Source organism: Saccopteryx leptura, chromosome 2, assembly GCF_036850995.1.
Source record: "Saccopteryx leptura isolate mSacLep1 chromosome 2, mSacLep1_pri_phased_curated, whole genome shotgun sequence".
NCBI lineage: Eukaryota > Metazoa > Chordata > Mammalia > Chiroptera > Emballonuridae > Saccopteryx > Saccopteryx leptura.
Genome location: NC_089504.1, coordinates 327,882,676 through 328,127,230, shown reverse-complemented (window position 1 = coordinate 328,127,230; position 244,555 = coordinate 327,882,676). Strand labels below are relative to the sequence as shown.

The window sequence follows — 244,555 nt, the reverse complement described above, 5'->3', positions numbered from 1 at the left end:
TGAATTATTTCCTACACGAAGTCAGGAACCTACACATACCGAGCTGTGCCAGAACAGACCCACCTAAGTCCCTTTCTGATGACATAGCAATGCCTGACTTTTGGGGGGACCCAAATGGCCCACAACCACTTCTGAGGCTATAAAGGCATTTTCAGTAGCCCGAGAATGTGTTTAAAAAGTGAGGTGCCTGACCAGGTGGTGGCGCAGTGGATGGAGCGTCAGACTGGGATGCAGAAGGACCCAGGTTCAAGACCCCAAGCTCGCCAGCTTGAGCACGGGCTCATCTGATTTGAGCAAAAAGCTCACCAGCTTGGACCCAAGGTCACTGGTTCAAGCAAGGGGTTACTTGGTCTGCTGTAGGCCAGTGATCAAGGCACATATGAGAGGGCAATCAATGAACAACTAAGGTGTCGCAATGTGCAACAACAAAAAAAACACTGATGATTGATGCTTCTCATCTCTCCGTTCCTGTCTGTCTGTCCCTGTCTATCTCTCTCTCTCTCTGACTCTCTCTCTCTGCCTCTGTAAAAAAAAAAAAAAAAGTGAGGTAATATAGGCATCCGCGAAGCTGAACCCAGACAGGTGCAAACACCCATCCCTGTCTTACTCTCTAAGTGTTACAAATATAAACCTTTAAACCTAATGATAAGTCCATATTAGGGTTCTCTAGAGAAACAGAATCAATAGAATGTATGGGTGGGGGGGGGGGGTGTCTATATATATATGGAGAGAGAGAGATATTTAGATTTAGTTAAAGGAATTTGTTCTGATTGTGAAGGATGGCATGTCCAAAACCTGCAGGGTGAGGGGTCAGCAGGCTGGAGACCGGGGAAGAGCCGAAGCAGCTGTCCGCTAGCAGAATTCCCTGGTGCTCAGGGGTGTCAGGCTTTTGTTCTAGTCAGGCCTCCAATTCATTACAGGAGGCTGAGCACATTGTGAAGGGCAATCTGCTCTACTAATTTCAATGTTACTCATTTCAATATTCATCTCGTCTAAAAACACCCTCATAGAAAACATCCTGAATAATGTTTGACCCAATATTTGGTCACTGGCTTAGTCAAGTTGACACATAAAATTAATCATCACAAACCATATAGTAACAGGCACTACTATCCTCCTCATTTTACAAAAAAGAAAAAGAAACGGAGTAGGTCCTGTATGTGACTACCCTCTACTACCTGCCCTGTTAGTGAGATCACCTGTCAGGTTACCTTCCATCACCTAACTTCTCAGTGTTATTACAGAACCCCCTTTTCCTTCTACAGAGGTGAAATTTAGACTTTTCAAGATCAATATCTATAGTGGGTAGAGGGGTAGAGCTGGGATTTGATTGCCCACTCACTGCCTTCCCCTCAAAATTCTAAAAGCTGTTGTTAGAACTGGGATTCAAAGCACATGTGCATTGTACCCCGTACCCCCTTCTTTGCTTCTGGCCTTTCTCCTACTCCCAGAGATGCCCCACTCCTCTGCTGGCTGCATGGAAAGGGCTCCAGATTTGGCTATAGATTTCTGGAGCTTCTGCCTGCGGTGCGACAGGCTGGGGGTGCAGAAACAGAATGATGGTATGGGAGCTCCAGGCAAGAGGCCAAGCTGTGATTGCCGAGCCTGGGTGCATCCCCCACCTTGGGTCCCTCTCCCGGGGTGCCCCTGCATACCGCGGGTCCCTGCTCTGCGGCACAGGCAGGGAGTCCACCCTGCTCCCCTCCACTGCTGGACAAAGCATTGCTGCCCTGAGTTTGCCCGGACCTAGTCCATAGAAGTCCCCGGCCCGGACTCCCACGTCGCCCGGGAGGAAGCCCATCTGGACAAGCCTCGGGGATAGGCCTCGCCCAGGCTAAGAGGACACCCTGGATGCTTGCTCACTATATGCATAAGCTATAGCTAGCTCTGCATCTGCGTTAAAGTCCAAGACCAATCGCTGGGACTTGCATTGCCTTCTCTCTCTCATTGTTGCTTCCCTTTCTGTCCTCGATTGTTCCCTCTCTCTGTTATCAAGTCATCTGGTTCATTACCTCTCTAACTTGACTTTATTAAAGATACTTTTGTGGTGCCTTTTATGTCACCTCCCCAGGGGAAAGCTGAACACTGTGAACAGAACCATCGAATCACGGACTGTGAGCGGAGGAATGGATCTTGATGATCATCTGGTCCAACAACCTTAGTGTGCAGACCAGGGACCTCAGGCTCTAAGAGATAAGATAACTTGTCAAAGTCACCCAAGTACAGAACTCTCTTTCCACTGCATCACACTCAGGCCCAATTCCATGTGATGCAGGTTACAGAATTAGACCCTCAAACCCCAGCCACAATTGAAGAAGACAAAGTCTAAATGTAAAAGCCCAGTTTCTAAAGGCAGATGCTAATTATGAAAACTGTTGATTTTGACACTGAAGAATGGGTGTTTCCTGCACTCCGCTTCTATTTGATTTGTTCTCGAACTCGCACACATTCAGCTTGTGAGGGCCCGGGGCAGTTTGGGAAAGGACATACCAGTTGTGTGGGTGGGAATGAAAACTGGGAGACCATCGACATTCGTGATATGTTTTCAGGTACTCCTCTGTCATCTCGTGACTTCAGAAAATAGTCTCCATTCCATGTCTAGATAGCGGTCTCCGAACCGTCTGTCCTTTGTTGTCTTCTCCCAGGAGAAAAGAAGAGTCAATGACAACTGCTACCACCAGACTAAGCTGCAGTTTGCACCACGACATTTTTTCCTAATTTTATTTGGGAACTGTGCTGAATCAAATTTTGTGCCCTCAAATTTTTTGTGATTTTGGGAGACATCTGTGCATCAACCCCAGGGTTTTTCGGGTCCACTGAGAACAAGGTGCCCAGGGGTGGGGCCACAGCCCTCCAGCCACTTTTCTTTGGGGAGGGGTTGCTTCAGAGCCCTGTGTCAATGACCTCACCCTCTGTGGCCGCTTTGATGGGTGGGCCTAGAGTAGAGAGATAGAGAAGTCTGTAAAGTAAGGACTACCTTGGTCCCTCCCTCTCAGGAGGAGGGATTTTTTTTTTTTTTTACAGAGACAGAGAGAGAGTCAGAGAGAGGGATAGATAGGGACAGACAGACAGGAACAGAGAGAGATGAGAAGCATCAATCATCAGTTTTTCATTGCTACCCCTTAGTTGTTCATTGATTGCTTTCTCATATGTGCCTTGACCGTGGGCCTTTGGCAGACCGAGTAACCCCTTGCTCAAGCCAGCGACCTTGGGTCCAAGCTGGTGAGCTTTTTGCTCAAACCAGATGAGCCCACGCTCAAGATGGCGAGCTCAGGGTCTCGAACCTGGGTCCTTCCGCATCCCAATCTGACGCTCTGTCCACTGCACCACCGCCTGGTCAGGCAGGGGGAGGGATCTTTGTGTCCCTTTCTGTTCTGGCACTGTCTGCAAGGTGGGCACTCTAGGTCTCCCAGGAAAAGCCAGCCCTGGAACACAGGCCCATAGTTCCCTGCGTTGCATAAGATTAGACTCTGGGACCCTGGCTGGGGTACAACAGGGGAGGGCTGTTTTTGTGTCTTTGGCAAAGGATTGCGGGCAGCTTCATCCTGGTTCTAAGTCCTTCTGCAGCTAAGAAACCCAAGTCAAGGGGGTGGGAGGATGGGTCTATCACTGACAGGAATTTGTGCTGAAAAACTACTGGACCCATAGGTGGTTGTCATTTCAGACCCAAAAGGCATAATACCAAAACCCACTTTGGCAGGTTATTCACTCACCTGCCATCTCGTTACTCAAAAATGTTAAATGTCAAAATGCAGCGTCCTACTGTTGCATATACTTTACTTGGAAATGTGTGTAATTATGGTACCTTTGATGGAATAACTCCATTTTCAGTCTCCTCTATATTCAGTTCTCTATTACTTTCCAGCTATGAAGTGAGCCTGCCAAACTTCCTAGTCTGCTCCAAGTTTCACCCCATTATCTTCACAACATCCCTACTGTCTCTCCAAAACAGATTTCTGTTGTGGACCGTTAATGGCAGGAAGCCATTATAGATTCAAGGCTTAGCAAAAGGCTAAGTTCTCCCCCCTCCATCTCCATATTTGGCTTTGATGCTGAGTGTTTGCACCCACTCCACTTCCTTCCTTGGGTTGCAGGAAGCAATATACATACCCTTCCTCTGACTCTGTTTGTTTCAGATGTTTGTAAATTTCACTAATGTATCCTGTTTTTGCCTTGGGAGAGTTCCTGTCTTAGCCTTTGATGTGCAACTTTGTATCAGGGTCCTTGATTTGCATAGGTCCATATAATAAAGCAAACTGGGGCTGTGAGGGACTCAGATGCTGCCAGGCAGTTTGAGGAGTCCTCCCGGTCCCATTGGTTTTGTTCTGACAAAGTGTGTTTCCTTAATTCCGCACCGTTATTTGGAAGCTGCGCTGGTCCACGGCAGATTTCATCCCATTATCCAGCATTCCAAAGATACAGCATCTCTGTCCAGCAAATAGCTATACAGGCTTTTCAATGGCATCTTCATATCAAGTTCCAGTAACATGCCAGTGTCCAGTTCTACTTTCTCCTAACAGCGGGTCTGTCACTATCCCATTGTGACATTACCTGTTGCCCCTCAGTATTTAGCCCTCACTTGCCTCTATTATCAAGACATTTCTGCTTCACTACAGTCCCCCCACTAAGCTCTAGAATTTGCTCCCCTGATGTACCCATCTTGTCTTTAGAAGCTCAATAATTTCCAATTTCAGGGACTTGTCATTTCCCAGTTGTCTTCCCATAATTCCATATCACTACATGCCTTATCATCTTGCTCCTCTACACTTTATTTCAGTGCCAACAGTATGACATTCACTGTTCCCCAATGTTATCCTGTGCTTTACAGCCAGTTAGTTACAATATCCTGCCCCAACCAGCACTCAGTAGCACAAAATGCTTATTCAGCTTTCAATATTGGATATTGGACCTACTACTATATTTTAATATTGACTAATCACTGAATCCCAGTATGTGGCCCAGTGTTCCCCAAATGTTTAGTCCCTCTGTTTCCCACTCACATGACTCCTATTATCCCTTCAATGACAGTCCTTCAATGACTACTCAAGATCTAATCCTTCAAGATTCTTCCCTCAGCTGATCTCCTGATGGTAGATAGAATCCACTATCCCATTTCCAAAACCAGAGTTTCCTTATGCTTTGGTACATTGTTTCACAAAGATCAATACTATTTTCATGCTATCAAATTTAGGCCTCTGCTTTCCATCCAAAGTTCCAATATCTGGTTCCCATGACTACTGTTATTAGATCCTATTGCCTCTATAATGTGAACATTGGCTCAAATATTCTTCTAAATATCCAACCCCATATGATCCCCTTATTCCACAATTCATTGTTTTCCCCAAATACTTAGATTTTAACTTTCTCCCCAATATTGTGCTCCATTCTTAACGTTCATCCCGTCACTGCTGTCCCACCCATCACTGCCGTCCCACCCATCACTGCTGTTCTATTAAGCTCATGCCAACACCAAAAGCAACTGCTTTCTTCCCATTCCCCTAAATCCTCCCCACTAGCCCTTAAATTTCCCCACAACTTGAAATTCCTGAAATACCTGAAATTCCATTAAGCTACAATGTTTGGCCCATATTTTCTAACCAATATTGAATTTCCACTATTCTCATACCATCCATATATCCTTTTAGGATCCTTGTGTGTGTGACCTCATCATCAATTTTCCTCTTATAAAGTATCCCAGGGGCTGACCAGGCAGTGGCACAGTGGATAGAGTGTTGACCTGGGACACAGAGGACCAAGGTTCAAAACCCCAAGGTCGCCAGCTTGAGCGCAAGCTCATCCTGCTTGAGTGCATGTTCACCAGCTTGAGCGTGGGATCGCTGGTTTGAGTCCAAAGGTCTCTGGCTTGAAGCCCAAGGTCACTGGCTAAAACCCAAGGTCGCTGGCTTGAGCAAGGGGTCACTGGCTTGGCTGGGGCCCTCCAGTCAAGGCACATGTGAGAAAGCAATCAATGAACAGCTAAGGTGCCACAATGAAGAACTGATGTTTCTCATCTGTCCCTTCCTGCCTGTTTGTGTCTCTCTCTCGGTCACTAAAAAGTAAAGTATCCCAGGATATTTGGTCACATATCCTCTCTACTGCCCACCAAATTTCATAGTTACTGTTTCCCTGTATTGAGCTCTCAGTTGTTTCCCAACTTCTGGTCTTCCAATAAAAGGTTGCTTTGTCCAAAACAGCAAGCCTCTCTAAGAATTAATGGACAGTCTTTTCAGTGTTTAATCATAAAAACAAATGGGCCCATTTTGTGGTCCTTGTGCCATATTGCTCAGGAATCAAATTCTAGAGAGTGTCTTATTGACATGGCTAGGGCCATGTGCCTACCTTTGACCAGCAAGCAGAAGAAACAGTCTTATGAAAATAGCATGCAGGAAGAAATAGTTTCCAAAAGGAAAACTGAAGTTATCAAGACTATGGATGCTGTGCTAACAACAACAAAAAAGACAGTCATCAGTAAATTTCATAAAATCATAAAAGATGGCCCCGACTGGATGGCTCAGTTGGTTAGAACATCATCCCCAAGCACAGAGGTTGCCGGTTCGATTCCTGGTCAGAGCACATACAGGAACAGATCAGTGTTCCTGTCTCTCTCTCCCTCTCACCTCTCCTCTCTCTCTAAAATTAATAAAATAAACTTTTTAAAAAAATCTTAAAAGATGAAAGGAGAGATGATTATTTTGGACAATTGTCCTATTGTGATTGGATGTTTAGGACCTGTAGATACATGGAAACAGTGAATAGTGGTTTCTGAATATCATGGGACAGTTCAAGTTGGAAACACAGTTGAAATTTAGCCATTTGGGACAGTGGAATCTATAATTGGGAAAATAATAAATTATTATTATTATTTTTAATGTTTCATGGTTTATTAGGTATCAAACACTGGAGATAGTGACTAGATACAAAACAGATACAACCCTTGCCTTCATGAAGCTCACTTTGTTAATAATGGAACTTACCATGTGGCAGGCTTCATGTTTGATATAGCATGAATTCACTGAATTCTTATAACCCAGTGAGGTAGTTTCTTCTATTCTCTTCATTCTCCAAATGAGGAAACAGGCATGGGTGTAGTGATTTGCCAAGATCACAACTAGTGATGGAGCTTGATAAACACAGGCATTGCTTCTGGAGTGTGTACTGTTGTTATTTTTACCAGAGTATTGACATACCATTCACGTACCATAAAACCCATTAATTTGAATTGTACACTTCAATGGCTTTTAGTATACTTAGTGTTGTGCAGCCATCACCACAATCAATATTAGGTTATTTCATCATCCCCAAAACAAACCCTGCACCTCTTACCTATCTCCTTCCATACCATCCCGATCCCTAGGCAATCGCTAATCAAGCAACTTCCTGTCTCTACAGATTTGCCTATTCTCTATAGATTTGTCTATTCTGCACATTTCATAGTTGAGGCACTTTTGTTGTTCATTGATTGCTTCTCATGTGCCTTGATCTGGGGGTTCCAGCCGAGCCAGTGACCCCTTGTTCAAGCCAGCGACCTTGGGATCAAGCTAGTGACCATGGGATCATGTTAATGACCTTATGCTCAAGCCAGTGACCCCACGCTCAAGCTGGTGACCTCGGGGTTTCGAACCTGGGTCTTTAGCATCCCAGGTCAATGCTCTATCCACTGTTTCACCACCAGCCAGGAATGTGTTTTCATTTTCATGATGGTGTCTTCAAAGTACAAGCTTTTAATTTTGATGACGTCCCATTTAAATATTTTCCTCTTTTTTGCTTGTTTTTGGTGCCATCTCAAGAAACTATTGCCTAATTCAAGATCATAAGGATTTATACCTGTGTTTTCTTGTTGCAGTTTTATAGTTTTAGCTCGTAATTAGGTCTTTTACCCATTTTGAGGTTTTTTTTTTAATGTATTCATTTTAGAGAGGAGAGAGAGGGAGAGAGACAGAGAGAGAGAGAGGAGAGAGAGACAGGGGGGAGGAGCTGGAAGCATCAACTTCCATATGTGCCTTGACCAGGCAAGCCCAGGGTTTCGAACCAGCGACCTCAGCATTTCCAGGTTGACGCTTTATCCACTGCGCCACCACAGGTCAGGCCTTGAGTTTATTTTTATACGTGGTATGAGATAGAGGTCCAACTTTAATCACCAATGGCAAATTCCTTATGTAATGCAACCTCCAGAAAAACTCTGAAGGAGGGAATTTGGGAAGCTTCCCAGTTGGATTACCAGAACCCATCCACCATGCCATGGCCAAACTCCAGGGGAATAAAAGCTCCTTTGTCTGGGGCCTCCCCATTTATCTCTTCATCTGGATCATATATCCTTTGTAATAAACTGGTAATCTAGTGAGTAAACAGTTTTCCTGAGTTCTGTGACTCTAGCAAGTTAATGATATCCAAAGGGGTCACTGGAACCTCTGATTTATAGCCAGTCAGTCAGTAGCACAGGTAACAACTTGGCATTGTGACTGGCATTTCAAGGGGAGTCTTTCTGGGCCAAGACTTTAACCTGTGGAATCTGATGCTGAGTAGTCAGACTGAGTTGAATTTGAAATGTAGGACACACAGGTAGTCCCCCAAAATTGCTTAGAAAACCCCCATCAGAATTGAGTGCAGAATCTCTTACATAGTATTTCCTTATAATTCTTTTTATTTCTAAAGTTAATAGTAATGACCACTCTTTACTTTCTATTAATATCATGCTAGCCTGACCAGGCGGTGGTGCAGTGGATAGAGCGTCGGATTGGGATGCGGAGGACCCAGGTTCAAAACCCCAAGGTTGCCAGCTTGAGCGTGGGTTCATCTGGTTTGAGCAAAAAAGCTCACCAGCTTGAGCCTAAGGTTGCTGGTTCGAGCAAGGGGTTACTCTGTCAGCTGTAGCCCCATGGTCAAGGCACATATGAGAAAGCAGTCAATGAACAACTGTGTTGCAACGAAAAACTGATGATTGATGCTTCTCATCTCTCTCCGTTCCTGTCTGTCCCTATCTATTCCTCTCTTTGTAAAAAAAAAAAAAAAAAATCATGCTAAACTGTCTCCTGAATTGGCCCTGTCAGCAGCAGGATGAGAAAAGTCTATTTGAAGGTGTATAGTGGGGAACAGGCATGATGTTTTAAGGGAGAATAAATAGATAATAAGTACAAGGAAAAGCTTGGGAGCAGGCATCTAGGGAAATTAAAGGTTTGATATTTCATAATCATAGGATCTAATGTAGAGGGAACCAAGAAATTGGGTGAGACTGATGCTGAATGGGAGACAAGGTAATGAAGAAGTAGGTAACCAAGAGTTTATTATCCTGATTTATTTCCACATGTTTGAGGGGGTAATTATTTGAGGACAATGGGGCCAAGTAAATTGATTTGTTCCTATACAGGCACTACTATGACAAATGGTAACAGTATTAATATCCAAAAATTATTTTTTAAAAGCATTTTTCGAGTGTTTTTTTTTAAATGTTTATTGATTTTAGAGAGGAGAGAGAGAGAAGGGGGAGGGAGGAGCAAGAACCATCAACTGTAGTAATTGCTTCTTGTATGTACCCTGACCCAAAAAGCACAGGGTTTCGAAACAGTGACCTCAGAATTCCAGGTTGATGCTTTATCCACTGCGCCACCACAGGTCAACTTTATGACTTTCTTAATATTCTAATTTCGCTATGTACATTAGACTTCCGTGGCTACCATAACAATTTCGTAACTTAAAATAACAGAAATGTATTCTCTCTGTTCTGGAGGCCAAAAATCCAAAATAATGGTGTCAGCAGGGACATACTACCTCCAGAGCCTCTAGGAGAGAATCTGTCCTTTGCCTCTTCCAGCTTATGGTGGCTGTTGGCATTCCTGGACTTTTGGCTGCATCACTCCTATCTGCCTCTGTGGTCACAATGTCTCTCTGCCTTTCTCTTATAAAAGACACTGATCTCTGGATTTAGACACCCCTTCCCTAGATTGAGAATGATCTCATCTCCAGATCTTTACTTATACCCGCAAAGATCATTTTTCCAAATAAGGCAGTCACAGGTTCCAGGAATCAGGACATACATGGACAAACCTTTTAGAGGAATCACCCTTCAACCCACTATACTACATTTTAATTAAGCTACAAATATCTTTTTAAAAGAGAGAAAAACAAAAATTTTCATTTGGATAGTCGTATCAAAGAAGGAAACATACCACAACATCAGAGACAGCAAAAAACTGAAAACCAAAGCTTTTTATTTTTATTTATTTATTTTTTTAAATTTTTTATTCATTCATTCTAGAGAGAAGGGGGGAGGAGCTGGAAGCATCAACTCCCACATGTGCCTTGACCAGGCAAGCCCAGGGCTTCGAACCGAAGACCTCAGCATTTCCAGGTCGACGCCCCATCCACTGCGCCACCACAGGTCAGGCCAACCAAAGCTTTTTAAAACATATGTATTTCATGTACAAGATTGAAAAAAAGAACTCTTTGAAAATAAGCACAGGTCATGTAAATAGACTTCCTAAATCTGCGAATATTTAATTGCAAACATTAACACTCTAAATTACTCTTTTACATAAAAGAGAAATTCCAAATCCTATTATTTAGGAAGACATGGAGGGCAAGCAATACCTTGAGTAACAATTGCCAAATCTTCCCTAACATGTTACATGGGTTAATTACAAAAGGAAATCTCAGATGTCACTGAATTTAAGCAAAAGACACAGCTAGAATTTTCCACTGAGGGCACTAAATATTTGATGCTTATGAGTATGAATACATAAGTTAATTACAATAAATATTAGGTACAAAGAAAATGCCAAAACAATCTGAAGTATGCAAAAAAAAATGTCATTAATACCTAACAGTGACAGTCAGTTAATATAAACTTTGCTATTGTGTGTGTTCCAGGCTTCCTTTTCTATCCCAGTAAGATCTGCTTCTTTATTGACCACTGTCTTCCACTGCTGGGCTTCAACACAGAAAGTCGTTTAACATCATCAAGGCCTTGGTCATGGAAAGGATTTATGTCAGAAACAAAACTTCTTTCACCCCGGCGGGATAGCTCAATTGACTAGAGCATTGTCTTGAAGCTCAGAGGTTGCCACTTCGATCCCTGGTCAGGGTACAGACAAGAGCAGATCACTGTTCCTGTCTCTCTCCCTTTCTCAAATTAATACAATTAAAAAAAAAATCTTTCTTCTTTACTAAAGATCATCATTGTTTTTTCTGCTACTTGCTTCTTTTTTATTTACTTACTGATTTTGGGGGGGGGGAGAGAGGGAGGAAGGGAGGGAAGGAAAGGAGGGAGAGATTGATGTGCTGTTCCATTTATTTATGCATTCACTGGTTGATTCTTATATGTAGGTGCCCTGACCAGGGATCAAACCCGCAACCTTGGCATATTGGGATACCACTCTAACCAAATGAGTTACCCAGCCAGGGCCTGCTACTTGCTTCTTCCAACTATTTATCAACTTTGTGTGAGAAAAATTATGGGGCAAGAGTAAGCATTTTATGTTGGCAGTGTAGTGGCTGATTAATAAAGAAGCCATCCACTCAACCTTTTTGTCATCTGGTCCCATCTAAAGAATAAATAAAAAAAAAAAAAAAAAAAAAAAAAAAAAAAAAAAAAAAAAAAAATCAATGCTACAAAGGACTCATGACTGAGGCAAAATTTTTAAAATATCTTTGGCCATGGAATGTATTATTTCTTCATCATGCCTCTAAATGAGTCTTTATTGGATCAAGAATCCCTTCCCACCTGTTAGAGACCTGAAAGGAATAAATGCTTCAAAGATTAGTTCAGAGTAGTACATAGATACTTCAGGAGAGTGGACCAAAAAAAGAGGAAAATGTGGAATATAAGGAAGGGTAAACAAAAAAAATCCAACAAATATACAGTTCACTAAAATAAGCCTCGTCATTAACATAAATCCTTTACTCATTCTACTTTTGACCAGCTCCTTTTACTATCTAGAAATTAAGATATTTTCAGTCTTTTGCTTTCCTTTTCCACATTGTCTCTAATATTCTGGAGTCTTCTGGAGTTCTGGACCAGAAAAATCAAGTTGTCCCTAAAATCACTAGTCCCATGATCTCTGCCAACCTTTTCAAGCTCATCGAATAAAACCAAGGTCTGTCTGAGTTTGGCCTGCACAATTTTTTGCTCTTCTAATTCTGCAAGAAGGGCCTGCTTAGTGCATAATTCAGTCTTATACTTCTCCTGTAACTGTTCAATTTCTTTTTGGAGAAGCTGAAATTCTTCCTCACTGTAAGGATGCATCTCCTGAGATTTATCTTCTGGAAGCAAGATGTTTGGGGGAATACGTAAAACCCACTGTAAAAGCAGGTGTTCCATTTTGACAAAAAGATTATCAAAACGTCCTTTCATGAAGCAAAGAAACTTTTCTGTGCATCTACGAATCTGGACTGGGCTAATCTCACAGTTTGGGATGCCATCCAGCTTCTTCAGAATAACCTGTTCAACAGCCTGCATCACTTCAAACAGGTAGTCTTGAAATGCAATGTAGATCCTGAGCATGCACGTTTGGGGGGTGAAGCCAAAGAACTGGGCCTCATAGGTCATTGGATCAATAGACATCTTGGCTTATTTTGCTTGTGAAAAACCTGCAAATATAAACAAAAAATCACTTAGATAAAAAAATCATCTGACTAAAGTAACAAATCACATTACAGATAGAAAAGTTTGTGTTCTTTGATACTCAATGCCAATTCCAGCCTCACTCATTCACAAAAGGATGCAAATCCTTGCCTCTCTGAAGCTTTCCATCAGCCTATAACCTCCCTTACCCTCTCATTTCCCTCACCTCTCATTTATTGAAGACACTTGCCCGTGGCTCAGTCTTCTAAAGTTTGTTATTATCCTAGACCAGTGGTTCTCAAATTTTTTGAAGTTGGGGCACATTTAAAATCCTACAAATATAATTGTAGGTGTACTATATACAAATTTCTGAAAAATATGTTATAATAAGTCAAATATTAAAGAAAGAAAATATAAAGTCCAAGCATGCTTTTCTGGTAATTAAATGAAATAAATACAAAATTAAATTTATTCTGACATTAAAAACATTTCTATGTTACATTTTTTGTTATGCTTTTTAGAATTCATAAAAAAGAGGGGTTAAAAAATGAAAAAACGACAAAAAGTTATTTTTATATATACAGATACATTCTTAGTAAGATTTAGTAAATTCGGCAGGTCCTGGTGTGAATGTGTTAAGTTTTATCATTCTTGTGTTTATGAGAAACATGAGCCTGAAGTGTCCTAGCAATTTCTTCAATGTTTGGGCATATATTTGAAAGGCAAACTCTCATTTTGTCAATACATTGAAGAATTCCTCTCTTTTTACTCTTAATTGTGTTGAGTGCAAAAGCCCCCCACCATACATATCATCATAACTTTACACCAAACAAAGGATAGAAGAAACTTGCCTCCAGTCTTTCTGGGGAACATGGGGGGTAGTGTAAACAATCCAGCACCACAGCTTAACAGCCTTTTGCAACCTAATCAGGCAAGTGAGGTGGGCCATTGGGCAGACTATCAGCTTACAACCAATTCCCCACACCTCAGTCCTCCAAAAATCTCAACTCCAAAAGCCCTGTTGGTTTTTTGGTCCCCAACAGGCACATACTTCTCTGGAATACCATCAAGTGCACCTGGAAATCTTCTAGGGCACACCAGTGTGTCCTGGCAGACACTTGAGAACCACTGTCCTAAACAATGTTCAAATTTGAGACTTGGTTTCATGAGTTTCAATGGCTTCACTCTTTTAGCCACCTGGCTTTTGATATTTTTAACTTCTCTCTCCAACTGCCCCCCTCCCTTTTTTTTTTTTTTTTTTTTACCACAACTTAGTACACTATTCTTCCATTCTCATTCACATGAACTCATACTATACCTTAATCATCAAGACTTTCAGCCCTCTGATCCTCTCTTCCTTCCACTCATTCTGTCCCACTTCACTTTCTTCTCTATCCAACCTAGGCTCTATCACTTCAACCACTCCTTTGCTAAAGTCTTTAATTCCCTGTACTTCTAATCTAGCCATTGGGGGGGGGGGGGGGAGGAATTCCAGTTAGAAGCTGAGCAAGCAAGCCTCTTGTCAGCTTTATAACCCCAACAATGTTTCTTAAGGGCCTAGAAGTCATTACTTAAGAATGTAAACATCTAGCAAAATAGCTCTCCTATCTCCTTGTCACTATGGGAGTTTAAACTGGGTACCACTTTTTTCTGAGCTATAATCATATGCTTGTAGAAATAAGAGTTTTATTATTCCTCCAGATAATTACATAGCTAAAATAAATGGTGACCTCAATTACCAGGTGAATTTATAATGAACTCTATGAAAGAATTTGAAGCAAAAGGTAGAGTCAAATTATTTTATGGGAAGACAAGATGCTGTTATCTTGAGAATATATGTATATAATGGCTAAAAATAGAATGGCTGTAACTGCTTGCTGCATAAATAGGATAGAATTTCTTTGTCTTTGTAATATCACTCTATCTACAGTGTGTTGTAATCTGGATATGATTATTCAGTAGTAAAACTACTTTCTTTTCTATGTTTATGAAAAAGATTCTCTGGGTTTACAGGATTTTTATTTCTTCAATACTACTCTACGCCTTCAGGCTCAAGTTCAAACTTCCAACATGGTTTATAAGAGCCTTTATCATCCAACCCTTACTAACCACATTCTGTCCTTTTTAAGGACCTCACCTGTGCATAATTGAGTTGATAATACTTCCTATGTCATTACACTCTATTTTTAGTTCACGCTAGCTCTTCCCTTATTTATTTATTTTTTAATATTTTATTTATTGATTTTTTTAGAGAGGGGGGGAGGGAGGGAGAGGGAGAGAGAGAGAGAGAGAGAGAGAGAGAGAGAAGGAGGAGCAGGAAGCATCAACTCCCATATGTGCCTTGACCAGGCAAGCCCAAGGTTTCGAACCGGCAACCTCAGTGTTCCAGGTCGACGCTTTATCCCACTGTGCAACCACAGGTCAGGCAATCTTCCCTTATTTTATTCTTCCATCTTTCATCTCCCATAGGGAACTTATTCTAATGTTTTTAACATTTGCTTTTTCAATTCATCTTTCATTTTAATTCAATAGGTTGGAGATATATATTCTTGGAAAATAGTTTTATATATGTTTACATTTTTGTTTGCAATTACTTCATGTTGTTATACTTATATTTAGTTTATTAGTTCTGACTGAAGTATTCCAACAACTTTATCAGGTGCATACCACATTCATGTCTATTGTCCTTGTGACACCTAGTTTATTTTCAGCACCTTATTAACAGAAATGATGTTGCAATAAACACCCTCCTATGATGTCTAATTAGGGACTTACAGGGTATTTACAAGCAAGTAATTGCTAGCCATAGAATTTACTCATAATTTCACTAAATACCACCAAAATGTTCTCCAGAGCATGGGAGGGAGGGGGTCCTACAATATAGATTTTCTTGTATCTTTGCCAACACTCAACATTCTAATTTTTGCCAATCTGGTAGACATAAAATTGTTGTAGTATGTTGTTTTTTGAAAACCAAAACCATCTAGCACCACACACAGGTTGGATACTGAGGACTTAAACTACCTAACTCCCTCACCCCAACAAACAACTGTTTATATTAGTATGACTTTACTATTCTGAGGCCAGTGTATTTTCATGGTTCTAATGGCTTGAACAGCCCCAAAGATGGATCAACTCTTCAATGGGAAGCATCAACAATTTGTAACTTAAGACTGTCTGAAACCCCTGCCTCAGCTGTTTCTGCCAGTCCTGGACTGTTATCGCACGATTCCTACCCGAATTCTAATGAACCCTCAAACTGAAAGGAGCCACCTTAAACCAAACTTGCATTTCTCAGAAAATTCTGATCTTGCCCTTCCTCCCTGAAACACCACCAAAGCTCTTCTGAGGTCCTTTGTTCTCCCTAACCAGGGTCAGCAGTACATGCACCATTGTTTTATCAACAGGTTGCAAGGGTGATACTTGGGGATCAGGCCAAAATATTTTTAAGTGCATTTTTCTGATTACTAGTAAAGTTGGTGACATGTTAGCTTTTCAAATTTCTCCTTCGTGAATTACTCATTCATAATGTTTTTAAAAAAACCACTCTCTCCACCCTTTTACTTGATTCCTTCCTTATATACTACGAGATTTGATGGTCACTCCCTGTTCCAAAAACCTTCAGCGCTTCCTTATTGTCTGTCAAGATCTGACTACTCTTGGTCCCAATCAAACCGAACTATTTATTTCCTTTCCCTGTGATGTCTTCCCCTTAAGAAAAGATGCCGTGGCCAAATATCCGTCAAGGTTCAGTTTAAACACACTTCCTTGGTGATGTCGCATCCTGTGAACCCCATCGGGACCTTTCTTCGCGCACGGACCAAGTTCTACTTTAGGATATTATCACGGGCAGCCTCGTCTTCTCTGCTAGACCGACAGTTCTTGGGAGCAGGACGAAGACGGCTTAGTCAATATTTGCAGAGTAAACACGGGACGCGCCCAGGAAACCTCAAGTCGGGCCGACCGAGCTAGAAACCACCGGGCAGGAACTGCTTCCGGCCTCAGAACCGGCTCCCCTCGGGCCCGCGACCCCGCGGCATGCCGGGACCTTCAGGCCCGAGGCCCCGCCAGCGAGGCTGATCCAGCATCCCGCGATGATGACCAACTCAGTTCCACTCCTTTCCCCTCCTCCTCTGAGAAAATGCAGCCCCGTGGCACTTACCGAAGCGACCATGAGGGTGACAAATTCGATCAAACAGTGGTTTTCCGCCACTCCCTTGAAACCACCTCTTGCCGCCTAATACCCGCAGCAACGGACGGCTCCCCAAAATTCCGACCGATGCCCTCCTCAGCGAACGAGAGCAAAGGCGGGATGCTGTCGCGCTCCTGATTGGCTGGCTGGACGGTCGGGAGGGAGCCAACTAGATTGTTGACTGAAAGGGGCGGGCAAGCTAGCTGTGGCCCACGAGGATTGGCGAAAGAGACCTGTGCTTACTCTCTCCTCCGCGACTTGGGATGGGTGAAGAAGCAAGGCTTGCCCTGCGGGGACACAACTCGTGATAGGTGAATGGCTTTCCTTAGGCCTCTTGCGATTGGTGGCTGGCAGTTTGCTCGGCGCCGATTGGACAACGGTATTAACGGGAGGCCTCTTTGATCCCGCCCCGCCGCTTGGCTGACTGGCGGAAGGGGAAGTGGGGCGGGAAGGCAGGTGGCGGTGGGGAAGATGGCGTACCAGAGCCTCCGGCTTGAGTATCTGCAGATCCCACCGGTCAGCCGCGCTTACACCACCGCCTGCGTTCTCACAACCGCCGCTGTGGTGAGCAGTTCCAGCGCCAGCTCCTCATTATTCAGGCTGGATATGATCGAGTCCTCAGGAAATTCGGATTTGGGCCTCAGGGAATCCCAGATGGGTTTGTCTCAGGATGGGTGGAGGTGGACAGGGCTCACTCTGGGGCTCGGAATTGCTTTGAGAGTGCTTATCCAGTGACCCGAGGAGACAGTGCTACTGTTGGAAGGGTAGAGGATCGGGACTGCAGGCCGGACCCATAGCAAGTCAGGGCAGCGGGAGCCGCCCACCCAGAAAATGTGCCTGAGAACTCCGGGGAAGGCCAAGGGGAGACTAGTGGGGGAAAGTCCGCTTATGAAGAAACTTAGGTATTGAACACAGAAATCTGGAGTTGTAGAGAGGGAAGAGTTTTGAAATAAAGTGTGCTTGTACAGGCTCACTGGAATCACACAGCCCTTACCTTGGCAGGGTCTTGAGTCGGTTCTTTTGAGTGAGTTGTGTTTTTTCACCCAACTGTTTTTTAAGTGGTGCCCATGTGCTGGGCAGATTCGTGGCAGCTGCTTTTTATTTGCCTTATATGTAAGCTATCACCACCTGCTTCCCATTCCTACATGCCAACTTCAACTATTGCCACATAAAATACGCTTTTATTCAGTGTTAGGTACTGAGGATACAAAGAATTGTACCATTCTAGAAAATTATTTACCAACCTTTCCCTCCAGCCTTAAATGATTCAGTCTAAGTGACAGAGTTGGAAATTGCTAGCCCAACTAATCCTTCATTGTAGATTATGAAATTTTGTTTCTTGATTGATTTTCTATTTCAGCAGTTGGAATTGATCACACCTTTTCAGCTGTACTTCAATCCTGAATTAATCTTTAAACACTTCCAAGTAAGTGGTCAATCACAACCATGATTGTTTCAGTTTTTAAACTTTTTTTTCTTTTTACTAGCAAATCCTGCCATATACTACCTCAAAAAATAATTCATTGGAAATATTCAATTGTAAATCTTATTGTGGTGGGGTATAAAGAGCTGATTCTGCTGTCTAAATAGGCTGCAGACTCACCTAGGCCCTAGTCCTAGGGGAAGTATAAGAGGTTCTCAAACTTCTCATAATGTACCAAATCAGAATCACCAAGGGTAGGAATTAAGAATCTATTTTGTGGAGATGAAAAAAAATCTGTATTTTTTTTTTGAAAGTTGCCTGTATTTTTTTTTTTTAATTTTATTGACTTTAGAGACAGAGGAAGGGAGAGAGAAAAACAATTGATTTGTTGTTCCACCTATTTATGCATTCATTGGTTGATTCTTGTATGTGCCCTGACCCAGGACTGAACTCACAACCTTGGTATATTGGGAGAGCACTCTTTTTTTTTTTTTTGTATTTTTCTGAAGCTGGAAACGGGGAGAGACGGTCAGACAGACTCCCGCATGCGCCCTACCGGGATCCACCCGGCACGCCCACCAGGGGCTACGCTCTGCCCACCAGGGGGCGATGCTCTGCCCCTCCGGGGCGTCGCTCTGCCATGACCAGAGCCACTCTAGCGCCTGGGGCAGAGGCCAAGGAGCCATCCCCAGTGCCTGGGCCATCTTTGCTCCAATGGAGCCTTGGCTGCGGGAGGGGAAGAGAGAGACAGAGAGGAAGGAGGGGGTGGGAGTGGAGAAGCAAATGGGTTCTTCTCCTATGTGCCCTGGCCGGGAATCAAACCCGGGTCCCCCGCACGCCAGGCCAGGCCAACGCTCTACCGCTGAGCCAACCGGCCAAGGCCTGGGAGAGCACTCTTAACAAACTGAGCTACCTACCCAGGGCTCTGCATGGTTTTTTGTTTGTTTTTTTAAGATTTTATTTATTGATTTTTACAGAGAAGGGAGAAAGGGGGATTGAGAAGTATCAACTTACAGTTGCTTCACTTTAGTTGTTCATTGGTTGCTTGTACAGTATGTGCTTTGACCAGGCAATACCAGGGTTTTGAATCTCAACTAAGTGACCTCAGCATTCCAGGTGGACACTTTATCCACTGCCCCACCATAGGCCAGGCAGGACCCTGCAAAATTTTGATTTGATTTGTCCAGTTCCTATATTAGGAATCACTAGTTCAGCGTTAGTATTGTATTTGAGAGGAGACTGACCAGATAGCTGCCCAGGGAGAATCTCACACAGTGCCCTTATTTTGTGCACTCACCACTTGGCACACCTACCACCTTGGTCCAGTTCAGAAACTCAATTCTATATTTAGTGCTTTAAAATTGATCCATCTTCCAGGAATCAGATCATACTGATAAAACTACAAAAGACCGACATAAACAACATGCCAGGGTATTAGATTACAGTAGGTGATAGTCCTTTGCAGTAACTAGAATGCTAAAACAGATGTATTATCCTGCTCCAGGGTGTTCATATAGTGGGAAAGAGACCCAACCACCAGTAATTCTGCCTCTATTCATACTATTCCCTCTGTTGCAAATCTTTGAAATTTTATACCCATTGAACTCTAGCATGCCTTTCAAAACTGCAGCTTTTGTGTAAACTTCTCAGATTCATCTTCCTTTGTGTCCCCAGGGTATCTGTAAATGCTTCAGAGCATCTCTCATCTCATAATTGCACTTATTTATATGCTTTTCTCACTAGCTCGGTTGAGTACTCTAAAATCCTGGACACAGTTATTATGTAGACCGAATTGTTTCAACTTTAATAGTTACCAATTTTTAAGAATTTGATGCATAAAGCAGTTCTGTGGACTCTTGTCACTGCCCTCTTTGATACTCACATGGCCTTTGCTGGGAGCTGTCCTCTATCCAAGCTTTGCTTCCAAGTTAATACTTGATTTGGCCTGGAATTAAACTCTTGATTCTGTGCATCTACAGGAGTTCTAGGTTTGAGGAGGTCAGTTTCCTTTTGGCAATTTGTGTGTCCTTGGGCAAGCCATTTGCCCTTATTTATGAAATGGGGATGGCAGTAACAGGATTAAGATCACATGAAAGAATATGTTAAAACACTTTAAAATGTTAAGTGCCTTATCATTGTGAGAAGTTCTTTTTATTGTGAGTGTTGATGAGTTGGGTAGGGAACAGTCAAGTCAGGGTTTCCAACAAGAAAACGAGTGTCCTTATATCTACCAATTAAATTTTAATTATTAGAGCATTAGGTATTTACTTGTAGGGAGTTGGCTATTTGTTCAGATTAGAACTTGAATATTTGCTTTACAATTACTCTATACTCTAGATGTTTTTGGACTACCTAATACAGAAACATTTTTAGCAATTTATATTAGATCCCTGGTGACCTGTGGTGGTGCAGTAGATAAAGCGTCAACCTGGAAACGCTGAGGTTGCCGGTTCAAAACCCTGGGCTTGCCTGGTCAAGGCGCATATATTAGATCCCTGGAGTTTTTCCTTGGTATCTCAAGACTGTTCACTAGATTGTGATCCTGCGTGTATATGAAAGCACTGTTTTCTATTATGCAAATTAACCTAGCCTTGCCATCAAACTTTTTCCATAGTTTGCCTGACCATGTTAAAGACAATCACAATTTCAAGTTTTCTTTCCTATTATCTTTACAAATGTCAGGGGCTGAGTGACCTTACTGTATTCAGATTTTCAGCTAAAAGCAGCACAAAAATTCAGTATCAGATTTGGTGCCCCACTTTTTGGTTCAGACCGTAGTATCACCTATCCATGGCTTTTCAGCCATTGTAGTCAGAGGATATCTCTTGTCTTAATATGGAAATGTTTCCTGGTGTATTTTACTTAATCTATCTTTCTCTTGATTTTTTTCTTTTAACAGATATGGAGGCTTATCACCAATTTCTTGTTTTTTGGGCCAGTTGGATTCAATTTTTTATTTAACATGATTTTTCTGTATCCTTTATTAAGTGGAGTTGGCGTAAAAACTTAATTCTGTTATTTTTGTTACCATCTTACCTGTAACTTCTAAGTCCTAGCTCAGTAGTACTCAGAGCAGTTGGTCAGATAGTAATGTTTTGAGAGTGTTTGTAGGTCACTGTTTGTCCAAGGGGAGGTATTTAACCATAAAATGATGACATTTCTGTCCATAAGTTACTTGCAGATCTGATCAAGGGAGAGGAGTGATTTAATTGAGACTTACTTATAAAATAACACCAGTAGATTTTTACCAAGTAGTAAAAATAAAAACAACCTGAATACAGTGATAATTAACAGTTGTTTTGTTTGTTTTTTGATAATTAACAGTTTTGAAACAGGTTTGGGAGTGGGTTCATAAGGAATGAAAACTTGAGATCTCCTGGTATCTTAGTTGCTAGTTCTGCTGACTGAAAAGACAGTGCCATCACGTCTGCCAGGCTTACCATGTTCCAGTTTGTTGAAAGAGGAAGGGTTGTGCTCTGGTCATGTGGTAATTGAGGCCACTGAGTAGAGCTTCCTCCTTCACCCTGACGCTCTAGAAAGAAGGCAGTGATACCTCTCCTGGTCAGCAGTAGACAGCAATGTAGGGGTCATAGGATTATTGCCCTAGGATGGATTCCTGTGTCTCCTACATGGTATATTCTGGTAAGTTTCTGGTAATTAAATTTTTTCACCATAATGTAACTTCATTGACCGAGGTATAGAAATGCTTAATCTACCTGTCCTGACAGTATCACAAGAGGCTTCTTCTTTTTTTTTTCTGAAGCTGGAAACGGGAGAGACAGTCAGACAGACTCCCGCATGCACCTGACCGGGATCCACCCGGCACACCCACCAGGGGGTGAAGCTCTGCCCACCAGGGGGCGATGCTCTGCCCCCTCGGGGCGTCGCTCTTTTGCGACCAGAGCCACTCTAGCGCCTGGGGCAGAGCCAGCGCCCGGGCCATCTTTGCTCCAATGGAGCCTCGGCTGCAGGAGAGGAAGGAGAGGGGGAGAGGTGGAGAAGCAGATGGGCGCTTCTCCTGTGTGCCCTGGCCGGTAATCGAACCCGGGACTTCCGCACGCCAGGCCAACGCTCTACCACTGAGCCAACCGGCCAGGGCCACAAGAGGCTTCTTAATGGGGATTTCTTCTAAGTTAGGCTGTGAAAAAGCAAGGGTATGCAGATTATGGTGTGGCTGAACATGGAAAAGATGATACAAATTTGAAAAGGTTTAATAGGTGGCTGTAACCATGTTTATCCAGCATCTAGCTTAGTTCCCCAGTAAGGAACAGATTTTGTGAAATCTGGAGTTGCCTTAAATGTAAAAGAGAATAACTATACTGCCACTCATAAATGTTCTTAAAGAAAAAAGGCTTGACTTAACAACTAACATGGAGTCCAAGTGTACTTAAGTAATACATTCAATTTTACTTTCTCCATATTTGTGTGCTTCACATTTTCTTAACTTGGAACTTAAGATATCGTTACTGTCGAATGCTAGAAGAAGGCTCTTTCCGAGGTCGGACAGCAGACTTTGTATTTATGTTCCTTTTTGGTGGATTCTTAATGACTGTATCCTTCAACAAAGAGAGCAAATGCAGGAAAAAGTTAACGCCCTCTTCCTGAAGTTTTTCATCTGTCTTCCACAGTTCACTGGATACTCTGAATAAACAGACCTCCAGATTTTAACTTTAACTTTTTAGGGTGCTACTATTTATTTTACGGCACACTTCATGTGACAGCTTTCTAAGCCCAAAGACTAGACAAGAATCTTTTCTACTATGAGCAAGTCAGAGGAACTTTTAACCCAGCTGGTTACTGTTACATATCTTAGCTATAAAGGGTGGCGCAAAAGTAGGTGTACAGTGGTTCATATGGAAAATAATACAATAAGTAATAAGTAAACTATTTCGCATACTCGTAACTATAAACCTATTTTTGTCCCACCCTGTATTATTGGTCATAGGTGTACATCACTTTTAAATAAGTTGGTAAGATGTTTATTTGGTTACTACCGAAACTGATAAATTATGTTTTCAAAAAAAGAATTGTCAGCTGTAGACCAGATTTTTTTTTTTTCTTTTTTGTATTTTTCTGAAGCTGGAAATGGGGAGAGACAGTCAGACAGACTCCCGCATGCGCCCCACCGGGATCCACACAGCATGCCTGCCAGGGGCGACGCTCTGCCCCTCCGGGGCGTCGCTCTGCCGCAACCAGAGCCACTCTAGCGCCTGGGGCAGAGGCCAAGGAGCCATCCCCAGTGCCCGGGCCATCTTTGCTCCAATGGAGCCTTGGCTGTGGGAGGGGAAGAGAGAGACAGAGAGGAAGGAGGGGGCGGGGGTGGAGAAGCAAATGGGCGCTTCTCCTATGTGCCCTGGCTGGGAATCGAACCCGGGTCCCCCGCACGCCAGGCCTACGCTCTACCGCTGAGCCAACCGGCCAGGGCCAGCTGTAGACCAGATTTGAATGTAGTTCTGGCTGACAAGATGGTTTTGCTCCAGCTGGCTTTATTCACCTTTGTAAAGGTGCTAATGGTGAGTGGACTTGAATGCCATTATTGAACAAATAACACATTTTCCAAAAAGGCAAGAACTTGATGAAAGCAGAATAATACTTTGAAATCCATATGATTCAGCCTAAGTGGGTTTTTGCCTGGTCACTCTGGGAAATTATTTTCAGGCTTTCTTCTAAAGATGTAAGTAACTAATACTCCACTTTCCTGATTTAAACTTTGGTTAGAACACAATCCTTAGTTCTCTTCCCTATTATACTTTTAATGTTGATATTTTCCTTAATGCCATCTGCTAGATTTTTGGTTTGTTTGTTAGCTTAGTTTTTTTGGGTCAGGCCTTTACAATAATGCTTGTCTACGTGTGGAGCCGAAGAAACCCATATGTCCGCATGAACTTCTTCGGCCTTCTCAATTTCCAGGCCCCCTTTCTACCCTGGGTGCTCATGGGCTTTTCCTTGTTATTGGGGAACTCAATCATTGTGGACCTCTTGGGTAAGACTGTTATCACTACTTTTTCTATTACATTACTTATGAACTTATTTTATCACTCTTTTTCATGTTTATTCTGTCTGCCTTTCACGTAATAGCTATTGTGGGATTATTTGATACTTATATGCTCAAAGACTACAATATTAGTTTTTTACAAACTATAGAAATGATCCCTGAAAGTATAGTCATAATATTAGTTTTTTAATTCTTAGTAACTATATTGATATTTTTTCCTAAATATAAGGAATTATGTTGGTAGATTCACCTGTAATCAAAATTTTTATCCTCTTCCTCATCCTTTGTTTCTGGTTGACTTTAGGTATTGCAGTTGGACACATATATTTTTTCTTGGAAGACGTATTTCCCAATCAGCCTGGTGGAATAAGAATTCTGAAAACGCCATCTATTTTGTGAGTATTTCATACAAATATGTGGGGGTTTTTTGTTTTTGTTATTTGTTTTTTTTGTTTCCTGTTTTTTTAATTTTCCATTGATAGAGAAGTTGGGGAGAGAAAGAGAGAAGCATCAACTCACTGTCCCACTTAGTTATTCCATTTCATTGTATACTCATTGATTGCTTCTCTCAACTGCCCTTACTGGGGATCAAACCTATGACCTTGATGCACCAGGACAACACTTTATCCCCTGATCCAGGTGACCAGAGCCAGGTTACATGTTTTTGCAAATAAACTGGGACAGGGCATGAGTTTTCAAACCAGTAAATATTTGCAGATTGAGCAGTCTTGACTGTGGCTGAGGAGCATTTGCATTGGGCAGGAGCAGACAGTGCCAGAATTGTGCAAGGAGCGGGGTTAACTAGCTCAGGGTGTCCTGAGGCTGACTTGTTAGTTGCTGTCCAAAATGACCATTAGCACCTCCTGTTCTAGAGAGGAGCCTGCTGGTTTTATGAAAGCTGCTGTGTTTAGAGAGGTGAGGTAGCAAAATGGGTAACACTGCCCTGGCTGTGTAGCCTCGTTGGTTAGAGCATCGTCCCAGTACGAAAAGGTTGCCAGTTCAATGCCGAGTCAGTGCCTGTGCAGAAACAGACTGATATTTTTCTCTCTCTCTCCCCCCTCCCGTTCTCTTCCCCCTCCCTTTCTCTTCCCCCACTTCCTGTCTAAAATCAATGTTTTCTTTTTAATAGGCAAAACTGGGAGGTATTTTTGTTTTTTGCAAGAGAGAGAGAGTGATAGGGAGGCAGAGGGATGACAAGCATCAACTTGTAGTTGTGTCACTTCAGTTGTTCACTGATTGCTTCTCATATGTGCCTTGACCAGGTGTCTACAGCTGAGCCAGTGACCTTGGGCTCAAGCTGGCGCACCCATGCTCAAACTGCAGGCTCGGGATTTCGAACCTGGGCCTTCAGCGTCCCAGGTCAATGCACTGTCCCCTGTACTCCCACCAGTCAGGCACATAATAGTATTTTTAAAGATTCTGGACATTTACTATTCCTTCCTATGCTATGCATCATTTTTGTTGGAATAACTCATTAATTTACTTAAAATTTTAATTGTTTAAATACACATATGATAGAATTCATCATTATATACACTTGAAGGATATAGTTCAGTAGCATTAAGTACATTCACACTGTGCTTCTGTCGACACCGTTTATCCATAGAACCCTTTTCATATTGCAAAACTGAAACTCAGTACCCATTAAACAGTAACTCCCTGTCCTCTTTCCATTGACCACCAACATCCTATTTTCTGTCTCTATTGAGTTTGACTACTCTGGGTCTTCATATAAGTGGAATCATGTAGTGTTTGTCCTTTGTGACAGGCTTACTTCACCTAGCATATACTGTTTTCTTTTTTTTAAAGATTCTGTTCATTTTAGAGAGGAGAAGGGGATAGAGTGAGAGAGAGAGAAAGAGAAGGGGGAAGGAGCAGGAAGCATAAACTCCCATATGTGCCTTGACCAGGCAAGCCCAGGGTTCCAAACCTGCTACTTCAGCATTCCAGGTAGATGCTTTATCCACTGCACTACCACAGGTCAGACCTTAACAAACTGTTTTCAAAGATCTTCCATGTTGTAGCATGTGTTAGAATTTAAGTGACAGGAGGGGCGATAGACTCCCACAAGTGCCCCAACTAGGATCCACCCACCAGCCCCTTCTGGGGCCAGTGCTGGCAACCGAGCTATTTTTAGCACATGAGGATACTACACTTGGACCAATCCAGTTATCCTCAGTGCCCGGGGCCACACTTGAGCCAATCAAGCCACTGGCTGCAGGAGAGGAGGGGGAGAGGGAGGGGAAGAGAACAGATGGTCACTTCTCTTATGTGCCCTAACCAAGAATCAAACCCAGGATATTCGTATGCCAGGCAGAATTATTTTTGAAGTGCGAACTTTTTTTATTAACTGATTTTTTTTTTTAAATCAAAGGACAAATCTCTCTCTTTTTTTTTTTTTCCTGGCCAGCCAGTTGGTTTAGTGGATGGAGACCATCAGCCTGCTGTGTGGAAGTCCCGGGTTCAATTCCTGGTCAGGGTACACAGGAGAAGTGACCATATGCCTTTCTTCCCCTCCCTCTCCCACTTCTCTCTCTCCTCCTCTCATAGCCAGTGGCTCAATTGGTTCAAGCATCGGCCCTGGACACCGAGGATAGCTTGGTTAATTCGAGCATCAGCCCCAGATGGGGTTGCCAGGTAGATCCCACTGGGGGCACATGCGGGAGTCTGCTTCACTCTCTCCCCTCCTCTTAACTTAAAAAAAACAAACAAAAACATTTTATTGATTTTAGAGAGAGGAAGAGATAAAGGCAGGAGGGAAGAGCGAGAAGCAGCAGCTCGTAGTTGCATCTTGTATGTGCCTTGACCGGGCAAGCCCTGGGCTTTGAACCAGCAACCTCAGTGTTCCAGGTCGCCACCTTATCCACTGTGCCACCACAGGTCAGGCAATTAGAAAGTCATTTTGTCTTTTATTGGTTTTTAGAGAGACAAAAAAGAAGGGAAGAAGAGAAGGAAGCGTTCACTTGTTCCACTTAGTTTTGTGTTTATTGGTCGCTTTCTGTATGTGCCCTGACCAGATATCAAACCTGCAACCTTGGTGTCTCAGGATGATGGTCTAACTGACTAAGCTACCCAGCCAGGGTAGAATTTCCTTTCTTTTAAGGCTGAATAATATTCCATCGCATATGTATACCATTTTGTTTATGCACTCATCTGTCAATGGTTGTAGGGAGACATCCATGATAAGTTTAGTGAAAATCAGGTTACAAAACAGACATGGTATGATCTAACTTGTGTAAAATTACATATGTAAAAGTTTTAGAAGAATAATGAAAACATAAACAGTGATTATCTGTGAATTTTAGATATTTTACTCATATTTCCTGTTTTCTCTGTAATTAACATATATTTTTTTGTTTGGTTTTTGTGTGTGTGTGATAGAGACAGAGAGAAGAACAAATAGGGAAAGACAGTTAGGAAGGGAGAGAGATGAGAAGCATCAATTCTTCATTGCAGCTCCTTAGTTGTTCATTGATTGCTTTCTCATATGTGCCTAGATGGGGGGGGGGGAGCTACAGCAGAGCAACCTTGGGCTTCAAGCCAGCGACCATGAGGTCATGTCTTTGATCTCATGCTCAATCTAGCAACCCTGTGCTCAAGCTGGTGAGTGCACGCTCAAGCCGATGAGCCTGCACTCAAGCCGGTGACCTCAGGGTCTCAAATCTGGGTCCTCTGTGTCCCAGTCTGATGCTCTATCCACTGCACCACTGCCCGATTAGGCTATCATTAACATACATTGTGTTTGGATTAAAAACTAGTAAAGGAGGTAAAAACTAACGTAAATATGAAATAACTGTGAATACCTTCAAAATATAACTTTTATGGGTTGGGGGGAGGTAGAAGGGGAAGGTATGGGGGAATAAATGGTGATGGAAGGGGACTTGACTTGGGGTGGTGAACACATGATACAGATGATATATTAGAGAATTGTATACCTGAAACCTATGTAATTTTATTGTTGTGAGTTGGGGGCGCAGAGAGAGAGATCAGCAGATGAAATCATCGTGGACTAGCAAAGGACCACCGCTCGCTCAGGCAAATGGCCCCGAGTTCACGCTGTGTCCTATTTTTATTCACAAAATTTCAAAGAGTTTGTTTACTGAGAAATTGGCATAGCATCAAACATAACTTTTACTTAAAGATACATGGAATACATCTGCATGATAGCTTAATAACAATATAATATCAAAAGGCATTAATTGCTATTGTTTCTATGGTTCTCACAACATTCCTCTCTTTATCTCAAGGGATAACCTTGAAAGGAACAGAAATCTTATGAAAATGTTTTACTGAGAAAAAAGCCCAGCAACTGCCTTCAGTCACATAGACCTGTTTCAGTGACCCACCTTCAAGTCACAAAACAATTCTCTTGGCAAAACATTCTTTTCTTGTTGGCTGTGTTCCCATCCCAGGCCGTGCAGTAGGTTATTCCACTACATTTTATTAACCAATTCATCCCAATAAATTCAATATAAAATAAGAAATAAAATGATAACTTTTTCATTGATGGGCAGATATGCTTGTCCGTTGGTAGAAACCCCATGGGATCTTTTTGACTTGGCAGTATTAAAGACCTACTATGACTCCGGAACTAAAGTATGTCTGTTTCCTATCTTTTAGGAAAGCTATTTTTGATACACCAAATGAGGATCCAAATTATAATCCACTTCCTGAAGAGCGGCCGGGAGGCTTTGCCTGGGGTGAGGGCCAGCGCCTCGGCGGGTAAAGCAGCAGTGCCAATTATGAGGCCCAGCTGGGAAGGACTCAGTGACATACCATTGGGAATCTTTTATCCTTTGTGTTGCAAAAGTGTGGACGCTTTTGACAGCTTGACAGATTTTAACTCCAGAAGCACTTTATGAAATGGTACACTGATTAATCCAGAAGACATTTCCAGAAGATTGCCAGTGGTTCCTCACTGCACTGGTACTGAAAGTATAATCTCTTGGAGCCAAAAAACTGGGGAAACAAATACCCTGCCGCCTCTAACGAGCAAGTACACGAGTACTTGGGGCTGTGATGTGAGCAGAGCTTCATCTTCCTCCTCTTCTTTGATAGACGAGGCCATGGTGTAAATGGAAGTTTCAGAGAGGACAAAATAAAACTGAATTCCCTCTCTCTCTCACTGAATTAAAGCTTTTTGTGTGATCTTTTAAATTGTGATAATGTATTCCAGCTCTCCTGCATAAGTCTGAGCGCAGAGCAATTTACATGCCCACTCTACCTGTGTCTCCACAGCTTTCAACTGGATTTCATTTCAAGATTGGAACTATGTGGCTGCATAAACATCTTACTAATTCAGACTGCCAGTTCCAGTAGGAAGGTTTGTTTCTGCTGTCCAGATAGTATGTTCTTATCAGGATTTTACAAAACTTCCAACTTATCAGATGACATGGGGGAAATGTGGGGGTGGGGTAAGGTGGTTTTTACAGCGGAGGACGTCAGCTACAGGAGAGGCCAGATCTAGGCAGAAAGCGAATGTGGCATCTTATTTACTCTGCTTGCATTTCTCCATTCAGAAATACAGGGAAAGTCAGGTAATGGCCACATTTTTGTAAAGCAACAGAAAGAGCTTTAGACTTAGGAAACAAGTTAGAATGTTGACTTTGGAGCCAGACGAACAGGTACCAGTTAGGCAGGGATACATTTCTCCTGGGCCTTTGGCTGGTTAACATTTGTCATTTGTTCCCTGAAAAACTAAGAAACTTTTCAGAGCCAAGTACCTGGTTTACTTTCCCAATCAGGTAGAAATTAGATAAGTTCCACAGAAATAGGAACTTAATGCCTGTGGTTCAGTAAATTCCCCAAATATTCATGTCCCTGAGTCTGAGCAGGCTTCATTCACACTGCCAAGTAATTCAGAGAACCCAGAGGACTAAAATGGACACCTCCACACCCCCAGAAAAGACATTATTTCAAATAGTTAAAATAAACAGCATGTATGTCATAATTAGTTTCAGGCTTGTTAAGTGGTAGCTTTCTAGAGTGGCATTTTCCTCAGAGATTAAGGTTTAGATTAAACATAATAAACATTCTAAATGAGAATTTTCAGATTGTGAAGTAAAGTGAATAGTGTTTTAACATCTTTGACATGCATAAGGAATAGAATTTAAATATTTTACATGCTGCTAATCGGTAACTTTGAATATCAGATTGTTGCAATTTTATAGAATGTGGGTTAATGGGACTACTTTTTCTCCTAAGTGGTTTTAAAAAATATTTAAATGCTAATCTTGGAATTTCTAATTCTTCTAGGGTTCTTAAATTGTATCTTTGTTCAAGAAAGCTTGAATTAGAAGCGTTTTTTTTTTAATTGTTTTATTTTGAGGCTAGAATGAGTTTCTTGTGTATGTGTGTGTGTGTGTTTGTTTGTTTTAGGTGAGGAGGGGAGAGAGTGAGGCAGGCTCCCACATGTGCCCCGATCAGGATCCACCTGGCAACCCTATGTGGGGTTGGTGCTCGAGTACCAAGCTATTTTTAGCACCTGAGGGTGATGATGGGACTGGCCATGCTATCCTCAGTGCCTAGGGCCACACTCAAACCAATTGAGCCACTGGCTGCGGGAGGGTGGGAGGGAGGGGGAGAGAAGCAGATGGTCGCTTCTCCTCTGCCCTGACAAGGAATCGAACCCTGGACGTCCATAGGCTGGGTGACACTATCCTCTGGCCAGGGCCAAGTTTTTCTAGTTTTATTTTGTTGTGCCTTAGTCAACTTTGAGTTGTCTAATTCATGGAATTTTTGTGGTAAAATCTTAATTCTAAAATCTATTCACCAACTGTTCATTTAAGTAGGGAATGTCTACATATTAATGACTGGGTAGAACAGGAAACCAATTTTGAATTTATGGCCTAAACAGAGTTACTTATGGGAATTTGATTTTTCTGACAGGATGAGAATTCCTATGATAGGATGCCATGCTGTGCTACTTCACTGTGCCCTGAGCAGTGGTAATTTCAATCACTGACCTCTTATCAGTTTGGCCAGTCCCACTACCACCATCCTTAGCCCCATCTTGCTTAATAGGTTTCCTAGGCTTAACTGAACATAAGGAAAACTCCTTACCTCTTCTCCAACTTATCTCTCGGTCTCAATTCTTCCAGAACACCCTTTTTCATAATTGAAGTCAACTGAAAAATGAGGTGCAGTACATGGATCTTGTGGCCAATTTACCTGACATAATTTAAGGAATTACTGGATTCTACCAATAATACTGAGAAGCACACCAGACTAAGGCATAGTTCTTTTGTTGTGGAAATGCAATATACATTTTTTTTTTTTTTTTACAGAGTCAGAGAGAGGGATAGATAAGGACAGACAGACAGGAACGAAGAGAGATGAGAAGCATCAATCATTAGTTTTTTGTTCCAACACCTTAGTTGTTCATTGATTGCTTTCTCATATGTGCCTTGACTGTGGGGCTGCAGCAGATCGAGTGACCCCTTGCTCAAGCCAGCGACCTTGAGTCCAAGCTGGTGAGCTTTGCTCAAACCAGATGAGCCCTTGCTCATGCTGACAACCTCAGGGTCTCGAACCTGGGTCCTCCACATCCCAGTCCGACGCTCTATTTATTGCGCCACCGCCTGGTCAGGCTACGTTCATATTTTTTAAGTGGACATGCAAATTGCATCTCTCTAGGAGATAACATTTTATGTGCATTTTGGTATCTTTTTCACTACAGAGTTCTATTTGTTTCTCTCTTCCACTTGTTCTTTTTCTGTGTCACTCTTTTATGTCCTCATATCTATCATACCTCTTGTGTAGTGTTTCTAAGCAGAGAGCGCCCAAGTGTTGGGTTTTGGTTTGAAATCCTCACTCTGTCTCTGGGATCTGTGGAAATTAGAAAATATAGGAGCTATTGATTGGCATGTTGCAGAAGGGGCTCCCTATAATTGTCACATATCTTTGATAAGCCTGCATTTTATGTTGTGGCTGTGTTTTCCTTTGACAGGTGAGTGCCATCTGTGTGGTAGTCACAATATGCCATTGTTTCCAGTGTTCTGTGGGACATCCCCTAAGCTATTTTCATATTATATGAATTTTGCACTAAAGTTGTTGAACTGCATATGATCAAGTCACTTCTCTGCTCAGAAATCCAGAGACTTCTTAGCTCCCATATCAAATGCACACTTTTTGTATTTCTCTGGACCTTACTTCTGCTTCCACCTAAGAGATCTCAGTTTGTCTCTGCAGTCCCTAAGGCCTGACCCCTTTTCTGGCTTCTCAAGAAATATATATATATATATTTTAAGATTTTATTTATTTTAGAGAGTAGCAGGAAGCATCAACTCCCATATGTGCCTTGACCAGGCAAGCCCAGGGTTTCAAACCAGCGACCTCAGCGTTCCAGGGCAATGCTTTATCTACTGCGCCACCACAGGTCAGGCAAGAAATTTTGACTCTAAGGCCCATTTTACTGTTTTTGGATCCCTGTAAAGCTTCAAGTCTGAACAACACACTCTTACACCAAATTACACCATATTGTCTTGTACTGTTTCTAGCTGGTATATGTATATTAGTTTTGTCTTCCTCATGAGAATGTAAGCTCCTTAAGGGCAGGGACCATGTCTTAAATTTTGTATCGACCACAGTGCCTAGCACAGTGCTTGGCACATGGGTGCTGAATAAATACTTTGTTTATTGATCAGCAGACTATTACCTGGTATTTTTAATTAAAGAGGGATTGATGTAGACATGCAAGCTTATACCTAGTTGCTGAGGCTTAATTATGTAAAAGCAGGATAGAACAAAACCAAAATTGATGAAAGGCAGTGGTTTGGTGGTCAGACAAGCCAATGACAGTGGCCATCAGCTGGTATGATTATGGTAAGAACAGACAGTTAAGTCCACAGACCTTTAAGAATGAAATGTGTTTAACAGCTCACCCTTTGGAAGAAGAGCTCAAATATTCTTTGAATAGTTGTTAGCTTGTGATCATTCGCATACAGAAGCCACTTAACCACAGAGACTTTTGTAGGGATTCAGATTTCAGACCAATAATGGGGGAGGGGGGTCTATCACTGCTTAATGCCAATATAGGATTTTGTTTTTCAACTTTGAGGCTGAAGAATCGCTGGATTATTAGACCAGAGGTTATGGATGAGATGCTTACATATTGGTGTATTTTGTCTGCACCATTAAACATTTTTTGAGCCAACATTTGAAATGGACAGATTTCACATGAAAATCTTCATTTTTTAACTTTTCTTGAAAAAATTTGCCTATTGCCTAGAGGTGACTAGTGGCTGCTTCTAGAGACAAGGAATGTTTACTATCAGGAGATTATTTTACTCATTAATCTTACCTACCTGGACTCAATCATTTGAAGCATACATCTCTTTTATTAGCTTACTAGGACTGAGGTCTGTCTTTTATACACTTCAAGCTACATAATTTGAGAGTTAACAGTTATTATGTTCTGAATATTTGTGTCCCCTGACCCCCAAATTCATATGTTGAAATCCTAATTCCTGGTGTGATGGTATTGAGGGTGGGGCCTTTTGGAGGCACTTAAATCATGAGGTAGAACTCTCATTAATGGGATTAATGCCTGATGATAAAGCTCCAGCTTTGGCTGGATAGCTTGTTTGGTTACACTAGCATCATCGCTAAGGCACAGGGTGCCAGTTTGATCCCTGGTCAGGGCACATACAAGAACAGATTCATGTTTTTCTTTCCCTCCTTCCCCAACTCACTAACTAAAATCAATAATTTTTTTTTTTTTTTTTTTTCATTTTTCTGAAGCTGGAAGCAGGGAGAGACAGTCAGACAGACTCCCGCATGCGCCCGACCGGGATCCACCCGGCACACCCATCATGGGCGATGCTCTGCCCACCAGGGGGCGATGCTCTGCCCATCCTGGGCGTCGCCATGTTGCGACCAGAGCCACTCTAGCGCCTGGGGCAGAGGCCACAGAGCCATCCCCAGCGCCCGGGCCATCTTTGCTCCAATGGAGCCTTGGCTGCGGGAGGGGACGAGAGAGACAGAGAGGAAAGCGCGGCGGAGGGGTGGAGAAGCAAATGGGCGCTTCTCCTGTGTGCCCTGGCTGGGAATCGAACCCGGGTCCTCCGCACGCTAGGCCGACGCTCTACCACTGAGCCAACCGGCCAGGGCCAAATCAATAAATTTTAAAAAAATGTTTTTTAATTCTTAAAAAGCTCCAGAGAGAACCTTTCCCCCTTCCTTCATATGAGGACATACCAAGAAGGTAGCAGCAGCCTTACCAGGCAATGGCACAGTGCATAGAGCGTTGCACTGGGACACAGGGTCCAGGTTCGAGTCCCAATGTCACTGGCTTGAGCACAGGCTAATCCGGCTTGAGTGTGAGCTCACCAGCTTGAGCGTGGGATCATAGACACGACCTCATGGTCACTGGCCTGAGCAAGGGGTCACTCGCTCTTCAGAAGAGCCCCCCACCCCGTTAAGGCACATAAGCAATCAATGAACAACTAAAGAGCTGCAATGAAGAATTGATGCTTCTCATCTCTCTCCCTTCCTCTGTCTGACCCTCTCTGTCTCTTCTATCTCTGCGTTTGTAAAAAAAAAAAAAAAAGTCCTGGCTGGTTGGCTCAGCGGTAGAGCATTGGCCCTGCATGTGGAAGTCCTGGGTTCAATTCCCAGCCAGGGCACACAGGAGAAGTGCCCATCTGCTTCACCCTTCCCTCTTTCCTTTCTATCTCTCTCTTCCCCTCCCACAGCCAAGGCTCCATTGGCCCGGGTGCTGAAGACAGCCCCATGGCCTTCGCCTCAGGCACTAGAATGGCTCCTGCCTCAAAGAAGCAATGCCCCAGCCTGACCAGGCGATGGCGCAGTGGATAAGGCGTCAGACTGGGATGCGGAGGACCCAGGTTCGAGACCCGGAGATTGCCAGCTTGAGTGCGGGCTCATCTGGTTTGAGCAAAGCTCACCAGCTTGGACCCAAGGTTGCTGGCTTGAGCAAGGGGTTACTCGGTTTACTGAAGGCCCATGGTCAAGGCACATATGAGAAAGCAATGAACAACTAAAGGTCACAAGGAAAAACTAATGATTGATGCTTCTCATCTCTGTTCCTGTCAGTCTGTCCCTCTCTCTCCCTCTCTCTGACTTTCTGTCTCTGAAAAAAAAAAAAAAAAGTAACGCCCCAGATGGGCAGAACACCACCCCCTGGTGGGCATGCCTGGTTGATCCTGGTCCAGTGCATGTGGGAGTCTGACTGCCTCCCTGCTTCTAACTTTGGAACAATAATAAATAATAGAGAGATAGATAGATAGATAGATAGATAGATAGATGATAGAAGATAGAGGGCAGCAGCAATGAATTAGGAATAAGGCCCTCACCCAAAGGCAACCATGCTGATGCCTTGATCTTAGGCTTCCCAACCTCCAGAACTGTGAGCAATAATTTTCTCTTGTTTGTAAGCCACCTAGTCTGTTCTACTTTTGTTATAGCAGCCAGAACAGACCAAGACAGTTATTTTCCTTTTTAGTTTTGGTTGCCTTTCTAAATATTTAAGGGTAAGAAGTAAAATTTTGACAGTTTCTTCCTAAACACATATCTGCTATTCAACATGTACATTTTTAGTAACCCCTGGTCACTATACTGTCAGCAACTACAGGAAAATTGCCTCGGAGTTGGAGAAAAGGGGAAGGAGGATTTTTAACAGGTTCACAAATAATGAGTTTCATGAGGATGTACTTAAGAGAATGCCTGAAGTACTTCATGTGGTTTGAAGCTTATGACGAATTCTTTGGAAATCATTTCCTGCATGCAGAGCAAACAGGCTGTTTGCCACTCTTTCTGTGGTGAATTAGAAAATCATCTTAAGAGCTCTGAATTTAGGAGGAGATGGCGAAACTAGTTTTAACCTATTTTTCCTGCTGGAGTTCTGAATCTTTTCATGGATAGGAGTTTGGGTGGTGAGAGTTGGGAAGCACTGTAGAGAACTTCAGAGTCTGGCAGGAATAGTTGGAGAAAAGATGGGTAAAAAGCAATTTCAGTTCCATTAAACTTCTTCCCATTTATATTACAAGACCAGACCGCATCTATTGAGACTTCTGAGGCAAATATATTATTGTTAAAAATATATATATAATATTGTATAATGCTTTCCTCTTCTGGAACACAAGATGATCACCAGAATCCTTTTCAACGTTGTGATTTTTGTATCCTGCCTGGATGGCTCAGAGCAGTGGTCCCCAACCTTTTTTGGGCCACAGACTGGTTTAATGTCAGAAAATATTTTCACAGACCGGCCTTTAGGGTGGGATGGATAAATGTATCACGTGACCGAAACAAGCGTCACGAGTGAGTCTTAGATGGATGTAACAGAGGGAATCTGGTCATTTTTAAAAAATAAAACATCGTTCAGACTTAAATATAAATAAAATGGAAATAATGTAAATTATTTATTCTTTTTCTGTGGGCCGGTACCAAATGGCCCACGGACCAGTACTGGTCCACAGCCCGGGGGTTGGGGACCACTGGCTCAGAGGATAAAGCCTCAATCCTGGGGGTTCCATTCCAGGTCAGGGCTCCTATAAGAGGTAATCAGCTAACTGGAACAATGAATTAATACTTCTCTCTCATCAATGGGAAAATAATTTAAACCTATTCTTTAAAAAAAAAATCTGGCCTGACCAGGCGGTGGCGCAGTGGATAGAGCGTCGGACTGGGACCCAGGTTCAAGACCCAGAGGTAGCCAGCTTGAGCGCGGGCTCATCTGGCTTGAGGAAAAAAAAAAAAAAAGCAAAAAAGCTCACCAGCTTGGCTTGAGCAAGGGGTACTCAGTCTGCTGAAGGCCGGTGGTCAAGGCACAGAGAGAAAGCAATCAATGAACAACTAAGATATCTTAACGATAAAATGATGATTGATGCTTCTCATCTCTCTCCGTTCCTGTCTGGTGGATCCCGGTCAGGCGCATGTGGGAGTCTGTCTGACTGTCTCTCCCCATTTCCAGCTTTGGGGGAATACAAAAAAAAAAAAAATTAAAAAAAATTTAAAAATCTGATATTGTGATATCTGAATAACTTTAATTTCGGAGTTTGTCCGTCTGTAAATTGGGGATAATATCAGTATCTGCTATATAATATAAATGATTTAAAGGATTAATGCAAATATTTGTGTGTTCCTAATTGACTTTACAAAATTAAGCACTTTCCTTGAAGAGAGAGTATTATGGTAAGAGAAGCTTTATTATCCAAGGTTAAGGTTACTATGGAACCGTAGTCCTTGCCTTTTGCTGTTGTCGCTCTGGGCCATTTTCCTTCGTACAGGGGATGCTGCTCTTCCCGCCCTCAGCAAGTGAAAGCCTCCCCAAGCTCCCAGTGCTTGCTGGGAGTTGCAGTCCCTTTCTAAAGGCCAGGGGAGGTGGTGAGGTCTGTGGTCGCTCGGAACCGCTAGCACGTGGCAGGAAGGGGCGGTGCGTGTTAGGTGTCCGCTCCCGGGAGCTGCGGCACCTGCCCTCCCTCGCTCCCGTCGTTGTGCCCTCCCGACATGCCCGAGGAGGCGGGCTTTCCTCCGGCTAAGAGATTCCGGCAGGGTTCTGGGCCTCCGAGCCACGCCGGGTCCTGCCCTCTCGCGAGGCGAGTGGTAATGCTGCTGAGCGCTGGCGGCGGCGGCGGAGGAGGCCGACGGCGGCAGCCACCCCTGGCCCAGCCCTCAGCCAGTCCCTACCCTGAGGCTGTGGAGCTGCAGCGCCGGAGTCTGCCCATCTTCCAGGCGCGAGGGCAACTGTTGTCCCAGCTCCGAAACCTGGACAGCGCCATCCTCATCGGTGAGTAGCCGCGCGGCCAGGTCCTTCCTAGTTCTCGGTTCCTGGCACTGAGAGCACAGTGTTTTTTAGGTGCCTCTCGCCCTCTTTCATTTGAGTCTACAACAAACCTAACCTCCTTTTCTGTGCCAAGCCCCGAGAGGGGCCTCGAAGGGGTTGGATGGCCCTGCTCTGGAGGTGTTCACAAACAGCGGATGAAGTGACCGAGATGTTAGGCCAGGACTCACCTTCCTTGCGGAGGGGTGGAGGGGCATACCGGGGACTTTGGGAACTTAGAAAAGTGGATCTGAGCTATATTCTACGCGAAAGGGAGAGCATGCTGCGTGAGAGACGAAGGAGAGGCGAGAAACAGTCTGGTCTGACGGGAAGTAGTAGTATATCTGGTGCATGAACTAAAAGACAGAGTTGTCATTTGGGGACTGGTTACAGGGGACTTTGATCACTAAAGTTTAAGTCAGAGCAGCTTCTGAAGGACCAGAGGATGAGCCTCCAAAGAGAGGAAGGAGAACCAGAAGAGCCTTTAGTCAAAGGAACAAAGTTATAAGAGGGGAGTGAACAGATGCAGCAGTGAGGTCCAATAATAGATGGACCCCAAAAATGCCCACTGGGTTTGGATGTAAGGTATTGATTGTGGATCCCATTGAGTACTATTTCAGCCAAACTGTGGGATAGGAGCCTATTTGTCTTTGGGCTGAGGAGTTAGGAGGTGGCGGAATGAAGGTAGTGGGAGCAGGCTTGTTTTGAGGGAAAAAAAGGGCTGAAAAGAACTTGCAAGTATGTATTAATAGGTTGAGCAGAAGAACCCAGTAGATGAGGAGGCAGAAGATGGATAGCAGATACTAATAGAGTTGAGGTCAGGGGACACTGGTAACAAGCGCTGGAAGCAGAATTGGTCTTTAATACGATAAAGGTTGTCCAAGAATCAGGGTGGCTGGAGAAAGGAGGTGAGAATGGGCGTGACTGCAGAAAACCTTGCAGGAAGAGGTAGAGGGAGATCATATTTGAGGACTTAACCATTTTCTATAAAATAGGCGCAGAAGCTGTGTTGAGAACGGGAGTTGCAGGCCTCAAGTAGGCCCTTGAGGAGGATGACATAAGACAGGCTGCATAAACAAGAAAAGGATTGATGGTGGTGCCGGTGCCCAGTTGCATTTGGCCCACTACAGACTCAAGTGTTTGTCTGCACAGTTGGGTTATTTTGATTTATCAATGCTCAGTTGCCTGGTGTAGGAGCAGAAGAGATGGACGGAGACATTGATCCAAGTTTGGGGTTTTGCCTGGTAGATTCAACAGGAGGACCGCAGAATCATCAAATTCTTAGTCCATGATCATGGCTAGATCAGGAAGGATGAGCACTCGGAGGGGAGAAAATGGAAGAATAATGAGACTAGGAATGTGAGGTCAGAGTGGTGTAGTTGTAGCAAAGGGGGACTTTACAGAGTTTGTTGTTCTAAGTATTGCAAAAGAAACCCAGGAAGGTAGAAAATAACATCGGCAGCTTACTGTATGCAGGATGGCCAAGTACATGGAAGAGACAGACATTCTCTGCCTTCCAAAAGCTTCTGGAGTTGGAGGAGGATAGAAACGTTTAGACATTTCAGACGATGTAGGTTGGTCAGCTGGAAGAGATGAATAAGGCACTAAGGAGCACTGCTGAGGCTGCCAGTGCAGCCTCAGGGTAGAGATTTTTTGGTCTAGTTCCTCTTGTAGAGTTTGCCTGACCTGTGGTAGCACCATGGATAAAGTGTCAACCTGGAACACTGAGGTCACCAGTTAGAAACCCTGGACTTGCCCAGTCAAGACACATATGGGAAGCAATTACTACAAGTTGATGCCTCCTGCTTCTCCCCTCTTCTTTCTCCTTTCTCTAAAGAAATCAATAAATAAAAAAATCTAAAAAAAGAAATTCAAGTAAAAAAAAAGGAATTTTATGATAGTGTGGGCAAAAGCAGAGGCTGGTGAATGGTGAGGAGTTTGTTAATGGCTTCGGTATGTGAATGGCTATGGTGTCAGATCATATAAATCTCACTAATTCTTTGGAAAAGTTTAACATTTTTATATTGCAGTTGTATTTCTTTTTCTTTCTTTCTTTTTTTTATTTTATTTTAATGAGAGGAGAGGAGGCAAAGAGACAGAAGACAGACTCTCACTTACGCCCGCCCTGACTGGGATCCGCCACCCAGCAAGCCCGCTAGGGGGTGATGCTCTGCCCATTTGGGGCTGATGCTCCATTGCTCAGGAACAGAGCCATTTTTTTAGTGCCTGAGGCAGAGGCTATGGAGCCATCCCCAGCGCCCAAGACTAACTTTGCTGGAACCAATCAAGCCATGCTGCAGGAGGGGAAGAGAGAGAGAGAGAGAAAGAGAGAGAAAGGGAAAGGGGTAGGGGAGCGGATGGTTGCTTCTGCTATGTGCCCTGACCTGGAATCGAATCTGGGACTTCCACACACCAGACCAACACTCTACCACTGAACCAACCGGCCAGGCCCTAGTTGTATTTCATTTCATGTTTATACTGTACCTATTCTGAACATTTATATTGTTTCTGAACATATTATATTGTTTAATTATTTCCTTAGAATCAGTTTTTGGAAGTAGCATTGTGGGTCAAAGGGTATAAACGTTTTAAAGATTTTTCTGATGTAATTTGACCTTCTGAGGAACAATTCCAATTAACACTCCACCAACAGTTTTGTGAGTATTGGGTTTCCTGTGGCTTTACCAATGTAGATTTTTCTTTTAACTTTTTCTTCTGATTTTGATACATTTGTTTGGTAAAATTTATTTCAATTTGCATTTAAACAGGACTTTTTTCTTCCCTAGGGGAAACTGGCTCTGGGAAGACGACTCAGATCCCTCAGTACCTCTATGAAGGGGGAATTAGCCGCCAGGGCATCATTGCTGTGACTCAGCCTCGTCGAGTGGCTGCCATCTCTCTTGCTACTAGAGTCTCAGATGAGAAGAGAACTGAACTTGGGAAGCTGGTACCTAATTTCCTTCATTACAAACATCTCTCCCTCTCCTGCTTTTTATTTTTCTGAACGAGACTTCTTATACATAGTGTGCTTTTTTTCTTGCCACAATTGTTTAGACCTGTCTCTTTAAGAGATAAGAGGGTCTGCCCTGGCCAGATAGCTCAGTTGGTAGAGCATCGTCTCAAAGGGCAGAGGTTGCTGGTTTGATCCCCACTCAAGGCACATACAGGAACAGATTGATGTTCCCGTCTCTCTCTCCCCCTAAAAAACTAATAAATAAATAAAAGATATCACAAGATCTGACAGGCTATCATTTCCATTTGCTTTGCTTTCAAAATCTGTTGGCAAGTTGGATAAATTAGTTGTTTTCCTTGAGCGATTTTAAGGCTTCAGGAACCTCTGTCAAATCCCTTATCTGTACTGCTCACAAAAATTAGGGGATGTTTTATCACTTCATATTCATTTTGAAATATCCCCTGATTCTGCTCACAAAAATTAGGGGATATTTTATCACTTCATATTTATTTTGAGGTATCCTCTAATTTTTGTGAGCAGTATATATATCTTTCTAGAAAAATTGTGTTTTTCTAGCATATATGTGGGTATTGAGAATGAATCCCAGAACTGTATATAAGTCAAATTAATTGTGTGTGTGTGTTTATGCATTTCACTTAAAAACATCTTGGATATTCTTTCATATCTGTACATAGCTTCACTTGAAACTATTAAGTAGCTGGTAGAAGGCTAATTTTAAATTTGTGGTCGTGTTTATTGTAATTACAGTTACAGGTATATTTGCCTTGTGTCAGCCACTAGACTGCTGCTGGAGCGCAGGGCAAGTGCCTGGCATAGTGTTGGTTACATAGTGGGTGTTTCAACACACGTTTGATCAGTAAATAATTTCTCTGCACAGGTTGGCTATACAGTGCGCTTCGATGATGTCACCTCAGAAGACACCAGGATCAAGTTCCTGACAGATGGCATGCTTCTGCGTGAAGCAATTTCAGACTCCTTGCTTCGGAAGTACAGCTGTGTCATTTTGGATGAAGCCCATGAACGGACCATCCACACAGATGTGCTCTTTGGAGTGGTGAAAGCCGCACAGAAGAGGCGAAAGGAGCTGGGGAAATTGCCTCTCAAAGTAGGTGCAGCATGCTTAAGGAAAAGGGCCCGCATGTTTTCTCGGGGTGTTGTTCTGCTTCAGAATCGTGGAGAAAGTTAACCACCATTGTGGGAGAGGCTCAGGCTTCATCGGCTTCATCAGCTGCTGTTAGAGCTCGGGAGGGACAGAGAAAAGCTGTTGCAATGTCCGTCTCCCATCTTCCTATTCCACCTCGCACCCAGGTGATTGTGATGTCGGCTACCATGGATGTGGACCTCTTCTCTCAGTATTTCAATGGAGCCCCCGTCCTCTACCTGGAGGGTAGGCAGCATCCAATCCAGATTTTTTACACCAAACAACCTCAGCAAGATTACCTGCACGCTGCACTTGTCACAGTCTTCCAGATTCACCAGGTATGGGATGGGGTGCCACTTCGTTAAAAGGTCTGTTTTACCTGACATTTGATAGAGTATTCAGCCTTGCAAAGAAAAGCTAGTGAGTGAAACAACTTGGCGAGCTGTGTCGTTACAAGAAGCTGAGTATTGGTTTACCACGTCCAGGTTTTATCCTTTTTTCTTTTTTTTGGTATTTCTTACTTTCTCTAAAAATAATTTAACTCCAACCCGCATCTTACGTCAGCTGAGCCAGAAAACTTACATAGATTAGGATGGTGGCTCACAAACATTTTTTGATCCTAACCCCCAGTAAGAAGCACATTCTGAGTTGCTACCAAGGACACTGACTTGAGCCTTATGAAACCCTGCCTCTTTACTACATGTGATGTCTTGTATTTTCTACCTCATATTTTAAACATTGATATTGACCCAGAAATGGATTCCAATTTAGAGTTCTCTTTATACAAAAGAAAATTATTAGAGAAATGTTTTAAAATCTCTTCTCATTTTATTAAACATTTACTTAAAATTCAAATGAATAAATCACCTCATTTTTGTTTAATTTGTAAAAAGTTGACTGTTTTTACCTTCCCATTAGCTTTCTGAAAAAAATCTACGGGCAGATATTTTTAAAATTAATTTTTTTAAAAGATATTATTTATTCATTTTAGAGAAAGGGAGAGAGAGGGAGGGGGGAGCAGGAAGCATCAACTCCCATATGTGCCTTGACTGGGCAAGCCCAGGGTTTCGAACCAGCGACCTCAGCGTTCCAGGTCGACGCTTTATCCACTGCGCCACCACAGGTCAGGCAAATTAATTTTTATTTTAATCTAAGTTATGCATGTACAGTTTGAAGTTTAAAGAGTTAAATAATTAATTCTGAAAGGCTCATAAAAAACCAGCAGTTACTTTTAGTTCTCCATCCCAGACCCTGGTCTTGACCACTGTCAATTTCTTAGCTGTTTCGCCTGGATATTGCTTTCATATTTCTAAATAACCTTCCTGTATTGCTATTTGTTAACTTACTGATATTAGGCGTTATATGTTAATTTCTTACCATGGTAGATGAGGATTTAGAAATACTCCTCCTCCACCTCTTGCTTCTTTTCTTTTTTTAAAAAATTATTTATTTATTTATTCATTTTAGAGAAGAGAGAGATGGAGAGAGAGAAAGAGAGAGAGAGAGAGAGAGAGAGAAGGGGGAAGTAGGAAGCATCAACTCTCATATGTGCCTTGACCAGGCAAGCCCAGGGTTCTGAACCAGGAACCTCAGTGTTCCAGGTTGATGCTTGATCCACTGCGCCACCACAGGTCAGGCTTTGCTTCTTTTCTTTATCCTCTCAGCATAGTTATATCACAATGTTTTTTAAAGCAAGTATCACTATTTTATTTTAATTTAATGCAGTAACATTGATAAATCAGGGTACATATGTTTCATTTTTTTTTTTTTTTTTTTTCATTTTTCTGAAGCTGGAAACAGGGAGAGACAGTCAGACAGACTCCCGCATGCACCCGACCGGGATCCACCCGGCACGCCCACCAGGGGCGATGCTCTGCCCACCAGGGGGCGATGGTCTGCCCATCCTGGGCGTCGCCATGTTGCGACCAGAGCCACTCTAGCGCCTGAGGCAGAGGCCACAGAGCCATCCCCAGTGCCCGGGCCATCTTTGCTCCAATGGAGCCTTGGCTGCGGGAGGGGAAGAGAGAGACAGAGAGGGAAAGCGTGGCGGAGGGGTGGAGAAGCAAATGGGTGCTTCTCCTGTGTGCCCTGGCCGGGAATCGAACCCGGGTCCTCCGCATGCTAGGCCGACGCTCTACCGCTGAGCCAACCGGCCAGGGCTTTGTTGGGAGTTTTTTGATAATTGTTTCGAATTCATTTGGTGTAATCGGTCTGTTTAGGTTTTCTGATTCTTCCAGACTGATTTTTGGAAGATTGTATGTTTCAAGGAATTTGTCCATTTCATCTAGGTTGTCTAGTTTTTTGGCATATAGTTCTTCATAGTGTTTGCTTACAATATTTTGTATTTCTGATATGTCAGTTGTTATTTCTCCACTCTCATTTCTAATTTTATTTATTTGAGTCCTCTCTCTTTTTTTTCTTGGTGAGTGTAGTTAAAGGTTCATCGATCTTGTTTACCTTTTCAAGGAACCAGCTCTTAGTTTCATTGATCCTCTGTATTGTTTCTTTAGCCTCTATGTCATTTATTTCTGCTCTGATCTTTATTATTTCCTTCCTTCTACTACATTTGGGCTTTACTTGCTGTTCTTTTTCTAGTTCTTTTAGATGCAGGGTTAAGTTGTTTATTTGAGCTTTTTCTAGTTTCTAAGGTGTGCCTGTAGTGCTATGAACTTCCCTCTCAGTACTGCTTTTGATGTGTCTCATAAATTTGAGTTGTTGTATGCTCATTGTCATTTGTTTCTAGGAATTTTTTTATTTCTTCTTTTTATTTATTTATTTATTTATTTATTACAGACAGAGTGAGTCAGAGAGAGGGATAGACAGGGACAGACAGGAACAGAGAGAGATGAGAAGCATCAATCATTAGTTTTTCATTGCGTGTTGCAACACCTTAGTTGTTCATTGATTGCTTTCTCATATGTGCCTTGACCATGGGCCTTCAGCAGACCGAGTAACCCCTTGCTGGAGCCAGCGACCTTGGGTTCAAGCTGGTGGGCTTTTGCTCAAACCAGATGAGCCAACGCTCAAGCTGGCGACCTTGGGGTCTCAAACCTGGGTCCTCTGCATCCCAGTCCGACGCTCTATCCACTGTGCCACCGCCTGGTCAGGCTATTTCTTCTTTGATTTCATTGTTAACCCATTCGTTATTTAATAACCTGTTATTTAGTTTCCATGTGTTTGAGAATTTTTGAGCTTTTCTGTTGTGGTTGATTTCTAGTTTCATGCCATTGTGATCAGAGAAAGTGCTTGATATGATTTCAATCTTCTTAAATTTGTTGAGACCATTTTTGTGCCCTAACATGTAGTGTGTCCTAGAGAATGTACCATGAGCACTTGAAAAGAATGTATATTCTGCTGTTTTAGGGTGAAAGGTTCTGAAGATACCTATTAAATCAAGTTGATCTAGTGTGTCCTTTAAATCTGCTGTTTTGTTAATTTTCTTTCTTGAGGATCTATCTAGTGATGTTAGTAGGGTATTGAAATCCCCTACTATTATAGTATTGCTGTTAATCTCGCCCTTTATATCCATCAAAGTCTGCTTTATATATTTAGGTGCTCCTATATTAGGTGCATAGATATTTATAATAGTTATATCTTCCTGTTGGATTACTCCCTTTATCATTATGTAGTGGCCTTCTTTATCTCTTACTATATCCTTTGTTTTAAATTCCATTTTGTCTGATACAAGTATTGCTTCCCCAGCTTTTTTTTCATTTCCATTTGCATGAAATGGTTTTTTCCATCCTTTTACCTTCAATCTATGTACATCTTTTGTTTTAAGGTGTTTCTCTTGTAGACAGCATATGTATGGGTCCTGTTTTCTTATCCATGCAGCTACCCTGTGTCTTTGATTGGATCATTTAATCAATTTACATTTAAGGTTATTATTGATATGTAGTTGTTTTATTGCCATTTTATTCTTTAAAGCTGTATTCCTTTTTTGCTATATTCTTTTCCCACTTTGATTTGTTTATAACAGGCCCCTTAACATTTCCTGCAGCATTGGTTTGGTTGTAATGAATTCCTTGAGTTGTTTTTTGTCTGGAAAGCTTTTTATTTCTCCTTTGATTTTAAATGACTGCCTTGCTGGATAAAGTAATCTTGGTTGTAGGTTCTTGTTCTGCATTACTTTGAATATTTCTTGCCATTCCCTTCTGGCCTCAAGTGTTTCTGTTGAGAAGTCGGATGCCATCCTTATGGGGGTTCCTTTGTAGGTGATAGCTTTTTTTTCTCTTGCAGCTTTTAATATTTTCTCTTTATCACTTAGCTTTGGTGTTTTAGTTATGCCTTGGTGTAGGTTTCTTTGGGTTTCTCTTTCAAGAGTTCTCTGTGCTTCTTGAAGTTGTGATAGTTTCTCCTGTATTAATTTAGGGAACTTTTCAGCTATGATATGATTGAATAAAATCTCTATCCCTTGTTCTTTCTCTTCTTCTTCAGGAAACCCTATGATGCGGATGTTATTTCTCTTCATGTTGTCACAGAGTTCTCTAAGGTTTCCTCAGACTTTTTGAGTCTCTTTTCTTTTTTCTTCTCTGCTTTCCTGCCTTCATTCAAGTTGTCCTCCAACTCGCTGATTCGATCCTCAGCTCTATCCATCCTGTTTTTAATTCCTTCCATTGTGGTCTTCATTTCTGATACTGTATTTGTCATCTCCTACTGATTCTTTTTTAATATTTCAATATCCTTTTTTATACTTGCTATTTCTTTCTTTTTTTTTTTTTTTTTTTTGTATTTTTCTGAAGCTGGAAACGGGGAGAGACAGTCAGACAGTCTCCCGCATGCGCCCGACTGGGATCCACCTGGCATGCCCACCAGGGGGTGATGTTCTGCCCCTCCAGGGCGTCACTCTGTTGCGACCAGAGCCACTCGAGCGCCTGGGGCAGAGGCCAAGGAGCCATCCCCAGCGCCCGGGCCATCTTTGCTCCAATGGAGCCTCGGCTGCGGGAGGGGAAGAGAGAGACAGAGAGGAAGGAGAGGGGGAGGGGTGGAGAAGCAGATGGGCGCTTCTCCTGTGTGCCCTGGCCGGGAATCGAACCCGGGACTTCTGCACGCCAGGCTGATGCTCTACCCGAGCCAACCGGCCAGGGCCTATACTTGGTATTTCTTTATTTAGGTGTTTGTAATGACCATCCATTGTTGTTCTAAGATCCCTAAGCATCCTTACAATCATTATTTTGAACTCGGCATCTGGAAGTTTGATTATTTCCGTATCACTCAGTTCATCTCCTGAAGGTTTCTCTTGTGGTTTCATTTGGATTGCACTTTGTTTTCTCACTATCTGTGTTTGGGTGTTTTGTTTGTAGAGCTGGTTGAGTCTAGGCTTGGTGTTGTCTGCCTCCAGTTTTCAATTGTGTTATTTCTAGGTCTTCTTGGGTTGGCATCAGCTATTATTTGTAATCCACTTTCGGATTTGGGCTGCTTTGAAGTCTTGATTTGTTTGTTTTCTTAATAGGTGATAGTCTTGTTTACTGATCTCAGCAGGGGGCTTCCTTGAAACTGTATCCAGGAATGCATGGGTGTAACCTGCACTCTGAAGGCCTCTTCTACCAATTAATCTCTCTGGGGGGCAGAGTGTTTTCTCAGCTTCAGTAGGGGGAGGTGTATCTCAGATCTCCATGGAGACCTGAGTTACTGCCCCTCCTCCCCACTTCTTGTTTTCAGCTGTGTCTTGTTGCGCTCATTGGAACTGGAGAGATGTCTGGAGATCTGTGACCGGAAGCACTTTAGCCTTGTTTTGTGGAAGGATCAGTCCCTACCCCATCTATGGCTGCCTCTAGCATGGATGAGTCAGCTTTTTAGGTCCTCTCCTGCATTACTTTGCCCCTCACTGTCTGTCCCTCTCTTTCCCCTTTCCACTTGGAAGATAAGCCGGTCCTTTCAACACACCTTTGCTCCCTGGTTGCCAGGCAAGTGGCTGTGAGCAGTATTTTCTGCTCTTTTCCCTGGAGTGAGATCCCCTCTGGGCTCTCAGCCTCACTCCCCCTCTCCCTGTTCCTGTAAGCAGGGGAGATTCAGGCGCTCCCTGCCAGGTTTGTTATGGCTTCTTCTTTGCTCCTTGGTTTTTGAGAGCTGTTCTTGTAGTCCAGAGTTGGTTTTTCTCGCTGATTTTTCCTAAATTGATTTGTATTCCAGTTTGGTGGTGAGAGCTGGGTGTCCGTGCATCTGTCTACTCCACTGCCATCTTCAGATCTCAGCACAAGTATCAGTATTTACAATATTATGTCCCTGCATTGCTAGCAGTGCACCATTTCAGTGCCTTGTTCCTCGTACAACATAGTTGTATTAGTTTTCTATTAGGTATGGCTAATTTTTCCCAAGTGGTCCAGTCTGTTATATGCCAATTGTGAGTATTTGTTATGAGTTCAAATGTATTCCACTTTTCCCAGAGTTCTTTATGCTACTCCTCTGCTCAGTATAGGTTACTGTCCTGGGCCTCTTGTAGCTGTCGTCCTGGCTCTTTCCTTTGTCATCTTCCTGTATTGAATCTCATTATAGCATCCTGTGTCTTCCCTGCCTCCTGACTGTATCGGGTAGAGGAGGGGACTAGGGGAGTTTAACCACACTGGACTCAGACTTTGAGCCAGTCCCTGGGTTTTCACCCTCCTACAACCCACCTCTGCAGTGCACTCAGGTTCTGAGCCTTTCTGGCTTCTCCAGGAAAATTGGGACATCTCTTGTCACTTATTCCTTTTAGTAAGCATCTGGACTGGAATTTCCTCCGCCCATCCAAGTCATTCACTGCCCCTCCATCTTTTCTATCTTTCAAAAATGGGTTGAAACTTCTTTTTTATTTTCCTTCTTTGTTAAGTGAGAGAAGGGGAGAGAAAGAGAGACAGACTCCTGCATGCACCCCAACTGGGATCTACCTAGCCACCTCCATTTGGGGCTGATGCTCACAAGTGAGCTATTTTTACTGCCTGAAACAGAGGCCCCATGGAGCCATCCTCAGTGCCCAGGCCAATGTGCTTGAATGAATCGAGCCATTACTATAGGAGGGGAAGAGAGGAAGAGGGAGAAGGGATAGGGGGAGGGGTGGAGAAGCAGACGGTTGCTTCTCCTGTGTGCCCTGACAAGGAATTGAAACCGGGACATCCATACACCAGGCCTGTGCTCTACGACTGAGCCAACCTTCCAGGGCTGGATTGAAACTTCTAATCCATTCTCTTTTCTCACTGTCTCTTGTCTTTCTGGACTTATACATTTACTGTCATCTTCATAGTGTTTGGAGAAGAAGGTCAGTCTACCTTCTTCTCCAAAGTTTAATGTCCAAAAGCCAACTTGAGGTATGATGACTTTGTTGCATTTTGGTTACATGGTGGCTTTGATGAGTCTTCCCATTGGTGATGTTTTGACTGATTTTATCTTGTCTGTGTATACCTCTGAACATTTGTCCTGTTAAAACTGAACTAAAACATGTACACACACATAAATATATGTGTACATATTTACATATGTACATATGCTCACATATTAATTTTTTTGTGTGTGTGACAGAGACAGAGAGAGGGACAGACAGGAAGGGAGAGAGATGAGAAGCATCAGTTCTTTGTTACGGTACCTTAGTTGTTCATTGATTGCTTTCTCATATGTGCCTTGACCGGGGGGCTATAGCGGACCCTGTGACACCTTGCTCAAGCCAGCGACCTTGGGCTCAGGCTGGTGAGCCTTGCTCAAACCAGATGAGCCCGCGCTCAAGCTGGCGACCTCGGGGTTTCAAACCTGGGTCCTCCGCATCCCAGTCTGATGCTTTATCCACTGTGCCACCACCTAGTCAGGCTAACATTTTTTTCAATTATTTGTCATTAATTACTTTACAGATATATCTGACCAGACTTCAAAGAAAGATCAGATGAATGAGTATGTCATTAACACTTGGATGTTCTTCTGTTTGCAAGGTGAGGTGCTTCTGTTAATGCCTAGAAATTCCTATTTAAATTTTTTATAGGAAGCCCCTTCTTCCCAGGACATCCTGGTGTTCCTCACTGGTCAGGAAGAAATTGAAGCCATGAGCAAGACCTGCCGAGACATTGCAAAGCACCTCCCAGATGGCTGTCCCTCCATGCTGGTCCTTCCTCTGTATGCCTCCCTGCCCTATGCCCAGCAGCTCCGTGTCTTCCATGGGGCCGCAAAGGTGAGTGCACCCCCTTCCATCCGTCTAGTCCCATCCCTGGTTATGCTGATGAACCACCAGTGGGGCCTGTAGGTATGCCTGTCTCTAGACTCCAGAGAAAGTATATGGGATGGGATGCTCAGGCAGCAGATACTATAGGTGAAAGGCTGTGGGAATACAGGCGTAGCTACGGATGTAGCTCTGTCATGGTAAGAACAGGGAAACAGTTGTCAGGGGGTGAGGGAGAGTGCAAAGGCAAAGGCTGAAAGGTAAATGAGTGACTCTTCTAAGGTCCAATATAACAAGCCACATTTGTCCATAATAGCATTTATAGGGTGCCCATGCTGTGTCAGGCATTGTGCTGACATTTTGCATATACTGCCTCATCCTCTCGAGACCTAGCAAGGTAGGTTATAATCCCATTTTGTAAACACTGAGACCCAGAGAGGTCAAGTAACAGTTGCTCAAGGGGCACACAGTAAGTAACTGGCAGCACTCGGCTCCAACCCATATCTACCTGCTTCTGGATCTTGTGCCTGTTCCGCTGCATCTCATCACCTCAAAATAAGCTCTTAAGACTGGAACATCCCCTCTCTCCCACTCAGTTTAATGACCCACCATCAATACAAATAACTGTCATTAATAAGAGTCATCTTTCTTGATTATGAGTGAATTATGGAAATTAGTGGTGAGAAATATGTTTTGAAACTTCTGAATCATATATGTGTCATATGGCTTTTTGGTTTTCTTCCTCCTTTTAGGGCTGTCGCAAAGTGATCATTTCAACCAACATCGCCGAAACCTCCATAACCATTACAGGAGTAAAATATGTAGTTGACACGGGCATGGTTAAAGCAAAGAAGTATAACCCTGGTGAGAATTTGTAGCTCCTGAATGTCGCTTCTATGTATAGTGAGCAATCATTGAGTTTCCTGGAGCCCTAGTTTCCCCCAAATGAGCATTTCCTGTTTGTAACTAACAGATTTGGGTGGCGAGCCCCAAAAGTGCGACAGCCCAGCAGCAGGTCCGGAAGGGAGACCTGCAGCAGGTGCGTGAGGCTGAGGGGGCAGGAAGAGAAGGCGAGCTCTCACAGCCGTGGGAACAGAGAGGCTCAGGAACCTGGCAGAGGGTCTGAAGCCCTGTCAGAAGTTGGGTGAGAATGATGGCACTAGGGCCAGAGACAGCCTGATCCCACATCAGAGGTTCTCATCAGAAGTAGTATTTGCCCTGGTGGGATAGCTCAGTTGGTTAATGTGTTCTCCTGATAGGCAAAGGTTGTGGGTTCAATCCCTGTTTTGGGCACATACAGGAACAGATCAATGTTTCTGTCTTTCTCTAATATCAGTAAATTAAAAGAAAAAAAAAGTTTGCCTGTGGTGGCGCAGTGGATAAAGCATCCTGGAATGCTGAAGTCACTGGTTTGAAACCCTGGGCTTGCCCAGTCAAGGCACATACGGGAAGCAACTACTATGAGTTTATGCTTCTCACTTCTCCCCCCTCTTTCTCTCTCTCTCTTTCTCTAAAAAAATTTAAATCAAAATTTAAAAAAAATTATCTTTTTTTTTTTTGACAAAGACAGAGTCAGAGAGAGGAACAGACAGGAAGGGAGAAAGATGAGATACATCAGTTCTTTGTTGTGGCACCTTAGTTGTTCATTGATTGCCTTCTCATAAGTGCCTTGACCAGGGGGCTACAGCAGAACAAGTGACCCCTTGCTCAAGCCAGTGACCTTTGGGCTCACGCCAGCAATCCCACGCACAAGGCAGTGAGCCCACGCTCAAGACGGCGACCTCGACCTCAGAATTTCGAACCTGAGTCCTCTGCGTCCCAGTCCAATGCTCTATTTACTGCGCCACAGCCAGGTCAGGCTAAGAAGAAAAAAGATTATCTCTAAAAATAAAAAACAAGAATATTTGAGCACAGCTGGGTGGAGCTCCAGGTTTCCCAGGATTCCCTAGGCTGGAGGAGGCACTAGCCATTCCCTGAGAATGTTCCAGGGGAAGCTTGCTTTAGTCATTTTTTTTTTTTTTGATGTCAACATCGAAGACCGCTTTAGTCATTTTTCATGTGTGTGTTGTACCTTGCTTTATTCTAAAAGAGGCTTTGAGGCAGCTGAAATTCTCACTCCCAAATGTTTGACTGAAATGCACTGTTAAGCTGCTGACTTTCACTTGTGTATCTCTTAGAGGTAACGTGTGAAAGGGCTGAGTTCTCCAGTGCCTGGCAAAGAGTACACTTTATCAGGGAAGTCTGTCTCTGCCCTGGCCAGGTAGCTCAGCTGGTTAGAGCGTCGTCCTGGAGTAGAAAGGTTGCCGGTATGATCCCTCATCCGGACACGTACAGGAACAGATTGATGTTCCTGTCATGCACTCACATGTGCGCGCGCTCTCTCTCTCTCTCTCTCTCTCTCTCTCTCTCTCTCCCCCCTCCTCCCCTTCTCCTCCCTCCCTTCCTGTCTCTCAAAAATAAATAAGTAATTTTAAGAAAAGAAAGTCTGTCTTATTTGCTCCTGGGAGTGACAACAGCACATTGTCTCTCTTTCATAATAGAGGTGGGAGGCAGGATACAGTATACAGGGACTGGAGGCTTTTCATTTCTAAGTTAATGTCTGCTAGGATGACAACCATCCCAATTTGCCAGCAGCTGTCCTGGTTTTATCCCTGAAAGTCCCAAGACCTTGGCCAAGTGTGGTGGTTGTCACCCTATGATCGAAGCCAGGTCCCTGAAATTTATTCTGGGGCCCTGCTACAAACGTGAAATTTTCTTGATGTTTTAATAGATTTCACTCAGTATCTACTACAAGGCCTCGCTTCACTGCAGAACCATCTGCCTTTGTGCTTTCTGATTGAGCCTTGAGTTTTGCTAGACTCATGTATTGCGGAAAGGATCACAGGTGTTCTAAGGAATGCTTTTTGTCTACGCTATAGAAACAGTTTGTTTATGTGACGAGCAGAGCGCTAATGTGGGCCATTTTCTCTCCAGACAGTGGCCTAGAAGTATTAGCTGTGCAGCGGGTGTCAAAGACCCAGGCCTGGCAACGCACAGGACGCGCTGGCAGAGAGGACAGTGGCATCTGTTACCGGCTCTACACAGAGGATGAGTTTGAGAAGTTTGAGAAGATGACTGTGCCAGAGATCCAAAGGTGGGCCCAAGGTGCCTTCCCTGCTTGCTCAGGTCTCCCGAGAGCTGCAGTTCTCACTGACACCCGTCAGTGGATGGTTCTGACTCCCTGGCTGGAGGATCGGGGAGAGTAAGCAGCGCACATCTCTCACTCTTCGTAGATGTAACCTCGCAAGCGTGATGCTGCAGCTGCTAGCAATGAGAGTCCCCAGCGTGCTCACCTTTGACTTCATGTCCAAACCATCTCCAGGTAAGTGCATTCTTCATTGGAGTGGAAGGTGTACAAGTCAACAAACAGCAAATGGACTAAAAAAAAAAGGGTATTTTGGAGGTCTCCTTTTGTTTATTCTGGTGGAGAATAGCATTAGCTCTCAGAGAAGTGTCTCAGAATCATGAGAGGATAGCTTCGGTGCCATTAGCACCGTCCCAGTGCAGAAGCTGTGGCTCCATATAGGGACTCACAGTTGGTTTCTTGACCACAGGAACCAGTCGAGGGGTCCATGGGTTGGAAGTAGTCGAGGGGTCCATGGGTTATGCAGAAACCTAATGAAATTGTACTACTGCCAGCAACAGGACCAAAAAGATTAAGTTTCTTTGCATTTAACCAGTTCCTGCCCTTCACTGATCTCTCCATTGAGGAAGAAGTGAAATGGGGATTTTCCTAGTGATGGTAGCTTTAGCACTTGACATGTCTTCAGTACATGATTTTCCTTCCCTTTTTGCCTCTCTCTCTTTATTAAGTGAAGAAATGCTTTTTTTTTAAGAAAAATTGATGAATATGCAAGGGTTTCACCTGTTCTTAGTGTCCCGTCCCTAATGCAACCACTGCGACCATTTTCTAGTCTTCTAGAGAAAATCTATGTATATGCAAGTATATATAGTCTCTTTTACAACACAAATAGTAATGTGTATTGTGCACTGTTCTATACATTTTTTCCAGTTTAATTGAGATGTAATTGACATACATCACTGTGTAAGTTTAAGGTAAACAGCATAATAATTTGCCTTACACAAATTATGAAATGAGTACCACTTGTAAGTGTAGTTAGCATTCATTATCTCACGTAGATACAATAAAAAAAGAAAAGAAAGAAAAAAATTGTGATTTTTTTCCCATTGCTAAATTCCTACACACAAAGGAAGAGCTTGTACGTGGAAGGTAGGAGGAGGTAAGACCAGCCCTGCGTGCCCCTAACCAGAAGCCCCGGGACCTACCCTGTCACACTCACTTCCTTCCCACTCTCTCCCACATTGTTTGTCCTTCCCTTGCTTTCCTATAATGATTTATTCTAGGGGTGTGTATCCCTAAACAATGTGTTGGTTTCATCTACGTGTTTCTGTGTCAATTCTTCTGTAACCTTCCCTTTTCATTCATTATGCTTTGGAAGGTTTATTTGTGTTGATGCGTTTTCACCACCCAATGCTATTCCATTCTATGAATTAAGCAAAATGCTCTTAGCCATTCTCCTATTGACTGAGACACCTGTGCATTGTTTTTTGCACCTGATATATCATATTTTACAGATCATTTCTTCCCAAAGTATCTATTTATTATGTTTTAGGAGTGCTTTTTTGTTCTTTAATAGGTAATGCATTTACATGGTTCAGAATTCAAAAAGTATAAAAGAGTGATTAGTAAAGAGTGGCCTTCTCGCCAGGGGCCCCGATGTATCTATTATTTTGTGTGTGAGCCTCTGGGATACAGGTCCCTGTACATTGTATGAGCCTCTCTGTAGGAAGATTTCTTTTTATTTCTTTTTAAATTTTTAATTTTTTTCTTTGTGGGTGAAATCCTTAAATATAACATTGCTGGGTTTAATTCTTATACATATTGCCAGATTACAGACCATCCTCTAGAAAGGAAAGTGACTGAAGACAGCGATGTCATGAAGAGCTGAGAGTGTGTCCAGGGCCAGTGGTGGTTGCGCTCTTTGCTGCGGTTCCGTCAGTTGTAGAGTTACCAGAGGCTAGCTGCAGCTTCTTTTTTGGAATTTTGGCTCCTTATTATGTCTCTTTTTCTTTAGATCACATTCAGGCGGCCATTGCCCAACTGGACCTCTTAGGTGCTCTTGAACACAGGGATGACCAGCTTGCCCTGACTCCGATCGGAAGAAAGATGGCGGCATTTCCTTTAGAACCCAAATTTGCCAAAGTAAATGATACCCTCTCTTCAGTCCCCTTTCTGTACATTACAGGTTAGCCATCCCAAAGTAGACTTTTCAATCCAGTGCTTCTAGATTAATCTCCACTTTTTTCCTTAGTAATTACCCACTTCTACTTTGTGTCTTACACTGATTTCTGTTCTGTGTGGGGTAGGAACTCGTATACAAGTCACGAGCCCTGCCCACAAGGAATTGGAATCCTGTGGGGAAGGCAGTCGTTACTTTTATAGTTGTGGTTTTAGAGACACCTTCCCTTTAACGCTTTAGCAGGGAACCTATGCAAGCAATATACAGAAGTACTGTCTTCAGAAGCTAGGAAGAATTTTTACTAATATAGCTTTTAATTTTGATTTGCAGACCATCCTCCTGTCCCCCAAATTCCACTGTACAGAGGAGATACTGACCATTGTCTCCCTGCTGTCTGTGGACAGTGTTCTCCACAACCCTCCATCCCGGCGGGATGAGGTGCAGAGTGTCCGGAAGAAGTTCATCTCCAGCGAAGGCGATCACATTACCCTGCTGAATATCTACCGGACCTTCAAAAACTTGGGCGGTAATAAGGTGAGCCTTGTCTCGTTCCTTTTCTCAAATTACCTTCTCTGTGGGCATGTAGGCCCTCCCTTTCTGCCTGAGTCATCTAAAGAGACACAAAAAGAATGTCACGTGTCATTTCAGATACATTTGCGTACAGGGACAGTACCAGAGAAGAAATGTGATTCCTGCCTTTTGCTCTGTTTGTGTCTAACTCATACTTAATGTGGGCAGTTCAGCATTTGGTGACCAGTTTCTTAGCTACAAAAGGGGTTTTTCCCCACCTGCCCTTAACTTCCTTCATAGTAGCCTTTGCTTGTATGATATTTCAGTTCTTTGGACCAAGATGGAAAATGGCAACATATTGTTTCATTAACTTTGTCTGCATTTTAATGCAGTCAGTTCTTTTTTCATTGATTTGAGAGTGATAGAGAAGGGAGAGAAAGGGAGTGAAGCTTCAACTTGTTCCATTTAGTTGTGCACTCATTGGTTAATTCTCATATGTGCCTTGACCGGGGATCAAACGTGTGACCTCAGCACGCCAGGACAATGCTCTATCCACTGAATCAGGGCTAATGCAATCAATTCTTTAAAAAAAAAGAACGCTACCTACTTTTAGCAGTTGTGAACATTTTGCTCTTATTTCTCTAAATTTATTTTTAAGGACATAAAATGCTCTAGATTTTACGCAGCAAAAACCTGCACCGCTCCTATGCTAGCTTTTTCTTTGTGTAACCACTGTCCTGAAGTTGGAGTGTGTTCCCATGGTGACAGCATGCTTTCACTTCATATTTCTTTCCTACCATTACGCAGCTTGTTTCCACTTCCAGCACAGCAGTGAACATTTCTGCAGGTCTCCTTGTGCACAAGGGGGCGCACTTCTCCGGGTCGACACAGCAGTGGGCCTGCTGGCCGAGGGCAGCTGAATCCAGCTTTGCCAGGCGAGCATGTGGCTCCCAGAGTTCTCGGCACCTCTTTCTACTCCCCATATTGCATAAGATTTTCTATTTCCACCATCATTTCCATTGAAATGACTCTAATTTTTGTCAAGTTGAAGGATGTGAAATGGTATCACAGCTGTTTAAACTACTTTGCCTTGCTTCCTCAAGAGACTGAGAATCCTAATATAAGCTTATTGGTTGCTGGTCATTTCTAGTAAATCGTCTATGAGTTGTCTGTTCATAGCCTTTGTCCATTTTCTACTGGATTGTTGGTCTTTTTCTTACTAATTTATAGGAGGGTTGGTTTTTTTAATATGTTCTGGAGGTACTTACCTTTCTTTACTGGGTGTAGTGATAAAACATCTCAGCTCTTTTTATGGTGACTTGACTAGATAATTTTTAGTTTCACTTTAGTGTAAATTATTAATATTTTTCCTACGGTTTATGCTTTTTGGTATAAAGATATTTTCCTATATTTTTGGCAGCTGAAGTTTCCCCCTAAATTCAACTCTGTTATAAAGAAATATACTATATTTTATATATATAATATGTAATATATAAAAAAAATGTATTATTTTCACTAGGGAGGATTGTAGTTTCTCTTTTTCTTCTAATCAGGATTGGTGCAGAGAGAATTTTGTCAACAGCAAGAACATGATGCTTGTAGCTGAAGTCAGAGCACAGCTGCGGGATATCTGCTTAAAGGTATTCTCTCTTCTCAGTTGTTCTTTGGGGGGCTGCATCTTCACTTTTTTCTAGGTGAAATTTTTTTAAGCCAATTTTATTTATTTTTTACAGAGACAGAGAGACAGTCAGAGATAGGGACAGATAGACAGGAACAGATAGAGATGAGAAGCATCAATCACCGGTTTTTCGTTGCAACACCTTAGTTGTTCATTGATTGCTTTCTCATATGTGCCTTGACCATGGGCCTTCAGCAGACCGAGTAACCCCTTGCTCAAGCCAGTGACCTTGGGTTTAAGCTGGTGAGCTTTGCTCAAACTGGCGACCTCAGGGTCTCGAACCTGGGTCTTCTGCATCCCAGTCTGACGCTCTATCCACTGCGCTACCGCCTGGTCAGGCAGGTGAAATTTTTTTAATTGCTTATAGCAGTTGTAGAAAAATTAAGGAAAAAAGTAAAAATTACCCACAATTCCACCTCTCACCATTTTGGTCTGTTTCCTTATAATCCTGCTTTATTTATTTATTTACTTTTAGAGAGAGAAGAAAGGGGAGGGGGAAAGAGAGAGAGACATTGATTTGTTGTTCCACTTATTTATGCCTTCATTGGTTTATTCTTTTCTGTGCCCTAATCTGGGATCAAACCCACAATCTTGGGGTACTAGGACAATGCTCTAACCAACAGAACGACCAGGCTAGGGCTTGTAGTCCTGCTTTTAAGTGTTTTTAGATACTAAGTTACATTGTATGTATAATTTATATTCAGTTTCTGTAAACTTTAAAAGTGTTTTCTAATGTTATTAGAATTCATCCTAAGAGTTTTTTTTATTAGGAATATCTTAATTTTTTTTTTCAGATTATATAAATACTACATAATGGTTACAAATTGATTACAGTACAGAAAATAATTGATATATAATGTAGAAAGTTTCAAAATCTCTCATAATCTTGCCACTCCAAAGATAAACCTCCATTAACAGTCTGGTGTAGATCCTTTTAGATTGTTTGCGTGTGTGTGTTTTGAATACTTAATGTGTTTGGGCTTTTTTTTTTTTTTTTACTTATTGATTTTTGGGAGTGAGGAAAGGAGAGAGATTTGTTGTTCTATTTATTTATGCATTCATTGGTTGATTCTTGTTTGTGCCTAACTGGAGGTCAAACCCACAATCTTGGCATATCAGGATGACTCTAACCAACTGACCTACCAGCAAGAAAGAGTTGGGCTGTCTTTCAGTGTCTATATGTGTCTGTCTCATTCTTTTTAGTGACCTCAAAGCATTTCATTGTATCCACTACATTTTACTTAACCAAGTTCCCAGTGGTGGCTGTTTAGTTATGTCATAATGACTCTCCTTCTACATATGCTTTTGTCTGATGCACACTGAATGATGACTTCATGGATAGTGAATTTCGGTCTTGATAGTTAGTCAAATCGTCTACCAGAAAGTTTTCTGTTAGCTTATATTCCCTCTTAGAGTACATGATGTTTTACAGTCCTGTATGTATTTAATGATTGTGTGACACTCCACATTTTACCTCAGAGGTGGGGAGAAGTTTATGTCAACATCTCCTGTTGTTGAGCATGGACGTGCCCACTTTTTGCGATCATAAACAATCAGTGGTGAGTGTCTGTGTCAGGCTCCTTCTGAGATAGCCCTTCAGTGCAGACCACCTGCACGTTCCTAGGGGAGTTGTTGCCCCTGTCCAGCCTGTGTCAATGTCAGCGGCCTAGTAACACTAAAGCTGTTTCTCTTCATAGTAGCCTGTTGTGTTCTGAATTTTACACACTTTTCCGAACTCCTCTTGTACTTGAACAGTTTTCATGCCAGACCATCTCAGTGTCGTGAGTTTTCTCAGTTTATTAATGACAGTAGAAACGGTGCTTCTCTGTTAGTTTTGCCTGAAGAAGCTGCAGTGGCTGACCGTTCCGGTCTTAGATGCCAGATACTGGTCAGGGTCCTGCTGTTTATAGGTCTACCTGAGACCAAAGATCTTCGCAACAATCTCGAGGGGCAGTCTGACATATATACACATATGACTCATGTGAGGAGCCAACAATATTATAATAATTATAAAAATTATGTATGAAATACTTATTAAGGTACCATTCTAAATACTTTCATGTGATTGATTTGGAATCCTCACTTTACCCCTCTGAGGATGATTCTGTCATCATTCTCACTTCCCCATGATGAAACTAGAGCCTAGCAAAGGAAAGTAACTAATTCGCCCTAAATCACATAACCAGTGAGTAGTAGAGCTGGCAGCCTAGAAGGAGGGACCACCATTAGCTGTGGGACTCTGGGTTTCCTGGAGGTGGTGATGCTGAGCTACACCCAGCAATGAGAAGATAGTGTCTTCATCAGGCCAGGACCTGATTGCAAATAACAAAACACCTTGATCTATCTTAAAGGGGAAAAGGGGGGATAAAGAGGTTTCTCAGGGAACCTATGGGCAAGAAATAGTCCAGCTTCACAGGGCTGGAATGAGGAACCAGAAAAGGCCGTGAGGAGCAAGGGCAGCTTTCTGTGGGCCTGTTGGCCTTCTGTTTGTGTTCGCCTTCTTGGCTGCTCTCTGCATGTGTTTCAAGGTACCGTATTTCCTCATGTATAAGATGCACTTTAATTGGGGGGCCCGAAATTTGAAAAAAAATTTATTACATGAAGTTATTGAACTCAAGTTTTAGTCATCATAAAATTCATACAACTGCTCATCACTGTCAGAACTCCCATCCATTAGCTTGTCCTCATCTGTGTCTGATAACGAATCACTGTCTTCAATAATGAGCGCAAAAACAAGCGGGAAATGCAATTTAAAAAAACTACAACCACTGTATAAAATGTACCCAGTTTTTAGACTCCACAAGTTTTTCTAGGGAAAAACAGAGTGTCTTATACATAGGGAAAGACGGTACTCACAGCAATTGCTCAGATTTCCTACATCCAACTCCAGGTGCCTGGAGAGAGACCTGGCCAGCGTTGGTTAGGCAAGTATATACGCTGGCTGGCTCAGCTGTGGCCTGGGGTATAAGGTGACTGGACCTGCTCAGTAAGGGTGGCAGAGCCAGGAGACTGATGACCGACACTTCTGTGGAGCTGAGGGCTGTTCTGTCTCCTCTAGCGCAGTGGTCCCCAACCCCTGGGCTGCAGACCGGTACCAGTCCATGGGCCATTTGGTGGTCCGCAGAGAAAGAATAAATAACTTATATTATTTCTGTTTTATTTATATTTAAGTCTGAACGATATTTTATTTTTAAAAAATGACCAGATTCCCTCTGTTACATCCGTCTAAGACTCACTCTTGACGCTTGTCTCAGTCACGGGATACATTTATCCGTCCCACCCTAAAGGCCGGTCCGTGAAAATATTTTCTGACATTAAACCGGTCCGTGGCACAATAAAGGTTGGGGACCACTGCTCTAGTGCACAATGAAGGCACCCTCGTGAACAGGCCTAGGAAAGAGAAGGCAGTTGATTTTGAGGACCTCAGGAGGCTTGGGATGGCTCATTCTCACCTTCACAATTAGAAGCTTGCATTGCTTTGCCAGAGGCAGTAGAAAGACTGAAGCTTTTCAGTAGGTGAAGAATGGCTAGAGTTGTTCTATAGGAAGATTAATTTGATAGCAGTGAGAGATGGATTGGAGTGAGGAGATGATAGTGTAGTCTAGTGTTTTTCCTTTTTTTATTTAATTTTTATTTTTTTATTTTTTTGTATTTTTCCGAAGCTGGAAACGGGGAGAGACAGTCAGACAGACAGACTCCCGCATGCGCCCAACCGGGATCCACCTGGCACGCCCACCAGGGGCTACGCTCTGCCCACCAGGGGGCAATGCTCTGCCGCTCCGGGGCGTCGCTCCGCCGCGACCAGAGCCACTCCAGCGCCTGGGGCAGAGGCCAAGGAGCCATCCCCAGTGCCCGGGCCATCCTTGCCCCACTGGAGCCCTGGCTGCAGGAGGGGAAGAGAGAGACAGAGAAGAAGGAGGGGGTGGGGGTGGAGAAGCAAATGGGCGCTTCTCCCATGCACCCTGGCCGGGAATCGAACCCGGGTCCCCCGCACGCCAGACTGACGCTCCACCACTGAGCCAACCGGCCAGGGTCTCCTTTTTTTTTTAATTTTTAAAATTTATTTATTCATTTTTAGAGAGGAAAGAGAGACAGAGAGGGAGAGAAAGGAGAGAGAGACAGAGAGAGAGAGAAGGAGGGAGGAGCTGGAAGCATCAACTCCCAGGATGTGCCTTGACCAGGCAAGCCCAAGGTTTCAAACCGGCAACCTCAGCATTTCCAGGTCGACGCTTTATCCACTGCGCCACCACAGGTCAGGCCAGTCTAGTGTTTTTCAACCACAGGTCCACAGACTGGTCCTCCAGAAATTCCGTGCTGGTCCGTGAAAGAGTTAACCACCCTGATGTTGTATGAAGAGTATAGGCCCAATGATGACCTAGCCTGCCTGTGGTTTGGCACCTTGTGTGACTGTGTCTCTCCTAGTCTTACTGTCCCATGCTGTAGTTTTCCTGTTTCAGTCCACCCTCCTTCAGCTGCACCTCTTCCCCACTCATGCTGATCTCTAAGGCATTTGAGAGAACCACCTCCAAATGACAACATCCACTTTGTTAGGCTTGCAGTGTGGGCTATGTTTTAGACGCAGTTGCTGCAAATACTATGCAGTGCTGAGCAGCATTCATGTTTACCGTCTTTTCCAATTCTCTCTTCCTCCTGCAATAGATGTCAATGCCAATCATGTCATCCCGAGGAGACATGGAGAACGTCCGCCGCTGCCTGGCTCACAGCCTCTTCATGAGCACTGCTGAGCTCCAGCCAGACGGTACCTACGCCACCACAGACATGCACCAGCCGGTAGCCATCCACCCCTCGTCTGTCCTCTTTCACTGCAAGCCAGCCTGCGTTGTGTACACTGAGCTGCTCCACACCAACAAGTGCTACATGCGGGACCTTTGTGTGGTGGACGCCGAGTGGCTGTACGAGGCCGCCCCAGAATACTTCCGGAGGAAGCTCAGAACCCCCAGAAACTGAGCCACTCCAGGCCGCTGCCAAACTGCCGGGGCCTGAGAGCTGGGACCACAGTCGTCCTCGTAGCTGACTTCCAGCTCGGTGCCTAGAAAGGCGGCAGGTTTTAATGTAGCAGAACATGCCCGACTTCCTGGAGTTTGCAAGTGGCTTTCTTAAACTCCTAAGTCTGAACCATGTAGACATGTACCTATTATTTATAATTTTGAAATGTCAAATAATGCTTTCAGTTCTTGCTGGGTGACTGACTGATGTAGTTAGCTTCTGAGCCTCAGTTTCCTCATATGCCGTGTGGTTGAAGTCATGAGGTTTTGAGAAAATTAAAGGACTGTGCAGTTTACAGTGAGCATACAATGAATTGTTGGCTTGATGTCACTGCTTTTTACATAATGTGAATCAAGTACAAGATTCTCTTGAGTTCTCGAGACTAAGGGGGACTTAAAAGAAGGGGGCCCACAGAAGGTCACAAAGCTCAGATGTTGTCCTTGGATCTATTTTAATGTCCATCTGTACTGTACAAAGTTTTTAAATAGAAAACCTAAGAGATTGATAACTGCAAGTTTCAGGAGGGAGGAGCTGTTGTCTCTCACCTCACAGGCTGGCCACCCCTCCCCAGCTGCCTCCTCAGGGTGTGGACTCCCGCTGCCTCCAGGCACAGGGCAGAGAGGAGCACTGCAGGGACCGAGCGGTCTTTGTCCTTAGTCCTCGGTGCTTCTGTGGCAGACATCCTCACCTGTCCTTTCAGGAGATGTGGAAGTATCCTGGGTGAAGGTTGATTTGTATCTTCTGAAGCGTATCAAGTATAAACATATCCAGCATACATAGCTGCTACTTTTCTCTGTAACTGGACCCATAGAGCTGTGTAAGCGTAAGGAATGACTCCATGCTACATTTCAGCCGTTTCTCTTCTGGCGGGGTCCCTGCTCAGAGGGGGGGGGGGGGGTGGAAGGGAGAGACGATAGTCCAGGAGAACGAGACAGCGTTTGCTCATCCCATCCACCACATCTGGTGGTTCTAGTCTAGCTTTGTCTTTTTTTTCTTTTTGGGGGACTTGGGAACAGCCGGGCTTTATTACATCCTAACTCTTAACAGTCATCACTCTCTAACCCTTAGTTTCTCCATTTCTTGGAGGGAATTTGAGGTTCTCACAGTCTCTTCCTATTCTCTTTTTTTGAGAAGGGAAAAGACCATCAAAGGTTCTTAGGTATTATCAAAAGCAAATGAATATCTTGTCCTAGAAGCAGGCAAGATTTAGCCTTTTTAATGTACTTGTTCTAAACACATATGCAATATTTTTGTCATTATTTACAAAGTGAATCATGCAGTTTATGTAAAAGGGACCAAACTGAGAGACGCTTCAGAGACAGTGGACGGTCTCTTCACTCTGCATCCAGTGAACCCTGCTCCGAGACCAGCCTGCCGGAGCTCCCATTCCGAGTCTCACTGCCCATGCCTGTGTATGTCAAGTCTGGCTCAAGCTTCCCAGCACCAGCTGTGGCCCTGAGAGGCTTCTATCTAGTAGTGTTCAGGGCACGTGTGATTTAATTCTGTTAAATGTTTTTACATTTAAGGCAAGTAGGACTTGACAGATCCTATATACCATCTCTTATTGAATACTAAGACTTAGCTGGTTTTTCCTCAGATTGACTTGTTTTTCCTGTTGCAGACTTTCTGAAGTTTTTCATAAAGTTTTAAAAGTGTATTTTTCTCATTTATTTAATAGAGGCCTAGATGTTTATTTAGCCTGACTTGATAAAACAAGTTACTGTATTTTTAATAAAAAATTCACCATGCTGGTCAAAAATTAGGAGTGGGGTGGTTTATCATGTCCCTCAGAAAAATACTCTCTGGGGCAAGTAAACTTAACTAAGAATAATTTGTTTCCAACTTAAGTACCTAAAGAGTTTCTAGAAAATGTATGTTCTTTTCTGAGAAGGAATTAAGGGATAAATAGCTTTCAAGTAAATGTAAATAGCTTCTAAGTAGCTTTAATGTTTCTGTACAGAAATATATATGTTGTCACTGTAACACTATGGTAGAGTTTTAATACAGTAGTTTTTTATTGGGCTTTTCAAAAAGTTAATTTTTAACATAGCTGCTCAGGGATTAAGTCAGATTGGAAAACCCATTCTGACTCCACATATTACTATAAAGAAATAAATGGTTATTTATATTGAGCTACAGGGGATAGTACATTTTTTTTATATATTTTTTTTTAATTTTTTTTTTTTTTTTAAAGAGAGGAGGAGAGAAGGGGGGCAAGGAACAGAGCATAACTCGTAGTTGCTTCTCATATGTGCCCTGACCAGGGAAACCACGGTTTTGAACTGGTGGCCTCAGCATTCCAGGTTGGCGCTTTCTCCACTGCGCCACCACAGGTCCGACAGATTTTACCTTTTTTTTTTTTGTATTTTTCTGAAGCTGGAAACGGGGAGGCAGTCAGACAGACTCCTGCATGCGCCCGACCGGATCCACCCGGCACGCCCAACAGGGGGCGTCGCTCTGTTGCCACCAGAGCCACTCTAGCGCCTGGGGCAGAGGCCATGGAGCCATCCCCAGAGCCGGGCCATCTTTTGCTCCAATGGAGCCTCTGCTACCGCGGGAGGGGAACAGACAGAGAGGAAGGAGAGAGGGAGGGGTGGAGAAGCAGATGGGCGCCTCTCCTGTATGCCCTGGCCGGGAATCAAACCTGGGACTCCTGCACGCCAGGCCGACACTCTACCACTGAGCCAACTGGCCAGGGCCGGGATAGTACATTTTAAACTTAAACTTTTTTAAGTGTTTCCACAATGATGTTGCAATATAGTCTCGGGCTACTCTCTTTCAACTGGTAACTCCACATCTGGGTGAATCACTGGCTCCCATGAGCAACCTCACATCAATAGATGCACTCCAAGCAGACTGCATGCCTCAGGTGTTGTTCTGCTCCTAGTAACTGTGGAGTGTGGAACATCCAGAGCTACACAGACTTCATTACTGGGAAGGAGCTTTAATGTTCTTTCCAACACCCGGTCCTTGTTAAAAACCCTAACTTACTATTGCATCTCTGCTGGTTGTAAAGAGATGACAGAATGGAGACAAGTTTTTGCTCTGTGGTTAAACTGTTTATGTACTGTGATACATAAATCCATTTAATCCAGTCATCAAGAACTGCTTGGAACCATGGCCTGCCATCTGAGATACCATTCCAAGTGTGTATAAGAGCATACTGCACCTCTGAGAAAGCAAGGATTTGATTATATTTTATTTGATCAGAATATCGTAATTTGCAGGAGGTGGAGGGGCACAAAAATCAAGTTGGTTCAGGTTTATGTTGTAATTTGAAAATCTAGTTTCATTCAAATAGACATAGCTCTACAGAAACATCAGTTTTTGTATATAAGGCTCAAATTTGCACATGAATATCAAACCATTAAAAAATAATCTGGTACATGATGTGTGTGGTTTTCTTGGGCCTCCTTTTCCTTTTTTACAGAATGCTGTTTAGAATATATTAAGTATTAATCTTATCTTTGCCACTAATTGGGAAAGTCTTACTCTCTTAGTACCCTATATAGCCTGTGTGGCCTGGTAAGGACATTGGTTCTTAACCTAAAACTGATGTAAGCCATGACTTCTTGCCCCCCCCGAAAAATAATGTCTCATCAGAACCTGAGAGCGAGGCTGGAGGGTATAGAGAGGGAAGATTACAGGAATTAACCAGGGATCCTGCCCTTTAAGAGACGGGATGGGGGGAGGCTGCCAGGTCCACCAGCAGCAGTTTCTCCTGAGAAAAGAATGAAGGAGGAGGGGGCACAAGCATGAATTCCTATCTGTTTCATGGAAGACAGGAGGTGCCCTGTATAGGTTTGGGTTCAGGGCTCCTTTAAATTCAACTTCCCCTCACCCAACTCCCACTGGGCAACTTCTTAAGCATCTCCTTCAACCAACCTCCTCCTCCCCTTAAGCAACTCCCCCCACCCTGGGAAGGGTCTGGGAATTGTTCTTGGGACAAGGCCATCGGGAGGGACCTGAGGATTAGGAAAGGGAGATAGTCTGTGACCAAAGGCAACAAACCAGGATATGCTAATCTGAGCATGTCCAGGTATATCCAACTCCATGCCAGCAAATGCCTGCAGCAACCCCCATATCAGACGCCCCCTTCCTGCAGCTCTCTGCTGATGCCACTAGGGTGTCAGGTGTCAGCCTGTCAGTTTTGCAGATGCGTAAATAAACAAAACTCATCAGGTCTGTACGTCCCTCCTTCGGCCGACCTAACACCAGGAAGGCATCTTTAGGGAGATCACCTTGAAGGCTGGTCTTAAGGTTGTTGGGGAAGGCAAGAGTGCATTCCACGAAGTCACAGAAAGCCTGGCGTGCTTTGAGAACAGTAGATGGAAATTGGGAGAATGTAAGCAGCCACTGGAGAGAAGAAATGCTGGCAAATTAAACAAGTCTTGCACACTACACTTAGGCGGGCCCACTCAGCTAAAAAGTTCAGTAACCGAATTTGAGGCCTCCCGAGGAAGCTACACCGGAGGAGCCCAGTAGAGGGCTCGGTCCTGCCCATCCTGCCTTTGACCTGCAAAGCCACGGTGCGGAAGTGCTATCTTGGGTGAGGGTGGGACTTCCGGCGGTGAGGTTGGTCGGGGCCCTCTTGGCTCTGGTAATTCTTATCCGCACGTGTCCGCCGCCGCTGTCGCTTTCGCGATGCTCCCTCTGCTGCGTTGTGTGCCCCGCGCGTTGGGTTCGGCAGTCGCCGGCCTCCGCGCCGCCGCGCCCTCCGCGTCGCTTCGGTCGCTGCTGCAGCCCGCGCCTCGGCCGTGCACTCGGCCCTTCGGGCTCCTCTGTGTGCGCGCGGGGTCTGCGCGGCGGCCCGGCCTTCTGCGGCCTCGCGAGCCCTGCGCCTGTGGCTGCGGCTGCGGCGCGCTGCACACCGAAGGTGAGTTCACGCACGTGGGCCGGGCCGAGGGGTAGATTCCGGTTGGGGTGCGGGGTCGGGGAAGGGAAGCGCAGACCAAGACTGAGCTCCCCGCCCGGCGAGGTCTGGAACGTTTTCCCAGTCATTGGCAACCAGAGAGTAAGACCCACGTGTTATCACGTTCTCTCTCTTACCCCAACCTTAAAACGTTTCATTTGGGGCTGAGGTGTACAGTTAAAACCTTGGAAACTGACTTTATCCTTAGTCTCTAGAAAAGGGACCGTTGGGAAGGCCCAAGGTCGTGGTTGAAAGTAGGGTGGTTATGTCTTTTGGTAAGTGGAAGAGTGTAATTGGGAACGCTTTTGCTTTATGTGAAACGTGATAGTTCATTGTTGCAAATCACTTTTCCAGAAGTGAGCTCAGCTTACCATTGATAGTATATGCAGTTTTTACAGATGTGAAGACTTAGGCTTAGTGGATGCGAGTTGGACTAAGCCCCAGAGAAGGAGTGCTAACAGTCCAGTCCAGATTTCTGGCTACCGTAACCTGGGTCACTTTAGACTGATGTGCTGTTCTTTTTCTGGACCTTATGGATTTTCATTGTAGGGGACAAAGCTTTTGTAGAATTCCTGAATGATGAAATTAAGGAGGAAAAGAAGATACAGAAACATAAGTCCCTCCCCAAGATGTCTGGAGGTTGGAATCTGGAAGTGAATGGGACGGAAGCCAAATTAGTGCGGAATGTTAGTGGAGAAAAGTAAGTACTGGGGGCCTGTGGACTCCAGGGGCCTCAATCCATCATCACCCTGAAGGACCTGTCCTGGGTCCCATCAAGGCAGGTGCTTTGATACATGGTTTTTAAGACACAGAAGGTATTCATTTGGATAACTTCATAATTACAGCAGTTCATTCACTGCACAGATTTCCTGTGTGCTGGTTACTAAGGAGGTATCTTCTGTAACTTCACCTAAACCATTTTCCCAGGGTGAGTCATAGCCAGTTTGGGGCCATTTAGATAATGTTCTAATGAACACTGCCTTTCTGCACCCAGGAGCTCAACTCAGCACTGTTGCAGATTAAACAGATTTTTTGGCTGAACCTCAAACCATTGTTACTATGGGAAAGTGGCTTCCGGGCCAAGCAGCCAGAGCAGTTACAGAGTGCCATTGTATGCAAATAGTGCCTGCTGGAGTAGCATAGCCCATTAGTGCTAGTTCCAAATCTCATAGCACTTTTAATTTTGACTCGAACTTTGGAACATGATTTGTCAAGTGAGGATTCTTACACCTTAAAACAGTCATTAGTTGGTGTTTCTGGCCTGTTTTGTAATTGTAAAACTTCCCACAAATATTCTGAAGGATGAATCGGTACTGTCACATATTGTTCTTTGGGATGCTTCCCCTTCCTGGGGCCAGTGCTGCTCCCGGTCCTTAGTTGATGCAACTCTGTGGTGCTCCTTCTTCCTTTCCTCTGAGGGACAGATTTTCTGATGGAGAAAAGCTTTTTAAAAGAGGCATCTATTCAATCCCACCAGGTTCTTAGCTGTGTACTGCCACCGGAGAGTGCCCCGGATAGACCATGGTGAGCAGTGTCCACTGGCTGTGGGCACACACTAGCAGTGAGCCCTGGGATGCTGGCCTCTTGGAACTAGCATACACATAACTATTTGGCCGAGATAAACTGGGACCTTTTAGTTTGAATTCCAGCAGCTGGCACATAGTAAACACACTTCAGGCCTGCTGAATCCATCTCAGGGTGGGTGGGATATAGGCATCCAGGCATTTCTGGTAGGTCTTTAATATTCAGATATAACGGCAGCTAGAATAGAGACATTGTTTCAACAAGATTTGTAACTGTCCCAAGCTTCATACTTACCTGATATTTAGTTAAAACTATACCCCTCTGTTGTGTTTGCTTTTAACTTCCTAGGATCACTGTCACTTTCAACATTAACAATAGCATCCCACCAACCTTTGAAGGGGAAGAGGAGCAGCAGCAGTCCCAAGGGCAGAAGGCTGAAGAACAGGAGGTAAACTTGTAACACTAACCAGTCTTTACCTGATAGGCTATCCCAGGGGCTTAGAGGAGCATTGTTTTTTTGTTATTTTGATTCCTCTAATGCTAGGAGGGCACGGAGAAGGCAAAGGACAACCATCCTTGGGACTTTTAACTTAACAGAGTAGCAGTTTTCTGGCCAGCATTAGCACCAGAACTGTTTAGCCCATTTTCTTTTCCAGGGACTGAGTAAATTGCCATCAGCAGCCTTAGGCTTTATAGTTTGGCCTTTGTTCTCCTGATAGGAAGGAAGTGAAGCTGTCTTTAACCTTTCTATGATGGGAAGATGTTTGATATTGGACATATCATTTTGAGTGTTTCCAGGGAGGAATGTTCTAACATATCACAACCTGGTAATAAACACTGACTACTTAACCAAGATAGCAAAGCTGGGGACATCAGAGATTTAACATCAGAAATGGCAAGGTCTTTCCTTAGGTTGCTGGCCCTCTTACTTTGACATGGATGGTGCCCAGTCTTCAAACATTTTAGGAAGCAGTGTGTCTAGCCTAGAAACCACTGATATGAGGGCCACAGAATCCCCAACTTTCTGACTAAGCAGGTATCGGTGTTGTCTCATGACCTAGAACACAGAGCACAGTTTCCTGGTGACATCAGACTAGAATCTGACATTGGATGGTTCACCATCACATGAAGAGTTGCTGTGATTATTCAGACATTAGGATGGCCAGCTAGGCAAATACACTGGCCTTTGGGCTTCGGCCATAGGAAAATCCTGAAATAGTCAGAAAAAGATCTTGGAGCTTTAGGCCACCTTTGCAGTTTATGGATGGAGAAACAGCCCCAGGTAGACTGAGGAACTATCTGGATCTCAGTTAACTGGCACATAGCTGGGGCTGGAATTCAGATTTCTCCATTCTAGGCCTGTTATGTTATTTAAACAAATAGGGTGCTGGCCCTGGCCGGTTGGCTCAGTGGTAGAGCATCGGCCTGGCGTGCAGAAGTCCCGGATTGGATTCGATTCCCGGCCAGAGCACACAGGAGAGGCGCCCATCTGCTTCTCCACCCCTCCCCCTCTCCTTCCTCTCTGTCTCTCTCTTCCCCTCCCGCAGCCGAGGCTCCATTGGAGCAAAAGATGGCCCGGGCGCTGGGAATGGCTCCTTGGCCTCTGCCCCAGGCGCTAGAGCGACTGGTCGAGACAGAGCGATGCCCCGATGGGCAGAGCATCACCCCCTGGTGGGCGTGCCGGGTGGATCCTGGTCGGGCGCATACGCGAGTCTGACTGCCTCCCTGTTTCCAGCTTCAGAAAAATACAAAAAAAACCCAAAAAAAACAAGTAGGGTGCTAAGAGAGGTGAAACACTGTACTAAATATATGATGCTCTGTCTTCAAAAACAGTCTTTAACACTAGAAAGGATCAATAGGAAGAGTTTAGCCCAGTTTCCTGAACAGGCTGGTATGTGGCTTTAAATACCCAAGGCTCCGTGTTTGAGAACACTATAGCAAAGTGTTTAAAAATGGCTGAGTAATATCCTAATATTGGTGGCTTCCAGGCCCCCTGAATTGTATGAGACCTTTGGTCCAGGCATCCAACCCCTGCCAATAAGGGCATGTACTACTGACTTATTCTTGTTTCCCCAGCCTGAATTGACGTCCACTCCCAATTTCGTGGTTGAAGTTATAAAGAGTGATGGCAAGAAGGCCCTTGTGCTGGACTGTCACTATCCAGAAGATGAGGTACGTAGGACAGAGTGCTAGCACCTTGGCATCCCTCGGCCTCAGGAGACCGTACTGGTCCCTTTTCTAGCTTAGATCAACAAAGCAGGGGGAAGAGAGGTATGGAGGATAAAGGAGCAAGGTTAATATCTAGTTGGTTTTAACCTGTAAATAATCCCTTTTCTTTGCATGAGTCTGGCTTGTCTTGGAAAACCCTTCAGTTTCCCCAACTATTGTCTTTCCTCAGGTTGGACAAGAAGAAGAGTGTGAGAGTGACATTTTCTCCATCAGGGAAGTGAGCTTTCAGTCCACTGGCGAGTCTGAATGGAAGGACACAAACTACACACTCAACACTGATTCCCTGGACTGGGTGAGTGCTTGATAAGATGGGGTGCCCTTGGGCCTTGTAGGGGAGCACCTAGTCCAAGGAGAGACAAAAAGGCATTTTAATTAACAAGTGTTACAGATGAAAAATTTTTTTTTTATGGTAAATGTTTCTCCTTGTAGGCATTATACGACCACCTAATGGATTTCCTTGCAGACCGGGGGGTGGACAACACTTTTGCGGATGAGCTGGTGGAGCTCAGCACAGCCCTGGAGCACCAGGAGTACATTACTTTTCTGGAAGACCTCAAAAGTTTTGTCAAGAGCCAGTAGAACAGAGAAGACGCTGAATACCTTAATTTCATGGCAGGCTTTGCTTGTCAACAAAACCTACTCTGAAGCCAGACATGTACTTTGAAATGGTTCTCATCCTAATATCATGGAAAATGATTCAGATTTAAATTATTTGTTGCCCTCTTATTTACTATTCATTTGTTTATTCTTTACAAGTCTCTTATTTCTAGATTTTTGTATAACATAATAATGGACAGTAAAATTAGTTTCTCTTTAAGGTGAGTGGTCTTTTCTATTTCTATTCCTTCCCCTTCAACTTGCATTACAAAACATGGAGAGCCTAGATGTTTGAAAAGTTTTAATACAAAATAAGTTATAAATGAAAGGTTTGTATTTACAGGACCCCTTCTCAGATGGAACAGTTGTTTCCAATCCAGTAGAACAACGTGAGTAAAGGCTGGCTTTAGATGATCACAGCTCGAGCATTGCAAGCCTGGATTTAAATAGAAAAGTTAGCTTAAATTGTTTTATCTCATATAGTTACAAGTTGTAATCAGGAATAAACATTTATGCTGCCATTAAAATTCCTACATATGGCCTGACCAGGCGGTGGCACAGTGGATAGAGCGTCGGACTGGGATGCAGAGGACCCAGGTTTGAGACCCTGATGTCGCCAGCTTGGACGCGGGCTCATCTGGTTTGAGCCCAAGGTCGCTGGCTCCAGCAAGGGGTTACTTGGTCTGCTGAAGGCCCAGGGTCAAGGCACATATGAGAAAACAATGAACAACTAAGGTGTTGCAACACGCAATGAAAAACTAATGATTGATGCTTCTCATCTCTCTCCATTCCTGTCTGTCTGTCCCTGTCTACCCCTCTCTCTGACTTACTCTCTGTCTCTGTAAAAAATAAATGAGATGATACTGAATTCAGTTATAATTATGAAACAGTTTGGTGGTGTAGTTGTAATAGGCTTTTGATCTCAGAACAACAGCCTTTGAAACCCTCAGCAGTTAAGTCATCTTCCAGCTAAGATCATATCCTAGAGATGGACTGATCAAATAATCTTCACCTTCAGGAAACTGGTGACCAGAAAGATTATTCAAACTGAGAGCTGGCAGCTTTTACAGCCTAGCAAGGAGTTGACGTTTCTTCAGTATAACAGAAGAAATAGGGAGGTACAAATTATCCATACTCACTACGCAGAGACCCATTCATTCTAGCATACCCTCTGTGATCTCCCTCACATAATCAGTAAGTATACAAATACAGAACTGATTCCTAATTCCTTGATAGCTTAGCCCCACCACTTAGCAAAGGAATTCTGTCCGATGACACCACATCCATAGGTAGTATACTTGGCTTTCTGGAGGTCTAGCATATTCCATCCCCATGACCATCCCTAGACCACTGTCCCTCTCACATTTCAAATATTCCAAGCCCTTAAGGCGATATATACCCATCTTCTGTAACTGACACCTATCTTCCTCATCCTTGACATCCATGCTTAATCACCCTACAGCCTGACCTCACTGGATCATGAACCCAACGGTACTTGAATCCCCCTTAAGAGAAAGATGTCTAGAGCCACATGAACTCCAGAGCATTCCAAATGATCTACCTTCCTTTCAAAATGGTGTATTCTGGGATAGACCATGAAATACAATTTCATCTTGTTCTCATCTTGGCTGTGACCACTTCTGACCAATGGTCTCCCTGCCCACCTTATTTTATTTTTATTTTTTATTTATTTTTTTACAGAGATAGAGAGTCAGAGAGAGGGATAGACAGGGACAGGCAGACAGGAACGGAGATGAGAAGCATCAATCATTAGTTTTTTGTTGCACATTGCGACTTCTTAGTTGTTCATTGACTGCTTTCTCATACGTGCCTTGACCATGGGCCTTCAGCAGACTGAGTAACCCCTTGCTTGAGCCAGCGACCTTGGATCCAAGCTGGTGAATTTTTGCTCAAATCAGATGATCTCACGCTCAAGCTGGCAACCTCGGGGTCACGAACCTGGGTCTTCCGCATCCCAGTCTGATGCTCTATCCACTGCGCCGCTGCCTGGTCAGGCTCCTCCCATCTTAAAGCCAACCTTGTCAATCATGCTGTTCCTACAACTGTTGATGCCTCCCACAGCACTCACCTTCCAAACCTCCCCCTCCACTTGGCTTCACTGCTGCTCTGAGCTTCAGGACACGCCTGTGCTGACAGCTACAGCTGGACACAGCATGTAGTGCAATCCTTTGTTTCCTCCTTAACTGTCCTACCCATTCCCTCCAGCTCTTGGTCTGTAGCTTTCTCACCCAAGGAGCTCCACACTCCAGCTCAGTTCCACGGCACTCTGCTGCTCAGTTGTTCATTTCATCTCACCGAGAAGGCAGAAGCCAAAGCTATCTGACCTGATACCCTCTAATTCTCTTCCCTCTACCTCAACTCATTTCTCCAAACATACCTACCTACGTGACAAGGACTTGGAATGAACATAAAGATATGGTCCTTGACCTCAAGCAGAAAGACAAACTGGTGACCAGCAGTGTTAAAGGAACACAGCATTAGGAACAGTGGAGGCCCAAGAAGACCCTGGCCAATTCTAAGTGAAGGGTCAGGCTTTACTGATTATCGGGCACATAGTTGTGCTCAAGAATGATCCTTGAGCTGAGTGGGAGGGGCCAAAGGCATTCCAGACAGAACAGTATGAGCAAGAGCGTGGTGGCCTGAAAATGTGCATATTTAAGAATCTGCAAGCAGTTCTGGATGGTTGGAGCAGAGAGTCTAATAGTCTAAACTTTCACTCACTGTGTCTCCTTCCATACAGTCTAAAGGTAAACTGCCTCTACGAAGGCTGGAGCCTAGAGCAGGAAATAGGGTTGCTGGAACCCCTGAGACCTGGAATCCAATACCAGCTCTATTTTTTCTTGGCAGTGCAACCTTGGCCAAATTACCTTACTAACATTGGGCACAATATCCATCTCATGATGAATGAGATGTATGTAGAACACTTGGTACACAGTTAAGTGATCAATAAATGTAATTCCACTGCCCTTCCCCATAATCCCATCCCTTCTGGTAGGTCTGGGCCCCAATTCCTTAGTTATCTACCTACCCTCTGGCCCTCCAGTGAATTCTCAATTTACAAATGCAGTCAAACATACTTTTTTAAAAGTTAACACTTTTCCTTCAATTTTTGGATAAACTTCTAAGAAAAACTATTCTACAGTTACTCTTTCACTTCTTGGCTCCCTACTCAAATTCCTAAAACTGAAATAAGACAATGGCTACTGATCCTGTAACTCCACCAAAATTATCTCTATATAAGGTCACCAAAGTCTACCTCAATCTCTATGGTGAGTGTTGCTACCCACTTACTCCTTCCTTCTGGAAATGTCCATGCCTTTCACACTTCCCCTGTTCTCTGGCCTCTGTTCTTCCATCTCAACTAAGGCTCCACTTGTTCCCCTGCACTGAAAATGTAGGCAGTGCCCAAGAATACATCACTGGCCTATTCTACTAGTCCTCCTTGGGCAGTGTCATCTCGTCTATTTTTAGCAATCATACAAAGCAACCAATGCCATCCCTTACTCTCAGCTCCATTCCTATTCTTTTCAAAAATTTTCTTCCATTGATTTGAGAGGGATGTAGGAAGGAGAGAGTGAGAGAAAAAGAGAAAGAGAAAAGCATCAGCTTGTTACACTTCATTGTTCCATTTAGTTGTGTACTCATTGGTTGCTTCTCATATGTGCTCTGACTGGGGATTGAGCCTATGACCTCAGCACTCCTGGACAAAATTCTATCCACTGAGCCACCTGGCCAGGGCCTCCATTCCCATTCTTGTTTTTTTTCTTTAAGATTTTACTTATTGATTTTACAGAGAGAAGAGGTGGGGGTAACAAGAAGTATCAACTCACAGTTGCATCACTTTAGTTGCCCATTGATTGCTTGTTTTATGTGCCTCAATTGGGCAAGTTCAGGGTTTCAAACCGGCGACCTCAGTGTTCCAGGTTGACACTTTTATCCACTGCGCCACCACAGGCCAGGCTCCATTCCTATTCTTAACTGCACCAAAACCTGAGTGTCTAACAGAAATCTCAAATTTAACATACCAAACTCCAAAGTTTTCTGCACAAACTTTTTTTTCCACGCTAGCAATGCATAGTTACCCAGCCTTGAAACCTCATCTTCTTGATTCCCCTACCCTGACATCCACAGCTACAGACTTTTATCAATCACTTTCTAACCCTCTCATATTCATGCCACCTACACCATCCCCACTGTTATTGCCTAGTTCAAGCCCTCTTCACTTATCCACCGAGTACTGGGACAGCCTCTTCAGTGTTGTCTCCGACTGAAGACATTTCACACTTACAGCTACTGCACTGACTTTTTCATTGGGTCATGACTCTTCTCTCCTTTATGAGCCCAATGTTCCAGCTTAGCAGAACACGATGCTCTTCAAATATGCTACCAATTTTCTGCTTCTCTACCTTGTTCTTCTACCTGGAGATCTTTCACCTAAGTTATTTTCCCAATTCACCATACCCACATGTCCAAATCCTATTTCACACTTGAAAGCCAAGGGTTAAGCCTGACCGGTGGTGGTGCAGTGGATAGAGTGTTGACCCAGAACACTAAGACTCTGGGTTCAAAACCCCGAGGTCACCAGCTTGAGTACAGGAATCATCAACATGGTCCCAAGGTCTCTGGCTTGAGCCCAAAGGTCACTGGCATGAAGCCCAAGGTCACTGGCTTGACTTGAACCCCTCAGTCAAGGAATGTCTGAGAAGCAATCAATGAACAACTAAAGTAAAGCAACTACAAGTTGATGCTTCTCATCTCTTTCCTCCCTCTCCTCCCTTCCTGTCCCTCTAAAAAAAAACAAAAAAAAAAACACAAGAAAACAAAAACCAAGGCTAAATGCCTCCGCCAGGATGCCTTCATCCATAACTGAGATCACCTACTCTGAACTCCTGCAGGCCCTCTTCGTGCAGCTCTCCAGTAGCACTGACTACCTGTCTTCTGTATTCATCTCTTAAGCACCAACCCTAGACTTGAACTCCGGAAGAGAATGCATATTCTCAAAATTTAAAAAGTACTCAATACATTTTTTTAAATGAATGAATAGAATTAGATAATTTATGGAAGAAACTTAATAAAGAGAAATGTTAATTGTACCAGGCAATACTGCTTATAACGAAAACAACTCCTAGCCTGACTAGGTGGTGGTGCAGTGGAGACTGTTGGCCTGGGATGCTAAGGACCCAGGTTCGACACCCCGAGGTCACCGGCTTGAGAGTGGGCCCATCTGGCTTGAGCGTGGTGTCACCAGCTTCAGTATGGGGTCACCAGCTTGAGCGTAGGATCATAGACATGACTCCATGGTCGCTGGCTTAAAGCCCAAGGTCACTGGCTTGAGCAAGGAGTGAATAGCTCAGCTGGAACCCCCAGTCAAGGCGCATATGAGAAGCAATCAATGAACTAAGGTGCCGCAACTATGAGTTGATGCTTCTCATCTCTCCCTCTCCCACTTTCTCTCTGTCACTTAAAAAAAAACCCCAAAACTCCTATGGATAAACTGCATTTGAAATGAGAGGATCATGAAAGAAGTATATATACCCAGTAGGAAGCCATAGTTTTAGACTTCCCGAAGTTCAAAGTGCTCACAATCCCAGAGTCCCCACTGCTTGGGAAGTAGAAGCTATAGCCATAGATTACTTTGAGAGATACTACTGGTTCCTACAGCAAGCTTGAGGCTTCTAAACCAGGTGGCTCTATATCCACTTGTGTGGTATTGTTGCCCCCTACCAGAGTTGTCACTTAGGGGGCCAGACAGTAAGTAGCCCTTGTTACTCTGTGAAGATTCTTGCTGAAGAGACAAGCCTGATGCTGCACTGCTGTGCTTCCTGTTCTGTAACCTTCTGCAAAACTGGTACCAGAATGGCCAATTTGGGTCTTACAAATATGAAATAATCAGTTTCAACGGGACCAGTGCTGCCAATCAGATGAGTAGGCAGTGCAGTCAGGCTTCCAGATTCAAGACCAATGCACCTTCCATGACCCTGTGCTGCCTCTGTCCCTTCCCAAACTTTTAGGGAACAACTGGCCTTTTGGTTGAACTCATTACCTTCACTTTTCAAGTAAACTCCTCAGAGAATAAACTGCATTTTTAAACATTTACCTGCGTCCACGCTATTGCTTCTACCAGAACAGGGAAAGAAGCCAACACTGACCTGCTGTTACTGCTGGGGACTAGGGCAGGCTTACCAGACAGCTCATGAGAAGACTGGACTTTTTCTCCGCCCCTTCAGTGACTGAAAATTCAGGTGTGTGGGGACAGTGTGCACTGTGCTCATTCACACTGGCCTCCAAAGCGGCCTGGAGTTTCTGCTCTGTCAATTCTAGAGACTAAAAAATAAAAAAGTTACACTACAATCTTGTCTTAATTACCTCATAGTCAATAGGTTGAAAATCCTGATTCTTCATGATAACCAATATCTGTGATAACTTAATTCCTTGGACCTTTAAAAATGCTCTTGGGCTCATGATTGCTCTAAAAAGATCTCTTAACCAATCCCCATCTAATTGCCTCCCCCGACAGCCAATGCTCTCCACTCTGGCTATAGAACACACTGCCACTCAGCACCAGTGACACGGCGAGCCTCCTTTGTGCTTCTGCCTCCGCCCGCCAAATATATCCCAAGAGCCAGCACTTCTTGCTCCCAGGTCTGTTTGTGCTAATGAGCTTGCTACTATAATTACATGTTATGTGAAGCAACAAAGTAAGAGAATGAAAACAAAGTTTTATTTTTTGTGATAATAAGTGGGATGTTTAGGAAACTCTCAAAAAGGTGAGTTATTTAAAAAAACAAGAAAAGTTCCTGAATTAAGTAAAAGATAGGGAGAAAATTTTCTAAAGTTGTACACTTAGCTTCTCAATGACTTTTCAGAAACAAACCCAGAAATTCTACACATGCATGATCAGCACAGTTTATATAAAAAAAGACTGAGTTCTCCAATCAGCAGAGCCCCACTCAAGGACTGGCGAGTAAATGTGTATGCTTAACACTTACTGGAAACGTTTCATTTTTATGATTTACCACTTTAACCAACTGACCTCTTTCCGTCCCTGTCAGGTCAGGTATGAGGGCTCCTTCTGCATATTAAGATCACTGAAGCCGAAATTCTGAGTGTAGGTGTATCTTCATATTTGGACAATTTTTATGGCTCTGGGGAAGGGGCAGGAAGCACCATGAGTTGTAGTGCTTGCCAATTTTCATGCTGTATGTATTCTCACCATGGCTGATTTCAAGTTACCCGTGTGAACTGAACACAAGTTGGGGAAAGATGTGCACAGTTGACTCCAGCACATCACTAAAGGCTCTTAAAGAAAGCAGACATATGCGGAAAGAGGTGACACAATATCTGTGTGAGGAACACTTACGTGAGACGGGATGTACAGGCCACAATGACACATGACCACACCGCTTGTTATTCTCAGGTTGTACCTAGAGGCAGAATTGGGATCCCAGAGCTTCATGGCCAGCAGACCAGGATCCCCAAAACTTTCCAGACAACAAATTTGCGAGGAAATTCCACTCACTTGGAGTGGAGAGTAGGAACCAATAATGCTGAAAAGGTTTGAAAACTCTTACTTTGTACACACAGGACAGATGATGGCGTTTGCTTCCCACTCAGCTAATATGACACTGAGACACTTTTCATCAAACTGTAAGCTCTTCTCATATTCCCGGATGATGGACTGTTCTACAAGGCAATGGGCAGTGGAAGTGCGTCACCATGCTTCACCCAACTGCTTTGCCTTTAATGCTAAGCTTCACCTTCAAAGGCCTCGTCCGCCCAAGAGAAAAATTCAGGCAAAATCATGCTACCAATCATTACATATTTACTCTTCTGTCACGCTCAGCTCTCGTTGGATTCCTCCCCTCCTGTCAGCCCTCAACTTGAGAACACAAGAGGTGAGGCGGTGAGGTGAAGGGACAAGGAGAAAACTTTCACACACATCTCCAGAGGCCATCAGAATAGAGATGTAGTATCAGGGCCCCAGGGGCAGCTGGAGAAGGCTGACACTTACAGGGCACTTGCTTCTGATGCCAGCCCACCTGCCAAGTCTAAAGCAATCTGTTCTCCAATGTCCATATGTTCAGAATCTGTGTGTTCACTTACCCAGCAAACACGCAACAATACCTAGTATGTGGTAAGCATAGGGTACAAAAATGAAAAAAACTGGTCCCTGCTCCTGATGAACTTATGGCCTAGACTTTAGCTCAGGGCTCAGTAAATCATACCCAGCCCACCTTTGGTTTTTAAAATAAAGTTATAGTGGAACACAGCCATGCTCATTGGTATTGTCTATGACTGTTACCACACTATAACAGCAGAATTAGGTAGCTGCAACAGAGAAAGTCTAAAATATTTACTATCTGACCATCACAGAAAGTTTGCCAATCTCTGTTCTAAAGTGTTCCGTATGACTGAGTATGGCAGAACACAGTGAATCACATCACTTCAGAATTTTTAGTTAACCCTTTGAGTAGTACGAACGTTCATGTACGTCCTTGTGCCTCCTCACCATCCAGAGTATGATCACACATGTGTAAGGCAACATTAAAAAAAGGCAAATGTATGTTCTTCTTGTTTCCATAAACTGGTTATCAAACAAACATGATTTTAAGTTAATAAAACTGTAACTGGAACTAATTGCATTTTTAAATATTTATTTATTTATTTATTTATTTTTTTACAGAGATAGAGAGTGAGTCAGAGAGAGGGATAGACAGGAACAGACAGGAACAGAGAGAGATGAGAAGCATTAATCATTGGTTTTTCATTGTGTGTTGTAACACCTTAGTTGTTCACTGGTTGCTTTCTCATATGTGCCTTGACCGCAGGCCTTGCTCAGACCAGATGAGCCCACGCTCAAGCTGGCGACCTCAGGGTCTCGAACCTGGGTCCTCTGCATCCCAGTCCGACGCTCTATCCACTGCGCCACTGCCTGGTCAAGCTAATTTCATTTTTTGAAACAATACTTACTCCCGGGGGTCAGTGAGCATGAAAAAAACTCACTACTCAAAGGGTTAAACATATCCCAAAAGAAATATTAATGAGTCCTATGTTTCATCACTAAGATCAGTTTTGTAGGTGAGGGTGAAGGGTGATTAAAAAAAAAAAGATAACTAAAAATTTTAAATATACAGTCTAACTGGAGTCAATAATACAAATCATAACAATGAACAATTACATAGCACTTACAATCTGTCAAACGCTATTTTAAGTTCTTCAGGTATCCTAATTAATTCACTAGTATTATCTTCATTTTAAAGATGAAGAAACTGAGGCACAGGGAGATTGTTTTGCCCAGTGCTACAAAAGTTAAAGTGGTTAAGCTAAGAAGTGACTCTCAGCAGTTGAGCTCAAGGATTCATGGTCTTGCATTCTCACAATAGCGATTATTTGTTGAAAGTTTCCAAATGCCAAGCAATTCTCTAAATCTTCTACACATTATTAAAGCCTACACACAAACTTATAGGGTAGGTCTATTATCTCTATTTTACAGATGATAAAAACTAAACCTAGTCAAGATAGGGCTATGTGAATAAATGAACCATATAAGGTGCTCAATTCTGCACTCTAACATACTATGAATATCTTGGGAAGTGGATGCTCACAATACCTTGGGAGTCAGCAAAGAATGGATGAGAGAGAAGAAATTTAAATTAGCAGTGCAAGAGACCTGATCATGCACTGTATCCTGCAAGGTTACAGGATTACTGTTAATCTATTAATAGAGAGGTACTATAGGGCAGTAGAATAAGCAGGAGAACTGAATTCACAAAATTGATTTTGCTTCCCAACTCCACCATTACCTGTGCAACTTGTATAAGATACCACTCTCTTCTGTCTCCTATTACCGTGTAGGGTAGTCATAAGGAGAAAATAAGCATGGAATGAGAACTCTGAGCACAATGCCTAGCATACTTAAGATGCTTATCACTAGGAAGGGAGTCAGCCAAGACTTCAGAGTAAAAGCAGAGACTTATGGACACTTGACTGCAGATGGAAATAGAGGAAAGGTAGTTAAGAACTAATTCTGTTTAGAATAAAGGTCAGCATTTACTAGATATAGTTACCAGAGTAACTAGGTATGGGTAGCAAAGTCCACTCTCAGAGGTTACCTTGGTCAATCAGCTCCTGTTGGATTTCCTCCAGCTCAACCAAGCCCATCGGCTCCTTCCACTGCAAGAGAAAATACGGTCATCAAAGAATTGAAGTTATAATCCGCCCCACAATAATCATACTTGGATGCCAGCTTGAAGATCCCTGGTTTACCTAAGGAAATCAGTCAGTCCAGTCTTTCCGTACACTATGCTGACAATGGGGTAATATGGTCATGCTGAGAAATCATCAACAAATGATTAAAATAATGGCATTTAATTGGGGGAAGACTATATAGGGTAGCAGCTAAGTATGTGGTTCTGCCAAAGCTATGTCACCCCTAGAAAGTTCATAATCTCTGTAAACCTAAGTTTAGCTTTCTGTAAAGTGAGAATAAGACCTAGCTGAGGTTATTGTGAGTACTAATTGTGACTATATAACACAAATATTTGACATAAAGAGTACTGACCAATGCAACATTATTATAGAGAGCCTTGATGTTTTCTTCTTTTATTTTTTTAAATATGGAACACTTCACGAGTTTGCGTGTCATCCTTGCGCAGGGGCCATGCTAATCTTCTCTGTATTGTTCCAACTTTAGTATATGTGCTGCTGAAGCAAGCACACCTTGATGTTTTCAAAGCTGTTTCCCACGTTTTCTTATATAGCATTCACAACAGTGACAATGTTTTTGCCTTCATTTCATAAATATAAAAACTAAAGGTCAAAAAGGCAGAGTGGAATTAGAAAGCAACAGCAGAACCAGGATCAGAATTCCAGAACTCCTGACTCCCAATTCAGTGCTCTTCCTGACACGTGGTAAATGGTTTCCTATCCACACTCCGCTCCCAACTCTGCCTGAGGTTAGAATCAGAAAGCTCCTGAAGACTGTTCTGAAAAGATTCCTAGCCAATGCCCACTGGATCAAAACTTCCAGGGCCGGCCTGACCTGTGGTGGCGCAGTGGATAAAGCGTCGACCTGGAAATGCTGAGGTCGCCGGTTCGAAACCCTGGGCTTGCCTGGTCAAGGCACATATGGGAGTTGATGCTTCCAGCTCCTCCCCACCTTCTCTCTCTGTCTCTCCTCTCTCCCTCTCCTCTCTAAAACAACAACAACAACAACAACAAAAAACTTCCAGGGCTGTAGCCAAAGAGTGAAATTACCTTTTTTTCAGTTTTGTAAGTGAATATAATGCAATGATGCAGCAGGTCAACAGTTTGGTATTTAGGAACCAGTCTAATGGTAAAGGTAGAAGAACCTGGGTTAAAGGCTGTCAGAATCTTGATTGTAGGTTTGAGGGTATATGGGTTTAAAGGACTTGGGGAAACAGGGAGAGAGAGGACCCTAGGTGTTCTTGGTGCTATAGAACCCTCCCTGAAAACACATATCCCAGCCTAACCTGGGTTAAGGCCTCTGGACAGCTTTGCATCGACTGTAAAGCATTCCACTCTTCTTCCATCACCTCTTGCACTATAAGGGTGCTCTGAGTTACCCCTGGCATACTGCCTCCAGCCTGGCGGTATTTGTTCAGGAGCCTGTCCCGGCTGTTTCTCATTCTTTCCAGGCATCCCTTGGAAGGAGAAAGATGGGGGGGGGGGGAATCAATTTCATTTAAAAAACCACTCTTAGCTTTGTTGTTAAAACATTAAAGAAAATTTATCGACACAAATTATCAACTCTAATCCTAACTATTGTTAATCTTGCATATTCCCCTCTAGTCCTTACCCATATGTACAGAGATGGAATTACAATGCTTGTTCATATAGTTCCAGATCACATTTCATGTTCTATCTTCAATACCAGCCTCGTTAATGATTGGATAATAATAGCTCAACATTCCCTATCCTATTAAGGACATTTAGATTGCTTTCAGATTCTTGCTGCTCTAGATATGGCTATGGCAGTCATCTTCCTGTACAACAGTGTTTCTCAATTTGGGCAACTTCGTCCCCCAACGGACATCTGGCAATGTCTGGAAACATTTTTGGTTGTTGTAACTCTAGTTGCAAGGCTACTGGTATCCAGTAGGTAGAGGCCAGGGATTCTGCTAAACATTCTACAATAAATAGAACAGTCCACAACAAAGAATTACCTTCCTCAAAATGTCAATAGCCAAGTTGAGAAACCCTGACGCCAACAGTCATTTCTAGCAACAGATTATATTCCCAGAATATATCCACTACTTATGGGATTTCTGTAGTCACGGGTAATATTATTTATAGCAACCATGCTGAGTTCAGACTCAGAATTGAGGTGAGGTCCAAGGCTGCTAAGACTTAGTAACGGAGGCTTTTCTGAAACAGAGGCTTTCTCTTGAACATAAATATCTCTCTTGCTTGAGGTGCCTATACAGTATACAAAGTATCTTTTTTGGTGCCCACCTACCCAACCGCTGTTATTGCAGAGTGCAAATGGGTGGCCATGATCACACTTCAAATTTAAAACAAACCCAAAATCCAAATCCAAAAATAAAGGGTCTGGGACTGAGCCAACCCGGGCTAATCCCACAGCCAGGGGTCCAGAAATTCCGGAAGGCAGCCGGGCGGCGGCCAAGACCCAGATCTCCAAGTGGGAAGCCTAAGTCCAGGTCCACCTCCACTGGCCAGGCGCTCCCGGCACCTGCCTCACCCGGCTGGGCTGCGGCGATGCACTGAGGAGAACGGTTCCTGAGACGCATTAGGGGAATGATGATGGCCGAGCCAAGGATTCCCAAACCCCACACTCACCTGCCTGAAAGCCTCCTTCCATGGAGGGGAGCCAACCAATTTGTACAGCGAGCGGCGCTGAGATCCTGACGGCTGTGCCATCTCTCCACGGTACTCGCCGCCAAAAAGCCCCGCCCACTACGGGCGCGCAGAACTCTGGGAGTTGCAGTTGGTGATTGCTCATCGTACTACATAGCAGGGAATTCTGGGAAGTGTTGTTTTACTGATCGGACCAACACGGAGACAGGTTTGTACATGCAACCCAAGGGTTGGTGACTGCACTGGTGTCATTTGTGAGGTTAACCCACCCTCGACTGAGGGAGGTAAGTCTTGGAAGATTTTGGACGTCTAGGTTTACTCAGGTGGAGGTATCCAAACAGCAGTCGACACATAGGAGTCAGAATCTCCACCAGGTTCTAGACTTCCTGCTCGACTTCCTGCGGCACCAAAAGTTCAAGTAGGCATGGGCATGTTGACTTCCTGTGCCGCCCATTTTGGCTTCAACCACGTCTAATGGGCTGGCTTCACTTTCGCCCCTAGCTCTAGCCTCCTGTTTCCGGGCTGCCTGCTCGATGATTAGCCAGAGCGTGGACGGCTGGCCGCTGATTGGCTGTGCTCCGCGGCGGGCTGAGCAATTGGAATGAGGAAAGCAGCTGGGCAAGATGTCGGCCGCCGAGGGATTCTCGGGCGACGGCGAACTGTGGCAGACCTGGCTTCCCAACCACGCCGTGTTCTTGCGGCTCCGGGAGGGACTGAAAGACCAGAGTCCAGCCGAGGCTGAGAAACCGGCTTCTTCATTATCGCCTTCGTCGCCGCCGTTGCCACCGCAGTTGCTGACGAGAAACCTGGTGTTAGGCCTTGGCGGAGAACTCTTCCTGTGGGACAGCGAAGACAGCACCTTCTTAGTGGTTTGCCTTCGGGGCCTCAGCGGCGCGGGTGAGGAGCCCTCCCTCTCCCAGTACCAGGTACGGCCAGGCTCTTCTTGGAAACGAACCTCAGCTGGGAGCTGAACCGCTTTGTTGTTGTTGCTCCCTCCCCATCCTGCCTATCTTGCGTCTTCTGGTAGGTGCGCTGTTCGAGTGGAAGCAGGCGTCCTTTGGTGACGTCCAGCCTCCAGTGGAAAAGGCTCTCGTCTTATTTTCATCCCGCCCAAGCATGGCCATGTAGCCTTTTGTAGCCTCTTTACTGACGCCGACACTGTGCCAGACACAGTTCCATGACCACAGAATGTTCAGTGACATCAGTTATGCAAGTGCTCTGGAGAAAAACAAAGGAGGTCCGGGGATAGGAAGCGTGGATGCAGTGGCTATTTCTAGTAGGTTGGTCCTGAGAAACCTCATTCCGGATGTGGCACTCAAAATAATAGGGTTATCCTAACTTTCTCTTGAGGCTGCCACAAGCATCAAGTCAGATAACAGATTTGAAAGCACTAAGTTTAGTGTCTGATATGGAGGAGGAATCTCCTGATAATTCTTTCATTTATGTTTTCGAAAATTAGGCCATCCCCAAGGTTGGAAGAGATTTTTGTGCTGTTTTTTCTTTTCTTTTTTTTTTTTTAAGATTTTATTTACTCATTTTAGAGAGGGGAGAGAGAGAAAGAGACTGGGGTGGGGGTGGGGGGCAGGAAGCATCAACTCCCACATGTGCCTTGACCAGGTAAGCCCGGAGTTTTGAACCGGCGACCTCAGCATTCCAGGTCTACTCTCTACCCACTGCACCACCACAGGTCAGGCCTGTGTTGTTTTTGATAATCCAACAGCATGTGAAAGTGCTTGGGATCAGAAAAGTGTTTCATACTTGCTGTAATCAGAGCGCTGCTTTTCTGGAAACATAATAAACTGATTATCTTCAAGATAAATTAAAACACATGGCACCCATTCTAACGCATGCCCATCTTATTGTGTGTCATTGTCCCATTCTTGTTGATGAGAAATGATTTGAAATTAAACAGGTGCTAGATACATTTTTGCAGTTTTGAAAATAGGTCACAAGTTTACAATCTACTTTAAAATTTCAGTTTGCAAGAGTAATTCTACAAAATGCTCAGCACAGGGTATTTAACTGGCACCCTCCACTGCTGTGCAGCACACCATTCAGCACAGTCATAATTAAGTTATTCATAGTTGTTTATTTTTTTTAAATTTTTATAGAGAGAAATACTAATTTGTTGTTCCATATACTTATGCATTCATTGGTTGATTCTTCTAATGTACCCTGATTGGGAATCGAACCCACAACCTTGGTGTATCAGAACAATGCAGCCAACTGAACTACTGGACTAGGGCCACGCTTGCTTGTTTATTGTCTGCTTTTCTAGACGGTAAACACTAAGGCCCCCGGGGCATTGTCTGCCTTCCTTGTGGTTTTTTTTTTTCTTTTTTTCTCTCTTCCTTGTTTTTTTAGGTTTCTCCAGTGTTTTACTGAGCACCTGGAACGTATCAGCTCTCTCTAAATATTGGTGACTGTTTAAATAACCCTCAATTCTCCAGAATATCAAAAACTCAGAGATAGGCAAGAAAGCAGCTTAGTGTGACTTGAAACTTTAAACATTAACAAAAGCATGTGTGGTGACTTAGAAACAAAACAAAACAAAAAAAACCCCTAAATACTGTTGATTATCACAAGTGACTTAAGGTATTTTATTGTATCTATATACTGTATAGCAGAAGAAAAGTGTGGCCTCTGTTTGATAAGAAGTAGGGCAGGCTATCAAAATCAAGTACAGATAGAAGATGGGCGTTGAGAAGACAGGGAAGGAAGGAAAGAACCACTGACAAGAAGAAAAACAGTTTGATTAGAATCAGCAAGGGGCAACCAAAAAACAAAAAATAGGCTTATAGACATCAGTAACAATTACTACGAATCTCATTATATTCAGAAGGTCTTGTCTAAAAGAATTTTTTTTGGCTTAGTGTAATTCTCCATATGTAGGGATAACCAGTACATTGGCAATTTCATGGTTTATTATTGAAAGTAGAAAAGAAAATGGAAACTCGACAGGATCACAAGAGAAGAAATAGGAAGGAGTGAATTTTTTTTTTAGGGCATACGATGCTGAGACAAACACTTGCATATCTGCATAGGTGATGTGTCATTTTACTTGCTGCGTAAACTCTTGAATGCATTCTCTATCTTATTAACTATTTCTAATATAACATAGTAATTACCATTTATTAATACTTCTGAGTTCTTCATTTGTCTTTGCTAAAACATGTTGACAGCGAGTCAGCGATATGTTTATACAGTCTAAGTATATGACGCTAAAGATACAAAGAGAGCCTGACCTGTGGTGTCGCAGTGGATAGAGCGTCGACCTGGAATGCAGAGGTCACCAGTCCGAAACCCTGGACTTACCTGTTCAAGGCAGATATGGGAGTTGATGCTTCCTGCTTCCCCGTCTCATTCTTTCTCTCTTTCCTCTCTAAAATGAATAAAATCTTTTAAAAAAACAAAGATATGAAGAGGAAAGACAGATTCATATGTAATTCATAGTTGTATGGAATGAACAAGTAAAAGAATAATTAGAATGCATAGTGATAAGAACTATAATAGAGTGTGCTGTAGTAGTCTAGAAAAGATGTATTTATCCCTAGTTAAAAGATCAGGGATATTTTTCTTTGAAGGAAAGTGTATAGAAGCTGAGTTTCCAAGAATGTGTTAGTCAGATTAAAAAAAAAAAAAAAAAAAAAAAAAGGCCCTGGCCGGTTGGCTCAGCGGTAGAGCGTGGGCCTGGCGTGTGGGGGACCCGGGTTCGATTCCCGGCCAGGGCACATAGGAGAAGCGCCCATTTGCTTCTCCACCCCCCCCTTCCTCTCTGTCTCTCTCTTCCCCTCCCGCAGCCAAGGCTCCATTGGAGCAAAGATGGCCCGGGCGCTGGGGATGGCTCCTTGGCCTCTGCCCCAGGCGCTAGAGTGGCTCTGGTCGCGGCAGAGCATCGCCCCCTGGTGGGCAGAGCGTTGCCCCTGGTGGGCGTGCCGGGTGGATCCCGGTCGGGCGCATGCGGGAGTCTGTCTGACTGTCTCTCCCCGTTTCCAGCTTCAGAAAAATACAAAAAAAAAAAAAAAAAAAAAAAAAAATGAAAGCATTGTAGGAAGAGGAACAGTTATGCAAAGACACAGAGGCATGACAAAGCATGATAATTACCCAGAGGTAATCTGGTTGGAGTATATAATACAAGTTGGGAATGAGGGAGAGTTGAGGCTGAAGTGGGAGGCTGGAGCTTGATCATAGAAAGGGAAATTATGTGCAGTATTTATTTATCAAGGTAGGGAAATTTGATGTGTTTTGTAACATCCCAATCAAAATGGTTAAAAATGTTTTTTCAGTTAATGGCCCAAATGTTAATAATTATTCAGAATGCTTCATTATCCTACAGTTATGGAAACTAAAGCAGTACTGTGCTTTCAAGTAACTGCCACATATATTTACATTAAAATTAACTAGTTTTGACCAGTTTGCTTTAATTTCAGAGATTGCTTTGCATAAATCCACCCCTGTTTGAAATCTATCAAGTCTTGTTAAGTCCAGCACAACATCACATAGCACTTATAGGAATAAAAGGACTTATGGTATTAGAATTACCTAAAAGATGGGGGAAGAATTCTGAATTTGAAGGTGGAAAATCAACAGTGAATTGTAGGTAAGTTGTATTTTCATTTAGTATTTATCTTTATAATTTGTAGTACATGCAGAAAACTATTCAAAACCAGTGGTTCTTAAGGTATGTTTACTATGATACTCAGGATGGTCTGCACATTGGCATCTTATGATAATAATGTTTATAGTACATGTGTGATTATACTGTTATTCTACCTGAATTACCACATTGCTCTCTTATTAGAGGGTAGGCCATTTTTCCAGTAGGTAGAAATAAGATTTTTAAGAAGTAGTTGTTATCTATGAGCCAGACAGTATCCTCATAAGTTCAGCTAAGCTTTATTTTTGCATTACTTTCTTTTTCAACAAATTCAGAAAAGGGAGAGTCTGAAAAATCTACTGAAAAGAATATAAGGTAGAAACTCAGTATTAGCTCCACAACTTGTAGGTTATGTACCCTTCAGGCGTCCCCAAACTACAGCCCGCATGTGGCCCCCTGAGGCCATTTATCCGGCCCCCCCTGCACTCCCGGAAGGGGCACCTCTTTCACTGGTGGTTAGTGAGAGGAGCACTGTTGTGGCGGCCCTCCAACGGTCTGAGGGACAGTGAACTGGCCCCCTGTGTAAAAAGTTTGGGGACCTCTGCAAGATGTTTCCTTTCTAAATCTTTTTTTCTCATTTCCACAACAAGAATGATAATATCTGCTTTTGTATTTTTTTTACAAGGTTACTAAAAGGATTAAATAAGATACTATATCTAAAATCACTTGTAAAGTACAGTATAAAGTACTCTACAACTTTAGAAAATATTTTTATTTTGATTCTTTGGTCTTGATTGAATAGATAATTTGAATGCTCTACCAGCAAGACCTAAGAGAAAGAAATTTGAAGGAAAGAAATATAGAGTGTTAAAATAGATTTTCCTTTAGAAGATATTTCATCTAAGTAAGTCCTACAAAATATTTTGGAAATTGTCTTTTTGTAGTACCACTCCAATAGCTGAGAGATTTTTCACCAGTTCTACCTCTCTGACTCTAAAGCATGCTGCCTGGTATCCAAGTGAAATGCTGGATCCCCACATAGTGCTGTTAACATCAGACAATGTAATAAGGTAAATTTTACTTTTATGTCTTACAGCTTTGTGAGTGGGGGGAGAAATGTTCTGTTTCTTTTTGCCAGTTCGTGATACAAGGTACCGCTAAATGGGTCATTGGATGTTAGAATGCTTTATCTGATGGCTGTTGTAACCCATTCTCAAGAATTACCAGCCCTGGCCAGTTGGCTCAGTGATAGAGCATCAGTCTGGTGTGTGGATGTCCTGGGTTTGATTCCCAGTCAAAGCACACAGGAGAAGCGCCCATCTGGTTCTCAACCTCTACACCATCTCACTTCTCTCTCTCCCTCCCATCCCCCCCTCTATATATATATCTCTTTTCCCCTCCTCCATTCCTGCAGCTATGGTTCGATAGGAGTGAGTTATTGACCCCAGACCTTGAGTCTGGCTCTATGGCCTCTGCCTCAGGTGCTAAGAAGAGCTCGGTTGCTGAGCAATAGAGCAATGCCCCAGATGGGCAGAGTATCACCCCCTAGTGGGCTTGCTGGGTGGATCCTGGTCCAGGCTCATGCGGGAGTCTTTCTGCCTCCCCTCCTCTCACTGAATTAAAAAAAACAAACAAAAAGAACGAATTATCTGACTGCCCTAACTTACATGCCTGAATTAATGCTATTCCCTCTCAACTAGTCTTCCTACTTCCAGTCTATCCTATCCTAATCTGACTCGTTGGCACTGTTAAAGTAATCTTCCTAAAACTTTTTGTTATGTTACTATTTTAGAGGTAACGTAGCATAGGGCAGTGGTCTCCAACCTTTTTTGGGCCACGGACCGGTTTAATGTCAGAAAATATTTTCAAGGACTGGCCTTTAGGGTGGGGCGGATAAATGCACAAAATAAAATTATGTGACTAGTGTAAAACTGTGGTATTTTAAAATATAATTGTCGAACTTACGAGACAAGCGTCATGAGTGAGTCTTAGACGGATGTAACAGAAGGAATCTGGTCATTTAAAAAAAATAAAACATCATTCAGAATTAAATATAAATAAAACGGAAATAATGTAAGTTATTTATTCTTTCTCTGCGGACCGATACCAAATGGCCCACGGACCGGTACCGGTCTGTGGCCCGGGGATTGGGGACCACTGGCATAGGGAAAAGGGAAAATAATTGGGAATTGATAGATTGAATTCTTGTCCCAATGCCACTTCTGTCTTTGAGAGCTTAAACTTCTTTGTAGGGGAGCCTCAGTTCCCAGCTTGTAAAATAAGCAGATTTGATTTGATAATTTCTGAAACCCCTTCCAGATACTCGATGACTAAATGCCTCAATCCCGTAATCCTATGGAGATTTCTATTATCAGTTAACTTTCTGGATCTGGCTTATATTAAAAGTTTATGGGTAGCCTGACCAGATGGTGGCACAGTGGATAGAGCATTGATCTGGGACACAGAGGACCCAGGTTTGAAGCCCTGAGGTCAGTTTGAGTGAAGGCTCACCAGCTCAAGCCTGGGGCCGCTGGCTTGAGCATGGGATCATAGATATGAATCCATGGTCTTTGGCTTGAGTCCAAAGGTTGCTGGCTTGAGCCCAAGGTCACTGCCTTGAGCAAAGGGTCACTGGCTCAGCTGCCCCTTCCCTCAAGGCACATATTAGAAAGCACTCAATGAACAATTAAGGTGCTGCAGCTATGAGTTGATGCTTCTCATCTCGTCTCCCTTCCTGTCTATGTGGGTTTCTCTGGGGTTTCTCTCTCTAAAAAAAATATAAAATAGTTTATAGGTAGACTTAACTAAGTACAAATACTTTCAGTTTTCTTTTCTGTACTGAATGCTTGATCCCTTAATGGCATTTTATAGATATCTCATAGCTTTCTGGTTACTTTTAGGTATAAAAACTAAATCTGGGCCCTGGCCGGTTGGCTCAGTGGTAGAGCGCTGGCCTGGCGTGTGGGAGTCCCGGGTTTGATTCCCGGCCAGGGCACACAGGAGAAGCGCCCATCTGCTTCTCCACCCCTCCCCCTCTCCATCCTCTCTGTCTTCTCTCTCTTACCCTCCCATAGCCAAGGCTTCATTGGAGCAAAGTTGGTCCGGGCGCTGGGCTTGGCTCCATGGCCTCTGCCTCAGGTGCTAGAATGGCTCTGGTTGCAACAGAGCAACACCCCAGATGGGCAGAGCATCACCCCCTGGTGGGCATGCCGGGTGGATCCCAGTTGGGCGCATGCAGGAGTCTAACTGCCTCCCCATTTCCAACTTCAGAAAAATACAGAAAACAAACAAACAAAAAAGAAAACCAAAACTAAATCTGCCCAGTTTGAAGTTCTGATCTCAAATCTATTTCAAATCTATACCCTGGGCCTTCACAGGTCAAACCTTGAGGCATCTGAATTAAGTGTAGAAGGCATCTGCTCTTTGACTCTTCTTTATGTCCCCGCACCTGAGGTAGGGGGTCAAGTAAGTGTAAGGAGGGGGCTGCCTCCCATTTCTTCTGAGTCTGACTCCTTGGTAGTGGGAGTAGAAACCACGGGGTAGCTGAAGTAGATATCTTACCTAAATGGTGTCAGTCAGTGATGGGGCAGAGGGAGGGTCATTCTCTGACCCTAGATTAACCTAGTTCTATGTGCTTCTGGCGGCCTCTGTTAATGTGGTGGGCTCTGCACACATGGTATATAACAGTTTTCTAGGGCAATGTCTAGCCTCCAGCTTCCTCCATCATTGAGGAACTCTCTCATGTTGGCTCTACTAGCTGTCCATGCTCTGAACCCTCAGAATGCAGTATCCCCAAACTTAAGTTAACTTAACTTCTCAACTTAAACGTGATACCATATAGTATTCACATGCCCCCAACCCTAGGACATGGCATGTCAGGTTCGCTCTAGAATTCCTTTACCTTGGTGGCCTGTAGTTTTCTGCAGCACATCTGGCATTCAGCTCAGAAATGAAATACTCATCTCCCCTTATTTCAGGCACCCTTAAATCTGATGGAATGTTACTCTAAGAGCCTTCCTCGCCCACCCATTTTGCTTTGGAGTTGGGGAAAAAGAAAGGAGGAGGGAATACCTCCCATTACAACATTGTACTGCACTCCTAAGGACCCTTGATGTCTTCTCTCTTAGTATTCCTTTGATATATGCTGCAAAAGAAGGTGGTTGGAGATAGTTTAGTCCAAGTCTTCCTCACTTAAGCCCTAAAAGAGGTATCTGGTCTCAATTATTGAAGGTTCTTTTTAAGATATGGAGTATTGCCCTGGCTGAATAGTGGTTGGCTAGAGCAGTGGTCAGCAAACTGCGGCTGACGAGCCACATGCGGCTTTTTAGCCCCTTGAGTGTGGCTCTTCCACAAAATACCATGTGTGGGTGCTACCTCGATAAGGAATGTACCTACCTATATAGTTTAAGTTTAAAAAGTTTGGCTCTCAAAAGAAATTTCAATCATTACACTGTTGATATTTGGCTCTGTTGACTAATGAGTTTGCCAACCACTGGGTTAGAGCATTGTCCCAAAGCACAGAGGTTGCTGGTCCAACCCCTGGTTGGGACACAGACAGGAACAGATCGATATTTCTGTCTCTCTATTTCTCCCTTCCTCTCTCACTAAAAAGCAATAAATAAAAAAAAGATATTGGGGGCCCTGGCCGGTTGGCTTAGTGGTAGAGCATTGGCCTGGCATGCAGGAGTCCCGGGTTTGATTCCTGGCCAGGGCACACAGGAGAAGTGCCCATCTGCTTCTCCACCCCTCCCCCTCTCCTTCCTCTCTGTCTCTCTCTTCCCCTCCCGCAGCCAAGGCTCCATTGGAGCAAAGATGGCCCGGGCGCTGAGGATGGCTCTATCGCCTCTGCCTCAGGCGCTGGAATGGCTCTGGTTGCAACAGAGCGACGCCCCAGATGGGCAGAGCATCGCCCCCTGGTGGGCATGCTGGGTGGATCCCAGTCAGGCACATGCGGTAGTCTGTCTGACTGACTCCCTGTTTCCAACTTCAGAAAAAAAAAAAAAAAAAGATATCAGGCCTGACCAGGCGGTGGCACAGTAGATACAATGTTGGACTGGACTGCAGAGGACCCAGATTTGAAACCGCAAGGGCGACAGCTTGAGCGCGGGCTCATCCAGCTTGAGCATGGGGTCACTGTTGAGTGGGATCATAGATATTACCCCATGGTCACTAGCTTGAGCCCAAAGGTCGCTGGTTTGAAGCCCAAGGTAGCTGGCTTGAGCACGGGGTCACTCAATCTGCTGTACCCCCCGCTGTCAAGGCACATATGAGAAAGCAATCAATGAACAACTAAGGTGCTGCAACAAAGAATTGATGCTTCTCCCCTCCCCCCCCCCCTCTCTCTCTCTCACACACACACACACACACACACACACACACACACACACACACACAAAGATACTAGTTATTTAAGACTTCTCTTTTTCCAAGCTGTGGACCTTGACAGTTTCAAGGCAATGAGGAGCTCCTACTCAGTGCTGTATTGCATCTACTTTCTCACTATTCTTCATTACAGTGTGTGTGTGTGTGTATACACTTTCTAGTACCGATATGTATTTTGAAGTCAATAATGCTTATAGGCAGCTAGGAAGACCACAGTGAATGTGTGTTCAATTGGATCAGGTTTTCATTAAAAACATTTATTACAAGGAGAGACAAGATGGCGCTGGAGTAGGCGGACGTACCAACATCTACCTCCCAGAACCAAAGTGGATTACAAACTAATTTTATGAACTATCATCTGGAAAAACCAACTTTAGACTAAACTAAGAGGACTCTTCAACCAAGGAACACTGAAGAAGCCACACAGAGACTGTCGCAGAGCTTCAGGGAAAAGCAACCTGGTCTCAACTCTCCAGGCAGAGAAGAACAGAAGCTCCATATCCACGCATGCTGCAAATGGCTTTTCCAGTCTACCTGAATCATTACCAGCTAGAAGCAGCTGTCATGGGACTTGGACATGAGCTGCAAAGTATAGAATGGTGACAACAATTCCTGCGCCATGTGGACTTTTCCTGTGTGGACTTTTCCTGGACTCCTGCTCCCTGTGACAGCTCCTAACAGACTGAACTGTGGTTGGGTTGCATTTCTCAGGGATTTGGCATGGTGATGGGGCCAACTTGGACTTGGTGAACATGTTAAGGACACTACTCTTTTATGGATTCGTGCTGTATTGGCCAAGAGTTTGCTTAAAGCAGGGGTCTCAAACTCGCGGCCCGTGGATTAGTCTGTGGGCCGCACAAAATTGTTTGGCGGGCCGCGAGTTTGAGACCCCTGCCTTAAAGGCTTTTAATCACTGTAAAAAAAATAGAAGACTGGATAAAGAAGATGGGGCACATATACACCATGGTATACTATTCAGCTAGAAGAAATGATGACATCGAATCACTTACAGCAGAATGGTGGAATCTTGATAACATTATGCGGAGTGAAATAAGCGAATCAGAAAAAAACAAGAACTGCAGGATTCCATACATTGGTGGGACATAAAAGCGAGACTAAGAGACATGGACAGGAGTGTGGTGGTTACAGGGGAGGGGGGGGGAGGGAAGGAGGGAGAGGGGGAAGGGGAGGGGGAGGGGTACAAAAAAAAACTGGATAGAGGGTGATGGAGGACGATCTCCCTTTTGGTGATGGGTATGCAGCAGAACTGAATGACAAGATAACCTGGAAATGTTTTCTTTGAATATATGTACTCTGATTTATTGATGTCACCCCATTAAAATAAAAATTTATTTATAATTAAAAAAAACACATTTATTACATGGTGTTTTATTGATAATGGAACAAACTAAATTTAAAAATTCTTAGTGGGTTGGACAAAATAAATGGTTAATTTGATGAAGACTTTATAAGGGATATTAGATTCTAATAATAATATCACTGGCTTTTTGAAAATTCTTTGTCCTTTTAGTTATAGCCATGTACCATGTATGCTGTGAAAATTTAAGTTATTTTAAATTGATTTTGATGAGAAAAATTTTTTCAATTTTGTACTTCCACTTGAGAAAACAAGGATTACGTGATAGTGTCTTTCTATAACAAAAGCATGTATAGATTGCAGGCTAAATGTCACTCATTCTGCTGGTCAGGGTAGTGAGATGTAGTTCCCTCTGATGAGATTGGGTGGCTAGCAGGCAGAGAAAGATGGGTGTAATTGAAGGGAAGCTGACAACCTTAGGGGCATTAGTGAGGTAAGGTAAGTGTGGCTAAGAATTTAAAATTTTTTATTTTATTTTATTTTATTTTATTTTTTACAGAGACAGAGAAAGAGTCAGAGAGAGGGAAAGATAGGGACAGACAGATAAGAACGGAGAGAGATGAGAAGCATCAATTATCAGTTTTGGGTTTTTTTAATTTTAACTTTTATAAATAAATTTTTATTTTAATGGGGTGACATCAATAAATCAGGGTACATGTATTCAAAGAAAACATGTCCAGTTTATCTTGTCATTCAGTTCTGTTGCATACCCATCACCCAAAGAGAGATTGTCCTCCGTCACCTTCTATCTAGTTCTCTTTGTACCCCCTCCCTCTCCCCCTCCCCCTCTCCCTCCTTCCCTCTCCCCGCCCCCCGTAACCACTACACTCTTGTCCATGTCTCTTAGTGTCGTTTTTATGTCCCACCAATGTATGGAATCCTGCAGTTCTTGTTTTTTTCTGATTTACTTATTTCACTCTGTATAATGTTATCAAGATCCCACCATTTTGTTGTAAGTGATCCGATGTCATTATTTCTTATGGCTGAATAGTATACCATGGTGTATAGGTGCCACATCTTTATCTAGTCCTCTATTTTTTTTTACAGTGATTAAAGCCTTTAAGCAAACTCTTGGCCAATACAGCAAGAATCCATAAAAGAGTAGTGTCCTTAACATGTTCACCAAGTCCAAGTTGGCCCCAACACCATGCTAAATCCATGAAAAATGCCACCCAGCCCCAGTTCAGTCTGTTAGGAGCTGTCACAGGGAGCAGGAGTCCAGGAAAAGTCCACATGGCACTGGAATTGTCACAATTCTATTCTTCGCAGCTCACGTCCAAGTCCCAATGACCACTGCTTCTAGCTGGTAATGATTCAGGTAGACTGGAAAAGCCATCTGCAGCATGTGTGGATATGGAGCTTCTGTTCTCCTCTGCCTGGAGAGATGAGACCTGGTTGCTTTTCCCTGGAGCTCTGCGACTGTGGCGTGGTAAAGAGAACCTTGGGATACACTAATCATCAGTTTTTTGTTGTGACACCTTAGTTCATTGATTGCTTTCTCCTATGTGCCTTGACCATGGGACTACAGTAGACTGAGGAACCCCTTGCTCAAGTCAGTGACCTTGGGTCCAAGCTGGTGAGCTTTTGCTCAAACCAGATGAGCCCGCGCTCAAGCTGGCGACCTCGGGTTCTTGAACCTGGGTCCTCTGCATCCCAGTCCAGTGCCCTATCCACTGCACCACCGCCTGGTCAAGCTGGCTAAGGATTTAGAATGGAAGAGACAAAGGTACTATGCTATAGAGTAGGCTGATAAAGAATATTGGTGAGGATAGAGAATATTCCTTTAGGTACCTAGGAAACCTAATGTTAGAGGACAAATAAAATATCTATTACTTTGTCAAGTAACAGCAAGATCTTTGGCAAAGAAATGGTTTGCTAACTGGCCCAGAAATTCTCAAGTACTGACTACATGTAAAGGAAAGGACAATTTTGGGAAATGGAAGAGAATTTTAAGTGCTGACTTTCTTCTCTTTTGATTATTAGAATTTACTCTCTACGTGAGCCCCAGACACCCACTAAGGTCATCATACTTTCAGAAGCAGAAGAGGAAAACCTAATGCTCAATAAAGGGTGAGTTTTTGTGTCATGAAATGCATTTCAAATTAGGTTATTGAGATTATAAATGCAATTTTAACAGGTTGCAAGGCTTCCAGAGGTGACTTTAATATGCTTTGGTAAGGTGATATATCAGGTCTGCCGGAAAGTTCTGTTCGTTTCTATCACAAGTTTCGACACGTAAGCACATGTTTATTTGGCGCATGTGTGCCTCTCTATTTTTATCACTTAATGTATACATACTGACGTAGCAAATTAAAACAAAGTTGATTCACGTTAGTCTTATGTGTGAAGCGATAGTGTACCCATGGCTACTGATAAAGTTCATTATGCCACTGTAATTTTTACAAATTTCAACAAGGAAGAAATGCTACAGAAGCATGTAGAAATTTATTGAAAGTGTTTGGTGAAGATACAGTTTCTGATAGGACATGCAGAAGATGGTTCAAAAAATTTGAAACAGGTGATTTCGACCTTTCTGATAAGCCACGTTCTGGGCAACCATCTTTGATCGATGACAATGTTGTTAAGACCATGTTGGAGCAAGATCCTTTTCTGACAACATTGGAGATCGCAGAAAGGCTAATTCAGCTCAGCAAACCATTTCGGACCATATTTGGAAGATAGGATTGGTGTGGAAATATTCAAGATGGGTGCCACATGAATTAAGTCAGAAGAATTTGGATGATCGAGTCATCATATGCACATCTCTGCTTGCTCGGAATAAAATCGAGCCCTTGAACCGGATGATAACTGGGGATGAAAAGTGGATTACCTACGAAAACATCGAAAGGAAAAGGGCATATTGTGAACCTGGAAAACCTAGCCCTTCCACCTCTAAACCAAATTTGACTCTGAATAAGAGAATGTTGTGTTTATGGTGGGACATTCGAGGACCAATACGTTATGAGCTTTTAAACCTGAACGAAAAGCTCAATTTGGAGAAGTATTGTCAGCAACTGGATAATTTAAAGACAGCAGTCCAAGAAAAGAGGCCGGCGATGTTCAATAGGAAAAACATCATACTGCATCATGATAATGCCAGGCCACATGCTGCTTTGGGGACTCATCAAAAAATTGCAGAACTAGGCTGGGAAATTCTGTCGCATCCACCATATTCCCCGGACTTAGCACCCTCCGACTATCACTTGTTTTTGTCCTTACAAAATTTTTTGAAGGGCAAAAAATTCAAAAATGAAGAAGATATCAAACAAGCACTGGTTCAATTTTTCGCAACAAAAGATAAAACATTTTTCAAAAATGGGATATACAAATTGCCCTCACACTGGCAAGAAATCATTAATAATAATGGCAATTATATTATTTTTTTTGTTTGTTTTTGTTTTTTTTGTATTTTTCTGAAGCTGGAAACGGGGAGAGACAGTCAGACAGACTCCCGCATGCGCCCGACTGGGATCCACCTGGCACGCCCACCAGGGGCAACGCTTTGCCCACCAGGGGGTGATGCTCTGCCCCTCCAGGGCATCGCTCTGTTGCGACCAGAGCCACTCTTAGCGCCTGGGGCAGAGGCCAAGGAGCCATCCCCAGCACCCGGGCCATCCTTGCTCCAATGGAGCCTTGGCTGCGGGAGGGGAAAAGAGAGACAGAGAGGAAGGAGGGGTGGGTGGAGAAGCAAATGGGCGCTTCTCCTATGTGCCCTGGCCGGGAATCGAACCCGGGTCCCCTGCACGCTAGGCCGACGCTCTACTGCTGAGCCAACCGGCCAGGGCCTGGCAATTATATTATTTAATAAAGTTTATTGATGGTAAGAAAAATTTATATTTTCCAAAAACGGACAGAACTATAAGCAAAAGTAAGCAATGTAAGTAACAAGAAGTTACTTTTTGTGTTTATGCACCTATATGTGTATTTTTTTTATTATTTGTGTATCTTTATATTTAGAGCACTGTGTAATGTAATGGCCTATTTTTACTTAACTTTATGAGAATTTTTCAGTATTTAACATTCTTCATAATCATAATTTTTTGTCTTCTCTGTTGAATACAAATTTCATCCTACTTTCTGTTATTGGACATGTTGTTTTTGTTTTCAACAAGTTGGTTTTTAAATTTTTTTTCAGAAGGGCATATACCGCATCTCTAGGAGAGACAGCAGTTGCATTTGACTTTGGGCCATTGGCAGCAGTCCCGAAGAATATATTTGGACAAAAAGGCAAAGATGAAGTAATGGCATACCCACTGTACATCTTATATGAGAATGGGGAGACTTTCCTTACATTTGTTAGTCTGTTTCACAGGTGAGTGGAGGAAGTAACCTACCAAGTGAAAGCCCAGATTGTGCTCCAATATAAACTGTTATAGTTCGACTTGGGATCTGTGTTTTTGAGTTAGTGTGTTACAGTCTTTCAATGCTTGGCCTGCGTATTCTGGAGAAAGATTTGGTACAAATCATATGATTTATTTACTCACATTAATATGGGTAATTCTTGTATAATCACTTAAAATAAGACTGGATTTGCCTGACTAGGTGGTGGCGCAGTGGATAGAGCAATGGACTGGGATGCAGAGGACACAGGTTCAAAACCCCGAGGTCGCTGGCTTGAGTGCAGGTTCATCCAGCTTGAGCATGGGTTGTTAGCTTGAGCGCAGGGTCTCTGGCTTGAGTTTGGGACCATAGACATGACCCCATGATCGCTGGCTCAAGCCCAAAGGTCGCTGACTTGAAGCCCAAGGTCATTGGCTTGAGCAAGGGGTCACTTGCTCTACTGTAGCTCCCCCCCACCCAACCCCCGTCAAGGCACATGTAAGAAAGCAAGCTATGAACAACTAAGGTGCCACAACAAAGAATTGATGCTTCTCATGTCTCCCCCTTCCTGTCTCTCTGTTCCTCTCTCTCTCTCTTTCTCAAAAAAAATATAGATTGGATTTGTTTTCACAAAGTCTAAACCAGGGGTCCCCAAATTTTTTACACAGGGGGCCAGTTCACTGTTCCTCAGACCGTTGGAGGGCCGGACTATAAAGACAACTATGAACAAATCCCTATGCACACTGCACATATTTAAAGTAAAAAAACAAAATGGGAACAAATACAATATTTAAAATAAAGAACAAGTAAATTTAAATCAACAAACCAGTATTTCAATGGGAACTATGGGCCTGCTTTTGGCTAATGAGATGGTCAGTGTGCTCCTCTCACTGACCACCAGTGAAAGAGGTGCCCCTTCCGGAAGTACAGCAGGGGGCCGCATGCGGCCCAAGGGCTGTCGTTTAGGGACCCCTGGTCTAAACCAAAAATATTTATTGGGTCCTCACCAGGTGGTGATGCAATGGATATAGATTGTTGACCTGGGATGTTGAGGACCCAGGTTCAAAACCCTGAGGTTGCCTGCTTGACCACAGGCTCGTCAGCTTGGGTGTGGGTTCATAGACCCATGGTCGCAGGCTTGAGCGCAAAGGTCGGAGGCTTGAAGCCCAAGGTTACTGGCTTAAACAAGGGGTCACTGGCTCAGCTGTGAACAATTAGAGTGCTACATCAACTACAATGAGTTGATGCTTCTCATCTCACTTCCTTCCTGTCTGTGTATGTCTCTCTTGCTAATTTTATGTATGTATGTATGTATCTTGTTTGAACAAGGCGGCATGGAGTGGTTAAACAAGGTAATCTGGTATCTTATGTCCCAGTTGTGGGAAAAAGACATACATACTTGTGAAAAGATAATTACCTATACCACATTAGTTACAAAGGCAGTAAGAACCCAGAGCAGAGAGATCATGCTGAATGAAGAAGTTAAGGAAATTTCATAGAGAAGCACTGATGTTATGTGAGCCTTGAAGGTCTAATGCAGAATTACATGAAGCATCAAGAAAAGGCAGCATGAAGTAGAATATGAAAATAAACAAATGCAAGTGTCACTCAAGGTTCAATGATGAGACATTTGGGGCTACAGCAGAGTATTTAAGGTAGGGGGAATTAAATGATAAAGCTAGAAATATCTGCCCAGTGAAAATTTGGTGGAGTTAAGTATCTAGTTAATGAATATGGGGTCTTTTCTGTAAGAATGGAGTGGTAGGAATCTAGTGATGGTTTCTTAGTAGGAGAAGGGTATAATAATTGATGAGGGAAGGGCTGGAGTAGAGAGATTTTTAAAGAAGCTATTGTAAAATTTATCGTAAACTCTACAAGAGTTTGAATTATGATGGTTGTAATGCAAAGGGAGAAATGAACATAGTAGATACTACACCTAGCGTGCGGAGGACCCGGGTTCGATTCCCGGCCAGGGCACACAGGAGAAGCGCCCATTTGCTTCTCCACCCCTCCGCCGCACTTTCCTCTCTGTCTCTCTCTTCCCCTCCCGCAGCCAAGGCTCCATTGGAGCAAAGATGGCCCGGGCGCTGGGGATGGCTCTGTGGCCTCTGCCCCAGGCGCTAGAGTGGCTCTGGTCGCAACATGGCGACGCCCAGGATGGGCAGAGCATCGCCCCCTGGTGGGCAGAGCGTCGCCCCATGGTGGGCGTGCCGGGTGGATCCCGGTCGGGCGCATGCGGGAGTCTGTCTGACTGTCTCTCCCCGTTTCCAGCTTCAGAAAAATGAAAAAAAAAGAAAAAAATAATAGATACTACAAAGGAAGGCTCAATAAGACTTAGCTGTTTTTTGGATGTGGGAGTGAGTCATTAATAGAAATAGTGAGGTCGGGAAGGGCAGCTAATTTGGGGGGAAGATAAGAGTCATATGTCATGGTGAGAGTTAGAGTTAGTAGAGGATAAGAATTTAGGGAAAGTTTATAACTACAGAGGCATAAGGCCAAAGGCTGAACATTGTACTTTATTCATTTATAAATCAACAGATTCGGGGACCATTATGTGGGAGAAGATGGGAATAAGACTGAAGGCAAGGTCCTGCTCTGTGGTCATACAACAGACCAGTTGTACCATTTGGTGTGCTTGAGGCATCACAGGTGCTATGGGACTGGGACAAAGTAAATACTTAGGCCTGCTTATCTTGAAAGTCGAGAAGATGGTAATACAAAAAACTGGACCTGAAAGACTCACTAGGTAGAAACGAGATCAGGAGTAGTTCCAGGAGAGAGAAGAGAGTATGCAAAATTATAAAATTGAGAAAAACAGAAGAGCTTGGTAGATCACAGAATGGTGAGGCTTCACTACTAATTTCGTTCTCCTTGACAGAAGTGTTCTCTGCCTTCCATACATGATCTCTTTCGGGAGACCCTGTGTAACATTATTACTTTCCCTTACCCTTCCTCCCTCCACCTCTTGGTCCTCATTGTCCATGCTGATCTACCTAGTAACCGTAGCCCCAAACCTGAAAGTCATCTGCATTGTCTTACATCCAGTCCAGTCCCCAAATTCTATTGATTTTTACCATGACCTTTTTATTTTTTTAAGATTGTGTTGATTTTAGAGAGAGGAGAAAGAGAGAAATAAGGGGGCAGGAGCAGAAAGCATCAACTTGTAGCAGTTGTATCTCATATGTGCCTTGACCAGACAAGCCTGGGGCTTCGAACCAACGACCTCAGGATTCCAGGTCAACACTTGATCCACTGTGCCACCACAGGCCAGGCAAAAATTTCTTGAATGTATTTATTTTTCTCTCTATTCCCTTGTCCTTGCTTCAGACTTTCATTATCTCCCTAGATCACTCTTAGTTTCCCTGAAACCCGTTTTAGTCCTCTCATGTCATTCCCCTCACTACTGCTCACTACCAGGTGAATCTTAGTAAAGTGAAGCTCCATCACTCTTGATTTAAATCTCCAATGACATACTGTCACCCTGCAGATAGACTCTGAGCACCTTTTTTTTTTTTACAGAGACAGCGAGAGTCAGAGAGAGGGATAGATAGGGACAGACAGGCAGGAACAGAGAGAGATGAGAAGTATCGATCATCAGTTTTTTTCGTTGTGGCACTTTAGTTGTTCATTGATTGCTTTCTCATATGTGCCTTGACCGTGGGGCTACAGCAGACCGAGTAACCCATTGCTCAAGCCAGCAACCTTGGGTCCAAGCTGGTGAGCTTTGCTCAAACCAGATGAGCCCGTGCTCAAGCTGGCGACCTCGGGGTCTCGAACCTGGGTCCTCCACATCACAGTCTGACGCTGTATCCACTGTGCCACCGCCTGGGCTAGACTCTGAGCACTTTGACATGGCATGTGGGATCATCTGCTTTGTAATCCAGCCCTGAATATCTGCCTCACTATCTGTTACCTTAGACTTTGTCCTTCACCTCCTATCATGCTAAGCTAAGTTTCCTTCTGTTAATTCCTTGTCTTTCATGCCTCCAGAACTTTATATATGCTTCTTCCTAGCTTGGGATATTTACCACCTTTTCCCAGAACATACTCTTCGTCCATTGATCTTATTTGTTTTTGATGCCTCTCTTACACACCTCATTTTTTTGTACCCTTCTATCTGTAAAGCCTTGCATTGTTGCACTTACCACATGGTATAGTAATTCTGGTTAAATGTCTGCTTCCCCAGCTAAACTTATCAGTTTCATGGGGCTGTCATCTAGTTCTTGATAAATGTGTTTGCCTAACTCAATGAAATATGTAGGTCTGGAGCCCTGAAGATAAGCTATATTTCAGAAGAAAAATTGGAGTGTTATCAGAATATAGGTTGTAGTTAAAACCAGCCATGGGCCTGACCTGTGGTGGCGCAGTGGGATAAAGCGTCAACCTGGAACACTGAGGTTGCCATTTCGAAACCTTGGGCTTGCCTGGTCAAGGCACATATGGAAGTTGATGCTTTCTGCTCCTCCCCCTTCTCTCTCTCTCTCTAAAAATCAATAAATAAAATATTTAAATAAATAAAACCAGCCATGGTTTAATATGCTGTCATATAAGTGTATTTTAAAAAGAGAAAAGGATATATAGCACCAATATTTTTTCACCCAAATACCTTTTACTCTTTCTTTAGCCCTGGGAATATTGGGAAGCTGTTAGGTCCATTGCCCATGCATCCTGCAGCTGAAGATAACTATGGTTATGATGCCTGTGCTATACTCTGCTTACCCTGTGTCCCCAACATCTTAGTAATTGCAACTGAATCAGGAATGTTGTATCACTGTGTTGTGCTGGAAGGCGAAGAAGAAGATGACCAAACTGTAAGTTAGGCCAGTATATGTATATTTATTTGTATCTCCAACACCTAGTATACTTCTTGTACCAAAATAAATGTTTAATATATATGAGGGATTTGTTTATATCTGACACTTCTAAATATTTTAGAAATTAAACACTTAAAATTAATTGAAACCCGCTTAAAAATTTAAATGAGAAGAAGTTAGACTGTCCCCAAGAAGTTAGATGATCCATTTGGCAATCATCTGTGACAGAAGTAAAGAACCTTTGAATCACTTTAATTCACTCTTCTCTAAACTTGTTTATTCATATCTTCCTAAAGAAAAGAGACTTTCATTTTTTCTTTGAAGATAACAAGGCACTGTCAGAATAAGGGGGTAGACTTAAAAATTTTAAAGTACTGTTTGATCCAGCTTTTTGCTTGTTTTTTATTGTGTCCATTTTCAAGTGAACATGAAACACTAAAATTGTGCTTTTTTTTTTTTCAGTCAGAGAAGTCCTGGGATTCCAGGGCGGACCTCATTCCTTCTCTGTACGTGTTTGAGTGTGTTGAGTTGGAGCTTGCCTTGAAACTGGCATCAGGAGAGGATGATCCTTTTGATTCTGACTTTTCTTGTCCAATTAAACTTCATAGAGGTAAGTGATAAAATATTTTTTCAATTACAGTTGACATTTAATATTATTTTATATTAGTTTTAGGTATACAACATAGGGTTAGACTTTTATATAATTTACAAAATGTCCCTCCCCCCCCCCCCGATAATTCTGGTACCCAGTTGGCACATAGTTGTTATAATATCATTGATTACTTTCCCTGTGCTGTACTTTACATCCCCATGACTGTTCTGTAACTACCTATCTGTACTTCCCAATCTCATCACCTTTTTCACCTTGTCCCTCAACCACCCTCCTCTCGGGCAACCATCAATCTGTTCTCTGTATCTGAGTTTCTGTTTTGTTTGTTCTTTTGATTTCACATATAAGTGAAATCATATGGTATTTGTCTTTCTCTGACTTACTTCAGTTAGCATAATACCTTCTAGGTTGTTCATGTCAAATAGTGAGATTTCATTCTTTTTTATGGCCAAGTAATATTCCATTGTATATATGTACATCTTCTTTATCCAATCATTTATTGATGGATACTTGGGTTGCTTCTGTATCTTGGCTATTGTAAGTAATGCTGCAATGAACATAGGGTACATGTATCTTTTTGAATTAGTATTTTGAGTTTTCACTAACTTTATTTCTTTTATTCCATTGTATTTATACTAAAACTACCACAGACTGTTCCTGTGTAATTTATTTGTTCTGTGGTTCCAGCCTTTAAAATTTGACTGGCTTTTTTTTGGCTTTTTAGTAATACATTACACTTTAGGTCCAAGAAAGACTGAGCGAATTTCCAAAATTTTAAGATATTGGTCTTTAGTCTGGATCTACCCACATTTATAATAGTGAATTTTTCCTGGTTCAATCAAAAGTAGATTTCATGATTCATATACTTAAAGATATACAAACTTTAATAAACTTTAAAAATCAAATTATATACTGATATTAAGATATCTCTTGAAAATATCTTTTTTTAAAAAAAAACAACACTTGTTATTAAACAGACCCAGATTGAATGTTATTCTTTTTATCTTTTTTTGTTTGTTTGTTTTAACTTTCCTGGGTTGGTTCCAGATCCTTATGGCAGCAACTTGCCTGTGTTCATCTAGGGAACTCTTGGATAAAACAGATGAGACAATTAAAGAATGTGTTGTTTAGACCTGCCGGATAGTTTGGTTTGTCATAACATTATCTCAGAGCACAGAGTTGCTGGTTCGATCCCTAATCAAAGCCCATACAGGAACAACTCAATGTTCCTGTCTCTCTCTCTCTCCCTCTTCTTCTCTTGCTGAAATTAATAAAAATAAAAAAAAATTTTAAATGTGTTATTCAGACAGAGTGGCTGCGTAGGAGTGTGTGAGTAGGAGTATAGAGCAGTGGTCCCCAACCCCCGGGCCGTGGACCAGTACCGGTCTGTGGGCCATTTGGTACCGGTCCACAGAGAAAGAATAAATAACTTACATTATTTCCATTTTATTTATATTTAAGTCTGAACAATGTTTTATTTTTAAAAAATGACCAGATTCTTTCTGTTACATCCGTCTAAGACTCACTCTTGACGCTTGTCTTGGTCATATGATACATTTATCTGTCCCACCCTAAAGGCCGGTCCGTGAAAATATTTTCTGACATTAAACCGGTCCGTGGCCCAAAAAAGGTTGGGGACCACTGGTCTAGAGTGTCCTAGGTTTTAGTTACAACTTGAACTTTATTTTATTTTATTTTTTTTTAAAGTAAGTTTTTTTTTTTTAATTTTTATTTTATTTATTCATTTTTTTTAGAGAGGAGAGAAAGAGGGGGAGAGAGAGAGACAGAGGAGAGAGAGACAGAGAGAGAGAAGGGGGGAGGAGCTGGAAGCATCAACTCCCATATGTGCCTTGACCAGGCAAGTCCAGGGTTTCGAACCGGCGACCTCAGCATTTCCAGGTTGACGCTTTATCCACTGTGCCACCACAGGTCAGGCCGAACTTTATTTTTTTAATTGATTTTAGAGAGAGAGGAAGTGGGGAGAGAGAGAGAGAGAGAGAGAGAGAGAGAGATGGAGAGAGAAACATCAATTTGTTGTGCCACTTATTTATGCATTTATTGGTTTATTCTTGCATGTGCCCTGAAGAGGAGATCGAACCTTTGACCTTGGCTTTTATTAGAATGAGGCTCTAATCAAACTGAGCTAACTGGCCAGGACTGTAGTATTGGGCTTTTTCACCCTCTCTGGTCTTCAGTTTTTTGTTGTTTTTTTTTTTTTTTTTTTTTTTACAGAGACAGAGAGAAAGTCAGAGAGAGGGATAGACAGGGACAGACAGACAGGAACAGAGAGATGAGAAGCATCAATCACATCAATCATTAGTTTTTCGTTGTGCATTGCGACACCTTAGTTGTTCATTGATTGCTTTCTTTCTTTCTTTTTTTTTTTTTTTTTTTACAGAGGCAGAGATAGACAGGGACCAACAGACAGGAACGGAGAGAGATGAAAAGCATCAATCATTAGTTTTTCGTTGCGCGTTGCAACTTCTTAGTTGTTCATTGATTGCTTTCTCATATGTGCCTTGACCGCGGGCCTTCAGCAGACCAAGTAACCCCTTGCTCAAGCCAGCGACCTCGGGTCCAAGCTGGTGAGCTTTTGCTCAAACCAGATGAGCCCGCGCTCAAGCTGGTGACCTCGCGGTCTCGCACCTGGGTCCTCGGCATCCCAGTCCAATGCTCTATCCACTGCGCCACTGCCTGGTCAGGCTGGTCTTTAGTTTTCTCATCTGAAAAGAATAGGGCTAACATTAGTTGATCTTTAACATTCTTTCTAACACAAATATTCTGTAATTTTATTTGTCCCTCCTTCCTTTCTCAGAATCTTCTCTAGGATCTTGTGTTCTCTGTGAGAAATGAGGAACAAAAGCTTCCTCAGTGTGGAATAATTGGGTGTACCTTTCATAGTTTTCTCCTGTTCGTTACAGAGAGAGGGAGATCAGTCTTGTAGCAGCCTGACTTAATCTGCTTCCAGTCCCACTAACCAGTTTGCATAGGTTTGGTCATAATGACTTTGACTTTGTACTAACATATAGCCAAACCATTTAAGGGTATAGAGTTCTTATATAATAAACCAGCAAAGAGAACTCATTTGACATGTCTAATTAAATAATATCTGGAGAGAGATCATCTAAATTTTAAGTTTTGGAACTTTGATTTATCAATGAGGAAATTAAGGCCTATAAGGTAAAGTAATGTAAAGTAAATGGTTTCCTTATAAAGATACAGGGGTGGGCAAAAGTAGGTTTATATCGATAGTTGTGTATATGCAAAACAATTATTCTGTATTTATTATTTTCTAGACACACCTGTAAACCTACTTTTGCCCACCCTTATATATCTTATATTTTATTTACTGATTTTAGAGAGAGAGGAGGGCAAGATAGAGAAAGGCAGGGATGTAGGAAGAGCAGGAAGCATCAACTCACAGTTGCTTCTTGTACGTGCCTTGATGAGGTAAGCCAGGGGTTTCAAACCAGCGACCCAGTGTTCCATGTCGACACTTTCTCCACTCCCCACCGCAAGTCAGGCTATCTTGGCTCTTCTCATAAGAGTTAACATTTACATATGTGAAATTAATAAATTCTTGACTTGTTCATATGTGTAAGTAAGGCATAATTGCAGTCACTGAAATATTCCCATATTTTCAGTGACATAAGTGAAATAACAGGGGGGGTTTATAGAAAATTTTCTACTTCAGTTACTACTGTTGCCTTTTTTCATAACAGATTTCTGTTACATCCCAGTATTATAATTTTTCTGACTTCAGCGCCACAGACACATTTTGAAATACTATTTTAAATAATAGTAGACCTGATGATAATGATTTGAGCTTTAAATTAAGTAATGAAAATGAAAGAAGCAAATGAAAAGAAGCTTTTCAGTATTTTATTGTTCAGTAAGAGGATTGCCCTAGGCCAGGAATTTTTTTTTTTAATTTTTATTTATTTTATTTATTTTTTACAGAGACAGAGAGTGAGTCAGAGAGAGGGATAGACAGGAACAGAGAGAGATGAGAAGCATCAGTCATTAGTTTTTCATTGCGTGTTGCAACACCTTAGTTGTTCATTGATTGCTTTCTCATATGTGCCTTGACCGTGGGCCTTCAGCAGACCGAGTAACCCCTTGCTCGAGCCAGCGACCTTGGGTCCAAGCTGGTGAGCTTTTGCTCAAACCAGATGAGCCCGCGCTCAAGCTGGCGACCTCAGGGTCTCGAACCTGGATCCTCTGCATCCCAGTCCGACGCTCTATCCACTGCGCCACCGCCTGGTCAGGCTAGACCAGGAATTTTTAAACTTCGTACAGCACAATGCTTTCTTCAGAGGTATTATGCAGAACCCTCACATATAAAACAGATAAAAACAATATAGCATCCACATTATAACATTTATTTACTATAAAGTCAACAGTAAAAAAGTGAGGCTGTTAACCTGACCTGTGGTGGTACAGTGGGATAGGGTGTACACCAGGAACACTGAGGTCGCCAGTTCGAAACCCTGAGCTTACCCAGTCAAGGCACATACGGGAGTTGATGCTTCCTGCTCCTCCCCCTTCTCTCTCTCTTTCTCCCTCTTTCCCTCTCTCTCTTTCTCTCTCTCTCACTCTCCTCTGAAAAAAAAAGTTGAATAAAATCTTTAAAAAAAATTATTTTTTAAAAAAAGTGAGGCTATTAAATAAAAGAAAATTTTAATTTAGGGGCCTATAGATGACAATTACAATCTTAAATCAGCTTTAGTGCATTCTTATTTCTATCTTGTTTTGTCTCGTGTTATTTTTAAAACATTGAGTCACAAAAGTAAATATTTATAAATAATCATAAGGATTTAAGAGCTCATTTTTTAGTCTTAGGATAGTCTTATTGATACTAGGGCTCAAAAGAAGTATAGAAAATTTTATTAAATTTATGTAACAACTGCTCATATTTCTTAGTATAAATATAGATGATTGCCAAACAAAAATTATATTCAGAACTTAAACTTAAAAACTATCTGTTAGTCAAATTATCAAGACAAATAAAACTTGACATTTCGTTCTTTACTTACTATACTGGGACAGCACTAGTTATCAACCAGTTGTTCTGAAGTTTTCAGGGCGTCTGTGCAGTAGGCGTGCATTTGCTTTAGCAATTCCACGAAGGTGTGTGCAAGCATAGGTTTTCTACAGAGCCCCAACCTTTCTAAGTCACCATTTTATTTTGAAGAACTATAAGTAAATGCACAGAGGTGGATAGAAAGGTACAAATGAGTTACCTGCCAGGAAGGGTTTATGTTTTGGTGAACTCTATTGTGTTAATATTTTTAAATGACATATTTCAATTGTGTTTTTGCATTATACTTTAAAAAATACTGAAAATATAAGGTCTACCAGAAAGTTCTGTCCGTTTCTATCACAACAAGTTTTGACACGTAAGCAAGCACATGTTTATTTGGCGCATGTGTGCCTCTCTATTTTTATCACTTAATGTATACATACTGACGTAGCAAATTAAAACAAAGTTGATTCACGTTAGTCTTATGTGTGAAGCGATAGTGTACCCATGGCTACTGATAAAGTTCATTTATGCCACTGTAATTTTTACAAATTTCAACAAGGAAGAAATGCTACAGAAGCATGTCTGTCGCATCCACCATATTCCCCGGACTTAGCACCCTCTGACTATCACTTGTTTTTGTCCTTACAAAATTTTTTGAAGGGCAAAAAATTCAAAAATGAAGAAGATATCAAACAAGCACTGGTTCAATTTTTCGCATCAAAAAATAAAACATTTTTCAAAAATGGAATATACAAATTGCCCTCACACTGGCAAGAAATCATTAATAATAATGGCAGTTATATTATTTAATAAAGTTTATTGACGGTAAGAAAAATTTGTATTTTGTGTTTTTTTTTTTCATTTTTCTGAAGCTGGAAACAGGGAGAGACAGCAGACAGACTCCCACATGCGCCGACCGGGATCCACCCGGCACGCCCACCAGGGGCGACGCTCTGCCCATCCTGGGCGTCGCCATGTTGCGACCAGAGCCACTCTAGCGCCTGGGGCAGAGGCCCCAGAGCCATCCCCAGCACCCGGGCCATCTTTGCTCCAATGGAGCCTTGGCTGCGGGAGGGGAAGAGAGAGACAGAGAGGAAAGCGCGGCGGAGGGGTGGAGAAGCAAATGGGCGCTTCTCCTGTGTGCCCTGGCCGGGAATCGAACCCGGGTACTCCGCACACTAGGCTGACGCTCTACCGCTGAGCCAACCGGCCAGGGCCTGTATTTTGTTTTATTCAAAAAACGGGCAGAACTTTCTGGTAGACCTTATATATTTGAAAGTTGAATTCTAATTTTAACATTCCAAAAATGCTTAATGTAGTGCCATAATATGAATGTCATGTAGATCTTCTCTCACTTTCATCAAAAATTGTGTTTTGGGGGCTGCTGAACTGAATTGTTTTAGTTTTCCAATGGCTTTCTTTATATCATTACTGATTCCATTTGCAGATCCCAAGTGTCCCTCAAGATATCACTGTACTCATGAAGCTGGTGTACACAGTGTTGGGCTAACTTGGATTCATAAACTTCATAAATTTCTTGGATCAGGTGAGTTTACTGTGCTTTTCTTTTTCTTTTTTTTTTTTTTCAAATGAGAGGAGGAGAGATAGAGAGATAGACTCTTACTTGTGCTCCAACCGGAATCCATTCAGCAACCCCCATCTGGGCCCATGTTCACAACCAAGCTATTTTTAGCACTTGAGGTGGAGGCTCTGCAGGGCCATCCTCAGTGCCCAGGGCCAACATGCTTGAGTCAGTCAAGCCATGGCTGTGGGAGGGGGAGAGAGACAGACAGACAGAAGGAGTGGGGAGGAGAAGCATATGGTTACTTCTCCTATGTACCCTGACCAGGAATTGAACCCAGGACTTCCACACACTGGGTCGACACCTTACCACTGAGCCAACCGATCAGGGCCTTCTGTGCTTTTCATTATATTTTACAGATTCTATCAAAAAGTACTTTGGAATAAAAAAATAATTTTGGAATAGAAAATCAGTGAAACCTTTAGCTAAACTGACCAAAAATAAAAGAGAGAAGACCAACCTGACCAGGCGGTTGCGCAGTGGATAGAGTGTCAGACTGAGATGTGGAAGACCCAGGTTCGAGACCCCGAGGTCGCCAGCTTGAGCGCGGGCTCATCTGGCTTGAGCAAAAAGCTCACCAGCTTGAGCCCAAGGTCGCTGGCTCAAGCAAGGGGTTACTCGGTCTGCTGAAGGCCCACGGTCAAGGCACATATGAGAAAGCAATCAGTGAACAACTAAGGTGTCGCAACAAAAAACTGATGATTGATGCTTCTCTTCTCTCTCCATTCCTGTCTGTCTGTCCCTATCTATCCCTCTCTCTGACTCTCTGTCCCTGTAAAAAAAAATAAAATAAAATAATAATAATAATTTTAAAAAAAGGAGGGAAGACCCAAAAGAGGGGCTACTACTACTGACTTGACAGAAATAAAAAGATATAATGGAATACCATGAACAACTATATGCCAATTAGATAACCTAGGTGAATTGGACAAATTTCTAGAAAGACATAGGCTATTAAAACTGACTCAGCGGGGGTGGGGGAGGAACACTAGAACTTAGAACCTATGTAAACACAATAAGTTAATAAAAAAAAAACTGACTCAAGACGTAGAATATTTGAATAGACCTATAACAAGTAAAAAGATTGAATAAGTAAACAAAAAACTACCCAAAAAGAGAAGCTCAGGACAACATGGCTTCACATTTAAAGAAATAATATCAATTATTCACAGACATTTCCAGAAAATAGGAGAGGAAACACTTCCTAACTCCTTCTATATCAATATTACCCTGATACCGAAACCAGAGAAAAATGTCCAGAAAAAGAAAAATACAAATATATCTTGCGAATACAGATGTAAAAGATCCTCAACAAAATATTAGCAAACAAAATCCAGCAACATAAAAAGCATTGTCCACCATGACTAAGTGGGATTTATCCCAGGGAAGTAAGAGTAGTTTAACATCCAGAAGTCAATTAATGTATTATAGCAATAGAAGAAAGGATAAAAATCATATCATCATCTTCATAGACTCAGAAGAAGCATTTAAGAAAATTTAATAGCCTTTCATGTTAAAAACACTAAACAGATGAGTACTAAAAAGGAACTTCCTCAAACTGACAAAGGGCGGCTATGAAGAATCCACAGCTGACACCAGATGTTTCTGTATTACCTTTCTCTCGCAGCTGTTCTAAATCAGGGCAGACTTAGTGGTTTAGAAAATCTTTTTTTTTTCTTTTTTTCTTTATTCATTTTTAGAGAGGAGAGAGAGAGGGAGAGAGAGACAGAGAGAGAAGGGGGGAGGAGCTGGAAGCATCAACTCCCATATGTGCCTTGACCAGGCAAGCCCAGGGTTTCGAACTGGCGACCTCAGCATTTCCAGGTTGACGCTTTATCCACTGCGCCACCACAGGTCAGGCCAGACTTAGTGGTTTAAAACAATACAAATTTATTACCGTAGAGTTCAATAGGGTCTCACTGGCATCAGTGTTCCTTTCTGGAGGTTCTGAGGGGAATCCATTTCCTAGCCTTTTCCAGCTTCTGTCACTTGCTCTTGCTTGTAGCCTGTTCCTCCCCACCTTCAGAACCATCAGTGTGTGTGGGGGGGTGAATTTGAGCCCTCTCACTATGTGTCACTCTGACCTTCTGCTTTCCTCTTTCACTTTTAAGGAAATTTATGATAACATTAGACCCACCCAAATAATCCAAGATAAACTAGTCTGAGACAAGAACTTAATTGCATTTAACTAACATGGTCAGCATTGTAATTTGGAGACGTGTGTGTGTGTGTGTGTGTGTGTGTGTGTGTGTGTGTATCTCAGTTAACTTATATAACATGGTGATACATTCCTCTGTAGATGAAGAAGATAAGGATAGTTTACAGGAACTTGCTACCGAACAGAAATGCTTTGTAGAACACATCCTTTGTACGAAGCCATTGCCATGCAGGTAAGAACCTTCTCTCCTTGCATACACAGATAACAATGGTTTGTTTCAGTAATTCAGATACATGTATGTACATTACACTCACATGCAGGCTCATCCCTAAGATTATCAGTTCATTAGATACTCATCCAAATCTCTCCCCTGCTTCAAGACCACTCCACATATTGTTTCCTCTGTCTGGAAGGTATTTTCCCAGTCTCAACTCTAGTTTGCTATCTGCACTTAGCTAACTCTTATTATTCTTTCTGATCTTAATTTAATGTCAGTTCTTCAAAAGAGTTCCTTGATTCCCCAGTCTTAGAGTTCTCCTATTATCTGCCCCTTTTCCTTGTAGTACATTGGGATTGCTGTTTGTTTGTTTAATGTCTGTCACCACTGCTAGAATATGTTTCATGAGAAGAGAGACAATATCAGTTTCATACTATTTACTGTCCCCTCGTGTCTAAACTTGTCTGACAGAGTACCTAGTAGTCAGTAAATATTTGATGACTAGAATAAAGGGAGATATTTAGAATGACTCCCAGGTTTCTACCCAGGATAACTGAGTAGATGTGGTACTTTTGAGAAACATGTGCATAGGAGACAGTGTATTTGGGAAAACAGAGATGTATTAAAGGGATCGCTTAGATTTTTCTGTTCCTGTAGGACACCCAAGAGGAGGTGTTCAGTTAGGCTGTTGGGTGTGCAGCTCTGGAGTTTTAGTGGTCTGGGCTAGGATGCTGTGGATCTGGGAATTGTCAGCCTTGGAACTGACTGTGGTGAAGGTGACTCAGGAAAGAGCCTAGAATGAGAGAGGAGACGTTGTGAAGTCTTGAGAGTCTGTCTTACAATTGGTGAGTGGAGATAGAGGAGCCCAGCCTAGGAAGGAAACTCAAGTCAGCACAGCCGGAAAAGCAGAAGGAGAACCTGAAGGAAAAGATGTGACGCCAAGGAGGAGGGTGTTCAGAGAGCAGGCAGGGCACAGATGAAATAAGCGCGTCAGAGCGGTAGATGTGGTGATGCAGGGGCTTCACTGGTTGTGGGCATGGGAGAGGACAGCACCAGGTTGAAAAGTCAATGGGGAAAGTAGGTAATAAAATTCCACTTGTGTACATTTTTTAAAAACAGGTAAAATTAAACAATATCGCATAGGAATGAATATGTAGGTAGGAAGACTAGGAAACAAAGCAAGAACCTGAGTATCATGAAAGTCAGAATAGTGAAGGCTCGTCTAAGGAGTGGAAGGCTGTAAACAGGGCGGGTCACGTGGGAGGTCTGAGGCCACTACAGGGTTCTGATTGTGGATCTGGATAATGGTTACAGAGTGGACATGCACTCTTCTGTGTGTAGACTTCATAGTGAAAACATAAAGTAAAAAACTCTCAGACTCCCCTTATAGGTTACACAATAAAGACTGGATGCAAAAGAGAAGGGAAGAAAATCTAGGTTAGAGGGAACGTGAAATTATAGTGCACAGTGTTTTGAATTGAAGAAGCATGAGCATGTTTGTTTAGAAGCTGAGGGTAAATTAGACAGTGGGGAGATTTCTCTCAGAAAAGCTAAGTTGATGGAGCAGCCCTCAGAAGAGGTGAGAGGAATGGCGTTGTCAGTCCAGGACTGGAAATGTGCTGCGGAGGGTGGGGTGAGCCTCGGGGCAGGTGGAGGGCGTGTTGGCAGGAAAGACATTTTTTATCTGAGGTGCACTGTTTTCAGTTTCTTCAGTGACGTAGGAACCAAGATTAAGAGGGAGATACAAGCTGCACGGTAAATTACGGCCTACGACATCGATGTTGGGCTGCATGTGAGAAAGACATTGGTTCTATTCAGTCAGTAGTTTCTGGGCACTTAATCTGGGTTGGGCATGGGGCGAGGCATACACAGATAGCTGGGGCTTCTGTGCAAGTTGGGGAGAAAGACACAGGAAGAATTAACTTCAGCCTACCAGGGAGCAGTGCAGTGGACAGAGAGTCAACCTGGGCCACTGATGACTCAGGGTTTTTTTTTTTGTATTTTTCTGAAGCTGGAAACGGGGAGAGACAGTCAGACAGACTCCCGCATGCGCCCGACCGGGATCCACCCGGCACGCCCACCAGGGGCGACGCTCTGCCCACCAGGGGGCGATGCTCTGCCCCTCTGGGGTGTCGCTCTGCTGCAACCAGAGCCACTCTAGCGCCTGGGGCAGAGGCCAAGGAGCCATCCCCAGCGCCCGGGCCATCTTTGCTCCAATGGAGCCTTGGCTGCGGGAGTGGAAGAGAGAGACAGAGAGGAAGGAGGGGGGGGGTGGAGAAGCAAATGGGTGCTTCTCCTATGTGCCCTGGCCGGGAATCGAACCTGGGTCCCCCGCACACCAGGCCAACGCTCTACCGCTGAGCCAACCGGCCAGGGCTGATGACTCAGGTTTGAAACCCGCAGGTCACTGGCTTCAGTGTGTAATCATAGACATGATCCCATGGTCACTGGTTTGAGCCCAAGGTCTCTGGCTTGAGCAAGGGGTCACTGGCTTGGCTGGAGTCCCCTGGTCAAGGCACATATGAGAAGCAATCAATGAACAACTAAGGTGCTGCAACTGCGAGTTGATGCTTCTCATCTTTCTCCCTTCCTGTCTCTCTCACTAAAAAAAAAAAAATTTTGTTGTATCATGGCACCTGCTGAGACTACAGTGAGTACCATCAAGCTGTGGGTTCCTGACTGATAAGTCAAATGGCCTCTAGACTACTAAGTGACAGCTTGTTTCAAACTAGTCTAAGCTGTAAGTTTTACAGGTTTGCAAGTCAGCAGCTTTGAGGGTGCTGCTGCTAATAGCATGTCCAGACAACTGAGAGCCCACGCCCATGAACTTCATGTCGTTACTTTTGGATTCTTTGCATTTGCTGTTCTATAACTGAACTGTTGAACTGTGCCTGTGTTTTTCCAGGCAACCAGCTCCAATTCAAGGATTCTGGATTGTCCCTGACATCCTGGGGCCCACGATGATCTGCATCACCAGTACCTACGAATGCCTCATACGGCCTTTATTGTATGTATGGTTTTGTATTCTCCACATTACTTGTTAGTTCTGCAAAATCTGAGCTGGGAAAATTCCCTTAGAAATCAGCCTGAAGATACTTGGATTATGCTCTAGCTGACTTGAGGGTTGGAAAGGTAGATAGGATTTGTTTTAGAAATGATTTCTGGTATCTTCTTCAGCTAGCTAAGAGTCAAGGGCTTTACTTCAGAGTGTGGGGAAGAATACAACAGCTCAACACTGACAGCCATTCATGATGGCCATACTCTGACTGTGCCAGGCGTGGAGGTGCAGCAATGGCCTGCGTTGTCTCCTAGAATCAGAGTGGCCCGTGAAGACGGTGCTGTGGCGCCCACCCTGTAAAAGAGGAAACAGGTCAGGACGTTAAGTAAATGCTGGAGTGACAGGTGGAGCTGGGCCGCAGATACAGGGCTTCCTGACTGTACAGTGCATCCCCACTTCAGCGGGCTCTGTAGGCTCTGGCAGACAGGTACAGAGCTGAACTCATACTCTTCCTTCTTAAGGGACTCATGTTAAGCTATAAGCACCATTTTTCTTTTCAACAGCCCTGGAATGCCATTCTGTTTTATAAATGAAGGAATAGGAGTCCCTCATGGGCCACCAGTGTTGTACAGTGGGCACCCTTTCACTCCCCCACCCCAGTCTCTTGGTGTCATTTTTAGATACTGACCCAGGTCAAAATACTGACATTAATTTACTGTCCTTCAAGGAGTTCTCATGCTCTTTGAAGATTGACAAGTCATAATATTTGGAAAGGAAAATAGTTCACTATCAATTTTGCATTATGCTAACAGATTAATAACTCTAGCAAGACTAAACAAAAGTAATAGGATCATTAAAAATATTCCTTTTTGCCTCAAGCATATTTTTTTAAAACTCATCCTACCTTTAGTGAAAATAAGACCTGCTTACACTAGGTTACTTCAGAATAATAACGCATCTCCAGAGGAAAAGAAAATTCATAAATATTAGTTATCTAGATACATTCAAATCATGTTTTCTGCTAACTCCCTGAAATACAAGTTATCTATAATGTAATATTGTTTGACAAATTCCCAAATTATCATTGCATTCAAAGTAAGTCACTACCACACTCTCCATGTTTGCCTTTTTTCAAGCTTTCTGAAATTGCCGTTGTACATATTTGTAATATTTGAGTGAATGTAATTGTTAGAAATCAAGTTATATGGAGAGTAGATACTGTATTTATAGTGGTTATCTGGGTGAATATTTGTTTTCATCAAATCTACTATACCTAGGAAATTAGTGATTCATTTGTGTTTGTGACTGTGGCTTGTAACTGGCTCTCAAGTCCTTGCAAAAAGTCCATAGTGAATTTAGAATTTTTTTTTTTTTTTTTTACAGAGACGGAGAGTGAGTCAGAGAGAGAGAGATAGACAGGGACAGACAGACAGAAACGGAGAGATGAGAAGCATCAATCATTAGTTTTTCATTGCGCGTTGCAACACATTAGTTGTTCATTGATTGCTTTCTCATATGTGCCTTGACCGCGGGCCTTCAGCAGACCAAGTAACCCCCTGCTGGAGCCAGCGACCCTGGGCTCAAGCTGATGGAATTTTGCTCAAAACCAGAGAAGCCCGCGTTCAAGCTGGCGACTTCAGAGTCTCGAACCTGGGTCCTTTGCATCCCAGTCCGACGCTCTATCCACTGCGCCACCGTCTGGTCAGGCGTGAATTTAGAATTTTGTGCTGCCTTAATATTTACAAAAAGAATATGAAGTGACAGAGTCCAAAATGCTTTGACAGAAGGTAACATTGGTAGAATAAGGGGCTACTTCCCAAGGTGCTGTCTTCAAGGCAGAAAATGCATTCTTGTACTCTTATACAAGTAACACTTTATAGTTTCTTCAATCCGCAAAGTTCTGGACTCATGTAGCTTAAACTTGCCTGTACAGGCAGTCCCCGGGTTACAAACAAGATAGGTTCTGCAGCTTTGTTCTTAAGTTGAATTTGTATGTTAGTTGGAACAGGTTCATTTACCTATTAAGTGCAACTTAGATGTTTATTTTTACCTTTCTGTGCATATAAACATTTTCAAACTTATCTTGTTCATAACCCAAGGACTGCCTCTAATATGTACAGTAAATGACTCCATGGTAGATTTCATTTTACTTATTTTGCAGAAGCACAGTCCATCCATCTTCTCCTCCCCTGCTTTGTACCCAAGAAGATGTTGAAGTGGCGGAATCTCCCCTCCGAATTCTTGCTGAAACCCCGGATTCATTTGAAAAGCATATAAGAAGCATTTTGCAACGTAGTGTTGCAAATCCATCATTTTTGAAGTATGTGATTTGGGTTCTGGGTTTTAAAAACTGGTTCCCTTCCGTTTTCACAATTACTATTTGTCCTTTCTGTCCTCAGACATTTATTTCATTTCATATACTTTTTACTGGGTTGGAGTTGGAAGAAACATAGGGCATATTTAATCAGCTAGTGAATAGGGAGAATAGAGAGGCACTAAGAATGATAAATAGGAGGTATAAAAAGGGGGAAAGGGTCTGACCAAGTGGTGGCGCAGTGGATAGAGCGTCGGACTGGGACGCGGAGGACCCAGGTTCGAAATCCCAAGATTGCCAACTTGAACATGGGGTCATTGGCTTGAGTGTGGGATTATAGACATGACCCCATGGTTGCTAGCTTGAGCATGGGGTCACTCACATTGCTGTAGCCCCCCTGGTCAAGGCACATATGAGAAAGCAATCAGTGAACAACTAAGGTGCCATAACGAAGAGTTGATGCTTCTCATCTCTCTCCCTTTCTGTCTGTCCATCTCTCTGATTTTCTGTCTCTTAAAAAAACAGGGATAAAGGCAGCTATGACTTAAGTCTATTTGTAGTTGTTTTTACTCAGCTAAGCAAAGTAATGGCAGAAACATTTTTTTAAGATCATCTGAAAAAGATATGGCCCCTCCCCTGGAAGAATGTCTTCAGCTCATCAGCAGATCCACCCAGGTGTTCAGAGAGCAGTACATTCTGAAGCAGGACCTGGCGAAGGAGGAGATTCAGCGGAGGTGGGTGGCCTTCTCTCACCTACCATCAGCTCCTGGCTGGTAGCTGACACTTTGAGTGGCTGACACCTGGCTTCCAATTACATTTCAATATTTTGCTTTGAAGGGTCAAATTACTGTGTGACCAAAAAAAGAAACAACTAGAAGATCTCAGTTATTGTCGTGAGGAAAGGTAAGTACCAAAACTAGGGAGGAAAAAACAGTAAGATTGGAACTATATCTCACCCTAAAATGCTGGGCCACATTGGTTGGTTTCAGCATTGAGGTGGACCCCAGGAGTCTCGTTTTTTTATGCTATTAGGAAAAGTCTACGGGAAATGGCTGAGCGCTTAGCTGACAAGTATGAGGAAGCCAAGGAAAAGCAAGAAGATATCATGAACAGGTCAGTGGGCTGTACAGCATTCATTTCCCTACTCTGGTACTACTAGTGCTGTTAAGTACTCAGGTATTAAGAGTGTTAAGGAAAGTGGGCCTAGGGTGCATATTCCCAGGCCTACACAATGGAATTCTTCCCTTCGCTCTTCCAAGCTGTGTGTCCAGAAAGACAGTGGTGTTGTACCTTCCCATCACCCACCCCGTGCAGCCTGCTTCAGGCACCATTCATGAATTAGAGCTTTAGGTATAATTGTGTTTCTCCTAAGAGGCAGAGATCTTAAACTGAGATGTTTTCTTACCTCTTCTTAAGGATGAAAAAAGTACTTCACAGTTTTCATTCTCAGCTCCCAGTTCTCTCTGATAGTGAGAGAGACATGAAGAAAGAATTACAGCTGATACCTGATCAACTTAGACATTTGGGAAATGCCATCAAACAGGTAGGAATGGATGCAGGTGGCTACATTTTGTACTTGTGTTTTTTCTGTTAGAAATAATTTTATCAAATGTAAACAGATACTGTGGCCTTGGTGGGTAGTGCAGTGGATAGAGCATTGTCCTGGAGTGCCAAGGTTGCCAGCTTGATCCCAAGGTCACCAGTTCAAGCTCCTGTTAGGGCACATCTGAGAAGCAATCAACAGTTGCACAAATAAGTAGAATAAAGATGATGCTTCTCTCTCCCCCTTCCTCTCTTTCAGACCCTGTCCCGCTCTCCCTCCCCTCTCTCTAAAAGAAAAATACTATGAAAACTTTTAGCAAACCATAGCCAAAACACCTACCTATGTTTTGTTTGATACTTAAGGTTACTATGAAAAAAGACTATCAGCAGCGAAAGATGGAAAAGGTACTTAGTCCTCAGAAACCCACCATTACTCTCAGCGCCTACCAGCGGAAGTGCATCCAGTCCGTCCTGAAGGAGGAGTAAGTAATGTTGCCAGTCAGCTGTTATTTATTTTTTTTTGTATTTTTCTGAAGTTGGAAATGGGGAGACAGTCAGACAGACTCCCGCATGCGCCCGACGGGGATCCACCTGGCATGCCCACCAGGGGGCGTTGCTCTGTTGCAACCAGAGCCATTCTGGCGCCTGAGGCAGAGGCCATGGAGCCATCGTCAGCGCCCGGGACAACTTTGCTCCAATGGAGCCTTGGCTGCTGGAGGGGAAGAGAGAGACAGAGAGGAAGGAGAGGGGGAGAGGTGGAGAAGCAGATGGGCGCTTCTTCTGTGTGCCCTGGCCGGGAATCGAACCCAGGACTCCTGCACGCCAGGCCAACACTCTACCACTGAGCCAACCGGCCAGGGCCCAGTCAGCTGTTATTAAGAGGTAGCTTCCTGGCCCTGGCCGGTTTGCTCAGTGGTAGAGCCGTCGGCCTGGTGTGTGGATGTCCTGGGTTTGATTCTGGGTAGAAGCAACCATCTGCTTCTCCAACGCCCCCCCCCCCCCTTCTATTTCTCTCTTCTTACACAGCCATGGCTCGGTTGGAACAAGTATGTGCTTTATATATAAACTCAAGTTGGTGATTGTATTCATCAAGGGCCTAGACTTTCCATGAACCCTGTTTTCTCCATAGGTGAACAAGATTAAGAGCTGCATTTCTTGCGCACTGAGGATGGCTCCATGGCCTCACTTCAGGCGCTAAAATAGCTTGGTTGCTGAGTAATGGGCAGAGTCCCAGATGGGCAGAGTATTAGGGGGTTTGTCAAGTAGATCCCGGTCGGGGCGCATGCTGGAATCTCCCTCTCTGACTTTCCTCTTCTCACTAATTAAAAAAAAATGGCAGGTAGCTTCCCTTTTAGTAAATATGCCAGAATCAAGCTTTCTCTGCCCAGATAAGATTACTTGGTATTTGCATGTCAAGTTATTACTGGAATAGGAGTCATACGATAAAGACTTAAGAAATGAATATGGTGGATCAAAGAATGATGACCTACTATAATACGATTTTGTTGTGTGGGCAACCTAGTCATTCCCCAGTGAATATGTTAAGTATTTCTAGCCTGACCTGTGGTGGCACAGTGGATAAAGCGTTGACCTGGAATACCAAGGCTGCCAGTTCTAAACCCTGGGCTTGCCTAGTCAAGACACATATGGGAGTTGATGCTTCCTGCTCCTCCCCCCTTTCTAAAATGAATAAATATTTTTTAAAAAGTGTTGCAATACTGTTTGCAACTGTTAACCTTAGTGAGTAGTAAACATTACTTTCCATCTGAAACCTTAAGCTGTTCATTTTAGCAAAGCACTTCTAATTTCAACATTACTGACTAGTTTAAGTTCTTAAGAATCAATATTAATGGCTTACTCATTTGTTGTATTCCCAAAAGTGAGTGACTTGATGGTTTTACAGGGGTGAACACATAAGAGAAATGGTGAAGCAACTTAACGATATCCGAAATCATATAAACTTCTGACACCACCAGGACAGACTCACACCTGAAGTTAACACAAGAGAAGGCTTGAACTCACACTGTACAACAGGTGGCAGCATCCCGTTTATAAAGAAGCATTTGCATAAGCTTTGGTGTGGTTGTTCATTTTTTTATACCTAACTTGTTTTTATAATTATTGAATAAATGCTTTTATTTAAAAATTGGAATGTGCTTTATATATAAACTCAAGTTGGTGATTGTATTCATCAAGGGCCTAGACTTTCCATGAACCCTGTTTTCTCCATAGGTGAACAAGATTAAGAGCTGCATTTTAAAGTACCAGTACCAGAAGGACTCTGGAGAGGGACACAACCTTAGGATTCAAAGGAAAAAGCCACACAGTATACTAGGCAGCAGCTTTTTTAATTTGAACACTTTCTCTTAAGGACACACCGTCAGTACAGTTAACAAACAGTTACATCCGAAATCTGCTTGGAGCCAAGCCCAGGATCCACAGCTGCAAGGCCACTGCTGGCTCACTTCCACAGGCAGTATGACCATCCAGAGCTGAGTCTGGCTGTGCACTGTGTCCCCATACGTGTTACAGAGTGAGAATGAGGTACAAGTGTAGGACCTCAGAGGGAGAAACAAATAACTTCATTTGCAGTGTATGGTTTTGTTCTCAGTTAGCTTTAGGTAATCTTTTTATACCTGCCCATCTGAGTCTGAAAGGAAATACCGTACATACCTGCCTAGCAATGGCCAAGTGACTGCCAATTAAAAGCCACATGGTTAAGATAGGTTACAGGTAGGAGGTAAATCATGTTAGACATGCATGAGAAACGTGTGTACAGACTGCATACAAGCATAGGGACATTCATGAAACCCAACTGATCTTTTGTCCAGACAGGCTAAATCCTACTTCTAAATCAGTTTGCCATTTATACAGAAAACCCAGTTTCAAGTGTTTCCTACCAGGACAGTGGCACAATGTTGTTTCATACTAGAAACAGACTGTTAACAAAACCTAAATCTGCAATTTAGGTTTTTCTAGGGTATTTTTCTCAACATCGTGGGTTCCAACAGTTTGCATGTGCCATAGTAGAGACCGCCAGTGGTTCCTTAATTGTGATTTATTGGCCCAATACCATTCTCCGGAGAAATACATCTGCAAGATGTCACAGCAGAGCAGTGCCCTGGGAGCTCTAGTGCAGGTTAGGAAGATTATAAATTACCCATCCTGATATAGTGCCAATTTTAATAATCTGAAAGGAATTAGCTCAGGGCTTACTGAAGGAACTAATCTTACACTTACATAATTTAAACTGATTTATATTTTGAAATTAATAGACTTCCCTGTAACTCAATGAGGATATACTTCCTTTATCTAAACCAAGTAGCACTTTATACAAAGTGACTTTAAACCAATTAAAATAATGTATCATGCATGGCAAGCCTATAGCACTATTTCCATAATTAGTATGTTTTAATTCATAATCATGAATGCAAGACTACAACAATAACCCAAGGAATGAGGTATGTAGTCCTTATCATGTCCCATGGAAGATCAAAGTAAAGATCTTTAGGGCTAGTCCATAATCAATCATTTATAACAAAGACAATTCCCTTTCAACTAAGTTGGTGGTGGCTTTAAATGAGCCAAACAATCTACTTAATCCACCTAATTACCATAGGGCTCCTTCAAATACCCTGCTGTTATATAACACCAATCACAAAAATTATTTGAAAACAATTTTACTTTTGAATCATCTGTGTCATAAATTAAGCAGTGAAGACTTCCACTGGCTCACACTGCAGCAGGTAAACAGCGGGGAACCCACTCTGCTTTCTCAACACTTCAGACGGCTACGCACAGCAGCCTATGCACTGAAGCTTTCTCTACACAGGAAAGCACTCTAACCTCATAGAAACGACAAAGCAGATTTCCAAACTTACGAACATATTAACTGGGTTTTCCCCAACTTCATAAGCATTGTCACACTCCAGGTCTAAATTATAAAAGAGAAATACAAAATTGGTAGCTGTCAAACATAGTTATCACCATTTTTGTATAAGACACTTTTCAAACAGTACTCAGACCCACTGATTCGAGTTGAAAATAAGCAGCAGATTAATAAATTTATACTAAGATGTCAAACATAGCTTGTTTCGTTAGTATTTTTTTTTCCCATTGATCCAATAACTAAACTCAAAATTTTCAAAAGAGTAGCTGGTACCAGTTCAGGTTGACCCTGGTACCTGTGGGCCCATGAAACTCATCCAGGGAGCAGAAAAAGTGCTTTGAAACAGTTTCTTGTGCTTTTCCTTTAACCTCCATTTCTAGTACATACAGCCCCAGCCAAGCTTTCAAATTCTCATAATTCAGTTCTTGAATTGCTTTTTGCCACATCATAATTCTCAGGCAAGTTTCAGTAGCATTTAAGGTCCTCCAAAGCAAGATAAAAGTTTTTAAAAAAGGAAAAAGCTCTGAGCTAGGAAATATAGTCACTAGCCAATGGCCTGCTCTCAAACTTCATATTTTAATATAAAATATTCATACAGCATACTACATGTGTCTCACTAGCTGAATACTGCTCTTGATGTACTCTAGATGACAGAAAAGTCTCTTCCCGTATCTATGGACAGGAAACATAATTCCAGACACTACTGGGAGGTGCTGTAGGGCAGGGAAATGCTGGATAACAGGCGAGGAAACGGCACGCTCTCCACATCTGACCCCACACCCCGGCATCCAGTCTGGGGCTTAGTGTTCCCATTTGAAGAGTTTTTGCTGCAATGAGCCTGCTGTCTGCTGTTCTGTGCTGCAGTCTTCTCCCACTAGAAATAAACATTTCTCCAGACTTCCTTTTTGTGACTTTTTCTTTAGTTAAGAGTTAAATAATTAATGTTGCTCTAAAGATGAGTAAAAACCCAAAGTGCAGGCTAGAGTCCTGCTATGAAGCTGTCATGTCTCGGGGAGCTGGTTAATGTCTGTCAGTTTGGTATCATTCAGAATTGCCCGGACTCTCTCCAAAGAGTCTGCTTGCCGGATCCGTTCCAACTGCACCTGGGGAAACAATATAGTGACATAAGCACGGTGGCTCCCGCCTACATTTTCTGAAATTTACTTTGATTGGTTTAGCTGAGATGGAGCAATTCCCCAAATCAGCCGAGTAGCAGACCCAGTTAAGGTGCTGGGACTACAGAGGTGAATGAAACACAACTCCTGACTCCTGAGAGCCTACAGTTCAGTTGGCATGGGGGTGGGGAGGCACCTACAGAGAATTTCAGCACAATACTACTAAGTGTCACTAGGCATTCAGTGAGCCTTCTATGAGGAGGACAAAGCTAATCTGGACCTTGAAAGGAGTATGGGCATGATGAGACAACAGTGCTTACCAAAGGGACTACTGTATTGTGGGCAAGGAACCACAAGTAGTTAAAATACATTAGAGCATAAAATATAAAATGTAAGGCAGAGAAGTAAAAAAAATGTAGAGATAGGCCTGGTTGGGAAGTGTCTTACATGATATGATATGCTAAGGACTTCATACCTTACTCTTAAGGACCAACAAGGTATACAGGAAAGGGGCAAAGTCTGAAGTATACATCTGGTTTTTGGCTTGAATGACCAGACAGGTGCTTGGGCTGAGGTAGGGCAGCCATGGTCTCTAACCCTCTAGCTATGTCAGTGATTGAGTCAAGGATGGCAAGTTCTCCTGGGTACCAAGACCACCTACAGTGGCTCGGTATTCTAAGGGTCCCCCCAAATGCCTCACCTGAAGGGTCTGAGAAAGCTTTACAAAATCTCTCTGTACTTGTTCACTGACATCTAGTTCTGTCTGCAATCTCTGAGCTTTGTTCTTCTCTTCAAACATTAGTTGTTCGATGGTAACCTAAAAAATACAAGGTTTGAATGAGGACTAATGCCAAACAGCCATAGGTCAGAATCACTTAAGAAATTTAGGAACGTGTAGTCTACTATAAAGAGGCAGGACTGGCCCTGGCCAGTTGGCTCAGCGGTAGAGCGTCGGCCTGGCGTGCGGGGGACCCGAGTTTGATTCCCAGCCAGGGCACATAGGAGAAGTGCCCATTTGCTTCTCCACCCCCCCCCCCTTCCTCTCTGTCTCTCACTCTTCCCCTCCTGCAGCCAAGGCTCCATTGGAGCAAAGATGGCCCAGGCGCTGGGGATGGCTCCTTGGCCTCTGCCCCAGGCGCTGGAGTGGCTCTGGTCGTGGCAGAGAGATGCCCCGGAGGGGCAGAGCGTCGCCCCTGGTGGGCGTGCCGGGTGGATCCTGGTCGGGCGCATGCAGGAGTCTGTCTGACTGTCTCTCCCCGTTTCCAGCTTCAGAAAAAAAAAAAAAAAAAGAAAGGCAGGATCAAGTTCCCTAAGCTACTTGCTCTTGGTTCCTAAAAGGAAATGGGTATGAAAGCCAGAATAAAAAATGAATTAAAGTGCTGTGCACACATAAACACAAACATCCCTGACCTTCAACAGCCTGGTGACAGTGATTAATCATGAAAGCTGCTAAGATAAGCACCTACTACAGCAATAGGGATAGAAACTGGGGATTTTCTCTGACAACTACAACAGTCAAGCATATGAAAATTCTCAGTGAATCACATCAGGCAGTCCCAGCTATCTCCACTTGGGCAGAACTGTGTGGCAGCATATCTATAAACAAAGGACTATCAAACACATGTACAGTTTTCACACTTAACAGTCTGACCACACACATTTTCTAGGAAACCTCCCCTGCAATTAGCCTCATGCACTTTTTTTTTCCTTAAGTGAGAAACAGGGAGGCAGAGAAACAGACTCCCGCATGTGGCCCAGCCCGGCAAGCCCGCTATGGGGCAATGCTCTGCCCATCTGGGGCCTATGCTCCACTGCTCAGCAATCAAGCTATTTTAGCATCTGAAGCAAGGCCATGGAGCCATCCTCAACGCCCATGGCCAACTTGCTCCAACCAAGCCATGGCTATAGGAGGGGAAGATAGAGGTAGAGAGAGAAAGGAAAGGGGGAGGGGTGGAGAAGCAGATGGTCACTTCTGTGTGCCCTGGCAAGTTATTGAACCCAAGACATCTACACACTGGGTCGACAGTCTACCAGAGTCAATTGGCCAGGGCCTAGCCTCATGTACTTTTATTCTAACTGGAATAATCAAAATTTAGGCAGCTAATATGGTTCATATTTGATAAGTCAAATGGAATGACACTTTTAAAGCAGTGCTTTTAGTGTGGGGGGTACCAAGTTGAGTTCACGGCCCTTTTAGTCCAATGGCCAGTAAGGCCTGGGAGACAGGCCTCTAGAGCTGGCAGTGTGCAGATCTATCCCAACTCTAATGAGATCAAGTCACTTCATTTTCTTCCTGCAAGCAGAAAGTCTTGACAACTTTCAAAAGGTGGCACTATTCAAAGCAGCAATATATATATTTTTTAAACAGGCAAGATGTGATTCTACATTCTCAGCATGGTATTTTTATTACATATCATTATTAAATTACTAAGAAAAATATCACCTTAGCAGTAGCCTCTTTTTTTAACTGTTCTTCCAAACTGATTTTCATTTCCTGAAGGCTCTCAAGCTGTTGAGACTTCTCTCTTAACGTGGACTCCAACTGTGAAAAAGTAAGGACAAAGCTGAAACTCACAGAGCTCCCTGTAGGTCACAGCACACTGCCTGGGAGCCTGTGACCTGGATAGCAGTGCCCAAGTTCTCAGGTCCTCCTAGGCCTTGGATGTTGGCTTTTCCTATTATGCTCTTCTCACTCTTTGGTCTCTGTGAATCTTCTATTTATTTATTCTTCAAGATGTCGCTCTTTCATTAAACATTAGGCACCTACTATGATCCAAGGCCTGGGGATGGAGAAGTCAGGACAGACTGACATGTAATTAAATAATTCTGACATGTGAACATGGAGGAAGAAGCACTAGAGGAAGAACTGTGCTAGAAAGGTCAGGAAGGGCTTTCTTGAAGAGATGACTTCTGACCATAAAAGATGAAAATTTCACAGGGAAGAAAAAGGGTGGCAAGGGGGAGAAGGTGGAAAGAGATACTCCAGAAAGAGGGACCGGGTGACATGAATAAAAAATATATTCAGGAATGGGTAAGTTTTTGCTGAGCTCCCACAAGTGCGGGGCCTTGGAGGCCGAGGCTGGAGAGGTAGGAGTGAGGCACAGCACAGCACCCGCAGATGGGCTAAGGAATAAAGTACTTGACCTGGAGACAAAGGGAGCCACCAGACTGAGACATAGTTTACAATTTTTAAAGACCACCTTGGTTTATAAAGAAGATGAATTGGAATGAGATAAACTTTAGAGGCAAGGAAAGAAGTTTGGCTGTTACAATAAGCCAGGTGGGAACTGAGGAGTAGAAAGGATGGGACAATCAGTGGCCATTTCTGGCAGTGCAAGCTCGACAGAGCAGTGGAGGCCGAAGCCAGACGGCATGGTGGAGGAGAGGAGTGACTGGGAGGTCAGGCAATGCAAACGACTTTGAAGAACCTGGCCTATGAAAAGAAGAAGAAAGATGCATTCCTTGAGAGAGAGGTGTAATCCAAAGAGAAACTTTTCTTAGCAGGAAATGTACATGTAATGGAAAAATACAGTAAAAAGGCAGAAGTTCAAACAAGGCCCATGACAGAGGGGAAGACTACGAGGATGTCTGGAAAAGATGTGAGGGATTTGGTCAAAGCACAAGTGCAGTGGCAGAAGACTGGTTGGAAATAGGTCATTTGCTCTGAAGAAGCGGGAGAGAAAAGGCTGGGAAAAAAGAACAAGTAATTGAAGGGCCAGGACGCTGAAGTGGACCTGCTGATGACAGGGGTATAAGGCCATCATGTCCTGAGTGAGGGGTTAGGTGATTGTGACTGACAACCACTTTGAGGAGTGGAAGAGAGACAACTAAGGACAAATGAAGAGCTAACTAAGCAGCCCTTGAGGTCCAACTGACAACATAAGCATGCAGTGTTAGTCCAGTGGCACTGGCAGCCTGGGGCAGGGGCGGGGCCAGAGAATGTGCACACCAGGTTAATGCAGAGTTGGGCAGTATGGAATGAGGGCAGCAGAAAGACAAGTCAGGGGACCTGCAGGTACTAGTGGGAGACTGGCTGAAACAAGACATATAAGATACAGCTTAGAAAGAAAGAAAGCCATAGGAAGTCGCTAAAACCAGAAGAAAAGGAAACGTTTCCCAGAACTGAACGTCTCAATGAGGTACCTAGGATCAGGGAGTATGGGGCTGGAGTGAGATGTCAGAGCTGGTGCTTGGTGCAGCCAAGAGTGTGGGAAGGAAGGGGTGGGTGGAGGTCACTGAGCTGAACACTAAGGCCAGGGAGTTGAGTGGGGGGGCTGTTGTTTACAAGAAGAGGACTCCAAGCCAGCTAGAAAATGTCTCCTATTTCTACTGCAGTTTTAAGTATGTATCATATCATGTCACGACCATGCCTTGCTGTCTTACCACCACTGCAGAAACTCCAGGCTGCAAACACATCTGAGTCTTCCCTGTACCTCCTCTAGTCAACATGTGGCCTGACACAGCACATTCTCCGTAAATGGTCTCTATTATCATCACACCTTAATCCCACTGTATTTTTCCCAATAGACAGAAGTTCCTTGAAGGCAGGGACAAGTCATAATTATATGTTATTCCTTGGGTCTAGCCCAGTAGGATTCAATAATACTGGTTGCTAATGGAATTAAGTTGAAACTCATGAACTCACCTGTCCTTTTTCAACTCTTATTCTTTCCAATTCAGCTTTTAAGCTAGAAATGGAAGCTAGAAGGAGAAAAGAGGGAGAAGTGTTAGCATTTACTGATTATGAATTAAAATTTTTTTTTCTACTGTAAGTTCTACAACATCCCCCCCGTTTCTACTGTAAGTTCAAGCTCACATAACGAAAGAAGTCAAATATACACGGAACTATATAAGGGAGAAACAAACGCCCCTTTCTCAAAATTATCCCCACCAATCAGCAGCAGCATCAAGCCCAAGTAAAGGCAGAGTGCACACAGATGACTACTAAATGATAAACTCCCTGTGCATCAAATATCCTCATCTAATTCTGGGGTGTGCAGTGGAGACATTCCCCACAGGAGTCCAGTAACCCATCAAAGTTCTGCAAGGAAACGCCACCCATCTAGTCATGTCCCCAGGGGTCTGGGTGCAAGCACTGACTTTCCTACCTTTCAGTAAGTGCCAAAGAGAGGAGTTAGAACTCCTGGAAAGACAATGAGTTTTGGATTTTTTTTTAAACCCAATTACTGGATATATCAGAACATCTGGAAAAATGGACTGAGTCCTTACTTAACTCTTTCCTATACTTTTCATTTGCATTACTTTAAATTTCTATACTTTTCAATGTATTATTCCTTATCATCAGAAAAAATACTGAGTGCCCCCAATTGTAAACTACATCACTTTTATCTTCACCTATTTCTTCCTTGCAGTTTTCTATTTCTAATTGCAGAGTTTCTTCAAGGTTCTCTTTTAAACACTGTTCTGCTTGAATCTGCTCTTTCAGGAAAAGAATTTCTGCCTTCAGCTTTTCTTCCATGTGATCCGCTGCCGTGCGCACGTTAATGATGTTCTCACGGTATTTCAATACTAATTCCCGGAGCTCCTGGATTCAGGAAACAATAGGTTAAAGGGTTTGTGAAGGGTAAAAGAAAATAAACAAAGAAGATAAAGATTTTCTGCAACCAGAATTTCTAAAGTTCTTTTTAAATTTTTTTTTAATGTTTATTTTATTGGAAAGAGAAAAAGAGACAGAGATAAGAACATTGAGCTGTTCCAGCATGTGTCCTGACCAGGGATCAAACTAGCAACCACTGCACTTCAGCACAATGCTCTAGCCAACCGAGCTTATACGGCCAGAGCTCGGATGTTAAGTGGTTCAAAAATTAAAGACTTCCAACTCTACCCTGCTTGGAGCTTCAAGGAGCATGTATTATGCATGTAATATTAACAATCAGCATGTTGTAGAAATAAGACATTTCCACCCAAAAATGTGTATTGCAAAATACTTATTTTTCCCTCAAAACTGTTTCCTCAAGCAGAAGAATAAAAAGTTTAAGTGACTTACAATGTGGAATTCATCATGATTGCTTAGAGCTTCTACTATTGCTTAAATATGAGAAAAATTAGGGTATAAAAAAACCAAAACACAAACTCAGGCACCAAGTGTGAACTCTAAGATTCTTAGATATGACACTGACAGCTTGAGCAACAGAAGAAAAAAATAAGTAAACAGGACTTTATTAAAATTAAAAACTTTTGTGCTTCAAAGGACTCCATTATGAAAGTGAAAAGACAACCCACAGAATAGGAGAAAATATCTGCAAATAGTAATTTATCTAAAAGGGACTTACATGGATAATATGTAAAGAACTTATAACTCAATAAAACATTTTTTTAACTCAGCAAAGGATCATATTAGACATTTCACCAAGGAAGATATCAAAGGGCCAATAAACATAATAAAATGCTCAATGCCGCCTGACCAGGCGGTGGTGCAGTTGATAGAGCATCGGACTGGGATGCGGAAGACCCAGGTTCGAGACCCCGAGGTCGCCAGCTTGAGCGAGGGCTCATCTGGTTTGAGCAAAAGCTCACCAGCTTGAGCCCAAGGTCGCTGGCTCGAGCAAGGGGTTACTCAGTCTGCTGAAGGCCCGCGGTCAAGGCACATATGAGAAGGCAATCAATGAACAATTAAGGTGTTGCGATGCGCAATGAAAAACTAATGATTGATGCTTCTCATCTCTCCGTTCCTGTCTGTCTGTCCCTGTCTATCCCTCTCTCTGACTCTCCGTCTCTGTAAAAAAAAATAATAATAAAATAAAATAAAATAAAATAAAATTCACAATGCCCTGGCTGGTTGGCTCAGTGATAGAACGTCAGCCTGGCATGTAAATGTCCCGGGTTCAATTTCCAGTCAGGGCACACAGGAGAAGCAACCATCTGCTTCTCTACCCCTTCCCCTTCCCCTTCTCCCTCTCCCCCTTTTTCCCATCCCACAGCCATGGCTAGAATCTTTGAAACACACTGGCCCCGGGGACTGAGGCTGGCTCCATGGAGCCTCCCCCTCAAGCACTAAAATTAGCTCGGTTATGAGCATGACTACAGATCGACAAGAGCACTGGCCCCAGTTGGGGGTTGATGGGTGGATCCTGGTCAGGGTGCATGCGGGAGTCTTTCTATCTCCTCTCACTTGGAAAAAGAAGAAGGAAAAAGAAAAGATGCTCACCATCATTATTCACGAGGGAAATGCAAATCAAAATTACAATGAGATACCACTTCATACCCACAAAAACGACTATAATCTAAAAGTGAGACAAGTATTGGTAACAATGTGGAGAAATTCTTAAACACTGAGTTCTCATATAACCCAGCAATCCCACTCCTAGGTTTATACCCAAGAGAAATGAAAACATGTCCAAAAGAAAATCTATACATTGATGTTTATAGTAACAGTATTCATAATAGTTCAAAAGTGGAAACAATCCAAATGTCCATCAATAGACAAATAAACGAAATATTTGGCCATAAAAATGAAGCGATCAGGCCCAATAGCACAGGTGGTTAGAGCGTCATCCCAACATGCCAAGGTTGTAGGTTCAGTCCCTGTCAGGACACATACAAGAATCGGTCAATGAAGGCACAGACGGGTGGAGCAGCAAATCAATGTTTCTCTGTTTCTCAAAATTAATAAATACATTTAAAAATAAATGAAGGACTGGTAAATGCAATGACATGGATGAACCTTGAAAATAATAGTATGCTACGTGACAGGAGCCAGACACAAAAGACATCACATGATTTCCTTCATGGGAAAATCCAGAACTGTGTCACTACAGACAGTAAGTAGATTAGTAGTTGCTTAAGGCTGTGGGATGAAGGAATAAAGGGTAAGGAGTTTCTTTCTGAAATGATGAAAATGTTCTAAACTGATTATGGTGATGGCTACATATCTGAGAATATACTAAAAACCACTGAATTATACACTTTAAATGGGTGAATTATAAGGTATGTCAATTATATCCTAATAAAGCATGTTTTTACATTTATATATATTATTTCTTTTTCTTTCCCAGTGAGAGGAGGGGAGAAAGAGAGACAGAATTCTTCCTGCATGCGCCCGGACCAGGATCCACCTGGCAACCCATCTGGGGCCAATGCTCTACCCATCCAGGGGCCATGCTAGCAACTGAGCTATTTTTAGTACCTGAGGCAGAGCCTCCATGGACCCATCCTCAGCGGCCAGGGCTAATGCACTCAAACCAATAGAGCCATGGCAGTGGGACAGGGAAAGAGAGAGAGAGAGGCGGAGAAGCAGACAATCACTTCTACATGCCCTGACCGGAAATCAAACCCGGGACATCCATACACCAGGCCAATGATCTACCACTGAGCCAATCAGTCACGGCTAAAGTATGTTTTAAAAAAAGAAGAATGTATTCACCATTTCAGAAAACCTACTTATTTACATTTTTGATAATGTGAAAAATAAGTTACCTCTGTAGTGTCTGGGAGAATGAAGTCTTCTGCTTGCTGTAATGACACATGCAAGCTATGCTTTCCCTGAAGACTGTCATTATCTTTTTGTAACCTCACCAGCTCTTCCGAAACCTGTTCCCGTGACTGCATCAGTACTGCCTAAAATAGAAACAGATACTAATCACAGCCAGAAAGGTTAATCCTATCTGCTGATAGCTGCACCAGAGAAAAACAAGGCCAAATCAAATGAGGGCTATGTATGGAGGGTACATAAAGCTCTGTTACATTTAAAATAGCAGCTCAGAGATTTTTTGACTTGCAGCCTTTATACATATTGAAGGGGACAGGCAATGAAACAAGTTATCTGAGCTCCTTCTCTACTGCTTCCACCAAAAACCTAAAAGTAATGGATCTCTTCCCCCGTATCCCTGGACTACAGAAGGAATAGTATCGCTAGCTCAATGGCAGGGTCTTTATTTTTCATTACATATACCTATGTTCAAGCTCTGGATCACTGTGAATAGCCCAAGAACCCCAATGTTAGATGACATCAATATAATAGGACCCTTGAGTAGCTCATTCTTTTTTTTTTTTAATTTAATTTTATTTTTTTACAGAGATAGAGGGATAGACAGGGATAGACAGACAGGAATGGAGAGATGAGAAGCATCAATCATAAGTTTTTCGTTGCGACACCTTAGTTGTTCATTGATTGCTCCTCATATGTGCCTTGACTATGGGCCTTCAGCAGACCGAGTAACCCCTCGCTTGAGCCAGCAACCTTGGGTCCAAGCTGGTGAATTTTTGCTCAAACTAGATGAGCCCATGCTCAAGCTGGCGACCTCAGGGTCTCGAACCTGGGTCCTTCCACATCCCAGTCTGACGCTCTATCCACTGCGCCACCACCTGGTCAGGCGAGTAGCTCATTCTTAAAACAGGACACGTTCCTACTTCTGTTTGTTGATGTTAAAACAATTTTAGGTACTTCATATGAACTTATATCAATATAAACTTATACCAACTAATCTGAATATAAGATAAAATTCTACAAAAATATTTAATTTCTGTTGTTTTACATATACATAAATATATATTACTCATCCAATATTTATTTAGCACCTACTACTCTATGCTAGGCATTTTGATACCCATGAGGAATAAAAGACAGACTGCCCTGGAGAAGCTCATGGTTCAGTGGAGGGAAAGATAAGCAAACCAAAAATTACCAACTATACTACAAGTGCTGTGACAGGATGGGTACAGCAGTGATAAAAGGAGAAAGGGGTACCTGATTAGGGGACAGGGCTCAAGAACAGTTCCCAGAGGTGGTAACTGCTGCATCCTGAAGGACACATCGGCTGGTGGCCACATGTAGGGCCATGCATGAACTCTGGTTAATTCTACTGGCCCTTATTTCTCTTTAACCCAGAACCAGTTGTGCTTTACGCTCACTTTCAACCCACTTGCAACAAAATACTAGCATCCTCAGTACCTTTTAGATATGAAAGATGGGAAAGAAAAATATGTATATATTTGCTAGTTTTTGTAAAAAGAAAAACAGAAAGATAAAAAATAAATTTAGCCTGACCAGCAGTAGCAAGTGTCAACCTGGGACACAGAGAACTCAGGTTTGAAACTCCAAGGTCACCAGCTTGAGAGCAGGCTCACCAGCTTGAGCAAGGGGTGGCCAGCTTGAACATGGGACCATAGACATGACTCCATAGTCACTGGCTTGAGCCCAAGGTCGCTGGCTTAAGCAAGGGGTCACTCGCTCTGCTGAAGCCCCCCAGTCAAGGCCCATATGAGAAAGCAATCAGTAAACAACTAAGAAGCTGCAACGAAGAACTGATGCTTCTCATCTCTCTCCCTTCCTGTCTGTCCCTGTTTATTCCCCTTTCTCTCTATCAAATACATAAATAAATTTAAATGATCACATATGGGAGTGAATGGTAACAGGGTGGAAAAGACGGGGAATGGAAGTGAAACTATTAAGTTCGTATACATTTTTATAGTTTTAACGTATGAAGCGTACTGCATGTTCAAAAAAATTAATTAAAAAATCTAAAATTGTAATACAAACAGAGCTAACCTAACACAATCACAGAGAGAAAAATCAATTCAAGCAACTTTTGAACACAGTACCCAGACTGAAACCCTTACATGGGCTATGTTCTAAGGGCAAAATAACTACAAAAAAATGTTGAACTTAGTAGGTTTGCTGTTGGTAGAAATACTGATGAAATTATTTGTAATTATATATAAGGTCTACCGGAAAGTTCTGCCCATTTTTTGAATAAAACAAAATACAAATTTTTCTTACCATCAATCAACTTTATTAAATAATATAACTGCCATTATTATTAATGATTTCTTGCCAGCGTGAGGGCAATTTGTATATCCCATTTTTGAAAAATGTTTTATCTTTTGATACGAAAAATTGAACCAGTGCTTGTTTGATATCTTCTTCATTTTTGAATTTTTTGCCCTTCAAAAAATTTTGTAAGGACAAAAACAAGTGATAGTCGGAGGGTGCTAAGTCCAGGGAATATGGTGGATGCGACAGACATGCTTCTGTAGCATTTCTTCCTTGTTGAAATTCGTAAAAATTACAGTGGCATAAATGAACTTTATCAGTAGCCATGGGTACACTATCGCTTCACACATAAGACTAACGTGAATCAACTTTGTTTTAGTTAATTTGCTACGTCAGTATGTATACATTAAGTGATAAAAATAGAGGCACACATGCACCAAATAAACATGTGCTTACGTGTCGAAACTTGTTGTGATAGAAATGGACAGAACTTTCCGGTAGGCCTTATATTTTGTCCCCAACTCAACCAAGTGATTCAATTTAACATTACCAATAATGGAACCACCCATCACAACATGCACTTTGATATTATAAACTTCCCGTTGAAACATTTCATCTATTTAGTAGTATTCCTTTTTCTTTTTCTTTTCTTAGCAAGACAGAGAGAGGGACAGATAGGAACAAACAGGTAGAAAGAGAGAGAGATGAGAAGCATCAATTCTCCATTGCGGCACCTTAGCTGTTCATTGATTGCTTCCTCATATGTGCCTTGACCGGGAGGCTACAGCAGAACAAGTGACCCCTCGCTCAGCCAGTGACCTTGGGTTCAAGCCAGCAACCAAGGGGTCATGTCTATGATCCCACACTCAAGCCAGCAACCCCGTGCTCAAGCTGGTGAGCCCATGCTCAAGCCAGTGACCTCAGGGCTTCAAACCCAGATCCTCCGCGTCCCAGTCTAATGCTCTAACTGTGCTACTGCCTGGTCAGGCTTTTAAATTTTTTTTTTATTGATTTTAGAGAAAAAGAAAAGCAGAGAAAGAGGGAGGGAGGGAGAAAAAGAGGAACATCAATCTGTTCCTGTATGTGGCAACCTGGCAACCTCTGCTCTTTGGGACATTGCTCTAACCAACTGAGCTATCCGGCCAAGGCTATATAGTATTCTTGCCAAAATGTCTAAACTGAATCTAATTATGCGGAAATAATCAGACAAACGCATTCTATAAGGTCAGTGCTCTTTAAAAATGTTAATGTCATAAAAGAAAAAAAGAAAGGTAAGTGACTGTTACAGATTAAAGGAGACTAAGGTGACATAACAACAAAATACAGTGTGATGCTTGATTGTTCCTGAATCAAAAATTGAAATAAAAAATAATTGGAACCATCACTAAAAAATAATCAACACTTTTGGTGACAATGGTTACATTTTAAGAATATGCAGCTGACAATGAACATAGGTTTGAACTACATAGGTCTGCTTATATGTGGATTTTTTTTCAATAAATATGAAATATATGTAAATATATCTTCTCTTCTTTATGATTTTTTAAATAACATTTTCTTCTTACTTTATTTATTTATTTATTTATTTATTTATTTATTTATTTTTCTAAAGTGAGAAGCGGGGAGGCAGAGAGACAGACTCCTGCATGTGCCCAACTGAGATCCACCCAGCAAGCCCACCAGGGGATGATGCTCAGCCCATCTGGGGCATCACTCCATTGCAACCTGAGCCACTCTAGCACCTGAGGTGGAAGCCATGGAGCCATCCTCAGTGCCCAGGCCAACCTTTGCCCCAACAGAGCCTTGGCTGCAGGAGGGGGAGAGAGACAGAGAGAAAGGAGAGAGAGAAGGGTGGAGAAGCAGATGGGCGCTTCTCCTGTGTGTCCTGGCTGGGAATCGAACTCAGGACCTCCACACACCAGACTGATGTTTTACTACTGAGCAAACTGGCCAGGATCTCTAACTTTATTTTTATAATACATATAACATACAAAATTATATATTAATCAAATGTTTATGTTATTGGGAAGGCTTCTGGTCAACAGAAGACTATTAGAAATTCCAATTTGGGGGAGCCAAAGTTATACATAGATTTTCAACTGTGCTGGAGTCCATGCCCCTAACCCCCAAATTGTGCAAGAAGAGTCAATAATTGTATCCTGTTATGCAGAACAACATTTTCCATTCTTAGGAAATATATACTGAAATATTTAGGAGTGTATAATGTCTACAACTTAATTCCAAATTGTTCAGAAAAAATATACAGGGTAAGGCAAATGTAGCTTTACAGTTGTTCATATGGGAAAATAAAATAATTAACAAATACTAATACAAGAATAAACTGTTTTGATCGCTTCTTGGCCTTTTGGCTAAGATCAAGTGAAGAATAAACTGTTTTGCATACTTACAATTGTAAACCTATTTTTGCCCGACTTTATATATACACATATAATATACATATATATGAAAGACTCAGAAACAATTTCAAGTATGAAAAAATGTGGCAATATATTAACAACTGATAAATCTAAATAAAGATTTTATGCGTGTTCATTCCTTAAACCTCTCTATAAGTTTTAAATTTTTCAAAATAAAAAAGGAGAAATATTAAGATCCCAACCACTACTACAGCTATTTTCCTCTGAGGCAGCATAAGAAACTGAGTTTCTTTCCCAGCACAAGAAACTTGAAAGGAAATTTCAAGAAAATGATAAAGTAATCAACCTTAATTTCAACAATTTTTCAATGTCTGCTGCAACATGCTCATTTTAAGTGGCATCAACTTTGTAAAATGTTGGCAAAAGCAGATGGGTTTTAAAAGACAAGTAAAGCCTGACCAGACCCCTGACCTGTGGTTGCAGAGTGGATAAAGTGACAACCTGGAAAGCTGAGGTCATTGCTTTAAAACCCTGGACATGCCGGGTAAAGACATATGAGAAGCAACTACTACAAGTTGATGCTTCCTGCTCCTCCTCCCCTCCCTCTCCCGCTCTCTCTTTTCTAAAAAAAAATGAAATCAATAAATAAAATCTTTAAAAAGAAGACAATAAAAAAGATGAGAGGGTACAAAAGAATGTAAGGAGGCTAACACTATGAAATCTGTCAGCATTTAACAGTGACTCTTACGTCAATGATTATTATTTCATTTTGTCTAATTAATGAAAAAACATGAAATTCTCTCTGGTCAATGATTAAGATGAGATGCTTCCCAACAGACCAGGGTTAGAATTTAAAAACCAGTTCAAAGGTAATTCAGAAAGTGACCCAACCAAAAACAAACCACTACCATAGGGCTTGAGGCTTTGTTTATTTTTGGTGGGGGGCAGGTGAGGTCATCCCTATAGGCAGCTCTGTAGGATCATCCCAGCAAAACTAACTATGCTGTAATTTACTAAGGACCATCAGATACAGGGTCCCAACTTTGAGGAAAAAGGAAGTATAAGGCAAATGGAGTAAGACCACTGAGGAAGTCCAAACCTGGAGAACTAAAATATTTTGCAAAGGTTCCAGCCAGCTCTTCTTTAAGAAACTCTCATGGCCCTATTCATCTCTAAATTAATGCCTTCTTGACATTCCCCAGCACCACAGCATTATGGTAAATGTTTTATTATAACTTATGTACAATTAATGAGGTTATTTGAAGTAAATTAGCTGTCCAGGAAATGTATGACTGCTTATAAGACACACTTGCTAGGGCTTTGAGAGATTTCAATTTTTAGTTTGTATTTGAAACTGAGATTTAAATGGTGGTCCATAGTTTATTCTGCTTAGTTTCTCAAATCAGAAAGATAAGTGAAAGATTACAATACTGGGGGAGTTAGGAGGTAGGGTTAAAATAGAAATAGTGTTTTTACATATGTCTTGACATAACAATGTCTACATAATCTTGTCCATTACTAATGCTCTATAGGCCTTAGAGAACATAATTATTACCACTTTGGCCTGGGAGATAAAGTCATATCAAAGACAATTTCAAGACAGAACATAAAGAATTATATTCAATATAGTTAACGTTTATTTAAATGTTAACTTACCATCTGTTCCTGAACATCCCTCTTTGCTTGGGAAAACCCCTGCTGTAACTCTTCAAGTAAGATCTCAGATGCTTGGGCTCTCAGGACAAGTGCAGAGATCTTTTAAAAAATGCATACACAGAAAATAACACAGTTAGAAACCTAATTATTCTGAAACTAACCCTTCCAGCTCTGCTAATTTAACATATAGAATTATGATGTCTTAGGCACTGTAACCCACTTATGACTCATTCAACAGATTTGTGTGCATTTGCATATACAAAATTTCTGCCTTTCAGATAATACAAAGCAGCACCACAGTCCCCAGGATTACATGCTTCCATACATGAGCAAACAGCATTATATAAATCTCTAGACACAGATATAAATCCATGCGATCTAGTTATGAATATTAATCTTAAAGGAACTAAAAAATTAATAAAAATTGCAACTGTCCACACACAAAAATCACAGTTTAAAGGATAAATGAGTCTTTTCTGAACAGCTGAAATCTTCTAAATCTTCTAAGATGGTTAAGCACAATAAACACATTATTAGCATCACTGAATTCTAAACTCCCTTGAATTCTGAATTAGTTTTAATGTTCCTGAGGAAGGGTTTAAGTGAAAGTTGATGACTCATACATAAGAATTATAAAATAAATCAAAATAAACTTGTTTAGACATTTAAAAAATTGTCAGAATTCTGCTTCCAGTAGTAGTGATTTGGATAACGTGAACCAACCTTCCCATTGAGAATTAGGAAAATAAGACTAAAATATTAAAGACATCTACTTGAGGGAATTGAAGAATAAGGCAAAAAGAATCAGAGCCCAGGACCAGAATAAGAACACTGGAGTGCTGAGTGCAACATATGGTACAGCTCTTCTCTAGAAGAATGTGCCAATTTCAAAAGAAACAGATGTGAAACTGAGACACTGGGCAGAATATTTGAGAGCCCCAAGCTACAGTGGCAAAAGTTAAGAGTCTAGACCCTGGCCAGATGCCTCAGTGGATAAAGCATCAGCCTGGGATGCTGAGAACCCAGAATCAAAACCCTGAGGTCACAGCTTGAGTGCGGGACTGCCTGCTTAAGTGTGGGATCACAGACATGACTCCATGGTTGCTGGCTTGAGTGTGGGCTCATCCAGCTTGAGCGTGGGATCACAGTTTCCAGTAAAATACTCATAATTCCCAAGACAGAATCTAAAAGTACCTGACATGCAGAGTCATGAAAATGACAAATTCTCAAAAGGAAAGAAAATCAACAAATGCCAACTCCATGACAACCTTGGTTGAAATTATCAAAAACTTTAAAGTAGCTATTATAAAGGTAAATATTTCTGAAATGAATAAAAACATAGCTCTCAGCAGAAAAATTAAAACTATACAAAAGAACCAAATGAAGATTTTAGTATAAATTACAGCATACAATTTGGCACAAAAATAGACAAATAGACCAATCTAACAGAACAGAGCCCCCAAACTGACAACACATTTATATTCATTTGACAGATAACAGATGGCTTTGCAGAACAGAGGGGAAAAGATGATGGTTTCACTAAATTATATAGGAACTGGATATGCATATGAAAAATAGAAATTTACCCTTATTTACAGCAAGTGCATAAAAGTCCTTCCTATATAGATAGATTTTAGATATAAATGTTGAGTGGCTATAACAATAAAGCTTCTACAAAATATACAAAAATATCTTCACAACCCCAAGGTAAGAAAATATTCTTTTAAAAAACTAGGTCAACAATGCCTGACCAGTGGCAGCACAGTGGACAGAGCATTGACCCAGAACACTGAGGTCCCCGGTTCGAAACCCTGAGACTGCTGGCTTGAGCACGGGGTCGTGGGTTTGAGCGTGGGGTCGTGGGCTTGAACGCAGGATCATCCACATGAATCCCAAGGTAGCTGGCTTGAAGCTTGAGTGTGGGGTCAGCAACATGATGACACTGTCGTTGGCTTAAGCCCAAAGGTCACTGACTTGAACAAGAGATAACTGGCTCAGCTTGAGCTCCCCTCACCACCCATCAAGGCACATAAAAGAAGTAATCAATGAACAACTAAAGTGAGGCAACTATGAATTGATATTTCTCACTTTGTTCTCTCTCTCCAAAAAAACACAACAAATCAATAAAAAATGTTTTAAAAGAAACTGGGTCAACAATCACAAATCATAAAGATCAATAAATTTAACTACAGTAGACTTAAAAATTTCTACTCATCAAAAGCCACCTTTAAAGAAATCAAGATACTGGATAGAAGACAGTTACAAGACAAGTCACTAAAAGGCACAAATAATATTATAAAGAATAAATCAGAAAAACAAAAAAAATTTTTAAAGCAATAGAAAAAAATGAGTGTTAACACTTGAGAAGAAACCTCACACACACAAAAACTGATATCCCAATAGCCATTAACATGAAAGACGCTAAATAACCTCCAGAAGGTCATCAAAGAAATGCAAACTAAGCCACAGTGAAATACCATTGCACACCCACCAAAATGGCTATAATTAAAATAACAAAATGAAGTTTGTTAAGACTGTGGACCCACAAGAATTCTTCTCATACACTGCTGGTGGGAGTATAAATTCATACAACCACATTGGAAAACTCTTTGGCATCAGTATCTACTAATGTTGACAAACATTTTGACCCAGGCATTTTACTGCTAAGCATATACCCTCAGAAACATGTGCAAGTATACAGAACTTTCGAAGTAGAATTATTCATCATATTCCAGAACTGGAAAACATCCAAATACTCACTGTGATAAATTATGCAATATCTGTACAATGGTACAAATGTACAACAAAGAAAATGGTCAAACTGCTACATGCATCATGAGTAAGAAATTTCATGTTAATATGCGGTATTGGCTAATGTTCTATTACTTGATCTTTTTATTTTTTTTTTTAGTGACAGGAGGGGAGGCAGAAACAGACTCTGATGGGGATCCACTCCACAAGTGCACTAGGGGCAAATGCTCTGCCCATCTGGGGTCCTTGCTCCGTTGCAACCAGAGCCATTTTTTAGCACCTGAGGTGGAAGCCATGGAACCATCCTCAGCACCTGGGGTCAACTCACTCCAATCAAGCTATGGCTGGAGGAGGGGAGGAGAAGAGAGAGATAGAGAGAGAGAGCCTGACCAGGTGGTGGCGCAGTGGATAGAGCAGAGGTCGGGAACCTTTTTGGCTGAGAGAGCCATGAACGCCACATATTTTAAAATGTAATTCTGTGCGAGCCATACAACAACCCGTGTACCTTACGCATTATCCAATAAAAATTTGGTGTTGTCCTGGAGGACAGCTGTGATTGGCTCCAGCCACCCGTGAACATGAGTGGTAGGAAAAGAATGGATTGTGATACATGAGAATGTTTTATATTTTTAACGTTACTATTCTTTTTATTAAAGATTTGTCTGCGAGCCAGATGCAGCCATCAAAAGAGCCACATCTGACTCGCGAGCCATAGGTTCCCGACCCCTGGGATAGAGCATCTGACTGGGACACGGAGGACCCAGGTTCAAAACTCCAAGGTCACCAGCTTGAGCATGGGATCATCTGGTCTGAGCAAGGCTCACTAGCTTGAGCCCAAGGTCACTGGCTTGAGCAAAGGGTCACTCAGTCTGCTGTAGCATCCTGGTCAAGGCACATATGAGAAAGCAATCAATGAACAACTAATGTGCCGCAACAAAGAATTGATGCTTCTCATCTCTCTCCCTTCCTGTCTGTCTGTCCTTATCTCTCTCTCTCTCTCTCTCTCTGTCACACACACACACACACACAAAAGATAGAGAGAGAAAAGCGAGAGGGGGAAGGGTGGAGAAGCAGATGGGCACTTCTGTGTGCTCTGGCTGGGAATCAAACCTGGGACATCCAAATGCCAGCCCAATGCTCTACCATTGAGCCAACCAGCCAGGGTCTATTACTTGATCTCGATGGTAGTTACATAGATGTTAGTTCTGGTATGTCTCTGTTTTTACTATGAATGATATAATTAGTATCTTTCTTGCCAGCAAGTTTGTTGTGTAGCAGGAAACCAAAAATAAACCTGACCAGTGGTGGTGCAGTGAGGAAAGAAAGCACAGACTTGGGACACTGAGGTCCCAAGTTCAAAACCCCTTTGGCTTGAGCATCAGCTCATCTGGTTTGAAGCCCAAGGTCAATGGCTTGAGCCCAAGGTCATTGGCTTGAGCAAGGGGTTACTGGCTCAGTTGGAGCCCTACCCCCTGCCAATCACGGCACATCTGAGAAGGAATCAATGACCAACTAAAGTGAGACAACTACAAGCTGATGCTTCTCATCTCTCTCCCTTCCTGTCTCCCTCTCAAAAACAAAACAAAACAAATAAAAACAAAGGGGAAAGGAGAATTAGTCTCTTGCTATTCATTAACCAGTTATTGCAAAAGTTATTTTTTAGGCCGTGGACAGGTGGCTCAGTGGATAAAGTATCCTCCCGGCACACCCCACGTCAGAGATTCAAACCCTGGTCAGACACATACAAGAAGCAAGCAATCAGTTGAGTACACGCCTAAATGGAACTAAGTTAAACAATGAATTGATGCTTCTCTCTCTTTCCTTTCTCCTCTCTGTCTCTTTCTCACTCTGTCTCCCTTCCCCCCCCACCTCAAATTAATGGGGGGAAAAAGTTATTTTTTAAAAATTATAAAAGAGATACCAGAAACTAAAACAGTTAGAAAAGAACTGCCAAATCTTCAGGGTAAAAAACATTACTATGTCTTCAATTATTTTTAATTTAAACAACCCAGTCATTTCCCATGGGTCACATTCTAAAAATTCTCATTTACCTGATGACTTGATTCTTCAGTGCTCTGCTTTATGAAGTCTTCTAGTTCCTGTTTATCTTTCATTGTCTTCTCTAACTGGTCATTTGCTTGCCTTAGCATCACCTGTAGTTTTTTCACCTATGCAATTTTAAATGTCAGTTAGAAGGAAGTACCAGAATTCTTTTATAAACTGAAAAAATTTTATAATTCCAGAAATTTTTATAAGAAATCAATCTTTTCTTTCCCTAAAAAACATCATAGATTTATCAATTCAGAAAGAAATGAGATGTCCTAATTTGATGACTACACTGTGTGTTACAGTTAATAAATCATTTTTCAAATATATTATCTCATTTTAAAATCTGCTTTTCCTCTTGGGTCTCCTAAGCTAGGACACTGGCCTCTGTGACTCTAATATGTTCTCTGCCTTCAAACTACAATCCATACTAATACCATAAATTTTTTCTAAAACAAAAGTAAAATCACATTACCATTTCTCTACTTAAAATTCTTCAATATCTCCTAAAGTCTTCAGGGTAAAATTTAAATCCCTTCAATCATCTCCCCTCCCTCACTGATCTCATCATGACCTTTCTCTGTAGCTTCCTCTGCCATTATTTTATTGCATGCACAACACAAACACCCCCTTTGCCCTGCCACATGAACTATTCATAATTTCTAGAACACATCATTTGCCTTCATAACTCTATTCTTATGTACATCTTTCTTCTCTTTCTTCTCCTTGAACACCCTTACCCTACTTCTTTTCCTAATTTTTACTCCAGATCTAAAAGAAATTTGGCTCAAATGTTATCCATAAGCATTGCTCAACTGAGCCCAAAGCCAAGTTAGATATCCCTGTACCTCTTCTAGCTCTATGTGTACATCTCAGGAACAAACTACTTTATATTGAACTGATTGATGGCTTGGCAGGCAACACTGAAAGCTCTTTATGGGCAGTAAGTGCTGTGTTCTATCTACATCTGAATACTCAGGATTCAGTAAAATGCCAAGAACAGGTAAAGCATCAGTAAAATGTCTACTGAAATGTCCTATGGAGTCCACGGCAGTCCATTCCAATACCACACTATCAGAGGCTAACCAAGTTTCACAAATGGCTTTAGAAATTTACCTTTCAACCATCTATGAAAAAGTATATATGCAGGAAATCAATGCCAATGACATTTGAAAATATTAAACCATCATTCTAATATGCTTAAACTTATTTTGAAGACTAAGAAGAATCTTCATAACAATCAAAGAGCAACTGGGAAATACAGTACAGAAAAAAAAATTATCCTTCCCTTATTCTTTCATAAGCCTACTCTCACAAAAGTCAACATTTCCTAAATGTCTTCAAGGACTCCATTATTAGGGATTGTATTTATAAAAGGTACTTGCCAATTTCGGTATCCTGAATCAACCTAATCTTAATTTCTATGACCCTATAAATTAATCTAATCAATTCAACAAATTTATGACAAGAAGCAGGCAATGAAAATTCCAAATACTGATTAATATAATATTCAGAGGAAACAGTCAACCTGTTATTTCCCTAATCTCCATATCATAAAGCATTTTCCATGTGTCTCCACTCATGACAATATCACCTGTAGGCCTTTGGGCAGGTTGGGAGGGAAGATGTGCCAGTGCTTCTGAAAGAACTGAGCTGACCTGTGTGGGGTTGGACAAGCAAATGAAGCTAAGATACACAAAAGTAGAGGTTCTAATGAGCTCCCACTGGAAATGTAACTGACATTGCATATACCAGATTATTTCATATTTAACAAGATGGACACATTCATAAAGCAAATGGAAGGGAAACAAACATTAATTCTGCACCTTCTATGAAAACTGTAACAGCTCATCAATTTGGCATACTCAAAAGAAACTCACCTGGTCTCTTGTTTCCGCCTCCTGAATCTGAATTCCTTGTAACTGTTTTTCATAATTGGAACACATATCACAACGTCTACCAAGTTTATTTCCAGCATTATGTACCTGAAAGGCACCAAAATGACCTCTTATCAGGCAGAACAAAATAATTGTACATCACACACTTGAGGAACTTGTGCACAGTCTTACCTATGTTACTCATAGTAGAACATGGAGTAAACAATTTCTTCAGGGACTTAAGGCAAGAAGATACAATATAGGGTCAGATTCTAAAAACTTGTGAGCTCTAATACAAGTATGACAGAAAAACATGAGATGAAACTTTATTACCAAGAAACTAAGTGCCACAAAACACCACATTTGAGAAGAACACAAAGCAAGCAAAAGGTACTACACTGTGGCACTCACAATTTAAATCCAACCAAGGAATTAACTATTTCACCGGCTCCATTTACAAAGTAGGGGTGAAACTATTAAGTAGCACCTTATCACGTTAGATAAGGAGAATAGTTTCTTTCAGGCTTAATACACTGTCCTATTTATTGAGTGACACCTTCTTTAAAAAGAAGTAGCCCTTGCCTGACCAGGCAGTGGCGCAGTGGATAGAGCGTCGGACTGGGACGCAAGACCCAGGTTCAAGACCCTGAAGTTGCCAGCTTGAGCGTGGGCTCATCGGGTTTGAGCAAAGCTCACCAGCCCAAGGTCGCTGGCTCGTGCAAGGGGTCACTCGATCTGCTGTAGTCCTCCAGTCAAGGCACATATGAGAAATCAATCAATAAACTAAGGAACCGCAATGAGGAGTTGATGTTTCTCATCTCTCTCTCTTCCTGTCTGTCCCTATCTGTCCCTCTCTCTGACAAAAAAAAAAAAGAAGAAGAAGTAGCCATGAGTAAAGAAAAGCACTAGAAATCAGAAAACCTATTCTAACCTAGGTTTTGCTGCCAAGTCAAAGGAGAAACTTAAGCATTCACTTGACTTTTTTTTTTTTTTTTTTTCATTTTTCTGAAGCTGGAAACAGGGAGAGACAGTCAGACAGACTCCCACATGCGCCCGACCGGGATCCACCCGGCACGCCCACCAGGGGCGGTGCTCTGCCCCCCAGGGGGCGATGCTCTGCCCATCCTGGGCGTCGCCATATTGCGACCAGAGCCACTCTAGCGCCTGAGGCAGAGGCCACAGAGCCATGCCCAGCGGCCGGGCCATCTTTGCTCCAATGGAGCCTTGGCTGCGGGAGGGGAAGAGAGAGACAGAGAGGAAAGCGCGGCGGAGGGGTGGAGAAGCAAATGGGCGCTTCTCCTATGTGCCCTGGCCGGGAATCGAACCCGGGTCCTCCGCACGCTAGGCCGACGCTCTACCGCTGAGCCAACCAGCCAGGGCTACTTGACTTTTTGAGCTAGTTTCTTCATCTGTAAATTGGGGACAATTGTGTCCTGACTGCTTCATAATTATCAAGAAGTTCAAAGAGATAAGATATGTGAAAGGGCTTTGTAATCTGTAAAGCACTATGCAAAGTATATATTTAAGTTTATCTCTTCTATCTTACTTCTGAATTTGCAAATACTATTAGGGGAAAAATTAACCCATTAAAAGTTGCCTTTTATTCTTTCCCCTATTTCCCACCCCTCCTTAAATTCACTCTCAGCATCAACTGCTGACAAGCTTTTGCACTTCAGACCACAAGGAAAGATGAGAAAGTAGAAATTTTAGAATACACTGAGATTATAGAAACTGCAAAGCAAACCAAATTTAGGCTAGTCTAATTAACATTTAACTATGCTATTCAGGCAGACTGATCCATCTTCAGAGCTGTGACTTCAGGTAGAGAAGTTCACACTCAATGCAATTAGCTACTTTGTTCCCTTCTCCAGCATCATCACCCGGAATAGACAAAGAAGACTATGACAAGGGTCGGATGATACAGGGTAACATTCACTTGCTAGGAATATGTGCATGTATTGACTCCAGGGACTATCTTCTGAATGTACAAAAAAATCTCAGTTACCCAGTATCATACCAAGTGATCAGAAGGAAAAAAAGAAAGGTAACTCACCTCCTTCTGCAGGAGATTCCATTCTGTCTCACTGACTAAGCGATAACCACTGGGAGACATGTAAGCACTTTCCACACTCTGGGTGACGCTGGAGAGGAGGGAAGCCGTCTCTTCTTGTTCTGGTGTCATTGCCTTGATTGCTCTTTCCTGATCTTTGGTTAACATAAACCCACTTGGCATTTGCAGTGACCCAAGGGAGGCAGTATCAAAGTTCTCAGACACTGAATCTGCTCCTACCAGTGGTCCAAAATCTGATTCATCCAGGTTTCCAGCAGATTTTGCTTTGTAGTTATAGCCTAAAGCTTTGGATTGCAGTGAGCCTGAGGTTCCCAAGCTGTCTGTAGACTGTGCTCTCCTAAGTCCATCTTTAAACATGTCATTGTCCGACTTACTGAATGGATCTCCAGACGGCAACAGTAAATCTGCATCTAAGGAATGGACTGACCCATGGGTACTATCTAAATGTTCCTGAAATGTGAAAACACATATTATCATGTTAGATAATTCTCCATTTTCTAACAGGAAAACAACCATATATTAAAAGTATTTTGTGACATGTTACACATGATAACCATTATTGTATTACCTTTATATATTAATTGAACAAACATTTATTGAGTGTCTTCTATAGGCTGGGCAATAAACCAGGCATTCAGGATACAACTGTGAGCAATATACAACTTGTATCTGTAACACAAGCAAAATACAACTTGCATCCTGTGAGCCCACGATATAATTGTGAGCAACTTCTGCCCTCAAGATGCTTATGGTTTCATGAAAAAGTAAACAAGTAAGCAGACTATCAGAATATTGTATTTAATAAAAGATAGGCTTCAATTATGTACTGAATGCTCTAGTAGCTCAAGGAGAGAAATTTAGTCTACACCTAAGGAATCAGAAAAGGTCTCCTGAAATCCAGTGCTGCGTATGCTAAATGTGAGATGCCTCTTGTATATCCAAATGGAGATGTACACCCAATAGAGGGACATATAAGACTTTAGATAGAGACCTGGGAATAACCATCGTATAATGATAATTAAAGTCACAGAAGCAAATCAGAACACCTAAGATGAGTCTAAAGGATGAAAAGAAGGTCAAGTGCAGAACCCTGAGAAACACATTTCAGAGATGGACAGAAGGAGTACCAGAGTAGCAGAATGAAATAAAGGTAACAGAGGATGTTGGAAACCAAGTTTCAAGCAAGGTATAATTAACCCATTAAATGTGGTGCACTAATTGATTCCAAATATATGAAATGTCCAGAATAGGTAAGTCCATAGAGACCAAGAACAAACTAGGTGCCAGAGGCTGAGAGGAAAAGAGAATGGGGAGTGACTCCTTAATGGATACAGGGTATCCTTTCAGGAGTGATGAAAATATTTTATAACTAGACATTGTAAATGTACTAAATGCCACTGCACTTTATATAGTTAGTTTTATGTAAATGTCATCTCAATTAAAAAAAAATGTGGTACGGCAGCACATTCCTAAAGTCAAAAAGCATACCAGTGGCCATTCTGTGATGCAGTTGCACAGCAAGTGGGGGATTAGAAAAGAAGGAAAATGCAGCAAATTTTTCTTGAAACTAAATGTACTCAAATTAAAGGACTAGCCCTTATTTTAAGATAATAGCCTTTCTACTTTTTGTTGTTAAACACCCTTCCTTTTATAAACTAGAAAAGATTGTGGAATACAAACTTTTAAACTCTTTTTTCTTTTATTTTCAATTTTTCCATTGATTTGAGACAGACAGAAAGAAAGGGAGGAGTGAGGGAGGGAAAGGGTGAGATGGGGAGAGGGAGAGGAGAGGGGAAGAGGGAGAGGGGGAGAGGTAGGGACAAAGAGAGCAGGGTGGGGGAAGGGGAGGGAGAAAGGAAGGGGGGGGGAGAGAGAGAGAGAGAGAGAGAGAGAGAGAGAGAGAGAGAGAGAAGCATCAACTTGTCATTGCAGCTGTTCTACTGAGTTGTGTATTCACTGCTCCTCAAATGTGCCCTGACCAGGGATTTTGCCTGTGATCTCTGCATGCTGGGGCAACGCTTTATCCACCAAGCCACCCAGCCAGGCCGAAATATACATTTTTTTAAATGTTTAAAAAATATCCTTACTTGGTATAATCCATTTCTTTCTTTTTAAATATTTTTTTCATCTGAAATTCAGATGACTAAGAAACACATCCATAGTATATATTAAAGTAGCTATGGCAAAGGTCCCAAAGAAGTATCTTTATAAAAATTGGGAACCCATCCTGTGAACTTATAAGGGAGCATCTAATGCTTTCACATACAATGCTGCTGTGACACAAAGAGGGAAGGGGGCAGGGCAGAAAAGTTGTAATGGCCAATTTAAAAAAACCAAACTACCATGATGGTAATAGCATAAGGATCACTACTAGGGGAAGTATAAACTGTTATGGTATTTCTTTCCTTTCCTTCCCTTTCCCTTTCCCTTTCCTTTCTTTCCTTCCTTCCTTTCCTTCCTTTCCTTCCTTCCTTTCTTTCTTTCCTTTCTTTCTTTCTTTCTCTCTCTCTCTCTCTTTCTTTCTCTTTCTTTCTCTCTCTCTCTCTCTCTTTCTCTCTCTCTTTCCTTCCCCTTCCCCCCTTCCCTCCCTCCCTCCCTCCCTCCCTCCCTCCCTCCCTCCCTCCTTCCTTCCTTCCTTCCTTCCTTCTTTCTTTCTTTCTTTCTTTCCTTTCGTTTTTATGTGAAAGGAGAGGAGACAGAGAGATTCCCATATGCACCCCGACTGGGATCCACCCAGCTACCCTGGTCTGGAGCAGATACCTGAATCAACCGAACTATCCTCAGTGCCTAAAGGCCAACGCTCGCACCAATAAAGCCATTGGCTGTGAGAGGGGAAGAGAGAGAGAGAAGGAGGAGATGGAGGGGGAGAGAAGCAGATGGTCATTTCTCATGTATGCCCTGACCGGAGATCAAAGCCGGACATCTGCAAGCTGAGCTGATGCTCTATCCACTGAGCAAACTGGCCAGGGCCTAAATAAAATCTTAAAAAAAAATAAAAAGTGCAACGAGAAACATATATATGTTAACTCTGGAAATGAAATTACAAAGAGGGAAAGGAGCCTGACCTGTGGTGGTGCAGTGGATAAAGCATCAACCTAGAATGCTGAGGTCGCCAGTTCGAAACCCTGGGCTTGCCAGGTCAAGGCACATCTGAGAAGCTACTATTAGTTTGTGCTTCCTGCTCATTCCCTATCCCTCTCTCTCCTGTCTCTAAAATCAATAAATAAAATCTTTAAAAAATAAAAATTAAAAAAAAAGGGAAAGGAGAGGTACATACCAAAATATTGCTGGTAGTTATCTCTGGGCAGTACAATTATCTACCAGTTATTTTTATTTTGTATACATTCCTGTATTTTCCAAATTTTCTATAACAAACATAATTATCGTTGTAGTAAGAAAAGCATATTCTAAGCAGATTAAAGAAGATATGAGGGCCTACAAATTTAAGTATTTTTTTTTATTATTTTTTTTTATTTATTCATTTTTTTTTTTTTAGAGAGGAGAGAGAGAGGAAGAGAGAGAGACACAGAGAGAGAAAGAGGAGAGCGAGACAGAGAGAGAAGGGGGGAGGAGCTGGAAGCATCAACTCCCATATGTGCCTTGACCAGGCAAGCCCAGGGTTTCGAACCGGCGACCTCAGCATTTCCAGGTCGACGCTTTATCCACTGTGCCACCACAGGTCAGGCCAAATTTAAGTATTTTTATCAATAAATCTGTTTCCAAAGCATTCCATAATAACTTTAACAAAACAAATAAGCAAAATATCAGATCTGAAAGTCTAAAAGATATTTCAAATATCAAGAAGTAATTTTATCAAAATATATCATAGATCTGTTAAGACAGAATCAAGCCTGTCTGGGTGGTAGCGCAGTGGATAGAGCATCAGACTGGAATGAAGACGACAAAGGTTTGAAACCCTGAGGTCGCTGGCTTGAGCGTGGGATCATAGACATGACCCCATGTTGTGAGCTTGAGCCCAAAGGTCACTGGCTTGAAACCCAAAGTCGCTGGCTTGAGCAAGGGGTCACTGCTCTGCTGTAACCCCCTACCCCCGGTCAAGGCACATATGAGAAAGCAATCAATGAACAACTTAGAAGCTGCTATGAAGGAATGATGCTTCTCATCTCTCTCCCTTCCTGTCAGTCTGTCCCTATCTGTCCCTCTCTCTGACTTTCTGTCTCTGTCAAAAAAAAAAAAAATAAATTGCAAGACTTAATGATAAATCACAAGAAAAACCCTCCTTTTCCTATTTTTCTGCTAAAATCTTTTTGGAAAAGTTTGGAACTTTTTCAAACATTCCTGAACATAGGACTGCATGACACAGAAACCACGTAATATTTGGCAGTACCTGAAAGTTGAGACATTCTCCTAGGAATCTAACTATTAAAAAAAAACACACAGCAGAATCAGGCCAAGAGGTCCTTATTATATGATTCAAACCAAAGAATGCAGAAAAACAATTACATCATACTTTTCAATGTCCACTAGGATTTTTTTAAACTTTTTAAAAAATGTCAAACAGTCCAAAAACATGGAAATATAAACTGCCAGGAAGATTATACATGGCTCAGAGTAAACCTACAAACTAAAAAGAAATATGATTATCTCTCCAAGTGGGTAAAACCCTTATCCAATTTAACTGAAAGTGATTTACCAAGCCAGGAAAATAGGTAGGGGTAGGAGAGTGAAATTCTGGAATGCAGGGGCAGTATAAACAAGGCACATGAGCACTGACAGTAAATAGAAAGGTCAGGCTGTGATGAAGTAGACAGCACAGTAAGGCTGGAAGGATTTTTCAACTGTGAAGGCCTTTGTATGCCAAGCTAGAGACCCTTCTGAGTTTTAATCCTAAAGGTAATAAAAGAAACATTTCCATGATTGAAGAGGAGATACTAATGAGTCTTGAAGAATAAAAAAAAAAAGATTTCAGTACTCAGCAAGGCAGAGGGAGGTAAGCATTCCAGGTGAAGAAACCAACATGCAAGGTGGGGAGTATAGCACAAGAGAACCAATGTGGTTAAAATAGTGATTATGAATGAATGGCCTCGACTGTCTGAGTGAGGAATTTGTACTTAATTAAGTAGGCAATGGGAATCAGTGGTAGTTTTTGAGTAGGGAAGTGGCCTGACTGCAGCTGCAACTTAAGAAAAATAAATCTGACAGTAACCCTGAGGGAGTGGAATGGGCTGAAAACAGGAAGCCTACTGAGGAGGCCCTTGACACACTAGATGAGAGGTGATGAGGCCATAGGAAGACCACCTTACACTTTCCACCACCAGGTCTCTCTACTCTGCCTGAAATGTTCTACCCTACCCATCATGATCTGCCAAACCTCACCTGCTATTCTCAAGGCTTAAGAGCTTATACTGGTTAATATTTAATATATGCTATAGAGAACTGTTTCAATATTTTTTTAATGTTTATTTTATTGATTTTAGAGAGGGGAAGGGAGAGGGCAGGAAAAGGACAGGAACATCTGTTCCTGTACATGGCCTGACCAGGGATCAAACCAGCAACCTCTGAGCTTTGGAACAATGTTCAAACCAACTAGGCTATCTGGCCAGGGCAGTGTTTCAATATTTTAGATAATCTCTTTTAAAACAAAAAATTCAAAGTACTAGCAACATTAACTATACATATAAAAAAGATTTTACATTTAAGATTTCTTCTGGCCCTGGCCTGTTGGCTCAGTGGATAGAGTGTTGGCCCAGCGTGCAGATGTCCCAGGTTCGATCTGTGGTCAGGGCATACATGAGAAGGAACCATTCGCTTCACTTCTCTTCCCCTCTCTCTCTCCTTTCTCTCCCTCTTCCTCTCTCACAGCCAGTGATTCGACTGGTTCCAGTGTCAGCCTCAGGCACTGAGAACAGCTTGGTTGATTTGAGCATCAGCCTCACACAGGGTTTGTCTGGTAGATCCTAGTCAGGGCATATGTGGGAGTCTATCTCCCCTCCTCCCACTTAAAAGAAAAAAAAAATTTCTTCTTCTTTTTTAATTTTGGAACCACTGGATAAAAGAACATCTAAATTGCAGAGACTGTGAGAGAAACTGCAATGTGTTTTGAATAGTACTATTTATAATACCATAAAAATGACTGTAAGTAAATATTATCTAACTTTCAGCTAGTAGTCATATACTTCCCATCTGAACAATGTAATTGATTGATATATGAAAAGCTAAAATGGTAACAATGATTTCAATTACAGATTTACTATACCTCTTCATTTGATAACTGGGCTGAAGATTCTTCATGAGTTAAAGCACACACTACTGGTATTTTCACTTCTTCCTCAACATCTGTTTTTTTGTGGTCCTTTCTCTTATTAAGTCTTTGTTGTTCATCTTCCTGCTAAAAGTTAGGAAGAAAAAATATATTTTACTCAGGTACATATAATTTCAACACTCAGAAAGGCAGAGGGAGGTATGCATTACCCAGGTACATTTAATTAAATTTATTTATATTTAATGATTCATGTAGGTTTTTTTTTATTAATTTTAATGGGGTGACATTGATAAATCAGGGTACATATGTTCAGAGAAAACATCTCTAGGTTATTTTGACATTTGATTATGCTGCACTCCCATCACCCAAAGTCCAATTGTCTTCCGTCACCTTCTAACTGGTTTTCTTTGTGCCCCTCCCCTCCCCCAACCCCCTCCTTCTCCTCCCCCTACCCTGTAACCCCCACACTCTTGTTCATGTCTCTGAGTCTCATTTTTATGTCCCACCTATGTATGGAATCATATAGTTCTTAGTTTTTTCTGATTTACTTATTTCGCTCAGTATAATGTTATCATCATGTTGTTCTTTAACCACTCAAAACAAAAAAAGAACAAGAACTTTATGATATGAGAAAATTGGACACTTGTTTGTTTTATAATCATATTGAAGGGCAACTGGTCATAACAAAATGTTTTAATATTATAGGGACAAAGTATAAACCCTTGTAAAAAGAAGAAATCAGGAAATAGCTTCCAGAAAGTATATAATGTGAAAAGCAAAACATAAAAAAGCAAACAATCCCTTCTTCTTCAAATGATCCAAAAATGAAAATTTACACAGAACATTCCTTCAGATTATTGTAGAAAACTAACAGGGAAACGTTATTACTCATCTATCAGTATGATATATAAATTTATATGAAATATAAAAGGAATGATTAAAGTTGATGTAATCATTCATTCAACAAAGACAAGTAAAATACTTTTAATGTCTAATGGGAAGGGACAAACATACAAACTATAATACTATACAAGTGTGCTTTTTTTTGTTTTGTTTTTTTTGTATTTTTCTGAAGCTGGAAACGGGGAGAGACAGTCAGACAGACTCCTGCATGCGCCCCACTGGGATCCACCCCGGCACGCCCACCAGGGGGTGATGCTCTGCCCCTCCGGGGGTCGCTCTGTTGTGACCAGAGCCATTCTAGCGCCTGGGGCAGAGGCCAAGGAGCCATCCCCAGCGCCAGGGTCATCTTTGATCCAATGGAGCCTCGCTGCGGGAGGGAAGAGAGAGACAGAGGAAGGAGAGGGGAAGGGGTGGAGAAGCAGATGGGCGCTTCTCCTGTGTGCCCTGGCCAGGAATCGAACCCAGGACTTCTGCACACCAGGCCGACGCTCTACCACTAAGCCAACCGGCCAGGGCCCAAGTGTGTTTTTTTTTAATGACTGATTTTATAGGAGGGAGGTAGAAAGGGGACCCCCCAAAAGGTTACACTTCAGCTGGATCTCAAAGGATCAGCTAGATGAGTTTGCCAATTGTGTAAGGAAACAAGCAAGGGTTCCACGGAGACAGGAAGAAGGTACAAAAGTAAAAGGGCCACACTGAAGGAGTACTGAATAATCTGATGTGAATGAAAAGAAGGCAGGCCCACAAGAAGTGAGGTACATGGAAGGGAGTAGTGATTAAGTGCCCAGACTCTGGAATCAGACTGGCTCAAACCTCAGATCTGCCATTAGTCCTTACTTCATTTGGATAGTATTACTGTTTGAAGAACTACATCAGATAAAGCTTTATAAATAAAGTTAGCACAATGCTGGCATATAGTAAAAGCTCAATAAATTTTAGTAAAGGCTTTAAATGATTAGTTATAGGAATTAAGACTGTTTTAATGGACAGCAGGAGGATCATGATTAAATCTGATTTTCAGAATCTAAATCTTTTTTTTTTTTTAACAGAGACAGAGAGAGAGTCAGAGAGGCATAGATCAGGGGCCCCCAAACTTTTTACACAGGGGGCTAGTTCACTGTCCCTCAGACCGTTGGAGGGCTGGACTATAAAAAAAAACTATGAACAAATCCCTATGCACACTGCACATATCTTATTTTAAAGTAAAAAAACAAAACAGGAACAAAAACAATATTTAAAATAAAGAACAAGTAAATTTAAATCAACAAACTGACCAGTATTTCAATGGGAACTATGCTCCTCTCACTGACTACCAATAAAAGAGGTGCCCCTTCCAGAAGTGTGGCGGGGGCCGAATAAATGGCCTCAGGGGGCCGCATGTAGCCCGCAGGCCGTAGTTTAGGGACCCCTGGCATAGATAGAGACAGACAGGAATGGAGAGAGATGAGAAGCATCAATCATCAGTTTTTCGTTGCGACACCTTAGTTGTTCATTGATTGCTTTCTCATATGTGCCTTGACCGCGGGCCTTCAGCAGACCGAGTCACCCCTTGCTCAAGCCAGCAACCTTGGGCCCAAGCTGGTGAGCTCTGTTCAAACCAGATGAGCCTGCGCTCAAGCTGGCGACCTCGAGGTCTCGAACTGGGTCCTCCGCATCCCAGTCTGAAGCTCTATCCCCTGCGCCACCACCTGGTCAGGCAGAATCTAAATCTTTAAGTTGACTGTATCTATATACAAGATGAGTAGGTCAGAATTAAGAAATAGAAAAAGGTCCTTGCCGGTAGCTCAGTGGATAGAGCATTGACCCAACGTATGGATATCCCAGGTTCAATTTCCAGTCAGGGCACAAAGGAGAAGCAACCATCTGCTTCTCTCCTCCACCTTCTCCCCCCTTCTCTCTCTCTTCCCCTCAAAGTGAGCCAGCCTCATGCACTAAAAATAGCTCAGTACTCAAGCTTTGGCCCTAGATGGGGTTTGCTAGGTGGATCTTGGTCAGGGCACAAGCTGGAGTCTGTCTCACCATCTCCCCTCCTCTCACTTAAAAAGAAATAGAAAAGAAAATTAAAAAGAAAGAAATTTGATTAGAAAGAACCTTCTAATAATACCTTAAAAAGCTTCTACATAACTATCCTAGGGAAATAACTGTACACAAGCACAATGTAGTAAGGGTATTAGCTGCAACACTGTCTAAAATTACACACAGAAAAGGAAACCATTTATGCCCACTACAAAAAGGATTAAATCAATTAAAGTACATCTGTGCTACAAGGTAACAAGAGATAAATCTCTGATGTGTAAATATATCCAAGATAATGCGTATGAGAAAAGTAAGTTATAGAATAAATACTTACTTATACTATGAAAAAAATCCTAAACACACACTAATAAATACATAGAAATGGCCTAGAAGACTATCTTCTAAACTGATTATTCCTAATTTAAAAAGTGGTTACTTCTGAGAAGGGGGTGTGGGAGATGTCAAGGGATATCTTCTTTACTTTATCACTTAAATTTATAATTTAACTTTGTATTCAAAAAAATTATTTTTAACATGAGGATGTATTTGTTTATTACTCAAGTAATTTAAGTAATTTTTTAAATCATAAAGAGCAAAAAGGGCCTTGGGTATGCAGCACTTAGACACCTGCCTTTACATATCACTCAGTTTCTACATCCCCACCCTGTCACCTACTAATAGGGCTTTTAGAGCAATGTCACGTTAGACTTGGCCTGGATTAACACACTTCAAGAGCCCTAGGAGAACTGGACAGAACTGTAGAGAAAGAATTTCTCAGAAATACGCACTGTTGCATCCTGCAGCCTCTGAAGCGGATCATATTTAAATGTTATTTTCCTCAAGGCAAGGCCTTTTCTAAAGTTGAAAAACAAAATCCCTCAAATGCAGTCATGATGTTTTTTGAAATGGCACACATCATCTTTTCTCAGGCTTGAGTCAATCTCTAATACACATAAAGTAATGGAGTCACATGTGTGTGAGTGGGTTAGGGTGTATTATTAACAAAAGCAAACAAGTCCTACAAAAATGCTATATTCACCTGATCTTTCTTTTTCAGTTCTTCAACTTGTCGGAGCTGTTCTGAAGTTAGCACAATCTCCATTCGCTGCATGTCCCTCATCAGCAAACGCTGAGATTCCAGAAACTGGTCATTGGCCTTCTGCCATGTATGTTTTAACTGGTTGTGTTGTTGTCGCTCTTGCTCCAAGAGATGGCAAACTGTAAGAATCCGCCAATCAAAAACACTGGATTTTAATGGTAGGTGATACAGTATTTCCCAAATTTCTTTCACAAAAACATCTTTTCTACAGTGTCACTCACATAACAGGTGTCATAGGGGATATATTTTGGGAAATATTGATCTAAAGGTTAAAGGTTTAACAACCACTCCTAACCGTCTTTACTTTTTTTTGAGAGAGACAAGAAGGGAGAGAAAAAGAGGAAAGACAGTAAGAAGCATCAGTTCATAGTTGCTACACTTTAGTTGTTCATTGTTGCTTCTCATACGTGCCTTGACTGGGGTGGGGGTGTTCAAGCCAAGCCAGTGATCCCTTGTTCAAGTCAAGCCAGTGACCTTGGGCTGGCTCAAGCCAGTGACCATGGGCTTCAAGCAAATGACCCCATGACCCGGTGACTTTGAGGTTTCGAACTGGGGATCTCAGCATTCCAGGATGATGCTCAATCCACTGTGCCGCCACCAGTCAGGCCAGCCCTCATAATTTTAACAACAGTCCTCCCTTTGTTATTCTTCCTGCCATTAGCCCTGCCCTCTGTTCTATCCTCCACTTTGCTGTTAAATTAAATTTTCTAAAATGCAAAATCAATATTATTACTTGCAAATTTAAAACCCTTCAGAAGAGCCAGACACAAAAGCCACATATTGTAAATCCTATTTATATGGAAATCCAGAATAGGCAAATCTATAGAGACAGAAAGTAGGTTAGTGGTTGCCAGGGGCAGGGAGGGAGGAGAATTGGGGATGTCTGGCAATGGGTACAGAATTTCCTTTTAGAATAAAAAAAAATTTCCTAAAATTAGAATATATTAAAAACCAGCCCTGACCAGGTGGCTCAGTGGTAGAGAGTCAGCCCAGCATATGGAGGTCCTGGGTTCAATTCCCAGTCAGGGTACACAGGAAAAGTATCATCTGCTTGTCCACCCTTTCTCCCCCCTTCTCCCTTCTCTTTCTCTCTTTCTCTTTCTTTCTCTCTCTCTCTCTCTCTATCTTTCTATCTCTCCCCCATCTCCTGCAGCCATGGCTCAATTGGAGTGAGTTGGTCCCAGGTGCTGAGAATGGTTCCATGGCCTCTGTCTCGGGCGTTAAAAATAAAATGGTTCCGGTTGCAACAGAGCAAGGGCCCCAGATGAGCAGAGCATCACCCCCGGTGGGCTTGCCAGGTGGACCCTGGTTGGGGCACATGAGGGAGTCTGTCTCTGCCTCCCCTCCTCTCACTAAAATAAAAAAAGTAAAATAAACCCACTGAATTGTACACTTTAAAAGAGTGAACTTCATGACATGTGAATTATATCTCAATAAAGTTATTATTTAAGAAAAAAGATTATAAATCGTAGATACTCCTTATGGCCCACAGGATAAAATCTAAATCCTTAGTATAAGGTCTCTGTGACGTGGCCCAGGTCTACTTCTCCTGTTCCACATTTTGTACTGACTCTTGCATCCTAATTTTGCTGAACTACACTTCTTTCACTTTCTTACCTTGTACCACATGCAAATGGCCTTGAATGTTATGCTCATCTCTGACAAATACTTACACATCTTTCAAACTTCACTTAAGAACAACCTCTTTGAAGAAGTCAGTCTGAGGCACTGCTGCCTCCTAACATATTTTCAATCCCAGCAACTGCACTAACTTGACTGCTTATCTAATGCCACCAATTTGGGCTGTTGTTACACTGCTACTTAATCTTTACCTGTCTTCTTTTCATCTAAATACTATTTTTTTCTCTACAGTATTTTTCAGTATGGAAATTACTCTATCCTGGTACTCATTTGAGTGACCCTTCCCAGATACTTTTCCAGATATATTATGAAAGATTGGCAGTCTTACACTATTTCTGGAAACGCTGGGGCAAATAGTTTAAACAGAAATTCCTTTCTCTTTTTTTGGACGGCTTTCAGAGTTTAGGTGTCTTTTTCACTGCAGCAGTATATTTTAAAAAATGTTTTCTGAAAGCCAAAGATTCGCTCAAACTTTGAGTTATTTTTGTAACATTTTATAAAATAATTCTGTACATTCATATAATTTCGGCTTTCCACTATTTAAGAAAAAAACACTAACTCATATGCAAATCTAAATAATTTACAAAAGAGCTTATATTCCATAGCATTTGATGTACTTAAAAGTATTCTTTTTTTTAAATTCACTGAAAGGAGTGGAGACAGAGAGGCAGACTCCCGCATGCGCCCCGACCACAATCCACCCGGCAATCCCACTAGGGGACAATGCTCTGTCCATGGGGCATTGCTCTGCTGCTCAGCAACTAAGCTCTTCTTAAGAAGTGTCTGAGACAGAGGCCATGGAGCAACCCTGAGCAGCAGCACCAACTTACTCCAATCAAGCTATGACTGCAGAAGAGAGAGAGAAAAAAAGAGAGAGAGAAAGAGAGAGAGAGAGGGAGAGAGAGAGAAGAGGGGAAGGGATGGAAAAGAAGATGGGCACTTCTCCTGAGTGCCCTGACTGGGAATTGAACCTGGGACATCCATATGCTGGGCCAATGCTCTACCACTGAGCAAACAGGCCAGGGCCAAAAGTATTCATTGTAGGACTCTATCACCTCAGTCCTTAAACCAACATATTGAAAACATTACTAGCAAAACCTGCATAAGTATAAGATTTCAAAGAGGCTCATGTATTTGGATGAGGAAAAAAATATAGATCTTTATTTTCACTAACCTCTAACTGAAATTTATCATTTCTTTCAGTTACAAAATTTATGTAACCAACCATAGTAAGTATAACAATACCTATGACTTTGTCACCCAAAGAAGCCACAGATAACTTACCGTATTTCCCCATGTATAATACGCATTAATATGCATTTTTTAAAAAAATTTGAGGTCTAAAAATTGGGTGCATCTTATAGAGTGATTGTAGAATTTTTTTACTTGCATTTCCCGCTTTTTTGCGCTTGTTTTTGCACTCACTGTTGAAGACAGTGATTCATCATCAGACACAGATGAGGACAAGCTAATGGATGGGAGTTCTGACAGTGATGAGGAGTAGTATGAATTTTATGATGAATAATACTTGAGTTCAATAACTTTATTTAATTTTTTTTCAAATTTCAGGCCCCAAAATTAAGGTGCATCTTATACATTGGGGAAATATAGTAACATATCATTTATGCTCAAGCTACTTCAAAATTATGTTATTAAACCTTACTATTTAATGCATTACTGAAATAGCACACTTATTACTATACAATAAGTTTGCAGTTATCTATGTTTTGATAACTTTTTAAATGTTTCTTTTGTAATCCTATGTATTTTATGGATTAAAAACATTATTCTGAAAAAACTTCACAGAATTGTCAAGAGTCCGTGACACAAAAAAATGTTAAGAAATCTAGGTGTATAGGAATCACTAGAAGAATTAAAGACAAAAGAATATTTTTATTTCAATGAGAAAAAGATGAGCCTTCGCCCACTAGCCTGGAAAAACAGAGTCAATTTCTGCATCACTCTGCTACCAGACAAGTAAAATCAAAACTGTCCCTTATAAATGGGTATGTTACTTAAGGAAACCAGAATATATTATCTGTCCTTTCTATCCCATATTCACTTTCGCTAATCTACCTCCATCAAAATGGGTCAAGGGCAAAAGCAGTTTAAGCAGAAGTTCCCAGCCCTATTATCTTTCAGCCAAGAGGTTATGCCCTGTGAAGTTATTACTGGGGTCCTGGAAGAAAGAAAAGCCAATAACAACTGAAGTTATCTTTAGTAGACCTTCACGTCTCCAGATTTTCATGGGAACATTCAAACCAACTGTGAAGTTTAAATTAAATCACTAACATTGGACTGATATTTATTGTTTTGTTAATCAATATCACAGTTCTCTTAGAGACTAAGATAAAAAATAAACAGAATACATACTTACCTTCATGCAATTCTTTCCGCAGTTTCTCAGCATCTTCCTGTAGAACAGATTTCTGAGTATTCAAAACGGCTACATACATCTCTAGGTCAGTCCTACAAGATTTCTCAGCCTCCAGGTAATGATTCAGTTCTTTAACCTAAAACAAGATACAATTCTATTAAATTAAAATTTACATCTGCTATAGAAAACTAAAAAAATACCTGATTATTATTAGTAGGCATTACCTATAATTATATCACGAGAGTAAATATACAATTGAAATTTCATATAATAGTTTTGTACCTTCTTTTCAAAAAAGATGTTCCAATTTGTATTCCCAGAGCAACACATACATGTGCTCATTTTACTGCATACTCAGTAACACCAGGTTGTTTTTATATTCAACAGTAGTTATTTTCCAAAGATAAAAATAGTACCAAACCCCTTTAAATTTGATTTTCTCTGATTTCTAATGAGGTAATTCCAAATGCCTTAAATTTATTGAAAGGAGACACATATTTACCAAAGGGAAAAAGAGCAAGTCATGATGGAAAAAATAACTGTCCTCATACTGTAACAAACACAAACTTGAAATCAAATACAGAATACTTTTATAAATGCACATCTTTTTAAAAACTGCTTTATTTTTGTTGAACAATGAATAGTAAAATATTAACAATTTAGTCTAAATCTGAAAGTTAAAACCAAAATAAAATGCAACCTTGCCCTAAGTGATTATAGAAATCACTTGTTTCACCCTGTCTTAAATACTGTTCATCTGTTAGCCACTTAGTTAACTTTTAACTTATTTCTTTTAGATTTATTCATTTTTTGAGAGAGAGAGAAGGGGGGAGGAGCAAGAAGCATCAACTCCCGTCTGTGCCTTGACCAGGCAAGTCTGGGGTTTTGAACTGGCGACCTCAATGTTCCAGGTTGACACTTTATCCACTGCGCCACCAAAGGCCAGGCAACTTTCAATTTTTTTAAACGGTTATGTTTAATGTAGTTTTCAAGGTCATTTTCATGCCTTTAAATCTTCCCATTCCTTGCCTGACTAGGCGGTGGCACAGTGGATAGTGTCGAACTGGACGCAGAGGACTCAAGCTTGAAACCCCGAGGTTGCCAGCTTAAGCACAGGCTCATTCATCTTGAGCGTGGGGCTCACCAGCTTGAGCGTGGGGTCGCTGGCTTGAGTATGATATCATAGACATGATCCCATGGTTGCCGGCTTGAAGCCCAAGGTGGCTGGCTTGAGGCCAAGGTTGCTGGCTTGAGCAAGGGGCACTCGCTCTGCTGTAGCCCCCTAGTCAAGGCACATATAAGAAAGCAATCAATGAACAAGCAATCAACAAACAACTAAGATGCCACAACGAAGAATTGATGCTTCTCATCTCTCTCCCTTCCTGTCTGTCTGTCCCTATCTGCCCCTCTTTCTGACTCTCTCTGTCTCTGCTAAATAAATAAATAAATAAATAAATAATCTTCCCACTCCTTCAAACATGAAATAGCTGACTGATTTATTTTCAGTTATCTTCACTCCTAGACTATTACTAAAATACAGTAGTACTGGTCACAGACTAAAATAATTTTGTAAATCTGCCATTTGATGCCTCACTGGAGGTTGTAGCTAATAAAAAGATACTAACCAAAAACAAACAAAAATATACTAACCAAGCATGACAAAGTGCTGGCTGATGTGAGGCATTTTCCCTATTATCTGGAAAGGGTGATAATTCAATTAATGGTATAAAGAGAGTCAATATGGCAGATATAAAATGGAGGTATATAACCACTAACTCCATCAGTTATTACTTCTTAGAATAAATATTTTACTCAATTAATAATTACTGAATTTCTAACATTCAAAAACCACTGAAGTGTGTGGTGGTGCAGCAGCTAGAGTGTCAACCTGGAACATTGAGGTCATGGGTTCAATGCCCTGGGTTTGCCTGGTCAAGGCAAATACAACAAGCAAGCAATGAACAATTAAAGTAAAGCAACTATGAGTTGATGCTTATAGCTTCCCCTGCCACCCTACAAAATCAATAAATAAAATTTTTTTAAAAAAGCTATTGAGGCACTGGCCGGTTGGTTCAGCGGTAGAGCGTCGGCCTGGCGTGCGGGGGACCCGGGTTTGATTCCCGGCCAGGGCACATAGGAGAAGCGCCCATTTGCTTCTCCACACCCCCCCTCCTTCCTCTCTGTCTCTCTCTTTCCCTCCCACAGCCAAGGCTCCATTGGAGCAAAGATGGCCCGGGCGCTAGGGATGGCTCCTTGGCCTCTGCCCCACGCGCTAGAGTGGCTCTGGTCGCGGCAGAGCGACGCCCCGGAGGGAGAGGGAGAGGGAGAGGTAGAAGGAGAGGGATGAGAAATATCAACTTGTAGTTGATTCACTTTAGTTGTTCACTTATTGCTTCTCATATATGCCTTGACAAAGGGGGTTCAAGCCAAGCCAGTGACTCCTTACTCAAGCCAATGACCTTGAGCTTCAAGCTATTCACCTTTGGGCTCAAGCCTGCAACCTTGGGACCGTGTCAATGATCCCGCGCTCAAGCCTACATGCCCGTGCACAAGTCCACAAGCCCATGCTCAAGCCATGGCTATTTCGTTATCTTGCTGCATTGTCTAGGACCACAAACATGATCTGAACAAAATCACTGAGCATGGGTCTCCTCATACTGTTCCTGTCTTTAATGGCATATGGTTGTAAACATGCATCATTAATTATAATGTCTGCTGACAGCTTTGTAAATAGCCCTGTACTAAGTTACTGAGTGTTTAACTTTATGAAACGCCTCTGAATCTAAAGTAAATATACTGCTCACAAAAGTTAGGGGATATTTCAAAATGAATATGAAGGGATTAAAAAAGAAGCATTTGATTTTTTTTTATTAAACAAGAACGTCAGAAAAGCAAACAACAAGTCAAGCAAAGTTGTTCAATTATGGAAATGAGATAAAAAACCAACTTTTATTTCATCGGTGAAAATGCACTATACCAGTGGTCAGCAAACTCATTAGTCAACAGAGCCAAATATCAATAGCACAATTGAAATTTCTTTTGAGAGCCAAATTTTTTAAACTTAAGACTATACAGGTAGGTACATTGTTATTAACTTAATTAAGGTACTCCTAAGCTGGCCTTTGCTAAAAACGTCCTCAATCTGATTGAGGTACATTCGCTGAGGTCGACCCCTTCCAACTCTCCCATCCACACTTGTCTTGCATACTTGTTTCGTCTATCTCCCTTCTTTCATCCTCTCTCGTACTTTTGTCACCCGCGCACATTTGCGGACGCGACTAGCACTAACCACTGCACAATGAGACTGCTGACTGACTGGCACTCAACTCATGCATGAATCGTGCGCACCTTCCCCGCACTGCATCCCACGGCCACCTGCCTGCATCTCCCAATCCACCTACACCCCCCGCGCGTACCTGTGTGCCTCCACGTGGTATTTTGTGGAAGAGCCACACTCAAGGGGCCAAAGAGCTGCACGTGGCTTGCGAGCCGAGGTTTGCCGACCACTGCACTATACAAAAGACTGAAAGTACTGGAATATCCGCATGTTTCCCTGATCCCCTAATTTTTGTGAGCAGTGTATATATCTTCTCCTATGATCTTTTTATGTGGTACATAATAGTCATAGGTTTTCTGGTGATACACATCCTTAAATTCCTGGGAATATATGTTATTTGGTCACACTGCCTTTTAAATTTTTTCATTTTAACTACACTTGAAACTTTTTGTTTCTGTATTTCTAAATGAGATAAATCTATAATTTTCCCTTCCTATACTAATTTTCTGTGAATGTGTCTATGTTTGTAAGGAAGTTATACAAGTCTCTAAAATGACTTGGAGAGATTTTCCTCATTTCTACTGTCTAACACATTTTATAAAATATAAAAAAAATCTCCAGAAGGTTTGGGAAAATGTGCCTGCAAAACCAGTTGACTACAATGTCTTCCAGAAGAAAGGAAATAGGAGAAAGAAATTTTTTTACTATAAATTCGTTTTAATAGTTACTCACTACTTTAGCTTTCCTTTTTTATTGAGACTTTGACTATCATTTATTAGAAACTCTCATTTCATCAAATTTCATTTCAAATTTGTGACATTGTTCATAGTATTTATATTATTTTAAAATCTTTGATTTGTAATGTTCCATCTTTAATTTCTAATGGTTTGAGTCTTTTTTTTCCCTGATTAATCTTATTAGAAATTTATCTTATTAGTTTTTCCATTTTTTCATTATATTGACATTATCAATTTTTCTTTTGCCTTTTTATTTCACTAATTTCTGTTCTATGTTATTTCTTTCATTTATATTGCTTGTACTATTGTTCTTTTAGATTCTTGAGCAAAATATTCAAATCATTCAATTTTTTTTTTTTTTTTCATTTTTCCAAAGCTGGAAACGGGGAGGCAGTCAGACAGACTCCGGCGTGCGCCCGACCGGGATCCACCCGGCATGCCCACCAGGGGGCAATGCTTTGTCCCTCTGGGGCGTCGCTCTGTTGCATCCAGAGCCATTCTAACGCCTGAGGCAGAGGCCACAGAGCCATGCCCAGCACCCGGGCCATCTTTGCTCCAATAGAGCCTTGGCTGCGGGAGGGGAAGAAAGAGAGAGGAAGGAGAGGGGGAGGGGCGGAGAAGCAAATGGGCGCCTCTCCTGTGTGCCCTGGCCGGGAATCGAACCCGGGACTCCTGCACGCCAGGCCGACGCTCTACCGCTGAGCCAAGCGGCCAGGGCTCAAATCATTCAATATTTTAAAATTCCTTTTTCCATACAAGTTAATTTTTCATTTTCAGACATTTTACTTTAGCTATCATTATACTATAATTTAAATAAATTATGGTCAGTTTCTGGTCTGTATAATACCAATTCTTTAAATCTGTTGATACTCCCTTTGTGACCTTATGAAAAGTATATCTAAAAAATGATACTTATTTCTATGCACTATCTTAAGTGCTTTATATGTGTTAACTTATATAATAGCCTTATGAGGCAGGTAATATTATCTCCATTTTGCAAGTGAGGAAATAAAAATATAAAAAGATTAAGTAATTTGCCCAAGGTCACCCACTAAATTAATGCTGAAGTCTTACTACTATGCCCTATAGCAGTGGTCCCTAACCTCCGGGCCGCGGACTGGTACCGGTTGTGGGCCATTTGGTACCAGTCCGCAGAGAAAGACTAACTAACTTACATTATTTCCGTTTTATTTATATTTAAGTCTGAACGATGTTTTATTTTTAAAAAATGACCAGATTCCCTCTGTTACATCCGTCTAAGACTCACTCTTGACGCTTGTCTCGGTCACGTGATACATTTATCCATCCCACCCTAAAGGCTGGTCTGTGAAAATATTTTCTGACATTAAACTGGTCCGTGGCCCAAAAAAGGTTGGGGACCACTGCCCTATAGTATAAAATACAGTCTCTTTCTTGGGTACAGGGTTCTATGTGTCTTACATCTAAATTATTAATCAGGTTGCTCTAAAGTCCTATACACCTCTTAAGATATTTTTTACTTGCACTATCACTTGCTAAAGGTTAGTTTAAATATCCTATTATAAAGCCCTGACCATGTAGCTCAATTGTTTAGAGCATCATAGTGACATACCAAGGTTGTGGGTTCAATCCCCAGTCAAAACACATAAAAAAATCAACCAATGAATGCATGAATAAGTGGGACAATAAATCGATCTCTCTTTCTCTCTCTCTCTCTCCCCTTTCCTCTCTCTCTAAACCCAGTAACTGTAAAAAAAAAAAAAAAAAAAAAATCCAACCTCTTTGATATGATTATCAGTTTACATTTACAAGAACAGTTGATGCATTCCATTTCTACATTACTATGTTGTGTTTCTGTTTACTATCTCTTTTCTTAGTTTTTGTTTCTCTTCTAAAACACTTTCTTTTAATTAGTAAAATTTTCGACACTTTTGCATTTCTTCTGTTGTGTCTTTATAGCCAACAAATCCAGCCATACTGTAACTACATCATCTCTAAAATATCAATTACTGGCTGGTTTCAGAAAACAAAGTCAACTTTGAATAGCTTATTTTCCTTAATAAAAAAATGAATAGAGCCCTGGCTGTTGGCTTAGTGGTAGAGCGTCAGCCGGGCATGTGGAAGTACTAGGTTCGATTCCTGGTCAGGGCACACAGGAGAAGCAACCAGCTGTTTCTCCATCGTCCCCAATTCTTTCTTTCTCCCCCCTCCCACCTGCAGCCATGGCTAATTTGAGCAAGTTGGCCCCAGGCATTGAGGATGGCACCATGGCCTCGCCTCAGGCACTAAAAGAGATTGGCTGCCAAGCACCGGAGCAACAGCCCCAGATGGGCAGAGCATTGCCCCATAGGAGGGTTGAGTCGCAGTCAGGGTGCATGTGGGAGTCTGTCTCTCTGCCACCTTGCCTCTCACGTAATAATATAAAGAGAAAAAAATTAAGAAAATGAATGAGATTGGATTAAGAAAATAAACACTGGCCTTGGCCAGTTGGCTCAGTGGTGGAGTATCAGCCTGGCATGTAGAAGTCCTGGGTTGAATTCCCAGTCAGGGCACACAGGAGAAGTGACTATCTGCTTCTCCACCCCTATCTCTCCCGTTCTCTCTCTCTCTCTCTCTCTCTCTTCCCCCTCCCACAGCCATGGCTCCAATGAGCAAGTTGGCCGCAGGTGCTGAGGATGGCTAAATGGCCTCGCCTCAGGGGCTAATATAGCCCAGTTGCCAAGCAATGGAGCAGTGGCCCCAGATGGGCAGATCATCAGTCCCAGAAGAAGGTTGCTGGGTGGATCCCAGTCGGGGATACTGCGGGAGTCTCTCTCTCTATCTCCCTGCCTCTCATTTGATGATTTAAAAAAAAAAAAAAATGAAGAGGCCCTGGCCAATTGGCTTAGTGGTAGAACATCGGCCTGGCATGTAGATGTCCCGGGTTTGATTCCCAGTCAGGGCGCACAGGAAGAAGCACCCATCTGCTGCTCCACCCCTCCCCCTCTGGCTTTTCTCTCTCTCTCTCTCTCTCTCTCTCTCTCTCTCTCTCTCTCTCTCTCCCTCTCTCCCTCTCTCCCTCTCTCCCTCTTTCTCTTCTCCTCCCCTCCAGCAGCCAAGGCTCCATTAGAGCAAGTCTGCCCCAGGCGCTCAGGATGACTCCATGGTATCCGCCTTAGGCACTAAAAAAAAAAAAAAAGGCTCAGGTTGCATAAGAGCAAGAGCCCCAGATAGGCAGAGCATTGTCCCCTAGTGGGCTTGCCGGGTGGATCCTGGTTGGGGTGCATGCGAGAGTCTATCTCTGCCCTTTTCTCGCTGAATAAAAATGTAAAAAAAGAAATACTAACTTTATAACAAAGAAGCACCAGCATCACTATTGTGATTGTTTATAATACCACAAGGACAAAATCATCTCCCATCATTTTTTTATATTTTAAAAATAGCAAGATCCTTAAGATGCATAGCCTAAATTACAGTTTTTATCCCCTTAGTGATTCTAACTTTGCTTAGGCATTAGAGCAGAATCTTGGGTTTTAAGCAAATGAATTACAATGTTTCACAACCTTTGAGGCCTCCAGCTCTTTAACCTTGTCTTCTGCCTCTGTCAGTTTCTCTTTCAAAGCTGCAATTTCCTTCTCCATGGGCATCACAACAGACCGAAGTTTTTCAGCATCCTCTTGGGCCTATGGTTAAAAAGAATTAAATACTATAATTTACTGACTTATTGCTTTTCTAAGAAATTCTTCCCCCCCACTTATTAAAATTAATACAACAAATAAGTGTATAAGGCACTCAGAAAACTGAATCATGTCTTAATTTAAATGTTACATTATTTTATTTTTTAATGTTGCATTACTTTTAATGTCAAGTCATAATCATAGTTTTTGCATATACCCTATTTAGAATTTGGAATTAGAAAAATGAATTTGGCCCTGGCCAGTTGGCTGAGAGGTAGAGCATTGGCCTGGCATGTGGATGTCCCAGGTTTGATTCCTGGTTATGACATAAAGGAGAAGGGCCCATCTGATTCTCCAACCCCTCACTTCTGTCTCTTATCTGTCTGTCTCTCTCTCTCTCTATCCGTCCTCCTCTCCTCTCGCAGCCATGACTCAATTGGAGCGAGTTGGCCCTGGGTGCTGAGGATGGCTCCATGGCCTCAGCCTCAGGCTCTAAAAATTGGCTCTGGTTGCAACAAAGAATGGGCCCCAAATTGGCTGAGCATTGCCCCCTAGCAGGCTTGCTGGGTGGATTCCGCTAGGGGCACATGTGGGAGTCTGTCTCTGCCTCCTCTCTTCTCACTAAATAAAAATAAATAAATAAATAAATCAAAGACATGTAAATTTACAATATCTTCAGTCAAGACTGATTAGGGATGCTTATAAAGGTCAGCTGATAAAAACCAGCAGGAAAGCAAAAGGAGGGAAAAAGCAAGGAATTAACACAGATTGAGTTATTTATTAATGAAAAGACCTCACAATTCTAAGTGTTACATATATTTACAAACTAAACTTTTAAAAGACAATTTTTTTTAATGACAGAAAGGTCATTAAAAACAAAAATCTGAGCCTGACCAGGCGGTGGCACAGTGGATAGAGCGTCGGACTGGGATGCGGAAGGACCCAGGTTCAAGACCCCGGGGTTGCCAGCTTGAGCGCGGGCTCATCTGGCTTGAGCAAAAAGCTCACTAGCATGGACCCAAGGTCACTGGCTCGAGCGGAGGGTTACTCAGTCTGCTGAAGGCCCGAGGTCATAGCACATATGAGAAAGCAATCAATGAACAACTACGGTGTCTCAACGAAAAACTGATGATTGATGCTTCTCATCTCTCTCCTGTCTGTCTGTCCCTACCTATCCCTCTATCTAACTCTCTCTCTGACCCTGTAAAAAAAATAAAAAATAGCCCTGGCCGGTTGGCTCAGCGGTAGAGCGTCGGCCTAGCGTGCGGAGGACCCGGGTTCGATTCCCGGCCAGGGCACACAGGAGAAGCGCCCATTTGCTTCTCCACCCCTCCGCCGCGCTTTCCTCTCTGTCTCTCTCTTCCCCTCCCGCACCCAAGGCTCCATTGGAGCAAAGATGGCCCGGGCGCTGGGGATGGCTCTGTGGCCTCTGCCCCAGGCGCTAGAGTGGCTCTGGTCGCAATATGGCGACGCCCAGGATGGGCAGAGCATCACCCCCTGGTGGGCAGAGCGTCGCCCCTGGTGGGCGTGCCGGGTGGATCCCGGTCAGGCGCATGCGGGAGTCTGCCTGACTGTCTCTCCCTGTTTCCAGCTTCAGAAAAATGAAAAAAAAAATAAAATAAAAATAAAAAAATAAAAAATAAAAATAAAAAAATTAAAAAAAAAAAAAATCTGAGAAACTGTCACAGCCAAGAGAAGCCTAAAGAGACATGACTAAATGTAATGTGATATCCTAGAGTAGATCCTAATACAGTAAAATAGGCCTTTGGTAAAAACTAATGAACTTTGAATACAAATAGACTTTAGTTAATAACTTTCTCAATATTGGCTTATTAATTGTGACAAATGTACCATACTAATGTATAATGTAAATAATAGGAGAAACTGGTGTGGAGTATATGAGAATTGTACTATCTCCACAACATTTCTATAAATCAAAATCAGATCTAAAAAAGTTTACTTTTAAATTTTATTTATTTTTAGAGAGGAGAGAGAAGTGGGAAGCATCAATTCATAGTAGTTGCTTCTCATATGTGCCTTGACTAGGCAAGCCTGGGGTTTTATTTTTTTTATTTTTTATTTTTTTCACTTTTTAGAGATGAGAGAGAGAGACAGAGAGAGAGAGAGAGAGAGAGAGAGAGAGAGGAGAGAGAGAGAGAGAGAAGGGGGGGAGGAGCTGGAAGCAACAACTCCCATATGTGCCTTGACCAGGCAAGCCCAGGGTTTTGAACCAGCGACCTCAGCATTTCCAGGTCAACACTTAATTCACTGTGCCACCACAGGTCAGACAAAAATAAAGTTTATTTTAAAAAATAAACTTTAAAACTGAAAAAAGGGGGATCATAAATATGAATATGAATATTATTAAAAGGCTGAAAAAAAACAATTATCCTCATATGAATGGGTAGTTGTAGCTAGAAATAAAGTTTCCAATGATAGCATCAAATATAAATTCATTACAACTTGAGGGAAGTGAAGGCTATCTACTTTAGGAACTACATTAGATGACTAAGTGACTCTAGTGATAAAGACATTGTCAAATCCTCAGGAAGACAATGACTTCTAAAGTGTGGTGGCGCAGTGGATAAAGCGTTGACCTGGAACACTGAGGTTGCCAGTTCAAAAAGAACGCTGGGGTTCGAAACCCTGGGCTTGCCTGGTCAAGGCACATATGGGAGTTGATGCTTCCTGCTCCTCCCCCCTGTCTCTCTCTCTCTCTCCCTCTCTCTCTCCTCTCTAAAGTGAATTTAAAAAAAAAAAAAAAAAAGAACGCTGGGCTGACCTGGTCAAGGCACATACAGGAGTTGATGCTTCCTGCTCCTCCAAGCCTTCTCTCTCTCTCTCTCTCTCTCTCTCTCCCCCTGCCTCCCTCTCTCTTCTCTCTAAACATGAATAAATGAAAAAAATCTAAAAAAAAAATTTTTGGCCCTGGCCGGTTGGCTCAGCGGTAGAGCGTCGGCCTAGCGTGCGGAGGACCCAGGTTCGATTCCCGGCCAGGGCACACAGGAGAAGCGCCCATTTGCTTCTCCACCCCTCCGCCGCGCTTTCCTCTCTGTCTCTCTCTTCCCCTCCCACAGCCAAGGCTCCATTGGAGCAAAAAGATGGCCCGGGCACTGGGGATGGCTCCTTGGCCTCTGCCCCAGGCGCTAGAGTGGCTCTGGTCGCAACATGGCGACGCCCAGGATGGGCAGAGCATTGCTCCCTGGTGGGCAGAGCGTTGCCCCATGGTGGGCGTGCCAGGTGGATCCCGGTCGGGCGCATGCGGGAGTCTGTCTGACTGTCTCTCCCTGTTTCCAGCTTCAGAAAAATGAAAAAAAAAAAAAAAAAAAATTTTTTTTTTCCTGAAATGAGAAAAAAGAAAAAAAATATTCCTCAAAGTTCAAGCATTTATTTGGGTGTTGGGTTCTCAGATGATATTTGCATTATTTAAAAAACTAATTATAAAACCATAAAAGTAGTACTTATATGGACCAAGAATCAGGAACCAAAGAGTCTGATTAATGTGATTGAAAAGCCAAATTCTAATTATTAGTTTATATAATGTGTGATTTAAAATACAAGTATGCATATAAATTATTAATGTAAAAGTTCATATAATCAAACTGGTTGAAAGCCTTTTACATTTTCTCAATGATAAAATGTTTCACCTTGTATTTAACTGGTCTATGTTTTGGCATCTTATGGTAATATGTTCAAGCATAATATGCAGTACATTTGTCTCAAAGGACCAAGGTATACTGAAAACAAAGGAAAACAAAAAACTAAAGAGCTTTGGTTTAGACACAATCTCCAAGCAACCACACTCATTCAACAAATATTTATTGAGCACCCATATATTAGATATTACTCTAGACATGTAGAATACACAAATAAACAAGTCACCTGCCCTTATGGAGCTTACATTCTAGCAAGGAAAAAAAGGCAGTGAACAATAAACATAATAGGTGAATGCTATGCATACAAAAAAAGAAAAATTAGAATAGGATAAGGGTGATCAAAGGAGGAAGGTGGATAGGTTGTGATGTTAAATAGGCTGGTCAGCTTAGGCCTCATGAGGAGACATTTGGTCACAGATATGAAGAAGGTAAGGGAGTTTCCTATACAAATACATGGGGAAGGGCATCATATTATCTAGTACTATATTTAGGTTTATGTCCAAATAATTCCTCTAACAGAAAACATAAAAACACATCTGCTATTACCACAATATTAAAGCATCTTGCATTTGGATTCAAATATTTCTACAGATAAATATATTCCTTCATACCTTTTTCATTTCATTTTCTAAATTTTCCTCCTCTTGACCTTCAGACAGCCTTCTCCTTAAATCAGCTATTTCCCTCTCTGCAGATTCTCGATACTGTGCCCACTGTGTTCGCTCCTGCTCCAGCCGAAGGTGGAACTGGTGCTCATAGTCACGAACTGTTTCTACAAAACATCACCAAATATTTTATGTCTAAGCATTCTAGAAAAAAAAAATGTTCTGGCACAATAAAATTTAGTTATTGTCTAATTTCTAGAAATCTTTTAATGTGTAGAAATTTTGCTAAGGGCTTCAAGTCATCATCACTGATCTTCAAATAAACCTGTCATATTATTTTACAGATGATACCTTATTATTATAAGGCAGACTGAAGGAGGATCAGCCATTTTTCAGCCATGAGGCAAAATGAGGATGAATAGCGAATATGAAGAAACAGAATGATTGAAGGAGCCTAGAACACTGGAGACATCATGGAACCACTGCAACCAGCTCTAGATGACCTACCTCTGAATTTCTTCTTCTGTAAATAAAATGAACTACTGTGTAAGCCACTCTAGTCAGCATTGTTACAGAGGCTCAGAGTAATTCCTAGATGATAGCTACAAACTCAAGAAATAGGGCCAAACTGAACCTGCCTTCTTACTGAGAGCACTTAAGCAAAAATGACCACAACTGCTAAGTGAGAAAAAAATGACATCACTATTTCATGTTTATAATAAAACTAATTTCAAGAACCCAAAGATTCAGGGACAACTTCATTTAAATATCAACTTCTCAGGAAATGCAGGATGTAATTAAGCACTAATGCCAAGAGCAGAAAGAGACTAAATTATACTACTCTTCTTTTAGACCAAGAGTCACAAGCTGGCAGCCCAAAAAGCCTTTTCTAACCCATAGGCAATTCTATCTCATAAACTGCAGTGAAATTTTCATAAAAAAATCCAAACACTTCTTAAAAATGTAAAAGATATGACAACACAGGACTGGATGGGCAGTAATGAGCTAGAACTAATAGTATAAATAGTAAGTTTCCCTTTTGCATAAGCCTCTCCCTGTGCCCATATACAGCTTTATTCATTGACATTACTTGCCTGACTTCTATAAGAAAATCCATTTCGAAGCCCTGCTTTGAATTTTATGATGAACTATATAGTTCTCAATGAAGACAGAATCTTTGTAACACCCTCATTATAATTGTCCATTATTAAATTTGTTAAAGATACATATGATATACCCCTATGTAAATTGGCTTCCTTCCATTTTGAAGAAGACAGTACATCTTTAAGATGATAATACACAGAGCCACAAATGAAACTCTGAAAATGTTCTCAATCATCAGAATCAGATATCTTAGAAATTCATAAAACAGATCTAATGTTACCTTTCATAACAGCCTGAAGTGAAGCAACTTCTTCTCTCCACTGTCTTTTTACCTCATCTATAGCTTCTTGTTTGGTATTCTCAGAAACTGTCGCAATGGCTTTAATATTCTCCATTTCTGCTTGGGCTTCCCAGAGCTGTGTTCGAAGGTGCCCCAAATCATCTTGTGCAGCTTGTAACACTGCATTTTGTCTCTTCAGATCCTCTAGAAAAAAAGTAAAAGATTTTCCACTAATGAGAAACTCACTTTTATCAGGCTGGCTCTGTAATGAAGAAATAAAGTATTAAATTAAAAATGTTAACATTGTAATAAAGAAGTTAAGCATTAAATTTGAAAATGTTAACTTAGAAAATAAAACCATTTTGCCTGAGCTGTGATGGCGCAGTGGATAAAGCATCAACCTGGAATGCTGAGGTCACCAGTTCGAAACCCTGGGCTTGCCTGGTCAAGGTATATACAGGAAGCAACTACATACGATGAGTTGATGCTTCCTGCTTCTCACCCTCTTCTCTCTCTCTCTCTCTCTTTCTCTCCAAAAATCAATAAATTAAAAAAAAATCCCTGGCCAGTCAGCCCAGAACGTGGATGGCTGGGGTTCGATTCCCAATCAGGGCACACAGGAGAAGAGACCATTTGCTCCTCTACTCCTCCACCTCCCCTTTCTACTTCCCCCGCCCCTGCCATGGCTCAACTGAGTCAAGCACATTGGCTCAAGGCACTGAAGATGGCTCCATGGAGCCTCCATTGAGGCACTAAAAATAGCTCAGTTACAAGCATGGCCCCAGATGGGCAGAGCATTGGCCCCAACCCCCAGATGGGGGTTGCCGGGTGGATCCCAGTCAGGGCACATGCGGGAGTCTGTCTCCATGCCTCCCTTTCTCTCACTAGGAAAATAAATAAATAAATAAATAAATAAATAAATAAATAAATAAATAAATAAAACCATTTTAAAAAACATTAAGATTTAAGGTTTGTTGGATATCAAAAATCAGTTATTAACTATGTAACCAGATGAGGATTAAAGTCATTGTTTTAGAGCTAAATCTAAGTTTTTACCCACAGGCTGAGTTTACTTAATTTTTATGGCCTCTCTTCCACATCTACAAAACAGAGATAAAAATTCCCACATCAGAAGGTTGTTTTAATGATAAAACAATTTATTGAAAATGTTTACTAGTACAGTAGCTTGCACAAGGAAAACATTCAAGAAATGGTAAATAAAAGAAAACATGGCAGCCTGATCAGTGATGGCGCAGTGGATAGAGCACTCACTGACCTGGGATGCTGAGGTCCCAGGTTCGAAACCCTGAGGTTACCTGCTTGCGTACAGGCTCATCCAGCTTGAGCCAGGGGTCACTGGCTCAGCTGGAGCCCCCACCCCCACTCCCCACCCATCAAGGCACATATGAGAAAGCAATCAATGAACAACTAAAGTGATGCAACTACAAGTTCTCATCTTTCTCCCTTCCTATCTGTCTCTGTTCTCTCTCTCTCTCTCTCTCTCTCTCTCGCTAAAAAATAAAAAATCGACAAGGAAAACTCGGATTAATGCATTGTTTTTCAATTCCATACTTAACCCTTACTCTAAATAGAGTTTTATTATATAATGTCAGTACAAATAAAATCAAGGTACATTCAATAACATTGTACTACCAAGAAACCTGACATTTTAAGGCAGTTTTCATATGGGGTTTGGGAAAGGCTTATAAACTTACCCTCTTTAGCCAAATACAACTCTTTAAATTTTGCTCTCTTTTGATTAAATTCTTGCTCAAGCTGCTGTTGTGCACGTAAAAATTCTGCATTAATTTTTTCCAATTCTGCTACCCGTTGCTGAAGAGAAACTGGAAAAATAGATACAAGTAAACATGTAATAACTTTCATTTTTAAACTGTTACGAGAATAAATCAGTATTCCAGCTGCATATTGCTATAATGTCAGCTAGTCAAGCTTCTTCCAAAGATCCAATATATTCTAATTAAAATAAATAAATAAATAAATAAGACACTTCTGACCTGACCTGTGGTGGTGCAGTGGATAAAGCGTCAACCTAGAACACAGGTCGCCAGTTTGAAACCAGGGGCTTACCTGGCATATATGGGAGTTGATGCTTCCTGCTTCTCCCCCTTCCCTCTCTCTCTCCCCTCCCTAAAATGAGTTAAAAATTTTTTAAATCTTAAAAAAAAAAAGACAATTCTATTAGACTTAATACATACACTGTGAATGACTCGTGTAAAGTGAAAACAGCCTATATATAGAAAATCACATACAGTATGGCAAATTTCCCAAAATAGAGCTTCTAAAGTCCCTTTGACAGAATGTCAGTCCACTTCTGGGATTGTTAAATATTAAATTATTTGGGCTATTTATCCCACAAATGAACCCACTGCCAATCCTACTAGCTCGTTTCTCTCAAGCAGTACAAGCAAAATCTAACAGGTTCCCTGGCTAGTATATTCATACCAGCCTAAACCAGTTTTCCAATTTCAAGAGGATTCATTACCATTATACTGAAATCATAATCAAAACCTGACCAGGCGGTGGCGTAGTGGATAGAGCGTCGGACTGGGATGCGGAGGATGCAGGTTGGAGACCCCAAGGTCGCCAGCTTGAGCATGGGCTCATCTGGTTTGAGCAAAGTTCACCAGCTTGAGCCCAAGGTTGCTGGCTCGAGCAAGGGGTTACTCGGTCTGCTGAAGGCCCACAGTCAAGGCACATATGAGAAAGCAATCAATGAACAACTAAGGTGTCGCAATAAAAAACTGATTGATGCTTCTCATCTCTCTGTGTTCCTGTCTGTCTGTCCCTATCTATCCCTGTCTCTGACTCTGTCTCTGTAAAAACACAACAACAAACAAACAAAAAAAAAACTCTTTCATAAAGAATACAGAACTGTATATTCTGTATGAATTCTCAATTACTGGGAGATTATATGGTTTTTAGATTCATGTTGACTATGGAGTGGCAGAGAATGGGAACACATTTTTACTTTACGGGCTCTACACTTTGGACACAGCTAATTAAATAAAATATGCCTATCCGGACCAAACCCAGAAGCTCTTCTGGTGCAAGCAAGAGGTGGGAAATCCAGGAGTCCAACCCCTGACTTCTTCCTTTGCCCTGACAGCAACCGAACCACAAAGCTATAACTAATTGCTCCAGGGAATACTTATCAGGACTACCACCACTGCCTGATTCTAGGCCAGAAGAGGTCCCAGTTCCTTACTACAAACCACCCTAGATAATGATTTACCTATAACTTTAACCATAATCTCAGATTATGTGTGAAGGTCCTTCCCTCCCCCCTCTCTCAACCCATCACTCAATTTAACTGAACTAATTTTATAGTACATTGAAAAACACAGCCCTGGCTGGTTGGCTCAGCGGTAGAGCGTCGGCCTAGCGTGCGGAGGACCCGGGTTCGATTCCTGGCCAGGGCACACAGGAGAAGCGCCCATTTGCTTCTCCACCCCTCCGCCGCACCTTCCTCTCTGTCTCTCTCTTCCCCTCCCGCAGCCAAGGCTCCATTGGAGCAAAGATGGCCCGGGCGCTGGGGATGGCTCTGTGGCCTCTGCCCCAGGCGCTGGAGTGGCTGTGGTCGCAACATGGCGACGCCCAGGATGGGCAGAGCATCGCCCCCTGGTGGGCAGAGCTTCGCCCCTGGTGGGCGTGCCGGGTGAATCCCGGTCGGGCGTATGCGGGAGTCTGTCTGACTGTCTCTCCCCGTTTCCAGCTTCAGAAAAATGCAAAAAATAAATAAATAAATAAATAAATAAATAAATAAAAAGAAAAACACTAAAAATGCACCAATGATTTATCTATTAGTATTAGAAGTGTGGCTCATTAATTTCTTCAGTGTGCTTTTCAGTGTTCTCTACAACTCTTTTGATAATAAATGAACTAAAACCAGTATTTGTCCATTCCCATGACATCTTCAGACTAGCCTCACTACAGATTTAACACCATTGATGCAATTCATGACAGAAAAAGGAAATGACTGTGGCTCTGAGTTCCACATCATTAAAGGTAAGGAGTCATTTTGAGGAGCAAATACTAGGGTCTTTAGGTCAAAATAAAGAATGGCATCTGATCATTTCAACATTTGATAACTTTTGGAGAAAAAGAGGAATTAGAGCCCTTGGCCGGGTAGTTCAGCTGGTTAGAGTGTCATCTCCACATGCCAAGGTTGCAGGTTCAATGCTCAGTCAGGCCACATACAAAAATCGACCAATGAATGCATAAGTAGACCAACAAATCCGTTTCTCTTTCTCTATCTATTCCTGTCTCTCTCAATCTCCCCCCCTTCCTCCTTCCCTCCCTCCCTTCTCCTCTTTCTCAAAAATCAATCAACACCATGGCCAGTTGGCACAGTAGATAGAGCATCAGCCTGGCGTATGGACATCCTGAGTCCAATCCAGTCAGGGCACCCATGAAAAGCGACCATCTGCTTATCTCCCCGTCTCTACCCCTTCTCTCTTTTCCTCTTGCAGCCAGTGGCTAGACTGGTTCAAGCATGGGCCTCAGGAGCTGAGGATAGCTCAACTGGTCCAGGCACTGGCCTCAGGAACTAAAAATAGCTTGGTTGATTTTTCTCTCACTTTAAAATAAAAATTAATTTTACCTATTTTTCTATTTAAAGGTTTTTGTTCTGGTGTTTTACTTTTTTTAAAAATATTTTATTTATTTATTTTTAGAGGGGGGGGAGAGAGAGAAAGAGAGAGAGAGAGAAAGAGAGAGAGAAAGAAGGGGGAGGAGCAGGAAGCATCAACTCCCATATGTGCCTTGACCAGGCAAGCCCAAGGTTTCGAACAGGCAACCTCAGTGTTCCAGGTCGACACTTTATCCTACTGCGCCACCACAGGTCAGGCCTGGTGTTTTACTTTTTTAAATGTAGCTTCTTAGAACATTTTAAATTGTATTCTTTGGCTCACAATACAGTTCTATCGTATAGCACTGTTCTGGAGGGTTTATTGGGTATCCTAGATATTTTGAGCCCTCATTTTTACCTCTAATTCTCTTATCCTCTCTACTTTTCCTAAGTTGCCCATCTGCTTCAAGTATTACCATATTTCATAGCCAACTCAGACCCTAAGGTCAGCCATCTTAAAACCTACATTCCCCTCTCTCCCTTCTCTTGTGCTTTTACAGTAGAACAGTGCTACTTTAATGTAATATGCAGACTGTTTGTTACTGGCCTAATGAGATAAGGAGTTTGTGCCAGAATATAAAATCAATTAAGACACTAAACACATTGCTCATTTCAGCTGACACTTGTTTTGTTTGTTTTTTTTCTGAAGCTGGAAACGGGGAGAGACAGTCAGACAGACTCCCGCATGCGCCCAACCGGGATCCACCCGGCACGCCCACCAGGGGCAACGCTCTGCCGCTACCAGAGCCACTCTAGCGCGTGGGGCAGAGGCCAAGGAGCCATCCCCAGCGCCCGGGCCATCTTTGCTCCAATGGAGCCTCGGCTGCGGGAGGGGAAGAGAGAGACAGAGAGGAAGGAGGGGGGGGTGGAGAAGCAAATGGGCGCTTCTCCTATGTGCCCTGGCCGGGAATCGAACCCGGGTCCCCCGCACGCCAGGCCGACGCTCTACCGCTGAGCCAACCGGCCAGGGCCTCAGCTGACACTTTTTGACAAAGGATCAGTACACAAATTTACATCCTAGTACAAGCTCTTTATCTCCTTGTTCCTGAAACAGAAATGGCATCAGTGCAAGCAGCAATATGCTCATCAGCCTCAGAGAAAACAGTTTCCTGTCAGGACAGTTCTGTGGCAGCTTCTGGGTATTCTTTAAAATTTAGCTGAGAGCAGTGATTTTCTTTCTTTTTTTTTTTTTCTTTTCATTTTTCTGAAGCTGGAAACAGGGAGAGACAGTCAGACAGACTCCCGCATGCGCCCGACCGGGATCCACCCGGCACGCCCACCAGGGGCGATGCTCTGCCCACCAGGGGGCGATGCTCTGCCCATCCTGGGCGTCGCCATGTTGCGACCAGAGCCACTCTAGCGCCTGAGGCAGAGGCCACAGAGCCATCCCCAGCGCCCGGGCCATCTTTGCTCCAATGGAGCCTTGGCTGCGGGAGGGGAAGAGAGAGACAGAGAGGAAAGCGCGGCGGAGGGGTGGAGAAGCAAATGGGCGCTTCTCCTGTGTGCCCTGGCCGGGAATCGAACCCGGGTCCTCCGCACGCTAGGCCGACGCTCTACTGCTGAGCCAACCGGCCAGGGCTGAGAGCAGTGATTTTCAAAGCATGGTTCTGAGACCACAGAATCACCCTCACCTGGAAACTTGTTAAAAGTTCAAAGTCTCAGACCCCATCTCACATTATCTTGAATTTCTGGGTATAGGGCCCAGAAATGTGTTATAACAAGCCCCTTTGATGCCTACCTACTAAAGTTTGAGAACCAATGGCCTAGTATCTACTTCTCCCTGCCCTACCCCCAAACTCTGTAAGCTATCTATAAAATTCCTTTTATGCTTAAATCAGAGAGAATAAATTATTTGTTAAAGATTTTATTTATTGGCCTGACCTGTGGTGGCACAGTGGATGAAGCATTAACCTGAAGCACTGAGATCACAGGTTCGAAACCCTGGACTTGCCTGGTCAAGGCACATATGGACGTTGAAGATTCCTGCTCCCCCCCTTTCTCACTCTCTCCCTCCCCTCTCCCTCTCTACTCTCTAAAAATAAATTTAAAAAAAAATTTTTTTTAAAGATTTTATTTATTGACTTTAGAGAGAGAGAAAGAAGGGGGGGGGGGGAAGAGGAAGCATCAATTTGTAGTAGTTGCTTCTCATGTGTGCCTCGACTAGGCAAGCCCAGAGTTTTGAACTAGTGACCTCAGTGCTTCAGGTCAATGCTTCATCCACTGTGCCACCACAGGTCAAGCAGAATAAATTATTTTTGTCTGCAAAATAGAACCTGGAGTGAAACTATATTGTCACTCCCATCACGTTCTCCTTAAGAGTGATCATAGGAGAGGGGGAAAAAAAAGCATGGTCCTGGCTGATGAGCTCAGTTGGTTAGAGCGTTACCCCAAAACACCAAGGTTGTGGTGGATACCCAGTCGGGGAACATATGGGAAGCAACCAGTGAATGTACAACTAAGTGGAACAAGTGAATGTTTCTCTCTCTCTCTCTCTCTCTCTCCTTCTCACTCTCTCTAAAATCAATCAAATAAAAAAAAAAGACTACTCATAAGGTACTATACTGATTTTTTTTTTAAGATTTTACTTATTGGTTTTACAGAAAGAGGAGGGAGGGAGGCACAAGAAGTAGTTGCTTCGCTCTAGCCATTCCTTGACTGCTTGTCGTATGTGCCTTGACCAGGCAAGCCCAGGGTTTCAAACCAGCAAGCTCAGCACTCTGGGTCAGCACTCTATCCACTGCCCCACTACAGGTCATGCGAAGATATTCAATGTATATAATGAATTAACTTCTCTCTTGTGCATCTAGATTGGTAACAGGTATGACATCTTCTGGATAAGTGGGAAAATGGTCCAATTATTTTCTGTGTTCTGTGGTTAAGATATGGAACCCAGGAAAGTATAAGCATACTAATCTTTTTTAAAAAATTTATTCATTTTAGAAAGGAGCAAGAGAGTAGAGAGAGAAGAGGAGGAGGAGCAGGAAGCATCAACTCCCATATGTGCCTTGACCAGACAAGTGCAGGGTCGTGAACCAGCGCGTTCCAGGTTGACGCTTTATCCACTGCGCCACCACAAGTTAGGCCCAGCATACTAATCTTGACTTCAGTAAAGGTCTCAAAACTATAACCTCCATGAGGACAGGCACCGTGTCTGCCTTGTTCATGGTTCATACTCAAATCATGTATGCTGAGCCTGACCTGTAGTGGCGCAGTGGGATAAAGCGTCAACCTGGAACACTGAGGTTGCCGGTTCGAAACCTTGGGCTTGCCTGGTCAAGGCACATATGGGAGTTGATGCTTCCTGCTCCTCCCCCTTCTCTCTCTCTCTCTCCCCTCTCTCTAAAAATCAATAAATAAAATATTAAAAAAAAATCATGTATGCTGAATAAATGAATGGAGGTTACATATATATCTAGTCAGTTTCTCTTTTACCTCGGAATTTTCTCTACTTTGCTCTCTCACTCATCCTTTCCTTTTTCCCTTATAATAGAATCCATCTCTCCTCTTAACACTTGTGACCCCAGCTTCCCTGCTCTCAATTCCTCAGAGAGACCGTGGTGTCTTTAGGCTTTTTTTTTTTTTGTATTTTTCTGAAGTGAGAAGCAGGGAGGCATAGAGACAGACTATCGCATGTGCCCAACCAGAATCCACCCAGCAAACCCACCAGGGGGCGATGCTCTGCCCATCTGGGGCATTGCTCCATTGCAACTGGAGCCATTCTAGCACCTGGGGCAGAGGCCATGGAGCCATCCTCAGTACCCGGGTCAACTTTGCTCCAGTGGAGCCTTGGCTGCAAGAGAGGAAGAGAGAAATAGAGAGAAAGGAGAGGGGGAAGAGTAGAGAAGCAGATGGACACTTCTCCTGTGTGCCCTGGCCGGGAATCAAACCCAGGATGGGCTCTATCTTTCCACTGGCAGTTCCTTCAGCATCTACAATTATTTAAATCTCTATTTTTTAAAACATAAACAAACATGCACTTTGTCACAACTTTACCATGTTCTCAAGTGAGTGCCCACTTGTATGTGTACCATGATTTTAAAGATTTTATTTAATTTTTCAGAGAGGAGAGAGAGAGAGAGAGAGAGAAAGGGAAAGGGAAAGAGAGAGAAGGAGGGAGGAGCAGGAAGCATCAACTCCCATATGTGCCTTGACCAGGCAAGCCAGGGTTTCGAACCGGTGACCTCAGTGTTCCAGGTTGACACTTTATCCACTGCGCAACCATAGGTCAGGCCTGTACCATGATTTTAAAATTTATTCTATACATACTACCTTTACCTATTTTCTATCTTCCTCACTGAAACTCTTAGAGGTTCTGATGATTACTTAATTGCTAATAACTACTTGTCTTCATCTGACTTCTCTGTAGCATTCAATACTGGTGACCATCCCCCTCTTCCTTAAAATATGTTTTAATACTGACTTTTTTTAGAGAGAGAAAGAAATAAATGTAATGGGAGTGACATTGATCAATAAGAGTACACAGGTTTTGGGTAAACATTTCTATAGCATTTGAACTGTTTATTGTGTGTGTGCCCATCACCCAAAGTCAAATCATTTTCCGTCACCATATATTTGTCCCTCTTTACTCCCCTCCTCCCTCTGGTAACCACTTTTATATGTCTATGAGTCTCAGTTTTATATTCCACCTATGTGTGAAATCATACAGTTCTTAACTTTTTCTGATTTACTTATTTCACTCAGTATAATGTTCTCAAGGTCCATCCATGTTGTTGTAAACGGCAGAGTAATATTCCATTGTATATATGTACCACATCTTCTTTATCCAATCCTCTATTGCCCTCAAACTTTGGTTGTTTTCATGTCTTGGCCACTGTGAATATTGCTGCAATGAACACGGGTGTGCATGTGTCTTTACGTAGCAATGTTTTCAAGTTTTGGGGGTAGATATTCGGTAGAGGAATTGTTGGGTCATACGGTAATTCTATTCTTAATTTTTTGAGGAACCACCATACTTTCTTCTACAATGGTTGTACTAATTTGCATTCCCACCAGCAGTGAATGAGGGTTCCTTTTTCTCCACAGCCTCTCCAACATTTATTACCTGTCTTGTTGATTATAGCCAATCTAACAGGTGTGAGGTAGTCTCTCACTGTGGTTTTGATTTGCATTTCTCTAATAGCTAGCAAAGACAAACATCTTATATATCTATTTGTTGTTTGCATGTATTCGTAGAAGTGTCTGTTCAGGCCCTCCCCCACTTTTTTTTTTTTTTTTTTTTTTACAGAGATAGAGAGAGAAAGAGTCAGAGTGAGGGATAGACAGGGACAGACAGACAGGAACGGAGAGATGAGAAGCATCAATCATTAGTTTTTCGTTGCGCATTGCGACACCATAGTTGTTCATTGATTGCTTTCTCATGTGCCTTGACCGTGGGCCTTCAGCAGACCGAATAACTCCTTGCTCGAGCCAGCAACCTTGGATCCAAGCTGGCGAGCTCTTTGCTCAAGCCAGATGAGCCCGCACTCAAACTGGCAACCTCGGGGTCTCGAACCTGGGTCTTCCGCATCCCAGTCTGACGCTCTATCCACTGTGCCACCGCCTGGTCAGGCCCTCCCCCCCCCCTTTTTTGTTTTTTGTATTTTTCTGAAGCTGGAAACAGGGAGAGACAGTCAGACTCCCGCATGTGCCCGACTGGGATCCACCTGGCACGCTCACCAGGGGCGATGCTCTGCCCACCAGGGGGCGATGTTCTGCCCATCCGGGGCGTCGCTATGTTGCAACCAGAGCCACTCTAGCGCCTGAGGCAGAGGCCACAGAGCCATCCCCAGCGCCTGGGCCATCTTTGCTCCAATGGAGCCCTGGCTGCAGGAGGGGAAGAGAGAGACAGAGAGGAAGGAGAGGGGGAGGGGTGGAGAAGCAGATGGGTGCCTCTCCTGTGTGCCCTGCTGGGAATCGAACCTGGGACTTCTGCACGCCAGGCCGATGCTCTACCACTGAGCCAACCGGCCAGGGCCCCCCATTTTTTTTAATGTTTAATTTTATTGATTTGAGAGAGGAAGGGAAAGAGAGAGAGACAGGAACATCAATCTGTTCCAATATGTGCCCTGAAAGAGAAGTGAACTGACAACCTCTGTGCTTCAGTACAATGCTCTAGTCCAGGGGTAGTCAACCTTTTTATACTTGCCGCCCACTTTTGTATCTCTGTTAGTAGTAAAATTTTCTAACCACCCACCAGTTCCACAGTAATGGTGATTTATAAAGTAGGGAATAACTTTACTTTATAAAATTTATAAAGCAGAGTTACAGCAAGTTAAAGCATTTAATAATAATTACTTACCAAGTACTTTATGTCAGATTTTCACTAAGTTTGGCAGAATAAATCTTTATAAAACAACTTACTATAGTTAAAAATCTATCTTTTTATTTATATTTTGGTTGCTCCGCTACCGCCCACCATGAAAGCCGGAACGCCCACTATTGGGTGGTAGGGACCAGGTTGACTACCACTGCTCTAGTCTAACCAACTGAGCTATTCAGCCAGGGCTCTCCCCATATTTTTAACTAGATTGTTTGCTTGTTTGTTGCTGAACTTTGTGAGTTCTTTATATATTTTGGATATTAATCCCTTATCAGAGCTGTTGTTTATAACTACCATCTCCCATTTGGCTGGCTATCTTTTTTTGTTGTCAGTTTCTTTTGCTGTGCAGAAAGCAGCTTTTTAGTTTTATATAGTCCCATTCTTTTATTGCCTTTACTTCCTTTGCCTTTGGGGCCAAATTCACAAAATGTTCTCAATACTTTAGGTCCATTAAGTTTAGTACCTATGTTTCTTCTATGTAATTTATTGTTTCAGATCTTATATTAAGTTCTTCAATCCATTTTGAATTAATTTTTGTGCATGGGTACAAACTGTAGTCAAGTTTCATTCTTTTGCACTTGACTTTCCAATTTTCCCAGCACCATTTACTGAAGAGGCTTTTCTTCTCCGTTGTGTTTGGCTTCTTTGGCAAAGATTATTTGTCTGTATATACGTACTTGGTTTTATTTCTGGGCTCTTGATTCTGTTCCATTGGTCGGTATGTCTCTTTTTCTGCCAATACCATGCAGAAACATAATCAAAACAGCATGGTATTGGCAGAAATTTTGACTATTGTGGCTCTGCAGTATAATTTAAAGTCAATGTGATACACCCAGTTTCTTTCTTTTTTCTCAGGATTGCTTTGGCTATTTGGATTTTTTATGGTTCCATACAAATCTGGTGATTTTTTTTGTTCCTTTTCTTTAAAAAATGACACTGGAATTTTAATGAGGATTGAATTAAATCTGTCTATTGCTTTGGGTAATATGGCCATTTTAATATCTTAATTCTTCCAATCCATGAATATGGAATATTTTTCCATTTCATTGTCTTTTTCCATTTATTTCAATAATGTTTTGTAGTTTTCAGTATATAGATCTTTCACATCCTTTGTTAAGTTTATTCCTAGGTATTTTATTATTTTGTTATTGTAACTGTAAAAGGAATTTTTTTCCAGTTCATTTTCTGAAGTTTCATTGTTGGCATATAGGAAAGCAGTAGATTTTTGTTTACTGATTTTGTATCCTGCAACTTTACTGTATTTGTTTATTTCTAATAGCTTTTGGTGGAGTCTTTGGGGTTTTCTATATACGTGATCATATCAGAAAAAGTAGTATCTTTACTACTTTTTTCCCTTGCTCAATTTCTCTGGCTAAGACATCCAGTACAATGTGGAATAACAGTAGAGTGGGCAGCCTTTGTCTTGGTCCTGATTTAAGGGGAAAAGCCTTCAGTTTTTCACCATTTAGTATGATACTGGCTGATGGTTTGTCATATATGGCCCTTATTATGTTGAGATACTTTCCTTCTATACCCATTTTATTGAGTGTTTTAAACAGAAATGGATGTTGTATCTTATCAAATGCTTTTTCTACATCTGACTTCTAATACTGATTTTCCTCCTAACTCTCCTTTTTTATTCTTTATTTATTTATTTATTTTTTTGTATTTTTCTAAAGCTGGAAACGGGGAGAGACAGTCAGACAGACTCCTGCATGCGCCCGACACGGGATTCACCCGGCACGCCCACCAGGGGGCGATGCTCTGCCCCTCCGGGGCGTCGCTCTGCCGCTACCAGAGCCACTCTAGCGCCTGGGGCAGAGGCCAAGGAGCCATCCCCAGCGCCCGGGCTATCTTTGCTCCAATGGAGCCTCGGCTGCGGGAGGGGAAGAGAGAGACAGAGAGGAAGGGGGGGGGGGGGGGTAGAGAAGCAAATGGGTGCTTCTCCTATGTGCCCTGGCCGGGAATCGAACCCAGGTCCCCCGCACGCCAGGCCGACACTCTACCGCTGAGCCAACCGGCCAGGGCCTCCTTTTTTATTCTTAATCACTGGTTCCTCTTCCTCATCCAGTCCATTAGTTTTATCTGTGGCCTTTCTCATAGCCTGAACTTTTGTTGTAATACCCCCAACACAAGGCCCCCATCATGCAATACGCATAGTCAATGACCAGTGTTCATCCTGGATAGTTTCTAAGCATTTGACTACCAAAAGGATATCTATACCTATAGTTTCTCCCTTGAGCTCAGAGCCTATATTTCCAACTATCTCTAGTTATTCCTACATGGCTATTCCGCTACATCAACATACCAAAACCAAATTTACTATTTTCTACTACTAAATCTGCCCTCCCATTGGTTGCCAACATTGGTAAACAGCATTTTACATTCTCAAAATCCACAATTCTCTCCTGCCTGCACCCCAAACCAAATGTTCAACAATTTGCTATTTTATCACCACAGTATTTCCCAAATTTTTCCTTTTCTCCATTCCTACTGACACAAATTATAATTTCATCATCTCTCTCCTGGGACACAGCAATAGCCTAACCAATTCCCTTAACTAATCTTATACCTTAAAAACCAAATCATAGGCCTAACCATACCATCTGGAAAAACCCAAACTCCTTTGCTAGCAGCAAAGCTTTTCCATTAATTCAAGCTCAATCTCGTTTTCAAACCTATCTCTAACCACACTCCCATGATACCAGATTATTCACAGACCTTACCTCACACTGTATGTGCTCAATCCACACCAGCATAGACTCTCGCTCTCCTCTAACATCTTTCTCCAAGGCATCACTGTCCATCTGTCAAAAATTCTACGCAACTCTCTAGGCTCTACTCAAATGTCACTATCTCTGCTATAACTTGGGGTGCAGTGAGGATGGAATGGAGGGAGGGTCCCCCTATGTTAACTAAACTTCCTGAACTATGTAAGATATTCCTGCTACATTTTGTCAAATATTGTAAATGGGGATAAGCTACCACATTATTGTAGCTGCATGTTGTGCTCTGACCCTTTCAACAAATACCTAGAATTCATATTTATTCTATGGTAAGCACTGTGCTAGAGATACTATCATTGGCCAGACAAAATGCCCTTCCCTCATGAAATCTGTCTGTATTCACTACTAGACTTTAAGCTCCATAAAGAAAGGGCGTATTGACTCTGCTACAACACAAATCACTTCCACTTCTTTAGTCCTAGTTTCCTGATTTGTAAAATGAGGGAAGAAAGCTAGTCTTGAGAATTCTTTTCAGTGATATGTCTTTGAATCCACTGCTCTCTAAAGGTTACATTCATCTAGAGAAAATCAAGTACCATCAAAAGTCATTAACAACTGGAATCTGTCCCAAAGAGAACCAAAAGAATGTCAAGTGGATTCAAACCACCCAATAGGAGAAAGAGAAGGAATATTTTGGAAGGACATTAATGTTATCTCAAATTTCTTTAGACCAATATGGAGAATGTCTTGGATTTCCTATGTGGTTCTAGAGAACTAAAACCAGTGGGTAGAAGTTATGATGAGGCAAGTTCTGCTTAATTAACAGATAAACAAAACATCAGAATTAGTCAAATCTAGGAGATAGTGCCTTCTCTCCAGAGGCATTCATACCAAAATCAGACTATCTGGAAGAGACTGAGGTATCTAATGAGAAAACTGAACAAAGGTACATACCTTCATAGCTCTTCCAACAAAGGGTAACTACCTCCTACGGCTAGGCACCTCCTTGGTTCACAGCGTACCAAAGGCCCATTCCTCAATAAAATCATACATCTCATTCATTTCTATATCCCTTCCACATTACCTAGCACAACTCTAAAACAGAGAGGTAAAATATATGTTTACTAAATACTTCTATGAAGACTAAACTCAATTTAATAATTATATAAAAATACATCAAATTTCACTGGATAAAAACCTAGTGTATGAGGCAATCAAAATATTTTAGAAATCAGAGCCCTTAAGAGTAAAAGGCAGATCTGTCCACATGTAGTCAAATAAGACATACAAATGAAAAAGTATTTAAACAATTCCAGGCTACTGCATGTTGGGATACTCGAGTGATACTACTACTTGGCCGTAAAAAAAGGACATCATATCTTTTGTGACACCATGGATGGACCTGCAAAGTATTATGCTTAGTGAAATAAGCCAGTCAGAGAAAGACAATCACCATATGATTTCACTTGTATGTGGAACTAATGAACAAACAAAATAGATAGACTTATACATAAAAAAAACAGACTGACAGCTATAGAGGGGAGCAGGGTCTGGAGTGTGGGTGAAAAAGGTGAAGGGATTAAGAGGAAAAAAAGCAAACTGTCCAGAAGTGCAGAGATTGCCAGTTCAACCCCTGATCAGGGCACATACAGGAGCAGATCAATGTTACTCCCTGTCCCTCTTCTCTAAAATCAATAAAATAAACATTAAAAAAAAAAAAGCTCATAGATACAGACAACAGTATCATGATTACCAGAGGGAAAGTTGGGTGGGGGGAGGTAAAAGGGGGATAAATAGTAACTGAAGGAACTTGACTTTGGGTGTTAAAGACACAATACAATATACAAATAAAGTATTACAGAATTGTACACCTGAAACCTATATACTTTTATTAAGTAATGTCACCCCAGGAATTCAATAAAATTTTTGAACAGAATGGCTATGAGGAAAGCACAGTGCTTTTGTGTTTTGGATCAAGCATCTGCAAGTTTAGTGGTTAGGAGACTGATCAAGTTATTCTTTCTTTTTTTTTTTTTTTTTTTTTTTTTTTTGTATTTTTCTGAAGCTGGAAATGGGGAGGCAGTCAGACAGACTCCCGCATGCGCCCGACCGGGATCCACCCGGCATGCCCACCAGGGGGTGATGCTCTGCCTATACGGGGCATTGCTCTGTCGCGACTAGAGCTACTCTAGCGCCTGGGGCAGAGGCCAAGGAGCCATCCCCAGCGCCCGAGCCATCTTTTGCTCCAATGGAGCCTCAGCTGCGGGAGGGGAAGAGAGAGACAGAGAGGAAGGAGAGGGGGAGGGGTGGAGAAGCAGATGGGCGCCTCTCCTGTGTGCCCTGGCCGGGAATCGAACCCGGGACTTCTGCACACCAGGCCGACACTCTACCACTGAGCCAACCAGCCAGGGCCAACTGATCAAGTTATAATAAACAAACCAAATAGACGGATTACTGAATACAGGAAATAATGTTAAGACAACTGGTTATCCACTTAGAAGAAAATAAAATTAGATCACTATGCTACATCAATACTAACTTCCGGCCCTGGTCGGTTGGCTCAGCGGTAGAGCGTCGGCCTGGCGTGCGGGGGACCCGGGTTCGATTCCCGGCCAGGGCACATAGGAGAAGGGCCCATTTGCTTCTCCACACCCCCCCTCCTTCCTCTCTGTCTCTCTCTTCCCCTCCCGCAGCCAAGGCTCCATTGGAGCAAATGATGGCCTGGGCGCTAGGGATGGCTCCTTGGCCTCTGCCCCACGCGCTAGAGTGGCTCTGGTCGCGGCAAAGCGACGCCCCGGAGGGGCAGAGCATCGCCCCCTGGTGGGCAGAGCGTTGCCCCTGGTGGGCGTGCCAGGTGGATACCAGTCGGGCACATGCGGGAGTCTGTCTGACTGTCTCTCCCCGTTTCCAGCTTCAGAAAAAAATACAAAAAAAAAATACTAACTTCCAGATGCAGGCAGCTTCCCCCAGCAAACCAGAAAGCAGCTTTCCAGCAAATTCTGCCAAATTAAAGTATACCCTTCAAAGGGCCACAGCTGCACCCTCTCCAACAAAGTCTGGATCTCAGTTCTGTGATTGGCCACTTGAAAATGTGTTCCTTCCTTGGGTGCTCTGCGCTTCAGCCCTCGGCATAGTGACTGTTCTTAAGTCCGCTATTTCTGTATTCTTTTTCTCTCAGATAATCTGTTTAGTCAATAATTTTTAATTAAACTCTCCAATTTGAAAATAAATAAATTCTAGATGATTTAAAGTACTAAATATGAAAGATAAAACTATACAATTGTTGAAAATGAGGAGTTTTTAAATACATAAACATTAGACTTGGAGAGGTCTTCCAAAACAAAAAAATGCAGAAATCAAATTTTTTTTTAAATATTCACATCTCCATAAAAATTAAAGTTTTCTGCACAACAAAAGAGAAAATACATATAATTACTAACTATCAAGGAAGTGAAAACTAAAAAGCCTTCATGTCATCTACTTGCTGAAAACACTTAAGACCCTTGAATGGTTTCCCCTAGAACTCGAAGGTTAAAGCCCACTTAGGTCAGCCCATACCTATTTCACACCCTCGCTCCCTCAACCCTGACACACAGACCTTACTTCAGTTCTTACTCATCCTGCTTCTTCCAAAAAAAAAAAAAATACACCTGTTCATCCATTGAATCTCAGCTCCAGGACCACTTCCTCAGAAACATTTTCTGGCCTCCCTAAGTGTGTCAAACTCCTTAATTACAAGCATTCAAAGCATTTTGTATATCTCACTAGTTACTCAGGTCAAAAACCTTTAAGTGATCCTTGACTCCTCTCTCTCTTACATCCCATATCTAATCCAAATCCTGTTGGCCATACCATTAGAACAGGGGTCGGGAACCTATGGATCGCGAGCCAGATGTGGCTCTTTTGATGGCTGCATCTGGCTCGCAGACAAATCTTTGATAAAAAATATAATGTTAAAAATATAAAATATTCTCATGTATTAACAATCCATTCATTTCCTACTGCTCATGTTCATAGTTGCGGGTGGCTGGAGCCAATCACAGCTGTCCTCCGGGACAACACCAAATTTTTATTGGATAATGCATAACGTACACAGGTCGTTGTATGGCTCTCATGGAATTACATTTTAAAATATTGTATGTGGCCTGACCAGGCGGTGGCGCAGTGGATAGAGTGTCGGACTGGGACGCAGAGGACCCGGGTTCGAGACCCTGAGGTCGCCAGCTTGAGTGCGGGCTCATCTGGTTTGAGGAAAAGCCCACCAGCTTGAACCCAAGGTCGCTGGCTCCAGCAAGGGGTTACTTGGTCTGCTGAAGGCCCGCGGTCAAGGCACATATGAGAAATCAATGAACAACTAAGGTGTTGCAACGCGCAATGAAAAACTAATGATTGATGCTTCTCATCTCTCTCCATTCCTGTCTATCCCTCTCTCTGACTCACTCTCTGTCTCTGTAAAAAAATAAATAAATAAAAATTAAAAAAAAAATATTGTATGTGGTGTTCATGGCTCTCTCAGCCAAAAAGGTTCCTGACCCTTGCTTTAGAATGTAACCTCTATCAATATACCCTTGGTCCAAGCCTCATCATTTTTTTCCCAAATTAATGCTTCCTTTACCTCCCTTTACTGCCAATCTAGCAGCCAGAGTGATTTATAAAAACATACATTAAGTCAGATCATTACACTCCTTTGCTCAAAACCTTTTCAATGGTTCCCCATATGAAAGCCAATATTTACAACTTTGGCTACAATGTAGGATCCAACAAGATCAGCCCACACCCCACTACCTCTTATCACACATCCTACCACTCCCTTCTTCTTTCCCCTCTCTCACCTCCCTCAATTTCCATAACTTCATTCCAGCCACACTGGCCTCCATGTCATTCCCAAATATACACTCTTTCCTTAAGGCAGGGGTCGGGAACCTTTCTGGCTGAGAGAGCCATGAATGCCACATATTTTAAAATGTAATTCCGTGAGAGCCATACAATATGTTTAACACTAAATATAAGTAAACGTGTGCATTTTATGTAAGACCAACACTTTTAAAGTACAATAAGTCTCTGAATTCTTTTTAATAATGTTGTTATGCTGTTGCTAACCAATGATGAATAAAGTACTTCTTACCATTAATGCGACTTCTGGTGCTGCATGGTTTTGCTGATGGCTTTGTAGTCTGGTTGATATGTGGTGAGGTTAAGCTTCAGGTAGGCGTTGAGACTTCCATCCGTTAAACGTGATCATAGGTTGGTCTTAACGTTCTTTAGGTGTGAGAAAGACTACTCACATGCATATGTAGAGCCAAACATTGTCAGTACAGCAATACTCACACGTTGCAGTGTGTGGAATGTGACGGAAAGCGCGTTCCAAGTTTTGACAATCAGCTGGTCCGCGAGTTGAAGTTTTTTCATTTCTCTCTACTTGTGTTTGCTCGCCAACTCTGCTTGCTGTCATGCAAGTCTTTCCAAATCTTCATTCTGTGACTTGAACTTATTCACCCACACGTCTGAGGCCTTCAGGTCAGCATCTTATAGCTCAAAATCTCTGACGGAGACTCCGGGGATATAACTCAGGTCGGTGCTGTCCACTGCACACTTGTGTGGATGGGTGATGAGCTTAAAAAGACGAGTGCACTCACGAAATTCTCCAAAGCGCACTTTGAATGACTGCAGGAGATTAGATGTGAAGCCCGCTAGCTGCTGGAGATCAAGATGTTGAGCAGGGTCACTTGCTGTGCATGCATCTTTAAAGTCTTCCAGTTTTTCAAAGTGTAGTAAACGATCTGTTTCAATGTCCGCGATGAGTTCAGCTTGTTTTCAAATGCAAACACTGCTTGTTGAAGGGATAAGACTGTATTTCCAATGCCTTGCACTTTCACATTGAGCTGGTTCAGATGTTCAGTCATGTCCACAAGATAGTAGAACTTCAGGAGCCACTCAGCGTTAGCTAACTCAGGATGCTCGACGTTTTTCATTTCAAGAAAAGTCCAGATTTTGTTCAGACAAGCCGTGAAACGGCTGAGCACCTTCCCTCTTGACAACCAACGCACATTGCTGTGCAGAAGCAGACCAGGATAATTATTCCCAACTTCATCCAGCAGTGTTTTAAACTGGTGATCATTTAAAGCTCGGGCAACAATAAAGTTGACCACCAGAATGACCAGCAAAATCACCTCACCAAGCTGCTCACCACTCATCTGAGCACAAAGCGCCTCCTGATGTAGGATGCAATGAAAACTTAGGATGGGTCTCTTTTCATGTTCACGAAGAAGTGCTACGAATCCTCTGTTTTCCCCCGCCATGCACAGAGCACCATCAGTACACACTGAAATAAGTTTATCCCTCGGTAGAATTTTTTTCTTTAGTGAACTCAGTGAAAGACTTGAATAAATCCTCCCCTCTTGTCTCTTTCATAGGCAAAACAGCAAGACTTTCCTCACATAGTGTGTCACCAATAGCATACCTTGCGATCACGCTGACCTGGGATAAATGGCTTACGTCTGTTAACTCATCCAAAGAGAGAGAAAATGGTGCTACATTTATGTCCTTCACTTGTGTTGCCTCAATTTTTTTTTATATTATTTTATTTTATTTACAGAGAGAGAGTCAGAGAGAGAGATAGACAGGGACAGACAGACAGGAATGGAGAGATGAGAAGCATCAATCATTAGTTTTTCATTGCACGTTGCAACACTTTAGTTGTTCATTGATTGCTTTCTCATATGTGCCTTGAACACAGGCCTTCAGCAGACTGAGTAACCCCTTGCTGGAGCCAGCGACCTTGGGTCCAAGCTGGTGGGCTTTTTGCTCAAACCAGATGAGCACGTGCTCAAGCTGGCGACCTCGGGGTCTCGAACCTGGATCCTCTGCATCCCAGTCTGACGCTCTATCCACTGCACCACCACCTGGTCAGGCTGTGTTGCCTCAATTTGATTTGCCATCATGATGGTACGATTGTGAACAGTTCTTGCCAACAGAGGCATGTCTTTTATTCGTTTGATTATCTTGTCTTTATCTGAAAAGTCGTCAAAAAGTTCATTAGCAACATCAAGCATGAATGTTTTGGCATACTCCCCATCTGTGAATGGCTTTCCGTTTCTCACAATTGCTAAAGCAAAAGCACAGCTAACTGAATTCCAGTCACCTTGTTGGGTCCAAACACGGAGTTGCTGCTGAGTAGCTTGCACTCTGCACAGTTCTTGACATGCTTTCTTCCTGCTGTTCCCCGCTGGATATTTTGATGCAAGTGTAGTATGGTGTGTGTTGAAGTGCCGCTTTATATTTGACCATTTCATCAATGCAATTTTATCATTGCATATTAGACACACTGCAGAACCTGCTCTCTCCACAAAGACGAATTTCTCTGTCCATTCCTGCTGAAAAGTACGATACTCCTCATCTTTTTTTCTTTTAGCCATCTTCTTTGTCAAAAAGGTTTCTGCAATTAGCTAGCTGACTACTTGATTAAAAGGAAGGAAGTTTACTTCCTGACCTCACGACCCATGTACCTTTCGCATTATCCAATAAAAATTTGGTGTTGTCCCAGAGGACAGCTGTGATTGGCTCGTTACCCGCAACCATGAACATGAGCAGTAGGAAATGAATGGATTGTAATATATGAGAATGTTTTATATTTTTAACATTATATTTTTTATCAAAGATTTGTCTGTAAGCCATATGCAGCCATCAAAAGAGCCACATCTGGCTCGCGAGCCATAGGTTCCCGACCCCTGCTTTAAGGCATAAGAAAAATGGATCCCTCTGTCTAGAACACTCTTCCTCCAGATATCCTCATGGAAACTTCCTCTATCACCTTCAAATCTTTGCTCAAATGTCATCTTGTCAATAAGGCTACTCTGACCACCCTATTTAAAACCAGACTATCCTTCCTTTTACCCTGCTCTATTTTTTTTTCATAGCTCTTATCACATAACAATCCATATCATTTGCCTCTGTTTGTTGTTTTAACATCTGTTTCTCCCACACTAGGGCCAGGTTATTTATTATCTATGTTGCCCACTAAAGGTATTCCAAATGCCTAGAAGTGTGCCTGGCAAGTAGTACACACTCTTATTGGGAGAACAGTTCTATATATTTCTGTGGGGTTATCTATAATTAATGGCCACCTGATTCACTACCTAAGAATGAGGACTAGGTTTGGTTCTGTTCATTATTTTATTTTCTAGAGCCAAGTATAGGGCTTGCCATAGACTAGACATGGAAACACTTGTTAATTGAAGAGTATCATTTTTTTAATCCATCAGAAGATACAAATTTAAAACAACTGATATTATCCAGGGCTTGTAAGAGTGTAAGGGAAATCTGCCCTCTCATACACTGTTGGAGGTATGTAAATTGATACTTTTGTAAGTAAACTAGCAATAGCTATTAAAATTTAAACCTCTCAGAGCTCATGTCCTTTAATTCAGTATTCTTACAGACTTAGAGTATCAGAAAAATATGTAAAAGTATATTTAATCCAGCACTGCTTATAAAATAATGAAAAAAATCTACAACAATCTACTTGTCCATCAACTGAGAAATAGACAAATAAACTATGTGTGGTACATGCATGTGATGAAATACTCTGTAACAAGAATGAGGTAGATCTATAACACTGACCTAACAAGTAGTCCATGATCTAGTAAATAGACCAGAGGGCCCTGACATCAGATGACCTGGATTTGAATCCTGGCTCTCTGCCATTTCCTAGTCATACAACTCTAGACACTTTTAACTTCTCCGGGCTTCAGTTTCCTTATCAATAAAATAGGAACAATAATATTACAATAGTACACACCTTACTGACATGATGATTTCCTAAAATAATGCATATAGTACATACAGCACATTACTTGGCCACATAACTATTTATAAGTATATAATAATTCTAGATAACATTTTTTTAGCTAACATTATGAAATGAAACAGACAAGTTGCAGACCTACATATGTAAAAGTGATTTTCAACTGGTGTGCCACAAAAAATTTTAAAATATGCTATACCTGTCAAAATAATGACAACTGCCAACATAACAGCTGCCCAGTGTGAATAAAAATGATGCCATTTGTGTGTGTTTTGTCAGATAGGCAAAAACTATATTTTTCTGGCGTGCCACAGGATTTTAATAATTAGTTTATATGTGTCATGAGATAAAAAGGGTTAAAAATTACTGATGTAAAACACATCCATTTCAGGACAGGGTTTACAAAAGGTAGAATGTCTGTGTAATTACAAAAAAAAAGTCAAAAAGAACCAAAAACTTAATAGTGGTCACCTCTAGGAAATGGAAGACATACTTCTTAATATACATACTTTTTAGAATATAGGGGTTTTTTTGTTTTTGGAGTTTATTCACTTTAGAGAGAAGGAAGAGAGAGAGAGAGAGGAGGGGAGGAGCAAGAAGCATCAACTCCCACATGTGCCTTGACCAGGAAGCCCAGGGTTTCGGTTTGGCGACCTCAGCATTCCAGGTTGACACTTTATCCACTGTGCCACCACAGGTCAGGCTAGAAAATAGTTTTTAATTCTTAAAAAGTATTTTAGGCCCTTGTCAGTTGGTTCAGTTGTAAAGCATCAGCCCAGCATGTGGAAGTCCCAAGTTCTATTCCCAGACAAGGCACACAGGAGAAGCGACCATCTGCTTCTCCACCCCTCCCCCACCTCCTCTCTCTTTCCCTCCTGCAGCCATGGCTTGGTTTGTGCAAGCTGGGCCCCTTGGTGCTGAGAATGGCTCCATGGCACTGCCTGAGTTGCTAAAATAGCTCATTGCCTAGCAACGGAGCAGTGGCCCCAGATGGGCAGAGCATCACCCTTAGGGGGCTTGCCAAGTATATCCTGGTCGGGGCGCATGTGGGATTCTGTCTCTGCCTTCCCACCTCTCACTTAATTAAAATTATTTATCAATTTTAGAGAACAGAGAGAAGGGAGGTACAAATGGGAAGTATCAATTTGTAGAAGTTGCATCTTGTATGTGCCTTGACCCAATAAGCACGGGGTTTTGAACCCAAGACCTCAGCATTCCAGGACAACACTTTTTTGAATAAAAAAAGAAATAAAGTAAAATCAGACCCAACACTTTAAGATATAGGTTAACTTAAATTTTAAAATATAAAATTTAATGATTTTAAAATTAATGTCTTTGAATTCTCAAGGTAAAATGGAATAATCAGTTAAATTTTGTTTAGCTATTAAAATAACCTTTATTCAAGAAAAAAGAGAACAACTCATAAACAAAATCCAAAATAAAATTACCTTCATTTTAAACAAGTAAGATGCTCCATCAATAAAGAACAAAACTTTTTCAAAAGTTTACAAAATAGCCTCACCTGTGGTGGCACAGTGCATAAGGTGTCAACCTGGAATGCTGATGACACTGGTTCGAAGCCCTGGGCTTGCCTGGTCAAGGTACATGTAGGAGTTGATGCTTCCTGCTCCTCCCCCTACTTCTCTCCCCCCCCCTCTCTAAAATTAATAAAAATCTAAAAACAAAAAAATTTTTTTTACAAAGTAAGAAATCAGGGATGCCTGACCAGTGGTGGCAGAGTGAATAGAGCGTCGGTCTGGGATGCTGAAATCCCAGATTTGAAACCCTGAGGTCGCAGGCTTGAGTGCAGGATCATCGACATGATCCCAAGGTCACTGGCTTGAGCAAAGGGTCACTGGCTTGGCTAGAGCCCCCAACCCCCCAGTCAAGGCACATATGCGAAGCAATCAATGAACAACTAAAGTGACCAGTTGATGATGCTTCTCATCTCTCCTTTCCTGTCTTTCTCTCAAAAAGAAAAAGAAATCAAAGAGAATAAAAAGTATTACATTTAATCCTATCATTTACACACAAATCAATTCTATCAATTCTTTTCTTAACATACCACATCTCCATGAAAACAGAGATGTCACCAATAAAACAAACTGAAAAAAAAAAAGGCAAGGCTGAGGAGGACGGGGTGGGGTGGGGGCAGATTAAGATGCACAAATTGCCAGATATAAAAACAGTCTAAAGCCTGACCAGGCGGTGGCGCAGTGGATAGAGCACCGGACTGGGATGATGAGGACCCAGGTTCGAGACCCCTAAATCGTCAGCTTGAGCACGGGCTTATCTGGTTTGAGCAAAAACTCACCAGCTTGGACCCAAGGTCGCTGGCTCAAGCAAGGGGTTACTCAGTCTGCTGAAGGCCCACGGTCAAGGCACATAAGAGAAAGCAATCAATGAACAACTAAGGTATTGCAACACGCAATGAAAAACTGATGATTGATGCTTCTCATCTCTCTCGTTCTTGTCTGTCGGTCCCTGTCTATCCCTCTCTCTGACTCTCTCTCTGTCTCTGAAAAAAAAACAGTCTACAGGAAAGTAAGGTACAGTATAGGGAAGATAGTCAATAATATTGCAACAATAGTATGGTGTCACATGGGTACTAGACTTATTAGGGTGATCACTTTGTAAGTTTTATAAATGTTAATCATATATTATGCAGACCTGAAATTAATATAAATGTAATTGAAAAAATTTTTAAAGAAAACAATGTTAACATAAAAGACAACTGTTGCTCTGGCCAGATGGCTCGATTGGTTAGAGTATTGTTCCAAAGCACAGAGATTACTGATTCAATCCCCAGTCAGGGCATATACAGGAAAAGATGTTCCTGTCTCTCTCTCCCCCTTCCTCTCTTGCAAAACCCAATATAAAAAAATTTTTTTTTCAAGTTATTATAAAAAAGACAACTGCTTCCAAAATGGAATAAAAGCAAAATTAAAATAAACTAAGCAGTTATCTTTTACTGTCAGTTTGACTAAAAGAATTCTGGAACACAATAAATAAAAATTAATAAAAATTTAAAAAAAAATCTGCAACTGTTTTTATTTTCTTAAGTCAGCAGCTAAGAAATTTTAGCATGCTTAAAACTATAAAGTATTTAAGAAGTGTGCCCTGACGGGTTGGCTCAGTGGTAGAGCGTCGACCTGGTGTGTGGAAGTCCCGGGTTCGATTCCCGGTCAGGGCACACAGGAGAAGCGCTCATCTGCTTCTCCACCCTTTCCCCTCTCCTTTCTCTCTCTCTCTCTCTCTTCCCCTCCTGCAGCCAAGGCTCCACTGGAGAAAAGTTGGCCAGGGCGCTGAGGATGGCTCCATGGCCGCTGCCTCAGGCGCTAGAATGGTTTCAGCCATAAAGAAACAACGTCCCAGATGGGCAGAGGATCGCCCCCTAGTGGGCATGCCAGGTGGATCCTGGTAGGGTGCATTGCAGGCATCTGTCTGCCACCCCGCTTCTCACTTTGGAAAAATAAATAAATAAATAAAGTGTTTAAGAAGTGATCTATATTAAGCTCAGCTAAAGAGAAAAAGCAAATCCCCAAGATGAACTTCTAAGAAGACAGTGACACAAAGCACTCACATATACCAAATTCTCTCTCCTTTTGTAAACAATAGCTGTGGCTCTCATTTGCTACGCTAATTGAAAATAAATACTGCAAACTAAATCTCATCCTCGAGTCACAGGATTTAAAAAATAGGGAAGAAACATGCACTAAGAATAGCAAGAATACAAGATTTCCTAAAGTTAATTTTCCTAGTCTCTTTCAAGTGCTTAGTCACTTCTGCCTATCTACAAGGAAGATCATTTCACATCTTGCAAGAGGCAGGGAATTTTGATTCCAGGCTGTCATGTCACCTGAGCTGCCCTAGAGTTTGTTTCCATGCAACTCAAGAGACGGCAGCAACCAGCTAAACATACCTACCACTCCAGATCAGAACCAGAAGTCACTGGAGCTCTCTGTATTCTGCCTCTGTCTGCAGTAACAAAGAGGGGTTTGTGGAAAATGCAGTTTTCTTCCCTGACACCAAATGCAAAAGGTGAGAATTAAAATGTAGCCTGAAAACATGCCAGTTTCCGCTCTCTGAAAGCCAAACAGAAATGCCTCCCTTCTCTTCTGCTGAAAGGAAACAGTAGACAGATTCTTATACAGCTACAGGTGAAGATACTGGGTATCTCTCCTCAAGCTACTAACAAAACCTAAAACTAGAGGCTAACAGGCTTTGAAGCATACTTCCAATAAGCTAGCCTTAAAATCTGATAACATTGTTTCAGGTTCCCCAAAAGCAAGAACAAAGAGTAAGGTTTTCAATAAAAAGTTATTTTGAGACAACCCTAAGAAGCAAGTTTTAAGTACCTACTATGGACCCAGCACCACATCCCAATATTCCACAAATACTTTAAAAGGCTTAGCACACACGCTGATTATGGATATATACCTGAAAGAACTTTTTCAACTAGATATAGTAGGGCCTTGCCAAAGAGCAAACATATTCTTTCCAAACATAACTCCACGTAGTAAAAACCTTGAAGCATGTCAATTTATGAAGCAGAGCTCAGTCGGTTTTCCAGAAGATCATGAAGGATCTCTGACAACCAACTCAGATTATTTCGGATGGGGTCTTTTTCATTCCAAGAATGTGATATTAAAAAACACGTTTCCTCCATCCACTTCAGCGTTCTCAAACACCACTCTCCTCAATACTGCGATAATAATACTAATCACTCTGCAAACATACATGCTGCCATCTTTACAAATAAAAGATAAAGGCATGAATTAACTTTTCATTAAGAGAATACTGATAAAGAGGCTAAGAAAGACATTTGCCCAGAACCTCTCAGTGAAGTTTCCAGGTCCTTTAGGCTCCCAGACTCCTACACTTACCGTGAAACCACACTGACTCTCAAGGAACGCTACCAAATCCAGTTACTGCTCCCAACTACTTTTGTCACAAAACTGGGTAAAAAGCGCTCGGTTTGCACGGATTGGGGGAGGGAGGAGGACACACCACAACTAAGCAATTTTTTTAACGTTCTCGATTTCCATCCCCCCCACCAGGGGCAGAGCCCACGTGCCGGCCCCCGGTTATCCCACGGCAGCCCCCTCCACGCTCCCCAGCTTCTGCCAGGTCCACCGTAACCTCCCCACGCCCTTCCCTCTGCCTTCCGCTAGCGGTGCCGCCCGCGCCTCCCGCCCCCTCCCCAGCGACGGCCACCCAGGCCCCCACGCCACCCTCGCGCGCAGCCGGCGCCGGAGCCCGCGCGCTCCCGCCTCCGCCCGGCGGGGTCACCCGCCCGGGACCTGCGCGCGCCCTCCCTGCCGCCCGGAGGTTCCACCGCGACACCGGCGCCGGGCAGGCCGCGCCCGCCCTGGTGGGCGCCTCACCGTCAGGCTGAGAAGCCGGGCCCGGCTGCGCCATGGCCAGGCGGCGGGCCTCGGGGAGGGGGTGGGCGGGGAAGCGGCGTCCCGGGCTCCCGCGGGCTCAGCTGGCGGAGGAGGCGTCGACCGAGCCGCCGCCGCCACCGCCCAGGGAGGAACCGCTAAGGCTGGAGCCGCCGGCGCCGCCACAGCCGCGGGCAGAGACGGACCCGAACGCCGACCTCCGCCTCCTCATCCTGACAGCGGGAAATAAGCAGTGCGCAGGCGCGGATGAATGGGCGGCACGTGACGTTGCCCCGAGGGGAGGGCGGGGCTTCGTGAGGCGAACCTCTCCCCCGTGGGTGGGGAGGTTCCTGGTGCAGCCGCGGCGGCTGCGGGAACGATGGAAGAGGCTGAATGGGAGAAGAGAGTGAGGGGTGTAGGCTAATGAAGGAGAGATTGTGGTGGAGAAGCCCAGCGGTTTAGAGGCGCGGCTTTCAGTCCTCCGCCCCAGAACAGAAGCAAAGAAAAAAAGAGGGCGGTTGGGGGAGTTAATACACATTACGGTGTACGGAGATGTGTTGTACAATTGAGCACCTGAAACCTGTATAATTATGTTAACCAGTGCCATGCCAATAAATACAATTAAAACTCAGTAAGTATAAAAAGGATGAGGGAGAAAGCTGGATGGTGAAATGAGTGCAAATCCAGCCTCTGGTTTTTCTAACTGTGACCTTGGACGAGTCATTAAACCTCTGAACCTCAGGCTTCATTTGCATAATGGCTAAGAAGAGTTTAAACAAGGTAAAATGTGAGGAACTGTTACCCACTTTCTGTTCTGCACCTGTGTACGATGTGACTTGCAATGCGGTAAATGCGGAGGCCATTTACAGCCCCTGCACTCAGAATGGGAGAGCGATGATATATAGAGACAGTATTGCCTTTTATACCTGGACAACAGAGCCTGCCTTAGGCCCCTAGTTTCGAGACTGCCCTGTAGTCGGTTTCTGGCCACAGTCCTACCACAGGGTGAGTCCACAGGTTTCAGAGGACAGGCCCACCTGGCGTTTGTGCTCCTCCTTCCGGACCAAGTTCCGGGAACCCCAGACCCCAAATTCCCTCCCTAAATGGATGGAGGCTGTAGCCTCTTCCCTAGATCCATTCTCTCTAGGGCAGAGTCAAGGCATCCCTAAAAGTGGCTAAGGAGCAGCTGTGTTTGGGTAAGTCACACAGCATTTGGACATTTGAGTCTTGTGTTCACAGATCCCTAGTACAGGACAGAGGTGGGAAAAGAAGGCAGATGGGCTATGAGCCAGTATTGCGCACTCCCCTCACCACCTCATTCAAGTGCATAAATACGAGTCCAGGAATTCTAAATTTGAACCAGTTCTTCTGCATCATTGAAGTTGTATATTTGTCAAAATAGAATAGAATTATGTTAAGGTTAACAGTTGAAATGATTTATAATTTTAAATACTTAAGGTAGACATGTAGCTATTTATACTTTTGCCCTAAATCTTGCTAACATTAAGAAAGAACCAATATAGACACTTGAGTTTTTTGAGCAGTTAATATCCTCAAATGGCTGCTGTGTCTTTGATAGAGCAAACATTCTCCCCCACCCCCACCTCTCTATAAATTAGTTTCCTGGGTGAGCAAATCCATGCTTAGCAGGGAGACCTTTGTCCAGGATAGGGCAGCCCAGTGCACTCTCTGTCTTGTGATGACTAATATGAGACAGGGGCCATAAGATAGCAGTTTCAAATGCCCTCAACAGAAGGGTCTCTCCTTCAGTGAGTAAGAGACACATTTATTGCATTCATAATCTGGGGCTTGAAGCCATATCCTCAAAATCGTCACTCAGAAATGCTCAGCCTGACCAGGCTGTGGCGCAGTGGATAGAGCGCCGGACTGGGATGCGGAGGACCCAGGTTCGAGACCCCGAGGTCGCCAGCTTGAGCGCGGGCTCATCTGGTTTGAGCAAAGCTCATCAGCTTGGACCCAAGGTCACTGGATCCAGCAAGGGGTTACTCGGTCTGCTGTAGCCCCACAGTCAAGGCACATATGAGGAAGCAATCAATGAACAACTAAGGTGTCGCAAGGAAAAACTAATGATTGATGCTTTTCATCTCTCTCCACTCCTGTCTGTCCCTATGTATTCCTGTCTCTGACTCTCTTTCTGTCTCTGTAAAAAAAATAAAAAAAGAAATGCTCAGTCTGCTGGTTTGGATACTTAGAGCTCCCCATGTCAAGGAGGTGGTTGAAAAATTTTAAATCAGATAGAAGATGTAAGAGTTATATATATTTTCATATTTTTAGGTTAAACCCCAAAATCCAGCAAGTCCACCCTTAGGTATATATTATATTTAAATAAAACTAACATGTACTTCAAGACTTCATTAAGTGTAAAAGAGATCATTTTTATGTTGTGAAGGAAATGGGGAGATAAAATTTAAACACATAAAATAATTACTTATCAATTACATTGCGCACATACCCCAGGAGACACATACAAGAATATTCATAGTGGCATAATACAATCAATACATAAGTAACCCAAATCTTTATCAACAGTAGAATGGATCAATTTTAAAATATTCATACAATGGAATACTCTACAGCAATTAAAGTGAACAAACTACAGCTACATAATCAACATAAATGAATCTCACAATTTTGAGAGAAAGAAGCGAATTATAAAAGACAGCATGATTCCATTTATATGAAGTTCCAAAACAGGCAAAACTAAATACTATGCACATATAGTTGGTAAACTGTAAAGATAGGAGGAGAACCAGTATCACAGAAGTCATGACAGTGGTTCCTGGAGCAGGCAGGGAGGGGCATGCGATTAAGGAAGGCACGTAGAAGCCTACCTTCTAAGGTTCTGGCAGTATGATATTTCTTAACCCAGATCCATATAAACAAATTATAAACCTGGGGAGCACAAACTTTGATGTAGTTTAGATGACAAATATTTTGGAGTACTTGCTGATTACAAGCTTCAAATGAGCAAATTCGAAGCAACTGCTGAAAAGCACTCATTTTGTGCTTCATTGATAGAGTCACAGAGTGTACATTATAAGAGGTGACACTTCTCCTGTGCTTTGCCCTGGTCCAGTCAAATCTGCTGCATTGGTTGTGTTTGTTCTAGGCACCATTATTTTCAAGGGGATGCTGACCAGCTGGAGTGGGGGGTGGAACCTCAAGGAATAAAGAATCTGAAACTTATCCCTGGTGGAATGGTTCAGTGGATAAAGCATTGTCCCAGTATGCGGAGGTTGGGATTCAATCCCACATCAGAGCACATATGAGAGCAATCAATGAGTGCACGATTAAATGGAACATCTAAGTGGAACAGCAAGTTGATGCTTCCTTTTTTTTTAGATTTTATGTATTGATTTGGGGAGAGAGAGAAAGTGAGGAGAAAAGCAGGAAACATCAATTCATAGTTGCTTCCTGTATGTGCCCTGATTGGGCATGTCCAGGGTTTTGAACTGACGACCTCAGCGTTCCAGGTCGATGCTTTATCCACTGTGCCACCACAGGTTAGGCAGTTGATACTTCTTTCTCTCTCTCTCTCTGTCCTCCTCCCTCCCCCCCCCTCTCTCTCGCACGCTCTCTTTTCCTCTCTCTCTCCTCCTTCCTCTGTTTCTCTCCCTTTCTCTCTCTCTCAAATCAATGGAATTCTTTTTTTAATTGAGAGCAGAGGAGGCAAAGAGACAGATTCCCACATGTACCCTGACTGGGATCCACCCAGCAAGCCCGTCTGGGGTGTTGTTCCATTGCTCAGCAACCGAGCTATTTTTAGCATCTGAGGCAAGGCCACCAAGCCATCCTCAGCACCCAGGGCCAACTTGCTCAAATAAATCAAGCCATGGCTGCAGGAGGTGGGGAGAGAGAGAGAAGGGAAAGGAGGAGGGGTGGAGAAGCAGATGATCCATTCTCCTATGTGCACTGATCAGGAATCAAACCTGGAACATCCACACTCCAGGAAGACACTCTACCACTGAGCCAACCAGCAAGGGCCAATGGAAAATTTTTTTTAATGTTTATTTTATTGACTCAAAGGAAAAAGGAAGGGAGAGAGAAGGAGAGAAAGGAACATCAATCTGTTCTTGTATGTGCTCTAACCAGGGATTAAACTGGCAATCTCTGCACTTTGGGATGATGCTCTAACCAACCAAGATGTCCGGCTAGGGCTCAATGGAATTTAAAAAATAATAATAATAATCTGGACCTGGCCTATTGGCTCAGTGGTAGAGCATCAGCCCGGCATGTGGATGTCCCAGGTTCGATTCCCAGTCAGGGCACGTAGGAGAAACAACCATCTGCTTCTCCACCACTTCCTCTCCCCCTTTTCTTTTTCTCCCCTCCCACTCTCTCTCTTCCCCTCCCACAGCTATGACTCAGTTGGTTCAAGTGCATCAGCCCTAGGAGCTGAAGATGGCTCTGTGGAGCCTCCACCTAAGGTGCTAAAAATAACTTGGTTGCAAGCATGGCCCCAGATGGGCAGAGCATAGGCCTCAGATGGGGGTCACTGGGTGGATCCCAGATGGGGTGCATGCGGGAGTCTGTCCCTCTATTTCCCCTCCTCTCACTTGGAAAAAGAAAAAAAAAGAATCTGAAACTTATTCTGTGCAAAGTACATGGAAACAGTGTAAGAAGTTATTCTGGGGGGAAAAAATGACTTGGGCCATGAAGACTGTCCGCAAATCCCAGAGGATGTGAGTACAAATGTGTTGTATGCCCAGAGATTGCAGCAAGACAGACTTCAACTCAACCTAAAGAACTTTCTCAGCCAGAGCTAGTCAGAGAGGGGAGTAGCTACCTTTTAGGGAATGAGTGACACACTGTCACTGCAAGTGTGTAAGTAGAGATGAAGGGCAATTGGTCAGGTGTGCTGTAGAAGGGATTTCTGCTACAGTTGGAGGATTAGACTAAACCATCTTTACAGTCATTTTACTTCAGTATTCTGTAATGATAGTAATGTTAGCTGCATTTTTAAGTTTTACTATATGCTTTCCCATATATTATTTCACTTTACTCCTCACAACAACCGAAAAAGTAGACAGTAGGCCACAAAGTAGATAAACCAAAATTTCCTGGATAAATTCTATTTCAATATTCTATCCTGTGGTTTCCGTAAGTATTATATAAACATTGTTACCAGACCAGGTATCCCAACTTGGGGTTCAGCTAATAGCACAGAGTAGTGTTGGGGTTTGGTCTCTCTCTCCCTCTTGTTCTCTCTCTCCACTCTCTCCCTCTGTTCTCTTCTCTTCTCTTCTCTTCTCTTCTCTTCTCTTCTCTTCTCTCTCTCTCGCTCTGTCTCTCTCAGTCCCAGATTCTCAAGAGCAGGAAGGGACCATGAGTAGGATTAGGGCACCATACTTGTCTGGTTTTCTTTTTTTTTTTTTAAGATTATATTTATTTATTTTACAAAGAGAAGGGGAGGAGGGAATGAGAAATATCAACTCATAGTTGCTTCACTTTAGTTATTCATTGCTTGCTTGTCGTCTATGCCTTGACTAGGTAAGCCCAGCGTTTCGAACCGGTGAGCTCAACACTCCAGGTCGATGCTCTATCCACTGCACCACCACAGGCCAGGCTTCTCTGGCTTTCAATAAGGGACAGCTTCAAGGAAGGTTATGGAGGAAGGACAAGAATCAGGGGACTCTCTCAATCTGCTTCCAGCCACATAGAGACTTGGAAAGTCCCAATCTGTGTGCTGGCTTCCTCTCTAAGGGTTCCCAGGAATGGGGTAGCCACCATTATGTTTTCAGTTATAATCCCCCAGCTTGATCCCTCTCTCTCTCTAATTGTCCCTTGGTCCATTTGGCCATGACCAGATACTTTCTCCTCCTGAGACCTGGAGTGGGAAGACAGTGATTGGGAATCATTGCTCTAATCTATCCTTGCCCCATTCCTCTCCCAAGTGAGAAATATATGGGAGAGTGCCCCAAACTGAAGGATGACTTTGCTGTCATACTCTCACAAGTGTAGATTGATGTCCAGGGAAGTGCTCCAGGCTTAGAATCAGAAGACCTGGAAATTCTGACACAGATTAGCTATTGACTCAGAACACATTATTAAGTCTCTTTGCGCTCCTGTTTACTTATCTTTAAAATGGGTATAATAAACCAGCCTCATGGCAGGCACATCAGGAAGACTGACGCCATAAAGCACCTAGCCCCTAACACACAGTAATTGCTTTATAAATGTCTCTTTCCTCCTCTCCTTTGCTTCTTTTTGTCCTTTTTTCCTAGATCAGGAGTTTTCATCCTGAGAAATAAGGATTCCTGCACCTTAGAAGTCAGTCTGTGAAGGTATTCCTAGAGATCCAGAGCAGAAATTTATAGTATTCCCACCCCAAAGCCTAACAGAACAGTTCCATTTACATATTAGATAAAGTCCCAAGACTAAAATGTCAGGTTACTTTGCTTTGGACAGAATTTATATCACATTGCTTATCTCATGCTGATTAGAAATTCTGATTCCATGTCTGTATTAGCTGTTCATTAATGAAACAAAGAGGATCCATTATATGTAGTTTGCTAGGTAGACAAACATCTTTACATCTGGTGGATGCTCCCTTCTCTAAGTTCCCCTTTTATATAACATCAACCACACAGTGGCATAATTGCCTGGAAATAAAAATCACTGTGTACTGCCTGGCCTAAGTGGCACAGTGGATAGAGTACCAACCCAGAACGTTGAGGTTGCCATTTAAAAACCCTAGGCTTTCGGGGGCATGTGGGAGTCTGTCTGACTGCCTCCCCGTTTCCAACTTCAGAAAAATACAAAAAAACAACAACACCTAGGCTTGCCCAGTTCAGGCACATATGAGAAACAACCAATGAACAACTAAAGTGAAGCAACTATGAGTTGATACTTCTTGTCCCTGCTCCCCTTCTCTCTGTAAAATTAATTTAAAAAATTTAATTACTGTGTATTTACTTAATGTATATTGTATATCATGTGTCAGTCACTGGACTAAGTGTTTTACCCTTGTATTGGCTTGTTTAATTCCCTCCTCTTTTTTTGTTTTGTTTTGTTTTCAGCAAGAGATAGACAGAGACAGATAGAGAGAGGGAAAGAGACAGGAAAGAAGAGAAACGAAGCATAAATTCATAGTTGTAGCACTTTAGTTGTTCGTTGATTGCTTCTCATACGTGCCTTGACTGAAGGGCTCAAGCCGAGCCAGTGACCCCTGACTCAAGCCAATGACCTTTGTATCATGTCGATGATCCTGTGCTAGAGCTGGTGACCTTGCATTCAAACTGGCAAGCTCAAGCTCAAGTTGGTGACCTTGGGGTTTTGACGTGGGACCTCAGCATTCTGGTTGATGCTCTGTTCACTGTGCCACCACTGGTGAGGCTGTAGTCCATAAGTTTTGATATATTGTGTTTTGTGATATCTTCTCTTTTGACTTATTGGTTATTTAGAAGCATTTTAATTTCCACATATTTATGAATTTACCAAATATCTTTATGCTATTGATTTCCATTGAGTTGAAGAGTACCCACTGTATGATTTCAATTCATTTAAACTTATTGGGGCCCTGGCCGGTTGGCTCAGCGGTAGAGCGTCGGCCTAGCGTGCGGAGGACCCGGGTTCGATTCCCGGCCAGGGCACACAGGAGAAGCGCCCATTTGCTTCTCCACCCCTCTGCCGCACTTTCCTCTCTGTCTCTCTCTTCCCCTCCCGCAGCTGAGGCTCCATTGGAGCAAAGATGGCCCGGGCGCTGGGGATGGCTCCTTGGCCTCTGCCCCAGGCGCTAGAGTGGCTCTGGTCGCAATATGGCGACGCCCAGGATGGGCAGAGCATCGCCCCCTGGTGGGCAGAGCATCGCCCCATGGTGGGCGTGCCGGGTGGATCCCGGTCGGGCGCATGCGGGAGTCTGTCTGACTGTCTCTCCCTGTTTCCAGCTTCAGAAAAATGAAAAAAAATAAAATAAAATAAAAAAAAATAAAAAATAAAAAAATAAAAAAATAAACTTATTGGGGAGGCCCTGGCCGGTTGGCTCAGCGGTAGAACGTCGACCTGGCGTGCGGGGGACCCGGGTTCGATTTCCGGCCAGGGCACATAGGAGAAGCGCCCATTTGCTTCTCCACCCCCAACCCCTCCTTCCTCTCTGTCTCTCTCTTCCCCTCCCGCAGCCAAGGCTCCATTGGAGCAAAAGATGGCCCGGGCGCTGGGGATGGCTCCTTGGCCTCTGCCCCAGGCGCTAGAGTGGCTCTGGTCCTGGCAGAGCGACGCCCGGGAGGGGCAGAGCATCACCCCTGGTGGGCGTGCCGGGTGGATCCCGGTCGGGCGCATGCACGAGTCTGTCTGTCTCTCCGTTTCCAGCTTCAGAAATAAATAAATAAATAAATAAATAAATAAATAAATAAATAAAATAAACTTATTGGGGATTATTTTATAACCTAATATATGATCTATTTTGGAAATGTTCTATGTGCACTTGAAAAGAATGTATTTTCTGCCTTTGTTGTGTGTCTAGTTGGTTTATAGTGTTGTTTAACTCATCTATTTCCTGGTTGATAGTCTTTCTAGCTGTTCTATTATTAAAAATAGGATATTTAAGCCTCTAGCTGTTATTGTTGAATTGTTTTTATATCTTCCTTCAATTCTGTCAATTTTTGCATCACGTATTTTAGGACTCTGTTAGCAGGTGTATATATAATTCTAAAATGTTAAATTTTTTATTTTAATAAAATCCCTTCTTTGTCTCTAGTAACATTTTTTTTGCCTTAATTTATATCTTATATAGTATTAAGTAGCCATTCTACTTTTCATTGAATACTATTTCCTTAGACTATTTTTTCCATCCTTTCAATGCTTTTGAATTTAAATGGCTCTTGAAACAACATACACATTATGATTTTTTAAATCAGTTGCCTGTCTCTGCCTTTTGGTTGGATGTAATTACTGATAAAGTAGAAGAGGAAACTAATATCTCCATAAACACAACTTTATAATTATTGCCTCATACACTTGTCTTTTTAATCGAATAAGAGGAAAAAAAAGAGTTACAAACAAAAAATAAACTTATGCTGCCTTATACCTATGTAGTTAGCTTTATTGTTATTCTTTATTTCTTTGTGTGGATTTGAGTTACTGTCTACTGTCCTTTCATTTCAGCACGATGAACTCCCCCTTAATATTGGTTGTAGGGAAGCTCTGCTAGCAATGAATTCTCTTAGTTTTTGTTTATCTGGGAATATCCTAATTTCTCCTTCATTTTTTGAAGAATAATTTTGCAGGATATGTAATTCTTAGTTGACAGTCTTTTCCTTCAGCACAAGATGTCATCCTACTGCCTTCTGGCATCCATGATTTTTGATGAGAAATCAGCTGTTAAAGTCATTGAGGATTTCTTGCATCTGATGAGTCACTTTTCTCTTGTTGCTTTCAAGAATCTCTCTTAGGCCTGACCAGGTAGTGACACGGTGGATAGAGCATAGGACTGGGACTTGGAGGACCCATGTTCGAAACCCAGAGGTTGCTGGATTGAGTGCGGGCTCATCCAGCTTGAGCGTGAGTTTACCAGCTTGCGTGTAGAGTCACTGGCTTGAGCCCAAAGGTTGCTGGTTTGAAGCCCAAGGTTGCTGGCTTGAGCCCAAGGTCACTGGCTTGAGCAAGGGGTCACTTGCTGTGCTGAAGCCCCTCCCCCCATCAAGGCACATATGAGAAAACAGTCAATGAACAACTAAGGTGCTGCAATGAAGAACTGATGCTTCTCATCTCTCTCCCTTTCTGTTTGTCTTTTCCTATCTGTCCCTCTCCCTGTCTCTCTCTCTGTCTCTGTCACACAAAAAAAGAAAAAGATCTCTCTTAGGCTTTGATTTTTAACAATTTTACTGTGATGCAGCTAGATATGCTTCATTTGAATTTATCATACTTAGAGTTAGTTGAACCTTTTGAATATGCAAATTAAAGTTTTTCATCAAATTTGGGAAGTTTTCTGCCTTTATTTTTTTGATATTCTTTTTCTCTCATATCTCCTTCTGAAACTCCTATTGCTCATGTTAGCGCGCTTGATGTGTATCCACAGGAGGTCTCTTTAGCTCCATTCATTTTTTTTTTCATTCTTTCTCCTTTTTACTTCTTGGACTGCATAATCTCAAATGACCTATTTTCAAGTTTACTGATTATTTCTCTTGCTAGTTTAAATATTCTATTTTTTTAGATTTTATTTATTGATTTTAGAAAGGGGGGAAGAGAAGAAAAGAAAAGGGGGTGTAAGGAGTGGGAAGCAGCAACTCATGGTTTTATGTGCCTTGACTGGACAAGCCCAGAATTTTGAACCAACAACCTCAACATTCCAGGTTGATACATTAGCCACTGTGCCACCACAGATCAGACCAAATATTCTGTTTAACCCTTCTAGTGAATTTTTTATTTCAGTTACTGTACTTTTCTTCCTTTTTTATTTTTTACTTTGAAAGATCTTATTTATTCATTTTAGAGAGGGGAGAGAGAAAAGGGAGGGAAGAGCAGGAAGCATCAACTCCCATATGTGCTTTGACTGGGCAAGCCCAGGGTTTTGAACCTGCAACCAGCAATCTAGGTCAATGCTTTATCCATGCACCACCACAGGTCAGGCCCAGTTACTGTACTTTTAAACTCTGAAATTTCTATTTGGTCTCTTTTTATAATTTCTATCTCTTTATTGATATTCTCTATTTGGTGAGGCAGCATTCTCATACTTCAGTTTTAGACATTATTTCCTTTAGTTCTTTAAATACACACACACACACATAGTAGCTGATTTAAAGTCTTTATATGGTAAAACCAATGTCTGGACTTCAGAGACAACTGGTATTGACTGTTTTATTTGCTGTGTATGGGTTATACTTTCATGTGCCAACATGAATAATTCCTCATTAGGAATCATAATTTTCTTGAAGGTTGGCTCAGCGGTAGAGCGTCGGCCTGGCGTGCGGGGGACCCGGGTTCGATTCTCGGCCAGGGCACATAGGAGAAGCGCCCATTTGCTTCTCCACCCCCCCTCCTTCCTCTCTGTCTCTCTCTTCCCCTCCCGCAGCCAAGGCTCCATTGGAGCAAAGATGGCCCGGGCGCTGGGGATGGCTCCTTGGCCTCTGCCCCAGGCGCTAGAGTGGCTCTGGTCCCGGCAGAGCGACGCCCCGGAGGGGCAGAGCATCGCCCCCTGGTGGGCAGAGCGTTGCCCCTGGTGGGCGTGCCGGGTAGATCCCGGTCGGGCGCATGCGGGAGTCTGTCTGTCTCTCCCCGTATCCAGCTTCAAAACAAAAAAAAAGATAAAAAAATAAAAATAAAAATAAAATAATATAATGTGGCAATTCTGGATGTCAGATTCTGCCCTCCCCAGAATATGTTATTGTTTTAGTTTGTGAATGATGTTATTGTTGTTTGTTTGATGATTCTCCTGGGTTAATTTTATAAACTATATTTCTTGTCTGTGCAGCTACTAGTTTAATAGTCAGTTAACAATTGGACAGAGATTACCTTTAACAACTTGAAAAAATAAGTCTCACAGCATTTGGCATCGGGCCCTGTGTGTATTTGGTCAGGACTTCAGTGCTCCAGCAATTTACAATTCTGTTTTCATCTCCCGCTTATTTAAAGCCTGAGCTCAACCAGAAGTGAGGCCTCTCATGTCTTCCTTAGACATGTGCATAGCCTTGAACATGCATGTATCTTTCTAAAGTACTAAGAATAAGTCAGAGATTACTAAAGATCTCTTTGGGCATCTCTCACTTCCCAGCATTTCCTTTTAAGGCCTTTGGTCAGCCTCCTGTAGCCTCTACTAGTATCAACACCTTTGGAAGTTGTGATGTTAAACAATTGCAGCAAATTTTTCTTTCAACACATACCCTGGTGATAAGAGTATGAGCTATGAGTCAGTTCAAAGAAAAACAAACCCTAAGAGCCCTGGCCAGGTAGCTCAGTTGGTTAGAGCACTATCCCAATACGCCAAGGTTGTGGGTTCCATCCCTGGCCAGCGCACATATAAGAATCAACCAATGAATGCATAAATCAGTGGAACAACTAATCTATCTCTCTCTTCCTTCCTTTCTCTCTAAAACTCAATAAAAATGAAAAAAAAAATATTTAAACAAGCCTTAAAAATTTTTTAGAAAGCTGCCAGGCAGGTCAAACAGTGACAATTTCTGTGTTGGGGACTCAGAGTTGAGTTCAAACCTATTCTGTCCCCTCCAGTGGCTGCGAAACTGCTGGTTTTGACAGCTAAGGAGAAGGGGATGGGAATAGAGTAAGTTAAAATGTCAGAAAGCTTTCTGTTCTTATCTATTTCAGCAGTTTTTCTTGAATAAATCCTCCTTGGATTTTAGCAAACCTTCATTTTATTTTCAAAGTTCTGAAAAAGTTGATTTTGATAATTTTTGCCAGTGTTTTTATTACTTTTATGAAGGAACAGATTTTCAAAGAACTTTATGCCTCTGTTTTTTTTGTGTGTGTTTTTTTTGTTGTTATTGTTGTTTAAATGATTATTGTATTCATTTTAGAGAGAGGGAGAGAGAGACAGGAACATCAGTCTGCTCCCGTATGTGCCCTGACCAGGGACCAAACCAGCAACCTCTGTGCTTTGGGACGACGCTCCAACCAACCAAACCATCCGTTCAGGGCTGTTGTTGTTGTTTTCAAATGATGTAGGGGAGAGCACGAACGCATTTCCCCACTACCACAAATTATACAGTCGAGTTTCTCACAGTTGGGGAAATCGCAGAGATCAGCACATACGGATTGCAATGAGTAAGCCTCACCCTGGGAAATCCACCTTCATGATCATCGTGTCTCCCCTGCCAGGTAAGTATTATCATGCCATTCTGGAAGTGCTTGAATTTGTGTTTATTTTTGCACAAAAAGAAACACTGGATAAATCAGAGACTTATACAAATGACTATATAGGGAGTAATTCTCAAACTGTTTTGAATGTATTATAAAATAGAACAAATAAACAAATATCCTGCTCACAAAAATTAAGGAATATTTAGCCTGACCAGGAAATGGAGCAGTGGATAGAGCATTGAACTGGGACACGGAGGATCCAGGTTTGAAACCCTGAGGTTGCCGGCTTGAACACAGGCTCATCTGGTTTGAGCACAACTTACCAGCTTGAGCCCAAGGATGCTGGCTTGAGCAAGGGGTCACTCTGTCTGCTGTGCCCCCCGCATCAAGGCACATATGAGAAAGCAATCAATGAACTAAGGTGCCATAACAAAGAATTGAAGCTTCTCATCTCTCTCCCTTTCTGTCTGTCTGTCCCTATCTAGCCCTCTCTCTGTCTCTTTCTGTCACACACACACACACACACACACACACACACACACACACACACAATTAGGGTTTATAGCAGTAATATTCAACCTGGTCCTTACCACCCACTAGTGGGCGTTCCAGCTTTTATGGTGGGCGGTAGCGGAGCAACCAAAGTATAAATAAGATAGATTTTAACTATAGTAAGTTGTTTTATAAAGATTTATTCTGCCAAACTTAGCGAAAATTCGATATAAAGTACTTGGTAAGTAATTATTATTATATGCTGTAACTTGCTGTAACTCTGCTTTATAAATTTTATAAAGTAAAGTTACTTCCTTACTTTATAAATACCATTACTGTGGAACCGGTGGGTGGTTAGAAAATTTTACTACTAACAGAGATACAAAAGTGGGCGGCAGGTATAAAAAGGTTAACTACCCCTGGTTTATAGTTTAATATTCATTTTGAAATATCCCCTAATTTTTGTGAGCATTATATATTGATTTTGTTGAGAACAAGACATTTCACTGTGGCAGAAGGGAGTTACAAATATGGAAAGACAAAGGCAGAGTGGTATTTGTTGAATTTGAATTGGTGGTGTTAATATTAATTTATGATTTTTAAAATATATTTTTTCAAGAGGTCCTGATTTTTACTTTGACCAATGAAAGGACTTAGAAGCAGTGATACCCTAAGTAGCAATGAACACAACAAGCATCCAGTTCTTGGTTTCTATACCATACACCATTAAAAGAAATGTGGTTAGAAGCATTTCTGGTCTCTACCCAACCCACTGTGCCAGTAGCACCTTGCTGTGGATTGATTGTTTGAGTCCCCCTGATATTCATATGTTGAAATACTTATCTCCAAGGTAAAAGTATTTGGAGGTGGGTCCTTTGGGAGGTAATTTAGGTCACAAGGGCAGAGCCCATGTGAATGGGATTAGTGTCCTTTAAAAAGGGGCCCAAAAATATTTCCTCACACCTTTTACCATTTGACATTATAGCAAAAAAGACAGCAGTCTATGTACCAGAGGGCAGGTTCTCACCAGAAATTAAACCTGCAAGTGCAGTTTATGGCATTTTGTTATAGCAGCCCAAAAGGACTGAGATATACCAACCTAGTTGTGACAACCAAAAATGTCTCCCAACATTGCTAAATTTTCTCTAAGTGGAAATATCACCCCATTTGAGAATCATGGATCTAAATTCATATTATCAGAGGGGGGAGTTCTTCAAAAACATCAATTTTCTGAGGGATAAAAACACAGGGGAGAGGTCTGTTTTACAACAAAAGAGGCTAGAGATAAAATGACCAAACATAATAGGTAAATCTTGATTGGATCTTGACTTTAAAAGAAAAACTTCTATTAAAATCATATTTTGGGCCCTGGCCGGTTAGCTTAGTGGTAGAACGTCGGCCTGGCATGCGGAAGTCTGGGGTTTGATTCCTGGCCAGGGCACACAGGAGAAGTGCCCATCTGCTTCTCCACCCCTTCCCCTCTCCTTCCTCTCTGTCTCTCTCTTCCCCTCCCGCAGCCAAGGCTCCATTGGAACAAAGTTTGCCTGGGCTCTGGGGTTGGCTCCATGGCTCTGCCTCAGGCGCTAGACTGGCTCTGGTTGCAACAGAGCGACACCCCAGATGGGCAGAGCATTGACCCCTGGTGGGCGTGCCAGGTGGATCCCGGTGGGGCACATGCGGGAGTCTGTCTGATTGCCTCCCTGTTTCCAGCTTCAGAAAAATACAAAAAATAAAAAAAATAAAAAAATAATCATATTTTGGAGCTCTGACTGGTTTGCTCAGTGGTAGAGCATCTGCCTGGCATGTGGAAGTCCCAGGTTCGATTCCCAATCAGTGTACACAACAGAAGTGACCATCGCTTCTCCACCCCTCCTCCTTCTCTTTCTTTCTCTCTCTCTTCACCTCCGCAGCCAAAGCTCTATTGACTTGAGCAAGTTGGCCCCAGGCATTGAAGATGGCTCCATGGCCTCACCTCAGGCGCTAAAAATATGGCTCCAGTTGAAACGAACAGGAGCCCCAGATGGGCAGAGCATTGCCCCCTAGTGGGCTTGCCTGGTGGATCCTGAGTAAAAAGAAAAAAAATCATATTTTAGAGATTTAGGAAAATTTGAATAAGTACTGCATATTAGATGATGTTAATTTATTGTTCATTTTCTTAGATGTAATAATATTATAGTTACTTAAAGAAGCCTTTATTTTAATTTTGGGAGATACATACTAAAATAGTTATGGGAGAGGTGTCATGTTGATTGAAACTTGCTTTCAAATGATTTAGCAAGAAATTAAGTTAAGTGGGGATCAGGAGAGGCGAGGTAGATAAAGAGAGCACACACAAATGTTGGCAAAATGTTAGCAACTGATAAATTTCATGGAAGCATCTATGGGTATTACTATTCTTCCAACATTTTGGTAAGCTTAAAAATTTTCAAAATAACAAGTTTAGGGGAAATAGGATAAAATTCACGGAGGAAAAAAAGGCTGGAAATCACTGAGGGAGAGAATGTGGGTAGAGGACAGAAGACTAAGGACAGAGTCCTGAGGAGGCACAATAGTTTTCTAAGGAAGAGAAAACTAGAGGAAGTCTTAGAAGATAGAAAGTCTTGGAAAGTTGGAGATGAGGAAGAGTGACAGCAAGAAAGGACAATTCTAATGATAAGTTTTCTTTAGGAACAAACAAAGGAGGCAAGAGTTGGAAGGGGACCTGGGCTTGTTTGATTACATTTTTGAAGATGAGTCATCTGAAGATACGTTTGCATGCCCGTAGGAATGATCCAGTAGAAGGTGAAAGAAGGGAGATTGCAGGAGTGAAGTCTTTGAGTAGATGAGAGAGGATGGGATCCATGTAGAAGGAATGCATTGGCAGAAAGAGCAGTTGCCTCTGAAGGCATCTGTTTTCTTGAGAGAGCTCTAAACAAAGACAACAGGCCCTGGCCGGTTGGCTCAGTGGTAGAGCGTCGGCCTGGCGTGCAGAAGTCCCGGGTTCGATTCCCGGCCAGGGCACACAGGAGAAGTGCCCATCTGCTTCTCCACCCCTCCCCCTCTCCTTCCTCTCTGTCTCTCTCTTCCCCTCCCGCAGCCAAGGCTCCATTGGAGCAAAGCAGCCAAGGCTCCATTGGAGCAAAGATGGCCCGGACGCTGGGGATGGCTCTGTGGCCTCTGCCTCAGGTGCTAGAATGGCTCTGGATGCAGCAGAGCAGTGCCCCAGATGGGCAGAGCATCGCCCCCTGGTGGGCATGCTGGGTGGATCCCGGTCGGGCGCATGCAGGAGTCTGACTGTCTCCCCGTTCCAGCTTGGGAAAAATGCAAAAAAAAAAAGACAACAGGAGGCTTCTCGGGAAATGTTGGAGATTTGAGGAGAGAGAAATAGTGTCTCAGAAAGGAGAAAAATTAATTTACTGGGAAAGTGGAAGAGAATAGGTTGGTTGTGTTACCAGCTCATTTGAGATTGTGACCATAGCCTGACCAGGTGGTGGCACAGTGGATAGAGCATTGGATTGGGATGCAGAAGACCCAGGTTCGAGACCCCGAGGTCGCCAATTTGAGCAAAGCTCACCAGCTTGGACCCAAGATCGCTGGCTTGAGCAAGGTGTTACTCGGTCTGCTGAAGGCCCACAGTCAAGGCACATATGAGAAAGTAATCAATGAACAACTAAGGTGTCACAACAAAAAACTGATGATTGATGCTTCTCATCTCTCTCTGTTCCTGTCTGTCTGTCCCTATCTCTGACTCTCTCTCTGTCTCTGTAAATAAATAAAATAAAAAAAAGAGATTGTGACCATAAATTGAAAGTGAGTTCTGTCAGTATGGTGAGGTGATTTTCTGTTACAACATTGACTTGTTTGGACACAGGTACTGATTAAGGGGAGAGTTGGGATTAACCAGTTATAATGGACTTTTATAATTTTTATTGACTGCTCAGAATATGAACCTCTTTCCTATGTATTGGAACTCCTTTCCTATATTTGGAACCCCTATTCCCATCTTTTTATAGTCTTGGTGAATGGCATAGCCATTCTGAAACTGTCAGATACTTACTTTCCCAGTGTCCTTTGAAGCTAGAACTGAGCACACGACCTACATGCAGTCAGTCAAATACACTGTCCTGAATTTTTAATCAGGAGCTAAGACATAAACAGTGGAGCATCATCCCTAGCAGTAATGAGGATGGTGACAGCAACAACCAGTTTCTGTTATCAACAGTGGCAACAAGTTCCCAGTCATTGGCAATGTCATTGCAGCATCCATCCCTGTGGGATGACAGTGTAGGTGTCCTCACCAGACCATAATTTTGGTTGTGGTTCTCACCCCATAACCTCAAACCAGGGTCTCCAGCTCTCCCAGCAATTCCTTGAGGCAATGATGTCCATGCAATGCAAATGACTACATTTATAAAATGGTACATTAATTATTATAAAACCATTGATTTCATTTACAGATTAGGTGAGCACATTCAATTTCCTAAAACAAACGTAGTTTGTGGCTTAAATGAACAAATACAATCTATCATAATAAATATATTTGACAAGTTTTATGGTTATTCCAAACCTTGTGGTTAAAGGTTACATTCTTATGAGATTAAACAGAAACAGAAAACTGCTTGTACTCTAACAGATGACTATCTCACAGAACCTCTTTAGTTCCTGCTCCTCAAATATGAGTAAACACATCTGAAGGAACTGCCATCTTGACAACGAGGAAGCACGATTTACATCTCAGTTGTAAATCAGATCTTTGGTGGCCCCCGGCTAATCTCCAACAGGGTTCGCTGTCTCATCCTTCTCTTGCTCACTTAGCAATAATCAGCACAACATTTGCATTCTCAAATAACTTTGGCAAAAATCTATTTCCTTTCCAGGTTTCTCAGCAAACATGTTTGTGACCAATGGTTTCTTCTGATTTTAACTAAGGCTGGAGTCAAGTTTTGAGGCACATATGAGAAGCAATCAATGAACAGCTAAAGTGATGCAACTACTTTATTGTTGGTACAAATTGCCAGTTTTTTTTTTCCTAAAAAGACTTTGTCAATTTACATCCCCACCAATAGTGTATAAAAGTACTCGTTTCCCCACACCCTCATCAACACTGTATCTTCCCAGTCTTTTAAATTTTGGCAATCTGATAGGTGAAAGATGATATAAAGTTTTATTTGCATTTCTCTGATTCCTGTTTTAGTCATAAGTTAATTGCCTATTTTATTTTTAATCTTGAAATTCCTGCCCATATCCTTTTGCCTGTTTTTATCACTAAGTAATCTTCTATTGTATGAATGTTCCATAGTTTGTTTATCCATTCTGCATGAGTTTTTATAATTGTTTATCTATCTTTTTATTTATAGGAGCTTGTTACACATTATAGAAAGTAATGCTTTGTTACAATTATTTTCTCACAGCCTCCTGCTTATCCTTTAACTTGGTAATATCTACCTTAATATGCACATTTGGGGATATTAATATATAATGTTAAGCCGGTAAATATGTTCTGCAGGGCTTCTAGTCTTTATAAATCTTTCATTGTATCCTGCCACTTAACTAATTTGAGCTCAGTCTTATGTGCTGAGTAGAAGTTAGCCAGTGAAGGCAGAGGAGAGCATCCCCAATGGAAAGACCAGTAGGGCAATCCACAGATGTGAGCCTTTCCTCTAGGCTGCCTTCCTTTCACATTGCTTCATTTCTGCCCCAGGGTCATGTGACTGTCTGATTGTCCATGCTGGGCTCCCAGTACCCTGCTGTATAACTATGGGGCAGATTAACAGAAGAAGATGGAGATTCTTTTAGTGTAAGCCTCAGATGTGCCCTCACTAAGCCAATGATCTTGGCCAAGTGACCATGCCCCAAGAATGTTTTTATTTTATGTAGCCATCCATCCAGCTAGTCAGCCAGCCAATATGGAGGGTCCAGAATAAGATGAGGGCCAAACTCAAAGCAGGGGCATGGTTAAGAACCTTGCAGAGTGACTAATGCTTCTAAGGGATGAATTCCTATAAGGTTCATTTTCCCCAATGGGAAGTCTGCAAAGAACCTTTGATTGATATTCTAATAGTGAACTGGTACTTGAATATCCTGCCCAAACCAAGGCTCTTTGCAGATTTCCCATCTTTCTTTGGACCTTGCTGTCTCCTACCACACACACACACACTTTTTTTTTCTCTTTGTCATCATATTCCAAGCCCATGCCCTGAGTGCCACTCCGAAGCAAGGATCTGGATCTGCAAGCGTGGGGAAGGCACAGTCCTAGTGTTTTGCCCTGAGCACACACAGAAAGTCATCCAGCCAGGCAGACAGCCAAGTTATATTTAGATTCTGTCACTTGATGGGATTGTCCATGAATCAGGGCAGAGTGGCAGCTGTGGCACTTCGGGAGTAAACTGAGGTGAGACCAGAAGCAGTAAAGAAGTGAGCAAGAAAGGCAGGCATTGACTTCAGGCTCATTTAAGCAAGTAACAAAACAGGGATGAAAATGTGTGGCTTAGGCCCTGGCCAGTTGGTTTAGTGGTAGAGCATTGGCTCACCGTGTGGATGTCCTGTGTTTGATTCCCTATCAGGGCACACAGGAGAAGCGCCCGTCTGTTTCTCCACCCATCCTCCTCTCACTTATCTCTCTCTCTTTCTCTCCCTCTCCTGCAGCCATGGCTTGATTGGAGCGAGTTGGCCCCAGGTGCTGAGGATGGCTCTATGGCCTTCGCCTCAAGCACTAAGAAGAGCTCAGTTGCTGAGCAACAGAGCAATGCCCCAAATGGGCAGAGCATCAACCCTTAGTGGGCTTGCCAGGTGGATCCTTGTCAGGGCACATGCAGGAGTCTGTATCTCTGCCTCCTCTCCTCTCACTGAATAAAAAAAAAAAAAAGAAAAAAAATGTGTGGCTTACATTAAACCTGGCGAGATTGAGATCAGACCCAAGTCAGACCTAGCCTTTTAGAGAGAAATCAGTGGCCAGCTTGGGCAAAGGAAGGACAGCATGGGGAGATCAGCAGGAAGAGTGGCCCGGTTAGTCAGGCCCCTTCCTGCCCTGGAAGCCAGGGCGGGGGTGGGGGCAGGAACTCCGGCCCCTTCCTGCGGTGTGAGCCTCCGTTGAGTGAGGGAGTCTGCCAGGCAGTTGACACCCAGCTGCAGTCAGCAGAAAGAGCTGTGGTCACAGGACTCCATCCACAAGGGAAAAACCAAAAAGAAGTGGATGTGCAGGATTTAGTTTTCAAGCCCCAGAGGCCTCCCGTGCCCTAGATTTGATTGATCAAATGTTTGCCCTGGAAGCCAGGGAAGGGGCACTAAATGGTCAGTGATCCATCCAGTTGCTTTGCCTTCCTCTTATCTCTAGACTCCATCCCCACCAAGCTATTCCAGACCCTGCCCACAGGATTGGTTTCCCACAACCAAATCCTGTCTAACAACACCCAAAGCTGCCCATGGCCTCAGGGTCACCCACATCCCTCAGTCTGGCTTTCAAAGTCCTCCATGTTCTGACACACAACCATTGTCCCCGGACTCTTTTTCAACAGCTTTCCTGAGATATTGTTGATGTACAATAAGCTGCACATATTTAAGTTAAATATAGATGGGCTACATAAATACTCCCAGAAAGCCATATCACAATCAAAATAATGAGCATATCCATCACCCCCAAAAGTCTCCTTGTGTCTCTTTGTCATCCCTTTTTTCTAGTTCTCCCTGAACTCCCACCCCCAATCCCAGTGAACTCTGATATGCTTTCTGTCACTCTAGATTAATTTTCCAATTTAAAACGTTTTAAGTACAAGTGGAATTTTACAGTCTAGACTCCTTTTTGTCATACTGTTTTAACTCGGCACAATTATTCTGAGATTTATCCCTTCTGTTGCGTGTATCAGTAGTTCATTTCTTTTATTGCTGAGTTTAATACTTTCCATGGTCTGAATGTACTGCAATTTGTTTATCTACTTACCAGTTGATGAACATTTGGATTGTTCCCAGTTTTTGACTCTCTAATAAAGCAGCTCTGAACTTTTGTGTGCAAGTCTTCACACAGACATATTCATTTATTCTTCTCAGGTGAATACTAGGGGCTAATAATGGGTGGTCATGTCACCGGAGGACGCCTGAGTCCAAGGGGGCTCCTCCTTCCTCAATCCTTGTCATGCTTGCAAGAAAGAATTCAAGTGAGAGAGAGGGTGCAGTGCTCAAGCAAAGCAAGCAGTTTATTAAGCAAAGCTATACACTTGGCACAGGGCACAAGCGGGCAAACTCGGCTAATCTGAGCGCCCCACTTATGGGGATCTGGAGAGTTATACGTATACTTTTAGCTTCAAGGCTTTGTTTCCCTGTTATCAGGGCTAACATACAGGGCTTCAAGGCTGTTTGAACAGCTGGTGATTTTGTTTTTGGTAGATCTTAAAACTGCTGAATCTCTCCTTTAGTGGATGAAATAAACCCATTTTTTTCCCTTCCCCTCCCTTTTTTTCTTTTTTTTCCCCCTGGTAACTGTCTATCCTACCTAACAGTCATAGGGTAAGTGCATGGTTAATATTTTTTTAAAACTACAGACTCTTCCAAAGTGGTTGCTCCATTTTCCATTCCCACCAGCAGTGTATGAGAGTTTCAGTTCCTCCACATCCTTACCAATACTTGGTCAGTTTCTTTTGTGTTTTTTTTTTTTTTTAAGGCATTCTAGCCTGACCTGTGGTGGCGCAGTGGATAAAGCATCAACTTGGAATGCTGAGGTCGCTGGTTCGAAACCCTGGGCTTGCCTGGTCAAGGCACACAAGAAGCAATGAGTTGTTTCTTCCTGCTCCTCCTCTTGCTTTCTCCCTCTCTCTCCTGTATCTAAAAATCAATAAATAAAATCTTTCAGAAAGTGAAACAACTACAAGTTGAAACTTCTCACTCTCCCTCCTTTCCTGTCTCTCTATCAAATCAATAAGTTTTTGTTTTTTTGTTTTGTTTTGTTTTAGTGAGAGAGACAAAGAGAGGGACAGATAGGGACAGACAGAGGCAGGAAGGGAGAGAAATGAGAAGCATTAGTTCTTTGTTGTGGCACCTTAGTTGCTCATTGATTGCTTTCTAATATGTGCCTTAACCGGGAGGCTACAGGAGAGCGAGTGACCCCTTGCTCCAGCCAGCAACTTTTTTTTAAAATTCATTTTAGAAAGGAGAGAGAGAGGAGGAGAGAGAGAGTAGAAAGAGAAGGGGAGGGGAGGAGCAGGAAGCATCAACTCCCATATGTGCCTTGACCAGGCAAGCCCAGGGTTTCGAACCGGCGACCTCAGCATTTCCAGGTCGACGTTTTATCCACTGCGCCACCACAGGTCAGGCAGCCAGCAACTTTTGAGCTCAAGCCAACAACCATGGGGTCATGTCTATGATCCCATGCTTAAGCCAGCGACTCTACGCTCAGGCTGATGATCCCGTGCTCAAGCCAGCCACCTTAGGGTTTCAAACCTGCGTCTTCTGCATCCCAGTCTGATGCTCTATCCACTGCACCATCACCTGGTCAGGCTTAATAAGTTTTTTTTTTTGTTTTTTGTTTGTTTGTTTTTTTGTATTTTTCTGAAGCTGGAAACAGGGAGAGACAGTCAGACAGACTCCCGCATGCGCCTGACCGGGATCCACTCGGCACGCCCACCAGGGGGCGTCGCTCTGTCGCGACCAGAGCCACTCTAGCGCCTGGGGCAGAGGCCAAGGAGCCATCCCCAGCGCCTGGGCCATCTTTGCTCCAATGGAGCCTTGGCTGCGGGAGGAGAAGAGAGAGACAGAGAGGAAGGAGAGGGGGAAGGGTGGAGAAGCAGATGGGTGCTTCTCCTGTGTACTCTGGCCGGGAATCGAACCCGGGACTTCTGTATGCCAGGCCGACGCTCTACCACTAAGCCAACCGGCCAGGGCCTTAATAAGTTTTTTAAAAGAAAAATTATTTTAATTTTAAGAAAGATTATTTGTTTTATTTATACATTTAGGTTTTAAAATCTGTTTAATGATGTGTGAAGTATGATTCTAATTTTGCCAATGAATTTTCTCTAGTTCCCTAGCTCCTGGAAATCACTGTTCTACTTTCTGTCTCTATGAATTTGACTGCTCTGGGTTCCTCATATTAGTGGAATCATACAATATTTTTCCTTTTGTGACTGGTTTATTTTACTTAACATAATGTCATCAAAGTTCATTCATGTTCTACCATGTGTCAAAATTTCTTTTTTTTTTAAAGCATTTTTTTTTAATACAGGGACAGAGATAGAGTCAGAGAGAGGGATAGATAGGGACAGACAGACAAGAATGTAGAGATGAGAAGCATTAATCATCAGTTTTTCTTTTTTGACACCTTAGTTGTTTATTGATTGCTTTCTCATATGTGCCTTGACCATGGGCCTTCAGCAGACCAAGTAACCCCTTGCTCGAGCCAGCGACCTTGGGTCCAAGCTGGTGAGCTTTTGCTCAAGCCAGATGAGCCCGCACTCAAACTGGCAACCTCGGGGTCTCGAACTTGGGTCCTCCGCATCCCAGTCTGACACTCTCTCCACTGCACCACCGCCTGGTCAGGCCATGTGTCAAAATTTCCTTCCTTCCTTGGCCTGTCTTGGCCCAGTGGATAAAGTGTTGACCTGGAATGCTGAAGCCATCAGTTCAAAACCCTGGGCTTGCCCACTCAAGACACATATGGGAAGCAACCAATGAAGCAACTACTTCTCATCCACCACCCTCCTCTCTCTGTAAAATCAATAAATAGACTAATATTTGAATATTCCATTATGTGAATAATATTCCATTATGTGTATATTTTGTTTATGCACTCATCCATCAATGGACACCTGAGTTGTTTCCAATTTTTTTGGCTAATAATGAATAATGCTACCATGAATATAGGTATACCAATATCGCCTTGAAATCCTGCTTTTAATTCTTTGGCGTACATACCTAGAGGTGTAACGGCTACATAATATGACAGTTCTATTTTTAAGTTTTGAGGAACTGCCATACTATTTTCCACAGCAGCTGCACTTTTTTACATGCAAGTGAGATGATATCTTACAGTGATTTTGATTCACATTTTTTAAATGATTAATGCGATTGTGCATATTTTCATGTGCTTGTTGGCCATTTGTATATCTTCTTTGAGAAATTGTCTATTCAATGTTTTCTTTTAATTTTTTTTAGCGAGGGGGAAAGATAGAGAGACAGATAGGAAGGGAGAGAGATGAGAAGCATCAACTCATAGTTGTGGCACTTTAGTTTTTTTGTTGATTGCTTCTCATATGTACCTTGATTCGGGGGGGGGGCGGTTCCAGCCAAGCCAGTGATCCCTTGCTCAAGCAAGCAACCTTGGACTTCAAACCAGAGACCTTTGGGCTCAAGCCAGCAACTATGGGATCTTGTTGATGATCCCATGCTCAAGCTGGCAACCCCACACTTAAGCTGGTGAGCCCACACTCAAGCCAGCAATCTTGGGGTTTTGAGTCTGGGCCAATACATTATTCACTGTGCCACCACAGGTCAGGCTGTTTTTTCTTTTTAAATTGGGTTGTTTGGTGGTTTTTTTTCTGTTGTTGATTCACTGAATTTTTAATGGTTGGAATTTCAATCTCTGCACAAAGTGAAGTGAAACAATACAAAGAATATGAATAGTGTGTGATGAAGAGCGTTGGAGAAAGAGACATTTCTGATCAGGATCTCCTTTCCCTGTCTGGGTTCTCAATTCTCCAAGCAGTATCTGCTTTCCTCCGCTCCTCTCTCACCCCGTAGACTTGAAATTTCCACCGTTTCTGTGTGTATCCCGAAGGGAGCATAGTAGCTTAGATTCTGCCGGGCTTGCTTGTAGGCGTGCGAGCCTCTAGTCTAGTCTGTTTTAATGGTGAGCCAGTGTGGTGGTGAGGAACGCCCTCTGGTGAGGAAGAATGAGAATGCTTTCAGACTTTCAGCAATTCATTATTTCCATTGAGAATTTCAAAAAGAGGCTAGAGGGCGGTAGAGGCAGGGTTTAGCCCACCAACCAGGCTTTAATTTTTTGAGAATCTCTACAGCTCTGCAGGTACTAAAGTGCTTCCTCAACCCAGTCAGTTTTGGGGGTGCCAGGGCAGAGATCACAAGCAGAGCTCCCATATTACATTCATGGGGGCTCCAGAATATCCCATACCTGCAAGCAGGATTTCCCTTAGAGAGTCCCCAAAATTCCTCCTTTATGGTAACCCTGGGGCTCCTTGGAGGTAACCTTGTCATTTCCTGTCCAGTTCTAGAATGTACTTCCCTCTGTTCGGGGCCTCCCCGACCTGCAGAACACCCAAGGTAGCCCCTGGTCTGAGTTTTCCAGGCTTGGTCAAGCTGCCTGAGTAATCCAAATGCCATTCTCCTGCAGCTCTGCCTTCCTCTCGACCACTATGGGCATCTTGCCCTCCAAAGCTCTGGGGTCCAGTTTTGCTCTGTGGCTTTTCTTTCCTGTCTGCACCTCAAGCAAGCCCTCGGGTCTTTCATATCAGACTCTCACTGCAAAATTCAGCAGGGATCTAGGCAATGGGTAATGTTACTAAACTAAAGGGTTTTGTTTGCGTGCACATCAAAGCCCCCCAAAAGACATGAATAGGATAAGGGAGCATTTGAGAGCTTGCTCCCCAACATATGTCATCAGTTTGGCTTAAATAAACTTTTATTTTTAAAAATTACTTTTAAGCTCTGGCCGGTGGGCTCAGCGGTAGAGCCTTGGCCTGGAGTGTGGAAGTCCCGGGTTCGATTCTCGGCCAGGGCACACAGGAGAAGCACCCATCTGCTTCTCCACCCACCCCCCTCTCCTTTCTCTATATCTCTCTCTTCCCCTCCCGCTGCCAAGGCTCCACTGGAGCAAAGTTGGCCCGGGTGCTGAGGATGGATCCGTGGCCTCTGCCTCAGGCACCAATGGCAGCTGAGCAACGCCCCAGAGGGGCTGAGCATCGCCCCTTGGTGGTCATGCCAGGTGGATCCCGGTCAGGCGCATGTGGGAATCTGTCACTCTGTCTCACTGCTATTCACTTTAGAAAAAATACAAAAAACATAAATAATTACTTTTAAATGATGCATACAGGAGTTTGCAGCAAAGAAAGGAAAGGTTTATTTAAGGAAATGCTGCTAAACACAGAGGCACAGGTGACCTCTAGTGTGCTAAATAAAACCTAGCTCCCCAGTGACTCCTAAGGGATGAGTTCTATAAGAGACTAAGGGAGTTAGGGGTGTGGTTAGGGTCATTGTCTCTATTGATTGGTTGGTGCTGGGGGAAGGGGAGGTTGATCATTGCACCTAATCCTTATGTCAGCCATGGCATTACTCTGTCTGGTTTCACAAGGGTGTGGTCATTGGGGTTGTTTTATTTTTCTGGGTTCACAACTGAGCCCTGGGTGATATCTCTAGTTTGACTGAAACTCTATCTCTGTGGTCACCACATCCTGAGGCTTTGTTCCTGAGATTATTTGATGCTGGCTAGAACTTCATTGTCCTGAGGGCTTAATGATTAAAGGAGTGGATGTGCCAGGGAGGAGGTGGATGAGTCAGGGTTCTGGATGAGGCCTGTTTGAATTAAAAGAAAAGAAAGAAGAACAGCCCAACCAGGCAGTGGTGTAGTGGATAGAGCATCTGCCTCGGATGCTGAAGATCCAGGTTTGAAACCCAGAAGTCGCTGGCTTCAACTTGGGCTCATCCGGCTTGAGCTCAGGGTCACCAGCTTGAGCATGGGATCATAGACATGCCCCCATGGTCGCTGGCTTGAGCCCAAAGATCACTGGCTTGAAGCCCAAGGTCGCTGGCTTAAGTCTAAGGTTGCTGGCTTGAGAAAGGGGTCACTCGCTCTCCTGTAGCCCCCCAGTGAAGGCACATATGAGAAAGCAATCAATGAACAACTAAGATGTCACAACAAAGAATTGATGCTTCTCATCTTTCTCCCTTCCTGTCTGTCTGTACCTGTCTGTCTGTCTGTCTCTCTCTCACTAAAAAACAAACAAAGAAACAAAAACCAGGTCATATTAAAGTAGTGAAATTTTGCACAGTTACAGTTCTCCCCTTTCTTTGGCTAATTCCTCAGTCTTGAAAAAGATAAGGCAACTGGGTACAGGTTCAGTCCAGAGGGAGTATTATCTTGTAAGATGGAGTCAGATTCGTCTACCCATTATGCCCCTCTTATCTGACTCTGACAATCTCACACAACAGTCTCTTCTGGGATGGCTCCTGAGCCTTACAGGGACAATTCTAGGTGTTCCCTTTATAAGCAGGAACCAAAGCAATGACAGAGCAGTAGGCCAGGCAGGATACCTGTATCCTAAGTAATAACTAGAGCACATTACTGGCTCTAACTTTTTTTTTTTTTTTTTTTGTATTTTTCTGAAGCTGGAAACGGGGAGAGACAGTTAGACAGACTCCCGCATGCACTTGACCGGGATCCACCTGGCATACCAAACAGGGGGATGGTCTGCGCTTCTTGGGCGTTGCTTTGTTGCGAATGGGGACATCCTAGCACCTGAGAAAGAGGCCATGGAGCCATCCCCAGTGCTCGAGCCTACTTTGCTCAAATGGAGCCTCCTCTATGGGAGGGGAAGAGAGAGACAGAGAGGAAGGAGATGGGGACGGGTGGAGAAACATGGGGCACTTCTCCTATGTGACCTGCCAGGAATCAAACCCAGGACTTCTGTACAACAGGCTGACGCTCGACCAGTGTGCAAACCGGCTAGGGCCCAGACCCACTTTCTAACCAAGATTTGGTAGTGTCTCATTTATAGAAGATTTTTTTATTTTTTTTTTAATGTGCTTTATTCATTGATTTTAGGAGGGGGATGGGAAGGATCCACTCCCAGTTGCTTCACTACTTCAGTTTCTCATTTTTTTTTTTTTAAGTTGGAAAGGGGAGGCCGTCGGACATACTCCCCCATGCGCTTAACGGTGATTAATCTGGCATGCCCACAAGGAGACAATGCTCTGCCCTTCTGGCGTGTTGCTCTGTTGTGACCAAAGCCATTCTAGCGCCTAAGGCAGATGCAATGAAACCATTTTCAGGGCCCGGGTCAACTTTTCTTCAATGGAACCTCAGCTGCGGGAGGGGAAAAGAAAAACAGAGAGGAAGGTGACGGGGAGGTGTGAAGAAGCAGATGGTTTCTTCTCTTGTTTCTTCTGGAGGGAGTCAAACCCGGGATTTCTGCACATTAGACCTCCGCTCTTCCACTGAGCCAAGGGGCCAGGACCCGACTGATTTCTACCCAATGTTTGGTATTTTCTCTTTTATAAAAGATTCTTTTTTTTTTTAATATAATTTACTTATTTGTTTTAGGAGAGGAATGAGAAGGATCAACTCCCAGTTGCTTCACTTCAGTTGTTCATTGATTGCTTCTTTTTTTTTTTCTGAAGTTGGAAATGGTAAGGCAGTCAGACAGACTCCCGCATGCACTTGACCGAGATCCACCTGTCATACTGAACAGGGGGCGATGCTTTGCCCTTCTCTGGCGTTGCTCTTTTGTGAATGGGGACATCCTAGAGCCTGAGGCAGAGGCCATGGAGCCATCCCCAGTGCTCGAGCCTAGTTTGCTCAAGTGGAGCCTCCTCTACGGGAGGGGAAGAGAGAGACAGAAAGGAAGAAGACGGGGATGGGTGGAGAAACATTGGGCGCTGGGAATCAAACCCAGTACTTCTGTACAACAGGCTTACGCTCTACCAGTGTGCAAACCGGCTAGGGCCCAGACCCACTTTTTAACCAAAATTCGGTAGATCCTCGTTTATAGAAGATTCTTTTATTATTTTTAATGTGCTTTATTCATTGATTTTAGGAGGGGGATGGGAAGGATCCACTCCCAGTTGCTTCACTACTTCAGTTTTTCATTGCTTTTTTTTTTTTTTAAGTTGGAAACAAGGAGGCCGTCGGACATACTCCCTCATGCGCTTAACGGTGATTAAGCAGACATGTCCACAAGCAGACAATGCTCTGCCCTTCTGGCGCGTTGCTCTGTTGTGACCAGAGCCATTCTAGTGCCTAAGGCAGAGGCAATGAAACCATTTTCAGCGCCCGGGCCAACTTTTCTTCAATGGAACCTCAGCTGCGGGAGGGGAAAAGAAAGACAGAGAGGAAGGTGACGGGGAGGTGTGGAGAAGCAGATGGTTTCTTCTCCTGTTTCCTCTGGACGGAATCAAACCCGGGATTTCTGCACATTAGGCCGACGCTCTTCCCCTGAGCCAATGGGCCAGGGCCCGCCTGACTTTCTACCCAATCTTTGGTAGTTTCTCTTTTATAAAAGATTCTCTCCTTTTTTGAAATATAATTTATTATTTGTTTTAGGAGGGGAATGAGAAGGATCAACTCCCAGTTGATTCACTACTTCAGTTGTTCATTGATTGCTTTTTTTTTTTTTCCTGAAGTTGAATAGGGTAAGGCAGTCAGACAGACTCCCGCATGCACTTGACCGGGATCCACCTGGCATACCAAACAGGGGTATGCTCTGCCCTTCTCGGGCGTTGCTTTGTTGCGAATGGGGACATCCTAGCGCCTGAGAAAGAGGCCATGGAGCCATCCCAGTGCTCGAGCCTACTTTGCTCAAATGGAGCCTCCTCTATTGGAGGGGAAGAGAAAGACAGAGAGGAAGGAGACGGGGACGAGTGGAGAAACATTGGGCACCTCTCCTATGTGACCTGCCGGGAATCAAACCCAGGACTTCTGTACAACAGGCTGACGCTCGACCAGTGTGCAAACCAGCTAGGGCCCAGACCCACTTTTTAACCAAAATTCAGTAGTTTCTCGTTTATAATAGATTCTTTTATTTTTTTTAATGTGCTTTATTCATTGATTTTAGGAGGGCGATTGGAAGGATCCACTCCCAGTTGCTTCACTACTTCAGTTTTTCATTGCTTTTTTTTTTTTTTAAGTTGGAAACAAGGAGGCCGTCGGACATGCTCCCTCATGTGCTTAACGGTGATTAAGCAGACATGTCCACAAGCAGACAATGCTCTGCCCTTCTGGCGCGTTGCTCTGTTGTGACCAGAGCCTTTCTAGTGCCTAAGGCAGAGGCAATAAACCATTTTCAGCGCCCGGGCCAACTTTTCTTCAATAGAACCTCAGCTGAGGGAGGGGAAAAGAAAGACAGAGAGGAAGGTGACGGGGAGGTGTGGAAAAACAGATGGTTTCTTCTCCTATTTCCTCTGGACGGAATCAAACCCGGGATTTCTGCACATTAGGCCGACGCTCTTCCCCTGAGCCAACGGGCCAGGGCCCGCCTGACTTTCTACCCAATCTTTGGTAGTTTCTCTTTTATAAAAGATTCTCTTTTTTTTTGAAATATACTTTATTTATTTGTTTTAGGAGGGGAATGAGAAGGATCAACTCCCAGTTGCTTCACTACTTCAGTTGTTCATTCATTGCTTCTTTTTTTTCCCTGAAGTTGGATACGGTAAGGCAGTCAGACAGACTCCCGCATGCACTTGACCGGGATGCTCTGTCCTTCTCGGGCGTTACTTTGTTGCGAATGGGGACATCCTAGCGCCTGAGAAAGAGGCCATGGAGCCATCCCTTTATAAGCAGGAACCAAAGCAATGACAGAGCAGTAGGCCAGGCAGGATACCTGTATCCTAAGTAATAACTAGAGCACATTACTGGCTCTAACTTTTTTTTTTTTTTTTGTATTTTTCTGAAGCTAGAAACGGGGAGAGACAGTTAGACAGACTCCCGCATGCGCCCAACCGAGATCCACCCGGCATGCCCACCAGGGGCGACGCTCTGCTCACCAGGGGGCGATGCTCTGCCCCTCTGGGGCGTCGCTCTGCCATGACCAGAGCCACTCTAGCGCCTGGGGAAGAGGCCAAGGAGCCATCCCCAGCGCCCGGGCCGTCTTTGCTCCAATGGAGCCTTGGCTGCGGGAGGGGAAGAAAGAGACAGAGAGGAAGGAGGGGGGGGGGTGTGGAGAAGCAAATGGGCGCTTCTCCTATGTGCCCTGGCCGGGAATCGAACCCGGGTCCCCCGCACGCCAGACCAACGCTCTACCGCTGAGCCAACCGGCCAGGGCTTTTTTTTTTTTTTTTTTTTTTTTTTTTTTTACAGAGACAGAGAGAGAGTCAGAGAGAGGGATAGACAGGGACCGACAGGCACAGAGAGATGAGAAACATCAATCATTAGTTTTTCGTTGCACGTTGCGACACCTTAGTTGTTCATTGGTTGCTTTCTCATATGTGCCTTGACTGCAGGTCTTCAGCAGACCAAGTAACCCCTTGCTCGAGCCAGTGACCTTGGGTCCAAGCTGGTGAGCTTTGCTCAAACCAGATGAGCCCACGCTCAAGCTGGCGACCTTGGGATCTCGAAGCTGGGTCCTCTGCATCCCAGTCCGACGCTCTATCCACTGTGCCACCACCTGGTCAGGCTGGCTCTAACTATTAAAGAAATGAAATTTCTTTAAAAGTCTCTTACAAGTTAGTCTCTGAGTCTTTAAGACTCCCAATCAAGAAGACCTCTAGATGAAAGGCTCTGAGCTTCATTTTTTGCTAGAATGAAGACAAGCAGTGACAATTCAACTCTTCTTGGTCCACAGTCTGAATGCCCAATGAACATTCTGACACCAGCACAAGCAAGTTCTCTTGTGGCCTGCACAGTATCAGCCACCAAAACCATCCAAGCACAAGCTGCTGAGATGATCTCTCCGAGTTTACATCATGTCATCTAGCTGGGGTCCATAATTGCAAGGCTCAGAAAACCAGTTGTAGGTCTTAACGATGTCAAGGCAAAGGATGGGAGGAAAATGAAACACCAGTTCAAAGGGCTACAGCCAAACATTTTCATTAGAAAAATTCAGGGTACAGTTTAGTCCACAGTGAAATATAAGATTTTAAAGACAATTAACTGAACTAGAATCTAAAATCCACAATTGGGCATTATGGTTTCTATTGATACAATTTTTTTCTCTCTAAAGTCACCCTCATTTTATCAAAGGTAGTCTAAAGTTAAGACTAATTTACTGTATAAGTCTAGCTTCAATAAATGTGGCCTGTTATTTGCATAAGTACAACAAGAATAGTAATTTATTATATAGGCTCTTTTCTCTCTCTCTCTCTCTCCATATATATATATTTTGTATTTTTCTGAAATGAGAAACAAAGGGGAAGACAGACAGACTCCCGCAGCACCCAACTGGGATCCACTCAGCATGCCCACCAGGGGGCAATGCTTGGCCCCTCTGGGGTGTTGCTATGCTGCTGTTGGAGCCATTCTAGCACCTGAGGTGGAGGCCATGGAGCCATCCTCAGTGCCCTGGCCAACTTTGCTCCAATGGAGCCTCGGCTGTGGGAGGGGAAGAGAAAGACAGAAAGAAAGCAGAGGGGGAAGGGTGGAGAAGCAGATGGGTGCTTCTCCTGTGTGCCCTGGCTAGGAATTGAACCCGGGACTTCCACACGCCAGGCCAACACTCTACCGCTGAGCCAACCAGCCAGGGTTTCTTTTTATATTTATTGATTTTAGAGAGGGGGTAGAGGAATATTGATCTGTTCCTGTATGTGCCCTGACTGGGGAATAAACCAGTAACCTTTGTGCTTCAGGACGATGCTCTAACCCACCAAGCTATCTGGCCAGGGCTATACAGGCTCTTTTGAATCTGCATTTCTGGAATCTCATAAGGAATCTCCACATTGAACTTTAATTAGCCTCTAGGGCTAAGAAGGCAAGCCAAATAGTTGCCATTGCCATCAGCATTTGTCTGCAGTACCTGTAGATGTGGGTGAATTCTTAAGGTTCTTTAGGCTCCCAAAATGTCTTGAGGTTCCTCCTTTTTCATGTCCCAGGAAAGCAACCTTCAATCTTTATCTGGGAAGACTGCTGTGAACCATGTAGGCAAGGTATCAGGCTGTTTTTCCAAGGGGCTTTTATCAGCCTCCAAAGTCAATCTTAATTTCTTATAGCTCTCTGGTGACATCCAGAGTCTATGCATGTCTCTTTCAAACATGACATTCCAATGAAAGCCCCATTAAGAATTCCTAACTGTGTCCTATTATAAAGACATTTGATTGTGTCCTATCTAATTTATGCAAATAGCTATATTGCCATAAAAATAATAATACTTATTCAGTGTCTTCAAATTTCTGGAAGGATCAGGTAAAGGGAAAAACACAAATGTTTCAATATTGCTTACAAAGGTATAATTTACCAAATTGCTCTAAGTTGTAGTCATTTAAGAGAAAACAGTGTTCTTATATCTGGAAAGCAAAAAGATTAAAAATTAGCAATATTTCCAACAAAAAATTATAAAAGTTATAATCATCCTGGTTTATTCAGTCTCATAGAATTAATTCTTGCTTTTCTTGGTCCTTTGCCCGCAGTTCATAAATTCAGTTATTCTTTAGAGCTTTACAAATCTTCATCTAGTTTAAAGATGTGATCTTCAAGTTTATTCTCAGAAAACTATTTTAGATTAGTACCCCTTATTATTATTTTTGTAAATAAATTGCACTTTCTTTCTTTCTTTCTTTCTTTCTTTCTTTCTTTCTTTCTTCCTTTCTTTCTTTCTTTTTAATGTTTATTTTATTGATTTTAGAGAGAAAGGAGGTGGGGGCAGGAACATCTATCTGTTCCTGTATGTGCCCTGACCCAGAATCAAATCGGCAACCTCTGTGCTTTTGCACGATGCTAGACTCTAGAGTCTAACTAACAGAGCTATCCCACCAGGGCTGCTGTTTCTTTCCTTTAAAAATTTTTTCTTTTAATTTATTGATTTGAGACAGAGACTCTGACTTACTGTTCTACTTATTTATGCATTCACTGATTGATTCTTGTGCGTGCCCTAACCTGAGATGGAACCAGCAACCATGGTGTATCCCGGGATGCTCTAACCAACTGAGCTACACAGCCAGGGCTAAACTGCTCTTCCTCCCTCCCTCCCTCCCTTCCTTCTTTCTTTTTTCTGAAGTTGGAAAAGGGGAGGCAGTCAGACAGACTCCCGCATGCACCTGACCAGGATCCACCCGGCACGCCCACCAGGGGGTGATGCTCTGCCCATCTGAGGCGTTGCTCTGTTGCAACCAGGGCCATTCTAGCGCCTGAGGCAGAGGCCACAGAGCCATCCTCAGCGCCTGGGCCATCTTTGCTCCCATGGAGTCTCGGCTGCGGGAGGGGAAGAGAGAGACAGAGAGGAAGGAGAAGGGGAGGGGTGGAGAAGCAGATGGGCGCTTCTCCTGTGTGCCCTGGCCGGGAATCGAACCCAGGACTCCTGCACGCCAGGCCGACGCTCTACCATTGAGCCAACCGGCCAGGGCCAAACTGCTGTTTCTTTAGGTAAGGTTCCCAGAGACCGAGAAGAGCTTACACAGCAGGACACCCTGGCAAAGACCTGTAACGAGGAGTGACAATGGAGGGATGTGCGTGCGGGATGGGACCCTAAGAGGGGCAGAGGGGACATTCAGGAGGACAGCCACGCAGGCAGAGGGCTGGGCGGCGGTGGTGGAGCTGGGGTCCTGCCCTCTAACGACTAGATGCGAGCCTGGGTGGGATCTGCGAGACTTGGCCTCGCCTGACTAGGGGCCGTGATGGACAGTCCTGCACCTTCCAATAGCTTCCTTCAAGGGGCGCTGGACTGGCCAATGAGCAGACCGCTGGGCAGTCGCCGGGCCAGGAGTGGGGGGCGCGGTGCGCACAGGCAGAGATCCTGCCGGGAGCCGAGCGAACCGCAGCGGGCGGAGGTGCGGCGTGCGGCAGCCGGGCTGCAGCGGGGCTGCAGCGGAGGACGATGGCCCACGGTCGTGTCCGTCCAGGCCTCCGGGGCTGAGATTGGGCGCCCAGACCGCAGGCGCTGGCTGTGGCCGGTGCTGGCAGCAGTGCTCCGGCTGTGCGATTGCGGTCGGGTCGGGCGGGGCTCCGTCCCTCGCTGGGATCCGTGTTCTCCCCGCTGACGCCGAGGCGAGGACCAGGCGCCGCCTGTGCTCGTGGGGCTGGGGACCCAGCCGTCGGGGAGCGGGGCCCCCGCGGCTCGGGAGTCGGGGAGCCCTACCTGCTCGGTTCCGGGGACCGTGAGGGAGCAACCCTGGTGACGCGGGGCCCCCAGGCCGCCTGGGACCCGGGTCAAGAACCCGGGTTTTGCGTTCTGTACCTTTTGGAGTTGGCAGGTGTTTCATTGGTGGGGACCTTGTTGGTTGTTTCCTTGTTTTCAGCGATTCTTCTGTTTAGCCTTGTAAGTTCCATTTCCAGTGCTCTCAGATCCATCTTTTAAGCCTCCGCCAGGCTGGAAGGAGTCTTGCCGTCTCACAGGTCTCATCTCAAGTCTCTGCAGAGCACCGGGAAGAAAATCACGTTGTACCTGGTTAGGATGCAGAGACCTGGACATGCCACTGAAATGACCTGGCTGGAAAGAATTTGTTCAAATCCGTCATAATTCCAGACATAGACACCCTAGTTTGACAAGGCAGAGGACATTAAACAGCAAAGTTTTCTGTTAAAAAAAGAAAATCACACTTTTTTTTCTTGCCAAATATCTTGGGTCAAACTTAAGGTGAGCCTCAGACTGGATTTATAAGTTGGATGAGTCCTTTGAAGGACATCTGAAGTGCTGTCTGCCAATGGGACATTTTTGTGTTGTCACAGCAGAGTACTTGTTGCTGTCTGGGTATGTGAATGAGTAATGATTAACAAACAGGACCAACTCCTAAAAAATACATAGACTTTTCATTTCTTTTGTATTGCATCAGAGTATCTGAATATGAATTTACTCATTAATTTCTTGCACAGATTATGCCCTTAATGTAATCTTTGGAACCAGGAAAAATATAATTAAACCAGTGATTCCAGGGGCAATTAGACAGACATGAGCAGAGCAAGGACTAGAGGCCAGGCACAGAAAAGCCCTAGTAGCAACAGGCAAAACTAGGAAAACAAGGACCTGCCCTCCAGAGTGACCTTTCTTCCCTTAGCTGGTCATGTGGTTTAGACGCCCTGACTTCATATCACTGGTTATGGAATTCAGACCATCCCATGACCTTTCCTTCCCTGGCATATCACTAGTCTGGCCTTAGCCCCCCTCAGAGGAGGAACAAACAAGACAGCTGGACAATGGCACTTAAGCATTAAACCCTAAAGGTGACATCTAGGCCTCAGTTGTGTTTCAGCTCTAGTCCCAGAAAAGCAGCAAAACCAGACAAAAGAAAGTGAGGGCTGACCCAAGGACTAGCTGCACTGACTAATGACCCCCTGCCTTGGTGCTGACCAATCAGTGAAGACCAGGACCCTAAAAGATGCACCTGAAGAGCTGATGAATATTCTACTGAGATCTTCTGCTGGGACCTCCCCTAAAATCCCCACCCTTAAAATCCCTTGAGACTGCCTGACCGGGTGGTGGCGCAGTGGATAGAACGTTGGACTGGGATGCGGAGGACCCAGGTTTGAGACCCTAAGGTTTCCAGCTTGAGCTCGGGCTCATCTGGTTTGAGCAAAAGCTCACCAGCTTGAGCCCAAGGTCGCTGGCTCCAGCAAGGGGTTATTCGGTCTGCTGAAGGCCCACAGTCAAGGCACATATGAGAAAGCAATCAATGAACAATTAAGGTGTTGCAATGAGTAATGAAAAACTAATGATTGATGCTTCTCATCTCTCTGTTCCTGTCTGTCCCTGTCTATCCCTCTCTCTGACTCTCTCTCTCTCTCTGTAAAAAAAAAAAAAAAAAAAAAAAAAAAATCCCTTAAGACTAAGGTGCTAGGGCGCTTTCCCTTCTGGGAGCATGCCTGTGCCTTTCCCTTACCCCTCCTCCTCTTCTTCCCTCCAGGTGTGTTTTCCTTGCCGCTCTCTTTCTCCTAAACTGTAAGGGACCCCACGGGATTTGTAACCAAGGGAGCAGTAGGCAGTGGAATCTCATCGTGGGCTAATGATCTGAACCTGTTTTCAAGATCCCCTTTCTCTACCTTTCTAACTTTCTTCCTGTATAACCAATAAATCCTTCCTTTTCTTACTTCATTTTGTCTCTTGATTGAATTCTTTCTCTCAAGAAAACAAGAATCGAGATCTTGTTGATCTCTCTCTAATACTAAGACCAGTGGTGTCGAATAAATGGTTTGCTTTGGCATAGAATTCACTATAGAATAGTTTGGTCTTTAACCTCCATCAAGGGGAATTTAGTTATAAGAAATAGAAGTGACCTTGGCCGGTTGGCTCAGCGGTAGAGCTTTGGCCTAGTGTGTGGAAGTCCCAGGTTTGATTCCTGGTCAGGGCACACAGGAGAAGCACTCATCTGCTTCTCCACCCTTCCCCCTCTACTTTCTCTCTGTCTCTCTCTTCCCCTCCTGCAGCCAAGGCTCCATTGGAGCAAAGTTGGCCCAGGTGCTGAGGATGGTTCCACGGCTTCTGCTTCAGGTGCTAGAATGGCTCGGATTGCAGTGGAGCAATGCCCCAGATGGGCAGAACATCACCCCCTAGTGGGCATGCTGGGTGGAGCCCTGGTCAGGCACATGTGGGAGTCAATCTGTCTGCCTCTCCACCCCCAACCCACCCCCTGCTTCTCACTTCAGAAAAACACCAAAAAAAAAAAAAAGTAGAAGCATTTCCTGAGGTCTAAAGTATTACATGTCTCTAGGTCTTGGTCCTTATGGCTGATATGAGAGGATTATCCTGAGTACTATTTCTTTCTGACTTTTCCACTTACTTTGCCAAATGTTTGACATTACCAATGCCCAGGAGATGAAACCAAAGCCCTTGGAATTTTGGCTGCCATAAGAAGGCAGAGGCCAGTTGGCTTTGTGACCATTCATAGTTCCTAAACTGAGACATTGTCATTGTCTCCTGGAACATTTATATCTCTGCCCTTGAACCTTTTTATTCATTACCCATTTGAATGCAGGTGGCTGCTATGGATTTTGTTCACTTATAATTTCCCTTGGTTCTATTAGACTTTTATCCAAGAATGAAGGATGACTTCAATGATAGTCTCCTTTACTAATTTATTTATTTTTTCTCTCAAACTCTGAGTCTCTTTAGAAATGGTGAGACTTCTGATCTACCGTCAGGGCCTGTACTTAAATAGTTTTCTAGCAACTGTGATATGTTGTTCTTAGGTTTAACTAATTAGGGTTAGAAATGCAATACCTCTTTGCTGAGCCTGAGCTATTTATTGTTGTGGGTAAGATTGCCCCATAGAATGAAATCATGACCTGAGCTTTATAGTATTGTGCTGTAATGAACTGAACAAACTTTGCTAAATTTGTAATGAACATTTTCTATCCTGGGACTCAGATACTCTATTCTGGGATCTGGGGAATTTATTTTGTGCAATTTAAGACAATTTAAAAAAATGTTTTTATTGCCTGACCAGGCAGTGAAACAATGAATAGAGCATTGGCCTAGGACACTGAGAATCCAGGTTTGAAACCCCAAGGTCACCGGCTTGAGTGCAGGGTTGTCAGCTTGAGTGTGGGATCATAGACATGACCTCATGGTTCCTGGCTTTGAGCAAGGGGTCATCAGCTCAGCTGGAGCCCCCCTATCAAGGTACATATGAGAAAGCAATCAATGAACAACTAAAGTGTGGCAGCTATAAGTTGATGCTTCTCATTTCTCTCTCTTCCTGTCTGTCTGTCTCTCTCACTAAAAAAAAAATGTGCTTTTAACAAAATTAAGAAATGTATTATTTTCTCTTCAAATATGAAAGAAGACAATGTGGAGTTATATAAATTTAACATAATCATGAGTTTTTTCCACATAGCTAAATATA

General features: G+C 42.7%; 7 protein-coding genes, 2 non-coding genes and 1 pseudogene across 13 annotated transcripts; 5 read left to right on the top strand and 5 right to left on the bottom strand.

Moving 5' to 3' along the window:
* Window positions 1–10,185: 10,185 nt before the first annotated feature.
* Window positions 10,186–16,996, bottom strand: MIS12 (MIS12 kinetochore complex component). The gene is made up of 2 exons (XM_066363359.1): window positions 16,719–16,996; window positions 10,186–12,582 (listed from the first exon to the last, which is right to left on the bottom strand). Exon 2 carries the CDS (start codon window positions 12,554–12,556, stop codon window positions 11,936–11,938), a length of 621 nt encoding a protein of 206 aa, XP_066219456.1. The 5' UTR covers window positions 12,557–12,582; window positions 16,719–16,996; the 3' UTR covers window positions 10,186–11,935.
* Window positions 16,997–17,183: 187 nt separating this feature from the next.
* On the top strand, window positions 17,184–30,732 carry DERL2 (derlin 2). Of its 3 annotated transcripts, none has more exons than XM_066363356.1 (7): window positions 17,184–17,312; window positions 18,109–18,174; window positions 21,071–21,144; window positions 22,629–22,722; window positions 23,959–24,154; window positions 24,471–24,561; window positions 28,787–30,731. In XM_066363356.1, the coding sequence occupies exons 1-7, from the start codon at window positions 17,220–17,222 to the stop codon at window positions 28,890–28,892; spliced, it is 720 nt and encodes a 239-aa protein (XP_066219453.1). In that variant the 5' UTR covers window positions 17,184–17,219; the 3' UTR covers window positions 28,893–30,731. The 3 variants fall into 3 exon arrangements, with proteins under 3 accessions (XP_066219453.1, XP_066219455.1, XP_066219454.1); XM_066363357.1 differs by having other exon boundaries at window positions 17,188–17,312; window positions 18,112–18,174; window positions 28,787–30,732; XM_066363358.1 differs by lacking the exons at window positions 21,071–21,144; window positions 22,629–22,722; window positions 23,959–24,154; window positions 28,787–30,731 and having other exon boundaries at window positions 24,471–24,554.
* A 6,792-nt stretch (window positions 30,733–37,524) lies between these two features.
* DHX33 (DEAH-box helicase 33) lies at window positions 37,525–65,093 on the top strand. Its single transcript, XM_066363369.1, has 12 exons — window positions 37,525–37,913; window positions 40,733–40,893; window positions 41,798–42,025; window positions 42,229–42,399; window positions 50,007–50,192; window positions 50,933–51,044; window positions 53,154–53,313; window positions 53,453–53,541; window positions 55,316–55,443; window positions 55,811–56,014; window positions 57,544–57,630; window positions 62,328–65,093. The coding sequence occupies exons 1-12, from the start codon at window positions 37,634–37,636 to the stop codon at window positions 62,634–62,636; spliced, it is 2,115 nt and encodes a 704-aa protein (XP_066219466.1). The 5' UTR covers window positions 37,525–37,633; the 3' UTR covers window positions 62,637–65,093.
* Window positions 65,094–67,220: 2,127 nt separating this feature from the next.
* C1QBP (complement C1q binding protein) lies at window positions 67,221–72,157 on the top strand. The gene is made up of 6 exons (XM_066363371.1): window positions 67,221–67,551; window positions 68,137–68,287; window positions 69,460–69,559; window positions 71,188–71,283; window positions 71,510–71,632; window positions 71,770–72,157. Exons 1-6 carry the CDS (start codon window positions 67,320–67,322, stop codon window positions 71,917–71,919), a joined length of 852 nt encoding a protein of 283 aa, XP_066219468.1. The 5' UTR covers window positions 67,221–67,319; the 3' UTR covers window positions 71,920–72,157.
* On the bottom strand, window positions 72,090–84,993 carry RPAIN (RPA interacting protein). 2 transcript variants are annotated; one of them, XM_066363372.1, is made up of 7 exons: window positions 84,778–84,993; window positions 83,451–83,621; window positions 82,071–82,131; window positions 79,530–79,641; window positions 79,319–79,382; window positions 78,142–78,282; window positions 72,224–72,373 (listed from the first exon to the last, which is right to left on the bottom strand). In XM_066363372.1, the coding sequence occupies exons 1-7, from the start codon at window positions 84,856–84,858 to the stop codon at window positions 72,344–72,346; spliced, it is 660 nt and encodes a 219-aa protein (XP_066219469.1). In that variant the 5' UTR covers window positions 84,859–84,993; the 3' UTR covers window positions 72,224–72,343. The 2 variants fall into 2 exon arrangements, with proteins under 2 accessions (XP_066219470.1, XP_066219469.1); XM_066363373.1 differs by lacking the exons at window positions 78,142–78,282; window positions 79,319–79,382; window positions 79,530–79,641 and having other exon boundaries at window positions 72,090–72,373.
* Window positions 82,569–82,675, bottom strand: LOC136396432 (U6 spliceosomal RNA). The gene has a single exon (XR_010749719.1). It is a non-coding gene; the product is annotated as a U6 spliceosomal RNA (small nuclear RNA).
* Window positions 84,994–85,315: 322 nt separating the features above from the next.
* Window positions 85,316–123,859, top strand: NUP88 (nucleoporin 88). Its single transcript, XM_066363368.1, has 17 exons — window positions 85,316–85,721; window positions 89,226–89,395; window positions 90,337–90,462; window positions 98,136–98,222; window positions 100,288–100,464; window positions 105,097–105,283; window positions 105,749–105,896; window positions 112,370–112,468; window positions 114,804–114,894; window positions 117,785–117,886; window positions 120,039–120,197; window positions 120,800–120,925; window positions 121,029–121,094; window positions 121,224–121,304; window positions 121,608–121,734; window positions 122,097–122,215; window positions 123,637–123,859. The coding sequence occupies exons 1-17, from the start codon at window positions 85,419–85,421 to the stop codon at window positions 123,698–123,700; spliced, it is 2,232 nt and encodes a 743-aa protein (XP_066219465.1). The 5' UTR covers window positions 85,316–85,418; the 3' UTR covers window positions 123,701–123,859.
* Window positions 123,860–124,062: 203 nt separating this feature from the next.
* On the bottom strand, window positions 124,063–205,916 carry RABEP1 (rabaptin, RAB GTPase binding effector protein 1). Of its 2 annotated transcripts, none has more exons than XM_066363366.1 (18): window positions 205,685–205,916; window positions 179,517–179,645; window positions 177,802–178,005; window positions 176,424–176,584; window positions 172,043–172,162; window positions 164,508–164,643; window positions 160,430–160,608; window positions 156,466–156,597; window positions 150,231–150,698; window positions 148,181–148,285; window positions 146,306–146,422; window positions 141,504–141,602; window positions 135,174–135,314; window positions 132,093–132,282; window positions 131,383–131,438; window positions 129,181–129,279; window positions 127,438–127,554; window positions 124,063–126,725 (listed from the first exon to the last, which is right to left on the bottom strand). In XM_066363366.1, the coding sequence occupies exons 1-18, from the start codon at window positions 205,716–205,718 to the stop codon at window positions 126,624–126,626; spliced, it is 2,589 nt and encodes an 862-aa protein (XP_066219463.1). In that variant the 5' UTR covers window positions 205,719–205,916; the 3' UTR covers window positions 124,063–126,623. The 2 variants fall into 2 exon arrangements, with proteins under 2 accessions (XP_066219463.1, XP_066219464.1); XM_066363367.1 differs by having other exon boundaries at window positions 156,466–156,594.
* LOC136396310 (U2 spliceosomal RNA) lies at window positions 139,819–139,907 on the top strand (annotated as a pseudogene).
* A 12,398-nt stretch (window positions 205,917–218,314) lies between the features above and the next one.
* On the bottom strand, window positions 218,315–218,478 carry LOC136396236 (U1 spliceosomal RNA). Its single transcript, XR_010749629.1, has one exon. It is a non-coding gene; the product is annotated as a U1 spliceosomal RNA (small nuclear RNA).
* Between the last annotated feature and the right edge of the window lie 26,077 nt (window positions 218,479–244,555).

What these genes read in the sequence shown, in the direction of transcription:
- DHX33 (XM_066363369.1), top strand. Translation starts at nt 37,634, where the DNA reads ATGCCCGAGGAGGCGGGCTTTCCTCCGGCTAAGAGATTCCGGCAGGGT. An exon ending in TAGAACCCAAATTTGCCAAA is followed by an intron (nt 55,444 to 55,810) that starts GTAAATGATACC and finishes TTTGATTTGCAG; the next exon opens with ACCATCCTCCTGTCCCCCAA. An exon ending in TGCGGGATATCTGCTTAAAG is followed by an intron (nt 57,631 to 62,327) that starts GTATTCTCTCTT and finishes CTCCTGCAATAG; the next exon opens with ATGTCAATGCCAATCATGTC.
- RPAIN (XM_066363372.1), bottom strand. Translation starts at nt 84,858, where the DNA reads ATGGCACAGCCGTCAGGATCTCAGCGCCGCTCGCTGTACAAATTGGTT. An exon ending in GTCCAGAGGCCTTAACCCAG is followed by an intron (nt 82,132 to 83,450) that starts GTTAGGCTGGGA and finishes TTTCTCTTGCAG; the next exon opens with TGGAAGGAGCCGATGGGCTT. An exon ending in GCCTGTACATCCCGTCTCAC is followed by an intron (nt 78,283 to 79,318) that starts GTAAGTGTTCCT and finishes TTTATTTTTTAG; the next exon opens with TCTCTAGAATTGACAGAGCA.
- DERL2 (XM_066363356.1), top strand. Translation starts at nt 17,220, where the DNA reads ATGGCGTACCAGAGCCTCCGGCTTGAGTATCTGCAGATCCCACCGGTC. An exon ending in TTGGTGGATTCTTAATGACT is followed by an intron (nt 22,723 to 23,958) that starts GTATCCTTCAAC and finishes GCCATCTGCTAG; the next exon opens with ATTTTTGGTTTGTTTGTTAG. An exon ending in AATCATTGTGGACCTCTTGG is followed by an intron (nt 24,155 to 24,470) that starts GTAAGACTGTTA and finishes GGTTGACTTTAG; the next exon opens with GTATTGCAGTTGGACACATA.
- C1QBP (XM_066363371.1), top strand. Translation starts at nt 67,320, where the DNA reads ATGCTCCCTCTGCTGCGTTGTGTGCCCCGCGCGTTGGGTTCGGCAGTC. An exon ending in AGAAGGCTGAAGAACAGGAG is followed by an intron (nt 69,560 to 71,187) that starts GTAAACTTGTAA and finishes TTGTTTCCCCAG; the next exon opens with CCTGAATTGACGTCCACTCC. An exon ending in ACACTGATTCCCTGGACTGG is followed by an intron (nt 71,633 to 71,769) that starts GTGAGTGCTTGA and finishes TTCTCCTTGTAG; the next exon opens with GCATTATACGACCACCTAAT.
- NUP88 (XM_066363368.1), top strand. Translation starts at nt 85,419, where the DNA reads ATGTCGGCCGCCGAGGGATTCTCGGGCGACGGCGAACTGTGGCAGACC. An exon ending in ACATCAGACAATGTAATAAG is followed by an intron (nt 90,463 to 98,135) that starts GTAAATTTTACT and finishes TTTGATTATTAG; the next exon opens with AATTTACTCTCTACGTGAGC. An exon ending in AGTTATTGTCGTGAGGAAAG is followed by an intron (nt 121,095 to 121,223) that starts GTAAGTACCAAA and finishes TTATGCTATTAG; the next exon opens with GAAAAGTCTACGGGAAATGG.
- MIS12 (XM_066363359.1), bottom strand. Translation starts at nt 12,556, where the DNA reads ATGTCTATTGATCCAATGACCTATGAGGCCCAGTTCTTTGGCTTCACC.
- RABEP1 (XM_066363366.1), bottom strand. Translation starts at nt 205,718, where the DNA reads ATGGCGCAGCCGGGCCCGGCTTCTCAGCCTGACG. An exon ending in GGGATGTTCAGGAACAGATG is followed by an intron (nt 135,315 to 141,503) that starts GTAAGTTAACAT and finishes TTTCTATTTTAG; the next exon opens with GCAGTACTGATGCAGTCACG. An exon ending in AAACTGCAAGGAAGAAATAG is followed by an intron (nt 131,439 to 132,092) that starts GTGAAGATAAAA and finishes TTCTCCTTCTAG; the next exon opens with CTTCCATTTCTAGCTTAAAA.